The 288,358-nt window shown below is 42.2% G+C and overlaps 1 protein-coding gene and 1 non-coding gene across 2 annotated transcripts; one reads left to right on the forward strand and one right to left on the reverse strand.

Annotated features, from left to right (window-relative positions):
* The first annotated feature begins 10,759 nt into the window (after nt 1-10,759).
* Nucleotides 10,760-124,423, forward strand: LOC126278227 (aminoacylase-1-like). Its single transcript, XM_049978207.1, has 8 exons — nt 10,760-10,896; nt 42,116-42,285; nt 54,201-54,372; nt 64,917-65,063; nt 81,439-81,626; nt 107,312-107,541; nt 107,933-107,993; nt 124,180-124,423. Exons 1-8 carry the CDS (start codon nt 10,809-10,811, stop codon nt 124,324-124,326), a joined length of 1,203 nt encoding a protein of 400 aa, XP_049834164.1. The 5' UTR covers nt 10,760-10,808; the 3' UTR covers nt 124,327-124,423.
* Nucleotides 124,424-201,419: 76,996 nt separating this feature from the next.
* Nucleotides 201,420-201,494, reverse strand: Trnap-cgg (transfer RNA proline (anticodon CGG)). The gene has a single exon. It is a non-coding gene; the product is annotated as a tRNA-Pro (tRNA).
* Between the last annotated feature and the right edge of the window lie 86,864 nt (nt 201,495-288,358).

Raw genomic sequence — 288,358 nt, forward strand, 5'->3', positions numbered from 1 at the left:
TAGTGAGGAAATTATATAATTGATAGAAGTGTGGCATGATATGTCTACTAAGGAATCGAGGGTTTCGCTAAAGTTTTGGGATACATCTGAGAGTGAACGTCATTGTCCATAAAAAATGTACTTCCAGATGAATGCCCTCCCTTTTTGCTCGGTTTTGCCAAACAATTTCGTATGTAACTTCTGTTTCTATCGTGGTAGATTTGAATTTCTTGTCTCATGTGAATTAGTAAACCTCAATGTTTCTTTGGTCTGTCTGCTCGATATAAGTTGATATTTCCCCCAATACTTTCATTGCTGTCAGTTTCTGGTTTTGATCAGCTTTCCGATCTTCACTAATATTTATGGCGAAGCTCTGCGACTTCGTAGCTAATACTTCGCCAGTTGATTGCCAGCAGTTTAGTGGCTACATCTGTGGGGAACGTTTCTGAAGCTATCAATATGCGGACTAGATGGAGCCGACTCAGCTGAAATAATCGTGAAGTATTATCTCTGACAGGCTGGAGCACGAAAATAATCGCCAGTAGCGGAATTCCTCAGGGAGAACTGAAGTTTTACTAACTCAAATAACGCATTTTGATACAAGGGGCAACTTCGGAGAAAATTACAAGATTTTGGGTGTATTACATTTATGCCTACGTATTATCTAAATAAATTGCCCATCAGCATCTTCATGTTATTCATGTGAACCAGTGGGTTACAGAACCCACGTTGATAATAAAAATGCTCTAGGCTGAAAAGGTATAATTCCCTCGAATAACCGATCTATAGCTTCGAAATGCATTGTGAGTGCCTGCCGACGCTTTGGTTGCTTTAATTGTTACACGTATGTAGTTAGGTATGAAAGCAAATATTATGCTTATTTTTACAGCTAGTCAGAGAAACGAGGAATTAGAAATAATACCTTCGAAATATTAAAATGAAAACAAGGTGAAACGGCGTCGTTCCACAACTTCCAAGTAATTAACAACAAAGAAATACGATGCTAGGTTGTAGGCTTTACTGCCGAAACTAGTTTCAATCAAAAGACTATCCGTCGTCCAGTATGTAACAGAGAAGAGGTAGTTCACATTGCCTGAAATGATGAAACAGTTGTCGGTGACAAGAGTACCCACTAAAATGATATTACAGATCATTACTACAAACACTTAAAAGAAATGTTCTATGGAGCCGAAAATCATTAAAAAAAAGAATCTGCTGAGAAAATGAAGTTCGTCGTGTTTACTTACTTACGCATTTTCATTTGGTTGGTCAACAAGTGCAGACGACATCACAGTAAAAGGCGTGCATACTGACACGAGACTCATTTCTTTTAAAAATAACCCAAAATAAAGAAATCGTATCGCACTCATGCCAAGAATGTTTAGAAAAATTTCTGTAATAAAGTACATAATGAAAGCCGATTAATATATTTTTACTAAATTTTTGGATCAAGACTGTGGTTAGGGTGAAATTTTGAAAATTTTTCGCAAAAGGGCGACGTTACGAAAGGTGGCTTAGAAGTTTGTGATCACTATAACTTCTTAGTTTATGAATGAGCTTTACTCAGTTTGATGTAATTGGAAAGATAAAAGGACCAATCATGAAATAAAATTATTAAAATGCTGTGACTACGCATATAAATACTATATTTACAAATATTTAATAAGAGTCGTTTCTAAAGATTTTTTCTCCAAATTTTGGGACTTTTTTCACTAAAATCACAAGTTTTACCAGCTTAAATTTTGTTTCACATAATGCCTGTTATCAAAATTTTCAACATTAGTAAAGTTAGAAGGGTGTTTGTTCTTTCTTTTTGGTTACTTGAAACTAAAAAATTTTCGTTTTCTTTGCTGACTCTTAGCTAGTGCACAACAAATTATGTCCACTTCACAGAAAACGCATTCATAATGTTATAAATGTTCTTTCATTTAAACATGTTGTAAATAGGTAATACTGTATCTGATCCGAAAATATATACGCGACCAGTGTTCGTGCTTGAGCTAAGAGCATGCAAAGTCACTGAAATATTACCATTAGGGATTCAGAAAACATCAGCTTCAAATGGCGACTATCTGACGAAGTTATACTTGGCCTCATAATTGTGATCTTTGCATCTCTATGTCCCTCACAGTTATGTTTTCCAATTTTTCCAAGCCACAGTCGGTTATCACAGACAACTGTGACCAACGATTCTTCTTTAGTAATGATAGAGGCCCTGCTTTGTAGCCCAAGATGAACTAGTGTTAATTTACTAGTTGATGAAATACTGTTTATCTGCAATCCGCTGCCATTCAGTGATTTGAAGAAGTAATTATCTCTTGCACCATGAATATTAGAACCACTTTCATATAATTTTTGTAATATACTTGTGAAGTTTGTTATTCCCCCGTTGTAACATCAGTTGATTAAATTTCCGGAACGAGAGTTTTGGCAAAAGTTAACAAGTCTTTTGGACTTAAAACGTAATTATTTTATGAACACGGTGTATTTGCTCTTGTTGCTAAACGTTTGATAGTACCACCAACTCCACGGCATTGTCACAAATTTACAAAGTTCTTGAAGCTTTTTATTGTGCAGAACCGCCATCACTGAAGTAAGTGACATATTACATATGTGGTATTTGTTCCAGCGCATAGGTGAGAGCGGTGCACAAAGTATCATGGAGTCTTTCATTGCTTCATTTTAAGTAGCGATGCTAAGTTTTGGATATGTAATGTTGTTGTGAGGAGCTTTGAAGTCGTAGGACGAGATACTCAGCAAATTCATCCACTGTCGTCATTAATGTGTCAATTAAAGAACGATCAGTATGGATACATTGCTTTAAAATAACCTTTACAGACTCTAGTAAGGATTCCAGCTCCAGTAAGAAATTATGGAGTTCTTCTTCCATTTTGGTGACAAATGAGTACACATACGTTACTATTTACAATAAAACATTTCTCAGTTAATGCAAAATTAGTCTTTTTTCTTATACACTCTTTTTCTAATGTCTGAAAGATTAGTTAGACAATCGCTTATCAGCAGAAGTTTTATTTATATTAGGTTACGGCATAAGTTCGTAGCGTTTTTCTATGCGTTTAATAAACACAGCCGGCCGAAGTGGACGAGTGTTTCCAGGCGCTACAGTCTGGAACTGCGCGACCGCTACGGTCACAGGTGCGAATTCTGCCTCGGGCATGGGTGCGTGTGATGTCCTTAGCTTAGTTAGGTTTAAGTAGTTCTAAGTTATAGGATACTGATGACCTCAGAAGTTAAGTTCCATAGTGCTCACAGCCATTTTGAATTTTATATGCACAAAACCAAACAAATCAGTCATACCTTTCGGCGGTTAGGTTTCTTCGTCCTATAGCGATCAATAACACCGTTATTTATCATTTAAGCATTACATAAACATAAGTATATGAACAGATGTTTCACTAACGATTCAGTATCACTCCAGATATTCCATTACATTATACACGGGATATTTACTCTCCTTTTATTCTGTAACACAGCTGGTCATTCATCGCAACACTTTTAATAAGCACTTACGACTGTACAGTCATTCTTTTGTAGCACACGCCTTTGAGACGTTATTTTTATTTAAACTGTTATCTTTATTTAAATAATGCTTCATTATTGTGTGTGTGTGTGTGTGTGTGTGTGTGTGTGTGTGTGCATGTTTTGTATCTAAAGACGAACTTTTTTGATTTCGTTCTTTCTAGGTTCCAGCCTGCTTTGTTCAGTGCCTCTTCTTTCTGGTAACGTGACTAAAATTTTAATGCAAAGACTTGAAGAGAAATTTAGCAGACGTTATCTTAAATAAAACCTCCAAATACTTAACTTAGCAATAACTTCATCTGATAAACAAAAATAAAAAGAATTACACCATAGAATACATGGTACAGAAATCACAGCTACTACTAAAAGATGGTATTTTGTCAAAAGTAAGCTATAAAGTGGGAAGCAGAATAGTTAAAGATGTGGAAACATACGTTTTTTAGTATGATGATCATATTAGGTTGATTCGTAAGTTCGAAGTTTTCTCGTTTTGGGTGTTTGTATTTCAGTTGCTACGGGTTTATTTATCAATTGTAATTTTTTATTTGTAGCTGACTGTTGGTATTTTATCATTTATTCGTATTGAGATAGTGAGTGGAGCTGTGGATGTTAGGAAATGGAGTGCCAAGTGGGTAAATCGGAACATTTCCGAGGTATTCTTGTGTTTGAGTTCATTAAAGGGGTGATAGCAGATGAGGCCTCCAGAAACATTTGCGACTGTATGGGGATAATTCTGATGGCCAGAGCATGGCAAGAAAATGATTTTCTCGTTTTAAGTTGGATCGTTTTGACTTTAGCCACTCTCCAGGTTGAGGAAGATCTTCGCGGTGTGACGAAGATCGTTTAAGCGTATTACTCGACAATGATCCATGTCAGTGTACTTGAGAACTGGCAAATGTGTGTCATCGTGCCGCCATTGTGTGACATTAACATGCACTGGGGAAGGTTCAAAAATCTCGTTTATGGGTACCGCGCGCTCTAAGCCAAAATCACGAAACATCATCGGGTGGCCATATGTACATATCTGGGTGTTCGTCATTAATTAGCTCGTGAACAACACCGACCAATACTATCCCGTATTATTACTCGTGACGAGAAACGGTGTCTTTATGTTAATAAAAGGGGGAAAAAAGGAATGACTGAGCTCAAACAAACCAACAACTCGCCTTACACAGACCTCAGCGTAACTACAAAAGGTAATGTTATGGGTCTGGTGGAAGAGCGACGCTGTCGTGTACTACGAATTGCTTTCTCGATGAATAACCACCGCTGCTGATATTTATTGTCAACAACTGAGACGTGTTGCAGAGGCAGTCCAAGAACAACAACCAGGACGAGTGGGTGAAGTGATGCTAATCCCCGATACAACCCGCTCGCATGCTGCCAGACTGACAGAAAACACAATACAGGAGTTGGGAAGTCACTCCGCACCCACGTTATTCACCTGACCTTTCGCACTCAGATTTTCACCTTTGCGCTATCGAAGTACCTTCAAGGAACTTCCTTTTCGGAGGAAGATGGTTCGACGAGTTCTTCACCTGAAAACCACGTGATTTCTACTGACGAGAAAAGTTATCCCTGTGTTGGAATAGTGTTGTAAAGAGTAAAGGAGAATATAGTGTGTATCAAAATAATGTAGACACTCTTTGAAACCGAACATCTCTTTAAGGAAACGGGGCAGAAATATCATTTTAGTGGTGTTAGCAGCCTCTTTCTCCGACTTAAGGTGGTAAATGCTCAAATCGTTGTCCGTCCACCGCAATACACCGCCGACAACGTCTTGCGACTGAGCGTCATGCCAACCTTATTGTTTCCAACGGAATAGCGGCACAGGCTTGGCCAATTTGCTCTCTAGGATCATCCAGTGTATGTGGTATCGCAGCGTAAACAGTGTTCTTGCGAGTATCCCACAGAAAGAAGTCTAGAGAAGTCTAAATCTGGAGATCCAGCGAGATAATCCACACTCCCTCTTCGTCCTATCCATCTGGCAGGGAATGTACGATTGAAAAATACCCTCACATCCAGGTGAAAGTGAGGTGGCGCCCCAACCTGTTGAAAGTAATCATTTCCAAACACAACGCTAAGACTATGACTTATCATTTCCAACATTTCCAAGTACAGATCGCCCTTGACAATGTTGTCAAAGAAGTACGGCTAGATTAACCCTCTAGAAGACAGATGTTCGAGTATAATGTCTTTTCTGGAGACTAGAAATCTACTCTGTAGGAATCAGCATGGGTTTCGAAAAAGACGGTCGTGTGAAACCCAGCTCGCGCTATTCGTCCACGAGACCCAGCGGGCCTTGGACACGGGTTCACAGGTAGATGCCGTGTTTCTTGACTTCCGCAAGGCGTTTGACACAGTTCCCCACAGTCGTTTAATGAACAAAGTAAGAGCATACGGACTATCAGATCAATTGTGTGATTGTATTGAGGAGTTCCTTGATAACAAAACGCAGCATGTCATTCTCAATGGAGAGAAGTCTTCCGAAGTAAGTTATTTCAGGTGTACCGCAGGGGAGTGTCATAGGACCGTTGCTATTCACAATATACATAAATGACCCGGTGGATGACATCGGAAGTTCACTGAGGCTTTTTGCAGATGATGCTGTGGTGTATCGAGAGGTTGCAACAATGGAAAATTGTACTGAAATGCAGGAGGATCTGCAGCGAATTGACGCATGGTGCACGGAATGGTAATTAAATCTCAATGTAGACAAGTGTAATGTGATGCGAATACATAGAAAGATAGGTCCCTTATTTAGCTACAAAATAGCAGGTCAGCAACGGGAAGCACTTAATTCCATAAATTATCTGGGAGTACGCATTAGGAGTGATTTAAAATGGAATGATCATATAAAGTTGATCGTCGGTAAAGCAGATGCCAGACAGATTCATTGGAAGAATCCTAAGGAAATGCAATCCGACAACAAAGGAAGTAGGTTACAGTAAGCTTGTTCCCCCACTGCTTGAATACTGCTCAACAGTGTGGGATCCGTACCAGATAGGGTTGATAAAAGAGATAGAGAAGATCCAACGGAGAGCAGCGCGCTTCGTTACAGGATCATTTAGTAATCGCGAAAGAGTTACGGAGATGATAGATAAACTCCAGTAGAAGACTCTGCAGGAGAGACGCTCAGTAACTCGGTACACGCTTTTGTTAAAGTTTCGAGAACATACCTTCACCGAAGAGTCAAGCAGTATATTGCTCCCTCCTACGAATATCTCGCGAAGAGACCATGAGGATAAAATCAGAGAGATTAGAGCCACACAGAAGCATACCGACAATCCTTCTTTCCACGTAAAATACGAGACTGGAATAGAAGGGAGAACCGATAGAGGTACTCAGGGTACCCTCCGCCACTCACCGTCAGGTAGCTTATGGATGTAGATGTAGATGTAGACTGTTACTCCTGGTAGATCAACATGCCTTTGCTCGGTTACGCATAGATTCTCTCTGGCGCAGTTATGGCGGTTAATTGTTGCATCAAGTTTAAACGTCGCTTCATCTGAACAAAGAATTCGATCTTGGAAACGTTGCTCTTCTTCACATCTGTTAATGAACCACTCACAAAATTCGCTTCGCCTATCAGGATCATCCTCGTTAAGAACATAAAGTTTTGGAATGTAAGCCTTAAAGTTCTGAGACCGCAAAATTCTATGAACACTGCTTCAGTAGATCCCAGTCTCACGAGTATCGTGTGTATGCCTTGATTACTGCATCAACACTCTCATTGTCTGTTGAACTTCTCATCTGCCCGCTATGTCCCTTCTTCATAACGTGCAGCGTACCTTCGTCACCAAACTTATTTCCGATTCTTGTAGTTGTTACTCTTGTGGGTGGTGGTGTTCCAAATTCAACTCTCCAACGTCGGCTTACTTCACTCGCCTTCTCTGTTTTTCAATAATACTTTATCACCCATTTTCGTTGTTCAAACGATAACGCCATGTTTGCTGACAATCCTGAAACCAAAGGAAACATTCTTATGTTCTTCACCGCCTTCTACATAAAAATTGTATTTCTGTCTCCCTTAATTACAGAGCTATTGTGTTCCAAAGAGTGTACACACTATTTTGGGACACCCTGTACATTACTGATGAATAAAGTCTGTTATGTGTATCTGTTGTCTTTATTCTTTTTTTGTTTCACTATGCGACTTAACATCTGAGGTCATCAGTCTTCTATAACATAGAACTACTTAAATCTAAGTAACCAAGGACATCACACACATCCACGCCCGAGGCAGGATTCCGACCCTCCGACCTTAGCAGTCGAGCGGTTCCAGACTAAAGCGTCTAGAACCGTTAAGCCACCGCGGCTGGCCTACAACCTTTCAGGCATTATAATTTTTTTCTCTGTTACGTATAGGACTACTGAAGATGAAGCCAATGAACAAAATGAACAACATTCGAAAAAGTTTTTGGTGCGTAGAAACGAGCTTCATGAAGAAGAATGAATGATAAGTTATAAAGCATGAGCGAAAACCCTAAAATTGGACGCCAGCGTTTGATTCCTTCTGTAACTCCGCGATAAAGCATTTGTATCAAAATTTAGCCGGTTGCATACATTCGGCAAAACATGGACGCCAAAGCTAAGCAGTTTGCCAACACTGGACTCAAGTGTATGATAAGTATCTGTGGTGCCTTCTTAGTCGGTGACAAAGTTTCACGTTAGAATACTCGTCTTCCAGTGTTTGATTCCGGGCGTAGTTGTATTTTTTTTTCTCATGTTAGGCTCCGTGATATGGTATTTCGCTTTTTAATCATTATGTAAAGTATTACACCAGCGGCAAGACGCGATCAATTCCTTAACTGTGCGATGACAATGGTGATGTTATTGATGACAGTGCATCAAAGTAGAGTTACTAAACAAGGTTCTTCGAAATTCCTTCACAAAAGAAGACGAAATAGATACTCAAACATTCCAATTAAAAACAACGGCCAACGTGAGTAACTTAGAAGCAGATATACTCTCGGTGCAGCGAAGCAGCTTATAACACCTAAGAAAGGGAAGGTTTCCGGTCCCCTGTGTATGCCAGTCGGATACCTCTCAGAGTATGCTGACACAATGGTTCTATACTTGGCAATCGCATACAACAGCTCGCCCAGAGAAACATCAGTACACGAAGACTGGAAAGTTGTACAAGTCACAACAGTCCCCAAGAAAGAGAATGGGAGTATTCCGCAGAATTAGAGACCCATCTCTTTAACGTTGATATGCTGTAGGATTTGGGAACATATAATTTACTCTAACATTTTGAAGTACCTCGATGAAAACGATTTATTAACAAGTAGCCAACACGGCTTCTGAAAATGTCGATGTTATGAAACACAACTAGATCGTTATTCTCACTAAGTAATGGGTACTATCAACAGGGGTCTTCAGATTGATTCCTTAGTTTTAGACTTATAGAAGCCTTTTGGCACCGTTGCTCACAAGCGACTTCAAATGAAACTGCGTGCCTGTAGAGTATCGTCTCAGTTGTGGGACTGGATTCTGATCCCCTCTCAGGAAAGTCACAGTTAGTAATATCTAACGGAAAGTCATCGAGTAAAATAGAAGTAATATCTGGCATTCCCCAATGAAGTGTTATAGGCCCTCTGTTGTCCCTGACTACATAAACGATTTAGGAGACAATCTGAGCAGCCCTCTTACATTGCGCACAAATGATGCTGTCGTTTATCGTCATCTAAATTCATCAGATGATCAAAACGTATTGCAATACGATATATGTAAAATATCTGTATGCTGCAAAACGCGGTAATTAACTCCTAAATCGTAGACGAGTACCAGAAGGAATACGCTAAATTTTAGTTACTCGATAAATCACACAAATCTAAATGCTGCCAATTCATCTGAATACTTAAGGATTACAGCTACGAATAACAAGTAAAACGATAACATAGATAAATTTGGGGGGAAAGCAAACCAAAGATAGCGATTTATTGGCAGAACATTTAGAAAATGTAAGAGGTCTACTAGAGAGACTGCGTACACTACACTTGTCCGCCTTCTTCCGGAAAATTGCTGTACAGTGTGGGATGCACGTCATATAGGGTTGACGGAGGACATCGAAGAAGTTTAAAGAAGGGCGGCTCGTTTTGTATTTCGGCAAAATAAGGGAGACAGGCATCCGATAAGATACACGAATTGCGGTGGCAGTCACGAGTGGAGTTCTTCGCTGAGGTAGGATCTTCTCATGATATTGCCATCACTAACTTTCCCCACAGAGAGTGAATATATTTTGTTGGTACCCACTTGCACAAGGAGAAGTGACTAACATCATAAAATAATAAAAATCAAAGGTCACACGGAAAGATTTAAGTGTTCGTTTTGCCCGCGTGCTCTTCGAGAGGAGAGCGGTAGAGAAGTAGCTTAAAGATGGCTCGATGACCCTTCTGCCAGATACGTGATTTGAGAAAAATAGAATTATTAGGTAGAGGTAGTTCTAGTTACAGCAAATACAGCAGGTCTTATGTAAAATACATGCGCTTATGTAATGATAACACTGAAACTGGACTACAATCGTTTTTACCATTCCACTTTAAAAGATCTATTTGGCGTTTGATCTTTTATCCTGTTCTGATCGATGAACTATGTCGCATCATACTTGTCGGTATATTGTCAACATCGCTTCTCTTCTCTTTAGTTGTACTCCGTCTCCAAAATTAAAACAAAAGCCATTCCACTCCTCTCTTTCCTTACTCTATCTCTCATTCTCGTAGCTGACCACAATCGCCTTCATCGGCGGTAGTTTCTTTCATCATTTGTGTGATATTAATACCTCTCTCCTTGCACCGTCAAAGTAGACTTTGATTGCAAAGCTGAGATTTAGAAAATAAAATTCTTCTTCTTTGGATCAGGCAATGAACTCAGTACTACTCGTGCTTCACAGCTAGAGGGTACTGAATGCAGTACCTGTGATTATATTGTTGCCAAACTGCCTTTGTGTGAGTCAGCTGAAAACACACACGAGACGAAGTTTTGTAAGAGTCATTTTTGAACTGTTCGTATGCAATAAAATACGCTGTGACGTCCGAACGTGCGGGTTTTGGTTTACCATATGTCAGAGCTAATGCAGATCGATGGAAGCGGAGAAGTGGCAGCTCTGACGTCCACTCAGAGATGAGACATACACGCGTCTGAGTTCAGCGGGTGTATTCGGGCCGTTCATTATGCAAAGGCCGCGCTTATCAGCAAGGACAAAGTGCCTCATACAGAGCTGAAACTTCCAACACGCGCAGTGTGCTGTTCGTTTGTGCAAGTAGTAGACTCCAAGGCGAGAAGACATGGGCGAGAAGCAGTTGGACGACCTTGCCGTTGAGAACTTCAGAAGATACCTGCGGATACGCAGTGTCCACCCTAATCCTGATTACGGTAAGATACTTGAGTTCACTATTCCTCGGTTACCGAAATTTACCTCCAGACTAACTGTAAATAACGTTGCAGTATCTGTCTCTAAGTGTCCTGAAGCCCTCGAGAATAGTCAAGAGTCTTTCACAAACCCTAAAAAATAACTGTCCTCACAGTTGGTCGTGCATTCGTGTAGGATGCTAATCAAAAATTTGCACACTATAGTTCGTTATAGGAAGTAAAATAGTTTTTAATTTGGAAATCTCATCTTGTTATGGTTTGGTTCACAGTTGCGTTAAACTTGGTGAAAGGATTTTTTGCTGTTGATGGCGTTTTGTATTTGAAAGAAACCGTTGACATCGTGGTTAAGTAGCGAATTTGGCCCTCTCGGTATTACGAAGTAACTTTACACAATACTTTACACTCCTGGAAATGGAAAAAAGAACACATTGACCCCGGTGTGTCAGACCCACAATACTTGCTCCGGACACTGCGAGAGGGCTGTACAAGCAATGATCACACGCACGGCACAGCGGACACACCAGGAACCGCGGTGTTGGCCGTCGAATGGCGCTAGCTGCGCAGCATTTGTGCACCGCCGCCGTCAGTGTCAGCCAGTTTGCCGTGGCATACGGAGCTCCATCGCAGTCTTTAACACTGGTAGCATGCCGCGACAGCGTGGACGTGAACCGTATGTGCAGTTGACGGACTTTGAGCGAGGGCGTATAGTGGGCATGCGGGAGGCCGGGTGGACGTACCGCCGAATTGCTCAACACGTGGGGCATGAGGTCTCCACAGTACATCGATGTTGTCGCCAGTGGTCGGCGGAAGGTGCACGTGCCTGTCGACCTGGGACCGGACCGCAGCGACGCACGGATGCACGCCAAGACCGTAGGATCCTACGCAGTGCCGTAGGGGACCGCACCGCCACTTCCCAGCAAATTAGGGACACTGTTGCTCCTGGGGTATCGGCGAGGACCATTCGCAACCGTCTCCATGAAGCTGGGCTACGGTCCCGCACACCGTTAGGCCGTCTTCCGTTCACGCCCCAACATCGTGCAGCCCGCCTCCAGTGGTGTCGCGACAGGCGTGAATGGAGGGACGAATGGAGACGTGTCGTCTTCAGCGATGAGAGTCGCTTCTGCCTTGGTGCCAATGATGGTCGTATGCGTGTTTGGGGCTGTGTAGGTGAGCGCCACAATCAGGACTGCATACGACCGAGGCACACAGGGCCAACACCCGGCATCATGGTGTGGGGAGCGATCTCCTACACTGGCCGTACACCTCTGGTGATCGTCGAGGGGACACTGAATAGTGCACGGTACATCTAAACCGACATCGAACCCATCGTTCCACCATTCCTAGACCGGCAAGGGAACTTGCTGTTCCAACAGGACAATGCACGTCCGCATGTATCCCGTGCCACTCAACGTGCTCTAGAAGGTGTAAGTCAACTACCCTGGCCAGCAAGATCTCCGGATCTGTCCCCCATAGAGCATATTTGGGACTGGATGAAGCGTCGCCTCACGCGGTCTGCACGTCCAGCACGAACGCTGGTCCAACTGAGGCGCCAGGTGGAAATGGCATGGCAAGCCGTTCCACAGGACTACATCCAGCATCTCTACGATCGTCTCCATGGGAGAATAGCAGCCTGCATTGCTGCGAAAGGTGGATATACACTGTACTAGTGCCGACATTGTGCATGCTCTGTTGCCTGTGTCTATGTGCCGGTGGTTCTGTCAGTGTGATCATGTGATGTATCTGACCCCAGGAATGTGTCAATAAAGTTTCCCCTTCCTCGGACAATGAATTCACAGTGTTCTTAATTCAATTTCCAGGAGTGTACATGTCACGATCTATACAGCAGTGTAAAGAGGTCAACGTGTGATAGCGTCAAATTTTCCCAAAATGAGTCGTTTTCTACAGGGTGTACCGTAATTAATGTCGTAAACGCGTACCGTTGAAAGTATAAGATACGATAAGCAAAGACGTCCTCTAAATGTAGGCTATAAAATGCACGTTTGAAGGGCTATAGCCATTTCTTCATCCCTGGTTTTGTGAAACAGTTATTTGTGTGGCGATCTTTTTGATCTCTATATTTTGAGAGATAGTAGTGTGGAGCAAAACAAAGAAGAAATATCCAGTACACATGGGCTTTAAAATACAAACCTAAGGTGTTACCGGTTCGAGCACATATTCCGTAGAAATTTGTGCACAGTGTCGAAGATGAAACACTGTCCATAGCTCTTCAGTTACGCTTTTTAGAGCCCGTATTCCCTTTTTTCTCCAGTATCGCGTTCTTTAACTGTGTGAGTTTAGGCCATTAACCCTGATATTTATCGCATAAAAGGAAAATAGTGTAACCGATGTACGGTCATAGCATTTGGAAACCGGTCAGCACATGTATTAAAACATAATCACAAGTGATAGTCAACGTCTTCAAATCAGCACTATTAATAACCAGTACCGTGCTCAGTTTTACAGAAGCTGCGCTTACATTTTCGCTGACTGCTTCATCATCGCCCGATTAGTTGTCGATGTTTTCTTCTTGGAGTCATATGTGAAGACGCATTGCATGGCTCTGAGCACTATGGGACTGAACAACTAAGGCCATCAGTCCCCTAGAACTCAGAACTATTTAAACCTAGCTAACTTAAGGACATCACACACATCCATGCCCGAGGCAGGATTCGAACCTGCGATCGTAGCAGTCGCACGGTTCCAGACTAAAGCGCTAGAACCGTTCGGCCACCGCGGCCGGGTCAAATGTTTGGATTATTTCTCATATGCGCTGGGAGCTTCTACTTGAAACTTAAAAATATTTACAGATCTTAATTTAATGAAGTTAACAAAGGTAAAAGTAAAAATTCAGAATCTCTAAAACTTTGGTTTAAATCAGTTACTGTCTGCTAACAACAAAAACTCTTAAAAACTGAATGAAGTGTGAAACATCCATGATTAAATTAAGATAGAACAACAGAATGTTTAAGCAAATTGCTTAGTTGGCCAAGGCTCCCTATGAAGCCACAGCGACAAACTCAGATAGGACGCCGACGCCGACGCCACTGCTAGGGAACAACTGCCGGGACCGCGCGGCAAAGCAAGTTAACAACCGGCCACACCAGACAGGGCTCTAGCGAAACCTCTAACACAACTACAGACCAATTACCACACAAAGCACGACAACGTTGGTAGGTTGCCCAGAGAGGGGCGTGACGTAAAATGGCCAGGCCGTGTCCTACGAGATATGGTGCCTGTGACAACTGACAGATAGTTCGCGTGACGTCACGAACTGAGTACCGGGGCCAACCAGATGCATGGGTCCTACAACAAACTTGTGATATCACACTAGTCGCCTTGTCCATCACATTTCGCGACCACTCAGCTCCGTGCAGGGCCCACGGTAAATCAATATGTCATTGAAAAGGTACCCACTAAACGTCTTAATTTTGGCGTGCGTTATCGAGAACTTTCGTGCTTTCAAATAAGCAGTCAAGAAGTATTAAACTCTTCTGAAACAGTTACTCGCTCCCTCCCGCTGACAGCTGGTTGCACACCTATGACCTGCAGTGTCAACTGATGTGTTGTACGCGCCGCGGAATGTCTTTCTCGTGGGCTACGCTATGTGCGTATCTGTGGGGTAGGCGCTTACGCTTCCCATGCTGAATTCACGCGTTCAGTAAGATTTTAGCGACAGAGTCAGGACCACCATCGACACTTTGGTTTTATTGAACTGAATTTGTTTCGCAACTAGTGTGCTTTCATATTAGGAAACAGTCCACAGAGAAGGAGGTACGCAGAAACAGTCTTTGCTTAATCCTGAACATCATGTTTTTCTTGCTAAGTTTACACCTACAAAAAGTAGCCTACATGTACGTTGGTTACTTTTTGTAGATGTTCGAATTGGGACGTATTTCCTATGTACACGGTAGTACTGTAAACTAACTGCCGAATAAGGAAACCATATTTCAGTATCTTCTTTTCTAAAGGACGCAGACAGTCGCGCTAAGTGGTTGTGAACAACTCATTGTGCGAATTTTGCACATGGGAATAAAGCTGTAGTTGTCCTTAGCATTTCGCTGAGAAGCTGAAAATATAATTACGTGAGCACATGGTTCTGTGCTAACAGAGAAATATGTTTTGATAGCTGTAAGGTACACTTATATCTGATGAATTTGAATGTTTGTCTCTAAATGGCACATATCATAGGGAAGTTTTCAAACAACCTCTGTAAATGCCAATTGACTTATCGCTTTTCAGAGACGTGCGCTTGTGGTAAAGATTTTAAAGAAATCATTTCAAAAACATGATCCATTTTGGGGAATATTCTCTCAAATAATTACACTAAAATAAGGAATAACGTCCCTGTAACTAGCAGCAGAAGTAAGTTAATTAAATTTTCCAAATAAATGCAGAATTATATGTAGGTGTATGTTTTCATTTTGACTTTTTTGTTGTAAATGTCTGCTTTCCCCTGCCATGTGATATAAAAAGTATTTTTGACATTACATGAAGATCGAGCAAACTTTTAAGTAATTGTCCTTGAGCTACGCTGCATAGATACGAGTAAAAATGGTTATAATTTCAGTTCCCCTTTCTTTGTTCCTTACAGCTACTATTTAATCTGTGTGAAATGTACAAAGTGAGACGGTTTACACGATAGCATCAAAAGTTTCAACTGGAAATGGTGCTGTGGACTGGAATGAGATTTTCATTCTGCAGCTGAGTGTGCGCTGATATGAAACTTCCTGGCAGATCAAAACTGCGTGCACACCGAGACTTTAATTCAGGAAAGAGATAGGTCGCGACTTCGAGTCTCTGTGCAGCAAACAGCCTGCCAGGAAGTTTCGTGCTGTGGTGGTTAGGTGAGGCTAAACAGCATACCTCTACAAGTCGAACTCAGCTCCATACTCATACAAAGGTCATAGTTTAATGACAACCAGGAAGCCACGATATAACACTGGTCTACAAAATTCTACTTTGTAAAATTTTCGAGCACTAAAATAGGGTATCATTACATAAACACGAATCTGGCATTAGTTTTTCCAAAGCACCCACAGTTTTTGTGTAAATTGCGCTAATCACTATCTAATTGTATTCAGTCTTTGTGTTTCTGAAACAATATGATTTCGTCTGTCAGTGCTAATTTATCAACACAGAGAACGTTAAATGAAAATGAAATATGTTTTCATAAATACCTAAATTATTTTTGTAGGTTTCTTGCGCCTCTTATGTGTGGTACTACTACCCTGCAGTAGTGTCCTACGGTAGTCAGCCATCGTAATTGTTACACCTTGCCCTTGACAGCGATGCTCCAATGTAGATACTGTCGGATGAAATCTTGCCCCATGTATTTTGGAGACTTGTCCAAGAGCACCAGCATAATCCAAATTTGAGTTACGAACGATCCATTTTAACGATATTTTACAACAGAAATTACGGTAAACTGTAAGTAGTTCTTTGACTAACACATCACCATTGTCTGCTCTCTTGTTTCCAAAGAAATCACACCCAGTTTTATGAAAGAATTCCAGCAGTACAGGTCATGAGGGAGCAAAGCAGTGACAAAATCAGGATCGTGAATAAAGTAATTTGAGGGCCAACAAACACACCCGCTTCCGCTTTGGCTTCACTCAACAAAGGGATTTCTGACATAAGAACATAAAACTAGGTCCACCTTTGTCCATTGCAATAACGAACGACTTCGTAAGTCCAAGATTTATGTGAAGTGGTGTTCAGAAAATGTCTTTCAGATTCAACAAAGTAACGCTTGCTACGTTCCTCCAACCAGGTTCCATTTGTGAACGGGCAGGCCAGATCTGTCTGTCGTAATGACTGCTATCCCATTCACAAAGAAAACGCCAATGGTTTCTATACCCAGACTGTAATTTTTTAAGTATCCCAATTCCTCTGAAGTCAGCACAATTTGCCACTTGTCGCTGTTGTATTGAATTTTATTCCACAAAAGTTCCATACTGCTTGAAACCTGATAGTCAAGGGAAGGCAGGATTCGGTTACGACTGTGGAAGTGGCCATAATCAGTTACTATTGGTTGCCTTTTAAAGTTACACGCAATTTATTTTAAACCAGTAATTCCGGACTCAATAATAAATAAAAATACCACACGTTATTAATGAAGCAATAAACAAATGTGTAAATAATGGTGTTTTCAGTGAGTTACATTGTAGCAAATCACCATTAAATACAGTTACAGCAGATAACGTTTTAAAAGCGGGCCAATGTGATCTGTACAGAAGGTCTTACAAGCCAGGAATGGCAACAAATTAAGAATTGTTTAAAACTCGCTGCAACTTACAAATGAGGTGTTGAAATATTAAATGCAAGCTGCCACAAACACAGCAGAAAGCAGCAGACGCCAGGAATGGCAATAAATAAGTTTTTAAATGCATACTGCGTAAATACAAACACAAAATTAGAATTTTAAGCCAAGTGGCCACAACCCCAGCTGAAGGCCTTACCAGCCAAGATTGGCAATAAAATATGAATTGTTTAAGAACTCGCTGCAATTTACAACTTACAGGCACTTAAATATTAAAGGATAGTCGCCACAAGCAAAGCAGAAGGCATCAGACGCCAGGAATGGCAGTAAATATGATTTCAGGGGCTTACTGCGTAAATGCAAATACCAAATTAGAATTTTAAGGCAAGTGACCACAATCACGGCTGAAGACGTTACACGCCAGGAACAGCAATAATATAAAAAAACATTAGAAACCTGTTGTAAAACATCAAATACAATAGCAAACGTTAATTAAAAAAACAAGTAACTGTTCATCAAACGGCTGAATTAAGATGACGGTAAACTTTGTAACACAACCATTAACATCCTCTGAACACCACACTGCTACATTTATTCCAGAACTATTAACCAGCCATATGTAACCTTTAATGTAGGCATTACAAAGTATTCCAATAAATAATACAATAATAAAAGAGAAGGACCTGTACATAAGTTCCTTAAAGGCTACTGAGGCAGATTATACCAGCAGAAGGCGTGGACTGAAGGAGCGTTACACGGAACTACTGGCCATCCGACCTCCTTTTAGAACACACATGTCTTACAAGAACCAAGGGGCCACAGACGGTGCTCCAGGAATCGACCTCTGAGAAGGTCCGGTAACAGACACATTCGCGAATAATGACATAGGTAGCCAAGATTTGCATTCACTTCACAAGACGGTAACTCAGACTAGTGGCAGTCCAGCGAATGACTAATGATAAATTTGCTGAAGCTATCTGACATCCGATAAACCAAATACAATGATGAAATAATACGTGAAAGCCGGAACCGGCGGTGTGCACTATGTCCCCAGAAAACTGTGTTTATTATGCCCGGAACGAGAAACGAATCAGTACCACCAGAGTAGAAGAATCACCCACCGGCCTACAGTCAAGAAAGCTGTCAGAACTACACACCTTACCAGACAGCAGCGGTAAGGCGAGGAAACGTTAACTGCCGTTACATACACTAATCCCCAGGGCACCGGGCAAGAAAAATTACCGCTGCTTGAACTTAACAGATTGTAACAAGTTGAAGGCAGTAAATTGTAATAAGAAGTCGAGAAAGGCTAATCAGATCCGCCTTTCCCAAGCACTCCACTCGCTCCTCTTCGCCTCGGCGACACTACGAGTGACAACACGAACCCAAGTCACTGGAGAATCGCGAGATATCACAATGGTAGAGGTTTATCTACTTGAATTGAAATGCAGTCATCTTAAAGGTTGCAGGATCCGGTTTACGACGAGGTCGTGTATCCTCGTGACCACAGCTCCTCCATCCGGTAGTCCATGTATGCCTCGAGCAGTCCCGGCGTGTTTCGCGCTGTGCGGACCTGGCTCCTCGCACACTCACACGACCCGGAAAAACCATGACGTCGCCCGAAAGATAGGACAACTACATACCGATAACCGCCGCTGCTGCCACTAACGGACAGGACATGCTTGCAAAACCGAGTGCGCCAGTCAAGAAGAGAAGAAGACAAACAACAACAACCACAGCAGCTAAACGATACTGTATGGCCTCCAAGAGAGGGCGGAAATCAACAAATACCACCAACGCGAGCTGCAGCACGGCTCACTGCCGTGGTTTCCTTGAAATTAATGGCACAAGCTACGGGAACAGGAAGAAATACGATTGTGTACGAGTACCGCTTTGGGGCTAATTTTGGAGTTATCAACGAATAGTAACAGAGTGAGTCTTCCATGTCAAAGAACGATGCGAAGGCATCCTGATCATGTCGATAGATACAAATGGTAGTATCTTTGTCTAGTAAATTCCATTGATTCAGACGCGAACCCTAAAGCATAGCTTGTGTCTTAGAAAGATTTAGGTCCCTATAAAGGCCATTCAAGTCATTTCGTGTCAGGAGATGTGCCTTACTTTCTTCGCAATCGAAATCAGAGCTTACACTCTCCTAGTCTGTGTTAGATTCGACCTGAGTTTCAACATTCAGTAGCCACGTGTCTGGAGGAAAGGGGACAGGTAAGGAAGAACTATGCGGTATGAGTCGATTAACTGACTTTATGGAGGGATACTTGATCGTCTTTCTGTCCTTGCCCTTCATCCCTGTTCTTTGAAATATGCAAGAGTAACAATCATTTACGTGATTACTCGGTTACCTCAATTTCTTCGAAATGGCGAAAGGCATTGAACTTTACCTTTTTTCTCCACTCAACCATTAAGATGATACGAACAGTTGGCACAGACAATGTGAGCTGCCCATTTTAGGTCCTGATCACCTAACTTGCACCCTAAATGAGTATCTCAATTTCTTCATGACGGGTGGTTCATGTCGTCTTCTCGATTTAATAGTGTTCTCCACAAAAAACGTAACAAAAATTATTTGTGCGATTTAAACATATCCTTGGCACTGTAAAACACTAACACAAATGGACCACTAAAACATAGCGGAGCAGTCAGTATAAGGTATATTTTGGCCGCACTGCTTGCACTCATGACTGCACAGACAAACAAAGAAAGTATTTCCCTACGACTGACAAGAACATGTGGTTCCAGAGCAACAGATAATGTGTCACACGCACTGTTGCTGTGTTGTATCAGATTTATGACAGGAAAACTTTCCGGCAGTCGTGCCATGAGGGCGGCCTTGGTAGGATGCATTTCTTAAGAAATATATCTACTTGCGTTTTGTAACCGTTACTGTGTAATGAAAACTGATGACGCTACAAAAAAAAAAAAAAAAAAAAAAAAAAGAAATAACATATTCGTGCTTGGGGGCTCAAAATAAATAAGAAACTCCAATTTTCATTTTTGAATATTTTCTTCTTGGCCGGCGTAACAAGCGCTCAAAAAGATGAAACGATATGATTACTTAACGCCACTTATAATATCAACAAAAAAAGATTTCTGAATTTCAGGACTCTTAAAAATAACCGGCAATAAGACGGCCGTTACAGCCTGTACCACAATACAAATTAAACGAGTAGAATAGTAATTTAAACTCACAAATTCACCCGGGAAGAATACAATTACAGAGTAGGCACTGCTTCTGACCTATTCTGATAGACCGCCTTGCGGCCAAACACATAATAACTGCACACAATGTGACGACAGCAAGATTAATGTACAAGGTCCAAATATTAATTGACTGAGGCAAGGTTCAGATAGCACCTCCACAACACGGCACCAACGGTCCATAAAGTGAAACAGAGCATCAAAGTGGACGCCAGGAACAGCAATCGGCCGCTCGTATCTGGCAGTGGGTGGCCGCAAATCCACGTTTCAGGTTGTCCCTCATAAGCGTACTTCCCGAGACACAGCCCGGCAGGCACAAAGGGCGGGAGCGGTTCAGTTACCGTCGTGTTCCTTGCAAACAACGCCGCTAGCCGTCCAAAACACACCTGCCCCAGTAGGGTCACTGTTTCACCAGTTAACAGCACGGCGCTCTCTGGCCACTGCTGCTTTCCTTCCTCTCAGACTCTACTCCTTGGAGCCCACCGAGAGACTAGCGAGGAGCAGCTGTCACTCGCAGAGGCGCACTGGGGCTAAGATCGCAGCACAATGGCGCAATCGACAATAGAAAGGTCGAAGCGATGTATTTACGAACTTGTCCTCATGAATCAATTGTGTTCTGAATCCTAAATTGCTCATTAATGGTTCAGATAGACAATATTCTACAAAAATACACTGCCTTGATTGAAATAAACTCCAGGAGAACGAATTCTTTAACGAAAATGTCATTTCCAAATGATGTCATGCCCTTCGTTCGTGTGTAAATTACACGTTTAAAAGCGTATTTTATTCGGATTTTTTTTTTTATAAGGGACATTCGAAGATGGCTCATAAGGAACGGTCAAAACTAACTGACGATCAGCACAACATAAAATATCGTAAATCATTGTAGGCCTAACGGACAACCATTGCGCCACCACCGTTGTTTTATCAAATAAGCAATCATTTATGCTCTACTGTGGTATTAATCAAATACTCATGTCAATTTCATTAAAAGTAAAACATTTATGTTGTATAGTATATGGCTAAGGACCTAGAGCAAGCTTGTCTAGTTGTCGCCTCTTCTGAGGCTGTCTGTGTAAATATTTCGTAGCTGGATCTGATATACTTGTGTGTAGATTTCTGAGTCCTGTTTGCATTGATGATGGTGGCACAGACGCATGAGTGCGAAACGTGATACTGGCACATCGCCTACTCCTCTCCAGAGTCATTACAGGCACAATCGAACTGGTCACATGACGTTCTGTGACACACTGAGAAGGGTTTTTCATACAGCCTACCACTTAACTACACTGCCTGGTAATCACGACCTGAGCTGGAGGGGTGAGCCGCAGGGGAGGACCAATATCAGAGACGTGAAATCTGAGGAAAGTGTTTGGAGGAAACGAAGCACAATTCCTCACTAAGTAAAATTGTCTGTATTAAACACCAGTCATATTGAGCCGTGCTGCGGCTCGTGTTGGTGATGTTTGTACGTTTCCGCCCACTGTTGGGGGGGCAGACGGTATCCTTTAGTTGGCATGGTTGTCGTTGTTTGTCTTCTTCTCGTGTTGATTGGCGTCACTCGGTTTCGCAAACGTTGCCTGTCCGCTTGTGGCAGCAGCGGCGGTTATCGACTCGTAGCAACTGTTGGCCTATCTCTGGGGCGACGCCTTTGTTTTTACGGTTAGTGTGACTGGGCCAGTTCGGTTGTGGACTCAGGAGGAGCCAGGTCCGCTCAGTGCCAGAACACGCCGGGACTGATGGCGGCATGCATGGACTACCGGATGGAAGGGCTGTTGTCACTGGGGTAGACGACCAATTCGTAGACAGGATCCAGCAAGCTTTAAGATAAGTGCATTTCAATGTGACTCGGGTTCGTGTTGCTGCTCGTAGTGTCACCGAGGCGAAGAGCAGTGAGTGGAATGCTTGGGGAAGGCAGATCTGATTAGATTTCCTCGACTTCTTATTACTATCTACTGCGTTCAACTTGTTACAATTTTTTTAAGTTCAACCAGCGGTAATTTTCCTGGCTTGCTAGCCGCTAACGCCCCAGTTGCCTGCCCTGGGGGTTAGTGTATGTAACAGCAGTGTTTGTTTCCTCGCCTTGCCGCTGCTGTCTGATGAGGTGTGTAGCTTTGGCAGCTTTCTTGATTGTAGGCCGGTTTATGATTCTTCTGCTTTGGTGTTAGTGGTTCCTTTCTCGTTCCGGGCGCTCTAAACATAGTATTCTGCGAACGTAGTACAGACCGCCGGTTCTGGCTTTGCCGTATTGTTTCATCCTTGCATTTGGTTTATCAGACGTCAGGTAGCTTCAACAAGATTATCATTATTCATTCGATAGACTGTCACTAGTCTGAGTTACAATCTTGTGCAGAAAATGCAACTCTTGGCTGCCTATCTCATCGCTCGCCGAAGTGTTTGTTGCCCGACCTTCTCAGAGGACGATTCCTGGAGCACCGTCTGTGGCCTCTTTGTTCTTGTAAGACATGTGTGTTCTAATGGGAGGACTGATGGCCAGCAGTTCAGTGTAACGCTCTTTCAGCCCACGCCTTCTGCAGGTATAATCTGCCTCAGTATTCTTTAATGAACTTATGTACTGGTCCTTGTGTTTTATTATTGTATTAATTATTACAATACCTTGTAATGCTTGCATTAAAAGTTATATATGTCTAGTTCATAGTTCTGGTCGCCTTCTAGCAGTGTAGTATTCGGTGGATGTTAAGCGTTGTGTTACAAAATTTACCATGATCTTATTTAACCTGTTTCGTTATCTGATGCTTGCTTTTTTAATTAAGCTTTGCTATTGTATTTGCTGTTTTACAGCAGGTTTCTAAATTTTTTGTGCTATTGGATTTCCTGGCGCGTAAGGCTCTCAGCCGTGGTAATGTTAAAATTCTAATTTGGTATTTGTATTTACGCAGTAAGCCTTTAAAACCTTATTTACTGCCATGCCTTCTGCTGTGTTTGTGCCGACTTGCCTTTAATATTTCAGTACCTATAATTTGTAAGTTGCAGCGAGTTTTAAACAATTCTTGCGAGTAAGGTCTTATGCCCAGATCACAGTGGCTTGCTTTAAAAAGCATTATCTGCTGTATCTGTATTTAATGGTGATTTGCTAAATTGTAACTCACTAAAAACACTGTTATTTACACTGTAGGTTATTCCTTCATTAACAACGTGTGGTTTTTTGTTGAGTCTGGAATTACTGGTTCAAAATAAATTGTGTGTAACTGTAAAATGCAACCAATAGTAACTGATTAAAGCCCCGTCCACAATCGTAGCCGAATCTTGCCTTCCCTTGAGTACCAGGTTTAACATATTGACGTTGATATATGGGTACCTGCTACGTACAATGTACGAATCTGAGAGAATATAATTTATATGAGCTTCGTTGTAGGTCTGATATCGTTCAGACACAAACGAATAGGCTCTATATTAAAAGTTTTCTCTCTCATTGGTTTGAAACACAAAATTAAATTTGGCGAACTGAATATATAATGCGACAGGCATTTTTTAATTCAAAGAGAAAAGCAGTAAACACAACTATCTGTCTGCATAGACTTGCTACCAGTCGATATCCATTACGCGGTGGAGAGTGATTTTGAAGTTTTGTTTTGAGCGAGACATGTTTGAACACATTTTTATCTTCAGTGGGTTTATTTGTTCATTTTTCTTCTGCACAATTGTTGTTACATGTTAACCTTTGAAGAAGCTATCGGTAAAAATATTGACATTGGAAATATGAGCGATTATTGTCCAATATTTTACAGTGATTTGCATACAGTACAGAGTTGAGACATATATCACTAAAGTAAACCATTCTGTGTTGTTCACATACCATATTTCTAAAGCTTCTGTTTTAGCAGAACATTTGGAAATTAGGTGAATATATGCCTTTGTTATAAAGCTCACATGAAGCAATTGGAAGCTTATGGTAGTAATTCTAGTCTACTAGGAAATCTACGGCTTGAAATCTGCAAACAGCGAAACGCTATTTTATTTTTATGTATTATGCATTTCCGACCAAGAATCAGTATGTATCATGTTGATCTCCGTGTTACTTACACTTTTGCTATCATGTTGTTTTACTTTGTTTTTGTCGAAGTAAATTGCTTATCTCTTGCGCTTTTGTCGATACGTAAGAATTTCGTACGATTTGTTCACCACGCACAGATGTTTCGTCGCCATTACGTATTATTAGAGCTGTGTAGTTTTTAATTGTTCTCTGCATGCTTGCTTGGGGTTTGATGTGTTGTTGACGTTTGCATGTGTGTGTGTGTGTGTGTGTGTGTGTGTGTGTGTGTGTGTGTGTGTTTGTGTGTGTGAGTGCGTGTATCTGTTACAACTCAAGGAGGGACAGAGACAGAGAGAGACGGAGAAAGAGAAAATGAGAGAGATGGAGGGGGTGAGGGAGTTGTGTATTGTGGGCAGGCATGTAGATGGTTTGCAATGTGAAGTGAAGGGAATTAAATTGTAGAGGTTAATCACATGCATATCAGGACTTGGTGTTATTAATATAGTTGTTCTACTGGTGGATTGAGAGTTTAATTGCACAGTGATGTTTATTCGTTTAATGATTTCTTACCTTTGGCTACTGATTTTTCGATGTGATTGTTTCTTTCTATAGTAAATTTTTGATGCAGGTGCAGGTTGTCACTAGTGAGCCGTGGCGCCATTGAATTAGTAGACTGTTCTCCACTGGATGAGGTGCAGTATCGGTTAACCCCCTTGCCAATACCTAAGAGGAAGAATTGGTATCTGTGGGTTGTGTCTTAGAATGTCTTTGCTTTCCGATATATATATATACGGGTTCGCTGGCCCGACATAGTTGAGAGGATAGGGATCCTGTACAGTTCCCGTAAACTCGATCCTCCTCACCTGCTTGTCTCGCCCATCCTCTCCCACCCCTGCCCGCTGCCGCACCTGTATTCCCACGTCCCACCTGGTCTCCATCTCTCCACCCTCCTTACCCTCTCCCAAGGTGGCTTCCGCCAGTTGCCCCTCCCTGATGATGTCCTCCTCCACTCCATATACCCTTCCTACCAACTTTGATCCTCCTTCCCTCTTCCTGTTTCTGTTCCTTTGGGCACCCTCCTTCCCTCCTCCCTTTCTCTCCACTCCTCCCACGGGCTTCCCCTCCTATGTCCCTCTACTCCTCCTCCTATCTCCTCAGCCATTGGCGGCTTTGTCCTCCCCTCTGCACCCTCTCCACCCCCCCCCTGCCCTTCTTCACCTCTTGGAAGGTCCCCGGAGTCGCATACACTACCTGGACTTTCGCGCGCCGAAGATCATCGTCATCAGTGTCTCGTGTGTGCCGTCGTGTTTAGTGTTCAGTGTTCACTGTCGCACTCCATCGTTCACCTGTGCCAGCGCCGTCTTCAGTGTTTGTGCATCTTGTCAACAGTTTCAAGTGTGGATTATCGTCGAGTGTGAACGGCTCCGTGTTTGTCTTTCTGCGTCAACTGTTTTCTTGCCCACCGTTCTGTAACCTATGTGTAATCTTTCTGTATTTCCTCATTGTGTATCCTCTGGCTGAAGAGCAGCATAGAAAGCTGCTGACAGCCTGCCTGTTGTACAGGTTTTAAAATAACAATAAAGGGAAGAAAAGCCCGACATAGGAGGCACCAAGGTAGGGGATTGGCGGTAGCGTCGCGACAGGTGGCGGTCACGAGGTCCGAGCACTCGAAGCTACGAGCTACGCAAGGAAGGCCTGCGCAAAGTAAAGTTATCAGAGTGCTCCACCAGGGTCAGCGTAGGCTACAAGCAGCAGGCCGACATTCCGTCGGGTGGTTGGCAGTATTCGAGTCGAACGACCACTCGTGGCTTGTCTGCCCCTTCTAGCTGGCTATCATTGGCACCACTCAGTAACCGCCACGACGTACCATGGATCCATGGAAGTGCTTGCTAATAAAGGGGAGTAACATTCCGTAATCATCGTGATGATTTGTGTCATTGTCTACCTGCCCTCCTTATTATTTTCTGGTTTGTACCCGCACCTCAAAGTTTTACTCGGTAGACTTTTTGGTTGTAAATACAGGCCGTAGTATTTTACTAGACACTAGTTGTCGTTTGAAACTTTGTTCCGATATTATATTGCCTTTCCTTTCTGGTTTATAGCCGATCATTAACATTCTAACGAATCAGCTTCTTACAGTAAATATAGTCGGAACAATTGTACCAAGGCACAGGCTGCCGTTAAAAGAAACAGAGGTCTTGTGTTTAGATTTAGATGTTCACCAGTTCAATTCCTTCCTTGTAATTGCATTAGCTGTAACTGGAACAACCTGTCGTACTAAGCTCTGCTTTGCTGTCTTTGAAAGACTAGGTCATTATTGGTGTATTTTTAACTGGATCTTGTGATTTCGCCGAGTGAGTTCTCGTTTAATAAGTGTTCATACGTAATGTTTTAAAACGTTCCTTCAAAGCGCTCTTCATAACTGACAATCAGTTTAACTTTTGAAATATTAACAGCTAACTGTCACCAAGGCTTTAGTCAGATTAAGATTGTCAAAAGGGAGGGGTTGGCATCCAGACGTACCGTGGTTGCAGATTTAAATTAAGAGGTTGCTTGCTTGAAGCAAGCCTTATCATTGTCAAAATTTTTCCTAATCTGTTTAACCTTCAAGCACAGGTGCGCCTATTAACCCCGAACCTTTCGACATACAACTTCTAAATTCAAAGTTAAGTCATGTGCTTGAGTTATTGAAACACTCTTGTCATCAATGGTGATTATGTAGTTTTCATGTGTTGCAAAACGGCATTTAATAAGAGAAACTGTGTGCAGCGTGGTAGTAAACACCGCTGTTCCACCTGATAATGGACGTGCTGCAGGTCTGCTCGTCTTGAAGTTATTGTCATGTTGTTCTTGCTCTGATTTCACTTTCGAAAGCTTATGAATCGCACAATTTTCTTAATGTTGTAAAGAAAACAAATTTATGATTATATACTGTTAAAACAGGTTGTGTGAAAAGAAAATTCTATTCGTGGATGCTCCCTTCCACGTTTTCCATAAATGCAGTAAATTTCACGTCTCAACCTAGCTTTAAGGCTTTTAAATCGACTTCTGTGTTCGTTGGATGGTGATACCATGCTATTACATGATCTGTAAATGTTGAGCGTGAGCTATTTCTTTTCAGAGCTCTGAGGTATTCTAAAATTCCCGCACATTTCACCTTCATATACTGACTGAGAGCAGCTGTGAGTTAGTTGATACATACAATACTGGCTGTATTCGTCAGTTGTGATTGTACTTCTTCCTAGTCTCTTCTGTATTGTGTCTTTGGTTTTGTATGCTATGTTGCGTCCTTCTCTCTTTAGTAAACTTCCGACCCTGTGCATGACTTTGTTGGTGTTTGGCATTATGTGCCATTTGTTGCTTACTGTCAGCTGATTCATTGAGTTGTGTGTGTGTGTGTGTGTGTGTGTGTTTCATGATTAAGTGTTGCTTGTTTTTGCATTTTGTAGTTTATTTCCTCTACAATCTTTGTGCCATACCCTTTCCCCTGTGCAGACTGTTTTATTGTGTTCAGTTCTTCTGTACAATCATGATTGTTCAGTGAAGTTTTGTTTTGTGTATGAAGTAAATACCTGAAGCTGGCTTCTTTCAGTTATGGGGTGACTGCATTGGTTATAAATAATGGTGATGGTCATACTGGGTTTCCTATAAATTATAAAACCATGCTTTTCGTTTCCCTTGTGTATGTGGAGGTCTAAGAAATTGAATGTTTCATTTGTTATTTTTCAATGGTGAACTGTGTTTGCGCGTGGATGGTGTTCATGCCTACATGAGTGCTTCTACACGAGATTTTGATCCATTTGTTACGATAGTTATATCGGCTACACATTTGTACTAGCATTTAAATTTTTAATTGTTTGGTTTTAGCATTTTGTCAAATATTTGACTGATGAAAATCTCAACTCTGAGGCCACTGATTGGGACTGGCAGCCAGTACCCCGCGTAGACAGTAAAATTAATTGCTGAATCTGAGGTAGTTTTTCTTTTTATGATGAGTTTGAATGGAACTGATATTTCTTATATGTTTGTTGTGGATATGTTTCCGTGTGGTTGGAGATATCTTTGTATGTTGTTGATGTTTTTTCTGATGGAAAGTGTGTGTATTTGGAATTTATGTCAAATGAAAGTAATGTTGCTATGTTTGGTAAGATTTCTTTTCTCATGTTTCCTTTTAATTCTTAAGACTTGTTGTTTATGGTGTGTTTGTATACTGTCTGTAGGACTCTGGCTGTGTCTATGTGGCTAAGCAGTATGTTGGTGCCTTGGTAAAGTTAATCGGGGATGTATAGGGATAAATGGTTTGTGAATTTTTGCCAATGATTTTAGCGTAGGAACCTTTGGATTTTTAATTCTGTGATGTTGTTGCTCTGGGTGAATTCTATTGTTTTCTCAATACACTCCTTTTCTTTTACTAGGAAAATTGAATTGCCCTTATAAGATTTGTGATAATGGTATTTTTTGTTGTGTGGTGTTGTGTTGATAGTGTCGTAAGTTCCATGCGGATTTTTGCGGATGATGCTGTAGTATACAGAGAAGTAGCAGCATTTGAAAATTGCAGCGAAATGCAGGAAGATCTTCAGCCGATAGTCACTTGGTGCAGGGAGTGGCAACTGACCTTTAACATAACCAACTATAATGTATTGCAAATATATAGAAAGAAGGGTCCTTTATTGTACGATTATATGACAGCGGAACAAACATTGGTAGCAGTTACTTCTGTAAACTATCTGGGAGTATGCGTGCGGATCGATTTGAAGTGGAATGATCATGTAAAATTAATTGTTGGTAAGGCGGGTGCCAGGTAGAGATTCATTGGGAGAGTCCTTAAAAAATGTAGTCCATCAACAAAGGAGGTGGGTTACAAAACACTCGTTCGACCTAAACTTGAGTATTTCTCATCAGTGTGGGATCCGTACCAGGTCGGGTTGACAGAGGACATAGAGAAGATAAAAAGAAGAAAGGCGCGTTTCGTCACAGGGGTATCTGGTAAGTGTGATAGCGTTACGGAGATGTTTAGCAAACTCAAGTGGTACACTCTGCAACAGAGGCAGTCTGCATCGTGGTGTAGCTTGCTGTCCAGGTTTCGAGAGGGTGCGTTTCTGCATGAGGTATTGAATATATTGCTACTTATACGTACCGAGGAGCTCCCGAATATAAAATTACAGAGATTCGAGCGCGCATGGAGGCTTTCCGGCAGTCGTTCTTCCCGCGAACTATACGCGACTGGAACAGGAAAGGGAGGTAATTAGTGGCACGTAAAGGGAGGATTGCGGAGTATAAATGTAAATGTAGATGTAGATGTAGAATTATTTCTGTAGCTTTTTCTATAGCTGTCATTGTTTTCTTTAATTGTGGTTTTGTTCTGTTTGATTGTGTGTTTTATTCTGTCTGCGACTAGTTCTCTTGTCCGGTAGAGATTGAATTCAGGCGTATTCAGTCCTTATCGCTGCTTTATGATGTGTTCAGTTTGTGCTATGATATGCTACATTTTGGCTTTCCGTTTTGTTCATTGTGCTGTGGATAACATATTTACAGTTATGATAACCTGGCTGCATATTATGTTATAGGACAAACACAATTTGATGAATTTTATATGAAGAATTGTTTTCTGGAGTTCCATGGATGAGTTTTGAAATTTGTTGAAGAGCTGTACAAAAATATGAAGTAAGTAATAAATAAAATACTGGTACAGATGTGTAGACAATATAGTTTGACTAACACTCGAATCACAACCGTGTATCAAAGAAGTTAATCGAGGCATCAATGCCATTCACCCACAAATACAGTTCATTACTGAAACACAAATGACAAACTTAGTTTCTTACATCTCACCATACACAAGAAAAACAATAAACATAAGCTTACAATTTATAGGAAACCCACAATTACTAGCACCACCATTCACAACCAATCCAATCACCCCTTAACTTACAAAGTTGCCAGCTTTAAACGTTTACTTCATAGACTGAACAAACCTCCAATGAACGAACATGACTACAAGAAGAACTGAACAGAATAAAACAAACTGCAGTGGACAATGGGTATGATACAAATACTATAGGCAAAATAAACAACAAAATACAAAAACAGGAAAACACACACACGTACACTTGAACTAAACACCACAAATATCAACGACGCTTCAAATCTATGCGCCACATCCCAAGCAGTCACGCCAGAAACAAATGAAAACTAGACAGCGAAAACAACACGTAATGGCGACGAAAACTTTGTACTTGGAGGACAAATCGTAATAAATTCATATCTACAAAAAGGTGAGAAATAAGAGTGTTGCCTGGATATAAACAAAGCAAAATCACCATGACATCAAAAAGTGTAAGAGTGTAAGTAAATCGACAGTTAACATGTATCTCGGTCGGAGATGAATAATAAAAACAAAAATAAAATGACGGTTTGCCATTTGCAGATTACAAGCTGTTAATTGATTTGTAGACCTAGACCTCAAGTAGTTTCATGTGAGATATATAAACAAAGGCACATACCCACTTTATTCGCATATGTACTACAAAAATAGAGCCTTTCCAAATGTAGTGTGTGGACAGCACAGAATGCTTCACTTAATTGATAAATGTTTCAAATATGTACTGTATGCAAACCAATGTAAAATATTTGACAACAATTGAATATATTTTTACCAAAAGATTGTGTAAAGGTTAACATGTATCAACAATTTTGCGGAAGAAAAATGAACAAATGAACCCACTGAAGATAGCACAAAAACAGCCGAAACATGTCTGGTTGAAAGCTGAACTACAAATGTGTCTTACATAAGGCAGAAACCTACTCCAGTGTGCTTATCAACATTCACAAAATGATTCCTATCATTACATGTTCCGGCTTTCCTCAATTATTGAGCTGATAACGTGTATGCGGTGAGACACGACGTGTAGTCGGTGTGCGGAGTTGGCCTTCTCCTATCAGTCGGGTTTTACGACCTTGCCTACATAGCTCTAAATCATAGCGAAACACTGAACCTTGTAGAGCTTCATCAGAAAGCAGATATGTCGGAAAGATAACGCTTTAAAGTGCCTAGACAAACAACTGTTGATATACGCATAGCTTTCAACTTCTTTTTGCTATATTCATGCTTAATACGCAAGTAGGGGCATGTTTCACATCTTCTCCTAAATCACTGGATCACTGAAGTTAGTACACAACTCACATAGTGTCTGGAAAGAACCACTTTGGGGTAAGAAGCGCCTACCTCTCAAAGGGATGGGTGTGGGTGTGAAAGGGGGTAGCTCCAAAAAGGAAGCAGCCAGACTATAGCCTGTTCCCGTGCACAGCCAAATGCTTACGATCTGCCAGACCCTGACGCTCGTGATTTGATCTCGACAAGAATGAGCTTACAAACATCTGACGCGCAGCTCACAGCTCTGTTAAATAACGCCCCAGGGTTCATTTTAGAATGAATGTTCACTCTGCAGCGGATGTGCGCTAATTTGGACCAGCGCTCGAACATGAAACCTTTGCGGATCGTGAGTCATGCTTGGATAACTCGGTCGGTACAGCAGTTGCCTGCGAACGGCAAAGGTTCAAGGTTCGAGTTACAGTCCGGCACACACTTTTAATCTGCAAGGAAGTTTCATAACAATTCATTGTTTTTAGTGATAATCATTAACCGTTTACAACGCTGTTGTGGGATGGCTAGATAACTTAACAACACAGGTAGTCTACCTTAGGTAAAACTACATCGGAATGATAACTACGAAGCGGCAAGACTATTGTATGGCTCCAGGAGAGGGGAAGCATCCCTCTGCGTAGTTGCAAGTGCATCCGTGTAACCTTGTTACTGTCTGATCAGACCTTGTAGTATCATCCAGCTTTTCCTTTTCTGGTACCTCATCATGATTTAAAGCAAGAGAAAACTACAGCCGTTGTGTTCCCACAGAGATACAGCGTCATCGCGCTACTATTGTGGAGAATTATGTGAAACTAGTCTTCGGGCTGCAGATTACAGGAGTGATTACTGTGATTTTAATACGATCCTGGCGAAACAGTGGTTATTAGTTAAATTACTCATTCTCTTTCAATGTGACGAAAGAAGAATGTAGGCATGTTTGCACTGTCAAAACTAGATACGATTTCGCACAATGAAACTTCACAGTCTGTAACGCCCCAAATACTGCACGACTTAGTTTTGGAATATCATCAGAAGCCCCACCATAGGGCTGGACCGTATTTCGTCATCATAAGTCGCTGTGCTCATTTGCTGAGCCAAATCCCCAGCAGTGTAATTTCTTTCACATGTCAGAGTTAATTAATTCGCAACGAAGTTTGTAATGTAATATGGACTAGTGGAGGAAAGTATTCAGAACTTTGTACCAGTCGGATACCATTTTTATTTTCCTAACATATAAAGTTCGCATGGACCACGACACCAGAAAGCTTACGAGATTTCTAAATAAATGAAAGAACTTTTGATGAATATTTTTTTGTGGTTGTGAAAGCAGTTTTCCTTGATTACGGCCTTGAAGTAAAAGAAGAAACCAGCAATTCGATCATTCCTATCAAGAAGATATCTTCACGTAATAAATTAATAATAAGCATTTAAGTGGGCTCATACTTTAATTGGCAATAAGCAAATTCTGAGATAATGTGACCCTGCCATGAACTTCAGCTATGGAAAGATCAAGAATTTTATGGGAAATAGTGGCTTAAGTCCCTACAGCGATTTATTGAACCGTGCCGTAACGAAAGACTCTGAGAAAATTATTTAATGTTCAGGGGCCGTGCTGCAGATCATAGGATGCCCTTTGCTACCGATACTAATTTACGATTTTTTTGGGTTCACCGTTAGTAAAAGAAGAAACAACAGTGTGATCTGCTGGAAAACTTTCAGGTAACGTTTTCTGCAAGAGGACATCATTCTCGTTACTTTTTCCCCCTCTTTTTTGACCTGGGATAGACGAGACACAGACGTATTTCAACTATTCTCGTAAGTTCACAAAAGACTCCCTCGGGTTGAATCACATCACACTAACAGCACGTACAGCCTCCTACTTCTCAAGTTACTGCGGAAATAATTAAGGTATTTGGGCGTCTATGTCTTCCGCACGCTCCCTGTACTTCCAATTTGACTCCTTACATCTACAATCAGCTGGAGTGGGTTAGTGCCGGCCGGTGTGGCCGTACGGTTAAAGGCGCTTTAGTCTGGAACCGCATGACCGCTACGGTTGCAGGTTCGAATCCTGCCTCGGGCATGGATGTGTGTGATGTCCTTAGGTTAGTTAGGTTTCAGTAGTTCTAAGTTCTAGGGGACTGATGACCACAGAAGTTAAGTCCCATAGTGCTCAGAGCCATTTGAACCATTTGGAGTGGGCTAACAACTAGCTACTACGCCATTGCTACATACAATGAAGGACATCCAGAAAGTGATGCTTCATTATCTTCGGGCAGCAGGAACAGACTTCCACAGTAACGGAATTTTCTAACTAGCACAAGGGTTGGAAGGATGTGGCAGAAAAATCGAGAATATACTGAGAAATAAAAGAGAACTCTGCAGGTTGAAATGAACATCATTTGTCAAAAGAAAATATTCATAACAAAGGATGCTTCATGTCTCTAGGATGCTCGAAAAAGACAAAATAACGTCCTCGGTATCTTTTGTTACGACACGATTCAATAAATTCTTCGAGGGACTCATTCCTCTATTTTCAATAACATTCTCGATATTTCCATAGCTAAACGTTAAGGCAGGGACAGCAGCCTTACATTCATTTCGAAATTGGTTTACTGCCAACAGCTGCTCATAAGTCACACATCACGCCGTAAATGCCAACGAAAGTATGAGCCCACTGAAATGTTGATTAATTATTTATTACGTCAAGACCGCATCATACTAGCAGTATTCAAATTACTGGTTTCCGCAACAGACTACCACCTTCAGGCGAGATTAATCCACTACTAGTTTCATAGTGATGCTTAAAAATTAAAGTCATGCGTTCTCGACAGCATGAAGACGTATAAAATACCTCATAAATTGTACATCACGCCGTCAGAATTAAACAAACCCGAATAATCAGATTCAAACGATGCGGTTTCAGTTTCGAGAATACTTTACTTGTAATAGATAAAAGGTTGAAAGCAAACAAAGTAAAAAAAAATTCTCATTTCAGCGTCAATGACAGTGGAGATTATAAAGCAGAAAGTTACATTTAGTTTACACTCAAGATCCTGACTGTCATACCCGCGTTTCATCTGTCTTCGGTAACAACTATTTGAAATATTCCATAGTAACGAAATTGTGCTTTTCCTCTGGACGTCATACACTATGTGATCAAATGTATGAGGACACCCATAAAACATCGGTTTTTCATATTAGGTCCATATTGCTGCCACTTACTGCCACTTACTGCCAGGTACTCCATATCAGCGCACCGAGCGAGGTGGCGCAGTGGTTAGCACACTGGACTCGCATTCGAGAGGACGATGGTTCAATCCCGTCTCCAACCATCCTGATTTAGGTTTTCCGTGATTTCCCTAAATCGTTTCAGGCAAATGCCGGGATGGTTCCTTTGAAAGGGCACGGCCGATTTCCTTCCCAATCCTTCCCTAACCCGAGCTTGCGCTCCGTCTCTAATGACATCGTTGTCGACGGGACGTTAAACACTAACCAGCACCACCACTCCATATCAGCGACCTTAGTAGTTATTAGACATCGTGAGAGAGAAGAATAGGGTGCTCCGCGGAACTCACGGACATTGAATGTGGTCAAGTGATTGGATGTCACTTGTGACTTACGTCTGTACACGCGATTTCCACACTCCTAAACATCCCCGGTCCACTGTTTCCGATGTGATAGTAAAGTGGAAATGTGAAAGGACACGTACATCACAAAAGCGGACAGGCCGATCTCGTCTGTTGACTGACAGAGACCGCCGACATTTGAAGAGGGTCGTAATGTGTAATAGGCAGACATCTATCCAGACCATCACACAACAATTCCAAATTGCACCAGGATCCACTGCAAGTACTATCACAATTAGGCCCGATGTGAGGAAACTTGGATTCCATGGTCGAACAGCTGCTCATAAGTCACACATCACGCCGTAAATGCCAAACGACGCTTCGCTGGGTGTAAGAAGAGTAAACATTGGACGACTAATCAGTGGAAAAACTTTGTATGGAGTGACGAATCACGATACACAATGTGGCGATCAAATGGCAGGGTGTGGGTGTGGCGAATGCCCAGTGAACGTCACCTGCCAGCATGTGTAGCGCCAAAAGTAAAATCCGGAGGCGGTGGTGTTGTGGTGTGGTCGTGTTTTTCGTGGAGGGGGCTTGCATACCTTGTTGTTTTGCGTAGCACTATCACAGCACAGGCCAACATTATTGTTATAAGCACAATCTTGCTTCCCACTTTCGAACATCAATTAATGGGTGGCGAGTGCACCTTTCAAGGCGATCGAGCACCCGTTCATAATGCACGGTCTGTGGTGGATTAGTTAATCGACAGTAACGTCGCTGTAATGGACTGGTCTGCACAGAATGCTGAAACGAATCCTTTAGAATACCTTTGGGATGTTTTGGAAAGCCGAATTCGTGCCTGGCCTCACCGACCGACATCGATACCTCTCCTCGGTTCAGTACTCAGTGATGAATGTGCTGCCATTCCCCAAGAAACTTTCCAGCACCTGATTGAACGTATGGTTGCGAAAGAGGAAGCTGTCATCAAGGCTAATGGTAGGCCAACAACATAATATATTCCAGCATTACCGTTGGAGGGTACCACGAACTTGTAAGTAATTTTCAGCCCGGTGTCCGGATACTTTTGATCACATAGTGTATACCTAAACATCAGCGACATACTAGCCTGTAATAAAACAGTGAAAATTATCACTCATTAATACAAAATCATTCCTCAATGTTCTTCAAAGGCTAGGCGTTAGAGATTTTATCCAGTATTGTGGAAATTACTGACTTTTGTTACAAACTAAGACCCTAGCAAATATGAGAATCTTACATATTTTGCTCCACCTGGATTTTATGTTCTGCTTCTTAGACATTGGTTTATATCAATTGGGTTATACACTGAGGAGGACGTAATCCACTGCTAAATGCACGTACTGCGAGTGACGTGGTCTCTCGTGAAGCGGTTGGACGCGCGAGTCTGTTCGGCCCGGAGTGCACGCCTCGCACACCGTTAGACGTAAACAAACAAGTGGACTTGCTGTAGGTAACGTAGGTTCATCCAGGCGTGAACACCGTAGTTATGATGCTCAGTCAATCGCCAGCGTCGGACGTGTTGCCATCGAATCAGGGAGAGTGCTCCGCCAATAAATACTCTTATATATACGCATTCCAAGATGAACATGTCACCTGTAAGAAAAACTAGTTAAAGGGCAAAGTTCCTCATTGTGAAACACCCGAATTGGCCACTATGGTGTTTAAGGAGAAGGAAGCTGCGATAGGTGCTCCATTAAAATTAAAATCCACATTGAAATAAGTACTTAAAGCAAATGATGTATCGTTCAGTTCGATCGCGGAATCAAGAGAGAGCTGTAAATGATCCAGGCATATGAATCATCGACATTTTTTGTAGATCATAAAGAAAGGCCCAGAAGATTTTGGAAGTCCAGTTTAGATAGTTTTAATGAGCAAGTCGTTCGCTGCAGGATCAATAATTTCTACATTACAGATAAAAAAAAGACCCACTTCAAAGAATCTCATAAAAAATTAGGTATTTTAATGTATTTTGTTGGATATGTAGACACACTTTGTAAAATTCGTAGCACTGTAGGATTTAAGAAAGTTTTCCAGGAACAAAGAGGTATTATGACAGAACGAATTGCTCACTAAAAAAGGTATCCGAGAGTACAGGTGTAAGTGTCGTCCATTTATCTCTATGGACGAGACACATGTTCACACTTTTCACACAGCGTCCTTACGAATGAGTCGACAAATCACTTAAACCTGTTTGGAAGGAATGCTGCATTATCATCATCAATGCTGGCGAGGAAGACGGTTTTGTAACGAATGCCTACGTAACGCTTAAATCTAGCTAGAAAACAGGGAATTATCACAATCGTACTGACCTCTGAAATTATGGCAAGTGGGTCAAGAGGAGACAATACCTAATCTACCACCTTATATTGTCCTCGTTTCACATAACAACCATTACCACAGGAAACACTTACTCCCTACTCGCGCTTCAGGCTCCACGAGGAGAGAAATGAAGTCCCTGTTAATAGAAAAAAGGAATTTCTTCCCACATGGACGAGTTGTGACCCCAGACATATCCACTGATCAAAATGAACGAAATCAAAATAAACAAACCAGATGACGTCACTTATCAAATAGGTAGTATTTTAACCGAACATCTTCATACTGTGTTGCGACGTTCTCCATACCACCCACAGCCGACCGCGGTGGTCTCGCGGTTAAGGCGCTCAGTCCGGAACCGCGCGGCTGCTACGGTCGCAGGTTCGAATCCTGCCTCCGGCATGGATGAGTGTGATGTCCTTAGGTTAGTTAGGTTTAAGTAGTTCTAAGTTCTAGGGGACTGATGACCACAGATGTTAAGTCCCATAGTGCTCAGAGCCATTTGAACCATACCACCCACAACTGAATCCTATAGCCGTTTTATGGGTTAGATTCGAGAACCGCATTTTTGTACTTGATGTGACTTCCAGGATGGACACATTATTAACACTTATAGATGAACAAACTGCTTCCACAGTAAAAGAAGACTGGAAGAAACGCCATGAGCACATAAAAAAACTGAAGTGCATTATATTGCAATTGAAGATTTACTGGACCAAGCGCTGGAGTTGCTAATAAATGTGGGAAGACGTACACATTCGAATAGTGAAGGAAGCAATAATGGTTTGTGTGATGAAAGTGAATCAACTGATACTGACAGTGGAAATGGAAATAAGCGTTTGGCGTTAGTGGCGGGGTAGGTCCGGCCGCCTTGGTGCACGTCTTATTACATTCGATGCCACACTGTGCGCCCTGCGGGCCGGATGGGGTTGGAATAATGATGAAGACATCACAACACCCAGTCCATGAGTGCGGAAAATCTCCGACCCAGCCAGGAATCGAACCTGGGCCAGTAGGACGGCCATCCGTCACGCTGACCACTCACTTATCGGGTCGGACATATTGAGAGTGGCAAAGAAACAGAGATGGCTGCTGCAAATGAAGAGACTTCTTGTGGATAATTTTCTAAATATGTTTTGTAATTGTAAAGTGAAGGATCCATAGTATTATGGCAAGCGATGAACTGTATTACTTGTAAAGTGCAGTTGTATCTGCAATGGCTCATAAGATCTGTGAGCATCCTCTTAGCCATTATGCTACTGTCATGACCAAACTGTAAATATCATATGGCTATGCCAGGGCTGCCTCTAAGCCTTCTGCTCGCAGTCCTTTTGCCGTACCTCTTCCCTTTCCTTGTGTTCCCCTTCTGTGCATACGGGTGGCGTCAGTTCGCATGAAGTGTAGAGAACGTGGCTGCTGTCATAAGGTATAGCCTCGTCTTATACCTTCCACGGCCGTTTCTGCGAATAGCACACAAACTGGCGGTAATTCCAAGCAGTAGGAGGTTAACCTGATACAAGACGATGCAGCTGAATAGACGAACATCATGCAGTTCAATAGTTCCTAGTGTAATAATGACAACATATAAACTGTACCGTGTTAGATAGAGCAAGACAACTATGTGAAAGTGGATTAGAAACCCAGAAATAATGAGATACACACACAGTCGGGCTAAACGTAAAGTTAATATGCTACGAAAATCATAAAATTATACCTTATTCGTTTTAAAATACCGTATCTATGACAATTAACGACAAACAATAAAAATCATAACAGGCAGAGAGATACAGAAGAATCACACTGGTCAGCCTCTATCATCTGTTCTGTTCAAAGGTGTTTCTCCACATCGCCAGGCCCAAACTTCTTACAGATATCACTAACTACTTGCTAACATAAGTATAAAAGAAACAGAGACAAAGAAACATTGGTTAGATTTAGTGTTTTGTTGGAGTGGAGATTTTGTATACATTTCTGTTCCTTTAATGAGAGTTAAATACACAAGAGGTGAAAAACCTCAGCTACTGCCTTGAATCAGAAAACCACTTATTTTGGCACCAAAGAATAGGGGCGTGAATTTCGATGAAATGATTATCTTTAATTTTGTATTATAAAGCTACACATTCTCATAATGTCATACGTATGAAAACAGTACGTTATGTATAGATTAAGCGTCGTAGCTATCTGGCGTTTGGTGTCGATAGATACAGAATTTAAGCACACGTACTCTTGTACTTATTTATAGAGGTGATTCAAAAAATGTTTGCAAAGACATGGAACATCGGGCATACAACAAGGATCAGTAATCACATAGGAACCGGGTGTCGCAAAGGCCATGCACGGCTACTACATGTTGAAATTATTTAGTCACTTGCTACAAATGGACGCCCACTACAGGAGATGCTCATTTAAAGTTTTGACCACATGCATCGAGACCCGCCTGACATCGAGCGTTCCGTTGAATGGTGCACGATCTCAAAGATACCTGGTGTACCTCGAAGACATCCTGCTGCTGCAACAGTCCTGCCCACTAGGTTCTTCAGAGATAAAACTGATGTTTCATACAATAAAGCCCTTGAGAAACCCCACAGGAAAATAAAAAAAAATTGAGGACAGGTAGGGTCGTCATGATAGCCATGCGACTGGACTATCGTGACCAATCCAGAAGCCAGGAAAGTTTGCCTGCAGATGTACCTTCACTTGTCTGCTAAAATGCGCGAGGGCTCTGTCTTGCGGCAATCCAGTGCAGAGAAGAATAGGCGTGGAAACATTACACTGCATGTCCGGCAGAAATTCTCTGAGGAATATGAGATAGGTGCGACCATCAAGTCTGTCCAGAAGAATGTGCAGCCCAATTAAACATTCTCCAACGATGGCAGCGCACATCTGACACTGGCGCTCTTTCATTGTGTTTGTAAACAGGGTCATGCTAACGATGAACTGGAACATAATACCGAGGTATGTGGTCTACCCTTAGATTGATCACATACTGCCCCAGGCCACACACGCAGTCGGGGCCAGAAGTATCATACGACTATAATACCAAGAAATTAATCGTTACTGTAGCTCCTCGATGTACCACTCTGTTTCACAGTTCTTTTATAGGCTATGAAAAAGCTCTTTCTTTGTTTTGGGGACAGATAGATTACTGTCATGCGGCCTCCAATACTCCATCTGCTACATGTCTCTTACTAGGCGCCTTAGAGTAGCACTCATACAGAAGTTCTCATCTGCTTATTCTACAGCGTAATTATAATCAAATTTTACAATCGCTGTAGAAATAGCAACACTGGTCAGAATGACGTCAAATTGCAACCGAATATTGTCTGAGAAGGGGGAAAAACATGAGAGAAAAAAAATAGGTAGCTATAAAATGTAGCAATAGATGGCGCTGTAAGCATCATACTTTTAAGAGTGGTCGACTGCAAATGACAAATGAGTCATACAACAATGCCTAAGGCGACATATACGCTGGTTTACCAAAGTCTTTATTTGCAAGTTCTGCCATATGGTAGGTACGATAGGCGATAATGTCCCTGTCAACGAAACTTTCAAGTCCAGGTACGTTGGGAACTCCTGTACCTCCAAGCACAATGGCTACAGTGAGCCAACCATTACGATTAGAAAAAGTATCATTAATATCAATACTAAAATTAAGACTAAAACCACAAAAAACACAAGGTCCGTCGACAAGTGCAGTAGCAGCAACACTCAACTGGTATGCGATTCTTCTTGTCTCCAGCTGTTCTGGCAAACTCGACGTTCTCGGTGGTTTTGTAGACTGTCTGTTTAGAATGACGACGAAATCTCCTGTAAGGCATCGTGGCCGTATCAAACTGGTATTTGCATGTAAGCAACAAGCCGGCCGGTGTGGTCGAGTGGTTCTAGGCGCTTCAGTCTGGAACCGCGCTACCGCTACAGTCGCAGGTTCGAATCCTGCCTCGGGCATCGATGTGTGTGATGTCCTTAGGTTAGCTAGGTTTAAGTAGTTCTACGTTCTAGGGGACTGATGACCTCAGATGTTAAGTACCATAGTGCTCAGAGCCATTTGAACCATTTTGTAAGCAACAACAACACGAACGTGAGAACGAACAGGCCCACGGCCTAAGAATTTGAGACTCATTGTGCATCACCATTTTATGCTTTTCCATCTGGTGAGATATTCTTGATTACGCAAAACATTAAGCAGTCTTGTGTACATTTCCTTCAGTTATTTGAACGCGGGGTTCGAAGTTCAAGACAGTGCTGGGCTTATTTCAGTTCAGTTTTCTTTCTTTTTAATTTGTATTGGTACCGCCTTAGTAAATTACTCTAATGTTCTCTATCTCTTCATTACCGTTCTTTGTCTTTGGTTTTATGTGGTTGTTTTACCAACATGATACGCCACCACAAAGCGACATGTAATCGTTGTCAAACAAACGTATCTTGAGTGTTTAGTAATATGCTTTTCAGCCGTTTACTGGGCTGCTACTGTCCCCTTTCTATAATTTCGTGGCCTATCCTTGTCTTACGCACAGGGGCAACACAAGCATAGCTGTGAGAAAGAGAAGGCTCAGGAGCAGAGTAGCACTAAGAGTAACGATATTAAAATAAAAGGGTAAAACATTGTGTCCAAGTGTAATGTTCACAGTAGAAGAAAGCGCCCTTCAAAATATTTCTTGTACTACTGTATTTTTCCTGTGTGTCTGCAGCACCATGTGTGGAGTTCCTACTGGAACAAGCAAAACTCATCGGACTGGAATGCAGCGTAGTCGAGCTGGTTCCTGGTAAACCTATAGTGGTGATGCGGTGGGAGGGCACGGATCCCAAGCTCTCCGCTGTGATGCTCAACTCCCACATGGACGTGGTACCGGCCAGGGAGGTGAGTACTCGGCAGACGTACCAGCGCATAGGCAACCGGCATATAACCGCGTAATTTGCTATTCCCATGTGATCTTAAACTAAATCCATTATTGTGATTGTGTCTAAAATAACACTGTCCATTTTCTCGGCATCGTACTATACTTACATAGATATGTATTTTAGCACGTCAGTGGCGCGCTTGGAGGAGGTTGCATCTTACTACTATTAGGAACCATCTATCCTACATCATATTAATACCCGGCAAGGAAATGTTGTTATAGTGGTCAGTCCCAACAATGGCTTCGTGTACCACTCCACGGTAGACTATCCTACGCCTACTTGTTTACCTGTGATACCTATCGCCTTTCACACCAACTGCTGTCAGGCCTGATCATTGCTGCCTCCCGATCAACTGAGCCGTTCTTTCCCTCAAGTTATGCCGTGACGCTCATTTCTCCCCACATCGATACACTACCTCTTCAATAGTTAACTGATCTACTCAATTAATATTCAGCATTCAACTATAGGATCATATTTCTAATCCTTCTATTCTCTTTTGTGTTCTGTTCCACTTCGGTGCAACGCTACGCTCCAGACAAATAATTCAGTAAAAAAGCTCCTACCACTTTTAATTTACAGTAATCAATCTGAGTATCCGGCGTTGCCCGGGTATGTATGTATTCCAACTTTTATGTTCTCCTAGCCTTTCTCGCTGTCCATCTCTCCTCCCACGATCTGTCAATCTGCTACTTCCTTCTTCCTTTCTGTCAACCTTCTCCACTCCCACTCTCTGTCCACCTCTCCATGATCGCTCTCCGTCCATTTGCTCAGGCCTCTCTGTCAATCTCTTCTTTCCCCTTTTTGCTCCATCTCTCCCCTATTTCTCCACCTCCTGCCCCGACTTTCTCTGTCCCTGTCTTCTTCCCCTCTGTGTCCATCTTTTCCTTTCTCCTATCTGTCCTTCTCTTCCTCCCCTCTTCGCTCTCCACGTTATCAACACCACAACAATAGGATGAAATGGTAATTAAACCAAGACCCTACGCTGTCGTCAGGCAGATACAATCTTCATATAGTTAAGGCTTGACTGGCCATTGACCTTCTTCTTCTGTGCGGATGTACATGTATTACTCGAACTCTTACGGGACCCAGTAAGATTGTCTTCCGCGAGCAATGAGTGTAGTGGGCAGAAGCACTACGATTGTAGTGTGTGGACGTTAAGTTGGGAAAGTGGGTCTCACGGGGAGCGTTCAAGGGATAAGTCTCTCCAGTCGCACTATCATCTGTGCCCTCGGTAGCTCAGATGGATAGAGCGTCTGCCATGTAATCAGGAGATCCCGGGTTCGAGTCTCGGTAGAGGCGCACATTTTCAACTTTCCCCTTTGATGTATAACAAAGCTTGTTGACAGAGTAGGGTCTTGATTTAATTATAATTTTAATCTAGAGAGCTGCATGGTCACCAATGGTATCTATTCTTTCGGACATGTCCGGAAGAACAAATACCATCTTCATACAACAATAGGAGGTTGCTGGTTGTTTCCCGCACAGTACTGGTTTCCGGATAGTATTATGTGTACCAACTTTGGTTAAAATCGATTCAGTCCTTTAGGAGGAGCTTCTAACATGTGGCTTTGTCCGCAGATGTACAGTCGTGCTCAAAAGTATCCGAACGACCTAAATTGCATTTCTCCTAATTCACATGCAACCCACATAACGCAGATGTCTAGGAGACCCTCTAATCGTTCCTTGGTATAGTCGTTTGACTATTGGAAATTGTTCCAACAAGTCACCGCTAGAAAACTCTGCTCTGTATCGCAATAACTAAAGATGTAAAGTAATACCACGATACTACAAATATCAGGGAACATCTTATCACAGATAAGACTGCCCTTAAGGCTTGTAAGCTCACATTTATTGCAATAAATGACATACCTGAAATGTTACCACTCTCATTTTTACGTAAGATCGGTAATCCACATAGTAAGTTCGTCGTATTAATGATTTCCTCTTCAAATTAACAGACGGTACTTGTTATTTAACCCAAAATGACATTAAAATTTAAGTTATTCACGAGCAGCTAGTTGGGAATATGCACGAACTTCAAATGTCACGACGAACCGTCTCGTTCTGCATATGGATTCAAACCCAGGTCATGCAGACTAAGATTTCGTGACTGACGGAAACTAACAGTCATTCCTGACTAGGCATACAGCGAGTGATATACCTTGATTTTAGGCACCATCAGTTAGCGGATATCAACTTTAAATTACATAACGTAAACATTTTTAACGTACGGGAATTCCTACCCAGCAACTATTGTCCCTGTTAACGAACTACGAGAGATGTTAAGTATTGCTTCTTCACAAGTAACTTACTGGAAATGCCGTGAGGTAAAGATTTTTGTTGGATAGGGATTCGAACCCCGAACCTAATCGGATTGTTATTGAAGCATAATCAACTGTTACATATCGGATTTTCTCGGCAGTAGCTAGATATTTTAACTGATATGACGAGACGGAACATTAATTTTTTCCCTCCCACGACTCCAACCCGGCACCAATCGCTGTTATATTCCAGAGAAAACAAACGTTAAGTTTGGGTTTGCGTCACCAGCAGCGACATGTGAACATGTTTGAACTAGAAATAATATGACGAAGAGTTCAGTGCTGACTGGGAATCGAACCCCACACATATCGTTGATGACTACACACAAAGAGACGTCAGAGAAAAATAAAAAAGAGTGAGAGATAGGATAAAAATTGTTGTAAAGAAATTGAACACCGGTATGTAAGGAAATCTTTCAGTAAAATAACACATTCCACATCATTACGAAATGTCGTATTGATGATCTATGTAACAAGTATTAATCTAATGTGATCTAATCTAATCATATTGCTGACTAGTTGCGAAGAGTCATGAATTACCGAAATTTTTGCCAATGTCAGTAACCAAATCTAAAATTGAAAATAAAAGACGACAGTTTTTGTAATAAACCGAGACTCCTATCAAGACTCTTTCATCCCTGTTAACTAACCACGAAAGATGTCTTATATACCTCCATTCAGCAGTAAAAAAAGTGTGTATGCATTTAAAGATGAAGTGCATGATGTGAAGTTCTGTGACGGAGATATGAACCCAACACGTAATCGGTCTGTTAACTAAGTAAAATCAAATGTTACGTATCGATTATTCTTACCAGCTGCTAGGTGTCTGAATGCAAAATACGGATACAAATATTTGTGCCTGAGCGACAATCGAACCGCACTCCTATCGTTCTTCTTTATCGTCTACGAATATAGCTTAAGTATCAGTTGCTTACTCACCAACAGTAAGATGTATGCGTGTTTGACGAGAAATTGTTGGCAACACTTGAACAGACATTAAAAATGCACGTAGATTTTCACTTGCAGTCCGGTGTGCACGTGCTAGAGCTTGAAATGAAATTAGGAGTATTTTTCTACTGAAACAGGAATCTGACCCACATACATACCTTTGGAGGAGAACTAGAGCAGATAGCTGTCTTGGAAAAAGGAACGAAATGAACGAACTATACTGTTCCGAGAGATTCAGATCCTCGAAAGAGGAGATACGAATTCGAATCACATTCCAGCACCAAATTTTACAACGTGTCTAGTTCAGTCAAGTACAAGTAAAATAAGAGCCCTGTTCCTTTAAATGGCTATTGGTTCATCAAATAAAATAAAATAATCTAATGTAAGCAAGTTTACTGCCGACAGCAATACTTAACATCTCTCGTAGTTCGTTAACAGGGACAATAGTTGCTGGGTAGGAATTCCCGTACGTTAAAAATGTTTACGTTATGTAATTTAAAGTTGATATCCGCTAACTGATACTGTCTAAAATCGAGTTATATCACTCTCTGTATGCCTAGTCAGGAATGACTGTTGGTTTCCGTCAGTCACGAAATCTTAGTCTGCATGACCTGGGTTTGAATCCATATGCAGAACGACTCGGTTCGTCGTGACATTTGAAGTTCGTGCATATTCCCAACTAGCTGTTCGTGAATAGCTTAAATTTTAATGTCATTTTGTGTTAAATAACAAGTACCGTCTGTTAATTTGAAGAGGAAATCATTAATACGACGAACTTACTATGTGGATTACCGATCTTACGTAAAAATGAGAGTGGTAACATTTCAGGTATGTCATTTATTGCAATAAATGTGAGCTTAAAAGTCTTAAGAAATGTCTTATCTGTGATAAGGTGTTCCCTGATATTCCCTGGTATTACGTTACATCTTGAGTTATTGCGATACAGAGCAGAGTTTTCTAGCGGTGACTTGTTGGGACTATTTTCAATAGTCAAACGACTATACCAAGGAGCGATTAGAGGACCTCCTAGACATCTGTGTTATGTGGGTTGGGTGCGTACCAGGCGAAATACAATTCAGGTCGTTCGGATAGTTTTGAGCATGACTGTACATGTCATATACGAGGGTCGGTCAAAAAGTAATGCCTCCCATTTTTTTTCTACTTAAAAAAATTAAGTTAAGTGAAAAATTTGAATTTGGCGCCATTCCTCAAACCTTCTTCTGCAATTCACTGCAGTAGTAACTTTCTGTGTCAACAGGTGGCAGCACAGCAGAAGTTTGTAAGATGGCCGACATCGATGTTCGTTTGTGACAGCGTTGTGTGATTGAATTCTTGAATGCAGAAGGTGAAACGCCCATACGCATTCATGAAAGACTGAAGAAGGTGTATGGTGTTGTGACAGTGGATGTCAGCACTGTTAGACGATGGGTTCGTCGTTGTAAGGAAGCTGAAGGGCAAACACCGTTGACTGACGAAAAGCGGAGCGGCAGGCCGGTGAGTGCAGTGACTCCACACAACATTCAGCAAGTTGATGACATCATTCGTGGTGACTGTCTGGTGACTGCAGATGAAGTGTGTCGCATTATTTCTCTTAGTAAAGGCAGTGTGATCACGATTATTAAACAATTGGGGTACTCAAAAGTTTGTGCACGGTGGGTTCCAAGAATGTTAACCGATCAGAATAAAGAGGCAAGGAAAACAATAGCCTCCCAACACTTGCAGCGCTTCCGTTTGGAGGGAGATGAGTTTCTGAAAAAAATTGTGACCGGGGACGAAACATGGGTGCATTTTTTTGAACCCGAATCAAAGAGGCAGTCAATGGAGTGGCGTCACACAAGCTCGCCGAGGAAGAAAAAATTCAAAACTGTGCGATCGGCAGGGAAAGTTATGGCAACAGTTTTCTGGGATACAGAGGGTGTGATTCTGGTTGATTTTTTGGAGCAGGGATGCACAACAAATTCTGTTCAATACGTCACAACCCTCAAAAAACGTAAAGCACGTCTTCAGCGAGTTCGCCCAACAAAATCAATGGTAGATGTTCTTCTTTTGCACGACAATGCAAGACCACACACCAGTCGTCACACCTCTGACGAGATTGTCAAAATTGGATGGGAAGTTTTGCCTCATCCCCCATACAGCCCTGACCTGGCACCATCAGACTTCCATCTGTTCGGGCCACTAAAAGAAGCTCATCGTGGGATTCATTTTGAAGATGAGGAGGCCGTCAAAACATCCGTGCGTCAATGGCTTAGAAAGCAGAGCTGTGATTTTTACCGTGCTGGGATACATGCCCTTGTTCAAAGATGGACCAAAACTGTAGAGATGGGCGGAGATTACATTGAAAAATGACAAAATGATCCTCAATGTTGTGGTTTTCAACCTATGTAATTGCATTTAAATTTCCTGACAATTAAACGTAGAAAAAAATAGGAGGCATTACTTTTTGACTGACCCTCGTATGTTTAACATATTTCAAACATATATGTACATATATTTCACCTTATCTCTAGCAGATTTCACCCAGCTGTTTTGTTTTCACGCAGCTCGATGTTCATGACGCCATACATCCTGAACAATAGGTCTTAAAATGATATAATTTTTCAGGTACAACCAGTAGATTATTTGGTCACTGTCTCAGAAAATGTTGTGAATCTAGTTATTAGTAAACAAGTAGTAAAATAAAGGAGCTTGTCTGATGCGGCAGTTTACTATATGAATAGCGACAACATAAGCAATTAACATTTTCTTTTACTATTTAGTGTGGTGTGTGAGAGAGAAAATGTATTGAAAGTTTTAAAAGTATGTCTAAAGTTTATTGCAATTCACCAGGTTTTCCCATTATGAAATAATGGAAGTATAAGTCGAATTATTTTTACATAGTGAGCTACATGTATCTTTCACGCCCAACCTGTTTGTGAAATAGTTGGTTCTTATCCACACATTTGTTCTTTCCAGAGAGTAAGTAGTATGTTTACCAAGTTTGGTTGAATCTAATCCAATGGTTTAGGAAGATATGTGGAGCGTAGATACTTACATACAGTTTTATAGTATGTGTGAATTAGTATTACTCTTTGTTTCAGAAAATGTTTGTTCCTGCTACCCTACGTTTTATATCTTCTCTACTTCTACAATTGTCAGCTTTTTTGCTATCCAGACAGCGTGATTAATACGCTACCTTAGGTCTATCATTTCCTAATCTAGATACCTCAGCATCATCTAATTTAATTCAGTTGCTTACGATTGTAAAATCAGGGCACCCACAGTCTGGATATATTATTCTGAAAAGATAAGATCGCATTAGCTGTAAGTCTTGTATATTTTGGCACTAACGGTGTAGCAGCATTTTACCTCCATGGCCATGTTACGATCAAGAAAACAGAATGAGATAATCAAGCGTTCATCACCAGCAAGTTTTTCGCTAAGTATCGGACGTCAAACATGAAATACCATAGCATGCTCCTGTGATACTATGACGACAGTCTCTGGTGAGCTAAAGAGTTTCCGATGTACAGAAATACTGATTAAAGAATACTGTGTGTTAACATCTAATGGATAATGTGGTCAGTCTTCTAAGATAAATACGTGTTCCCACGTCTGTAGTACTTAGCTACTAATTCGGGATCCGAAACCCAATACTTGCTGAGGTTGCCTATCTAACGACTTCCAAGAACAAGAAAAATTTCATTTTCAGTATTTCCCTTAATTATTGTCCAAATTTAAAAATTTAAATTGCTGTCATAATCTACTCATTAAGACACATAATCCATTGTTAAAAGTAGCACAAATATGACAGAAATTGTGTGTTCGTCTTGAAGCAGGGTAACTGACGACGCTCAAATACCTAGACATCATTCATCCAATGTTTCACAATGACGGTACTTGGAGGCTTCCAACAAACTTCAAGAACAGATTCATACCTTTTCTATAATTCATCTCGCTTGCATGCGTAACGTTAAATATTTAATACATTTATGCATTTGTAAGGTAATCAGACGTTTGAACTGTTTCATACGTGGGACGTCGACTCGTTCAACAATCGTGGATTTACTGGTGTCTCCTAAACCCAAACTGATATTTCCTGAGGTCAGCTTCTGGAAGTGCTTCCATTCTTTGGTAAATAATTTGTCTTAGCATTTAGCAACCGTAACTTATTAAACTGATGGTTCTGTAATATTCACATCTATCAGCATTTGCGTTCTTCGGAATTCTGATCACTATAGAGATTGGATTGGTTCTCCCACCTATCTGTATGGATGTTGCGGAATGTTGTCCATTGCTACGACCTATGTCTGTCAGTGCTCTTTCAAATACATTCCGCATTACCAAACTTCCCACATCATTCTCACCTAATTCCCCTTCAGCTTCCACCATATGCCCTTGTATTTTTTATTTCTTTTCTATTTTTTTATTTTCTATAGCTCTTCTATAAGTTTCTTCCACCTTTCAGCCGCCGGCTGGAGTGGCCGTGCGGTTCTAGGCGCTACAGTCTGGAGCCGAGCGACCGCTACGATAGCAGGTTCGAATCCTGCCTCGGGCATGGATGTGTGTGATGTCCATAGGTTAGTTAGGTTTAATTAGTTCTAAGTTCTAGGCGACTTATGACCTCAGAAGTTAAGTCGCATAGTGCTCAGAGCCATTTGAATCATTTGAACCTTTCAGCCTTCCCTTCATTTCTAACTACTGACTTGCCGTTGGAGCTCTGGATGTTTGAGCAGCTAATAATGGGAGACCAGTGTCTCAAACCACCCGATACAAATCGATATTTCAGAGATGCAAGCCTGATGGAGAATATGTTGTTACTGGTATGTTACTATACTTGAAGAGTTCGGTACAGTAGACAAGCTTGCTCCCAAATTTTGTGAGGGTTAGCCTGTACAAAGGGGTGGTAAGGGGACTGAACACCATTCGTTGACGCACATTTGAATTACAATTTATTAAGATTACATTATTTCACATAAATCAGGACTTTTAAGTGAATGACCCCCAAAACCAAACGGTATATTTAGCAATTTCTAAATTAACAGTACTACAAGCCAAATATTTAGGTATGATGAAACTGATCAAATATTTCTTACATCAATGAGCATTTGAGAGTAAAATTACATAATTACTACAACACAGGCTTTAAATAAAATCAAACATCTCTTAAAAAGTTTTTGCAATGCGTGAAATAATGCACACGAACTCACAGTAACATCCCACTGCACCTTAACTGTGCTCATCCTGCTACAATTAAATCAGTTTATACTATGTTTTGCGGAAAGACGTATACAGCACCTGTAATAAGAAATCTGAACATGATACTTTTACATATACAACAACCTTAACAAGAATTTGCAAGGTGAAACTTTTACAGAACATTCGAAGCAAACTTTTGGTATTCCAAGTGTTTCGCACCGGGTGGTAGAATCCGTGACACTCCAAAAGAACACGGCTCAGTAAACCAAATTAGCTGGTTCTGAAACATACACGAGACTATTATTACAAGCACAATAAAATTAACACGCGTGATGTAGTGTGGCAAGAAATAGCGGAATGCTACATTCTGGGGATTAGATTTTGTAATTAGCTGCAGCCCTTCCTTCAATACCACTCTGTTTTACAATATAAGAGAGCACAAGTAAAAAGATATTTGTGATACCACATGATATAGCATAGAGGTACAATACGTTACTACAATTTTTCTTCATTTACATGAAAAAAACGTTTTTGGCTGCAGGACCCGTTGCCGATATTGAATAGAGAATTCGATCAATACTAAGAGAGTCCAGGGTAGGTCAAATCCACGAAGGTGGCAGCAACAACACAGATGGAGCGTTATAAGTCACATCAAACTTTACGCTGTTCACAATGACAAAATTTACTGAATGTCAGATCGTACGCCCTTATCCACTTGTCACACCAAAGACCAACGTAATTAGAGGGAAGACTTTCCCTGGGAGGCTGAATTAGTCAAGCAAATCAAATGATCTGAATAATGAAATGATAACTGGCAGATATAGGCTTCCCGCAGAGGTCCTCCCAGTTAACGAGCATTACCCAAGTTAGCGCACCTGTCAAGACACTCGGCTGCTATAACGTGTCCTAATAGCAGTCGCAAGAGCTCTGCTGCGGTGCTGAATGTAAGCAACAAGTTCAAGCTCCTCACCGGGTATTAAAGGAGAGACTTAAACATGCAGCTTTGGCTCCCGTGGTGAAATGTTGGGTAGAGAGCTGTTTGCAGCATCAGTCCTTTTGCCGCGTTGGAAAATGCCGTCTTCCCGCGATACCATAACTATAGCGTAACACGGCCCACACTCCGGCCGTCGAAAGCACAGCCAGCAACACCACATCCTCAGGTGCTCCGCATGTCGCATATGCGTTCCAGCTAAGAACCACGTGCCTTCTCAGTGAACTGTCTGAAAGAGAGGAAGCTCGCCAGAAACCTGTTAGCAGCTACCCGTGAACGCCCTATGAGCAAGGATAATCGCACACGAAAGCCTGACGCGATAGGTCAATGCACGACATTGCTCAAATGGTGTGCATATGTAGGCACTGTACATTTACTGTTATAATCATGGCTGTTATTCAGCAACCGTATACTAGTTTCAACATAGGATTATACAGCTAACCGGTTAGGTATACTGACCTAGGTTTCGACACATACTAAGAGTGTCTTAAACGAATGAACTTTTGATACATCGTAAAAGTACAATGCTAAGATGCAATTATCAGAATTTAGTGCAGCTGAGGATAAGTCAAAAGTGCAATAAAAGTTTCTGACCTTGGCTTTTTAGCAATGTAATTTTACGCTTTATCGAAATTTCATTTTGATGAAGACACCCTTTGTAGATGTCGAAACGTAGGCCAATGTACACTACTGGCAATTAAAATTGCTACACCACGAAGATGACGTGCTACAGACGCGAAATTTAACCTACAGGATAAAGATGCTGTGATATGCAAATGATTAGCTTTTGAGAGATTCACACAAGGTTGGCGCCGGTGGCGACACCTACAACGTGCTGACATGAGGAAAGTCTCCAACAGATTTCTCATACACCAACAGCAGCTGAAAGGAGTTGCCTGGTGAAACGTTGTTGTGATGCATCGTGTAAGGAGGAGAAATTCATACCATCAGGTTTCCGACTTTGATAAAGGCCGGATTGCAGCCTATCGTGACTGTTGTTTACCGTATCGCTACATTGCTGCTCGCATTGGTGGAGATCCAATGACTGTTAGCAGAATATGGAATTGGTGGGTTCAGGAGGATAATACGAACGCCTTGCTGGATCCCAACGACCTCGTATCATTAGCAGTCGAGATGACAGGCATCTTATCCGCATGGCTGTAACGGATCGAGCAGCCACGTCTCGATCCCAGAGTCAACAGATGGGGACGTTCGAAAGACTACAATCATCTGCACGAACAGTTCGACGACTTTTGCACCAGCATGGACTATCAGCTCGCAGACCATGGCTGCGGTAACCCTCGACGATGCATCACAGACTGGAGCGCCTGTGATGGTGTACTCAACGACGAACCTAGGTGCACGAATGGCGATACGTCGTTTCTTTTGATGAATCCAGGTTCTGTTCACAGCATCATGATGGTCGCATCCATGTGTGGCGACATCGCGGTGAACGCACATTGGAAGCGTGTATTCGTCATCGCCATACTGGCGTATCACCCGGCGTGACGGTGTAGGCTGCCATTGGTTAGACGTCTTGGTCACCTACTTGTCTGCATTGTCGGAACTTTGAACAGTGGACGTTACATTTCAGATGTGTTACGACCCGTGGCTCTACCCATCATTCGATCCCTGAGAAACCTTACATTTCAGCAGGATAATGCACGACCGCAAGTTGCAGGTCTTGCACGGACCTATCTGGATACAGAAAACGTTGGACTGCTGCCCTGGCCAGCACATTCTCCAGATCTCTCACCAGCAATTGGCTCGTCACAATACGCCAGTCACTAATCTTGATGAACTGTGGTATCGTGTTGAAGCTGCATGGACAGCTTTACCCGTACACACCATCCAAGCTCTGCTTGCCAGAATGCCCAGGCGTATCGAGGCCGTTATTACGGCCAGAGTTGGTTGTTCTGGGTACTGAATTCTGAGGATCTATACACCCAAATTGCGTGAAAATGTAATCACATATCAGTTCTAATATAATGTGTTTGTCCAATGAATACCCGTTTGTCATCGCCATTTCTTCTTGGTCTAGCAATTTAAATGACCAGTAGTGTAGTTTCAACATAGGATTCTACAGCCAACCGGTTAGATATACTCAGCTAGGCTTCGAGACCTACTAAGGGTGTCTTCAACGAATGAAATTTTGATAAATCGTAAAATTAAATTGCTAAGAAGCAGTTAGCAGAATTTAGAGCAGCTAAGCTTAAGTCAAAGGTTAAATAAAACGTTCTGACCGTTGCATTTTAGCAATGTAAGTTTAGTCCTTATGAAAATTTCATTTTGATGAAGACACCCATAGTAGATGTCGAAACCAGGGTCAATGTACCTAACATTTATTTGAAGCGGGTTGCCTGTATAATACTACGTTGAAGCTTAGTATAGTTAATTTTACGGTTTAAGGGATCTGCTATTGATTTATTGTTTCAGGACCTCTGGGAACACGACCCATTTAGTGCCGAACTGGACGAGGAAGGGCGGGTCTTTGGTCGTGGATCGCAAGATATGAAGCACCTCGCCATAATGCACATGGAGGCGGTGCACAGACTAAAGGCGCAGGGCGTGAGGCTGCGTCGGACTGTCCTCATCACCATGGTTCCTGGTTAGTACGAGCCTCTCCTGGCAATACGTCGATTCTGCTTACTAAGAATAGTAGCTCACAACATAGGCGCATTCGCTTTAGTACAAGACGTGTACATTAGTATTTTTTCAGTGGATACAAACTCTCAGAAAAAAAAGCTACACGCCACGAAGGAGTTACCTAAGTTTCTCACAAATTGATATTCACACAGGTATCGATGGAAGAGGCAAAACTATTAACATTTGCGGCCGATGAATGGGCTTGTGACGCTACAAATCAATTTCATCACGCAGGATAGTAACCAGGGTACATGGCGATACAACCCATTACGTCTTTACAAATTTCATTTCCTGTACTCATTTGGACTGTAATTATATCTCGCAGACGAGATCGTGAACGGTAGATGCACACGAGGGTCGTTTGAAAAGTCCGTGCAAAAATACAAATTGTTTACGTGTTTAGGGTATACCTTTTTTATTTTTCGACAAAGTCTTCTTTTAGACTAATACCATTCTTCCTACGCTGTTCCAATTTGTTGATCCTTTCAGAATAATAGGAATTGTCCAAGTCTGCAAAATAGTTACTCCTCGTTTGAATAAAGTCTTTGTCCCACCAAGCTTTTCTTCAAATTGGGGAACAAATAGTAGTCTGAGGGAGCACGGTCTGGAGAAAAGGAAGCATGTGAAACGAGTTGGAATCCTGTTTCCATTAAGCTGGCGGCCACAACTGCTGAGGTATGTGCTGGTGCAGTGTCGTGATGGAAAAGGACTTTTTTGAGAATCCAAACGCAGGCGTTTTTCGTGCAGCTCGGTTTTCAAACGGTCCAGTAACGAAATAATATTCGTCTGTAATAGTTTTATTCTTTTCCAGATAGTCGATGAAGATTATCCCGTGCTAATCCCAACAGACAGTCGCCATAATTTTTCCGGCCGAAAGAATGGTCTTCGCCTTTTTGGTGCAGATTCTCCCTTGGTAACCCATTGTTTAGATTGCTGTTTGGTCTCAGGGGTATAGTAACGTATCCATTTTTCATCCTCAGTGACAAAACTACGCTTAAAGACCTGCGGATTCTAATTGAACAGCTCCAAACCATCCTTGCAACACTTCATACTATTCCGGTTTTGGTCAAGCGTGAGCAATCGCGGAACCCATCTTGCGGATGTCTTTCTCATGTCCAAACGTTTATGGAAAATATTATGTACCCGTTCATTCGAGATTCCGACAGCACTAGCAATCTCATGCACCTTAACTCTTTTGTCATCCATCACCATATCACGGATTTTATCAATGATTTCTGGAGTCGTAACCTCCACAGGGCATCCAGAACGTTCAGCATCACCTGTGCACATATGGCCACTCCGAAAATTTTGAAACCACCTATAAACTGTTCTAATCGAAGATGCAGAGTCACCGTAATGTTTATCAAGCTTCTATTTAGTCTATTGAGACGTTTTGCCTTTCATAAAGCAATGTTTAATCTCCACACGTAATTGTTTTTAGTCCATTTTTCGACAGTCACTCGACTTCCTTGATTCACACCAATGCCAAACACAAATAAATAGACCAATATGGCTGAAACTTGGTGTGCGTTCTTCTGAAAGATGCTACTAACTAAACATATCCTCGATACGTGACGAGGGTTCCATCTCTCGGACTTTGCACGAACTTTTCAAACGCCCCTCGTATGTCAGCACTTGAGAGAGCACGTGTAGTTGGTCTCAAAGAAGCTGGTTGGAGTATGCAACGAATCGCTTGATATATAATTAGCCGCGAGATAGCACTATTCGAAGTTGCTGGCAGGAATGGGTGAACCATGGCTGAACACAGGATGAAGAAGGAAGCGGTCGATCTAGAGAGACGACAGAACGTGAGGACCTAGAAACCTTAAGACAGGCACTCAGAGCCACAGATTGTCACCGATTCGACATCCAACTGATCCTTCAGTGACTACAACGACCATTAATAGGCGCTTCAGAGAAACGAGGCAGAGTTAACGGCACCCCTTTCGCCGACTACAATTGACCTCTATACACCAACAAGCCCGGTGGCATTGGTGTCGGGCACATTTAGCCTGGAATCTCACTGACAGGAGTAGAATTGTATTCAGTGATGACCCCTGATGACGACCGAAGACGTATTTGGACACACCCCGGACAGCGGTGGAATACCAACATGACGGTCTCTCGCCATACGTCCGGAGAGTCAGGAGTGATGGTCTCGGTTGACATTTCGTTTCATAGCACGAACCCTTTGGTTGTCATCCGCGGAACCCTTACAGCACTGCGGTACGTTAACGACATTCTCGGCCACATTTGTTGCTCTTCATGGCAAGTCGTCGTGGGGTTACGTTTCAGCATGGTAATGCACACGCACGCATATGAGAGTTTCTACTGTTTGTCTTCGTGCTTTCCAAACCCTACCTTGGGCAACATATTCGCCATGTCTCTGACCCCCCCCCCCATCCCTCTTCCAACTAACTCATACCTAAATGAGAAAATTTTGAGAATTATGAACAGATCCATCCAACCAGCTTGAGAATTTGACGATATAACGCGTCATTTGGATAGAATTTGGCATGATATCCCTCAGGAAGGCAGCCAACAACTCTGTCAATTGGCACAAGTCAGATAACTGGTTTTGTAAGGGCTAGTGGTGCACCAAGGCGTTACTGACTTGCCAATTTGTGAAGTTCTTTCTCCTGAGTAACTCGTCCATTTTCTTTCTGAAACTGTAATCATTTGTCTGTTTATACATGTACGAGATATAATCAAAAATGTACAGATAATATTTATGGACCTTTAGATATAACGCACCTGTCTCAGTGCTTTTTCCAATCTTGGAAGCACTTCTGGAACTCATTTTTCGTTATGGTGTGCAGTTCCTTTAGCGATTCTGTTTTCGTTGCAAGTAGGCTGTTTAGGTTTTTTTATTGGTAACGCCGCCGCCACATAGCGCTCTGTATAAAAATCACTGGCTGTGCCGTGTGCAGTCTGTGGCTGGTTTGCATTGTTGTCTGCCATTGTAGTGTTGGGCAGCGGCAGCTGGATGCTAACAGCGCGTAGCGTTGCGCAGTTGGAGGTGAGCCGCCAGCAGTGATGGACGTGGGGAGAGAGATTGCGGAGTTTTGAAATTTGTAAGAATTGGTGTCATGAACTGCTATATATATTATGACTAGTGAGGTAAATACATTGTTTGTTCTCTATTAAAATCTTTCATTTGCTAACTATGCCTATCAGTAGTTAGTGCCTTCAGTAGTTTGAATCTTTTATTTAGCTGGCAGTAGTGGCGCTCGCTGTATTGCAGTAGCTTGAGTAACGAAGATTTTTGTGAGGTAAGTGATTTGTGAAACGTATAGGTTAATGTTAGTCAGGGCCATTCTTTCGTAGGGATTTTTGGAAGTCAGATTGCGTTTCGCCAAAAATATTGTGTTTCAGTTTAAGCACAGTCGTGTATAAATTTTTCAAAGGGGATGTTTCATCGTTTCATCTATGGTGGTAAAACCACGTCCTTTCATGGTTCTCTTCAACCTCGGAAATAGATATGTAGGGGCGCATGTCTGGAAAATATGGTGGCTGAGCCAACATAGTGATTTTGTTTTTTTCCAAATAATCAGGAACAAGCACTAAGGTGTAGCAAGCTCTGTAATGGGGATTCGGCGATTTTCTCCAACTATTTTCCTTATTTCTTTCACATCGTCATCAGTAATTGATGCACTAGGGCGTTCTGAGCGGTCGTCGTCTTCAAAGTCTTCTCGACCCTCTTTGAAACGTTTAAACGCATCGTAAACTCTTGTGTAATTCATAGCAGATTCGGCAAAAGCCACAGTCAACATTTTTAACGTTTATACACGTGTAGCGATTTCCGTCCCATTCAAAATAATTATTTCGTGGTGGTCATTTTCTTGTCTTAGAGTGTATTTTATATACTTTATTTGAGTTATGATAAGCATACAACAGCACCTTTTTATGTGGTGCAGATGAATAACTATAAAACTGACAAATAGGGAGTAAGTCATGAATACTCCATATTATCCATAAGAATCAGAAACAGCTTTAGCTTATTAACACAAAAATAAATTTGTATGCTGAACTCTAACGTTACGTATAGACAACTTCAAACGTCCTCGATCAGCTCAGTGACACTGAACGAACAGATAACTACCGGCACGATGATGTGCTGCGCTCTAGAACATTTACGTTGACAAGGTCTGATTTAAAATAAATTACACTGCTGCTGAGGATCTATGTACTTGCCAGATTTGTGTAAATAGAGGTATTAGTATTCCAGGCGGTAAAACGGAAGCGTGACCAAAAGTCGGCAACAAGAACTTTTCACATGTTGTGAGAAGCTGGCAGTGGGGGTTCTTTGCCATATGTATATAACTTTGAATGGCTCATGAGACTTTCTGAAGGCCGGGATTCGGAGAATAAAGATGACCGACTTCGGCGGGTATACAAGTCAAGATATAGTTTTCAGATACTTCTCAAGAGGTATACATTTAAAAAGAAGACGTTTATTTCTCTGTCCGGGTAGGTGAACCTGAGAAGAATATTTACGACAATGGAGGTGAAAAAGCAGTGTTATAAACAAAGTAAAGGGGAAAGAAAGTTAATCTTGACGTTTTGAAAAGAATTAATGACGAAGCCATGAAATTTTTGTTACAGTTGGTGAAACGAGGATTTCGCGTATGAACCAGAAACGAAGGACTCCACAATACATTGTAAATTAATATTTTTACCACGAGCAATAAGGGTGCACGTAACATTATTGATGTTAGATTAGACGAATAGTATTAGCGACTGAAGAACAATATCGCGTGAAGTCTAGTGACTATTTGTGTTAACTAGTACAGTTGTTTTCAATCTGAAACATGACGGTTTGAATGAGATACTTTTTTAACGAGCACGTGTTTCTTCCGCCTTTTATTTGACTTTTACAACCGATTGTCGAAGTATATGCATACGACGGTTCCGTTCATTTTCTGATAGGAAGAAAAAGATAGGTGCTGAAGCAATCATACAATATAGCCATTCACAACCGCTTTTTAGTTCACTGCCGCTTTAGCTCCGAAGATGTCTCCAGCAGTCGGATATGACGCATCAGGAAAAAGTTCGAGTTATACCGGCAGTTCCCCTTCCTCCGCGTCTTTAGAGGATCGAACACCTATGTATAAAACGTCATATCTCCTGAACTATGGGTCACAAAATGCTAGAATTTTAAATACATGTTCAGTGATATACGTACATAAAACCTGCAACACATGTTGCGAACAGAGCTAGTAGTGAAGAAATAATAACTTGAAACGTCGTGCCTGATGCGGTAGTTTGTCTATGAACAGAGAAAATGTAGTAAGCTATTAACTCTCTCCCTTTCATCATTCTTGGGGAGAGTGGGGTGTCGGCTTGTAAAATTGTCGTAAATAAATATGTGCAAACTTTGCTGGATGTGGCCAAATGCTGTTGTATTCAAATACTGCATGAATACTGGGAAATTTACGCGCCACAGGTTTTGGTTGACTCCAGATACATAGCGTGGTCAGAAAACAGTCTGAAAAGATTGTAAGAGTGCTGCAAAGGAGGCGACGCGGAGAAATAACTAAGAAAAGAATTTATATACGTTGCGCGTTTTCCGAGTTGTTTAGCATTGAAGTTTGCCAATCAGGTCATAGCACGCACAAATTCAAGCAGCCTCTCAGAGACAGCGAGGACAAACATATTCTTCGTTGTTTTTTGACCTCATAAACGTAGCTTTGCTCAACTAGCTCAAATTTATCACTTTCAATTAAGGAACATTGTAATACTGGTAATGAGCATTTTAATAAGTGGTAACTCACTGACTTACAGACGACTCTGAACTGCTCCTTCTTAGAGCGTGCTAGTGCTTGAATTCGTGTACGCGACGACCTGACTGCCTAACATCGACGTTAAATAACTCTGAAACGCCCCAACGTATAGTATTTTTCTCCTAGCAAATTACTTCTAAACTCAACATTCCCTGCATATCCTTTACAAGCTCATCAGACGGTTTCTGACCATCCTGTGTAAACAGTTTCTAACTGTAATACTTGACATACTGTTATAAGCTTTAACATGAGATTGTACTTCCTGGTGAGCAGATTAAGATAGCATTTTAATTTTTTTTTTAATTTTGCCAGTAACTGAATGAAATATCGAAAATAAAATTTTTGTTGTCCCTCTAATCCGTTAAATAGGCAACCTGCTACTGAGAGCGGGCCCGGGGTTAGACGTTTAGTATTATACATACCATGACCTCTATAGTGGAAGTTTTGACTGAAGAAATAGTGATATTTGCGGTACGTAACTTATGAAATACCTTAAGCAGAATTTTATCCGAATGATTAGAACCATGGTATTAGACAATACGTGCGCTTGGTGACAGGAGTGTAATGTGGACGGTATGGAGAAAATGGAAGATTAGGCTGAATGAAAGTCAAAAAATGCAAGAAAAGTCTGATTTAAAAAAAATATGGGATGCAATGGAAACTCCACAAAGAACAGCCTATTCCATATGCCATTTAAATGGGCGACGGGTGGATTGGCCAGAAGTTGAAAGACGTAAAAAAGAAGACTGATATTTCAGACGACTGCGGAATAGTAGAAGCAGACAGAAGAAGGGACAGACGGCATGAAGCTGTGTCCTCAGTACGACTGTCAACTCACAAGGGAGAATTTCAGCAGCCTCTCTCGGCAAGTAGAGTTAGTTACTTAGTTAAATGTTCAGGAGGTGATCTGAAAGTTTCTTTTATCGAAATGATGTGGAACGAATCAGTTCACGTGTATATGCGATTAATGTTAAAATTAATAAATATTCTTCTTTTTGGTCCTACTCGTGCATCTACACTTAAAACCTAGTTTGAGGTTATTTTATGGGCAACCAGATCTTAAGTAAAAATACACAAAAGGACTTGCTCAGGACAAATGACTTCAAGTAAGATTTAAAAGTTGCTATGATTCCTGTCAGTCATTCTGTGTTATAGGGCAAATAATCAATGTTGCTGCATAGTTAACACCTTTCCTAGCCTTAATAGTGGGTAATAAAGGTCTTTTTTTCCTCTGTATTTGTAGGTGTATACATCACTATTCTTCTCATAGTGTGATGGATTATTTACGATGAACATCATTAGTGAATATGTGTGTTGTGATGGTGTAGTTAAAACGAATTACCTCTTGAAAAGGTGTCTACGTGAGACCCAACGGTTGAACACCGCATTTTGTTCTCACTGTTCGATTTTTGCAATCGGCACTTTATATCTAAGTGGTGAGCTACCCCACAAAATTATTACACAAGCTGTTACTTAGTGAAACTCTTGCTTCCAGATTTAGTAATTGTACGAATAGTAAAAGTTGCTGACTTCTATTCGTGTGCTGCATCACTTGTTGGTAAGACTATTATTTGTACACAGTTGAATTTAGCGTGTTTTTCGTCAAAATTTAGAGAGAGTCAAATTTCGATATCAACATAATCGCTTTCTGAAAAAACGTAAGTGACAATCTCTTCTGCTGCTTAAGCTCTCATGGTATTTATTATAACACCACTATCATCTGCCAAAACTACCAATTGTGCTTGATGAATTTTAAATGTAATGTCACTTACATATATGAGGAATAGGAAAGGACACAAAATTGAGTTTTGTGGGACGCCGTTCGTGATATCGCGACGCTCACTAAACTTTTCTCTCTTTTATTACTGTTTCAATTATTCAGCACTAATTTTTGAATTCTGTTTGCTATGTGTGATTCAAACCACTAGAGTGTAAATTTAAGATAAAACTTAAGTCTATCTGAGGCAGTAGCATTTTCTCTGCAATCAAATGCTGTTGAAAAATTACAAAGAACACCAACTAGCGATGTTTTATAATTTAAGGTGCCTAATGTTTGGTGAGTGAATGCATAAAAACAGCCTTATCATTCGAGCGACGCTTATGTAATTCAAATTGTAATGAGCTAAATAATTGTTTCTGCTTATACGTGAGACCACTCTTGAGTTCATAACTTTATCGAACATTTATGAAAAGGGCATCTATAAAGAAATTGGACGACATTTATTAAGACTTTCTTATGCCAGCCAGAGCACCGAAGTTAAGCAACGACGGGGGTGGCCAGTACTTAGGCGGGTGACAGTCAGGGTATGCCACGAGCTGTTGACAGTTTTACCTTTACTTCAAGGCAGAGGGGTCAGGGGGGAAGTCCATGATCACTAGTCTTGGCGTCAGTAACTTGGGTTGAATCTCGAAACTCTCCGCAGTGTCTCATTAAGGGAGGTCATGCAACAATGGTGACGGTGACCCGGCCGCGGGTGGGGAACATTAAGCCCGTTGGTGGTGTTCAAGAAGAGTAGGCTAACTGCCGGCGCTTGTTTTCACCCTCTCCCAACTTTCGCCATTTCCATCACGAATATGACACTGTGCTAAACACACACACACACACACACACACACACACACACACACAGACTACAGCCTCCTACAATTAGCAGGTACGTTTACGCTCACAGCTCTCATACTATGCGAACGAACGAAAAGTTCAAGTGTTTGCGAGGGATAGAAAACACTGCCCCTGTTCAGGAGGCTGAATCCTTACTTCAGGGTCTGCTATCAGCCATTCACATCATACGACTTCGCTGTACTCTTATAAAGCACTTTCATAATTGCAAATTTTAGTGTTTCTGTCAACATTCCCTGCGCCAGTGATGCATTACATTCGCTAAAGACATTGCTTATTAATTTAGAGCAACTTTTCAGAATTATGTTTAAAATTCCATTAACACCATAGATGCTTCTTTTTTTGCTTTGTTTATTTTTATGTTATATTAATTTAAATAAAGGATGTTGATGCTACTCCCAGTTGTTTAAACTTTTGTAGGATGGCGTTTTAATATATTCCCTTACTTAGCGAAACGGCGTACTTCTGTTTCTGCTGTTGCATTTAGAAAGTATCTGTTGAAAATGTTTGCAACTTATGAATTATCAATCACAACATTATCTCTTATTTTCATTGTGGTGCTGTTTTGTTCATTGAGTGGTTCCCGTGTCTCCCATTTCACAATTTCCAATACAGTTTTAATCACAATATCTGCCCTATTAATTTCTGCTTTGACGTATTCTGGCATCTACATAAATTTACATTTTCATCTGAAAAAAAAAATTTAATCCCTTTAGTCATCCATAGCTTACTTGGTTTCTTAAGGATATTCTGGACAAGTTAATGGGAAAACTACTTTCAAATATTGACACCAATTTACCATTCAATTAGTCGAATTTCACATCAACACCTCCTTTTTTTTTATATACCACATCCCATACAATCTCTTTTAACTTATTCATAAGACACTGAACTATGTTTTCGTTAATAAGCCCCCGTGAAATGGATGAACGTCCCTCACAATTATAAGATGGTCTATTACTTTCATAAATTGTGCATTGCGATCAGAGAGTCTACTGACAATTGGGTAGACATTAATTGTTTCAGCCTAAGCGCTATCAATAAAAATGTTATCAGTCAAAGTCCTGCTGTCTTGCGACACACACATTGAAAGATCTACCATTTAAATCAGATTTAAAAAGCCAAATAATGATTCCAGTTCAGTTTTTCTACCAGAATCTTCTAAGAAATTTACATTGCAGTCTCCACAAACTACTAATTGTTTCTTGACAGGCACCTCAATGATACTTCTGCATTTCTCAGAAATGTTTCCTAGATGGGTCTGTAGACTGTTACAATTATAAGAGAAGTAGTCTGCAGTAATAACTCACAAGTGCATTCTTTCAGGTCGAGACGCAGGGCAAACTCACAGGGTTCCTCTCCTGTTTAGGATTGGTTACTCACTGTATGTTGGACTATGCAGAATCTTGGTACGCTTATGGACTGTCCTTGGACTTTGGTCTGTCAGTTCAGTACGCATATAGTCGTGTGGGTTCCTGGCTAAAAAAATTATGTTCTTAATGCAACATAGGAAGGTAATGAAACATTAATAGCTTGGGATCCACGGTGTTACTGACACCTGGGATTGTAAACAAAATTACTGGGCTATTCATACTGCACGATCAATTATGTTATTGCATCTTCACAGTGAACTGATATCCATGACAGCATTTATGTCCTGGAAGAAACTTTTTACACGTGTGAGTAAAGCGTTCATAAACCGTGCAAGTATGAGACATTAAAATCGCTTCACCTTACTACTCATTTTTAGTAACTATACCGGTATGTCATAATTTTGCCTTCCTGTATGTTTATCTCACTTCAGACGACATTACAATTGAAGTTTTTAGACATGAAGAGCAGACTAGGTTGAAACATAGTGGGAGTTATGTTCCGTATTCCGCCTTCGGTCCTTCTGCGAATGTACTTTCTTATCTACGATATAATGAACACACTGCATTTCAAAAACAAAGTTACTGCTCAGTATGGGTGAAGTGTTGATATGCTACTCCACTGATGATTAAGAGTCTACTTCAACCGAACTGACTTTAGGTACCCAGATATATCTGTTTTTTACCTATGAAAATGGTTCTTTCACTGTAGAGAAAACCTGTCTCCATTTCAGATGAGGAGATTGGAGGTGCCGACGGCATGGAGAAATTTACCCAGTCGGAAGACTTTCGTCGTCTGAACATCGGCCTGGAACTGGATGAGAGCATGCCCTGGATGGAGGACGAGTTCATTGTCTTCCACAGCGAGAGGAGCGTATGGCGTGAGTTGCATTATGTTACAAGTTCTTCTGTCATACTTCAGTGGAATGTAAACAAGTCAATCACATTGTAGTTTGAGGCAGGGAACTTGATACCGTTAAACTTAATCGTGCAGCACCACTAACGCTTATTCGACATGCAATATCAAACGTTGTCATGAGATTCTCATCCCATAATGGAGCGGTTATTCTACATTAATGGATAAAAATTGAAAAACAGAACTACGAAACTCACGGGTCAAAATTCCGGCGTCATAAACAATGAACTGACACTGAGGCGTTCTGTAAAAATGCAAATTCAACCCACAGACAACGAAGAGGTTACGGTCAAACGTTTCTGCGTAACTGTTGCGTGAAGTGTTACAAGCAGACTGTACGTATAGCGAAAGACAAAATTGCTCTCCATATCATACTCTCCTAGAGCAAAGATGAGAACTAAGTCTGGAAGTGGAAACTGTCAGTAGAAATCCATATACCCAAAAAAGTGAGATTTTTTATTTCACTTGATGTCAAAGCTGGTCTTTATAGAAAAAAAGAAAATTTACGAAAGTTTATTGCATCAGGCTGAAACACGTACATAAGAATTAGAGTCACGTGCTCCACAGGCACTGAATGAAATTATAAAACGTGGGCTAATGTGCTCTGTTTACAGAAAGCAGCTAGCTTCTGTCATCGATAGTCTTGAAGTACACACCGGCTCGTAAGATGATGCAATATTATAATTTTCTAGGGTATTAAGCTGCCGATAAGTGGCAACCAAAACATTTCAAAAACTCTCATAACACATGGAAACTTATAAAACACACACAATAAAAAAAGGAAACAGACCATCCCAGGATAACCAACACAATGTTTAATAGGGATTAGCTGTAAATAAAAGAATACATTTCAGAATTTTGAATTTCAATTTATAAATCAATAAAAGCTGATAACGTTCGATACAAGAACTATTAACATAATAGACTCCCAACTTGAAAAACCGTGGTTACCGAAGGGACTAACTAAGTACCATAAAACACACACTTATAGCAATTAATGCCCATACAAAAAACACAGTCAGAACATCACATAACCTAGTATACATGTATGTGGGTACACTCCGCCCCTGGTGGCTGAGTGGTCAGCGCAACGAAATGTCCTACCTAACGGCCCAGGTTCGATTCCCGGCTGGGTCGGAGATTTTCTCTGCTCAGAGGACTGTGTTGTGTTGTCCTTAGCATCGTCATTTCATTCCCATTGACACACGTCGCCGACGTGGCGTGAACTCGGAAGACCTGCACCAGGCGAACGGTGTTCCCCTGCGGGAGGCCCTAGCCACACGGCATTCCCATTTATGTGGGTACATGGCCAGCTTCGAAAACTGTAGTCACCAAAGGGAGTAACTTTCCTTTAAGTAACGTAGTAAATAATGCCGATACCAAAAAGACAATCAGAACAGCGGAAAACACAGTATACATGTAAGAGGGGATATATGGAAACACATCTTTATCCCAACTGCAGTTAACATTTGAAGAACTTTGGAGATCAAACCATTACAAAGGAAAACACAACAAGAGCCAGATAGTACTTCAACAATATCGAAGGAGCAAATGAAGCTTACCAAGTAAAATAAAGGTAGCAAATGTCAGTGATGCAACGACCATCCACAGCCACGCACAAGCCACTCTGTTGTGGTAGGCAGCATTCTGCCGGATTCAATTTTCTTTGCTGATCCACTCACGATGTGGTGAACGGACTAGAGAACTGCTAGAGTTTTGTGCACAGCTGTCATCAGTCTGTCACTAGTTCATCCCTTCAGACTGGTTCATCCCTTCAGACTGCGGCATGTACAAGCAGAGGTCTTCTCTGATGCAGAATTCCGAGTGCGCCTCCTCCAGTGGGCTGGAAGGTTGAAGTATCTAACTTGTGCGTCTCAAGCAGACAGAAGACAGACAAGGTGTCTTATGTTGACGACATAACGATTTGCACATCGCTACGGTTAAGGATGTTTGGAGCCATCAAGGGCACTCCAAGATAGGAAATCAGAGACACAATGCAGAGCTAAATTGTAACACCAGAGCCCTGCAAACTGCAGAAACTCTGGTCAGTAGTCTCGGGGGGAGAACTTTCACTTCAGAGAATTAACTGGTAACTCTATCCATCGCCTAGACGCTGTTGCAAGGAAATCATACTAGAACATGGCCACGAAAATACATGTCTTAGCATAGGAGGCAAGTTTGATACTTGCTCCTTAGAAATGCAACGTCAGTGGGTTTACACAGGTCAATGTGCTACCACGGAAGTCCCCACTCACAAACGGACTGAGTGTGGGGCCAAGTGTTGCTGACGTTTTGCTTTCATCTGAACACTGTTGCTACCAAATTTGGAATTTGTTAATGTAAAGTCCAGAACCATCCCTACCTACCGAGTATGAGAAAATCTTCGTACATCCATACTTAAACTGGACGAAGGTGGGACACAGCTGGTATAATTTTTGTTGAAAATGAAATTCCTCCAACTCTACTTAATATTTTTATTTACTTCACTACTAGTTTCAGCGTCGCGTCAACGCCATCTTCTGGCTCGTACACTTTGCTGAAATCAGTTGTGTGTGGCTCAGTCTAGAAGTTCGCTGTGAGATCAACACTTGCTCAACATCCATTGACAGCTGGAGGAATTTCATTTTTGATCAAACAGAAGAGTATGAGAAAGGTAGAAATCTAAATCTGATTGGTCAGAGATATCTTGGAAGTGCAGAACGGCTCGTCAGTTAGGTCAAAGGTTGTTAAGTGCCGATGTATTGGTGCGATGGCTACTGGAAAGGAGAAACAGTGCGTCGGTACGATCCTCATAAAACTCGTGTTTTTCTATCAGAGGGAGTCCTCAGTCAGTTCCTTGGGGCGCCGAATCCGTATCACTCACGGCCATCATCGGTAAGCTCCGACATGTCTGTTTTTCTTACTTGGAGTTCATACTTAACATCCTGTTAGGACTCGCTACTTCTGTTAGCGCTTACCCACCTGGATTCAGACACTGGCTTCCGTTGTTCAAGCAGTTGCCTTATTTGAATCAGCCTTCAGTGAAGTAGTTAGAACGATGAATTCCGTAAGTCTCCACCTGCGAACATCGTATCGAGTTCGAAAATCCGCGCCTCTCGTAGGTGCCCTGTGACAGTGTGATGCTGATCCAAGTCATCATCCTGCCTCCACTGGGGATTTGTCTCTCTGCATTTGCTCCTCACCGCTCAGAAACTGCAGACTGGCCTTAAACTCTCTGTCTTCTGTTCGTCCTGCGTTAGATGTGGGGTATTTTGAGATTGATAGTGGCTTCCCACATAGTCCACTGCCATAACTGGACTGAGGCTTTGAGACCTATCAGAAGCAGCGCTTGCACTCCATTGAAAACAAAGCACGGCGAGCAGAGGAAAGTCGCTGAGGTCCGGAGATCGATGCCTGACGAGGGGAGACGCGGCCAGGGCAGCTCTGTCTACACGACTTCACGACAACGAGGGAGTCGCAGAGCGCTTACGAGACGGAGCTGCGGGTGTGGTTCAGAGAGGGCCACCAGGACTAATGACACGGCGGCGACAGCGCGATCCAGTAGCGGAAGGCGCATGCGCGAGTTTCAGCGGCAGCAGCGTCCAGCGACCAGACGGCAGGTGGCAGTGGGCAAAGGTCCGACACAGCACAGATGAGGGCAGTGCAACACTTCGGGCGTCGTGCAGTAACGTCCTGCTCAGCTCAGTTTGATTCGGCTTAGCTCGGGTCACCTCACTTCAGCACAGCAATGCACTTAGCTTTAAGCAGCGATGTTGTCTAATCTTGTCCCTGCACAATGTATCATCAGACAAAGGTAAGTGATGGACTAGATACTCTACGTTTCTTCAGCATCTGAATTCGCTGCATCCGAATATAAACTTCACAATGGATGTAGAAAAAGATGGCACTTTACCTTTTCTTGATGTTTTGGGGCGTAGAGAAGCAGATGGGCATTGGGACACAGCGTCAACCGCAAGCCAAAGCATACACATCTATATCTGCAAGCAACAAGCTGCCATCATCCTGCACAATGCGGTAGTGCATTACGTACGTTAGTTCATAGAGCACTTGTGGTATCTGGTCCTGAAGGCCTGTCGAGTGAAGCCTGTCGAGTGAACTACAACATTTGAAGACAGTGTCCCGACAGAACGGTTATTCTGAAAGAGAGAGATACATAATGCATTCAGGCACGGGCGAGTACAGTCAAAAATTTTTCAAATGTGTGTGAAATCTTACGGAACTTAACTGCTAAGGTCATCAGTCCTTAAGCTTGCACACTACTTAATCTAAATTATCCTAAAGACAAACACGCACACCCATGCCCGAAGGAGCACTCGAACCTCCGCCAGGACCAGTCGCTAAGTCTATGACTGCAGCGCCGTAGACCGCTCGAGTACAGTCTATGGAGCAGAATGAAGATACGAAGCAACCACCACTTTGGGCTTTTTACTGTATTTTGGTGCCATGTCGTCAAGAATAGGAAGAGTCATCGGAAGATACGGAATTAAGTGTGTTTTTCAAGCATCTGCAAAACTGAGTAACTGTTGGGTTCGGTTAAGGATGATCTTGGCCTGAGGAAATGTGGTGTGCACAAGACTCCTTGTCAGTGTGGGGCAGTGTCTATAGGCCAGACATGCCGCACAGTATAAGAACGCTGCGATGAACATCAGCGTCGTACACGCCTTCGTCAACCGGAAAGGTCCACAATTGCGGAACACTGTTTGAATACAGGACATCAGATGATTTATGAAAAGACGGAAGTTTTATCCCCGACCTCATCTTTCTGGGACTGCGGCATTAAGGAAGCAATATATATCCGTACAGCCGATAATCTCATCAACAAGGATACGGGATTTCAACTGAGCACAGCCTGGAACCCTGCACTGCCTGCTATTAAATCACGACGCGAAAACCAAGATTCTTCGATAACAGGCCCGTCGTAACACTGGTCTAGTACGGCCGTTGGTGAGTAACACCTAGCCGCACTGTTGGCAAACGCAGCGTACAGGGAAACGCAGGAGAGCCGGCCTCCGATTTTCGGCAGAGGGAGTTTGAATATCGCACCATCTGTCTGCAAATCATTGCGCATGCGCTATCTCCGCGCCTGCGAACTCATGGCGCGCGTGTTCTAGAAACAGGGAGTCGGTGCGCGGATACCGTCAGTCGTACCTAGCCATCAGCAAGGTTGGACCGCATGAAGATGTGGGACAGCTGCTCCGAGGAAATATTGTGAAATCTGCGAAACCGGATCCTTCGGCAAACCCGTGAGACTATTTACAACACATCCACCGGGGAAGCTTGAAGAGTCACATTAAATGAATTTATTAGTAATATGGAAATAGCTTTTGAATTAGTACATGAAGTAGGCCATCCAATATGTTAAAATTCGCAAGAACCTCTTATTCAGGGTCCTGCATATAAGAAACTGCTCAAGGGCGACTGGATTTCCACAGAAATACTTTGTTGGAAAATTGTGTGTGTAAACAAATTTTCTATTACCATGCTTGTGATATGTTTTCTAGTAGGCAGTCAAAGAGAGCATCAATTACCGATTGGTACAGCAAAGTAGATACACTTCAACATCAATTTTGTGAAGATGTCCCAGGACGGGGCAGGGTATTTCCATTTAGTAGGAAAATTAAGGCGAGTAGTATTCATTCAGAGCATGTATGATCAGTGCGTACAGACTACTGTGCATGGAAGGGGCAAAAACATCGCGCTGACTGAAGCTGCTGAGGTCGCTTTGATGGACGAGTCGACAGTTAAATGAAACAAGGCAAAAGGATTTGGTGATAAACGACATCAGTGTTGGATGGGGGGTGTTCACCCTAATTGTTTCTCACGTGGAAGAGGAGCTGCAGTCGTCTAAGGATTACAGAAGTAATGTTAAGTGTAAAACTTGTGGTGAATCAGGGCATTTAACGCAAGAAAAGAATTTTCAAAGTAGGATCGTCTCAAGCTTGTCGGGAGTCAGAGGCTCGAAAATAGTCAGCGGCGAAAGTTACAATTTATTGCGACATAGAGGTTGTTATAAGAAAGCAAATCCAGTTCTCTGATTTTCATGTCACAGGCCAGGGCACATAGAGAGTTCACTGAAAATGCACGGTATTCTGTGAAAAATAACAAGCAGGGAAACTAAAGGAAAGCATAGGATAACAGTCGCCTTGTGCTGAATTGGGAAAAGTATCATAGTGGAGTGTGAAATTAAAAATGAGTTTGTAAAACTCAGAAAGTCCATTAAAATTGCTTCTACATAATGTAACACAAATTAGTTGGTTCAGTATGAAGTATCTGCAAAACCAGGTCGAGAATAGACCTGAAGAAAGTACGATGATTAAAGGTGTCACAAGTTCAGCCATAGATATGTATGGCATGTTAGTTTTAGATTTTGGAATAGATACGGAATCAAGAATAAAATGTAGGTTTCACCTGGTACGAGGAGAATTGGATACTCCCTCTGCCGGTTTAGTTTGTAGAGACTTCTTTAAGAAGCATGGTGTAGTAGTTGATTACGGCAAAGGAACCCAGTAGATCGGCGGTACGTCCATTAAGCAGCGTACGGAGATAGAAGAACAATGCGCAAGCACACAGGGGAGGCGCTTAGAAAGTAGAGATGTATAAGTCCAAGATTATAAAGGAGTCGGGTCCAGATCTGCATCCAGCTCAGCAGACATGCATCCAGTGTCCGTGTCCACTTGGACTAAAGCTGGTCAGACAGAGGGTATCTGTGAAGTGAATGTTCTCTGACCGAGAAGGATTGCAGTTGTGTTACACAGGAGTTATATAATATGCGGCCAATGACATATTAACAGATAGTACTGTTTTTTAAAAGAATAAGAGGATGTCAACTGTGATAAAGTTGTGTTTTATTACCAGAGAATTACACTTTGATCCATTATAAAATCAGTCATAAATTACTATACATGTCACGCTAATCACATTAGTATTTTTTCTATTTATTTCTACATCTACATCTACATGACATCTACATGACTACTCTGCAATTCACATTTAAGTGCTTGGCAGTGGGTTCATCGAACCACAATCATACTATCTCTCTACTACTCCACTCCCGAACAGCGAGCGGGCAAAACGAACACCTAAACCTTTCTGTTCGAGCTCTGATTTCTCTTATTTTATTGTGATGATCATTCCTACCTATGTAGGTTGGGCTCAACAAAATATTTTCGCATTCGGAAGAGAAAGTTGGTGACTGAAATTTCGTAAAAAGGTCTCGCCGCGACGAAAAACGTCTTTGCTATAATGACTTCCATCCCAACTCGTGTATCATATCTGCCACACTCTCTCCCCTATAACGTGATAATACAAAACGAGCTGTCCCTTTTTTGCACCCTTTCGATGTCCTCCGTCAATTCCACCTGGTAAGGATCCCACACCACGCAGCAATATTCTAACAGAGGACGAACGAGTGTAGTGTAAGCTGTCTCTTTAGTGTCCTGCCAATGAAACGCAACCTTTGCCTCGCCTTCCCGACAATATTATCTATATGGTCCTTCCAACTGAAGTTGTTCGTAATTTTAACACCCAGGTACTTAGTTGATTTGACAGCCTTGAGAATTTTACTATTTATCGAGTAATTGAATTCCAACGGATTTCTTTTGGAACTCATGTGGATCATCTCACACTTTTCGTTATTTAGCGTCAACTGCCACCTGACACACCATACATCAATCTTTTCTAAATCGCTTTGCAACTGATACTGGTCTTCGGATGACCTTACTAGACGGTAAATTACAGCATCATCTGCGAACAATCTAAGAGAACTGCTCAGATTGTCACCTAGGTCATTTATATAGATCAGGAACAGCAGAGGTCCCAGGACGCTTCCCTGGGGAACACCTGATATCACTTGTTTTACTCGATGATTTGCCGTCTATTACTACGAACTGCGACCTTCCAGACAGGAAATCACGAATCCAGTCGCACAACTGAGACGATACCCCATAGCTCCGCAGCTTGATTAGAAGTCGCTTGTGAGGAACGGTGTCAAAAGCTTTCCGGAAATCTAGAAATACGGAATCAACTTGAGATCCCCTGTCGATAGCGGCCATTACTTCGTCCGAATAAAGAGCTAGCTGCGTTGCACAAGAGCGATGTTTTCTGAAGCCATGCTGATTACGTGTCAATAGATCGTTCCCTTCGAGGTGATTCATAATGTTTGAATACATTATAGGCTCCAATACCCTACTGCAAACCGACGTCAATGACATAGATCTGTAGTTAAATGGATTACTCCTACTACCCTTCTTGAACACTGGTGCGACCTGCGCAATTTTCCAATCTGTAGGTACAGATCTATCGGTGAGCGAGCGGTTGTATATGAGTGCTAAGTAGGGAGCTGTAGTATCAGCGTAATCTGAAAGGAACCTACAATACTAAATTCTTTTTTAACTATTCTTACTTTTTTAAAAAGTTTCCTTCAATCAACATTTTTAAATAATTGCAATTATTAGCTAGCCAAGAAATTACATATCGACTCAGCAATGTTTCCTGTAAACATATATAAACACGTCCACAGGCACGTATAACTCAATTATTGTAAACTGTGACCAAGAAATATTATTTGGGACAATTTTTCAAGCTTCATTAATTATTTGGCGCATCTTGGAAAAAATCCTCTCACATGGCAGAGAGGTGGCAGTGATACACAGTTGTTTCAGAATTATTTTATAGAGTTGTGGATAAATATCTTTCCATTGTTTCCATCAGATAGAGGATCTTGAATCCTATCAAGTAATTCTTCAGTAATATACTTATGTATTTCTAAGGCGCTCGATGCAGCAGGTTTTTGTGAAGCAATCAAATTCTTAACTTGCTGACCAAATTTTCCAAAAACCAATGATTGACCTTAAAGTTGACCTGAAAGAGACTTTTCATTGTTTGTACTAATGTATTGATGGTTTTTGTCAACCAGTTTCTCCCATGGGGGAGTTGTTACATATTAATGACGTAATGACTTGTACTTGTTACGCTGAAGATGTTGAGAGCCATCAAGGGCACGTCAACATAGGAAATCAGCGCCACAATGCAGAGTGTGGGCACAATTGTTAGGGTTTATGTTGCCGGAGCTAAACAGTAACACTGGAGCCTTGCAAATTGCAGACACTCTGGACTGTCCCAGGGGAGAAGATTCATTCCATAGTATTAACTGGTAACTCCGTCCACCACTTATACTTTGAAGGTAGCCACGCAAAGGCACGTCCTAACTGAGGCAGCAAAATTGATACCTGCTCCTGAGAACTGGAACGGCAGGGGGTTTACACAGGTCAATGTGCTACCATAGCAGTCCCCACTCAAAGGGACTGAGTGCGGGGCCAAGTGACGTAAAGTACTGTCTTAGCTGGCCCTAATAAGAGTGGAGGTGACATTTAGCTTTCAGCTGAAAGGTTGAAAGTTATTTGCTCTGACTCGATCGTTCGTTCGCTCATGAGCATTAAAATGTTTGCCTGCTTTTCTACTCATAACTGAATATGCTGTCCTCTGTTACGGAAAGGTTGAACAGGAATTACTATTTCAAACAGCGTGTCTCAGCGCACATTTACACAAAGGCAAAACTAAATGGCGTGCACTGTGCGAGAAATTAAATCAAAACTGTAATTCAAAAACCACTACCAAAGCCAAACTGTGCACTTCCCAAAACAACTGAAACACTAAAATTACGAAGCAACCGTATGAAAAACACACTGTTTCCTGACCCATCAAAAATCTGAATTGAAAAAGAAAGTGCTTAGAATTCGGGAAATGGAAACCTGAGATGAGACACGACAGAACCAAAAAAATATGAAGAGAATCTGTCCTAAAAACTACAGCATATTCAGTAGCAGCACAGCATGAAGAAATCGCACCGGCTAAAATATGCGACAGTAAAACTAAACTGCAGGGAGGACGTTTGGGATTATTTCCTCATACTAAAAAAACTTCTTCATTGAAATGAAAATACTAATCCGTTCATTATAAAGACAATTATTATTTCAGAAGGATACAAAACTGACAGAAAACCAGAAATATTAATTTATTTACAACAATCTTACAAGGCAATAGTATTACGATTATGCAAATTGAAATGAATTAAACAGAAATGACCTGAACTGAGGTGGGGAGGTGGACTGTTCTGTAGCTAGAAATGCTAATGTTATCTGCACATGGAAGCAAAAATTATTACCTTGTAAACATAACCATAACGAAAAGTCAGTTTCTCTTTCCCGTAAATGCTCTCTCCGTAAGTCCTTCCATAACAGTAATTATGCCTCACAAATTCTTTCAGCAATATCCTCCTCTAATAGGCACTACGTTAAAACTTCTGCCAGTTTATTCCACGTCCAATGCTCAACTACTCTCCATTTCACTGCTGAGCCAAAGATACACTCCTGGAAATGGAAAAAAGAACACATTGACACCGGTGTGTCAGACCCACCATACTTGCTCCGGACACTGCGAGAGGGCTGTACAAGCAATGATCACACGCACGGCACAGCGGACACACCAGGAACCGCGGTGTTGGCTGTCGAATGGAGCTAGCTGCGCAGCATTTGTGCACCGCCGCCATCAGTGTCAGCCAGTTTGCCGTGGCATACGGAGCTCCATCACAGTCTTTAACACTGGTAGCATGCCGCGACAGCGTGGACGTGAACCGTATGTGCAGTTGACGGACTTTGAGCGAGGGCGTATAGTGGGCATGCGGGAGGCCGGGTGGACGTACCGGTGAATTGCTCAACACAGAAGTAGCGAATACTAGCAGCATAATAAGTACATACATACAAGCAACACTCCAAATGAGAAAAACGGACATGTAGGAGCTTCCAGAATGAGATCTTCACTCTGCAGCGGAGTGTGAACTGATATGGAACTTCCTGGCAGATTAAAACTGTATGCCGTACTGAGACCTGTTGCCTTTCGCGGGCAACTGCTCCACCAACTGTGCTACCCAGGCACGACTCAAGACTCTGGGTTCGAGTCTGCAGGAGCTTGCCGAGAGTAGCCACGGGCGCCATGGGATCGGCGCTCCAACAATCTGATTGAGAAATCGCTCTCAATACAGAAACATGAGTGTTTCGAGGACCGTAGCGTCGCACTATTTCTCCCTTCCTACAGACGACCCACCAATACACTGGCACTTAACAGGTTTTGGCCAGTCTGACCAGTCGCTCTACACCTCCAGGACATCTCTGGCCAACACTTTTAGATTCCTACATTTTCCCTACTCGTTAAGGAGGGATCGTCCTGGACCTTACACCAACAAACTCCAGGTTTGGTATCAACTGCGTGTAAGGTGGACATTTGTGGGTGGACTGGATGTTCATTTGCGGATAGTTACAGAATGAGAGGAAACTTTGTGTTATGAGAGCGACAGTCGATTTACAGCAGTGACAGTAGTATCTCTGAACTTATGTACACTCCTGGAAATTGAAATAAGAACACCGTGAATTCATTGTCCCAGGAAGGGGAAACTTTATTGACACATTCCTGGGGTCAGATACATCACATGATCACACTGACAGAACCACAGGCACATAGACATAGGCAACAGAGCATGCACAATGTCAGCACTAGTACAGTGTATATCCACCTTTCGCAGCAATGCAGGCTGCTATTCTCCCATGGAGACGATCGTAGAGATGCTGGATGTAGTCCTGTGGAACAGCTTGCCATGCCATTTCCACCTGGCGCCTCAGTTGGACCAGCGTTCGTGCTGGACGTGCAGACCGCGTGACACGACGCTTCATCCAGTCCCAAACATGCTCAATGGGGGACACATCCGGAGATCTTGCTGGCCAGGGTAGTTGACTTACACCTTCTAGAGCACGTTGGGTGGCACGGGATACATGCGGACGTGCATTGTCCTGTTGGAACAGCAAGTTCCCTTGCCGGTCTAGGAATGGTAGAACGATGGGTTCGATGACGGTTTGGATGTACCGTGCACTATTCAGTGTCCCCTCGACGATCACCAGAGGTGTACGGCCAGTGTAGGAGATCGCACCCCACACCATGATGCCGGGTGTTGGCCCTGTGTGCCTCGGTCGTATGCAGTCCTGATTGTGGCGCTCACCTGCACGGCGCCAAACACGCATACGACCATCATTGGCACCAAGGCAGTAGCGACTCTCATCGCTGAAGACGACACATCTCCATTCGTCCCTCCATTCACGCCTGCTGCGACACCACTGGAGGCGGGCTGCACGATGTTGGGGCGTGAGCGGAAGACGGCCTAACGGTGTGCGGGACCGTAGCCCAGCTTCATGGAGATGGTTGCGAATGGTCCTCGCCGATACCCCAGGAGCAACAGTGTCCCTAATTTGCTGGGAAGTGGCGGTGCGGTCCCCTACGGCACTGCGTAGGATCCTACGGCCTTGGCGTGCATCCGTGCGTCGCTGCGGTCCGGCCCCAGGTCGACGGGCACGTGCACCTTCTGCCGACCACTGGCGACAACATCGATGTACTGTTGAGACCTCACGCCCCACGTGTTGAGAAATTCGGCGATACGTCCACCCGGCCTCCCGCATGCCCACTATATGCCCTCGCTCAAAGTCCGTCAACTGCACATACGGTTCACGTCCACGCTGTTGCGGCATGCTACCAGTGTTAAAGACTGCGATGGAGCTCCGTATGCCACGGCAAACTGGCTGACACTGACGGCGGCGGTGCACAAATGCTGCGCAGCTAGCGCCATTCGACGGCGAACACCGCGGTTCCTGGTGTGTCCACTGTGCCATGTGTGTGATCATTGCTTGTACAGCCCTCTCGCAGTGTCCGGAGCAAGTATGGTGGGTCTGACACACCGGTGTCAATGTGTTCTTTTTTCCATTTCCAGGAGTGTATAAAAAATAAGGGTGTAGCTCACTATTTGAAGGTTATTGAGAATATAATACTTTTATTTACGTAAATATATTAACATTCAGCATCACTCTTATATATACTTATGATCAAAGCTAGCTACGACTTGCAAAGGGCTCTTTTGCTCCTTAGATTTCTATCATCCTTTAATACAAAATGTCACTCGTGTTGGTAAATAAGTGATTTGACTGATACGACATTGTTGTGCTATGTTCAGTTTTTTCTTCCAACTTGTTAGCCTTTGCTCACTATTTTGAAAATTTGTTCTCTCTGTCTCACTGTTTATGCCCGTGTAAGCAATCCGATTTCCTCATGATGTGGCAAATTTATTTTAACGTTGTGACCCGAACCCCTTTCGGTTGCCACATTGTCACATAAGGGATGGAAATCGTGTACATCCTCCATCTGTGAATTGTGTAAATTTTGTATTATGTGTTACAGTATGTTAGCGTTTTCTGTGTAGTGTTTTCTGGGATGAAGATTTGTCTAAATAAGCGTGGAAAACTGCATAAAGTCACAATCACGCTGACTGTTCTACAAGACCAACAGTCGTTGATCTGCAGCACAGATTCCATCTGGTCTCGAAACTTCGTGACAAATTAAAACTGTGTGCCGGACCGAGAATCGGACTCGGGACCTTTGCCTCTCGCGGACAAGTGCTCTACCGTCTGAGCTACCCATCTTCACAGCTTTAAATTCCGCCAGTATCTCGTCTCATTTCTATCTGGTCGCGTTCACGTTTCCGTCTCGATTGAGACGTCTCCTTTAATTTTTACGATCAACTTCACAAAATATAAAATAACGTCTTTTAAGATTATACTTCACAGCAAGATAACAGAACATGTACTGAAAACAGTCACAGACTGCATTAATCATTGTCTGTTTCCGTTCGCTTGGGAGCACTGTCAGATTGTACAAGGTGTTAGAGGCCAATGAAGAAAGCTAATAATCCCAATAAACATAGTTCTGGGAACCAATGATTTCCGCGATAAGATGTACTCGCAACCGTAACTTCATTACCTGCAACAGGACTACTGGTTTAATGCTTCTTGTCGTGAAAGGATACATATATAGTGTATGCACAATGGTGCACCAGAACACTTTCATGTTGCTGTTCGGGAATACATAGCACGAATGTTCAACAAGTGCATCGGTCGTGGATAGTCACTATAACAGCCTCTTGTACCCGAGTTTAACCCAGTGGATTCTTAAGGGTATTGATATTTAATAGCTTTGCGGTACTCCAGCTCTCTTAATAGCCTCGATAAACTACCGGAGCGCTTTGTGGTTGGCTGTCAACGCATTCGGAACGCATCTGGAACTTTTAGCGTTTGCGGGCACTGGTGGGGAGACGTGCTGAGCCTGCCTTTACATGACGGTGGTAGTGTGGAACCCGTCGTAATGCGTTTGTTCTCAAGTGCACGTCTGCCTTTGGATCCTCCGGGACTGTTATAAGGTGTTCATGTACTCACTCGTAATGTAAAGTATTCGGGGAGCCATAGGTTTTCGAAACTTTTTTTGGCAGTATTACACTACTGGCCATTAAATTTGCTACACCTAGAATAAATGCTGAAGATAAACGGGTATTCATTGGACAAATATACTAGAACTGATATGTGATTATATTTCCACGCAATTTGGGTGCATAGATACTGAGAACTCAGTACCCATAACCACCACCTCTGGCCGTAATAACGGACATGATACGCCTGGGCATTGCGTCAAACAGAGCTTGGATGCCGCGTACAGGTACAGCTGCCCATGCAGCTTCAACACGATACCACTGTTCATCAAGAGTAGTGACTGGCGTATTGTGGCGAGCCAATTACTATGCCACCATTTACCAGACGTTTTCAATTGGTGAGAGATCTGGAGAATTTGCTGGCCAGGGCACCAGTCGAACATTTTCTGTATCCAGAAAGGCCCGTCCAGGACCTGCAACATGCGGTCGTGCATTATCCTCCTGAAATGTGGGGTTTCGCAGGGATCGAATGAAGGGTAGAGCCACGGGTCATAACATATCTGAAATGCAACTTCCACGGTTCAAAGTGCTGTCAACGCGAACAATAGGTGACGGAGACGTGTAACCAGTGGCACCCCATACCATCACTCCAGGTGATGCGCCATTATGGCGACGACGAATCCACGCTTCCAATGTGCGTTCACTGCGATGTCGCCAAACATGGATGCGACCATCATGATGCAGTAAACAGAACCTGGGTTCATCCGAAAAAATGACGTTTTGACATTCGTGCACCCAGGTTCGTTGTTGAGTACACCATCGCAGGCGCTCCTGCCTGTGATGCAGCGTCGAGGGTAACCGAAGCCATGGTGTCCGAGCTGATATGCCATGCTGCTGCAAACGTCGTCGAACTGTTCGTGCAGATGGTTGTCGTCTCGCAAACGTCCCCATCTGTTGACTCAGGGATCGAGACGTGGCTGCACGATCCGTTACAGCCATGGGGATAAGACGCCTGTCATCTCGACTGCTAGTGGTACGAGGCCGTTGGGATCCACTACGGCGTTCCGTATTACCCTCCTCAACCAACCGATTCCATATTCTGGTAACATTCATTGGATCTCGATCAACGCGAGCAGCAATGTCGCGATACGATTCATCGGAATCGCGATAGGTTATAATCTGACCTTTATCAAAGTCGGAAACGTGGTGGACGCATTTCTCCTCCTTACACGAGGCATCACAACAACGTTTCACCAGACAACGCCGGTCAACTGCTGTTTGTGTATGAGAAATCGGTTGGAAACTTTCCTCATGTCAGCACGTTGTAGGTGTCGCCACCGGCTCCACTTTCTATGTGCCGCCACCGGCGCCAACCTTGTGTGAATGCTCTGAAAAGGTAATCATTTGCATATCACAGCATATTCTTCCTGTCAGTTAGGTGTCGCGACTGTAGCAAGTCATTTTCGTGGTGTAGCAATTTTAATGGCCGGTAGTGCATTTGGGCTGTCGTTGACCTCTAATCGCACCTTTAGGTTGAGACTAAATCAGACAGCTTGTATATAGTCACAACCAAAATATACTGATACAATGCTCACAAATATTTTTCATTGGAATTTTTGTTATATAAATGTCTGGTTAGCAAAATATTGTGCACAGCGTGTTGCAAGTTATTTCATTGGCAGTTCATTAATTCTCCCTTTTAATTACTGCAATTTTACTTCTACTGTCAGTACAGACTGAAAAACTAATTATTCTTACTATAATTGTATATCCATTAAACAGTGCAAAGCTAAGATCGTCTGCAAGTAAGTTCACTTTCTAAAATAACCAGCCAGCCTCTTACCTATTTTCTCCAGAATGCTATGCGTTCCATAACGTTACATTCGTTATATTCGCGCATTCATGGTCGACCAATAATATCGACAATGCTTTCCGCCTGAGGGCACTCATACTCATACGCAATTATATTTCCCCAAAATTCAAAGATTACACACAGTTATTTCGGAACCGCATCCTGGCCAATGTATGTTACACTCTTGCACTGCAGGCCCTCGTGTGACCTGCCGGGGCTTCACGGGCCACGGCGCCAGACTGATTCCTGGAACGCCTGGAGAGAAGCTGCGCGTCGTGCTGGACCGCTTCATGGACTTCCGGCAGGAGCAGCTGGACACGCTGCAGCGGGATCCCGGGCTCTGGATGGGCGACGTCACCAGCGTCAACCTCACCATGGTTGAGGTACGGAAGCCCACGGAGACGGCGTCAAACCGGGAATTCAGGTCTCTTTCCTAGAAATACTCTGTCCAGTCTGCAATCTCTGAAATCTTCACGTATCTCTAAGGATTTTCCAAGTATACCTCCAACTGTTGCGTTTCTTGAACATAGCATTCGTTGTTACTACCTGAAATTTATTGCAGAACTCAATTACTCTTCCTCCTCTCTCGTTCCTAGCACGAAGACCGTATTCTCCAGTAATCTTTTCTTCTACTCTTTCTCCTACAACCGTATTCGAGTCCCCAATGACTAATAGATTTTGATCTCCGCTCACGTACGGAATTACCCGTTCAATATCATCACATACTTTTTCTGCCTCCTCATCTTCAGCTTGCGCCGTCCTCATGTCTACCGTAACTACTGTTGTCGGTGTTGCTTTGCTACCGTTTCTGGTGAGAACAACAATATCACATGCAGCGCCCACACGCCTTCGCCGTCTGCAGCTCATACAAAACAAAGTACTCAAAATCATAAGCAATGCTCCACGATCCACACGCATCGCGGACCTTCACCGGGAATACCGACTTGACTCTGTCACGGAGGTAATCCACAAGCTCACCATAAGACTATACAGAAACTCCAGACATTGGCAGAACCCGTTTATTCTGAATCTGGGGAACTACGACCACAACCATAGATGGAAACACAAAAGACCAAAAGACATACTTGTAAGGACCTAACATGAATGTCCAAATACACGCTAACACAACGGTAGAGGTAAACCCCTGTTAATCAGACGCCATTACTGGATATCAAGCTGAAACACACTTGCCGAATAACTGGCACCACACAGGGAAGCTGTACCGTACACTGCATGCAGACAAGCTCCACACACCCCCCACACAGTGCGATGACCTATGGCCGGTCTCCGACTACCATATAACGATCTTGATTGTTCCAGGAATGCAGCGGCTGCAGCAAACCGGGATACATTGCCATCGCTTGCCACGGTGATGATGCATGATACCCATACTAACAAATCCAACCTTGCATGGACTATCGCAGTTAATAAGCCACCACTGCTCTTACTACTCATGCCACTGTCGCAGAGGTTTGTTTCCCAAGGCACGAGGCTTGGCACATTTTTCCCTCTAATCTTCAAATTGCTGCCTTCATTCGCGTTTCGTCCGCTATCTATCACCAGATGGACCGTATTAATACGCAGTCTTAACCAGACGCACGAATAACATCACAGCCTAGCATCCTGTAACCCACCTATTAGGTAACTAACATGTTGACGGAAGTGACAGTAGACCTTTTGTCTGGTCACCAAGTTGGTGCGGGCGTGGAGGGACCCCATCTCTATAAACTATATCACTGAAGTGTTCGCAGTAACATACTCTCTAACTGATCATCCTATTCATAACGAATCCTACTCCCATTATAGCATTTTCTGCGTATACTCCTCTGACCAGAAATCTTTACCTTCTTTTCCATTTCTCTTCACTAACTACCACTATACCTAGATTGAGTCTTACCATTTCCGTTTCCAGGTTGTCTAGCTTCCCTGCCACGTTCAAACTTCGGACAATCCACGAACCGACTTGTACAACGGTATCCTTCTGTTATATTTTAAATCGTCTTCCATGGTCCTCTCTCTCTTGGCAGTCCCCTCCTCCCAAGACTGACTGGGGGACTAACCCGTAATCTTTTGCTAACGGACAGATGGACAGATCACCATGAAATTTTTTTTCAACTACATGCCACATGTGCTGTGCATTCATATTAGGTGTCTATACTGCAGTGGTTTCCATTGTCTTCTGCATCATGCCATTGATCATTTTTATTATTACATCTTATGGGCAGTTCCGCACCGCAAGGGCAAGAGACTGGCCTGAATCTCTGTCCTTTCCTCCGCCATCTTTACAAGGCCGTTGATAGAACGAGGTGTGACTAAGTGACTTCTTATGGCGTAAGTCCTCGGCCGCCAAAATTGATGATTATTATTCAAAATTCAAAAGGTGGCTGGGTTTGATTCCTGGACCGAGGACTTTTACTAATCGAAGAGGCTATCCCTTACCATTGGTATCCGCCCTTAAAACTTCGTCAGTTGAACTGCTGATAACCAAAAGCACCCATACCATCATGCCAGGTGCCGGTCTAGTGTGCCAAATGCAGCTTGGTAACGTTCGTTCTCCTCGGAGCCTTCGTGTACAGACACGTGTATCGCGATGCTGTAGCTATAACCGGGACCTGTTGTCATTGAGTGCTCTTCTGTCGATGCGAATCCCTCTACTGCTGTGTCAGTGCCAGCCAAAACAACGACCGCAGTTCTAACAGTGCGTGTTACTGGATACCGTCGTCGTACGACCACTGTATGCTTGTGTAATTGCGAATAAAAGATGGCAGATGAGGCCAACAAAATTCCTGCCCTCTCGATCGTTACTCGCGGGGGTTTCGCTGATATCATGCATGGCCTTGAGTAGACCCTTCTGAATCAGTCGCTCACGTAGATACATAACAGTCTTAGATACCTCATCAGCACGAGAAAAAGCACAGTGGAACGATAAACTCCTTTCATAATATATCAGGATCCTGTCTTTAATTCCTTTGTGTCCTGGTAAACATTTCTGCCTCCTCCATGAGCCGACGTGATGGTCTTATAAACATCCAATTCTGAAATACGATATCAGCATGACCTTTCCCTATATTCAGATTGCAGATGATGTTACACCCACCTACGACGGGAGTATGAGCTGAAACGCTAATCGACATGTTCTAGTACGTGGTAAATTTCATACCACTTATACTGTTGCTGTATGCGGTGTCCATGGTATTCAAATTTTTATGCCGACGCATTGTGTTCAGCGATGAATTGCGGTTTTGTGCTACCCCTAATGACCACGGTTGGGGAGTGTTACGGCAGCTTGGAGAGATCTCTCATTCTTATGATACTTTGGAGAACTACAACGATGTTATTCCTGGCGTCACGATATGAGGAGCAAGCGGGTATGACTTAAAACTGCTGCTGGTAGCGAACGGGACAACTCTGACGGCACAGCGCTAAGTCTCGGACATCATGAGGCAGTATCGTGGTGCCATTTTTCAACAGGACAATTCTCGCCATGCTAGAAATGGGTCTCTGTTCACTGTCTGCGTCATGCAAGGCGCTCCCACGGCCTGCAATTACCCGGATCTGTCATCAGTAGAACATGTGTGGGACCAGATAGAACATCAGCTTTGTCCCAGTGCAAGTATCGAGGATCTCAAGGACCACTTACAATAATTGTTGCCAGGTTGCCTCAGAAGAGAATTCAATGGCTTTACTGTACCATTCACTGTCGAATCACTGCATACATCCAGTATAGATGGGTTGCTGTGTGCCGCGCGGGATTAGCCGAGCGGTCTGGGGCGCTACTGTCATGGACTGTACGGCTTGTCCCGGCAGAGGTTCGAGTCCTCCCTCGGGCATGGGTGTGTGTCTTTGCCCTTAGGATAATTTAGGTTAAGTAGTGTGTAAGCTTAGGGACTGATGACCTCAGCAGTTAAGTTCCACAAGATTTCACACACATTTAAACATCTTTTTTGGTTGGCGTGTTATAGTGGTAAGTTTGCTTATATTGTCAGATTATTTGTAAATTTGTTCGATTTTGAAATCACTGAAGAAATTTCACGTGACCTCCCAGCCCGTTAAGTGTTATCTCGACTCCTCCATCCATTTTGGGGGCTTACCTTTATTGGACAGTTAGAATGGTGGTAGGGTTTTGCGACCAGTCAGTATTCTTATAACCAGTTGAGTTGTACTGCGTATCGGGCAGTATATTTATATCTGGGATGTGAAGAAATTACATATTTGTTGAGTCATTACAGGAGATAAAAATAATTGCTTGTATTACGTGATACAGATGTCACCCCGGTTGGGGTTCTTTAATGGTTCAATTATGGACTGGCTTTGACGTCTTCGTGTGCATAACTGTAGCACTGATATCTGATTTGCAATACAGTTACATTTGAAAAGAAGCGTACGTTTTCATTACAGCTGAAAGTATCGAATTACTTTATTATATGATAAGGATAAAAGCTAAAATAATGAATTAAAATTTGTACCCAGGCAGGGATTTGATCCTAAGGCTCCTGCAGACAAGGCAAACGTGATAAATGCTGCACCGCCGCTGCACTGCAGCTACCACAGCTGCACAGACTTTCGGAGTTCAATGCTATCCCTGACACTAATTTCAGTTCACACATTCAGCTCATTTTTCTCCAGGCCCAATTTTCGGTTTACTCGTACATTAGCTTCTACCCTTATTGAAGATTAAGTTGAGACTCGTACGTCTCCAGGGAGATCATTAGATTCAGGGAGATCATTCATTAGATCAATACATTATTATTGTTTATGTTGTGCTCATATGGAAGTTCGTACGGATGTTTACAGGCTTTTGATGCCTGAATACATTTTAGCTAAGTTAGTTGATGTGCACTTTATATCCGGGGACTCACGACGCATCAGCCGAGCAGCGAGGGGCCTCTATACACAACTATTTCCAGGCATATGGTCACCAAATTATTTCACATTTCAAAGACTTCATAGTCATCTACTGAAACAGAATCAGACCGACTAAGAATCGGTTTACCTCACAGTGTGCGAACTGTTCAGTTTGAGGAAGCTGTGTTACTGCAAACTGAACATAACCCCGCCAACCGCACACTACCCATAACCAAGAAACTAAATGACTCCAATGTTAATGCGCGAAAGGGGGTTTCCATCCATTCAGGTATCAGAGGGTACAAAACCTCCAGCTGAGGACTTTCCGCAGCGCGTAGTTTGTAGGGGGGGGGGGGGGGGGGGGGGTGAGATAGCCCTACAGAGTTCGTCGCACGAGAGACACTGATATACACTAGTGGCCATTAAATTGCTACACCACGAGCATGACGTGCTACAAACGCGAAATTTAACCGACAGGAAGAAGATGCTGTGATATGCAAATGATTAGCTTTTCAGAGCATTCACACTAGGTTGGTGCCGGTGGCGACGCCTACAACGTGCTGACAAGAGGAAAGTTTCCAACCAATTTCTCATACACAAACAGCAGTTGACCGGCGTTGCTTGGTGAAACGTTGCTGTAATGCCTCGTGTAAGGAGGAGAAATGCGTACCATCACGTTTCCGACTTTGATAAAGTTCCGATTGTAGCCTATGGCGACAGCGGTTTATCGGATCGCGACATTGCTGCTCGCGTTGGTCACGAACCAATGACTGTTAGCAGAATATGTAATCAGTGGGTTCAGAGGGTAATTCGGAACGCCGTGCTGGATCTCAACGGCCTCGTATCACTAGCATTGAAAATGACAGGCATCAAATCCGCATGGCTGGAACGGATCGTGCAGCCACGTTTCGATCCTGAGTCAACAGATGGGGACGTTGGCAAGACAACAACCATCTGCACGAACAGTTCGACGACGTTTGCAGCAGCATGGACTATCAGCTCGGAGACCATGGCTGCAGTTACCCTTGACGCTGCATCACAGACAGGAGCGCCTGCGATGGTGCACTCAACGATGAACCTGGATGCACGAATGGCAAAACGTCATTTTTTCGGATGAATCCAGTTTCTGTTTACAGGATCATGATGGTCGCATCCGTGTTTGGCGACATCGCGGTGAACGCACAACCAAGCCTGTATTCGTCATCGCCATACTGGCGTATCACCCGGCATGATGGTATGGGGTGCCACTGGTTACACGTCTCGGTCACCTCTTGTCCGCACTGACAGCACTTTGAACAGTGGACGTTACAATTCAGATGTGTTACGACCCGTGGCTCTACCCTTCATTCGATCCATACGAAATCCTACATTTCAGCAAGATAATGCGCGATCGCATGTTGCTTATATTATTCGTGAAACACATAATTGTTTTTAGTGTGTTAGACAATAATTAGCACGTAGATGTCAGTTGTGTAATAGTGTAAACAAATGACATTTTAAGCAACATCTTTAAAACAATATTCATCACATGGCCTTTTGAACGTCACTAGTGTCAGAAGGTTCGTGGATTCTGTCGGGAAAAGGGTGCAACTGTGCCATGCTTGTTACACAAAATAGTGTTTTTCTTATCCCCTATAAACACTCTAAAATTTTGTACGCATAGTTTTTTAAGCGACATATCAATGGTTCTGATAATTTTCCTGATATATAGGGTTTTAATAATTCTATTTTGTTTGATGCTTTCGTTGTGTATTTAATGCAGTCACTGCTGTAAGTTATTACAATGAATTTACTTAACAAAACGAAGATTAAGTATTTCTAGAATAACTCTGATATATGGCAGCACAGAACATTAGAGATATAAAATTCTTGAGACGCTCAATAAATAGTAGTGATCGGAATTCAATATTTGATTTCTGGTACGCCTGGGTGTATTTGTGGATCGTAAAGAGAGATAAAATGTGGTGCAACGTGGCATTCTGTAGTGCCTTAATATAATGAATGATAAGATATATCTTGAAATGACTGCAAAAGAAGAGGATTGTTAATGAACTTTACTGTGACTGAACACAAGAAATGTCTTCTGTCTATGCCTTCTTGTAACATTTTAGTTCCTTACTGGATGAGAAAAGGGTAGTGTGATAGGTGGGTGCCCACGTGGATATACACTCCTGGAAATTGAAATAAGAACACCGTGAATTCATTGTCCCAGGAAGGGGAAACTTTATTGACACATTCCTGGGGTCAGATACATCACATGATCACACTGACAGAACCACAGGCACATAGACACAGGCAACAGAGCATGCACAATGTCGGCACTAGTACAGTGTATATCCACCTTTCGCAGCAATGCAGGCTGCTATTCTCCCATGGAGACGATCGTAGAGATGCTGGATGTAGTCCTGTGGAACGGCTTGCCATGCCATTTCCACCTGGCGCCTCAGTTGGACCAGCGTTCGTGCTGGACGTGCAGACCGCGTGAGACGACGCTTCATCCAGTCCCAAACATGCTCAATTGGGGACAGATCCGGAGATCTTGCTGGCCAGGGTAGTTGACTTACACCTTCTAGAGCACGTTGGGTGGCACAGGATACATGAAGACGTGCATTGTCCTGTTGGAACAGTAAGTTCCCTTGCCGGTCTAGGAATGGTAGAACGATGGGTTCGATGACGGTTTGGATGTACCGTGCACTATTCAGTGTCCCCTCGACGATCACCAGAGGTGTACGGCCAGTGTAGGAGATCGCTCCCCACACCATGATGCCGGGTGTTGGTCCTGTGTGCCTCGGTCGTATGCAGTCCTGATTGTGGCGCTCACCTGCACGGCGCCAAACACGCATACGACCATCATTGGCACCAAGGCAGAAGCGACTCTCATCGCTGAAGACGACACGTCTCCATTCGTCCCTCCATTCACGCCTGTCGCGAAACCACTGGAGGCGGGCTGCACGATGTTGGGGCGTGAGCGGAAGACGGCCTAACGGTGTGCGGGTCCGTAGCCCAGCTTCATGCAGACGGTTGCGAATGGTCCTAGCCGATACCCCAGGAGCAACAGTGTCCCTAATTTGCTGGAAAATGGCAGTGCGGTCCCCTACGGCACTGCGTAGGATCCTACGGTCTTGGCGTGCATCCGTGCGTCGCTGCGGTCCGGTCCCAGGTCGACGGGCACGTGCACCTTCCGCCGACCACTGGCGACGACAATGATGTACTGTGGAGACCTCACGCCCCACGTGTTGAGCAATTCGGTGGTATGTCCACCCGGCCTACCGCATGCCCACTATACGCCCTCACTCAAAGTCCGTCAGCTGCATATACGGTTCACGTCCACTCTGTCGCGGCATGCTACCAGTGTTAAAGACTGCGATGGAGCTCCGTATGCCACGGCAAACTGGCTGACACTGACGGGGGCGGTGCACAAATGCTGCGCAGCTAGCGCCATTCGACGGCCAACACCGCGGTTCCTGGTGTGTCCACTGTGCCGTGCGTGTGATCATTGCTTGGACAGCCCTCTCGCAGTGTCCGGAGCAAGTATGGTGGGTCTTACACACCGGTGTCAATGTGTTCTTTTTTCCATTTCCAGGAGTATATTACGATTTGTGACAGGAACCAATTGAGTACTTTACTTCAGTGATGTCCCGTCTGAAGTTCGGTGGTCAACAGCAATGAAATAATATGTACTGATTCTTGAATCACAACCATACGCAGCGACTAACGTTCCCTCACAGGTAACTAAGGTGCGAGACGACAATGTCACTGTGGGAGACTAGAGCACAGTGTGACGTGTCAAGGTGCAATGTGAACTGAGTCCTGATGCGACGTACTGAGATTGAGACAGCGCAGTCGTCGTCGGCGGCGGCCTATAAGCCCAAGGAGCGTGGCCTGTGAGTGTGTCTTGGTCTTCTCTTGTCATCTGTCCGCTTGGTTCAGCGCCTGCTATAAAATGTTTGATAGTGCCGACCGGTGTGCTGGTGAAGGCGTAAGCGCGCAAATTCCTTCCCCTCCCCCCTCCCTCTGCCCTCCCCCTTCTGGACGTAGAAATATGCCAGGAGGCACAGATGTGGAGGACGGCGTACACCCAGCCGTATCCTGCCATCTGGCTTGCGAGAGCAGAGGAACGTCCTCCCGAAAATACTGCTCAGGATACACGTCCAGTCCTGAGGCCATTTCCTGCAGCGACGGCGACGGCGATGGCGATGGCGACAGCGATGGCTGGTCCAGGCCCATCAGTTTGGAGAGCGGCGACGGAGGTGGCGAGGGCGCGACGTCTTGAGGTGCCTTGGCAGCACCAGCAGGCGGCTGAGAAGGCCGGGGGCTCCGAGAGACCGTGGTACTGCATTTAGATGCACATGTGCGCCAAACGTTTTCTGGATCTCGCCTCGTTCCCAGGGCTGACGTCGGCCAGAAACCCTGTAAGGAACAAGCTCATGCAGTGCAAAGCTGTACTTGCGGAGCATCGGCGGCGCCGGATGTTACGGTAAGTGGAGGAAGTGAAGAAGCGTCCGATAGCTGCGACCACGGAAAAGCTCCGCCGGTGATGGTCCGTCGCGTGAGTGGGAGTCTTAGAAGGCGAGAAAGAACTGCAGCGATTGTTCCTGTGCGTGGGAGGCGCGAAGTTTGGCCATTCGTTGTTGAAAGTTGCATACGAAGCGTTCTGCTCCCCCGTTGACCTGGAGGGTGAAACGGACCACTTGTTAGATGACGAATGCCATTCCGTTCACAAAACTGTTCAGTCATGTGACGTCAACTGAGGTCCTTTGTCCGTAACAATGACTTCAGGCAATCCTTCCATGCAAAAAATTGAGGACAACACCTGATTGGTGATACATGACGTGGTAGAGTTAATGTTGTTGTTGTTGTGGTCTTCAGTCCTGAGACTGGTTTGATGCAGCTCTCCATGCTACTCTATCCTGTGCAAGCTGCTTCATCTCCCAGTACCTACTGCAACCTACATCCTTCTGAATCTGCTTAGTGTACTCATCTCTCGGTCTCCCTCTACGATTTTTACCCTCCACACTGCCCTCCAATGCTAAATTTGTGATCCCTTGATGCCTCAAAACATGTCCTACCAACCGATCCCTTCTTCTAGTCAAGTTGTGCCACAAACTTCTCTTCTCCCCAATCCTATTCAATACCTCCTCATTAGTTACGTGATCTATCCACCTTATCTTCAGTATTCTTCTGTAGCACCACATTTCGAAAGCTTCTATTCTCTTCTTGTCCAAACTAGTTATCGTACATGTTTCACTTCCATACATGGCTACACTCCAAACAAATATTTTCAGAAATGACTTCCTGACACTTAAATCTATATTCGATGTTAACAAATTTCTCTTCTTCAGAAACGCTTTCCTTGCCATTGCCAGTCTACATTTTATATCCTCTCTACTTCGACCATCATCAGTTATTTTACTTCCTAAATAGCAAAACTCCTTTACTACTTTAAGTGTCTCATTTCCTAATCTAATTCCCTCAGCATCACCCGATTTAATTGGACTACATTCCATTATCCTCGTTTTGCTTTTGTTGATGTTCATCTTATATCCTCCTTTCAAGACACTGTCCATTCCGTTCAACTGCTCTTCCAAGTCCTTTGCCGTCTGTGACAGAATTAGAATGTCGTCGGCGAACCTCAAAGTTTTTACTTCGTCTCCATGAATTTTAATACCTACTCCAAATTTTTCTTTTGTTTCCTTTACTGCTTGCTCAATATACAGACTGAATAACATCGGGGAGAGGCTACAACCCTGTCTCACTCCTTTCCCAACCACTGCTTCCCTTTCATGCCCCTCGACTCTTATGACTGCCATCTGGTTTCTGTACAAATTGTAAATAGCCTTTCGCTCCCTGTATTTTACCCCTGCCACCTTTAGAATTTGAAAAAGAGTATTCCAGTCAACATTGTCAAAAGCTTTCTCTATGTCTACAAATGCTAGAAACGTAGGTTTGTCTTTTCTTAATCTTTCTTCTAAGATAAGTCGTAAGGTCAGTATTGCCTCACGTGTTCCAACATTTCGACGGAATCCAAACTGATCCTCCCCGAGGTCCGCATCTATCAGTTTTTCCATTCGTCTGTAAAGAATTCGCGTTAGTATTTTGCAGCTGTGACTTATTAAACTGATAGTTCGGTAATTTTCACATCTGTCAGCACCTGCTTTCTTTGGGATTGGAATTATTATATTCTTCTTGAAGTCTGAGGGTATTTCGCCTGTCTCATACATCTTGCTCACCAGCTGGTAGAGTTTTGTCATGACTGGCTCTCCCAAGGCCGTCAGTAGTTCAAATGGAATGTTGTCTACTCCGGGGGCCTTGTTCCGACTCAGGTCTTTCAGTGCTCTGTCAAACTCTTCACGCAATATCGTATCACCCATTTCGTCTTCATCTACATCCTCTTCCATTTCCATAATATTGTCCTCAAGTACATCACCCTTGTATAAACCTTCTATATACTCCTTCCACCTTTCTGCCTTCCCTTCTTTGCTTAGAACTGGGTTGCCATCTGAGCTCTTGATATTCATACACGTGGTTCTCTTCTCTCCAAAGGTCTCTTTAATTTTCCTGTAGGCAGTATCTATCTTACCCCTAGTGAGATAAGCCTCTACATCCTTACATTTATCCTCTAGCCATCCCTGTTTAGCCATTTTGCACTTCCTCTCGATCTCATTTTTGAGACGTTTGTATTCCTTTTTGCCTGCTTCATTTACTGCATTTTTATATTTTCTCCTTTCATCAATTAAATTCAATATTTCTTCTGTTACCCAAGGATTTCTAGCAGCCCTCGTCTTTTTACCTACTTTATCCTCTGCTGCCTTCACTACTTCATCCCTCAGAGCTACCCATTCTTCTTCTACTGTATTTCTTTCCCCTATTCCTGTCAATTGTTCCCTTATGCTCTCCCTGAAACTCTGTACAACCTCTGGTTCTTTCAGTTTATCCAGGTCCCATCTCCTTAATTTCCCACATTTTTGCAGTTTCTTCAGTTTTAACCTACAGGTCATAACCAATAGATTGTGGTCAGAGTCCACATCTGCCCCTGGAAATGTCTTACAATTTAAAACCTGGTTTCTAAATCTCTGTCTTACCATTATATAATCTATCTGATACCTTTTAGTATCTCCAGGGTTCTTCCACGTATACAACCTTCTTTCATGATTCTTAAACCAAGTGTTACCTATGACTAAGTTGTGCTCTGTACAAAATTCTACTAGGCGGCTTCCTCTTTCATTTCTTAGCCCCAATCCATATTCACTTACTATGTTTCCTTCTCTCCCTTTTCCTACACTCGAATTCCAGTCACCCATTACTATTAAATTTTCGTCTCCCTTCACTATCTGAATAATTTCTTTTATTTCATCGTACATTTCTTCAATTTCTTCGTCATCTGCAGAGCTAGTTGGCATATAAACTTGTACTACTGTAGTAGGTGTGGGCTTCGTATCTATCTTGGCCACAATAATGCGTTCACTATGCTGTTTGTAGTAGCTTACCCGCATTCCTATTTTCCTATTCATTATTAAACCTACTCCTGCATTACCCCTATTTGATTTTGTGTTTATAACCCTGTAATCACCTGACCAGAAGTCTTGTTCCTCCTGCCACCGAACTTCACTAATTCCCACTATATCTAACTTTAACCTATCCATTTCCCTTTTTAAATTTTCTAACCTACCTGCCCGATTAAGGGATCTGACATTCCACGCTCCGATCCGTAGAACGCCAGTTTTCTTTCTCCTGATAACGACATCCTCCTGAGTAGTCCCCGCCCGGAGATCCGAATGGGGGACTATTTTACCTCCGGAATATTTTACCCAAGAGGATGCCATCATCATTTAATCATACAGTAAAGCTGCATGTCCTCGGGAAAAATTACGGCTGTAGTTTCCCCTTGCTTTCAGCCGTTCGCAGTACCAGCACAGCAACGCCGTTTTGGTTAATGTTGCAAGGCCAGATCAGTCAATCATCCAGACTGTTGCCCCTGCAACTACTGAAAAGGCTGCTGCCCCTCTTCAGGAACCACACGTTTGTCTGGGGGGGGGGGGGTAGAGTTAATATGCACCGCAAACGGAAACTTGATGAAAGAGTCTACTACAATAGGCCCACGAGTGTTCCAGAAAGGTCAATGTTCACTCGCTGCCATGGAGATTGATTCTTAGGCGAAGTTGCGGATGCCTGCGGCGGAGCTTATTGGTTGTCCGCGCATGCGCAACACTTCGACGGTGTCCAAAATGGTTCAAATCGCTCTGAGCACTATGGGACTTAACATTTGAGGTCATCAGTCCCCTAGACATAGAACTATTTAAACCTAACTAACCTAAGGACGCCACACTCATCCATGCCCGAGGGACGATTCGAAACTGCGACAGTAGCAGCACGGTTCCGGTCTGAAGTGCCTTGAAACGCTCGGTCACAGCGGCCGCCTTTGACGCTGTTCAATGTGAGAGTACATGCCCTGCCAAGTACAGTGCCGGCGCGCTATCCGCTTAGTGCGACCAATTCCCGAATGACCTTCGTGAAGCAGTTGTAACACATTCTTTTGCAACATTATGGAAATGAGCACACGCGACAGTCCACTATCAGACTGTACTAAGATCACACCTTGTTGCACTGAAAGATTATGCCGACGAACAAAGTATCGGTGTACTACTGAGTTCTGAACACTGTTTAGTGAGCGAGACCAAGACCTAAGAATGCAATGCTACAAAATCTTCAAATCAGGGTCCGCTTCTGTGGCCTGTGCAATTTTTCTGTAATTCAGTGGAAAAGACTGCAGCAGTTCAGAGTCTGTGCATCAGTTTTGCAAGAAGGTGTGTCAGAGAAATCAAAATCAGAGTCAGGCCGATCGGAAGACGAGAAATGGCGTCAGCATTGCCATGCTTTGCCGTACGTCTCTACACAATTTCATACTGATACTGGTGTAGAAGCAAAACCCCTCGTTGCAAGTTTTGTGCAGTATATATACGAACCGTCTTTGACGGATGAAACAAGGAGTACAAAGGCTTCTGATCTGTCAATAAATAGAATTTGCGACCAAACAGATAGTGATGGTATTTTGTCACACCATACACAATTACGAGTGCGTCTTTTTCAATTTGTGAATAATTGCACTCAGTTTGAGTTAACAACTCAGAGGCAAAAGCAATAGGTCTTTTTTGTGCATCAGTTCTGTGGAAAAGCACAGCGCCTATTCCTCAAGACGAAGCGTCAACTTGCAAAACCACTGGTGTGGCAGGATCAAAATGTACTCAACATCTGTCACTGAAGAAAGCATTTTTGTGTTACTGAAGTGCGTCGCTGGTCGGGATGGCCAAGAGCGGTTCTAGGCGCTACAGTCTGGAACCGCGCGACCGCTACAGACGCAGGTTCGAATCCTGTCTCGGGCATTTGAAATGCGTCGGACATTCTTTGATTCACACGAAAGGCATATTTTTCCGAAGAAGGCGATACAATGTGGCCGCGATCTGTGAAGCTTCCGGAATTAAACGAACGTAGTATGTCAACTTTCCTAGCAGTGACTGCAGTTCAGATACATTGCGAGGAACAGGCAGGTCACGGATTGAAAGCAAGTGAGATAGGAAGGGGTTTATCACATGACCCAAGTACTGTAGTTCCGTCTGAAAAAAGTCACACCTTTAGGGAAGAGACTGGAGTCTTGCATCTGACAACACTCAAAAAGAGTACGCAAGTTGGTAATGTTTTCCTTTGGCGAACGACCTGAGGCGACAATATCGTGAAGGTTGTTCGAACAGAACGGCACTTGAGCAGTCAGTTGGTTCAAGCAACGTTGAAAAATGGCGGGTACGGAGGTACTGACGTAGGGTAAAAGCAAGTACTTGATCAGGCCTAAGTGTGTATTAAAAACGAACTCTTTCTGTGATTCTTCCTCTAGTGGTATTTGCAAATACGTATCACGCAAATCAATCTTAGAAAATTAACGGCCTGCGCCAAGCCTGTCCATAAGTTCCTCAGAGCGAGTCAATGGATAAGTTTGAATTATTATCTGTGAGTTGACTGTAGTTTTGTAGTGAATTCAAATACTAATGTGACCAGAAGGCGTAGGCAGCAAAACCAATACACTTGCCCACTGACTGGTTTTTATGGGAGCAATTACACCAGTGCACTGCAGTTCTTTTAATTCAGTGGCTACTTTGTCTCGCAAAGCAATGGGAACGGGCTGAGCCAGGAAAAACGTAGGCTGTGCACTGTTTTGCATGGTAAAATGCGCTACAAAATTTATAGCTTTTCCAACTCCATCAGAAAAGAGTTCCGGAAATACCTTAAGAAAACTATCTTCACCGTCTTTCGTGCTAAAAGCAGTTGCTGAACTTACCTTGGTTTGGATGCTAAGGCCAAGCAACCCAAACAAATCCAAGCCAAAATTATTTTCACTGTCTCTTCATTACAACACAGTAAATATCACTGTCATAGTGTGAGATTTGTATGTGGCAGGTAAACTACACTGGCCAAGTACTGAGAATTCCTGCCCAATGTAAGCAGTGAGGGGCGTGCTAGATTTTGACAGGCGTAGCACAATTAAGTAAAGTTACAGAAGCACGTATGCCCAATTGAAAGTCAACACGACAGCCAGCAACTTGTAGTGTTACAAATAGTTTGTTGGGATGGCGTCGCACTGCGTGGGGGCGAGCTAAGGGCACGACCTTACTTGAACTACTGCTAGAACCTGTAGTCGGTTTTGAAAACACCGCATTCACTGAATATGCATGATACCTGTTGTTGCCAGAGCGTCCAGAACTGGCGTTCTTCTGCAGTTGCAAACACTCTGCATGGAATGGCCTTTATTTCCACATTAGTAACATTTCGCGTTGCGTAGCGGGCAATCTTGCCGTTTATGGCGAGCAAAATAACGAGGGCAAGACTTCGCTAGATTTACAGGCCTGCCTACGTGTTTAGCAGGCTATCTGCGCGTCTGTGTGCGAGCTCGTTGTGGCGGCTGAGGCAATAGGCGACTCGACCCGACAAATCGGGAACTGATCAAATTCATTGGCGGCTAAGACGGTGGAATCCGACTGTTCCAATATTTGCAGCACTTGATGGAGCAGAGGATCTGAATACTTGAGAATCTGTTCTCTAATTCTGCTATCAGAGACACTGTATGTGATCGCATCACGGATCATCATGTCAATATGAAAGTCGCCACAACGACACTTCAATTAGTGACACCCTGTAAGTCGGTTTACCAATGACGGTGGGTCTGTTCGGTTTTTCCTTAAGGGGAATGAACTGAAAACTGCCCGCCGCGACTTGAATCTTCTGTTCGTAACACTGACTTAATGCATCTACTACTCCATCTTAGGAGAGTGCGTCGGGAGGAGACGTAGGGAAGAGTTTTTGAATTAAACGAAACACAGGGTCTCGCGACGGACAGGAAATTATGAGATTTCACACTACTTTGAATTCGATGGACTTGACTGTAGGCCGGGAACTGGGTGAGATACTGCAGCCATTCTTGTTCTTCTTCCTGTTTCGTACTCCGCCTGCTTAGCCGAGAGGTAACGCGCTCGCCTCCCATGCAAGCGGGCCCGGGTTCGATTCCCGGCCTACTCGGAGATTTTCTCCGCACGGGGGCTGGGTGGTGTGTTGTCCTCATCGTAATTTCATCCTCATCACTGGCGGGCAAGTCGCCCAATGTGGGGGCAGTCTCGCCGCGACAGCCGTGCTGTGCGGACGTGTGCTGAGTTTCGTGCGCTGCAGGCGGCTACGCTTCAGCGTGGTAAGTCGCAGTGCTTCTTGCACCGTTGCAGAAAACGAGCAAGGGGCAACCTGTTCCGGGACCAAATTGTCCCATTAATGACGGATCCTCGACTGCACATAATTTTGGGTGGAGATTTTAACTGCGTATTGTGTGCAGAAGATCAAATCCCGAACTTCAACTTTTGTGAGAAGCTGCTAATGTTAATTAACGGATTACATATGATAGATGCTTGGCGCCACCTTCGCCAGCACACCCGAGGATACACGTACGTATCCAGTACTTCGGCAAGCAGACTATACAGGCTGTATGTAACGAAAGGTTTTATCCATAATGTAACTGACTGTGAAATTTGGCCTCTTAACTTCTCGGATCACTGCGCATTTCATATAACCGCGAAGTATACTAAACAAAAAACATTCCTGGGAAGGGGCGTATGACAGCTAAACGTGTCACTTCTGGAGGACGCAGTACTGAAACAGGAGATCCATGATACATGGCAGCGTTGTCTTCGGATGCAATCCACGTATCCAACACTCATCATGTTGTGGCTAGTCTGCAAAATCGCAGATAAAAAAATGCATCGCACGATATTGTCGACTGAAAGCGTACTGGCGAAAACGCACTTTGGAATATCACTTTCTTTGCCTCCGCAAACTATATGATGACCCCATGGGATTAGTTGGGTTGGGTTGTTTTGGGGGAAGAGACCAAACAGCGAGGTCATAGGTCTCATAGGATTAGGGAAGGATAGGGATGGTAGTTGGCCGTGCCCTTTCAAAGGCATGGGTTAGTAGCCAACAGCTCTAGAATAAAACGCACTAAAGCAAGAATAACGGCGTTGGTACTACAATCAATAGAGGGGAAAAAAGTTAGATCACGTCCTCCGATTGAACTGACGCAGGAGAATACGTCCGTATATCACGTGATACGGGAAGCCAAGAGAGGTAAACAAAAGTTAATCTACACTCTCAGTGATGAACAGGGGAGCGAATACGATCAACAAGTCATAATAAAAATTAAAAAAAACTACGTGGTGCAACATTATACAGATTTTTACTCCGCATCGGCGACTGATGCGAAGGCAAGTGAGCCGCTTTTATCCAACATTCAGTCCACGGTCCATCCGACTGACAACGCCGACGTTGTAGCCCACATAACTGAGGAAGAAGTATGTGCCATAATCAAAGATTCGCCTACAAAGAAATCTGCTGGTTTAGATGGCCTACCCATAGAATTTTATGCTTGTTTTTGGCACATCATAGGACCAGAATTCACCAAAATATGCAATGAATTATTGGGAGACGTCCAGATGCCATCTCAGTTTACCGAAGGGATGATTGTACTGATCCCCAAAAAACCACGTAGCACTACGCTGAAGGATTTTCGACCACTAGCACTGCTCAATTCCGACTATAAAATCTTCACTCGCCTCATAAACTGTATACTGAAGACGGTACTGCCGCAAGTACTTGGCCCTTATCAAATGAGTGCTGTCCCAGGGAGATCAATGTCGAATGCATTATGTGAATATAGAGACGTAATATATTTGTCGTGGCTATGTAAATGCAATGTTGGTCTCATATTTTTAGACTTCGATAAGGCTTTTGACCGCATCAACCACCACTTTCTACTAACTGTAATGCAACGGGTGGGATTCAGTGCTCATACGGAAATGTATAGTCGGAACTTCCTCTCGGTTCAAAATTAATGGCCACCAGTCCCGATCAAGCAATCAGTGAGACAAGTCTTCACCCTTTCTATGGCACTATACGCAATCGCCGTAGAACCGTTACTGTTAAACCTGCACCACAGGTTACAAGCTCTACAGGTGTTGGGTACAAAAACCGTGTGTCACGCTTATGCTGATGACGTCAGTGTAGTAGTTAATACGCACTCAGAAATGGAAGTCGTTCAACAAACACTCCACTATTACACCACTTCTTCCGGAGCCACACTCAATGAACAAAAATCGAAAATTTTACCTGTCGGACCCCATATGGAGACCTTTCAAAGAACATGGCTACAAAGGGCAGAGAAGACGAACCACTTATGCATGATTCTAATGGCCAACCCAAAAGAGATGACAGTAGCCAACCGGGACCATAAACTACATATATTCAGGGCTACTCTCCGTGAACACAAAACTAGATCTCTCAATCGGATACAGAGAGCTCTATTGATTAACAGCTATGCTGTAAGCAAAATATATAACATCGCAGCATTGTTACCAGAACCCAATGATAGAGCTCAAAAGCTTTTAGCTGCAGCGTATTGGTTGATATGGAGCGGAAACATCTTTAAAGTCACCATGCCAACCATAGTGTTAACCCGCGCCACTGGTGGTTTGGGCGTCAGAGACATCAAGAAACAATGCACTGCCGTATATATGGACCGAATCCGCAAAATACTGCAGACACTCCACTCGACAATTACGAAAACGTTATTGAACATGTTAGCCCCTACGAATAAAAACGCCCCAGTCGATGTTGGTCGCATCAGCGCTCAACTCGATCACGTCCGGACTTACTACCTGGAAATGAGCTATATTCAAGATACTTCACAGCTGCTTAACACCAGCAGGACCTATTACCACCTCACGAGATACCATAGGCAAAACCCAGTGGAAGCGAAATATCCATCGGTCAACTGGAATAACGTCTGGAAAAACATTAACAATCCCATCTTCCACTCCAAATTAGTGTCCACGTGGTATGACATTGTAAACGAGAAGGTCCCCACAGGTGAAAAGCTGCACAATATCAAAATGAAGCAGAGTCCGTACTGTGATCATTGCCATACTGTAAATACCTTGGCACACATCCTCATCTGCCGAGACCAATACCACATATGGAACTGGACTAGAAAAAAAGTCGCAATAATTACTAGAACCACTGACTCTGCTATAACACTTAAGGATGTACTTCAACCAGACTGTCACTTCTTTCCTACAACAAAGCACATTAGCTACACTTGGATTATCGGCCAGTTCCCATATTTTGCAGTTAGGAATACACATGCGAGTATAAAAGAGTACATACAGTATATAATGGAAGAGCACCACAACCTTAAAACGAGTCGGAAATACAAAGCTTTGTTTCAAAATTTCTTACTTCACACTTTGCCATGAAGAGGTAATTTTTTGGTTGGTGCACAACACTACAGCGAGTCGATACTAATTTTGCTTCATTATAATTAAGTTGGCATTTATTTATTTTTATAGTAAGGCAAGTCAAAGTGCACCAGGAAAACTAATTTTGCCAGGAGCCGTAAGATTAAACAAATCAGAAGTGCTTGATTGATTTCGTGTTCTTCTGTTTTACGGGTATTGGACAGTTTGTCACGGAAAGAAGATTTATTCAGTTTCTTTATATACTAAGTAAATATAAAAAATAGGTTATGTTAGGGTGAAAGTGGCGGTGGCAACAGATTGTTCTTTTTTATTTATTTCTAATTTTATTTTATTTTTAAATTTTTAGGTTAGATAGGATTTTGGGGGTAATATGAGTGATAGGGGCCAACGCCTGAAGTGGAAGAGGACCAGGAAAAAAAAAGTTGGGCTGATGATAGGTTCATATGTCTATGGTTTGGAGAAAAAAAAAATTGTGGCGTCGAATGAAATAAGACTTGCACTTCACGGCCGAACTTTCCCGACTGAGGCATCCCGGCCAACAATGCCATACGCTCGTTTCCACTTTTTTTCCTGTTTGGTGGCACTTGTTGGATCGGTTGGTTGGCCGGTTGGGCTACCGACGCAGCTTGTGCGCCAGACAATTGCTGTACAGTCAGTGTGGCAATTTACTGGTCCTGAAACTGAAATCTGAATTAGTTTCAGAGCAGGAGCAGTCTGCGGCTGATGCACAGGGCAAATAGAAAAGCAATGTGCAAAGCCTGTGAAAAGATAAATATATTATTTCTGCAGCTCCCCTCCTGTAATATATGCAACAATAACAATAACAATAAGTTAGCTAATAGAATCAGTGTAACGACAGTTCCCCTGCAGCAACCTATAACACACGGAAAGCAAAGGAAACTTGATCAAACTCGTCGCCAGTTGTTGTGGCTGTCCCTTCTTGAAATGTTTTGTGATTCCAGGCTGAATTAGGAGAGAGTGATATGATAGGTAGGTGGCTAGTTTCCGCTCACTACAACAAATAATGTCCATGTGGTTGAAATAGACTTTTATACAGGAATCAACTCAATACTTCAATGATGTGCAGCTGAAGTTGTATGGTTAACAGCAATAACAACATGTACGAATTCTTGAATCTTGTCCATATCCATCTCACAACTATATTCAATGACTAATGTTCCTCACAGTTAAGGTGCGAGGCGACAGTTATAGAGCAGTGGGACGTATTGAGGTGCAATGCGAACTGAGTCCCTATGCTACCAGCTGAGGTACTGGGATTGAGAGGCTGAGACAGCTTGGTCGGCGGTGGCGGCCTATATGAACGCTGCCCAGGGGGCGTTATTGGCGCGTAGGCTGGGGGCGTGTCAGGGTATTCTGTTGTCACAGGCCGCCTAGTTTAGCGCCTGCTAGACAGTGTTTCCTAGTGCCGACCGGTGTGCTTCCGAAGGCATACGCCAGCACATCATGATTCTATATGTCCAAAAAGTACTCAAACCTGCAAATAAATAATCCAGATTCACGGCAAGCATTCGGGCACCTCATAACTTTTTTTTAAAATTTCAGAAACTACTTTATTCTTCGGAAAGGTAACATTTTAGAATTTACAACAAGACGAAGCGAAAAGTTCATATTCGACTCTGTGAACACCTTCCACTGTCCTGGAAATGAGCAACCTATGAGCTTCCATTTTACTGCTCGAAAACACGCGGCCGAATTCTTACTCCAACCACAGAGTACCAACATAAATTCGCCACTATAATTAAACATGATCAATGCTAGTAAACTGAAATGATTTCACCCAAATCTTTGTTCATTGTGGAATCCCCACAATAGCATTGACCACCGCCAGAAAAAGACAGTCTCCTCTAAAAACACGTCTCTAGCAACTAGAACTTAACCGAAGCCGGAACGGGACTTTTTCTTCTTTTTACCAATCATAGGCTCTGTAGACGACGCGCTGCAGCAAAGATCTACTTCTATCTCCTTCTATCTCTCCCTGTCTCTCTCCAACCTGCGTGGATTCTTAAAGCTTCGACGTCCTTTTCTACGTCATCTTTCCACCGTGTGCGAGGGTGGTCCAATGGTTGTGTTGCTTAGAGAGTGGCCTCTAACCCCTTAGGAATTGCGTTGCTTTCCATTCTAGCCACATGCTCAGCCCATTTGAAGTTTTCGCCCCTTTAACGTCTATACGACAATGGGTTTCTTCATTTAGTGATAAATTTCAGTGTTCTTTCGAACTCTCCATATGTCATTCTCCAACGCAGGTCCCGAGATATTTCTCATCGCTTTTCCTTCTAAAGCATTCAGCTTTTCTCTTTCTTTCTTGGTAAGTGTCCAACTTTCCGGACCATACAGTACTACTTATCAAAAGTCCCATTTTGCTGGTACTGTTCCTTCAGCTGTTTTCATGTTTCACTGAGCAAGACACATCATCTGCGTATGTCAGGAGTTTTACTTCACTGTAATCGAATCGGACAACTTTCTCCAATGCAAGGTCTGTTTTGATTGAGAAGTTGGAGGATACGAATCCTCTGACCTTCACTACTGCCTGTGAACCATCAATGTACAGTTGTATCACCCTAATAATTTTGCTGGGTAGCCTAAATTCTTTTAGTGTGTTGTAGTGCCTACTTCTGTAATTCTGTGGATACTGTCATAGACTCGCTGAAAATGATTGAACAGCGTGTTAATATTTCTGTCAGGTTCCCCCTTCTTCTCAAAGATCAGCCGTTGAGCAAACACATTGTCATTTATGGCAGTGTTTGGTCGAAATCCAGCCCGGTATTCTTGGATAATGTTTCCTGTGTAAGACTTAATTTTTTCGAGAATGGTAATTGACAGAACTTTGTATGCTACGTTTAGCAGGTTCATTCCTCTGTAATTTCCACATTCCATTTTACTTCCTTTCTTGTGTATGGGGCAAGTTATCCCAGCTTCCCAGTCTTCAGATAGTGTTTCACTTTTCCAGAACGATGTAATAATGTTACAGATTTCACATAGTTTCATTCCACCCTCTTTTAACATCTGTGCTGACAACTGGTCCTCGCATATAGTCTTATTGTTTTCTAGCTTTTGAATGGAGCCCCACTTATTGTTCTGTAATGCTGTATTAGCCACAATTACTGCTGTCACTCTCGATCATTACGTAGTTGAATGTTATGTGAGGGTGAGCGCAAAATAAAATTTCTGAGAAATACTCTTTCCAACTTGCTAGAATGTCTTCCAGCCGCGTTAGCATATTTTGATTTATATCTTTTATGAATAGGTTTTCATTTGGATAACCTCTTTAACTACTCTGAACAGAACATGGACTCCAGTATATCGGCGAGTTCTCAAATAAAAAGGACCTAGTGGTCTGCAACGGTCAAATAATATCCACTGGTTGAAAATAAGTTGGCTCCACAAAGACTTATAAGTGGTTTAGCGACCAAGCAAAGAGGTTGCTACTGCACTTACATCAATTCGTGGACACTGTTTATAGCGGATTGATGCAAGGTAAATCTGGTACCGTGCGCTGCGGAATCTGAATCCGCGCCACACGGCATGGACATCGAAGACCCCTAGAGGTCTCTGCACCATCGCGCCGTAAGCCGTGGCGGCGCGCGCCTCGTGGCCCATATTTAGTGTGAGGGCGCCACAGTGGAACACGTGGTCCTAGCAGCGACCAATACGGGTGCCTATGATCATGTATTTAAGAGCCTGCCTCTCTATTAGCCAGTCGTCCCCTCCGCTCGCCCCCACATTCCAGTACTTGTATCGGTACCTCCCTCTGACATCAACGCTCCCATCACCACACAAGACATCGCACTCGTCCTCCGCTCCAAACGCAACACCGCCCCTGGTCATGATGGTTTCACCTACCGTCACCACACGGAATCCTCTCCATCCTTTCTGTCTATCCTTGCTACACTGTACAGTGTCCTCCTCTCCACTGAATTTTACCCCGACCTGTGTCCTGCTGTTCCCTAAACCTAAAAACCCCCCTCTGATACCTCTCCCTATCGACCCATCTGCCCCATCTCCATGTTCAGTAAAGTCTTCGAGGCCATCCTCTCTCACCGTATTCAACGCCACCTTAACCAGCACTGCCTCCTTCCTCTTACCCAATGTGGCTTCCGCCCTTCCTTCTCCGCCGACGACCAGCTCCTTAACCTTACCAGTCTTATTTCCCTCCAACTTAACTCCTGTCGCTCTGCTATCTTTGTTTCCCTTGATTTCCAGAACGCCTATGACCGTGTCTGGCATCCCAAACTCCTCTTCAAACTCCAGACCTATGCCCTCCCCACCAACTTCGTCCATCTCGTTGCTTTCTTCCTCTCCCATCGTCCCTCCTATGTGACTATCCACAATTCCAACTCCTGTACTTTTTATCCCTCTGCCGGCGTGCCCAGAGGTTCTGTCCTTTCCCCTCTCCTCTATTTCCTGTATATTGCTGATATGCCCAAACCTCCCCTTCCTGTTCTTCTCCAGTTCGCTGATGGCACCGCCTTCCTAGCACTTTATCCTGCCCTTCAACGGTCCCAATGTACCCTCCAAACCCAACTTGACCAATTCACCGCTTGGTGCAACCAGTGGTTCCTCCGTGTTAGTCCCTCCAAGACCCAGGCGATCATCATAGGCCGTACCACCTGCCCCTTCCGACTCCATGATTTCTACCTCACAATTTATGGCCGTCTTAACCACCTATCCTCCAATACCTTGGCCTCACACTCGACCGCCACATTACCTGGACTCCCCATCTCCTTACCATCCAAAACAAAGCTCACAACCGCCTTCGCCTCCTGAAACTCCTGTGTGGCCGGATGTGGGGTCTGCATCCTTCCACCATCCTTCACACCTACAAATCCTTGATCCACCCTATCCTCTGTTATGCCAGCGTAGCTTGGATTTCCGACCCTCCCCGATTCTATAATGCCCTCCAAATCCTCGAATGCCATGCGCTCCACCTCGCCTTCCGCATCCGCCTTGTGTCCCCCACGAACATCCTCTGTGACCTCATCCCCTTCTCCCACATTCTCCTTTTCCTTGCACATATCTGAACACTGTATATTATCTGCCGCCTTGATCCCCCTCACCTTCTGATGCCTCCCTTCCTCTCCACCCCCAACCAGTTGCCGCGCCTTTACCGTTGTGTCCCACACTCTTTCCATCTCCACACCCTTCATCTCCACACCCTTCATCTCCTTTCCCAACGCAACTTCCACCGTCTCCCGGATGATGAGCTTCGCCCAGAGATCTACCCTCCCTACCAACTCTAACCCCACCTTCCTGCCTCCTCCTCAGGGCTCCCTCTACTCCCCCTCCCTGCTCCTGAGCGGCTTTCCCCTCCTACTCCCCCACCATCTCTTGTGCCTCCTTTCAGGGTCTCTGGACTCCCTCCTGCCCTGACTTCCCTCTTCGTCACCCGCTCCATGTGTCTCCTGACTCTTCGTGTACCCACTGATGCCCCTCCTCTCTTCATCCCGCCACTTTCCCTGCGGCCCCTTGCTCTCCCCTCCTTTTCCATACTCTCTGCCCTTTCCCTCGGCAGTTCCTGTCTGGAAGTTTTCTTCTTCGTCGTGTGTGCTCCAAGTGGGTTTTAAGTCTGTTGTTCCAGAGTGTTTTACTACTGTGGCCAGCTTTTAACGTGTGCATGTCCATTCGGTGTCTTCTCTGAGTTTAGAAGAATCAACAACCGTGTTTTTGAACTTTTGGGTGACTTTTAACTGTCCGCCATGAACGTCTCCGTGGTAGTCTATATTTTTTACCTCCATTTTTCCCATTATTCTGTTTTAAGTTCCTCTATATCGCCTTATGTATGTACCATTTTATTCTTATTTTAAGTTCATGTCATTCGGCTGAAGAGCGGCGGATTGTGCCGCTGACAGCCCTCCCCTGCCCATATGTGGCATGGGAATGAAATCACAATAAAGGAAAAAAATGTCAGCCAGTCAGACTAATCTTGCGTTTGTCTCTGGACATATCGCCTCGCCTTAGATACGTATTTACTTTCTTGTTCTGTGTACGAGTGGACGTGGCTGTCTAGTTAGGTTTTCTAGTGACCCTGTGGTTTCATTTGTAGTTTTTCGTAAGCTCTCGTTGGTCGTGTCCGTCCTCTCCAGTTTGTGTCATTGTTTGCGGGCCTATCCGTGTGTCCCGCCGCGCTTTTCGTCAATTCAATCCCGTGACAGTTCTGGTCACATTTACAACAGTGAATGTCGTGGTCTACGAAAAAAAATATAATGGGTAGAAATTAAAGTGCCGAATAAAGAGGCAGCTTTCAACATATCTTTAGCATCGATATCAATCAGACGTTTACCAAAAATTCGATAGTTAAGAAAATTTAACCATCCTTACTGGTAGCGCCTTGATAAGACCTTTGCTAATGAGCATGTATTGTGTAGGGAGGCATGCAGGCGAACGTGATACCTCCCGAGATGAGCGCAGTCTTCGACATGAGGCTCAACCCGCGCATCGACTTCGATGAGCTGGAGGGCAGGATGCGGCAGTGGTGTTCCGAGGCTGGGGACCAGGTGGAGCTGGAGTTCCTGCAGAAGGAGGCGAGGCAGCAGGTCACTGACCTGGGGCCAGACAACGCCTGGTGGGCAGCTTTCCAGAGGGCAGCCGACAAGCTGTAAGCAACACCTGCTGGCGCGTACACGTTATGTCTCAGACCTGAGGCCACTACAAAAGTGCTGTACTCTCCACCTTGTCCTAATACTTCAATACAGTAATTCAAGGTGTTTAAAACTAGTGTATCCTTATGGCAGGTGTTTGTTTGCTGCTGCTGGTAAGCTCGCCACGATGTGTTACTTCAATTTCTCGACAAATATTACGTAGTTTTGACATGCAACATTCAGCAGCTCATCATAGAGGTCACTTCAACAACTTCCTCAGTCATTCACATAAGGTTATTTCTTGAACACCTTGTACGTAATACAAATACTTGATACGCTGAAACGCAATGTACTTATTATGAAACACAAACATCTCTCTGGTGAACTCATTATGCTCTGCTTTTGCAGGAAGCTGAAGATACGAGCTGTATCCTGTCCTGGAACAACTGACGCGCGTTTCCTGCGAAATGTAAGTTGTGCAAAGACTTAAGTCTATTATGATGTGAAAGGAAATTGCATTAGGTTTTGACGTCCTGTCGACGACGAGATATATAGCTGGTACGGATGGATAAGGAAACCAGCGTCTCCATTTTAAATTAACCAACCCGGCATTTGTGTCTTTGGATGTAAGGATGCGACAGGAAACCAATATCTGGACGATTTGACGGGTATCTGAACTTGTCTCCATCCCGATGCCAATTTCGAACCTAACCCGCCTCGCTGTTTTGGGCGGTAGAATATTAGATCTCAGTATCAATTAAAAAGTCATGTTAAAGCAAAAGAGACTACTGTCTAATCTACGTGGGTGTTCAGACACATAAAAATACAAAACTTTTGTTTCGAAACACAAGTAGAGTCTACTAGTTAACTTAAATCTATCGTTTTATCGGCAACTAAGGAGTGATTAAACTGTGCAATGAGCTAATATGAAAACGAGCCCTATAAGGTCCTGTATTGTTCTTTTACATTACGCCGATAAAGTAGCGTTCTACCCAAGACCTGATCAAAACGCTCTTCCGCGTGACGTGACGAAAGACGCCTTTAAATGTTGTAACGCTAGTTCGGCCTTGGTGGTTCAGTTTTGAACTCATTCTTCAACAAAATGATGCTTTATACGCAGCATTGTCTTCGTGGTCACCCTTGAGTGTTACGGCATCTACATTTTCCTCCAGATTTCTCCAAGTCCCAGCACTTAAAATACTGATTTTCACTACGTAAACAGAATCTCAGAAAAAAAGAGAGAAAAAAAAGCAGATCATGAAGGAATTTTCCGGAAGCGACGTTCAGTAGTTCAAGTGGCTCTGAACACTATGGGACTTAACATCTGAGGTCATTAGTCCCCTAGAACTTAGAACTACTTAAACCTAACTGACCTAAGGACATCACACACAGCCATGCCTGAGGCAGGAATCGAACCTGCGACCGTAGCACTCGCGCGGTACCGGACTGAAGTGCCTAGAACCGCTCGGAAGGGACGGAAATCAGTAGTTATCAAGTAATTCTACCTACAAACAAAAGACTACGTTTTCAGATAAGTTGGATGAAATATTGAAGACAACGAACTTCACAACCTGAGCAAGTCAATAATGCGTAGTTCCACCTACCCCCCCCCCCCCCCTCCGCGTCAAATTCCTATTCTGTGCCAACCCCTTCATCTCAGAGTTGTAATTGCAAACTCTCTTGCTGTATGTATCCCAGTCTTTGTCTTCCTCTACAGTTTTTTCCTCCACAGCTCACTCTACCACCATGTAAATTATTTCCTGTTGTTTCAACATCCCCCATCATCCTGTCCCTTCGTACTTTCACGGTGAGCTCCTCACTCGTTCCCTTAACAGTCCATCTAATTTTCAACGTTCTTCTGTAAAACCATATCTCGATGCTTCTATTCTCTTGTGTTCCGGTTTTCCAAGAGTCCACCATGTCTCCCTGCTGTACAATGCTATGCTCTAAAAAAGCAATGTCAGGAGGCTCTTTCTCAAATAAAGATCTATGTGGACTTCCCTTGCCCAGGAATAACAGGAATAACATTTTTGCCAATGCTAGTCTGTTTTTTATGACTTCTATGCTTCGTCTGTCATGGGGTAATTTGCTGCCTAGGTATCAGTTTCTGTAACTTCGTCCACTTCGTGATCACCAATTATGATGCTAAGTTTCTCGCTGTTCTGATTTCTGCCACTTCTCAGTATTTTCGTATTTCTTCGAGTAACTCTCAATCAATTCTGTATTTATTACACAGTTCATTTCGTTCAACAGATGTTGTAACTATTCTTCACTTTCACAGAGGATAACAATGTTATCATTGACATCCTGTCACCCCGGATTTTAATTAGACTTTTGAATCTTCCTTTTATTTCATTTACTGCTTCTACAATGTGTAGATTGAAGAGTACAGGCGAAAGACTATATCCCTGTTTGACACCCTTTTTAATCCGAGAACTTCCTTATTGGTTTTCCACTCTTCCTGCTCCCACCTAGCACTTCTACAGATTGTATATCACCTGTCTTTCCCTGCAGCTTATCCCCATTCCCTCAGAACTTTGAATATTTTGCACCCTTTAACACTGTCGAATGCTTTTTCCAAGTCGACAGCCGGCCGTTGTGGCTGAGCGGTTCTAGGCACTTCAGTCCGGAACCGCGCTGCTGCTACGGTCGCAGGTTCGAATCCTGCCTCGGGCATGGATGTGTGTAATGTCTTTAGATAACTTAGGTTTAAGTAGTTCAAAGTGTAGGGGACTGATGACCTCAAATATTAAGTCCCGTAGTGCTCAGAGCCATTTGAACCAGAGCCAAGTCGACAAATCCTATGAACGTGTTTGATTTTTGTTGGGCCGCAACGTGAGAATTGCCTCTCTGGCGCCTTTAACTTTCCTAAAGAGAAACTGATCGTCCTCTAACATATCCTCAATTTTCTTTTCCATTCTTCTTTCTTCTGTATATTGTTATTGTCAGCAGCTTGGATGCATGAGCTATTCAGCTGGTTGTGTGGTAATTCTTCCACTTGACGGCTCTTGAGGTCTTCGGAAATGTGTGGATGATATTTTTCGAAAATCTGATGGTATGTCGCCAGACACATTCTTCACACAAACGAAATAGTAGCTTTGTTTCCACTTCCCACGACGAATTTACAAATTCTGATGGTATGTTCTGTATCCCTTCTGTCTCATTCGATCTTAAGAGTTTCAAAGGTTTTTTTTAAGTTTTAATTCTAATACTGAATCCCATATTTCATCTATATTGACTTCTGTTTCTTCTTCTACCATGTCATCAGACAAGTTTTCCTCCGCATAGTGACCTTCAGTGTACCCTTTCTACCTATGTATTCTCTCCTCTGCACTGAACAGTGGAATTCTCACTGCATTGTTAACGTTGCCCCCTCGCTTTTAATTTCACCGAATATTGTTGTGAATTTCCTACACGCTGGGTCACTGCTTCCGACAATGGCACCTTTTTCGTTACTTCACATTTTCCAGGCAGCCATTTCCCCTTTGCTTCCCTGCACTTGATATATATTTCATTCCTAAGTGACTTGTATTTCTACGTTCCCGAATTTCCCGCAAAACTTTTACTCTTCCTTCTTTCATTGATCAAGTGAAGCATTTCTTCTGATCCTCATGGCTTCTTCGCAGTTACCTTCTTCTTACCTAGACTTTATCTACAACCACAGTGAACTTCATGTCTATCTCATCATGCCTTAGTGCTTCGGTACCTCACTTCTTTGCTTCCTGATTCTTCCTAATCTCTTGAATTTCACCCTGCTTGTAATCACTACTAAATTGAGAGCTGGGTCTATTTACTCTTTGGTACGCCTTACAATCCAGTATCTGTTTTCGGAATCTCTGCCTGACCATGATGTAATCCAACTGAAACCTTTCCCTACGTTCCGGCCTTTTCAAATTTCCCCTCCTACTCTTGTGTTTCGGTGAACAGAGTATTCGCTGTTTCTACTGATATTTATCACAGAACTCAATTAGTGTTTTGCCTTTCTCATTCACAGTACCATACCCACATTCTCCCGTGACCCTTTCTTCTACGGCTTACTGCATCTCCGTTTTCGTACTTAATTACCCGTTCAGTGTCCTCATATACGTTATGTATCTTTATCATCAGCTTGCGACGTCGGCATGTATACCTGAACTATTGTTGTCGATGATGTTTTGCTATCGATTCTATTGAGAAACACCCTATCACTGAACTCTTCACAGAAAATCACTCTCTGCCCTATCTTCGTAACTAAATCTACTCCCGTTACACTATTTCCTGCTGTTGATATTACCCCACACTCTTCTGACCATAAATATTTATTTTGTCTCCATTTCGCTGCACTAGCTTCCTTACCACGTTCCAGCTCTTGACATTCCTAGCCCTGACTCTTATTCCTTCTTTGGTTATTCTGTCTTTTTTTCATGGATACCTCCCCATTCCCTGTGACCCCCCAACCCCCGTAGATCCGAATGGGGGGACTAATCCGGAATCTTTTTCCAATGGACATATCATCATGACACTTTCCAGTTACGGGCTAGAAGTCCTCTGGATACACATTACGTATCTTTAATGCACTGGTTTCCAACGTCTTCTGCACAGTCATGCCGTTGATCATTGCTGATTCTTTTTCTTCCGGGACAGTTTCCCACCCCAAGAACAAGAGAGTGCCCTTAACATCTGTACGCTCTTCCGCCCTCTTGTCAAGGCCGTTAGATGAATGAGGGGTGACTTCTTATGCCGGTTTCTTCGGCCTCCAATGTTGATGATTTATATTCAAAATTTATAGTGTGGCGGGATTCGATCCCGGAACCGAGGAACTTTTGATTACTCATTAAAGGCGTTAGTTCTACATCACGGGTGCCAATGCTGGTCGGTATGCAAGCAGTTATTTGGCTTGGCACTGACTGATACAATTAATGATGTCCTCCTGATGGATATCGTGCCATATTACGTTCAATAGGCGCGTTAGATCATTACAGTCCCGAACTGGTTGGAGGTTCCTGCCCATAATGCTCCAGAAATTCTCAATTTGAGGCTCATCTGACCGAGACAGGGTTTGGCAATCACGAAGATAAGCAGTAGCATCTCTTGCCGCGTGTGGGCGGGCATTATTTTCGTGAAATGTAGGCTCAAGAATGCTTTCCATGAAGCGCAACAAAACGGGGCGTAGAATATTGTCGACTGTGCTATAAGAGTGCCGTTGATTACAATCGAAGGAAATTGGAAATTTGTGGTAACTTCCAATGGGACCAGTCTGCTGTGGTCATCGGTCCCTAGGCTTACACACTACTTAACCTAACTAAACTAACTTATGCTCATATGCTAAGGACAACACACACACACCCATGCCCGAGGAAGGACTCGAACCTCCCAAGGGGAGAGCCGCGCGAACCGCGGCAAGGCGCCTTAGCCCACACGGCGACAACCAAAGGTGCGCTTCTATGAAAGGAAATGGGGACCCAGATCATCACTCCTGAATGACGGGTCTTATGGTGCCATTCAGGTTAGTATCGCAGCGCTGTTTGGGACATCTCCAGACGTCTTCGCCGGTAATCGGAGCTCAGTTCGAAGCAGGACTCATCAATGAAAACAAATGAATGCCAGTCAATAACATTCCAGGCCGACGACGTATCTGTTGACGCTCCGGACAGTGGAGGGATACCACCCTGACTGTCGTCCCCCATACAGCCCGACGTTCAGGAGTGATGGTCTGGGGCGGCATTTCATTCCGCAGCAAGGCCTCCTTGGTTGTCGACCGAGGCACTCTTGCCACTTAGCAGTACGTCGACGTATTCTATGCCTCATTACGGTGCCGTTCGTGGCAAGCCACCAGTGCTTACATTTCAGCAAGATAATGACAGCCCGCAAACGGGGGGAATTTTTACTGTTTGTCTCCCAGTTGCCACCTTAGCCATCAAGGTAGCCGGATCTTTCCCCAATCGAAAAAGTTTCGGCGCATTATGGGCAGCACCTTTCAACCAGCAGGTGATTTTAGCTATGTAGCTGGTCAGTGGAACTAATCTGACATGATATTAAACAGGGCACATCCAAAAATTCTAACAATCAATGCCAAGCCGAATAACGACTTTCATAAGGGACAGAAGTGGACAAACGAGTTAATGGCTTGCTCAATTTGTGAAGCTGGTTCCCTTGAATAAATCATCCAGTTTTACTGAAATTACACTACTGGACATTAAATTTGATACACCAAGAAGAAATGAAGATGATAAACGGGTATTCATTGGACAAATATATTATACTAGAACTGACAGATGATTACATTTTCACGCAGTTTGGGTGCATAGATCCTGAGAAATCAGCACCCAGCACAACCGCCTCTGGCCGTAATAACGGCCTTGATACGCCTGGGCATTGAGTCAAACAGAGCTTGGATGGCGTGCACTGGTACAGCTGCCCATGCACTCTCAACACGATACATAGTTCACAAGAGTAGTGACTGGCACATTATGACGAGCCAGTTGTTCGGCCACCATTGATCAGACGTTTTCAATTGGTGAGAGATCTAGAGAATATGCTGGCCAGGGCAGCAGTCGAACATTTTCTGTATCCAGAAAGGCCCGTACAGGACCTGCAAAATCAGCTCGTGCATTATCCTGCTGAAATGTAGGGTTTCGCAGGGATCGAATGAAGGGTAGAGCCACTAGTCGTAACACATCTGAATTGTAACGTCCGCTGTTCAAAGTGCCGTCAATACGAACATGAGGTGACCGAGACCTATAGCCAACAGCTCCCCACACAATCACGCCGGGTGATACGCCAGAATGGCGATGACGAATACACGCTTCCAACGTGTGTTCACCACGACGTAGCCAAACACGGATGCGACTATCATGATGCTGTAAACAGAACCTGGATTCATCCGAAAAAATTTCGTTTTGTCACTCGTGCACCCAGGTTCGTCGTTGAGTACACCATCGCAAGCGCTCTTGTCTGTGATGGAGCGTCAAGGGTAACCGCAGCCATGGTCTCCGAGCTGATAGTCCATGCTGCTGCAAACGTCGTCGAGCTGTTCGGTCAGATGGTTCTTGTCCTGCAAACGTCCCCATCTGTTAAATCAGGGATCGAGACGTGGCTGCACTATCCGTTACAGCAATGTGATCTCGACTGCTAGTAATACGAGGCCATTGGGATCCAGCACGGCGTTCCGTATTACCCTCCTGAACCCGTTGTTGTTGTTGTGGTCTTCAGTCCTGAGACTGGTTTGATGCAGCTCTCCATGCTACTCTATCCTTTGCAAGCTTCTTCATCTCCCAGTACCTACTGCAACCTACATCCTTCTGAATCTGCTTAGTGTACTCATCTCTCGGTCTCCCTCTACGATTTTTACCCTCCACACTGCCCTCCAATGCTAAATTTGTGATCCCTTGATGCCTCAAAACATGTCCTACCAACCAATCCCTTCTTCTAGTCAAGTTGTGCCACAAACTTCTCTTCTCCCCAATCCTATTCAATACCTCCTCATTAGTTACGTGATCTATCCACCTTATCTTCAGTATTCTTCTGTAGCACCACATTTCGAAAGCTTCTATTCTCTTCTTGTCCAAACTAGTTATCGTCCATGTTTCACTTCCATACATGGCTACACTCCAAACAAATATTTTCAGAAATCACTTCCTGACACTTAAATCTATATTCGATGTTAACAAATTTCTCTTCTTCAGAAACGCTTTCCTTGCCATTGCCAGTCTACATTTTATATCCTCTCTACTTCGACCATCATCAGTTATTTTACTTCCTAAATAGCAAAACTCCTTTACTACTTTGTGTCTCATTTCCTAATCTAATTCCCTCAGCATCACCCGATTTAATTGGACTACATTCCATTATCCTCGTTTTGCTTTTGTTGATGTTCATCTTATATCCTCCTTTCAAGACACTGTCCATTCCGTTCAACTGCTCTTCCAAGTCCTTTGCCGTCTCTGACAGAATTACAATGTCGTCGGCGAACCTCAAAGTTTTTACTTCGTCTCCATGAATTTTAATACCTACTCCAAATTTTTCTTTTGTTTCCTTTACTGCTTGCTCAATATACAGATTGAATAACATCGGGGAGAGGCTACAACCCTGTCTCACTCCTTTCCCAACCACTGCTTCCCTTTCATGCCCCTCGACTCTTATGACTGCCATCTGGTTTCTGTACAAATTGTAAATAGCCTTTCGCTCCCTGTATTTTACCCCTGCCACCTTTAGAATTTGGAAAAGAGTATTCCAGTCTGAACCCAACGATTCCATATTCTGCTAACAGTCATTGGATTTCGACTAACGCGAGCAGCATTGTCGCTATACGATAAACCGCAATCGCGATAAGCTACAATCCGACCTCTATCAAAGTCGTAAACGTCATGGTACGCATTTCTCCTCCTTACAAGAGGCATTACAACAACGTTTCACCAGGCAACGTCGGTCAACTGCTGTTTGTGTATGAGAAATCGGTTGGAAACTTTCCTCATGTCAGCACGTTGTAGGTGTCGCCACCGGCGCCAACCTTGTGTGATTGCTGTGTTTGTCTGTATGCTTATCGTACATTACATCTACCGACTAATGGCCTATTCGGATAATTCATACGTGGACGTGTTTTTGTGTTAGAGTGTAATTGTACTTTATATTCCCTCGACACGTTCGGCTGAGAGGAACTTGTAGCGGGTGGCGAGAGGTGGAGAGAGGGGGTGCATGGGAAATGATTATAGTAGAACTTCCTAATTGGGATGGTGTTAGATTCTCTTCACCCGGGATAGAATTCAGTATCAGCTTATCCAGAACCAGCAGACATCATTTTGTTAATTCCACAAACTGTTGTGCACCCAACCCCCTCATGCATACGTTGGACAGATGGGACGGGAGGTTAGAGCGCGTTTTCGTGAGCACTTACTAGAAAGGGGCCTGAAAAACAGTTCTACATGTACAGAGTATTTAAAAGTCAGCTGGTACGCCGAAACAACAACAGATTCTTTACAAATCCTTCACATGACAAGAGTAAACGCTTAACTCTACTAGAGGAATTTATAATAACAATATCGTTTAATAGTTTGGAAGATTTGAGGCTCAGTGAGCAGCTTGTCACTGGGAACAAAATTTTTAAGATACTGTAATGAGAGCTTAGCAAAAATCCCACTGGCCGGTTCCTCTGCTGCCAACACTAGGATTGCCGTTTGTCACCAGCCGCTTTGACCGCGCGTGTACTCCTCTGATTTTCAACTTCATATTTATTTTAAATACAATTAGGGCAATATTTAATGGCCATTAATTTATTTAAACTATGTCCTTCCGGCGCTATCTTGTACCATTGTTTTCAGTTATCATTCAATGTGTAAATGATGGCCGGCCGCGGTGGCCGAGCGGTTGTAGGCGCTACAGTCTGGAGCTGCTACGGTCGCAGGTTCGAATCTTGCCTCGAGAATGGATGTGTCTGGTGTCCTTGGGTTACTTAGGTTTAAGTAGTTCTAAGTTCTAGGCGACTGATGAACTCAGAAGTTACGTCCCATAGTGTTCAGAGCCATTTTTGTAAATGACGGTCACATACCAAGCGCAGCTAGCGCCATCGATTGGCGGTTACTAACAGCTGTTCATTCACTTTGATCAGCACGCGATTCGTTACTGTAGCCAACACGCTGCATAGCGCAGTTATTGTTTGCTATTGTGAGATACGGCTGTTCACCGATGCTAATCTTTTCGCACACCGCTTTTCGCCACGTTTTTTCTTCCGGTTTGGTTTTTTGTGCCCATAGATACGAATAGCCCGTTCTAGTAGCTGTCTGTTTTAGAGGGAATTTTTATAAAAAATTATTTACATTTCCAGGCTTCCGGTTTCGTATTTGACGAGTGCTGTTACACTCGATTCAATGTTTTCTCTTTCCTTAATGCGGTATACTCTGTCTATGGCAAGTTCCTTTTATAAGTTACTTAAGTCAATAGTTACTTAGCAGGGGCTGGATAGGCTCGTGATCACAGCTTTATGTAATACATTCGTTATTGTTAATTCACAGAAATTCTTCAGATGCGCCGCTACCATGAAACGTGTCAATTTTAAACCAAATACTCGCAACAGAGATTGCTTTTTTATTTGAAAATTGGATTACTGTTGCTGAATCACAGCGGTAATGTAGTGGACAGTCGAAGTAGCACATAACTTTATAGCAAATATTTTTAATTGCTGTATGAATTACATTCGTGGAGTAGGGGCAAGAGGCCAGCGAAAACTTGCTGCTCCGCATAATCTTAATAAAAATACTGAAAGATACAAAGAGTAATTTTGTATGGATCCTCAGGGTAGTCTTCCAAGGAAACCTCCCATTGTCAACCGCATAATAAACGAAACATCGATACCTATTGACATATCATCATCCAGCATACCATTGAATAAGTAGGGAGTAGATAAGTAACAAACATCTCAGAATAAAAAACAAATAAAAAAGCAATAAAACTAACCTGCGGAAGTTCTGACACATACAAAATTTGGACCTTCTGTCAATTCTCAACGCAGTCTCTCTGCAACCATACACACTTCTCACAATATCCACTGCGAACTTTGCTTCCGGTGTCTCTTTTAAACAATAGAAAATCACAGCATCACGTCTGGAGACATGAGTCTGCCGAGTGTATCATCGTTAGAAAACGACAAAAATGCTAGGAACCAAATCAGGTGAGTAAGGAGTATGTGAAACCACATCAAAATTCGTTTCATGCCGAAACTTCTGCGCCATGGTCGCCTGATGTGCTGGTGCACTGTATTGGTTGACAGAGAACAAAAGCAAGCACCCCGTCTTCAGGCCTTAAGCGGCCAATCGGGACCATCGACCGCCGTGTCATCCTCAGTTGAGGATCCGGATAGGAGGGGCATGTGGTCAGAACACCGCTCTCCCGGTTGTTATAATGGTTTTCTTTGACCGGAGCCGCTACTATTCTGTCGAGTAGCTCCTCAAGTGGCATCACGAGGCTGAGTGGACCCCGAAAAATGGCAACAGCGCATAGCGGCCTGGATGGTCACCCATCCGAGTACCGGCCACATCCGACAGCGCTTAACTTCGGTGATCTCACGGGAACCGGTAACAGAGAACAAGAGCATCAATTTCTGGACGTCTTTCTCGAAATTCTGGAGGAATAATGTTCTTCAGATCAATGCAGTACCTCGCAGTAGCCATCCTAGTGCCCTCTGTAAGACAATGGGTGACGAATGAGCCATAGCTTTCTCAACTTGGCTGTCGACATTTTCTCAGCTCTGGCACTTACCCGAAAATTTATGGCAACTGTGAGTTCGAATGCTTTTACAGAGCCGACTCACACTGCGTTTCAGGATTAACAAAAAGAATCCATGCCTCATCCATTGCCTCAGTTTCTGAAAAAGAACTCCAGATCCTGCTGCATGCACATGGAACTGCGCGGTTTGACGGCTGTCGTCGAAAGGAAGGTCTCGTCGTTGGAGGGGCGTCAATAAGAGCCAACTTATTTCCGCTTTATATGATACATGTCAGTTTTTTTAAGTTATGGTTATATGAAATATAACGCCTATGTCAGAGGTATAAAGTCAAGAAGTATTGTAGTATGAGCGCCACATGATTTAATCACTTGGATGTAGTACTAAAAATATGAAACTGGACGAAAGCATAAATATAGAATTAAGGACCCAAAACGGAAGATAAATAATGTTTAGAAGGAGTCTAAGAAAACGCAGTGCATATAAATAATTCGGATGAGATGTGCTTCTGCGACGAAATTGGGAATTAGTATCAGTTAGCTATGACAGGAGCAGATTCAGAAATGCGCAGCTCGGTTTGCGGCAGGTGGCATAGTTCACACGAAACGTACGGCCTCGGGGAACTTAAATGGTAAATTTTACAAGATATGTTACGTAGGTAGTGAGAAGCTCTGTTGAGTGAACGTTAAGAACCGCTACATGAGCAATATCTTGTTCAAGTTCTACTACCGCCATCGCGTAGGGATCATAAGAATACTTTGACAGATTATAGCTCTTACAGAGGCATACTGAAAGTATGACAGTACCTTAAATTTTAACCAGTGAGCTCGTAAGGTACTATGACCCTAGTGTTAATGTCCTGATACACTCCTGTTTATACGAAATCTGACCAATATATGAACAGAAAGCAGTAGCGACCAGGGGCCGCCACAGAATAATGAAAGGACGGATTTAGCGTGAGCTATTCCAGCATAAGCTCAAATCACATAATGAATCATTCCTAATAGGTGTGTGGTTCGGGCTACGCAAATAGGCTGGCACACGCATCCTACAACATCTAATAAACGGAAATAAGCCCTTGTGACAGCTAAAATGAATGTCTGCGTCATTACACACACTTGCCTTGAAACTCAAAGGCAAAACAAGCTTCATTACAGATCAAAATTTCTTTTAAAAATAAGAAATTACTATCTTTTAAACACCACGAGCTTAAGATAGTTCTCTCATGAATGAAGTTCTAAAATGAGCACATGTGAGGCATTGAATAAAAATCATATGTGTGAAAAATAACTTTGTAAGAATCTCGAACTATCTCAGTGCTGAATATATGTGTTGAGCAGAAAATGAACACAAAATCTCACGTCTTACTTGCAACGGTTATTCAACAGACTATGTGACTTTAGAGGACCACACAGTTACAAACGACAGAAAATAAGCCTATATTCACACCAAAGCCCGTAATATTACAGTCTGGAACCGCGTTACCGCTACCGTCGCAGGTTCGAATCCTACCTCGGGCATGGATGTGTGCGCAGTCGTTAGGTTAGTTAGGTTTAAGTAGTTCTACGTTATAGGGGACTGATGACCAGAGAAGTTAAGTCCCATAGTGCTCACAGCCATTTGAACCATTTGAATATTATTCAGTGAAAGGAAAAGCGATGAGATAAGCAACTGCTAGTCTCGGGTTACTGAACAGAAATTGGATATTGATTTCAATAATTTAAACATGTTTCCAGAATGAGATTTTCACTCTGCAGCGGAGTGTGCGCTGATATGAAACTTCCTGGCACATTAAAACTGTGTGCCCGACCGAGACTCGCACTCGGGACCTTTGCCCTTCGCGGGCTAGTGCTCTACCGACTGAGCTACCGAAGGTAGGAGACGAGGTACCGGCAGAAGTAAAGCTGTGAGTACCGGGCGTGAGTCGTGCTTCGGTAGCTCAGTTGGTAGAGCACTTGCCCGCGAAAGGCAAACGTCCCGAGTGCGAGTCTCGGTCGGGTACACAGTTTTAATCTGCCAGGAAGTTTCAATTTAAACATGGCTGAAACAGCAACTGTTGAAATTCTTAACGGTAAATGATAACTGCCAGACAGTTGCAGGATAAAGATTTATTAAAATTCTTGACCGCGGTTTCGGTATGTGTAAAAATATATATGGAGATTATGTTTTAACTGTTGACGACGCCTTTGGCACAATTATGTATCTCAAGTGCAGGATGTGATTTTAGTGTATTTTACTTGTGCTGAAGGTATATTTAGATACACCGAAACCGTGGTCAAGAATTTTAATAAATCTTTATCCGGCAACTGTGTGGCTGTTATCATTTACCGTGGATAATGATTCCAAAGTTTTCTAACCAAGCTGTGAACTGTGACAAGAAATGGCATTGTCCGCATGATAGAGAACTGCAAAGCAACTAAAGCAAATAAACCTGAAAAAGCACGAAAAGTGTAATTACGTAGACAACGCAAGCAAGCAAGCAACCATATCACCAAGATCCAGAACAATAACGCTTCAGTGTGCGTATTTTAAATCACGAGACAAATTCTCTATACTAGCAGTTCAGCAGGTCCACGCGACGGCAAGCAGAAAAGCACAGATTTTTTTCCAAGTTATTGGCTTCTCAGGAGCGGAATGTCAATTACGATCCCTAGACGAAATTGAGGGCTGTTATATGTTGACACGACGAACGTAGGCGTTGAACAAAGATTATAGTCTCCTGAAGCGATCCAGGGGTACTAGGCCCGAACTATGAACTCGTACAAGATCTTTTCGTATCGTGTTTAAATGATAAACGTAAAGATACTGTACCGCTACTAGCATAACAGTGCCAATGTCGTCATTTCGCATTAACGTATCGTTAACTATTTACGAAATTTGCAAAGATTTAAAAACTTCCTCGAAAATATTTACGAAAAGTGCAATATACTCACTTGCTCAGAAAGTTCCTTGTGGTAACGAAACTACCATAAACAGAAACAAAACCCAACATACCGTAAGTACACCAGAAAGCAATATCGCAGACTCAGGACCCAGCAGAGACGTGACAATAGCAGACAGCTACTGCTTCGCGCATGTGCACCAGTACCGAATGTAGAACTGGCCTATTCCTTTATCCCTGGAATTATCGCACGTCGCCACTAATGCGATCGTAACAGTCCGCACGTTCAAACGATAGACGGCCGCTATTCACGCAACTGATTGTCAACCGATTACAAGTTCGTTCCCTGGCATTACGTGTGTATCTGTATGTCTGTGGCATCGTAGCTGCCAAACGAAAGGTAAGTTTTTTATACTTTTTTTTATTTGGAAGCTGGTTTAATGGGAATGGTTCTTAGGTATGTTCCATGGAAGTCTGTTCCGCCGTTTAAATTTCATAAGCTGAAACAAGTAAAGATATTTTCCCCCAACACTCTCTCTTGATATACGCTACGTAATACACAAGAGCTACATCAAGTTACCGAGTACCAGACTGCACAGGTTAATGAGATCTAAATAAAAAACCCAGGTAGAACACATGTTTATCTTTTACGGTTGATCAACAACGATGGTTTTTTGGCTTTAGAAGTCGCCCATTTCAGCAGCTACAAAGCAGAAAAATGGTGATTCTGACCATACTGTAAAAGATAAACATATGCTCTCACTGACTTTTTTGTAGTTCCTTTTGAGTTCTACAATTCAGTACTGAATCAAGTTATTTTTCCCTAATAACTCAGGCAGCCTATTGCAGGAGAGCGCAATGGCAGCCCTCTTTCTTCCGACTTTATTTAGTATTATCACCTCTGCTTATTGCTTAGGTTACCTAAAGTAGCCAAATACATACAAAAATATAGTCAATGAATATATTTGTATTGAAAAATGGAGACACGTAAATTGCATAAGTGAAAAGCACCTCGTACTGTTATTTTCTGTTTCGTCCTGGGAAGTATTTGTGTGAATGAGAGAACAGAGTGTGGATCGCATCGTGTCTACTAGCAAAATACGAAGTTTAAAAAACAGTAAAACTTAAATAAAAAACCTCTGGAAGGAAAAAATGTAGTATTTTTTGCCCCTTTAAGTTTTATGTAAGCAGGAATATTTTTATTCAAACGTCGTCGCATTGGGAGAGCGCTAAGCAAACAAAATAAAAACAGAATACATCTAGAAATGGTGAAGTATGAAATTTAAGTACAAATCAGCTACCTAGGCAGTATAGATACGTGTCAAACCAACAATATAAATCTGTGAGTGTAAGTCTTAATTAATTTACTCCGAAAACTTGGAAACGTAGACACATCCGTCAACGACGCCTGCCCTCAAACGACTGCCTGTTCGGATCGAGCACCTAATCAAGCCCTGCGAGCCTCATACCGCACACCCTACTGTTTATCCGTGAGTTAGTACGGTATCATCAGCTCACTGTAGGCCATAGGCCTCGTAACACAGTATGCGTGAAACTAAGTTTGCATGTAATTATTTAAGAAATAGGATAAAAAACAAATTGGTAACTCTGCTTCTCAACAATGTTAGTCTAATTAAAGAAAGATTGGTTTTCATGTATTATATAATAATTAATTTTAATATCTGTTGTAACTGACACTTCACAATTTTTCACGACACAACTTTTACTGATGTAAGTTCACAAGGTTGATGACTGAACGTACAAACGAAAGGTTACAATAAAAAGGCAAACAAAAGTTCACTTCTAATTTTCCTCAAAGGTCCGTGGTAACACATTCACAGAGTAGTAACTGTCCAATTCCGAGACGAAGACGTAATCTTCAACGGCCGCAATACACGAGGTCGGCATCCGGCGTGAACTGAACTTCCCTATACAGCTGTCTCCAGCCAGTGAGGTTTTGGCGTAGTGATACTTCCTGCAGGTCGTGGCTCAAGCTCCTACCGCAGGAAGTAGTGCTCGGTATGTCTGTTTCCATTATCTTGTATGTAAATAGACGTTGTTTACCATGGTGCTTTTGGTACGCCTTGGGCATAGACAACCTCGTCCTCTGTGGTGTAATATGGGTTTCCGGGCCTCAGGGGCGACCTGGGATCCGGTATAACAATACCAGTAACTATTTTCATTTGTGGATGCAGGCTGCGCAGGCCTGTAAGACATGGCGCCAAACAGAAGTAGAGGCTTATACCCATCAAAAATGGAGGTATGCTATTCTAGAAATTTGCTGTTAACTTTTTTTTATTTACTTAGCAGTCCCCCCGACGCGACCACACTTGCATCAAATTATTATTACTTACATTAAACTTAAAGAGGCAATGTTTTTTTTTTCTTTTTTTCACTTTTTAGAGGATATTTTTTAATTTGTAATTCAAGTTTTATGAATAATAAAATGGCAGACAACTTGTGTCAGTCTCGTTAAATTTTATTTGAGTGAAATATCAGCAACAATAAACGGCAGTGTATCTTCGTACACGAGGTGGCGACTCTGAGTCCGTCGACGTTATCGTCACTTCCGTGCTGCAGGTGGGCGTGCCGGCGCTGGGTTTCTCGGCCATCAACCTGACGCCGCCGCTGCTGCACGGCCACAACGAGTTCATCAGGGTGAGCACCCTCCTGCAGGGCATCCGCATCTTCCAGGAGCTGCTGCTCGAGCTGGCTAACGTCCCGTAGCACTCTCGGTCCGCACGAACGGCTCGCCTGCTTTGCAGAGAGATGCAGCGACCAATGTACCTCATCCACTATTAAATATAGTTTCCACAGCAGAATTTATCACGTTTCTAGGAATGTGCTCTTAGTTAAGCGTGTCATTTATAAGCAAAACAGTAAACTCGTTGAGATACGATAAGGGGGAAGGAACATTAAGAGGAGGTTTACTATCTTTGATCCGAAAAAGCATGTTTCTCGGGATGTGTTATAGATATAAATGTCAAATTTGGCCAAAATGTTTATTGATATTTCCTCTATAAATCCGAATTTTTTCGACCATAAATGTTGAAGAGCAAAGGCAGAAGTGCCGTCAGAACGGAACAAAATTTCGATGCCGACCCCTAACTCGCGGTATGTCACAGCTCATCCGGCTCCTCTGAAATCAAAATTGAGTTGACTTTAGCGAAGGATATAAAATTCTTCAGCAGATGAACCTCGCTTAAGTTATTTGGACCATAGGAAACAAAATGACGGGCATTTGAAAAAAAATAGGGTTTTTCACCGATTTTTCGACTTTGTCGGTCAAGTAAAAATATTTATAGTTGATGGATCGGAATAAAAGTGGTACACCTCCTAGACAAATTAGTTAACTTCGTCGGAAACAAAAAATCATGCCAATCGGTTGAGTAGATTCGAAGTTACCATACCGCGCGATAAAAAAAGTAATTTCGGGAAAAACGCGTTTGAAGTTTTGACTACATATATATGCAATATTAAGCAACTTACGTTCAATATGCTATTCCGGGTCCATAAACTAGTCCCTCCTCTTCCTCATACAGGGCATTCTGCTCGGTCTGGGCCATCCTGCGCTGCTCCAGAGCCTCTCGTACGGCCGGTGACAAGCGGTTTTCGGCCTCTTGAATCCGGTGGTCGTCCGAATGCTTGACGAACTGCGACGAATAGTGCCCCAGAGTGACGTCCATCGTGGTCATGGTCTTCAGAATTGCTTAATACCCTTTGTTGAAGCTGCTCACTGCCAGGAAAGTCAGAATCTCTACATTCTTCGCACCAGAACGCAAATGCTCGGGGGCTAACTTCCAAACACACGCGTTCTAACTTTAATTTCAATTTTGTGTGTTGTCTCCCTAGCTCCGGTACAATAACTCGTCCTCCGAAAGGGCCTCACAAATCGCATGAATCACTTTTTGAACTACTTTAGACAGCGGCTAGTATGGTTGATATTTGTTCAGATTTCCGGTAGCCTTTGCAATGCGCCACTTGCACCAACTACTTTCACAGCCGGAGAATTTCGGTGTTATGGGTGGTCATCCGTAAAACAGTTGTGGAAATACGTTGACCACAGTGCCTTCTTCAACTGTTCCACTGAATTGGAATGCCGTCGGATAGCCAAGCCGTAGTACGTCGTAAGCTTCTGGATCACTTTATCAGTTTTAGTCATGGGCAAGCACATAGAATAATTTTTCGCAGCTACAAAGTCGAAATTCCCGAAACAAACTGATGCGTGAAAAAGCCGATTTCAGGCAGGTGCACTTTCTTTTGTTCAACGGCGAATAACAAACATTTCCGTTCTGTATTCGGAAAAACCGTTTCAGGAGTGGATTCTAAACACTTTTATGGATCCAAAACTTCAATTAAAAAATTAGATTTTTTGAACCAAAAGATAGTAAACCTCCCCTTCAATAACAGAAACACTTGTTTGGCTCGATTCACACACAACTGTAACGTCATTGGCTAGTGAGTCAATAGGTTTCGATCTAATACCTCCGTCGCTTGACGTTGCATCCGAGTTTGTAAAATGGCGATATTTTCTATTGATGGACTCTCGGTGATTGCTCTGATACTGGGTGAAGTAGAGGAAGAACAATTCGAAATCAGTCACAACAGACATTGACCTATCAGGCATGGCAAAAACGGGCAACAAAATAGGGTGTGCGCCGAAATACCAGTGGAAGAAATTTTATTTGCGTTGCTGCATGCCCGAAATTTAATGGACTGAAAAATAGGTATTTGTAAGATAAGTAGACTGAACAACAAATGAGGAACTCCTGAATCGAACTGAGCAAAAAATTATGACGCAATTCACTGAAAGCAGGGACCTGTTTATAGGGCACATCATGAGGCATCAAGGGATTGTCAGTTTGGTAACGGATGAAAATGTGGTGGGTAAAAATTGTGGATAAAGACTAACGCTTAAAAACTCTGAGCAGGTTCAAATCGATGCAAATTGCGGCAGCTATGGAGAAATGAAGAGGAGGTTTGCAAAATTCAAGACTGCAATAACAGCAACAGCAATTAACAGGTACAACGAACTGGCGGACGGCAGAGCTAAGTTTTATAAATACTACATGATGTCAGTAAGTTGTTTCATCTTGCTATTGACAGAATTGGAAGATAAACAGAAAAAGGAAGGCACACACGCTGCAGGAAATAAATCACACAAATATAACGTTTCGCCATTTGTTTCAGGTAAGTGCATAATCTTCTTTGTTCCTTGAAATACAAGCAAAAGATATTCGAAATAAATGGTTTTAGTTTTGTCATAAATTGCATTGAGAAGTATATTTTTTTAATTTCTTGATGGTGATTAATATCGGACACCTGTGTCCATTTCTAAACCATTCGTGCTATAAGTGTGACAAATAAATGCAATAGCCCATGTACAGTCATTAGACACACAGAGTTCTCTAATGTGTGGTGCATTTTGTTGTTGTTAAGTCGGCCTCATATCGCCTCCATTACTGCAGGGGCAGATTCTGTACGTGGGTTATCGCCTATATTTGTCAAACGTATACCGCGAATGGTTTGAAAAGGGACACAGATGTCCGAAACTAGTCACCATCAAGAAATAAAAAATAGATACTTCTCAATGCAACTTGTGACGAAGCTACAGCCATTTGTTTCACCTGCAAGTTTCTGAAAGTTCGAAAAAATATTCGTTTCCTGTTTCGTACTACGACTCACAGATTTATTCTTAACAGTAGGTGCAGTCAGGTTCTTCTGGGAAAAGTAGATTACATAGCCACTTTATTCCACAATTTTATTAAAAATTTATACAGTATAAGCACTGGTCCATGCGATTACGTTTCTTATCAATTTTAGTAATGCCAGAAAGGAGATGGCACACAAAAAATTATACGTTTTCAAGGAACGAACGCAGTGACGGATGTATCTGTGCACGAGAAATATGCGTTGGATACATTAATTCTGATGTTGTGCCTCATTTTTGGTAATGAAACGTTTAAATACGAAGAAATGTTAACTTACAACAATGCTACTTAACACATGAGCAGGATATAAAAAGGTTCGTAACATGTTAGTATCAACTATTAATAACGCGAAAAGTACAAGCACATATAAACACCAAATATGTGCCGTTTGTCTGGTTTTACACGCCAGTTTTACCCTAGATAGAACACTTGATATCTACGTTCATATTTTTCTGGACTGAACAAATCATAAACCGCGGGATTTTTGAGCACTGTCTCACTAACTCATAACAGGAAAAGTAGAATCATAAAACTTGAACACTCTATGACTTGCACGACCGAGAAATTAAAATACGGTCTGCAAAGAATCTGACAATCACGACGCGATCACGGCTACAGCATTGTTGGCGCCAATACATTAAGTGGAAATACATGGAGTCACGTAGTCAGAATGTCTTTAAAGCGCCTTTGTCCACATGGGAGCGACCAAACACCGTTGCTCACGTTGGGTCTGCCCGGCCACCCCTCAGTTTTTGGCTCCGAGGTCGCTTAATCTTATTGGTTGATGATGAGGTTTTGTTTGTGGGGCGCTTAACTGCGCGGTTATCAGCGCCCGTACTAATTCCCAACCCTTGCGCAGTCTAATCTCGCCACTTCCATGAATGATGATGAAATGATGAGGAAGGTGAAAATCCCTGACCCCGCCGGGAATCGAACTCGGACACCGTGTTCGGGAAGCGAGAATGCGACCACGAGACCACGATCTCATTGGACCGGCGTCAAGAAATATACAAGAAATTCAGCAGTGCCTACGAGTATACTTTCAAACTTCAACCCTCGGGAAGCAAAATTGTAACTTGTAACACTGACAGGAAAATTCAGTCATTCCAGTAAACCAATAATGCAAGAAGCTGGTGGAAGTTGGCACACTGTTGAATTACAACACCGAAATTGGTAACTATTTTATTGACACTGAGAGAGATATAAACTTGGGCGAACAATGAATATGAGAACAGCCTCATTTCTCGTATAAGTTGAGGTACCTACAGAACTTCACATATTTTCATCTCAAATTCAGACGCGAGCAATCAATTTCGGAAATTTCTAGATAATCGCCATTAGAAAAGAATTACAATCAACCAACTATATTCACTATGGAAATAAAATGTAGAAAATGTATAACCTCGAAATATTTTATTGACGTCAGAACTAAATACAAACACACTTTGAATAAAACGGGCATGTTTTTAGAAATTGCCTTTTCAGAGACGAAGTAAAACCAACTTGAACTACTGACAATACCAAAATCAGACTTAGAAAAGTAATTAAACTTAAGCAGTCCATAAACTGTGAAAATAGAAGCAAACTATATTGCAAACCGCCATCACAGAATCAGTCTTCTCCAGCTTCAGTTTGTGAATCTTCAGCATCAAACATCAAACATGTTCTACTTAGTTTTTCATGTTCCTTGCAAACTGAACAGTTACATTTGGTGCACGTGTTGTTGTATTTGTCATCCTTTTTTCTATCGCACCTCATTTTGTTTAGGAGTGGCGTACCAGAGACGGAGCGGTAGGTGTCTTCCTTAGTTCCAAGAACCATCCTTTATGGAGTTAGGATTCTCCTAAACTTCACTTTAGTCTACATTCGCTTCATATGAGATTCAGCGTGGCTCTGAAAGATTTTTCAAACAATCTGTCGAGACGATTTACCAGCAGCTGAGGTAAATAAAACCCCGCTGTTTATTCCTGTCATATCGAATTTCCACAAACATATGGCTTCGGCCAACATCTGCAGTACCTCTTTACCGTGTAAGAGTGACAAAGTCTGTCGAAACAATCAACTCCTCCTTTTGGCAAATCACAAAACAGAACAACTTCAGGGGTCCGTGAATCATGATTTATGGTTGCTGAACCATACATCGTGGATAAAAGTAATACGTGCTTGTTCCTCTTTTCAGAGAAAGAGGTGAGCAATTTGTCGGGTTGGTAAACAATTCTTGACGGCATACGATCTAATCATTCACAGTGAGCCATCCATGAGGTATTAATCTTTTGTTTTTCCGCATGGTGCCAACAAAAGTGAGTTTACGTTGAGTAAGCTTCTCAACGAATTCGTACGATGCAAAACCAATTGTCGGCTACTACATTCCGACTTATATTTTGCTATTTTGTATCTCTTCACATAGGCGAATGACGTAGCATTTTGGCAAAAGAAGGGGGGCCTTCCCTCTGAATTATATTTTTACATACGTGTGGTATCCCACCGCAAAAATAAAATGTGCATGCGTCGCAAAGTGACACAATCTTCGCTCTATATTTATCGGGGTTTTTAGGGATATACATTTCGAAGGGACGCCTCCCATGAAACTAAAAAGAGTTTCAGCGACAGTCAGTATTCGTAAGGGACATACTATTTCCCACAGTCTGCATTGAAAGTGTCCCACACTCCACGAATCAGCGCTAATTTATCATTTCCCCTTCTCTCGTCGCATCTTTTTGAGTTAGAATCGAATATTAAATGTGAAAGAATGGAATAGGTTTTCAGACATCACACACGTGAATAAATACCACCGAGATTCACATCGTAGTTCTTGGAAACCTCACAAACAAAGATAAATCCAATTAGAGCTATCATTTCTGTGTCATCAGTGGGTCCATTGTACCTCTCTAGCTTCGGTGCCTAAGCCTGTCTCTTGCTGATTACTTCATTAGTTCGATGCATAATTTTCTGAGTAATATCTTCTCTCATGAATAATTCAACGAAGAAGGAAGGTGTTTTGCCTGTTTGGGCAGCTCCTTTTACACCAGGAAAGTGAGTAATAATATTTCCTCGGACAGTTCCGGTTGTACAACTTGTAACCTCCCCACAGAAATAAAATAATATGAATAATATTCTCATTTAGTGTAACCTCAAAACAGAAAAATTCCTAAACCTCTCAACAGTAAAAAATATAATTATGTCGTTCACATTCAGTATAACCTACAGGAAAATTGCGTAACGTATCAATAATAAAATGTGACTAATCTCTCAATAAAAAAATGTGGGTCACTTATAACCTTTCAATAATTGACAGTTACTTTAACCTGGTAAATTTTGGACGTCAGCAATGCTGCGTCATGGCCCTGATACATCATTCTGAACAAACTGAAAAATCTTACCTTAATTAGATCGCCGGATAACGCGTATATATCTACTCCTACAAGAAATATTCCTGGCGCAGCTAAGTGCAATGCTGGGCGATAGATTTGTCTTATATAAAAGGAAAGAACTCATTTTTCTTTTCAATGGATGGCCAAGGATTAGAGAAATTAGTGAATTCTTTAAATTGAGATGAATATCAAAAGTTACTTTGTATGAGAAACATTATTATTAACAGATTTTTTTAAAAAACATTTACATGGGACTTGATGTAACAATACTACATATGCACGAGGCTGCTTTTACCTTATCCTACAACGCTCAGGCTCCGCCATCGTTGCACACGACCGGCCCAGCCAACACGATACACCAAACTGATCGCTAGCAACAACTTACTGCTACTAACACACAGTTCTTACTGCAGTCAACACTGCTCTTTGGTCTCAGATTCTCTTACAGCTTACAAATCGCAGGCAGCGCGTGAGCAATACATCGAAATTACATCAGCTCGAGTGCGCTAGCAAGAAATTCTATAATTATGGACCTCCTACATAACCCTCCACTGGGGGGCAAAAATTTGGCAGCGATGGTGAGTCAATTGGACTTGCCGTGAACAACAAATTTTTCTATACTCTATTTAGTTACTGTGTCTACAGTCACAGAGTATATACATCATTGATAAGTGCAGAACATATTAAGAAATTAAATAGAGTGCACATGCAATGAGTACAAAACATATTCAGAAATGACAAAGTATATACGCAATGAGTACAAAATATATTAACAAATGACATAAAATGCACACGTACTGCATAAGTGTTTAGCATTTTTACATGAACTGATCACATTAACAAATGAATAAAGTTCACACGCACTATAAAAGTTTTTAAAATTTTGCAAGTATTTCAACAAATTGAGAAATGAAATAAAATGCACACTCACTGTATAAGTCTTTAGCATTTTTACAACAAATAAATATATCAAGGAGTGAAATAAAGTGCACACGCACTGTAGAGCATATTTACGACAACTGATCTTGTTAACAAATGAAATGAAGTGCACACGCACTGTAGAAGTCTCTATCGTTTTACAAAAATTTAAACGCACTGTATAAGTCTTTACCATTTTATAAAAACTAGGAAAGGAATGGGAAGGATTGCATCATGGTTGTAGCACAGTAGGTTGCATGTAGCTGCACTGAAAGTCCATATCTTTCTACAGAAGCACAACACCTAGTGAGACGATCTGAAGTTCTCTTCCCTGAAGTATTTATCAGTGTAGCCAAGACACTGAAATTTTGTATTAATATTCAGTGTTATCATTTTGGTAGTACATTAGGTACACCAAACAGTAGGACCATAATAACATCTCCATCGTTCAAGGTGGTGGACAGCTTGATATGTCAACACCATATTCTTGTAGAATCCATACTCTTACAGCAACGTAGAGTTAGTGCTAAAACCAATATAGTGCTCCATGATCATGAGTATGGACAGGATAAACGGATATTGCAGTAATTGATGGTAATTAGGTCAGAAGGTGAAGGACACATTAAGTCTTATGCTAGTCATCATAGAATTACACTAGTGTATCAATCGATTTGAATAATTATTGGCACTCATTGGCTAGTTACTGAACATTTTTCTGCATTATTCAGAAGTCATCATTCAAAGCAAAACTTAATTAATGGCATAGCATTATGCATAAGTTATCATATTACAGTAATCTGTGGCATTTATTGACCAGTTACAAAGTAGTCATATAGTGTTTCAAAACATTATCCAGTGTTATCCGCAAGTCATCATTTAAAACAGGAGCTATTGAGTGTAGCATCAAGCTACTAGTGTTGATATATAATATCATGTAAGTGACATAAGACATATTTAAAATATAAGAATTGGAACTATTACTCAAGGTCAGTAGTCCAATAATACATAGAAATAATGGAATCAATACACAGAAAATTTGCATTATCTTTAGGACTAAAAATATATCTTAAACTGGTGGCATTATTTAGTTGTACACTGGTAATAGTTGGGACTGTAACATTTTTTATTTTTTTTTTTTTTTGCTAGCAATGCATTGCACTGAGATAGATAATTAATTGCTGGGGCATGAAAATATTTGCTTTTCACTTATTGCTGGAAATAAGGCTTATTAACGTCATTCGTCATGAGTCAGCTGTAGGAAGGTTATGAAACAAGTAGAGTATATGTGATCACATTCATAAATGATAGACACAACTGGGTAAAAAAAACGCAAGTACCAGAACAGGTTTAATAACTAACTACTTATAGCATATTATGTCACGAAAAGCTTCTCCTGGAAAAAATACAAAATGGATTATTGAGGTGAAAGAAGAAATGTATATTATGCTGAAAAATAGTGAACTTCGAATTAACAGGTAATGAAATGTGTACTTAATATGAATGTACTCTAGCTATCTTTTCCAAAACATTCAGTCATTATACTATGGGACATAAGACATTCTGTCAAAAGGAACTGCAACAAATACTTAAATAACTACATAGCATTTCTTAACTAACAGTAAATATTATCATCATCTGCCAAGAAAAACTTCATTATTCATATTAGCATATTCTTCATATAACTATTCATCATCATTTATTATCATCTGCAAAAAATAGACAGTTCATTATTTATATTCATATTACCATTTACTTCATACAACTATTCATTATCATTCATTGCGTCATGTAGTATAGAGTTTCTTACTTCTAGCACATTTCATCACTAAAATTAACATGTGTAGTTCTGTCTGACATCCTGCATCAATCGCCTCGTATTCTGAAAAAAAAAAAAAATGATTAGTTAAGACTGTTATCACACGATGTGTATAGTATATTCTGGTTAATGCTTGTTAATTGTGATCCATTTACTCTTCATGACAAGATATTACATTTTCTTTCCTTCATTCTGATGGTAAAATTTCCATTTCATAGTAAACCACTGTGGTTTTTAATTAATTTCTTTTACACAGTATTGCTTTCTGAAAAATGATGAATATGGATTAATATCTTGCATTTAATTCATATACCCCTTAAATAAAAACTTGTTTCTAGTAAAATAATTAAACATACAGCATAGCATGACACAAAACATATTAGGTCAAAAACATAGACAGTTTTCAAGTGCAAAAAATTTACACACAGTATCATAATGTAGTAGCAAAAAATGTAAAATAGTGAAGATGTTGAGATATCATAATGCAAAATGTCAATGTCAACTGGTGTTTGTTACATCTTAAACATTTCATACTGCATACAGACAAAAATTCTACTTTCGATAGGAAAACAATCATTCATACACAAAAAATCGAAAATGTGCACGGTCTGATACTTAACGACAAGAAAAGCGACCTGCTAACCTTACCTTGCCGGGCACTTGCCAGGAAAAAATATGATAATCATCAGTAAGTGCTCATCTCAATAACCGGAAAAGGCCTTACAATGGGATAAATCATAAAGTAAGTTCTTTCAATAAAGGGTTAATATTGGAGACATGGTGATTGCCTTTGCTTTTTCTGGTTCTCAAAGTTTCAACATGTACCACATTTGGATGATGAATGCGGCGAATTCTGTATGGACCTGTTTTTGCTGTCTTCTCCGGCGCTCTGCGGCACGTTTGATGTTGTTGAATGCAATCTCAATTATTTCATGGTGGCGTAGTCGACGAGATGTAGGAAAGGATACTAATTCTTTAATTTTGTTAGGTGGTTCAAAATTTTCCAATATAACAGTCGGAGATAGCATGGTGGATTCATTTGGTATGGAGTTAATTACATCCTGGAATGAGAGTATGTGTGTATCCCAATCAATATGTCTTTTATGGCAGTAGATTCTACACAGTTTTCTAATTTCTTTTATCAGTCGTTCACAAGGGTTCGAAGAAGCGTGATACTTGGATATATAGATCGGAGAAATGTTTCTAGCTCGCAACATACGTTTCCATATCGGAGATCGAAATTGTGGTCCATTGTCGGAAATTACTTTCAATACATGCCGTACATGAAATTAAAAATGTTTTACAAATGCATTCGAAATAGATTTAGCAGTAGCTTTGCGCAACGGAGTGAAGGTAACAAATTTTGAAGTGAGTTCAACAGCGACAAAGATGTAGCAAAAACCTCTACTAGTTCTGGGAATCGGACCAAAAATGTCTACAGCGGCCATGTGTCTCAATTTAACAGGTACAATGGGATGTAACGGAGGAGTATGTGAAGTCGTGTCTGATTTAGCTTTCTGGCAGATTTTACATGACGCTAAAACTCGTCGAATACGTTTCTCCATATTGGCAAAATAACAGTTCTGTCTCAGTATAAGAAAACATTTTCTGGCTCCATAATGTGCGTAACTCAAATGAGTATACCAAACTAATTTGTTAACAAGTTCGTCAGGAGTGCATAATAACCAGTTGTGGCTGTCAGGGTGAGAGAAGCGAAACAGAATGTTATTGCGTACCGTGTAATGGTTTCTAATGGTAACGTAATTCTTATCTTGCCAAAGATGTTTAATTTCTTCCCATACGTTGCCTTTACTCTCCTCTTGTGCTATGTCTCGTAATGACGATGAAATGAAATTTTCAAATGCGACATGTTGAATATACATGACGCTAGAATTTGCTTGGCAGAAGTTGGTTGCGATGTCTTGCTGATTGTTGCGGAGAGAACGAGATAGTGCGTCTGCTACAATGTTTTGTGTACCGGGAATGTGAACAATTGTGAAATGAAATTCCTGTAAATAATGTTTCCATCTGCTTAATCTGTCATGGGTAAATTTAGCGGAAAGTAAAAACTGGATAGCTCTGTGGTCTGTGTAAACGGTAGTATGTCTTTCATAAAGAAAATGCCTAAATCGAGCATATGCCCATACATCACAGAATGTTTCAAGTTCTGTAACAGAATAATTGCAGGTGACAGAATGCGACTTGCAAAGGCGATGTTTTTAATTACTGCATTACCGTCATCTTCAATTTCCTGAAAAATGTGTGCGCCTAAAGCTGTGTTAGAACTGTCGGTGGCAATGGAAAAATTTCTAGTGAGATCTGGGTGTGATGAAAGTGGTGCGTTCAACAAAGCTTGTTTCAGATTGACAAATTCTGACTGCGCTTGGCTATCCCAGGACCAAACAGTGTTCTTACCCGTCAGTTGACACAATCTAGGGCGTCAGGCGCAATGCCTTCTGCTGAAATTACATGTCCAAGAAATTTTATAGAAGTTTTGCCAAAGTGTGATTTGCTAAGATTAACTGTCAGTCCTCGTGCACGAAAAGTTTGCAACAGTTGTTCCAGAATCACATTATATTCAGACCGGTTAGCTTCCGCAATAAGAATGTCGTCTACATACGTTGTGATTCTCTCTTTTAATTCTGTCGGAAGTATAGTATTCAAACCGCTGCTAAAGAAATTGTTAAACCAAACGGTAATTTACAAAATTGATAACAGTCTCCAAAACAGAGAAATGCTGAGTACTTTCTACAGTTCGGGTGGAGCTGAATTTGCCAAAATCCCGATTTCAAATCTAATGTGGAATAAACAGCAGTACCATGAAATTTCTGTAGAAGTTCTTCTAGTGTTTGAGGGCGATCTGTTTCATTAATAATAATGTCGTTGACATGACGCGAATCAAGTACGAGTCGAAGTGATACATCCTTTTTCTTAACAACATGGAGCGGGTTTATGTACGGACTAACTGTTGGTTCAATAATACCTTGGTCAAGCATAGCTTGCAATTCTTTCTTAACCTGTTGTCCGTGAATATACGGAATGGGATAATGTTTGGCTTTAAACGTGTCGTGCTGTTTAACTTGAAATTCATACATGAAACCGGACATAGTACCAGGGATGTTGTCAAAAACTGGAGCTTGCTGTAAACAATTTTGCGTAGTTGCGTACGTTCGTCGTCTGTATTTGCATTGCTCTGTTTAACCTTATCCGAAATCATTTGTATAACGTCATAGTCGGCTTCGTCTGGTGTATTGTAGTTGTGAACATACGTATCTGTGAACAATGTGGAATGACAGTCTATGTTACGTGATGCAGAAATGACCTCTGTCCGATTAATTGTTTGTTCTTCTGCAGATAAAGAGTGCTGAAATTCTAAAGCCAGTTGCACATTTTCATCCTTTAACATTAAATAGGAGTTTTGAAAGACAATAATTGAGTCGTGTTGTACCAAAAAATTCGTACCTAAAATAACGTCTGTTGTCAATAAGGGAACAATCCAAAAATTTTAGTGGAACGTATGAACTGAAATACAAAATGATAAGTGTGTCTGTAATTTTACATCTACTTTACTTTAGTTTTGCCTAATGGTAACGTAGGATAAGTATTCTCTTCGTTACATTCGTTGAAAGTTTCCTCATTTATAACTGACACAGGTGATCCAGAATCGATTACTAATGAAAATGTGTATGATCCCAATCTTTACTTCAATGACAGGGTGGGAAATGTTTTTTTGAACAGCTGGTTTTTTCCTGCAAAAGAGTGTCTCGGATGTCGTCAAAAGTAATAACATTTTCGTGAATAACATTCTGCTTGTCAAAAGTAGTGCTTACGTTGTTGGAAGATGCAACCTGTACTGTATCTAGTCAAATTCCTTCTGACGTACTGTTATTTGCGGGATGATGCTGTGGTATTTCGACTATTTGTACTGTTCTGTTATTTCTCCCAGATGTATTACGTTCGGGATGATATCTACTGTCTGGTTCATTCATGATAATCTGTTGTTGCCGATGATTCTCCTGCTGATAAGACCGACTGTTAGCTGAGAACTGTACTCATTACTTTTACGTCTGTCATAATAATCGTTGCTATACGACGCATTGCGATATGAGTTGAAATGGTGTGTTTTCTGTACGTAGTGATTTCCTTGTTGCTGTGCGTTACTATTTGGTGGAGCCGACGCTATACGTGTAGGCGGCAAAACATTAAAGCTTGGTTGACCTTGCAGACTACATTGTTGGTTAGGTATGCTAGCCGACTGGTTTTGTTGACGTTGTGGGGAAAAGCCTCTATTGTTGCCAAATTGTCTCCGATTGCTGAAAATTTTGTACATACTGATGATTAACATTTTGCCTCTTATTAAAATTACGCTGGTAGTTCTTGTCGCTTCGGGAGTGTCCAAAGAAACCTGTTACTTTCGGTGAAACTTGTCATATCAGGTTTTCTTTACTTATTCTTAATCCTAGATAGATCGATAGTTGAAGAGCTGTTTTGATTGATATAAAGGATAGTAAAAGAGTAGGCAGCAGTGCAGAAAACTAAAGGTGAAATAGCACTACTACGGCTCTGGGCCCTGTGCTCGCTACGGCACATATTCATCTAAGTGTAATGAATCCCCTGAGGTCACTTACGCACTGCAAATAAATTTTGGTTTCTGCGTTACAGGCAATGCCGTTGAAAATTCAAAAGGAAATTGTTGTATCCAGTCCAATTCTAGTTTCTGCATTAAAGGCCAAGCTGGTGTAAAAGCAAAGCTAAATTGTTGTATGCAGTCCAAAGGGTGTATTTATGTTTTATCATTTTTAAATACTTTACATTTACTCACGGATAGAACGTGCTAGTAATCAAAATTTTCGTCTCTGAATGTCTGAACAGGTTCAGGATTGTATGATAATCCGTTTGTCTGTGACTGTTCGGAATCTAAGTCACGTACCTCTGTAAATTACCTAAATTGTACTTGCTGTGTGAGTGTGAGAAATGTTCGGAGAGTCGCGTATGCTGTATCGTGTTACAGGCTGACAAAATTTTTCATCTCCGTCACTTCTTGCTGTAAAGACGACACTTTTCTACGCAATGTATTATTGGACGAACCTATCTCACTAATTGTCTGCTGTAAAATTTTGGAATTCGGGTGTTTGATTGAAAGAAATTGGTGACGTATCGTCTGATTTGGTGTCATTGTTATTTTCGATAACGTCAATACGACTGGCCAAATCATCAAATTTTTCAGTCTATGCTTTAACCTGATCATTATTTTTAGTGTCACAAGCATTAATTTGTTTTTGGATTTTACGGGTAGTTTTGTTCAATTTCTTAACGCCTGCTTTAATGGCATCGGGATCCTGTATTAATTCTAATTGTTCAATTCTGTTGGTCACTGTCTGAAAGGCTACTGTGTGTGTGTGTCTGTTTTTGTTTTAAGATCGGAGATTTCATCTTGCAATTCGGTGTTCAACTGTTTGATTTCTTCTGATACTGTAGGAATGTTATTTTCTACGTATGTTTTTGCTTTCGTAAATAATTTACGCTTATCTTCCTGTCTCTGTCCAGTAATTGTTTCCATGATTTGTTTCTTTACTTTGTGCTGTTCCTGTATGAATTTACAGTAACGCGTTTCACTGTTTTGTAGGTGGTGATTAAAACGTTCGTCAATTTGGCTGTTTTGTTGTTCAAATTTCGTGTCTACTTTCGCATCCAGTGTGCGTGAAAGTTCTGATGACATTAATTTAAACTCGTCACGTAACTGTGTTGCGTTTTCAGAACATTGTTTAGCGACTGCACTAATTTCATCTCCAAGTAATTTAGTTGTGGCTGCATATGTATTACTTATTCTTGTGCAACGGATCTAATTTCTTCACTACTATTCCTAGCACAAGCCTTAATTTACTCACGTAATTGTTCTTTAGTATTATGACTTGCACGGCAATGGCTGCAATCTGTTCATTAATCTGTTTAAAGTTCTCATTAATTTGTTTGATCGACCTGTCGTGTTCTTCATTCGACTGTCTAGAATTGTTGTCTAGTTTTTCATTAAGTTGTTTGAAATTGTTGTCTTGTTTTTCATTAAGTTGTTTGTTCGATTCATTGATTTGTTGTTCGAGATTTTCATTAAGTTGTAGCAATAATGCCATAACTCGATCCATGCCAAAATTAACTGCTGTAATCTCTGTGCTGTCTGATGGTGTATCTGCATGTGTCACCTTTTGTATAACCATTTGGTCATTGTCTGATTCACAAAAAGGTTTGCTAATCGGATGTGCTCTGTTGGTCACTACAGCGGAATCAAATAAATCTGACGTGCTTTCTGTATATTGGTCACTCGTTAGAAACAATTCTCTGTTCGCTACGTAAATTTTGCAAATCAGGCGTGTCAAACTGGACAGCGTTCATTGTAACGGAAAGTTCCGCGTCATCAACTGTCGTTAAATTTACATTGGACACAATTGAATTTGTTTGCTCATCATTTAGATTAGAATCATTACTGGTGGTCGGTACGCCCTGATTGTCTGTAACTGGAGGATTATCATCAAGACACTGAGTGTCGCTAGTATTATCAGTCAAATTATTAAAGTCGGCTTTTTCACCCATTACGACTCGCGATGTACTGTTAGCAGTTTTTCGCGACATTTTCACAACTCAAAGTTAAGCACAAAATCAAACAAAGGCAAAGCAAAAATGGAACAAATACTGTTACAACAAAGAGCAATAAATTGCCGATGATCTGTGAAAGAAAAAGTGACAAATTAGTAAATGCTTGCGCCAGATGCAAACTACTTTTAATATTAAGTAAATAAGAGCAGATATATAACTGACTACTACTCAGAAATTCACAAAAATACGATCCTGGCCGGTTGTCGCCAAGTGTAACTTCCACACAGAAATAAAATAATATGAATAATATTCTCATTTAGTGTAACCTCAAAACAGAAAAGTTCCTAAACCTCTCAACAGTAGAAAATATAATTATGTCGTTCACATTCAGTATAACCTACCAACAGGAAAATTGCGTAACGTATCAATAATAAAATGTGACTAATCTCTCAATAAAAAAATGTGGGTCACTTATAACCTTTCAATAATTGACAGTTAATTTAACCTGGTAAATTTTGGACGTCATCAAAGCTGCGTCATGGCCCTGATACATCATTCTGAATAAACTGAAAAATCTTACCTTAATTAGATCGCCGGATAACGTGTATATAACTGCTCCTATAAGAAATTTTCCTGGCGCAGCTATGTGCAATGCTGGCCGATAGATTTGTCTTATATAAAAAGAAAGAACTGTTTTTTCTTTTCAATAATCGGGATGGCCAAAGATTAGAGAAATTAGTGAATTCTTTAAATTGAGACGAATGTCAAAAGTTACTTTTTATGAGAAAGATTATTATTAACAGATTTTTTTAACATTTACATGGGACTTGATGTAACAATACTACATATGCGCGAGGCTGCTTTTACCTTATCCTACAACGCTCAGGCTCCGCCATCGCTGCACACGACCGGCCCAGCCAACACGATACACCATACTGCTCGCTAGCAACAACTTACTGCTACTGACACACAGTTCTTACTGCAGTCAAAACTCAGATTCTCTTCTAGCTTACATATCGCAGGCAGCGCGTGAGCAATACATCGAAATTACATCAGCTCGAGTGCGCAACCAACAAATTATTTAATTATGGACCTCTTACAAACTTCCAACGACACCGTCGTCCAAATTGTGTCTCCATTCTTCCCCTAAACGAATTCTCTGTCTTCACAGTCTTCTAAATATGTTTGTTGCAATGCGTTATCAGTGTCTTTAGGAGCAACGAAGAACTCGTGGGATACTGCATCATCGATTTGCAAAATTTCTCACTCCATTTCACTGTCTGTTCCTTCAGTATCCTAGTCTTCAAGTGGCTCTTCTCTCTCTTGTCCCTCCTACTCTGCTATAATTTGCTGCACACCGATGAACCAACGACCTTCCCAACGACCTGACATCTTCTCAACATAGGAAAACCTGAAAGACCAAAACGTTTCATTCAGGTCGGAAAAAATAATACCTTCCCAAAATACCAATATGGACGAGAAATAACTATTTCTCATTACTAGTTTTATCCAGGGCGCAGACAGTGAAAATAACCTTTATATCTCAAAAGAGTGAGAATTAAGGAATTTAGATTTGCTTGGTTGATATTTTGAAAATATATGAGTGCACACTTTGCTCTCAGTTCTTCGTGTAGCTTCATCTTTACAGTGTGGCAAGCGTAAGAAACATGTTAATCTAGTTGACATTTTTTTGAGCCTATGATCAGCAAACGAAACAATTTCTTCTATAGCCTATATGAACAGTACCTTCTCACGCATACTCAGCCCTTGTGAGGCACATTCAGAAGCCACTTGACTGAGAAGTATTGGCTCCGATCATGAAAAGTGAGAACGTCCCTCCATAACGGCAAACAGTGACGCCTATGGGAGACGATGGCACGGAGGTCTGTCAGTACCGTTAGGGCGGAGACTAATTGAGTTAAACTGTCTGTAAATTTTACATTGAACTCCCCGTAGATAGCAAGCATTGGTAGCGGTGTAGCGGTGAGATGAGGTAAGAGGTACTGACTTCTGCTAAAGTCCTCCAGGCCGTTTGAAATTTACAGTCTGCGACAAAAATTAGTAATACAGTATTACTCATGTCTCGTACGTCAGGCGTAATTCATATGAAAAAATGCAATTATAAAGAGGAGAAGTCATGCAAGTTATCGTAATATAAGGGCTGAAACCACGAAAATGACATAACGTGATACAGATAGCTCCATTCAAGCTACTGTATAAAAAAATCTACTACCCAAATCGCCAGGTCGTGTGTGCAACTGGCACTTGTTTAAAATCCGGCCTCTGGTAATCACATTATGAAAAAGGGGTGCTAATGGGTATGTGTACTATTAATTTTCGTTAGAGAAAGGTGAGATTCCAATCTCTTGTTACAAGTCTGCCACAGCTCACCAATCTCACCTCTCACTCTTGTACAAGTAGGAAGGAGTACATGGGAATGGTTTTTCTCTTCTGTACTTTTGTTAAACGCTGTTCGTCTGCAGCTAATATTCATTATTACGTGAAACAGCATGTAGAATATACTGAACAATGAACAATACAACTCCAAGATTTCCGAAGAGTGCTACAAAATGTACTGTTATCGATATTACACAATATTCCGGTTCTAACTTTTTCTACAAAAGCAATTTGTTTACTTTAACAGCAGATAAACAAGAGGTGATTCTGTGAGACACAAGGGAAAAACGTGCACAGTACACCATCACACTGGTCATTAGATTATCCTAATGAGATACGAAAATGTGAGATACAAAGAGCTTTTTGATTGGTTTTATTTTAGTTTCAAACTGTCATGGTCAGGTTTTCTGCTGGTGAGGTGATTCCAGTGGCGTTCAGTTTCATCTTCTGTATTCATAGGAAAAGGATAAAACTGAATATCATCGAAATGTTACATCATTGTGTGGACCTTACTAGGAAATCAGATAACCTTATAGGACGTCATAATAATGTGATAAGCTGTAGACTGAGGTGACATAAAACATGGTATAGCGATACGCATATAACAGATGGCGGTAAAATCGCGTACACAAGGTTCAAAACGAGAGTGCATTTGCGGAACTGTCAGTCTCACTGAGGTGATTCAGGTGAAAATGTTTCCGATGTAATGATGGTCGCACACCGGGTATCAACAAACATAACGCGAGATGGTAGTTGCAATTAGACGCACGGGATATTGAATTTGGAAAATCTTTACGGAATTCATAAATCAGGGATCCACAGCGTGAAGACTGTTTCGAAAAAATTAAATTTCCTGCATTACCTCTTATTACGGACAACACAGTGGCCGACGATCTTCACTTAACGATCGAGAGCAGCGGCTTTTGTGTATTGTCAATGCTAAGAAACAAGCGAGACTGCGTGAAGCAATAGGAGAAATCAATTGGGACATACGACGATCATATCCGTTAGGACAGTGTGGTGAAACTTTCCGTAAATGGACTATGGCTGCTGACGACCGACGCGAATGCGACACTGGAAAAATGCTGCGGTCCAGTAGCAGGCTTGCACAACTGCAAATATTATTGTGTTGTAAATGACATTAATGATTTTACGGTTTTTGAACAGATCCTTAAAGTCGTTGTAAATGTCATTTAAGTACTTTAAGAGCAGAGATGGAGTCATTATCGAGCCACCCTGAAGAGAGCAACAGCAAAGCGGTCAAAACGTCGGCAGTTTTACTGTGTTAGTAGTTTACAATGACGCGGCCAAATAGACAAAATTATTTTTTCCAAAAGCCTTTTCAAGCTATAAAAGTACGACATCCCATGCAACAGGAATGTTATTATTACCATTACCATTTAAAAATTTCCGGTCCTTCATAATCCTCAACGGGAAATACAAAAATCTTTTGTCGCATGTTGCTGTAGAGTACCCTCTACTGTATTATTGCTCAGTGCCACAGCGCATGGCAGGTTGTAGTTTTCACGCAGCCTTCTATAGTTCATCTCAGCGCCGACTGAAGTATTCTCCTCAAGATCTACATATGCAGCTACATGTATACTCTGCTAATCACAGTGAAGCGCATAGGGAAGGGTACTTCGCATTGCATGAGTTTTAAGACTGCTCACCATTCCACTCACTTATTGAGCGGAGGAAGGGTGCTTAGACAGCTCTTTACCAGCCGTAGTTAAACATTGTCTTTGCGATCACTATGGGAGCAATTCGCAGTGGGTCGCAGTATATTATCTGAGTCCTCATTTAAAGCTCCGTCTTAAAACTTTGTATACTTATATGGATATGGTGTCTGTTCTTTCGGACATCCATCATGTTGGAACTACATCGCCATTCTGTCATGCAGTGAAACATCTTGTAGTAACATCGGTATAATATTAGGTAGGAAATCAGCATACATTGCACCATTGGATTGCCATTGGGGGCCATTGGGGGCCAATTATCCTTCCTCCCATAATGCCGCACCATACATTAACCCGCCAAGGTCGCTGATGTTCCTGTTGTCGCAGCCATCGTGTATTTTCCGTTGCCCAATAGTGCATATTATGCCGGTTTATGTTACCGCTGTTGGTGAATGACGCTTCGCCGCTAAATAGAACGCATGCAAAAAATCTGTCATCGTCCCGTAATTTCTCTTGTTCCCAGTGGCAGAACTGTACATAACGTACAAAATTTTCGCCGTGCAGTTCCTAGTGTATAGAAATATGGTACGGGTGCAATCGATGTTGATGTAACTATCTCAACAGCGACGTTTTTGAGATTCCCGTTTCTCGCGCAATTTGTCTGCTACTGATGTGCGGATTAGCCGCGACATGAGCTAAAACACCTCCTTGGGCATCATCATTTGTTGCAGCTCGTGGTTGACGTTTCACATGTGGCTGAAGACTTCCTGTTTCCTTAAATAACGTAACTATCCGGCGAACGGTGATGACACTAGGATGATGTCGTCCAGGATACCGAACAGGATACATAGAACACTCCCCTTTGGGCATTTTGATCACAATAGCCATACATCAACACGATATCGACCTATTCCGCAATTGGTAAACGGTCCATGTATCACGAAGCAAATACAGTCGGCATTGGCGGAATGTTACGTGATACCACGTACTTATACGATTGTGACTATTACAGCGCCATCTATCACAAAGCGAAAAAAGTGGTCCAACTAAAACATTCATATTTCTTCATGTACTACACGAATATGTAATAAAAATGGGGTTCCTATTAAAAAAAAAACACTGTTGATATCCGTTTGACCTAAGGCAGCGCCATCTAGCGGGTCAACCATAGCGCCATCTGGTTTCCTCCTTTAAGCTAGGCAAGTTTCGTTCTTTGTAGTTTTCTCGTTTGACGCATATATTGTGAGATTTTTGGCCCGGTCACGTTCAAGGCCCCTCCCCCCTCCCTTGCCCCCCCCCACCCTTTATAGTTCTGGCAACACCGGCCACGACTTTATGTGCGGATGCATACATATTCCCCGAACTCATACGGGACTTCGTATTAATGTCCTTTAGTAGTAATGAGTGTGTTGGGGTGGGACACTACGAATATTGTGTGTGGACGTACAAGGTGAGAATGTTGGTCTCGTGAGAGGCGTGCGCGAGATAATCCCTGCAGCCGCGCTATCCTGTGTGCCCTCGGTGGCTCAGATAGATGCCGCCACGGTAGCTTAGCGTATTCAGTCAGAGGGCTGCGTGCTCTCTGTAATAAAACAAACTGAGTCAAGGAATCCACTATCAACTTGAACGGTTGTCTTGTGACGTCTGCCCAGACCAAACGCCACGAACTATATCGAACAAAAGAAAGATGGATAGAACGTCTGCCAAGTAAGCAGGAGATCTCTGGTTCGAGTCCCGGTCGGAGCTCACATTTTTCACCTGTCCCCGATGATATATATCTACGCCCCTTAGCAACTGAAGGTATTAATATAATTTTAATTTCATAAATCTTTGTAAGTCGGCTTTTACGGGGAAGTTCTGCCTCTATTGAAGTGTTAGCTAATTCCGATTTTTCAGCGCCACCGTGACGCACTCCGTCGGTTCGAAAGGTCATGTAAACATTTGTGTTGCCCCAAATTGTATACGTTGAATATCTCTTGTTAGTCCTATCTGCTACGGGTCACTCAGCAATGTTACAAATGAATCGCACCAGTGTTCCGTAAGCAATCTCTTTTGTAGAGGGTTGCATTTTCCTTATACCCTAACATTCTACCGAACTCTACTATTTGTTTCCAGTTTCCAGTAGTGTGTGTGAAATCTTGTGGGACTTACCTGCTAGGGTCATCAGTCTCTAAGCTCACACACTACTTAACCTAAATTATCCTAAGGACAAACACACACACCCATGTCCGAGGGAGGTTTCGACCCTCCGCCGGGACTAGAAGCACAGTCCATGATAGTAGCGCCTTAGACCGCTCGGCTAATACCACGTGGCGATTCCATTTGTGACTCAATTAAATGTAAGTCATAGGACACAACGATATTTGGTTTTGCACGATGCTTAATTTAGATTTCTGAATACATAAAACACGTTGCAAATTTTTGTTCCGTTTTGACATTTACCAAGATGCTACAAAATATTTGTTCAGCTTTTTGCAGACAGTACTTCACTGTGGATAACTGTGCACCTGCCAAAACTCTGAGGTTACTATTAACGTTATGTAGCTGGTCATTAATATAGAACGGTCTTAACACACTTCCCTGAAGTACATTGGAAGCTACTTTACCTTCATCGATTAGCCTTCGTCCAACATAACGTGCTGTGCCCTTCCCGGCAACAAATCCTCAATCCAGTCACAAATTTTGCTGTAGATCGTATTCTAGATACAAAACATAATTGTAGTATTATGCCAAACCCTTTTGGACGGTCAATGAGTATTGGAAATTCCTGGCTGCTTTTATAGTGGCTTTTAAGATGGACTGCAAAACAAGCGCAAGATGAATTCCATATGATCAATGTTTGGAATACGTCCTAGTTGGTGTAGGGTACACCATTCTGTTCGAGATACTTCATTACGTTTGAGCTGTGATTCTACAGTCGATGGATGTCGAAGCTGCTGGACGATAGTTTCGAAGATCACTTCTGCTATGTGTTCTGTCGACGGATGTGACCTGTACTTTCTTCAAGTTAGTGAGCACAGTTTTCCGTTCAAGGGATCTTCGAAATATTACGGTTAGAAGAACCACAAATTTTGTAAAGAATACGATAGAATTCCGCAGATCACTGAAGCTTGGTTCAATTTCATTTTTTCAGCTGTATCTCTGTCACTGTCAGTAATAACAATGTCACTTTTCTTTCCAGTGGTACGACTATTAAACTGAAATACTTCTAGATTTTCTTTCGCAAAGCAACATTTGCAAACAGAGTTCAGAATTTATTCTTTTTATTTGCTACCATCAAGTTCAGTTTCTTTGTCATCCATGGCACTGACTTCGGCGCCACTAACAGAGCTTACATATGATCAAAATTCTTTTTAGATTTTTTGAGAGATCTTCCGATAATATACTGCTGCATTACTCACTTAAGATCCATGCATTGCCCTCTTACTGACAAACGCATTTCATTCAGTTACCTGTCTACAGCCCTGTGTTTTGTTTTACACCTATTATGGAGTAGTGCATTTCTTTACATCACGAATTGTTCTACTAGATAAATATCTATCCAGTGGACTGTCAATTATTATTTTAAACTTCAGCCATAGTAATCCCACATGCTACTGTGCAAAGCTAAATGTTTCTAGTTCCGCTGTGAAATATGATTGTATTGCCTCGCTGTCTAGTTTGCTAAACATATAGATCTTTCAATTTCATTTAGTTGTCTCATGGTAACTAATATCAGTTTGAGCGTGAACGTCCACCAACTGCCCAGATCTGTTGTGCCACTAGGTAACATGTTTCGACTAACAGTAACAGAAATTTCGATACTTTTGAGAGATAATCGTGGGATATTACATTACTTGCTTATATAACAAGTGAAAGATTAGTGTAGTGAAATATAAGTTCAGTGATGCTGCAGAAATGTATGTGTATTGCCTGAGAAGAACGTGGTAGGTCTGTTTGTTTACACTGGACTTCTGTAATCAGACGTAAATAGCTATCGACTCGCAGCGTGTCACGCTCACTAAATGTGGCAGGCGAACGACTGATGGCTGGGACGGTGGGTCTGCTGAGTTATTCAAAGGGCAATGGACTCACTCTGCATCTGCGCTCTATTAGCTCCCCAGCGACGCCAAAACTGCTCTTGCACAGAAAAGCAGGTTACTTCGTAATTTCTTTGCATACAGGCTGGAACACACAATATTGTTCGAAGAGGCGATAATAGACTTTTAATGATTTCACAGAAAACATTTAAATGTCAAGATGCAGGCTAAGGATTTCAGTGAACTGCAATGGTGTTAGAATTATTTTATGTCCAATGTCACGTTACATTTCTAAACTAAAATTCAGAAATAGGTCACCTTTCCTCCGCTTTACAAAAAAAATGGTTCAAATGGCTATGAGCACTATGGGACTTAACTTCTGAGGTCATCAGTCCCCTAGAACTTAGAACTTCTTAAACCTAACTAACCTAAGGACGTCACACACATCCTTGCGCGAGGCAGGATTCTAACCTGCGACCGTAGCGGTCGCGCGGTTCCAGATTGTAACGCCTAAAACCGCTCGGCCACTCCAGCTGGCGCCGCTTTACAACTGTCAAATTTTTCACTGCGGGAACCATGTTCCTTAGAAAGGATATTGATCCCTACAGAATGAAGCAACTAGTTTCATCATATCACTTTTATTTTAACTCTTTCAAAATGTCAGTGAAGCCTTTCCACATTGTTAAACAGTCACAAGCTTTATGTAACGTGATCACTTACGTATCATTCTTGAATTACTGTACATCATGGAGAAGACATTAAAATTGCTTTTTTCACTTTTCAATTCAGAATTACTGCAGATCAGAAATAATGGTCATGCATCCAATAAAAAAGTACTATAAAGAACTGTAAAAAAAGAAACAGGAAGTTTTCAACGGGTTTTAAGGACGTAAATTTATAACTGAAAGTTACACACATTTGGTCAACAAAGCACTGCTCATCAAGAGACATGAAGTGACGTAGAGTTCGCATCTACGTCAATACACAAAGGTACGTCAATACGAGTAGTATGGGTATGAGCATCCTGAAACACTTTCTATACATTTGATATCACCTATCGACGTCATCATCATTAGCAGTGACGTCACACATAGTGTGATTAAGACGTTGAACTGAAGACATCGCCAGAGACGTCGTCATCCTTACCAGTTGAAAGCCGCATCTCTACATATCTACTTACAGTCGGTGTGTAGTATTAACTACGAAAGAGCCAATGAGATATTCAAGATAGCGAAAATAGCCCAGACGTGTTAGCAGGCAATTAAAAACCACGTCCTAATTCCCCAATTAACAGTGGATCACAGTGGACTACACCTTATCTCCACGCAATCAGGCCCCAATATTAAAAATCCAAGATGACAGATTTTGGCTAATTGTTATAATGGCAAATTAAAAGTCCCTCTCTTTACCTCTTGCCAGACACAGTGCGTTAAAAAAATTAAACAACCAATTAAAAATACAAAATGGCGGAAAAAGTTCATTTGAGTTAATCAGGAAATTAAATGTTCCTCCCCCCATATAGCCAACCAAACTTAGTGAAATGTTCAAAATTTACAAAAAAATGGAAACAGACAATTTATTCCTTAATGCCCCTACCCCCCCCCCCCCCCCCGCCCCGTCCCTTTTTCCAACCAGTCACAGTGTAGAATTTAAATAATGGTAAATATGGTGCAACATGTGTGGTAAAAATTAAGTAACCTCCACTTGAAAGCCTAACATATTAATTATTTCTGGAATACAAGTGCTTACAAGTGACATTACTTATGCAAAGACCAACTGCGTTCTTTACATACCTTCCATCTTTTCTTCCCAACCAATAGGATGTAATATTTCAAGGATGCATAAACGTGACACCAAGTAAATGTTACTTACATAAACATCAGTGAAGGCTCACTCTATAATATACCATCTCTCTCTCCCACCTCGTGCAATCACAGCCTAGAATTTCAGCCTCCATTAAAACGAGAAAGACAATTGCATTGTTGTGCCACAATCTCAGCTGCGCTCCAAAGTATCTGACGACATGAATTATTGACCACAAATTATGCCACAGACTTCTCTTCTCTGCTACCCTGGAACCAGAACCAGATGTTGCTATTACAATGTAACACAATCTGCACTGCACTAATATGTATATATGATATTTATTAAAAATACGTCAAAGTATCTGAATTGCCTAAAATGTAGAAAAATTTATTAAAAATACGTCAAATTAACTGAGCTGCCTAAAATATCGAAACTGTTGTCTACTTTCTTTGCATTAATGACTTCCAAAAAATCGTTTATGGACTGCCTCACCATTACATCAGAATTTTTCATTCGAATCCATATTTCATGCACTATGAAACATTGGAATGGCTATATAGCATATTCTCTGTAAATAATAAAAACCCACATTTGCTTATAAAACACAAATAATCAATTAAGGAACGCGTAGTTGTAAATATCTATTTTACATTAAATGCCATATAGTAAACCCTGAAAACGAGAAACAGAAACAACTGTTAAATGGTTCCATAAGTTTGGTCTCTGTACCATAAGTTATTCTTACTGTTAGCTGTCGGTACTGACAGAAACGTTTAAAGGTCGATCTGTGGGCCACATTTTGTTTACTACAGAACAGAAACTTAAGGTAATCGTTTTCCATATTTTTGATGTCACAGTATTCCAAAAGTCTGAAAAATACCTTCAGTGACGCAAAGAGGCCGATTTTTACATCGATTGCCACAATGTTCTTTTTCATCAAGTTATTTTTTTATTATAAAACATGATTATGACCTGTTAATTACGTGTCAGCGGAGAGGAGAGAGTGAAGATACTGTAGCATCAGGAAAATATAATTGATCAAAATTATTTGTAAAAGACTTGGAACCCAGTTGAGGTTAAGTACAATAAAAGTTTGCAAGTCATAGAATAACTGTTTTATCTCAGCTATGATGATTGTCCAAACGTCTAACATTCTTCAGAATACGTTATGTTTACGTCCCAACACTAAGTACATAAAGTGTATTGAGTGTGACAATGAGTACTCTGTAATCACCTAACACTTCACTTTAGTGACCAATTCAATGTAAGTGGGGAGGGGGGCGACGATCATGCGTCACAAGTACAGCCGATGGCAAGTGTTACAAACGGCTGCTTCAGTCGGAACTGAGCCTAAGGAGCCAGTAATAAACTACACTAACATCTAATAAAAGCAAAATTCCCCCCCCCCCTCGTCCTCCCCCCTCACACACACACACACACAGTCATACACAGAAAACGAAATTTTTTTGGGAAAGAGGGAATAAAGTGTTCGTTTTTCAGAATGAATTACTTGTTTGATTACAGTACATAATATAAACTGCGAAAAAAGACATGGAATGTTTACAAACACAAACTCATGGGAGACGACTGAAGGCAGTAACAACGGGAGATGTGATGACATCTCCAAAGACAATGTTAGAGTCGATACCTCGTAAATAAATAAAATTATTTATCACTTACGGCGAGATTTCTCACACTTTGCAAGAACTTTGGGGTTACATAGCACGAACGTTCAATATTCTTACCCACTTTTGTGGAATGACATGAGTGTTTCAGCAGATACCTCGCGCACATCATCCATTGCACTGGTATTCTAAGCAGCCGAGTATTGTTCCCAGTGTGGCTAAACAGCTGCCACACCAACTTTTTCGACGTCCAGTTGAACCACACTATACGGTTAATAGTTGGGACAATAGGACAAACACCCATTAGTTGGCTTCCTGTCCTGAGAAACATCTATCCACCCGCAATCCGTAAAAGCGAGGGTTTGCTTAGGGAATACCGCAAGCTACAGGAGAACCTGGAATCACTCACTCAGTAAGACATACTAAGTCTATGACGAAATACTCAGTTCAAGAAACCCACCGTTAAGAGAAGCAGAACAGCTAGATCCCAGTAATATCGAGATGGGAGATCTGTGGGACCATAACTGTCAACGTATTGAAAATCCTGAAGAACGTGAGCGGTTTGGAAAGTATAAATGATATTAATGACAAGATCTCAACGGGAAACCATGGGCCAAATTGAACAGAACCGGCACTGCGCATGGTCGTTGCGCAGAATCCCGTTAAAAATTAGGGTGCTACAGAGTCTGCGGTTTGTAACTGTAGGGCTGGGAACCAGACGGTCAAGCACATTAGAGGTCACGGTCACGGAAACTCAAGCCAAATACATGACACAAAAGAATCCCAAGGTACCCAGCCTCGATAGTTTACCAAAGATACATAAAAATAACTGTCCAATCAGGCCAGTAATGAATTTCTAAAATTCACCATGTTGCCACCTAGCTAGACACATACATACATTACTACAAAACTTATACACTTTCACAGACAACAGAAACCAAAAAAAAATAACAGTGAATTGATAGAAATGATAAAAGATATAAACGTACCATCAACAGCAACCCTTGAATCTTCTGAAATCACATCCATGTACACAAATTTGCCAGTAGAAGAAAGAATTAGAATGGTTAAAAAACAGATTCAGTACAAAGGGGACATAACAAGTACATACACAGATGAAATAGAAGCCACCCTAAAGATTATAACAGAGGAGAACTACTTCACTTTCAAGAAAGAATTCTATCTGTAAAAAGATGGCCTACCTATGGGCTCAAGTAGTGAGTGGAAATTTGTGTTAAACTGAGTGAAAGCAATGCACTAAACAGCAGCTGATTGAGACACCAACCAGGGACACAAAACAGGACGGAAAATGTAAGTACAGAAACATACACAACCTCTACCCTCGAAACAGCTTTCCACAAGTACGCAATAATTTTCTTCATAGCTAGTTTGCAGATGACATACTGTCAAAAAATCGAATAAAACGAGCACTAAAATCAATGTATAATAATGCAGTTCACTTAGTGATGTAATTTTAAGTTGATGTCCAAACAAAACGAAGCAAATTGTAAATACTGTAATTCATAGGCCTACAGCAGTTAAATTATTACAAATGGGATATTGTACTTTATAGAAAGCAAAGATTTGAGGCACACAAGATGACACATTGGTGTGGAAACATGTCTGTGTTAATATAAAAATAAACTAATTGTGTTTGCATAAGGCTGATTTCCAAAACCACCCAGTTTTTAAATCGCGAACACGGAAGAAAGGAAAGAGGAGCTTCAAACCTTAGTAACGTGAGTACATTAGAGATGAATTATGCTTACATTCCTATAAGGGGAGTTGGAGCGACCTCATGAAAGCTGGCAGTACAGCACTTACGTGGATTAGGAACTTAGATATTGCCACTTAAATTGTTTTATAGATGGATTCGTGTTATGAGCAGAGACTAATGTTGTATTCAATGAACTGTTACGGTGCATACGAGCCATACGAATAAATATGTAAGTCAATAAAACACTTGCAAATTTTAAAGACCTTTAAAATATATTGAGTCGTTCCGCAGCTTGCCAATAGTTCGTAGTCCATCTCTGAGGCAAAGATTCTGGTGCGCAGAGTGGTTCAGAGTGGCAAAGAGGATTTTGACAGTACGGAGCGGCGCCAGGTAGAACGATCTCAGTGCCGGTCGTCGACTCGAGCGGTGAGGCGTTAGCCTGTGGCCTTCTGGCTTCCAAAGATACTAGGTCCTATAGAAGACAATGGCGGTCACCCAAAACGCTCGTCCAGTAGACGTGACGCTGCTTGAGACATTTGGTTGGAACAAAGCCGCGCAGTCCGAAGGTGTGGTCCATCTGCAGTAGGGTCTGCTTTTGGAGATGTGACCATGTGGAATTCAGTCCGTCAACTTCCCTGCCGCCGCCACCAGTCTCAGCTGCCTTCAGTGCCTACTAGGTTCAAATGGTTCAAATGGCTCTGAGTACTATGGGACCTAACATCTATGGTCATCAGTCCCCTAGAACTTAGAACTACTTAAACGTAACTAACCTAAGGACACCACACAACACCCAGTCATCACGAGAAAATCCCTGACCCCGCCGGGAATCGAACCCGGAAACGTCTACTAGGAATCCGGTGCTCACGTACTTAGCGTTGAATCATTCGAGTGGCGGTTCCTTTTCTGTGCAGCGTTTAAGCGATGGTTGATTCAGGTTAATTTGACGGCTAGTTCGTGGCTCTGAAATAAAGGTTCACACGAGAATCACAATGGTCGCTAGTTGTACTGACAGTTGCCGACATTTGTCTACGTTGTATAGAGTGGTTTTGCTCATTTTCCCGTAGTATTCCCGCAGCAGCGGCACTCCTAAGCTTCAAAATGGTTTAAATGGCTCTGAGCACTATGGAAGTTAACATCTGAGATCATGAGTCCCCTAGAACATGGAACTACTTAAACCTAACTCACCTAAGGACATCGCACACATCCATGCCTGAGGCAGGATTCGAACCTGCGACAGTGGTAGCAGTGCGGTTCCGGACTGAAGCTCTTAGAACCGCTCGGTCACAACGGCCGGCCACTCCTAAGCAATCTGGGGTATTCTGATAGATTTTGATGCCCGTGCCCACCTGGTCGTTAACTCGTTCGCCCCGATTGCATTGACACTGCATTTCTGTTTAAGACGTTAGTGCCGTTGGTATTGATTATATTGCCCTATTTGTATACTTTATATTGTGAAACCAAGAGGAATTAATTACTTTGCGCAGCTCTTTTTTGGAGATTGTTTTCTATTGGTAAGAAGAAAAAGTGCAAATTAACTTAGGTGTACTTGTTAAGTTTTAAAGGCAATGTGAGCGAGCCTACTTAAATTTTCAGGCACTTCGTCCTATTTCTTGAGCGGTGTTCTCAAATGTTAAATCTAGCCACTTCTCCAACCTAACCTCTTTCTCGGGCTCCTTCGGGGTCGTTTACTATTCTGGGAAAAGATGAGGCAGGTAACATCTTAATCCAAATTATTCATTGCATTCTTAGCTCGCACACCAGAATATTTTGTTTGAACATCTGTTCTAAGCTGAATCCACAACCGACAGTGCAGTTGGTTGCTAAAATTGGTATTTAATTGTTATGTGTATTTCTAGGAGAATATTTTATGTGTTGCGGACATGTTATAGCAGCTGGGCTTAGTCTAGAGGTCACTGTGACCTGGCGGTTGGCCAGTCGGCGCCGGACATGATAGTGGACTTCCGCCTGATGAACTAAGGCGGATTGTACTAATTATTATGTTTTGCTGTATTTATGATACCGCTGTTATTCTGTAACTGGTCTTGCCTGCCAAATTTTATTTGAGCTTTGGTACAGCTATCGGTGCACTACCTCTTTCTCTTTTGGGACTCTGATTAGTAAAATTATTTCTTGTTCCTCTAGGGTCTATAAATGGCTTAATAATTTTAGTTTCATTGCACTGAATTTGGGCGTTGGTTCACCATTAGCACTTCAGAATAACTGCTATTTCAAAATGAAAACGAAGCCTGAAGGCTCTTTTTATTTATAAATTGGAATATTGTTCTCACTACTAAATTCTATGGAACTGTTTTACATGTTCCCTTAATAAAGTATTTCAGTCTTATGTATGGTTTTACATAAGTTAAAGTATGAATTTTTATATTTTAAAGAATGGTGCTTCGTCTTCATTTGGGTGCAGTTTTTCCAACATTTGAGCAATCAATAAATTCCAGGAAACGTACCATAAACATTTCTTCGCCTCTGAAAGTGTCTGTATAACTGGTTAATAATATAATAATATGCAAGACCTCTACAAATATTCCAGCGAAAATGAAGTTTTATTATTATTTTGGACGCTGAGGCGTGAAGTACACCTAGCGTACGTCGGCTAACACCTAACACATAATGTGTATTCATCACTGATCATCATGGATCATTGATCACTATCACTGATCACTGGTGTGACACTGCTTTCATTCTACAGTAATCAGAAAACACAAATTAGGACGATTTAGAAGTACACCTACCAATCATGACCAAGTGAAATTTATGAACTATGCTTTGTACGCCTATAGCTTCAATTTCATAAACAGGTATCGACTAGAAAGAGATAATATAGACGAAATTTGTATTCTATAAATGTGCTATGCTTTAGCTGCGTTTGTATATACATTCAAAGACTGTAGTTATAATTGAACATAGAAAGACGCAGTACCACAAACTCACAGCATTACAATGTCTACAATTTATGGCTAAAGCATAACGCCTACACCTAGCGTCTAACACCTAACGCCTCCAGGCAACAACATTATACACTGAAGCACCAGAGAAATTGATATAGGCATGCGTATTCAAATACAGAGACATCTAAATAGGCAGAATACGGGGCTGCGGTCTACATCGCCTATATAAGACAGCAAGTGTCTGGCGCTGTTGTTAGATGGGTTACTGATGCTACAATGGCAGATTATCAAAATTTAAGTTAATTTTAACGTGGTGCTATAGTCGGCGCATGAGCGCTGAGACACAGCACAGCCGAGGTAGCGAAGAAGTGGGGAATTTCCCATGCAACCACTCCTGAAGTGTACCGTGAATATCTGGAAACCGGTAAAACATCAGATCTGTCACTGCGGCCGGAAAAGGATCCTGCAAGAACGAGATAACGATGACTTAAGAGAATCGTTCACCGTGACAGAAGTGCAACCCTTCCGCGCAAACTGCTGCAGATTTCAACGCCGGACCGTCAACAAGTGTCATCGTGCGAACCTTTCAACGAAACCTCATCGATAAGGACATTTGGAGCCGAAAGCCCACTCGTGTACTCTTGATGACTGCACGACAAAAAGCTTCACGCATATCCTGCGCCTGTCAACACCGACATTAGACTGTTGATGACTAGAAACATGTTGCCTGATCGGAAGAGTCACGTTTCAAGTTGTATCTAGCTGATGTACGTCCAAGTGGATTGAGACAACGTCATGAATTCCTGGACGCTGCTTGCCGGCAGGGAATAGTTCAGGCTGGTGGAGGCTCTGTAATAGCGTGGGGCGTGTGCAGTTGTAGTGATATGGGAACCCTGATACGTCTAGATAGGACTGTGACAAGTGACACGTACGTAAGCATCCTGTCTGATAACATGCATCCATTCATGCCCATTGTGCATTTCGATGGACTTGCCCAATTTCATCAGGATAATGCGATACTCCAGACGTCCAGAATTGCTACAGAGTGGCTCCAGGAACATTCTTCTCCAGGCCCACGAAACTCAGCAGAAATGACCCTTATTGTGCATATCTGGGATGTCTTACAACGTGCTGTCCAGAAGAGATCTCAAACCCCTCGTACTCTAACGGATTTATGGACAGCCCTGCAGGATTCATGGTGTCAATTCTCTCCAGCAGTAATACAGACATTTGTTGAGTCCCTGCCACGCTGTGTTGCGGCACTTCTGCGCGGTCGCGGTTGCCCTACATTGCATTAGTCAGATATATCAGTTTCTTTGGCTCTTCAGCGTAATGCAGTTCTCTCCCCTGGGACAACTGTCGTCCACTTGATATTACAATACTGTGTAAGACCGAGTATCACCTAATGCCTGACAGGTAACACCTAATGCATTATACTTCTAGACAACTACGCTGTAATAGAGGCGTGCCGGCTCGCATCGATCAAGCTATTGCTACATTGCGGTAACGGGGCACGATCCTTGGTGGTTATCCGTGGGAGGAGCATCGACCGTCACGAAGCTTGACAGGATTTGCGGGCCGAACTGGAAGGAGCATTTAAGGGGCTCAAGGCCTGTTTGCCTCCGTTGTCTAAGGCCGACAGTAAATGGCTTCTGCAGAGCACAGACCTCACAGTGTTTTTGGTTTCCTAGAATGGCCATGGGTCTATGGAAATTTACCTGTGCCCAGCGTGTGAAGATTTAGAGTGCCATTTCGCTACCAACTCATTAAATATTTTTGGTGAGACCCTTTCTGTGGCTTCGACGCCTTTTTAGTTTCTTCTTCATGTAAGGTCTGTTGTGTATGTTGTTTTTTGGGGTTTACTCGAAAACAACTGAAGTTTACCTTAATGGAAGCAGTTGTTTCATTACATACGTTAATTACAACTTTTCGTGAAATGCATGAAAGTTGCGTGGTCTGCGTACATGGTTAGTGGAGTTAAATTAATCAGAACTGCCTGTGTAAACTGGTCATATTTCGAGTAACTTACGGCGGACCATGTTGATGGGTCAAGTGCGTTGTTCTTCCATTTAAATACAGTGAAGTCTAGCTCAGTCAAACTGCCTTTCACTGTAATCATTTTACTTAAGTATTTGAAAATTATTTTGATTGGGATGTTAGTTGACCCGCTCTGAGGTTCTATGTGGTAAATTGTGCTAATATTGTCATTTTGCGATGCAAACTGCGCAGATGGTATTCTAAGCAAATCAGTCAGTTCTGGTGTCTTTTCACTTTTAGTTTCTACTGCATTTTCATATTCAAAACTTACTTCTCTTTCTGTATTTGGCGATTCAAACATATCCCGCGATTCATTAACATAGCCACTGTCTTTGACAACATCGCCTATATTGTCTTGCTTAGTACGCACGACATTCATATCTTCGATCTGCTTATTTACGTCCACGTGATGTCTTACGTAATTTAATTCGCACGCAGCGCCATCTTTTGGTGTGCTGCCTGAACTGCTCTCGGTTGCATTTTGTTCTTGCTTGTCTAAATTTATTTTTAGTTTACTGCCATTTTTAGTTACTGTTAAGTACTGATACCTTTTATTTTCAATTTAAGCTTAACTTTCACTACCTGTCCTGTCAAATAAGTTACAGGTTCGTGCCGCTGGACGTTTTCTGTTCACTCTATGTTTGTAAAATACTAACTACTTATAATTTTTTCCGTCTGTAGGTGGAAACTGAACAATGTCCTGTCACGCGGCGCCATGTTTAACACTGCAACAGCAATTACGTAGCTTGTGCAATTAAATACCAAATTTGGTTTATTGTGTACTATGCCCCAACAGAATAAATAGTCCTGTCGCGCTCGCCACGTATAATACTGCAGTTGCATTTACGTAGCTTTTACAATCAAATACCAAATTTGGTTTATTGCGTACTATGCCCCAACAGAACAAATAGTCCTGTCACGAAAAGCCACATATAACACTCCTGTCCGCTACTGCTATACCATAACATCAAAGCTGGAGGCAGTTTGTAAAATGGAACTATTTTGTTAGAGCAATTACGGTACAAAGCAACAGAGCAGTGTTACCCTCTGAGAGGAATTTTGTTATATTGACCGTGTTGTACCTAATGGAGGTGGCGTATCGGAAGCGAAAGTCAGAAATACGTAAATATTTAAACAATAATAAATGATATTTAACCTATCCATACTCTTTAAAGGATAAAGAAAACGGTCGCCAGCCTAATTAGGCAATAGAATGATTAACATTATTGTTCAAGAAAATTGTTATAAGTAACTTTAACGTACAAACACAACCTATACTTTACCAGACGCGAGTGCAGTGAACTCTTGACATCTGCAAATGTCAACGTTAAGGTTGGAACTAACAGTTAGAGCAGCACAAACTGTTTGCAAAAATGTAACAGATAACGAAACACACTATTACTTTCAGGGCTTATTCAAACCGAATAAGTTTTATAACATTACTATTAATATTCACTGCAGAATCATAATTTGGACATATGTTAAGTATTATTTTTCAAACACTTTCCTAGTTGACGTAAAATTGAAAATGTAGTTCACTGCAAAATTATGAACTGGTCACAGGTTAAGTCTCTCTCAGCTAAATACTTTTCTATCTAGAATGAAAGTTAAATATATTTCACTAACAAATTACTTGTCACTGTCTTTTGAATAAAGAAGTTATTGATTTAACAAATAGTGGTCTTTCTATTAGTTGTTATTTATCATGAGCATAAAGCATAACCTGAGGGTGCTATTACACTATTAATATGTATTTTCAATACCCAAAAGAAACAAGTGCTTAGCAAGCATTAGTATATTACTTTCCACTATTGCAGTTTTGAACTTTTACTATAGTGAGACACAAAATTAACGTATTTGTAAGATACTGACTCACCTTTCTGCGATTTGCAACAAGTAGCAATGTGATCGTTTACTAAGCAAAACATTATAAGCTTCAGGCTTAAGAACTTTTAATTTTGAAACTGGCAACAACATATTAATAAGCAGTTTTAATAGAAAAGTTATTTTCTGCAAGCATCAATTACTTTAGTTCATTTTCTTGCCACATTAACTTTAACTTTCTTTTTATTATCTTCAACAGACATTAATTAGTAAAACAATGGGCTTCAATGTTCTTTCGGTAAGGACACTCGGTAATCACTTTAGTTGAAACGGAGAGAAAACTGAGAGGTGTTATGATAAGGAAAAAAATCAGGATAGGTAAATAAATTTAGTTATAAATTAACTTATATTTGAGCACACTAACACATCCAACAAGCTGATCCTTCACTGTACATTATTACAGTGTTCCCTTACAGTGCTTGCGCAATATGGTGGCGATTGCATGTTAGTAGGTGGATTTGCAGGTAGAATTGCTGGACTCTGTCATGTCTTGGTGGCGATAATAGATACCAATTTCAGAAAACTTCCAGCTCTTCATCCATTCTTCCGAGGCATTGGAAAGCGTCAGTAAAAGCCTCTCTCACAACCAGCACAATATACAACTTTTCCATGGGCAGATCACTGTTTGGGATCTCGTCCCCGACTGACTCTTTGTTCCACCTTTCTATCCATTCCAACCACATTTTGCGTGCGCTACACAGTTCCGTTCCCGAGGGGAACCACACTATCTTTCACATACAACATAACTAAGAATCCTAAGTGAAGGTCAACATTTTACACAACAGTAAATAAACATGTTAAATAAAACAGAACAATTGCACATGTTTACATTTCAACAAAAAATTATTTAAACAAAATTACAATTACATACAGTAAGTTCTGTCTCCCTCCAATTGGGACACAGAGTTTAAATGACAGATACACTACATTGCATAGAATCAAATCATGACACCAAAGTTTTAACAAAGAAGGAGTATACAATTTTGTGTTAACGTTAAAACACATTTACAGAAGCTCAACGATGTAACATTAAATAAAACAAAAGGCAAAATAAATCAGTAGAGCATTAGAGCTATGATGTTACTTAATGACTGTTCCTTCTGCATAATTAGTACAAATAATTGTTTGCCATTTTATTTTCGCGGAACTTAAGCCTTACTGCTTTTCTCATTCCTGTAATCACAGTTCTATCCAGTTGTTAAGTGCTTTGTTGCTTATCACCATATTGGTTTACTGGGTAGATGTTTGTTTATTTATTTATGTTTGACTCTTAAATGGTAATCTAATGAAGTATGTTTTGCCCTTTGTAAAGCAGTGCACTGTCACTGGTTTTCTAAGTTTACTTCTTATTCTGATCTAGTTCACGTTGTACGGGGCCTACGCCATCTACCAGCACACCAGTAGGTGGCGAGTTCACACCATCCACCCTGTCCGTCGGGTTTTCCTTCCTGTCGCGGGGCCACGTTGTATCTGTGGAACTTCTCCTGGTTCTGAACTTATGTCACCAACAGATGTGATACATTGCTTATGTTGCCACTGTTGCTGGAATCATGTAAGACATTATATTTATAATCCGACTGAAAAATTTCGTAAAGGCTAAGGTTTTCTTTATTAATACGCATTTTGTCTGACTTCAGATACTTGTTAATGTTTCTTAACTTTTTAAAAGCCCTTTTGCCAATGTCAGTTGGTAATCTCATTTCTTCGTTAATATTCGACAAGTTGCTTCATAACTTAATTGTTTTTAAAAGCTCTTTTACTTACGTCATAAGTCGTTGACTTTTATTTAAATAAAAGATTATGCGTGTTTCCAACGCTGAACGCTGCTTTCAGCCTAGTGGCACACCCCTACCGCTCAACAGCGTACTAAGCTGCTTTAGGGTAACACTATGTCCAGTACAATAATATACAGTCCCCCCCCCCCCCCCCCCCCCCAATAACTCACATTCCTCTGATCTTGGAATACCATCTGAGATACAGTAACAACTAACATCCAACATATTATGCCTCCACGCAGCAATATTATATTAACGAGAGAGTATAGTTTTCCTACCTTCCCTAACCGACAGCCGTCTGGTGCTAGAATACTATTTAAGATCCAATACCACCTCCCACATGACACCCAATATCTAACTCTTAACACATAATGGCTCCAGAAAAAAAAACAATATAATATATTACAGTGGAGTACAGTTTTCTCCCTACACCGGCTGATATCCACTAGATTTTGAAACTGTTGCACAGTGTTTTACATTATACATGTCCTCTGGAAGTCAGATATGGATGCTGGAGAGATCTGGAGAGGTTGAATAAGAGTCATTAACCGTTCTTTCCATCAACCTGTCGTCTTCTAAAGTTGTCCACAGCGCAGAAGACTGCTTTTCCGTCATCTGGAACCTCTGATTGTGCTTTTTTATGGGGTGCCATTTCCCCGGGGCAAGATCTGTACTACTGACAATAATGGTAGGCGACACGTCTCATTACTGCATCCTGTTTTGTTGTATTTTAAGTAGTAATCCTTTTTACAGTGTCTTTTACAACACTCGGCATAGCTTTCGTAATTGTACGGTAGCTTTTCTGACAACCTCCGGTACAGAGTAAGACATGTCCGCCCGAAACAGAGATACATATTCGGCTCTGAAGAGCACCCGAAACAGTCTTACACGTCGGCCCTCCGAACTACCGAAACAGAGTTACGTGATCGGACCTTCAGAACGCCCGAAACAGTCTGACTAGCGCAGCCGACCAATCAGAAGCAAGTTCAGTACAATTGGCGGACTCTCCCACGGGAATGGTACACACTGTACCACATGTTGCTTGTACCATATGCTCCTTCGCGTATATCACGCTGCATCAATGCGAGCTTCTAGCAAAATAAAATACTGGCAGCCACAGCCAGGAATAATACATATGCCACTAATTCCTTGATTCCCAAAATTGGCCTTTGCTCGAAGAGAACTAACAAGTTAGGAAATGAGAAAATTTTGCTCCAAATTATAGAAAAATTGAAGTTCCCAGTCTCTCAGTAGCTCTCCCACTCTCTCATTCATGGAAATTCTTTTAAAAAAACTAAGAATTCACTGCTCCTAAAATATCATCCAAGTTAACTAAAATCATTGACTTCCTAATGCTAAACACATACCTTCTCATCTTAATTCTATCAAAAAAACCTTAACTAAGCACACATTACATCATGAACTTCTTTTTACTACGAAATATAATTTATAATTTTTAGCACATAACTGTCTTTAAAATTTCCTGTACTCTTATTATTCAAAAATAAACATCGGCACGCAAGCCATTAAATCTCCTTATTGACGCTCACTACACTTATTGACATTTATATATGATAGGAATTAACCAGTTTATGTTCTCGGCCCAATACCGTTCATCTGTACACAACACACGTTTTTTATCTAATATTAGCGCAGAGCCGTCCACTTTCACTTAATAACACATTTTTTCTCTTACGTCATCACTAGTCATAAAAGTTGTTTACTATCACAAAGCTCAGAAATACCCTAAAGTATGTCAGAATATAAGTGTCCTTGGCAACGGCCTTGTCACATTGCTAACTCCGGTTGTCCTCATATTACCGAAGTTAAGCACTGTCGAGCTGGGCTAGCACTTGGATGGATGACCATCAGGTCCGCCGAGCGCTGTTAGCAAGCGGGGCACTCTCAGCCCCCGTGAGGCAAACTGAGGAGCTACTTGAGTGAGAATTAGCGGGTCCGGTCTCGTAAACTGACATACGGCTCGGAGAGCGGTGTGCTGATCACATACCCCTCCATATCCACACACCGTTGGGCCTTCGAAAGCCTGTTCGGACGGAATTAGTTTTAGTTTATAAGTGACGTTACATAAAGTTTCTTACATAAATGTTACATAGTTTCATAATATACACAATGTTGCATTGAATACGATACAATAATATTTAGGGAGTATCTGTCACTGCCGACTGGAGTGGCCGAGCGGTTCTAGGCACTTCAGTCTGGACCCGCGCGACCGCTACGGCCGCAGGTTCGAATCCCGCCTCGGGCATGGATGTGTGTGATGTCCTTAGGTTAGTTAGGTTTAAGTAGTTCTAAGTTCTAGGGGACTGATGACCTCAGATGTTAGGTCCTATAGTGCTCAGAGCCATGCGAACCATTTGAGCCACCTGTCACTGCTGTGATGACTACAGGGCTTTAAATTGAATGGTCTCCTGGCATGGCTAATTTTTCCTAACCTTGGCTCATCGGTCAGTGCACTCTCGCACCACATATTAGTACTTCTCCGTTACCCATCTGACATGACTCATCAGCGCTGATCAGCGCTCATTTTCATTCAAGTCAATGACGGCGCTCGACGTATTGAGAATGGAAATGATATGAGAATAGCTATGTTTTCATACTTCAGGTTTAATTTTCATTTTATTCCATAATTTAACCAGGCATTCAAACAAAATTCACATAACTTTTGAGACAACTGAAGATACCCTAGATGGTGATGACAGAGAAAAATAACGAATCAGATCCAGTTGCTTTAATTCGGTCGTAGTTTATTATGGGCTTTGCCGCTCAAACATGTATACATTATGAATACATTTCTCATGTGTTTATGTATTTGTACCTCAATACTTATTATTATCTGTGTCCTACGTAAGATTCATGTCTTGTGTTCGTTAACTGTGTGGTTAGATTTTGTGTCGTGATACAATTAATTAGAATGCTTCGGCGAAAATACCTCGCCTACTAATCCCTATGTGGCCGACTCTCACGTCGCCTGTTACCTTCCTGTTCATTTATATACGAATGGTCGACTTCTCTGGTAGATCCAAAAACCCTTTCATCATCATTTTGACTGTGGCTGGACTCATCCTAGTCTAAATATATATGTACTGCATCAGAAAACTCATCACTACTTGTAATTACTCGCAGACCATCTACCAATTGTTGCTAATAAAGCATAATATAATTATCTCAGGACCATTGCGTATTGTTTGTTCCAGTTGTATTCATTTACTTGGCGTCTACTCTTCCTCTGCGTCAGTTGCAAACTAGGTAAGTAAAGAAATATAGAAGATTGCATTCTCTGTATATATGCGTACATAATTTCTTTGTGTTATAACATACATAAAAAATTTCCCTACATAGTTTAAGGGTGATCTCCTGCCTGTATGGATGATGATTTTAGGTCTTATAGACTAGGTACTGTACATATTTTGCATACTTTATGCTGCATGTTATCTTTTGATGTACATAAGTGTAGTTTATGTTTGGTTGCTTTACAATTCAATTAGAATGTCTTTTGTTTCAATTGATCCCTTTTTTTGTCTCTTTTTTCTTTATGTTTCTATCCATTTATCTTGAATAGAGAAGAAGGATGGATGAGAGCTGACAGTGTGAAAAGAAAGGAAGTAAACCATTAGTTAACTCGGGTACCTGGTAGGCATTAGCTACCTAGCAATGCAAAGAGTGTTATTGCCACCTGAGGTTTTCGCTGCGGCCGCCTGCACGCCACCTGTGTTTACGCCACCATGCAGGCACTTATTTGTTGCCTGAAAGCGGGTCCAGCTGTTCTAATACATACAGGCGGTTGTTAACGTCACTCTTGTTGACATGAATTAGTTTGTCCTCAACAGACACTGGAAACATAACAACTATTATTTCCAAATTTATAAATGATAGAGCCAAGCAATCAGTCGCTGCGTGCACCCTCTGTCCTAATGGAAGGTAACCTGATGACTATTATTTCTACTAAATCAGTTTCATGTAAAGGATCAGCTAAATAGTGGTTCTATTCCCAGTAGTGCTTAAAGAACTGCTTACAACTACCGCAGCCACTGTTTTCAAAACTCCTAACTTCAAGTATTTCTGCTTTTATACTTGTTCGTGTACTTGTGGACAAGTATTGGTTTAAGAATGCTCTGTTAAATTCTTAGTACGTTTTGTATGGGTTACTAGCTCCTGTTCCCCATGATAATGCGCTCTCTTCAAAACGACTGGCTACAAATTTGATTTTCTGCTGTGCTCTTATGCTGTCAGGTATGATCCCCTCAAATTGACAAATGATAGCAATAGGATGTTTACTATCTTTCCTAGAAAAGTTTTGAAATTTTTAAGTATTGGCATTACTGACTACTTCATAAACATGAACAACACCCTTACGTTTTTCCTGTTCAAACCACGTTTTGGATTTCTGTTTTAACACAATGTCCATATTATCCATATTTTTACTCACTTGTTTTCCAACTTCTGTACTATTTCTCTCAAACGACCCTGAATCGTTTTTGTATTACCATTACAAACAGATTCTATTTATGATACTTTACGGATATGGGCTGCATTTTCTTCTTTTAAGTCTATGACTTGTTTGTTTAGCCTTACATGGGTGTCTTTGCAATTTTGTTTATTTAACACTGATCATTACTTAATTTAAAGACCTCATTACTAACTGACGATACACAAGTATCTTGAGCTTGCATGATAACATTTATTTTCACTACTTCATTACCAATCTTAACGATTAACCTCTTGCTTACACTTATCTAATTTAAGACCGCATTCTTTACTCTCTTGTTAAAGTCTTTTCTCACAAGTCCCTGTTCTAGTTTCACGAAAATCAACACTGGTCTCTATATCTTTAAAATTACGATTAATTTCTTCTATCTTCTCATTTTTTGTTTCTGTTTTATCAGCAAGTAATTTTTGCCCCTGTTATATCTTTTCTTCTAGCCCTATTTTTAAGTCTTTTTGGCCAGATGCTAACTCCATTAACATTTCGACTACACTTTCATTATTATCTTGTGTAGGCAATGCATCATCTGTTGCTGTTCCATTGTTTTAACTACTGGTTCTACTTGTTGGTTCGTTAGTAATGAAGGTGTCGGAGTCATCGCCTCTGACGTCACCATTCACCTTATTTAGCTCTGATTTTACAATTGCTATTAGCTGGAAGTATGTTTTCTTGGAAAACTTCAGTTTTTACGTCAGATGACTATGGTAAATAGCTATTATCCCTTAGATTTTGTAGACTTTTCTCTTATATTACTAATTTCATCTGCCATGCCCTGTAATTGGTTTGCTTCTTCAATTTCATTACCTTGAGGCTGCGCTTCCTCTCTACTTCTAAGGTTGCACTGCGTTTTGCTTTCCCACGACATTTTGTTATTAAAGAAATTATTACGAAAAAATTTAACAATATTCTTAAAAATTCCTATGGTTGTCAATACTAGCTTCCTCTCGCTAGGTGTAAAGTGATTAGCGTACTCGCAAGCTACCTTCTTCTCCGGCGCTTGGGTATATTCAGCTGCCGTAGTCGACCACAGACGCCTATCCCTGCTGTTCGCTGCTCTCTGACGCTGGACTGCAGCTGGTGCAGGCGACAGGTGTTTCTTCGAAGTCATTCGCCTCGCCTGCTGTACGCTGCTCTGCTAACTGCTTCTTGAACCGTTGTTTCTCGTTGCGTTGAAATAAAACGTAATCAACTGGGGCGCGCACAGACAATGTAATCCCTTTGGACCAAGCACTTTGTTTTGCGTTTTCGCGTTTCCACTTTCAACTACGAGACGAGGATTGATTAACGGCATTTATCGATTATCTTGCCTAACAGTTCAAAGAAACTTACAGAGGTTCTAACAGGATATAATTTCACTGTCACACTGTGTCGCTTTTTATCTTTTTCATTGTTCACACACTAGCGATTCGGACGTTGTATGATAAACATTATAGTCCATGATTTTCATGTCTCATTCAGTTCACAGTTTTCGTTGACGGATAGTAGCCACTTAATTGAATACACGTTCCCCACAAGGGATGCCTTGTATAAATTATCGTGTCCCCTGGACGTCAGGTCTGAATGCTGGAGAGATCTGGAGAGATTGAATAAAAGTCCCTAACTGTTCTTTCCACTAACCTGTATTCTTCTGAAGTCCCAAGAAGAGAAGACAGCACGTTGGTCGTGGGATGTTCTTTGACGTAAATGGCTATGCCTTCATCTGGAACGTGTGATTGTGCTTTTTTATGGGACGTCACTTGCCTTGGTTAGTCTCCGTATCTACAGAGGGCAAGATCTGTATTACTGGCAACGATTGTAGGAGACACTTCTCATTGTTGTCTTTTAAGTGATCACCCTTTTTACACTGTCTTTTACAAAGCTTTCTTAATTGTGTGGTAATTTTCCTGACAACGCCAGAGGTAGAGTACGACATGTCCGCCACGAAGCAGGGATTCGTGTCTGGCTCTGAAGAACACTCGAAGCTGTCTTATACGTCCGACCCTCCAAACCACCGAAACAGAGTTGCGTGGCCGGTGCTTCAGAATGCCCAAAACAGCCTGACTAGCGCAGCCGCAGTACTTCATCTCCAAAGCGTGCCGTACCACTTCGGTTGCAATATCATTGCACTTATGTTTCTCATAACTAGTGAAATTTGATAAACAGAAAGGATAAACTTGTATTGTAACCATTAGAGATTGTTATACTAGCACCCGAATGTGCCAACCACTCCAGAAGCAAGTTCAGTACGATTGGCGGAGTCTCCCACGGGAATGGTACATACTGTACCATCTGCTGCTTGCACTTCAGTCTACTTTTGTACCATATGCTACTTCGCATGTATCAACCTGCATCAAACAGAGTTTCTAGCAAATTAAAACACTCGCGACTACAGCCAGGAATATCACAGTATTACCACCGCTTATCTCCAACCAAGTGAAGTAAGTGAATAATGCTTGTGATACTTCCATTCTAAAAAGAAGTTGGCAGTGCTACGATTAGTTGATAGGCATAAGCCAACAAGTGTTACGTACCGTGTGTCATGCATCATGGTTTAGGTGTTAGGTGTCAGGCCATATGCATTATGCATTACCACATCAGCTATTAACCGTTAGCCAGTAGGGCATTAGACATTAGGTGTTATTTGTCAGCTGTTAAGCATTAGGAATTAGGTCTTTGCTGTTTGACATTAGGTCTTACTCATTAGCCATTAGCCAATAAAGCATTAGGCATTAGCCATTAGCTTTTAAGTACTAGTCTTTGGCAGGTAGCCATTAAAGAGATAACAGTTAGGCATTAGATGTTATGTGTTGTGCATCAGCTGTCAGGCAGTAGCAATTAACCAATGGTCACATCATGTTAAACATTATCCATTATCCAATAGCCATCAGGTGTTATGCAAATTTGTTGCCAGCAGAGTGTGTGATGTCTCAAATATAATACAACTTTATTTATGCTTGAATTTTCGCAGAGGTCTCGTATATATGCTAAGCATGCAAGCTGTATGTACCCTCTAGAAGTATGCAGACCCAATAGAAGCAGAAAAATATTTAACTTAAAGGTCCACAGTGCTTGCAGGTTTGGAATGCATATCGCACTTCCATCGTAAGCGAGTGCTACCTAAACTAAAAATTCTTATCAGCAGTGCCAATATGCAAGCTGCAAAAGACAGTTTAGATGCGGAAATATTTAATTTGAAGCTTCATTGTGTTATTGAAGTATGAGATATTTCACGATAAATGACAAATAATTTCATTTATTTACTAAATTTAGAGACTTTTTCATGTCTTTTGAGATATCTCATGTTTCTTTATTGCAATCATAGATCGCCTTTCACGAGTGCACGTTTATAAATAGTCCATGTCGTTCTGTATGTATCGTAACAAAATACTTTATCCCTGCGATAACAGTACATCAATCATCAGCTGAATGCACTTTACTCATACAGATACTGCTGCAAGATAAACATTAGATCTTCTGACGCAATTTCGAATATTATGTTATTGTTGACAACCGTCATAGCTGAGGTAAAATAATTAATTTGAGCTTAAGCTCGTTTATTTGTACTTGACATTAACTAGATCCCCAATCATTTGATATAACTCTTCTCGATTATATTTTTCTACTTATACAGTATCTTTATTCTCTCCACACCTCTGATACATGTTTAAGAATTTAAAATAATGTTTTGTAGAAGAAAACTAACCTGACGAAACATAGCTACGTGATAATCGAAGTAAACATAGGCCTCTTTGTGTTGGAGACGTATCTTGCAGACATTTTAGAATACTGACATCGCAGATGTGGAAAGTAATTAAGGCTCTGTCGTGTCCCCAATAAAGTGTGGGTCATATATCGAACTTTGGATGTTTTGACTAGTACAAAAAATGACAGTAAGAGATACTTGTGGCACAGAGTTCGAATTAATGACGCTTTTTAACAGTGGAGCAACTAGGATGTGGAACAACACTAATTTATATTTCAAGTTTTCACAGTTTACGGAGTGGTATTTAATTTGAAACTCGTGTTCGACAACTATACATTAATAATTCATTATTTATATTTTAGAAGGAAATTTTAGTTTTTTTATTATTTGTAGAGAATATATTAAATAGGTCTTACTCGCTCCAGTATTCCACAGCAAATGAAAAACAGCTTCAAAAGAAATACAGTGATTTGGCTGTCAAGCCACCCCATAAGCAATTTTTTTGAAGACAGTAATGCATACATAGTTGATAACTGCTAAGAACCACATTATGCTATACACAGCTATTTTATTGGAGACTATCGATTTCGGTCTTGGAGCAGACCATAGTCGGTTCCAAAAACCATGTTAGCATGCATTTGGGTAACTGAAGTAACAATTATCAGATTATAATGTTCCATCGTTGATATTAGTAGCATACACATAACATAACGCCCATTTAACCTCATAGACGCTTTCTAAAGCTTCTGAGGTGAGAAGGACGTAATGTTGAGTATACCTTAAAACGGCGGAGTAAAACGCATTCTAGATATTTACATGTAGAGGAGTCCGTAAACAGAGAATAATGCACCAAATTTTCTATATATATATATATTGATAAAAACTTGAACTGGAAGAAGCATGTAGCTGAATTGCTCAGGCCATTAAGTTCAGTCCATTCTGCTCTTCGTATGATTACAACTCTTCGAAATAAACAAATCAGCTCCAAATACATTTTGCTTATTTCCCCTCAATAACGTCTTATGGTACAATTTTCTGTGTTAACTCAACATTTAGAAAAAAACACATTGATTGCTTCATAGCGAGCACTATGAGTTGTATGTACCTCTTGAAAGAGTTAGACATCGTAACTGCACCATCACAATAAATAAATTAACTAATGAAATTCGTCATAAATAATGGATCTGAGAAAAACAGTGATGTCCATACCTATAACACTAGAAGAAAAACTTACTTACATTGCCCATTATTAAAGCTTGCTGTGGCTCAGTTGGGAGTTCAATACGCAAAAACAAAAAGTTGTCATCAATTGCGAAACACAACAAAACATCTGAAAGATAATAAAGAAAGCTATGTGTGTAATCTAAAATAATTTCTCCGGCACAGCACCTTCTGTTCCATGGACGAATCCTAATTTAAAAATCTGGTAGATTCTAATAAAACTGGTTGTTAAGTTTAGTTGCATGAGTAGGACTAAAAGAATATTAAAACTAATCAGATATACCTATCCCGTAAATTGACTCGTCGCGCATAATACGATCGATGGAACATGTAATTAACTAAGTAAATAAATAACTAACAGACTTGCATGTGTGTCGAATTGCTGCTACTGCGGGAGCCAGATCTACAGATGGAGTGTTGTACACCTTTATTGCTCGGTGGATGGTCTCCCCACGTTGGCCGTAATGTTTCCTATTGACTGGGAAACCCTCCTGTTAACATCCTTCGCCTGTACATGCTTCTCTGCTGCTGCTGCTGCCGCTCCTACCACAACAGTCTGCTCACTAGTCAGTCACGCTCAGAGAGCCAAGCAATAACGCCACCTCCGGCGGTAGCAGCAGCAGTAACAAATAAACCACATTATCTGCTTAGTCATCATCACCTTAACAAAAACGAGTCTTATCCTGACATGTTGATCCCTAAATTGACCCCACATCAATAGAAACTACTGTACTTCCATCTGGAAGTTGGTGAAAATTTAAATTAACATCTATGTTTGTTGTCTGTTATTTCATACGAAACTTAGAAAGGGTCAGTTAGAAGAAAATTCATATGTCATCTTAATAAATTCATTTATTCTCTCAGCTCATAGACTTCTCCTCTCTTCAATACTTTTCTTTGGCTGATTCTTCACAATATTCAACTTCACTGATTATTACAATGTCTCTTTCTTACAGTGTGTGTGTCTTACACTACAATGTTACACAAAATAAAATGAAATGATCGTATGGCATTGTTGGCCGGGAGGCCCCTTGCGGGGACGTTCGGCCGCCGTGTTGCAAGTCCTTTTTAGTTGATGCCACTTCGGCGACTTGCAAGTCAATGATAATGAAATGGTGATGAACACAGAACACCCAGTCATCACGAGGTAGAGAAAATCCCTGACCCCGTCGGGAATCGAAGCCGGGACCCCGTGCGTAGGAAGCGAGAATGCTACCGCAAGACCACGAGCTGCGGACAAATGTTACACAGTTTCGCCAATACACCTGCTGTAAATATTACGAAATGGATTCGCAAATTGCAAATATGTTTGGACGCCAGCTGTATCATTTATTAGTTTTATTATTATTTTGAGCTTTTCCTCATTACAGAGGTTAATCTCCAACATAATAATTTACTTGGAAATTACAATAAAAACAATAACCGTTCTTAAACTATATTCTCAAAATATTTCTCCAGGTGTTTCGATCTTGTGTGTCTTCTTCCTCTGCACCCATTCTCCTCATTGTGTGCTGTACATTTTGGATCCAGGTGGTCATAGGGCGTCCTCTTCTTCTTCTACCCTTCGGTTCCCACTCCAGTAACAATTTTGGTATTCTGGTTTTCTCCATCCGTCGTACATGCCCGTACCACTGTAATTTCTTCCTATCCATTACGTCATATATTCTTTCTTTTATTTCCATTCTCCTTATTACTTCGGTGTTCCTTATCTTTTCTATCCTGGAGATTCTTGCCGATCTTCTCCAAAAGTCCATCTCTAGAGCCTATAATTTTTTAATGTGCTTCATGTTAATTGTCCAGGTCTCCGTTCCATACAGAACCACACTCTGTAATGTGGATTTGTATATTAATTTTTTAGTTCTGCTCATTACTTTCCTGCTCCATAAGACTGACTTAAGCATCCCAATGACCCTCCGTCCGCTACTAATTCTTTTATTGATTTCTGATTCTGATTTTCCCTCGATTTCTAAAATGGATCCCAAATAACAGAAAGTGTTTATCTTTTTGATTTTCATTCCTTCAATGTATAGCTCATCTGAATCATTAGTGAAGTATTCTGTTTTTTGGTAATTAATCTTCAAACCCCAAGTTTTGCATGCTATTGCTAGTTGATTGCACATATAGTTAGCATCCTCTCCATCTTGTGCAAATAATAAATGATGTAGGTAAACTCCATCTCTTATTTCTAATCCCATATTATTACATTTACGAGACCATGTTCTAAGGCTAATATCTAAACAGATTTTAAATAATGATGGTGACATGGGACGGCCCTGTAAAAGGCCCTTGCTTGTTCTAAATTTCTGTGAAAGTTTATTACCAACTTTCACTTGGCAAATGTTATCTTTATACATCTGTTGTATTATTTTAATCAAGGAAGGGTTTATGTTTGCCATACGTAGTGCTCTCCAAAGTAATTTTCTTGGAACAGTATCATACGCTTTTTCTAGATCTATGAAAATTAATCCTATATTTTTGGATTTTTCCCTATTTTCATTTATTTATTTTCGTTTATTAGTGACACATAAAAAATTGTACCTGACCAGGACTTGAACCCACATGTTTCGCTTACCGACTGCCGGACCAAACCGAAACTCCATACGTCACATTGTTCAAAAAAATGTTGAAATGTGTGTGAAATTTTATTGGACTCAACTGCTAAGGTCATCAGTCCCTAAGCTTACACTCTACTGAAGCTAAATTATCCTAAGGACAAACACACACACACACACACACACACACCCACACCCATGCACGAGGGAGGACTCGAACCTCCGCCGCTACCAGCCGCACAGACCATGACGGCAGCGCCTAGACCGCTCGCCTAATCCCGCTCTGCGTCACTTTGTTCATTTGTCCTCTCATGCTTGCATGATCCTCTGTCCCAGTCGTCTTACATGCTCTCCATTTCATAGATATATACAAAGTCCAAGAATTATTAATTCCTAATCCTTACGAATGTTAGATATCAATGTGAATATACGGAATATTGTGACACATTCGTGGAAGGATACGAAGAATGACTGGTTAAGTATAACAGACGACTGTAAACCCGTAGCTTCGTCACAATAAAAACCTCTTAAACGAAATGAAACAAAATAGAACTTTTATTTTCTTAGCTAACTTAAGGGAGAAGTGTACAGTCGAGCTCGAACGGGTAAGAGCGTGTATTTCCCTGACAGGAGGAGAAGGTAGAGCCACGTGGAGAATCGGAACATGTAAATTTGGCCAACTGTGGAGCGTCAGAGCGCAAGGCAGCACGGCTGCCGGCCGTGGAATTCTGTTATGCAGATGCGTCGGTCGCATCAAAGGCGCCGAGTGGTGGCTTAAGGTGCCGAACTCGGAAGAGTCGGAGAAGCTTTTCGTCTGCCCGCGCAGGCGCGCGTGGCGTGCACCGAAAGAGCGGCGTAGTCTGCCAAAGGAGGCGCCTGCAGCAGTCAGGCCGCCGCTTGCATAAAGAGAATCTATTCCTACCTGCTGCTTGCAACTGGGGCCGAGGACTGCATCGTTACCGTGGAGTGGTCTCCAGTCGCGAGGAAACGCCGGCTCTCCAGAGCGCCCTGCCTGCAGGCTACACCTGCGGGGTGCTCACAGTGGGACTGTCGAAAAGCACGCGGCAGCTTCGGCCGACCTCTCCTTGCTGAAGACGTCTACCGTATCTCATTGCAAGTAATCCGCAGACTCCTTGCCAACAAGGTGCTCGAAAAAGCAACTGGCCACATACACTCCTGGAAATGGAAAAAAGAACACATTGACACCGGTGTGTCAGACCCACCATACTTGCTCCGGACACTGCGAGAGGGCTGTACAAGCAATGATCACACGCACGGCACAGCGGACACACCTGGAACCGCGGTGTTGGCCGTCGAATGGTGCTAGCTGCGCAGCATTTGTGCACCGCCGCCGTCAGCGTAAGCCAGTTTGCCGTGGCATACGGAGCTCCATCGCAGTCTTTAACACTGGTAGCATGCCGCGACAGCGTGGACGTGAACCGTATGTGCAGTTGACGGACTTTGAGCGAGGGCGTATAGTGGGCATGCGGGAGGTCGGGTGGACGTACCGCCGAATTGCTCAACACGTGGGGCGTGAGGTCTCCACAGTACATCGATGTTGTCGCCAGTGGTCGGCGGAAGGTGCACGTGCCAGTCGACCTGGGACCGGACCGCAGCGACGCACGGATGCACGCAAAGACCGTAGGATCCTACGCAGTGCCGTAGGGGACCGCACCGCCACTTCCCAGCAAATTAGGGACACTGTTGCTCCTGGGGTATCGGCGAGGACAATTCGCAACCGTCTCCATGAAGCTGGGCTACGGTCCCGCACACCGTTAGGCCGTCTGTCGCTCACGCCCCAACATCGTGCAGCCCGCCTCCAGTGGTGTCGCGACAGGCGTCAATGGAGGGACGAATGGAGACGTGTCGTCTTCAGCGATGAGAGTCGCTTCTGCCTTGGTGACAATGATGGTCGTATGCGTGTTTGGCGCCGTGCAGGTGAGCGCCACAATCAGGACTGCATACGACCGAGGCACACAGGGCCAACACCCGGCATCATGGTGTGGGGAGCGATCTCCTACACTGGCCGTACACCTCTGGTGATCGTCGAGGGGACACTGAATAGTGCACGGTACATCCAAACCGTCATCGAACCCATCGTTCTACCATTCCTAGACCGGCAAGGGAACTTGCTGTTCCCACAGGACAATGCACGTCCGCATGTATACCGTGCCACCCAACGTGCTCTAGAAGGTGTAAGTCAACTACCCTGGCCAGCAAAATCTCCGGATCTGTCCCCCATTGAGCATGTTTGGGACTGGATGAAGCGTCGTGTCACGCGGTCTGCACGTCCAGCACGAACGCTGGTCCAACTGAGGCGCCAGGTGGAAATGGCATGACAAGCCGTTCCACAGGACTACATCCAGCATCTCTACGATCGTCTCCATGGGAGAATAGCAGCCTGCATTGCTGCGAAAGGTGGATATACACTGTACTAGTGCCGACATTGTGCATGCTCTGTTGCCTGTGTCTATGTGCCTGTGGTTCTGTCAGTGTGATCATGTGATGTATCTGACCCCGGGAATGTGTCAATAAAGTTTCCCCTTCCTGGGACAATGAATTCACGGTGTTCTTATTTCAATTTCCAGGAGTGTATACTTATAAACTATGCATGAAGAAAACTCGGAACTTCAAGTTACAGCTGTTCTGACCTTCAGACAGAAGAACTGCTCGAGAAAGGTACGCATGCTATCCGTCGTGTGGCAGTTACAGCATGTCTGCAGGGCTACTGAAAATTATATCCAATTGAACCTTCATACTATAGTCATGATTTCGTCTCCCTTTACTGTGTTAACCCCCCCCCCCCCCCTTCACACCTACGTCTGTCCATTTTGAATTAATTATCACTGCTTCTATCAGGAACTGTCCTCTCAACCTTTCCAGCCTTCTCATAAAGTTGTGCTGTAACTTACATTCTTTCGACACTCTTATTAAGTACCTCTTCATTGTTTAACCATTCTACATATTTAATCTTCAGCATTGTTCTGTAGCATCACATGCTTCTTGTCTGTAATGATTTTAATCCACATTTCATTGTCTTATAAAGGCTCCATTCGATAGAAATACTTACAGAAAATATTTCATAACACATTTGTATTCGACTAGCGATTCCGCATTACACAGGTAGCACTAAAACTCTGAGGTCAAACGGTTTTCCTCGCGTAGCGTGATAATTTCTTCTTTCTGTCTCCGATAGCCTTTTTAGAGAGTACGATAAATGAACACAGTTTCTGATTTTTATTTTCATCTGTAGTTTACTTCCGCCCATACTTCCTTCATTCTTTGAGAGAACTATTCCTCTTCTTGTCTTCACTTTCTTTCACCTCTTGATTCTTTTCTGTCCTGAAACCCTTCCTTTTGCATTGCTTCTTTAAAACGTGTTGTACCTCTTGTAGGATCTAAGGTGGCGGTCGGTGTGGCCGAGCGGTTCTAGTTGCTACAGTCTGGAACCGTGCGGCCGCTCCGGTCGCAGGTTCTAATCCTGCCTCGCGCATGGATGTGTGTGATGTCCTTAGGTTAGTTAGGTTTAAGTAGTTCTACGTTCTAGGGGACTGATGACATCAGGAGTTAAGTCCCATAGTGCTCAGAGCCATTTGAACCATTTTTTTTTTTGTCTAAGGCGACTCCTGAATTTTCTGTATCTGATTTCTACTTCTCACATCCATGTGATATTGAATCTGTAATTCAATAGTAATTTGTCTTGTTATTTTGTCATTATTCATCCCACATTTGTTTTAATAGAATTTTGATCTACGTTTTCTCATTGCATCTGTTACCTTTTCAGCCTTAAGATACTGTTCCTTATTAGATCTTAATTTGTGGTATGATTCAGTGCTACTGTTGTTTTAGGGCTCTTCTTTCATTTTTCCTAATTTTTAAAGCTCTCTGTTAGTAGTCAGTTTATGTATTCCTGCTCTATGGAGTATTACTGATCTTGCCACTGATTTTCCTATCTTCTGGATAGATATCAACCAAATTTGGCACAGAAACATCAGGCCACATATGTATCAGTACTGTTTGGTTTATAACCTTTTATCTCCAGTAGTAGTGGAGGTAAGGGCAAAAGTGTGTTTTTCCTGCCCTTGGTGTATAGGCTGCCCTGCACTACAATAACGTTGTGTGGACATAGTATCAGCCTGCCACATCAACCTACTTCGCAGGGCAGCCTGTGTGACAGGAGCAAGAAACAGTTTTCTGGGCCTTGACACCTAGTCTGCCTGCACACCAGGTGTCTTTTGGGTACTAGTAGTATTGGCAACTTTACCGACCTGCTTTGCATGGTGGCCTTTAGTTTAGGGTAAAGTAAATGACTTTGAAGCCCTTGATGTACTCCAACTGTAGAAAGGAGACTTACTGTTCAATGTGGAATCTGAGCTACATTTTTTTATCTGGCGAATTCCAACGTCATTGAGAGATGAATGCTAGGTTAAAAGGTAGACTGAAAATCAGTGGTGGGCCAGTGACTCGATCTCAGGACCATCATGGAGTGTTACTGCTCTACTGCCACGCCATACATTTATTCTTGCTAAGATGCTGTTCTCTGGAGTTGTTGCAGCTGTTCGTTTGCTGTTATTCCCGCCAGATATCGCCACTTCTGTAGCAGACCAACTCATAGCTCGCATTGTTGCACAAGCTGTCACTCCCAACACCAATTAAATATGGAATAGATAACAACATATGTTGTACACGTCTATTGATACTATAGACAGTAAATTGTGCGTACTTACTTGTGAATCATTCTGTCGATTAGCGAAGACTTTATCAAAATTCCAACATTAATTCCTAAGAATACCCATAATATACAGGCAGAAAAAACACAGCGTGGGACTTGAATAGCACTTATAGGTGTTCCCATATTTATATTAAAATGAATTTTATTTTTGTAACAATCATAATTGTTTGTTCATGTAGCGCTTTTCGATTATCTCAAACGTCCGTCTTCGGACATAAAATAAAAACATTTGACAGTAAATAATTTGACAAATCATATACCGACATACTTTGTAACTGAAACTGTTAGATTTGAGAATGGCCGTTCGAGACGATCGAAACTAGTGGTCTGAAAAAGTAATTGTGATCGTGCTGGAAAACAAAAATCTTTTCAGAAATTATAACAAATACTGTCGTCTCCATTCGACAAAAATTTGGCACTTCGTAGAATATTTTTCATTTAAGCTTTCCTATATGTTGACATTGTGCATGTTATATCACGTTATCCTGCTGCCCAAGTAGTAAAATATGTCTATTTGTATTTTAATTTCCTCAAATTCAACTAATTTAATTCTACTGCTCTTTTTTGCTGTCGTTTTAGTTTTTTTCATATTCGTCTCATAAGCTATTTTCAAGGCACTATCCATTCCTTTTCGCTAATCTAAGTAAAGCCTTTACCATCACTGACAGATTTAAAATGTCGTCAGAAGACCTTAAAGTTTTTATTTCTATTCCCTCGCAATAAGTCATTTTCGAATTTGTTCTTGTTTTCTTTTGCTGCCGGCTCTACGTACAAATTGAATATCATGGTAGATATCATACATATGATATTGTACACACAACTATTTAGGTCTATACGTCACCAATTCACCGATTGGTGGAACAAATACTTACAGTTACCAAATTCACCGATTGATGGAACAGATACTTACAGTTATGTGAGTTTTGCAAAAACACACGTTATTTTGATTAGTTACTTTTTTTGAGAGGGGGAAGGGGCGCCAAAGCAGGAAAATATCCCAGCTCGAACGAATAAAATTGAATACGAATGATTCTGAAATACGAAGAAATGTCTATTCTGTTATCCATTTAGTCAGTATATCTGTAAAACTCTGTATTTGTGGACAATCGATGAATAAAATTTAAGGAGTTTATGGACTATAGAAGCACTTAAAACACATGATACCTCCTTTTATTTGTACCCACGCTGCAGTAATCCAATATCAAAATACACAGTTACCACATTATCGAACAATTCAACAGTAATAACAACGTAGCAGATTTATGCCACACATCAGTGTTTGTACCTTGGTGTAGAAAGTCGGTTGTAGAAACAGAGTGAAGGTGGATGATGAAATATACACTGATGGAAAAAGTGGCCCAAAACAAAATTATTAGTGTAGAGTAATGAAATTTCAGTGGTCAATTTATTTATTTCATCGTGTCAGAAGCATCGTACATAAAATCAGAATAATTAACAAATACATATCAGGTGCATAAAAAATACAAATCTTATTTTCTGAAGTCTTGGACCAGAACCTGGCCACATCCAGTACTTCCGGGGTGGCATTCATCAAATCCTTCGTGGTGCAGGTCCTTGAGCACAGCACACACTTCGTGAGGTGGATGGTGGTTTGAGTGTGTCCACAGTCACACAGCGTCGGTTCATTTGAGAGGCCCCATTTGTGCAAATTCCTTTTGTGTCGTGTGACACCGGAGCGCAGCCTATTAAGAGATTTCCATGTCGTCAACTCTTCCATATGGCCGGGAGGCAGTTCTTCGTTTGGGACTAACCATTCCCCAAGGTGCGCGTTTTCTTCTCGCCACATTGCCAGCCTCACTTGCTGCGGTGTCCCGACGATGTTTTCTGCTGTGTGCAGGAAGCTTTTTCTAGATTTTAGTCGACGGCGGGCTGGCTGGTGTTTGTACAGCGGGTGGGCTGGCGAAGTCAACGCCTTTGTCTTTTCCTTCCTGGCCGCTACTTTCCCTCTAATATCTGGTGGGGCCACGCCTGCCAGGCAGTACAGTTTATCAGTCGGGGTTGGTCTCAGACAGCCTGTGATGATGCAGCAGGATTCATTAAGCGGTATGTCCACTTGCTCGGCGTGGCTAGAATTGTACCACACCGAGCACGCTGCTGAATAGCACAAAGCAAGAGCTGTGGTCCTCACTGTTCTCACTGAACTCTGTATTAGTAACAGTCAGCGCGAACAGGCTTGGATGGTGGGGTCATGTTACACGCATGGGGGAAGCAAGGTTACCCAAGAGACTCGTGGGTTCAGCAGTAGAGGGTAGGAGAAGTCGGGGTAGACCAAGGAAAAGGTACCTGGATTCGGCTAAGAATGATTTTGAAGTAATAAGCTTAACATTAGAACAGGCACCAATGCTGGCACTGAAAAAGGAATTTTGTAAGGGGGACTATGCTCCAAACTGAACGCTGAAAGGCATAATCATTCTTAAATGATGATGATGATGATACGTATTTCTGTCTGTCATCAATGAATATATTTACAAAAATGTTTTGAACGAAAAAATTTTAAAATTGATGCAGGAGTTGCATTTTATTCTTTTCGGCCATTTTGTTACTTTTTAAGAAATTAAAGGAACACTATGTACATACGAAAAGTGTACATAAGTGATTAAAATTCTATATTTATAATATGTGAGAAGAAATGAGTTTGAAATGGAATTAGTAGGACATTATCCGAGGGTCGACAAAAAGAAGTTCCATTTGGTTATATAAAACAAACGTGTACAGATACAGAAAAAATATTTATTGTACACAAATCTACAACTGTTAAACTACTTTTCTACATAGCTTCCGAATTTTTTACGCACTTGTCTTTGCTTGGCACAAGTTTTTGTATGCCTTCTTCATAGAAGGTTGCCCCCTCTGTATTCAACCCTATGGTAACATGTTCTTTCAGCTCGTCATCATCGCTGAAGTGTTGACCACCAAGAACAAGTTTTAGGTGTAAGAAGAGATGAGAGTCGCTAGGAGCGATTTCCGGGCTGTACGGAGGATGATCAAACGCGTCCCAGCGGAATTCCCGTAAGAGTTGTTTGGTCGCATTCGCCGTGTGACAGTAATCCTCGGCGCTTGTTCTGTATTGCGAGGTGCAATTTCTTATGGTCTCCTAGTAACCATGTGTGCATTGATTGTTTGGCTTCGTGGTAAGAAATCAATCAGCAAAATGCCTTTTCGGTCCCAATAAACCGTGCACAATACTTTTCGAGGTGTCAGGATTTGCTTAGGCTTAACTTCGTTCGGGATGAAGCGTGCTTCCATTCCACTGATTGCCGTTTTCTTTCAGAGGTGTCGTACGATACTCAATTTTCTCCCCCCGTGACTATCCGAGAAAGAAAACCATCGCCTTCTTCATTGTAGAGTGTCAAAAACTGAAGTGCACTGCCCATCCGTTGTTTTTTGTGCTGTTCAGTAAGAATTTTGGGTACCTAACTTGAGCAAAGTACCTACAATGTCTTGCCCAGTATGAAAAAAAAAATAAAAGACGTCTAGGTAGATTGAAAATTGTATTCGTTATTTTCAATTTACACATTACGTCATACATTCCCGTGTTCGCTGCGTCCATACGGGTGGGTCGTTCGCCACAGGTATAGCTTGGCACGCGGAATAAAAGTGGTTCTTTTCTGGCCGCTAGACGTAGTGCTGTCATAAGGCATCAGGTTTCTGGGTCGCGATGAAGTTGGTGGTGTGCATTGGAGTACCGCTAAAGTGTATGGATGTATCGGCATGAATAAAGGCGTGTAAAGTAACTAAACTGTTTTCGAATGTTGATCATCTGGTCGCTCCAAGAATCTCACACACCGTCGCCGCCCATCCGGGCCCAGATATCTTCACAAATATTTACTTTCCAGTTCACAGCCGATGGTTCAAATGCCTCTGAGCACTATGGGACTTAACATCTGAGGTCATCAGACTTAGAACTACTTAAACCTAACTAACCTAAGAACATCACACACATCCATGTCCGAGGCAGGATTCGAACCTGCGACCGTAGCAGTCGCGCTGTTCCAGACTGAAGCGCCTAGAACCGCTCGGCCACATCGGCCGGCTTCACAGCTGCGTTCGCGCGAACGTATATCCATATGTCTGGAAATTGAGAAAAAACGTAAATTATAGTTACACTTATTTATTTACATTAATTTCGGACGTACATATACATTAGGCTGATATCATTACACGATTGCGGATATACGTACGGATTATGTAAATTCACAAAGATATTCATACAAAATTAAAGTTCCAATTACATTTCTGCACTGTATATATCTATCTAGTGATAAAAAACGTACTTCAATTTTTATGAAAAAGAAATGGTCGCAATAAATAATTGCTGCATCGATGTCAACTTTAAACGCTTTTGTCTCAAACTATTTTCATGAATACATTTCGTGATAACCAACAACTCCACGTAAGTGTTTTGAGGCCCCTGCAATTTATTTTACGATCGGGTTGAAATTTCGTCGGTACCTTCCCTTAACGGATAAAGAGAGTAAGAAGAAGATAATTTATGCACACTCATTCCAGAAATCTAACAAATCTGCATAACTTATCGGCTTAAAGCTACGCAAAGCACTCGAAAATGAATAAAAATATGAAGAACAGTGCATACATCCGCGACGTTTTTCAGAGTAACTAATGCTCACGAGCGTTACAGCATATATTTAAAACGAACGTGATTTGCATCCTCTTTGTGGCGTTACTTGCGCTACTCTGGCGTCGAGTTTGAATAGACATCATCTTTCAGATGCAGAAACAGGGTCACTAACCCTCATAAATATCGCATAACTCCTTCTTGATGTTGCAATTCTTTCTTCGTCAGTGTATTATATGTCGTGATTCGCAGTTCGTCATTTTTCAAGCGAACAAAATCAACGCGACCTCTGACACAGCTTTAGTACTGTCAGAAGAAAAATGCAGCCATGTTTAAAACTGAAAAATATAATAGTCTGCTCTACAGTAAGCTTTCTCGACCATCTTATGCTTCTCTAGTTTTCAATTCGCTAAAAATCTATCGATCATAGATGGAGAATTTTACAGATAAATAATAAAGTGGTTGAACATATACATCTCCATACTTGAAAATCGTTTCTATTTGAACTAGGCTGCTTTGCTTCTTGGTAATAAACTGTCACCATTGAACATATTTATGTTCAGTAGTTCACAAGAAAAATGCGTTTTGACTGGTGCACATTAATTTCTGTAGTTTGTCTGTTCACCCAGACCGGTTTCGCCTCAGATACAATGCATCGTCAGTGGGTATCTCAAAATATTACATGATTTTGCGCTTACCCAGATAGGTTATAACAGTTCATGGAAAGGTACTTACATGTTAGCTTTTAATTCCTGATTGGCAAGCCAAAAAAGCTTTCTCTCAGTTACAAAAACCGTGATAATGTTGTATGCTTCCCTTGTGATCAATCTGTTTTCGAAAAATAGCAGTTTCACTGCGATTTTCTGTCATTCGTTTTGCAAGCGTTGCCAGCTTCGTCAGCTTTGCTTTTGATTGTTTCTTGTTTGACTGTATTTCTGTTGACGTGAGTTTCTGTCTGTGTGTGTGTGTGTGTGTGTGTGTGAGTGAGTGTATGTAGTCTCTTTTTTATTTTAATTTTATTTATTTGTATTATATTTGTATTTTATGTTTTTTGTTTGTTATCAATGTTTTGGCAATTTTCCATTTTATTTATTGATTTATAGTCAATTCCACAAGGAAGTGTACGCCGCTATCTATATGAAATGTAAGACACTATTATATGTTTGCATAAAGAAACGTTATTACTAATTGCACCATTACCTAGTAGTTAATCCAGTCGCCGCCATCATCGATTACAGCTTGGGACCTTAGCCCTCTCTTTGGTAAATCACCCACGTTTCCAACCACCAAATATCGTTTGACCGACTTCGAAACGAATGTTTCTGACTCCCTCAGAATTTGAGCAGCAGCTCCTTACGAAAGCTTTGCTCCCTTTGGAGGATTTACAAGGAACACTGCCTAGTGACGCTTCAGATATTTTGAACTCATTTTAAACAGAACAAAACAATCAACTCTCTCACTGTTAATCTATACACTGTGTAAAAGTGCATTGATTACAGATTCGAGACCACTAGCAAAGATGTCGCTGAGGACGTTACTGTTAAAATTATAGCGTACACTTTCTTATGGAACTGACTGTATTTGCTATTTCATTGGACTGTATTTTTTTTAAATACTTAGGAAAGTAATGGATTAGTCGTCATCGATTGGCATTTCTGTCTACTATATGATTAGTCACTGTTAACAGTGAGTGAGTTCTTACCTTCTTTACCTCATTTAGTAGCAGCTTCTTTTCACCCTTTGTTTTGCGTACGTAATAATTTTCTTGTAATGTTAGGTAGTATCATTATTTTTTCTACTTTCATGTCTTTCTCTCTCTTGTAGCAGGCCTGTGATAAATTTGTCTTAATCTTCCGCTAAAGTTGATCGTCTTGTCTCATAAACCCATGCTTGGTTAGTTGGCTGATTTTGGGGGAGGGGACCAATCAGCGAAGTCATCAGATCCATCGGGTTAGGAAAGAAAGTCGCCGAGCCCTTTCAAAGGAACCATCCCGTCATTTGCCTGAAGCGATGTAGGGAAATCACGGAAAACCTAAATCAGGATGGCCGGACGCGGATATGAACCGTCATCCTGCCGAGTGCGAGTCCAATGTGCTAACCACTGCACCATTTCGCTCGGTTATTCCTATGTTATTTGTACCGGGTGTCGAATAAAAAGTTGCATGATATGTTTTAAATTTATAACCTGCTCGTACAAATGAAATAATGATGTAATATTTCAAGGCACAGGGTAAATAAGTAACACACAAAAATTAACGTACACGTGCAAACGGCGATTTTCTTTTTAACTGCAGCAATCTACACACATCTCCTGCGGAGATGGCCACTACAATAAATTTGTTATATTTATGTTCTTGCAACGCAAGCTGGTTAGAAACATAGAACCAACAGGAAACTGATTCCAGACTCACTGGTCCCCGTAGATGACGTAGGGTCCATGCAATGACTGTGAAGATGAGGTAAAGCCACAGATAAAACAACTACGCAGGAATTCTGAAATAGTAAACAACAAAGGGGTACAGAAGATCTAACTCCATATACGAAACAAAACAACAAAGGTGCACATAATATCCAGTAACAAAGCTTTAGTGTGCTCCCTTTGAATGAACCTACATGTAGTGATACGTACACTGTTATTCCCTTTACGCTTAGAAGCAACTACGGAACCACGAAATCTATCTCTGTTGGATATATCCTATGGGGTGTCTGCATCAAAATGCCGCCCTAGTTTCAGTTTGCTCGCAAGACAATATTAAATGAAATAGTTTTATTTCTCAAAAATAAGTTGTAAAAATATGGTTAAAATGGATTTGAGCACTATGGGACTTAACATCTGAGGTCATCAATCCCCTATAACTTAGAACTACTTAAGCTTAACTAACCTAAGGACATCAGACACATCCATGCCCGAGGCAGGATTCGAACCTGCGACCGTAGCAGTCGCACGGTTCCGGACTGAAGCGCCTAGAACAGATCGGCCACCGCGGCCGGAAATGAGTTGTATGTCAAGTTAAGATTTCGAAAAGAATTGCAACATCAAATCATAATACTGCCACGTGAGCAGCTGTGGTCACGTGAAGAATTTATAGTCCGTATTCAGTTTACATCAACGTCTGCTGCAACGTGTCTAGAGAGATGATACGGATGACTGCAGCAGTCCGACTATGAAGTCTGGAAGGTCCTGAACTTCAACTGCGAACACCCTGTCCTTCACGCAGCACCAGAGAAAAAACTCCAATGGTGTGATGTCAGGAGAAAGTGGAGACCAGTTCATGCCCAATCCAGCGTCCTGGAAATGTACGATTCAGAGTATCCCGAACATCCAACGACCAATGAGATGTAGCATCACCTCGTTGAAACCAAATGTTTGGTTTCATGTCTTCAACATGGGAAAAAGCGAACATCTCCAACATGACTATGTACGTCGTCTCCCCAGCAAAGACCAAGAGTCAAAAGATATTCTCTCACACTAAAAAGGTTTGCTTTAGAGCCATATCGCAATTTTCCCTATAGTGTGCGGAGTCTGTGACCCCCAAATGCGAAAGTTTTGCTTACTCACTTACCCAGAGAGATTGATGTGGCCTTCTTGGAAAACATTACAGTTGACATAAAAGGAAGATTCCCGTCGATTTGGTTAAGTATTTCACATGCAAATCCATATCGCTGTTGCTTTTCATCGGACTTTACGGCCTGTTGAATCCGCAGCTTGTGTGAATAAAGACGCAGACGCTCTTTGAGGATATTAGAATAGTTGCACGTGGCATCTAGACTTCCCTAGAAGACGGACAAATTGATCAGAGTGATCTTTGTTGGAACAGTTGGCGGACATTCTCAACCTGTTGTTTTTGTAAAATCTCGCCGCCAGTTTTGTAAAGGTCGCGTCGCTACCGCTGAAACGGTAGGCCGAGTTTGTGAGTCCGTGAAACGGTCTCTGGTGCAGTACACCGTTAAGACAATTTCTCCCTGCCACTATTACACAGCTATGTTCCAGGGTCAGGTAACAGGATAGGAGAACTAAAGTTCTCCAACACTCCAACAAATCAGTAACGAAGTCACACAAATGAGTTAAAAGTTTACTTATCTTTGTGACCTATCGAATGATTACGTCTGCAGCTCTGCATGTAATGAAACGCCAAAAAACGGCCGTCAGTGGTTAAGTGCAAATAATAGTAGGTACACTTCACAGTACATAGCAAATGCAATTTACAACAACTGCCTGTTAACTTCTATGAGTTCAGTAAACGACGTTCCCTTTCTAAATCAGTCCTTGAGGATGATCTATAACGAAATGGGCGAGAGCTGTTCTTCTGTCTTCCGATGAGGCTTCTGCCCGTTCTCGTCCGGTCATTGGCGGATTGGCCGGCAACTGACCGGGGCGAAGACGATAGCTTCATTCTCAGCGCCGCCGTGGCGCTGGTGGAACCCGCGAGAGTGGCTAGTCTCAATGGCATTGGCACCAGACCGAATCTTTGCGCCTCTGACTAAGTCCTGTTCGGACGACACTGCACCTCTCCAGAGACCCGCCGACCTGCTGCATGCCGCTTTACAATGCTCCCAGTCTCCACAAACTGCCTATGCCATGCTTTTATCCTCTTGGCATCTGGCGCTACTCTCTTGTAACCAGTACGAAACTGCCTTTGCACCATAACAATGGATTTTAACACAGGATGCCAAAGTTCAGTACGTGCCTTCTGCTGAAATGAAGCCATTTTCTCTTGGAAAGACAACAATTAAACAATGAAAACGCACCAGTCGTTGATCAAAATTCTTTCTGCTCCAAATGGACTAGTCAACCCTGAAACAAACATTGTCTATATCTAAACCGCCTTAAAAAGTGGGGAATTTCCGTGTAGCCACCGCATCTACCCGGAGTATAGTGGTACTACAAGCGTGGTACCCTGCAGAAAATACGTTTAAAACTACGAAGAATGACTGTAATCGATATGCATTTTGATGATAAACTAAAACACTTAGAAATTTGCAATCAATTGGGCAGACATTAATCCGAAATATGTACAAGTACTACAGAAGCAATAAACTATTGAAAAATAGTTTTGCAGCAGTTACATATTTGCGAGTGTGTGTTGGCTGAAACTCGGGGAGAGCTGTATATGAAGCTAAGAAAATAACATTACAGTACTGTAAAACTGTGACTTTCTCTATCGTGGCACAGTGCGCCACATGTAATGTAATAGATCTTATGGATTTACTGTTTATCAACTTTTAAGCGGTAATAGTTAAACGTTTATTAGCTGATAACCTTGGTGTACGTCTTTCAGTTCGACGCCTCTTCGGCGACTACCATGGCCTTAAAACCAATGGCATCAAATTTTTCTCTGCGGCGTTACCCGCCGAAGAAATTGCCTGGCCCAACGTTGCTTAAGGTCGGTGATCGGGCGGAACCAGTGATAGCAACGTGGCAAGGCCGTTGGCTCAGTAGCTAATGAAACTTTAATGATAGAATCTGTGTCATGCAAACATTAACCACAACCTGCTACACATGTGTAACTGGGAAAAGACTGTTTCGATCTTCTATTGACGGTGATTCGTAGGTACATAATTAAATCAAATAATACTCTTAGTTTATTCCTTCTGGTTTATAACTTACTATTTCCTGTTCATTTTTTGGTGCCAACTGTTATCACACAACTATATTATGGACCGTAGTACATTATCTCGATTTTTGCGCTATTTTCTTAAAATAGCATTTGTTCGATAACTTCCTTATTCAGTAGTCACGCCGATTTTTGTCATGCCGACGTTACTCTTTCAGTATTCTGTCTAAAAATTAACTGACTCAGAATTTCTGCAGCACTCACATAGTTTTCTCCAGCGTTTCACTCTTATATCCATCACTCTCGATACCTGATTCCTTTCTCTCTCTCTATGTTGTAACGCTACCTTAGCGTCCCTTCCGGCAATTTAGCGTCACCGCATCTTACGCTATGATTACACCAATCGCACCACTAAAGATAGGACATATATATTCACAGAACATATACTTTAGTATGTTCTGCAGAAATGATAAGCATTTGAACCATGTCGGCCCGTTGATTCAAGTTCAACGTCGATATAGCGGCGCAACACCACCCACCGCTAAAATATGACTGTGGTTCTCGCTGGCGCTATAAACAGAAGGTAATGGATCAATGTGCATTGAGCAGACGTTCAGGATGCCTCGCAGACGTATGCGCGAACCGTACCGTCAAGTCACTGAGTCTGAAAGATGGCGCGTTATTGGCATGAATGTGATGCATCCATCTGGGAAGTAGCTGTTCGCATAGGATCAAGTATTTCCGCAGTGCAGCGGGTGTGTGCAGAAGGATTCTCGAAACGCCGTAGAACACGAGGTGGGTCAGGTCGCAACACCCAGACAAACCCCCCCCCCCCGAGAAGATCGACACCTCATCCTAATACCGTTGCAGGACAGATGTGCATCCTACTCAGCTCTGGCGCAACAGTACAGCGGTGTAACACATCGTAAACTATCGGAGGAGGGACTTCGTCGCCTTTTATGACGGCATGGGTTACGTTCGCGCCGTCCACTTCTTCGCCTACCTTTGACCAACCTGCAGAAAAATGCTAGGTCGCAGTGATGTATGTAAGGACGTCATTGGGGACAGGAATGGGATCAGATAGTGTCTCCTGACGAATCCAGGTTCTGTTTGTTTGAAAACGATGGCCACCTTTTGATTCGTCGCAGACAGGGGTAGCGACATCACAGTGACTGCATTCGCACAAGACATACAGCGCCGACTCAAGGTCTTATGGTGTGGCGTGCTATTGGGTACAACCACAAATGATGGTGTATGTCCAGCGCAATGTGAACTACGGAATGACATCCTGCAACTCGCAGCCATACCCTTCCTGCACAACACCCCAGACGCCATTTTTCAGCTGGACAATGCACGACCACATGTTGTTGCACGAACAAGTGCCTTCTTGATGCCCCAGAATGCCAGCCTTTTGTCCTGGCTCAGCAGATCACCAGACTTGTCGCCAATCGAAAATGACTGGGATTTAGTGAAACAAAGGGTGCAGCGATGTGACTCAAGGCCAACCACCACAGATGAACTTTGGAACCAGGTAAATGCAACATGGATGGCTATAGCACATGACGCCATTAGCGCCTTATACATGTCGATGACGGCACGCGTGGAACAAGTTGTTATGGTCCATGGGGGACGCTGTGCCTACCAGCCAACAGGACACATGCTGAATCGAGTTGACTGAAATGTTAATCATTTCTGCAGAACATACTAATGTACATGTCCTGTGCCGCCCGGTGTGGCCGAACGGCTCTAGCCGCGTCAGTCCGGAACCATGCAACAGCTACTGTCGCAGGTTCTAATCCTGCCTCGGGTATGCATGTGTGTGATATGCTTAGGTTATTTAGGTTTAAGTAGTTCTATGTTCTAGGGGACTGTTGACCTCAGACGTTAAGTCCCATAGTGCTCAGAGCCACACATGTCCTGTGAATATGAATGCCCTTTCTTTAGTCCTTAAAGGTGTTATGTTTTTTTCTGAACATGAGTGTATTCACATAGTGGTTAAGAGGATGACGTATTACGGTTAACGGCTGCCATTTTGACCACAGATGATGTCATTTTACGTCCTACATTTTCTGAAGAAGGAGGTTTAAAAACCGTTGAAACCATGGTCAGGGATTAATAAATTGTATTTTGCCAGTGGTTGGCTGTTATTTCGAATGCACTGAAGCTCTTCCATCTGCAGTTTATGTAGTTCAGCCATATTCAAAACCCTTTTTTTTTCTTTTTTCCGTGTGTTATAATTTCTCGGATTTTTTCTTTAGCTGTACTGAGAAACTTTGCTCCTCGCCAACATTCATGATTGAATGTCAACTTGAGATACCCTCTATTTTATAGTGAGTGAGTTTGCGAGTGTCAAAATGACGTAAATGGCTGTATCTATTTATTTCACCGAGGAGCTTCAATTTTTTACGCCGCCGACGGATAGTAGAACTTAATAGGTGGCACACATTTCAGCTTGCTACGTATACAGATTCCTGAGCAAAAGTGTTTTTAGCAGTCAGAGAAACAGAATGACTGACAGATGGACAACAAAGTGACAGAATGGGTTAGGTTTTTTTTCCGATTGGGATACGGAACCATAAAACTACTGTGAAGTGCATGGAATAGTATACTTCCCACTGCATCACTTACAAAGGATTCTTCCAGTCCCATTAGAATATGGTGCGAGGGAAGAATGATGGCTTAGATGCCTCTGTGCGCGCTGTGATAAGCGGAATCTTGTCTTCCTGCTGCCTATGCGAGCGATAAGTAGGGGCGTTTAGTACTTATTGTTATTCTATGCTTACAACTGACTGTGTTGTGACCAGACGAAATTACTTTCTTTTGGCCACAACTGTGTCTTCCTCGATTGCTCAAGTGGAAGGCTCGTCACACTAGAACATATGAAATATTAGTTCACTTTATTACATAAATGAATAAAGAATTTACTAGACTTCGACGCTAATCTTTGCCACAGGAATGGTTGAAAAGTTACAACTGTTATTTAGTATTAGAGCATGACTTGGTGCACAGATTAACAAACTGTCTTCCTGCGGTACAATTTTCCACATTTAAATGAACGAATACATCAGTAACTTTAAGTATTACAATCGTCCTACAATACGATGTTGAGTCCTTCAGATGAGTCACGAACTGGGTCAGAGGTCTTGCTACAGGGTGTTTAAAAAATGACCGGTATATTTGAAACGGCAATACAAACTAAACGAGCAGCGATAGAAATACACCGTTTGTTGCAATATGCTTGGGACAACAGTACATTTTCAGGCAGACAAACTTTCGAAATTACAGTAGTTACAGTTGTCAACAACAGATGGCGCTGCGGTCTGGGAAACTCTATAGTACAATATTTTCCACATATCCCCCATGCGTAGCAATAATATGGCGTAGTTTCTGAATGAAATTACCCGAAACCTCTGACAACGTGTCTGGCGGAATGGCTTCACAAGCAGATGAGATGTACTGCTTCAGCTGTTCAATTGTTTCTGGATTCTGGCGGTACACCTGGTCTTTCAAGTGTCCCCACAGAAAGAAGTCACAGGGGTTCATGTCTGGCGAATAGGGAGGCCAATCCACGCCGCCTCCTATATGTTTCGGATAGCCCGAAGCAATCACACGATCGTCGACATATTCATTCAGGAAATTAAAGACGTCGGCCGTGCGATGTGGCCGGGCACCATCTTCCATAAACCACGAGATGTTCGCAGTGTCGTCTAAGGCAGTTTGTACCGCCACAAATTCACGAAGAATGTCCAGACAGAGTGATGCAGTAATCGTTTCGGATCTGAAAAATGGGACAATGATTCCTTTGGAAGAAATGGCGGCCCAGACCAGTACTTTTTGAGGATTCAGGGACGATCGGACTGCAACATGGAGCTTTTCGGTTCCCCATATGCGCCAGTTGTGTTTATTGACGAAGCCGTCAAGGTAAAAATAAGCTTCGTCAGTAAACCAAACGCTGCCCACATGCATATCACCGTCATCAATCCTGTGCACTATATCGTTAGCGAATGTCTCTCGTGCAGCAATGGTAGCGGTTCTGAGGGGTTGCCGCGTTTGAATTTTGTATGGATAGAGGTGTAAACTCTGGCACATGAGACGATACGTGGACGTTGGCGTCATTTGGACCGCAGCTGCAACACGGCGAACAGAAACACGAGGCCGTTGTTGGATCACCTGCTGCTGTAGCTGCGCGTTGCCCTCTGTGGTTGCCGTACGCTGTCGCCTACCTTTCCAGCACGTTCATCCGTCACGTTCCCAGTCCGTTGAAATTTTTCAAACAGATCATTTATTGTATCGCTTTTCGGTCCTTTGGTTACATTAAACCACCGTTGAAAACTTCGTCTTGTTGCAACAACACTGTGTTCTAGGCGGTTGAATTGCAACACCAGAAAATTCCTCTGTTCTAAGGAATAAACAATGTTGTCCACAGCACACTTGCACGTTGTGAACAGCACACGCTTACAGCAGAAAGACGACGTACAGAATGGCGCACCCACAGACTGCGTTGTCTTCTATATCTTTCACATCACTTGCAGCGCCATCTGTTGCTGAAAATTGTAACTACTGTAATTCCGAAAGTTTGTCCGCCTGAAAATGTAGTGTTGTCCCAAGCATATTGCAAACAAACGGTGTATTTCTATCGCTGCTCGTTTAGTTTTTATTGCCGTTTCAAATATACCGGTCATTTTTGAAACACCCTGTAGTTAGACACTATATTGACCTCAGTGTAAGAGAACTGCTATGGTGAAGAGGAGACCGTGCAAGTGCCCCAGAAACTTCGCTCAGTGGAAGAGGAGCCAAAATAAGTGAACACATGCCTCGGCTTATCTGTAGATACACGACCGTTTCTGAGAAAACAATCAAGTTTTTGAGTAATGTAGATTTCTTTTAGTGAATGTTCATTTCAGCTCAACTACTGGCACAGAAGCTAGCATCACTCCATTTTACTTCTGTGTCCCATGTTCAAAACCTGATAACTGGTTTCATTTACTTTATTTTATTTTTCCATTTATCTACCAATGTCTGTAGAAGATTACTACAGAAATGTTTCACATGAAGTTAGGGAACACAAAATGACAACTGGGTTTCACAATAACTGTTGTAGATTTATTTTATATTATATATGTGTACGGTATTTTCAGGAGCTACAATCTTTTTAAATTCTCATATACTTATATTCCTATATTATATCAATTCTTAATTCTCGTATCATATTCTTATGTTTATTCCTCAGAAAGATTTGGTGGATTCTCTTGGATCATATCAATCACAGAAATAATCTTAACACTGACGTTTTCAACAGCACAAGCATCATGTGGAGGTGTATTTGTTCCAGCGAGATATCTTCGTGTGGCGCTCGCACAGGAAACATAGTTATTATTGCAGAAGATTTCAAGCACTGGCAATAATTTAGCGGAAAACAACGCTTAGCGGATTACTTTTCAGAAAACTGGTGCTTCCAATTGATTATGAATAGAGATACACTAAAGGAAACTCACCAAAAACAGTTTCAAACAATTTTTCCACTCATTTGTTGTTTTTATTTGTCTGTTCTGTTGGTTCACATTTAGTAGACGAATAAGGACAACTTTCTTTCAGTTTGTATTGTGAAACATTATTAAAGTAATCTTCCACGGACGTGGATATATGAATAAGAAAGAAAAATGACTATAGTAAAGGGGTTTTGTATAGTGGGTGCAAAAGTCTGAAGTCACAGCTAGAGACACTGTGCCACCGATAAAAGGCACGTAATGTAACTCGAAAAATTAAACTACAGTTGTGTCAGAAATGGCCTGGAACTTCTGGGAAACTGGGCTATGGCACTTTCCACGTTCTCTTCTAAGAATGGAGGTATGATATTAAGGAGCACCTCCCATACGTTGTTAAGGATTGCAGCGAACCCTAGCAGATGTCTTTGGTATTGATTCATGTTGCCAACCTGGATGTGACAAATCGATGTCTGTACTACACCACAGCTTCTTGAAACTTCTTTGGTAGGTTGGTTTCTACGCTGCCGGGAATAAATTAGCACACGGGAAGATGACGGTGATATTGATCCGATGACAGCATATGCCACCTGGATGACAACAGAATGACTACAACGTCGTCCGCACACAGATAGCGTAGTGGCATAGCCACCATAGCACCATCAGTGTGTACCCTTTAACAGGGAATGATCACAGCCAGAAGGCAATGTGGTGCACACATGTGAAGCAAGCATGCAAAAATGCCACACAGACGCAATCGTGCCTCCTATGGCCAACTGAGCGAGTTTTAAAGGTGTCAAATTGTGGCCTTCTGAGTGCCGGAATGATCCTTTCGGATAACTGTCACGCAAGTTGGAAGTGTTTCGTCAGTATCTGGAACCATGGCCACGAGAGTGTTCCTATACACTCAAAGACGAGGTTCTAGACGCCCACGCAGCGCAGACGCGTGCCAGGATCGTCGTATTGTAAGGGCAGCAGTGGCAGATCGTTCAGCTGCCACAACAAAGATAAGAGGGCTTATGAGCCCAGCTTTAGCGGTTATCAGCAGAGGGACTGTGAGCATGCATCCCTGTAACCAGTCTTCTACTCGCCCCACAGCATCGAAGTGCACAGTTTGACGGGTGCCGTCAAAGCCTTGAAGAAGGAAACGGCGCTCCGTGGTCTCTAGAGATGAAAAGCAGATTCTGCCTGCTCGCAAGTGATGGCTTTTTGCGCATACGACACAGACATAGTGGGCGCTGTGTCGCGAGTGCATTCGTCCAAGACACACTCACCCACGCCATGCCTGGGGTGCGATAAGCTGTAACTCTCGTTTGCCTTTGATGTTTCTGGAAAGGGCTGCCAACCAGCGTGCGTATATGCAGAATGTTGTCAGACCCGCTCTTTTGTCGATCTTGCAACAGGAAGGTGATGTATTGTTCCAGAGAGATAATGCTCGCGCATACACTGCCTGTGAATAACAACGTGCTCTGCAAAACCTGCGGCAACTTCCCTGGCCATCACGATCTACGAACTGGTCCCCAGTCGAGCACATGTACTATACGAAGGGACGAGAAGTGACTCGCGCTACTCGTGAAACAACACCTCTTACGGAACTACGTTAACAGTTCGAGCCGGCTTAGAGTAACGTATCTCAGGACTGTATTCACAATCTGTAAGATCGACAACATGTCAGCTTGAGCACCTGAATTGCTTCCCATAGAGGGGTCGTACTACGTAGGTCGGCAGGTGGCAGCTCAGAAGGAGACCTCCCCATCGCACCCCCCTCAGATTCCGTTATAAGTTGGCACAGTGGATAGGCCTTGAAAAACTGAACACAGATCAATCGAGAAAACAGGAAGAAGTTGTGTAGAACTATGAAAAAATAAGCAAAATATACAAACTGAGTAGTCCAAGCGCAAGAAAAGCACCATTAAGGATAGTGTGAGTTCAGGAGCACCGTAGTCCCGTGGTTAGCGTGAGCAGCTGCGGAACGGTAGCTCAGCATGTTCGGTCAGAGAGCCGGTTGGCCTCTGTAATAAAAAAAAAAACTGAGTCGAAGGATCAACCACCGAACTTGAACAGGATGTCTTGCGACGTCCGCAACGACCAAACACAATTAACAAAAAACAAAAGGTTACTTACTTCATTTTCGCAAAGTTATGATTTGTCCGTTCGTTCATTGACGTCTCTGTTCACTATACGAGGTGCATTCAAGTTCTAAGGCCACCGATTTTTTTTCTCCGGATTGGAAATAGATAGAAACATTCGCATTGTTTTAAAATGAGGCCGCGTTCATTGTCAATACGTCCCAGAGATGGCAGCACCGTACAGCAGATGGAATTTTACAGCCAGCGGCGAGAATGAGAACTGTTTTAAATACTTAAAATGGCGACGTTTTCCTTACTTGAACAGCATGCAATCATTCGTTTTCTGAATTTGCGTGGTGTGGAAGCAATTGAAATTCATCGACCGTTGAAGGAGACATGTGGTGATGGAGTTATTGATGTGTCGAAAGTGCGTTCGTGGGTGCGACAGTTTAATGAAGACAGAACATCGTGTGACAACAAACCGAAACAACCTCAGGCTCGCACTATCCGGTCTGACGACATATCGAGAAAGTGGGGAGAATTGTTTTGGGGGATCGCCGAATGACTGTTGAACAGATCGCGTCCAGAGTTGACATATCTGTGGGTTCTCTGCACACAATCCTGAAGGCGACCTGAAAATGCGAGAAGTGTCACCCAGGTGGGTGCCACGAATGCTGACGGACGACCACATGGCTGCCCGTGTGGCATGTTGCCAAACAATGTTGACGCGCAACGACAGCTTGAATGGGACTTTCTTTTCGTCGGTTGTAACGATGGATGAGACATGGATACCATTTTTCAGTCCAGAAACAAAGCGCCAGTCACCTCAATGGAAGCACACAGATTGACCGCCACCAAAATAATTTCGGGTAACCGCCAGTACTGAAAAAATGACGGTGTCCATGTTCTGGGACAGCGATGGCGTAATCCTCACCCATTTCGTTCCAAAGGGCACTATGGTAACAGGTGCATCCTACGAAAATGTTTGGAACAACATATTCCTTCCTGCACTGCAACAAAAACGTCCGGGAAAGACTGCGCGTGTGGTGTTTCTCCAAGACAACGCACCCGCACATCGAGCTAACGTTACGCAACAGTTTCTTCGTGATAACAACTTTGAAGTGATTCCTCATGCTCCCTACTCACCTGACCTGGCTCCTAGTGACTTTTGGCTTTTTCCAACAATGAAAGACACTGCCCGTGGCCGCACATTCACCAGCCGTGCTGCTATTGCCTCAGCGATTTTACAGTGGTCAAAACAGACTCCTAAGGAAGCCTTCGCCGCTGCCATGGAATCATGGCGTCAGCGTTGTGAAAAATGTGTAGGTCTGCAGGGCGATTACGTCGAGAAGCAACGCCAGTTTCATCGATTTCGGGGGAGTAGTTAATTAGAAAAAAAATCGGAGGACTTAGAACTTGAATGCACCTCGTAATAAGTTTAGTGTCTGTATTTTGCGACCGCACCGCAAAACCGTGCGATTAGTAGACGAAAGGACGTTCCTCTTCACTGGGAACAGAAAAAAATTGATCGCAAGGTCATAGGTCAACCGATTCCTCCACAGAAAAATATTCCTTGACCTTGTTATTGAAGTCGCGAGCTATATTTGCTGGATTCATGTTGCCCACGGAATACATTTCACGTACTTAATGCACTGTCGTCCAAAGCAGCCAACAGTCAACTGCCAGCCAGGGAGCCTCGTTAGCAGGAATACTCTCTCTTCCTTGCTCTGTGGTCGACTGGCATCGTGTGTTTCGATGTATGTTTAGGTGTAGCGTCCCCATACTACGGCGCAGTTACCTCGCATCGGACGAACGAACGGACGGATAATAATTGTCTGCAAATAAAAAAGTAAACTTTTCACTCGAAGGAAGATTTGAACCAAGGATCTATCATTCCGCAGTTGCTCGCGTTATTTTTTTTAATCTCATATTGTTCGCCTTCGTTCTTTCTATCTCCTCGGGGCGGACGTCACAAGACATCCGTTTCAGTTTGTCGTTGACCATAAACTCAGTTTTTTTTTTTATTACAGAGGGCAGCTAACCCTCTGACCGAACACGCTGAGTTACCGTGACGGCGTAGAAATCATCCACAGACTGGCCGGTTCACCGGACCTCGAAAAAAGTCCGACGGGTGGATTCGTGGCGGGTACCAGGCGCTCCTTCTCGCCCGTAAAGCTGTGCGTTAGACCTCACGGCCAGCAGAGTGGGAAACCATGGGACCACGGCGATCCTAAGCTCACACTATCCTTGATGGTGCCTATCTTCCGCGTGGACTACTCAGTTTGTATATTTTGCTTATTTTTTTCATAGTTCCACACAACTTCTTCCTGTTTCCTCGATTGATCTGTGTTCAGTTTTTCAAGGCCTATCCATTGTGCCAACTTATAACTAAGTAGGAGGGGGGTGCGATGGGGAGATTCCCTTGTCAAAACAGTTTGTACTGTCGATTTCTAAATGTAATCATTTCACGTACTCATTATGCGCTGTTGCAAAACTAAATTTTGAGTGAATTGTGAAACGTCCCCTTTGGAAAATTGTTAATGACTGTTCTGGTAAATATCTATGTTATTAGATACAAAGACAGCTGAGTAAAACTGAACGAACTCAGACATTTCTCTCTTTACTTACTCTGATTATCACTAAATGGACACACAATATTTTTAGTGCAACGCAGCCTGACTTTCAATAATCCCTACAAAATAATGGCCCTAACTAACAATAACCTATACCTTTCATGAATCACTTACGTCACAAAAATCTTCGTTACTCTAACTACTGCAATACAGCGTGCGCCAATACTGCCAGCTAAATAAAAGATTCTAACTACTGAAGGCACTAACTACTGATAGGCATAGTCAGCAAATGAAAGATTTTGGTAGAGAACCAATAATGTATTTGCCTTAATAGTGTTCAAAAGTCATAATATACATATATATCAGTTCATGACATCCAGTCTTACAAACTTCCTCTTCAAACGGACCGCGCCCATATCGACCGCTCAAAAAACTCTGCCATCTCTCTCCACACATTCACCACTGCTGGCGGTTCACCTGCAACTGCGTAACGCTACGCGCTGTTCACATCCAGCTGCCAATACTACTATAGCAAACATTCCAATAATGCCAAGCAGTCACAGACTGCACACAGCACAGTCAGTCATTTTCATACAGAGCGCTACGTGAAGTATCCAACATAAAAACCTAAACACCCTACTTACAATTGGAAACCTCTAAAAAGGTGTGATAATTATTTTCCGGCGTGAACATTCAAGAATTCGTCCGTTCCGGTTTCTCACTATCTTCGAGATGCTCTTCCACGAGTCAAACAAAACTGTGACCATACTCGATGAGGTTCTTGTACACGTTCAGTATCCCCCCACAGTCCAATTTGTTGTGTGCCCCTCACATCTGACAAGTGTCTCGTAAGCATTCTCCTTTTCGGACTAATTGCATTTTTCAGTATCTTACCAATTAATCGAAGTTGGCTGGTTTCTTTAACTACGATTATGGTTCAAATGGCTCTGAGCACTATGCGACTTAACTTCTGAGGTCAACTACGATTAACAAGAGGACTGCGACTTCTAGTCATCGCCAGTTTCGTCCAAATTTGTGATGTTTGCCGGGCTTCGCTAGAAATGAAAGTACAATAAATGGGAGCTCCAGATGGCCAAGCATTTGGAAAAAAAAATCGGTGCGACTCGGGCGAGACACGAGCTGCTTTGGTTGACATAGATTCCATGCACCGGTTTGCAGCGGTTGACGCAGTGTAAAGTGCTGTAATCTGACGATCGTGAGCTCGATCCCTACGCTGACACATCTTTAAATTTTCAGTTGTCGCGTTACTGACACTCCAGATAAACATCAAAAATGCTAGTTATAAAGTATTTGAAATATTTTCGTAAAAAGAAAGTCGAAGGAAAATCCGGGACTATAAATAAATTTCCAGGAAGGAATTTGAGGTGTAAACGAGAACTTGGTATTTAAAATTAAATAATTGTGTTGTTTTAGAGTACGTGATTTACACGCGCTACAGTAGTATTCAACGTGAAGACGCGAGCAGAAGTAATTTTCGCAAAATCTTGCAACGTTGTAAACGCCTCATTTTTACAATTAGATTTAAGGTTTCCATGCAAAAGCAATGTTTACATTCATTAAAGGCTCCTTCCCACCCCTGGATGAAGCATGTCGACTCATCGCTGGTTGCTTCAGACCAACAGACTGTGGTACAATTTTCTGTTTGGCAGGTATCGGGCAACCAGGTATCAAAAGAGAATTTACTTCCATCAACGAGAGATCTAAACCAGTTGCCTCTCACGCGTACCCATTGTATGTCCACAAACGAATGAGGTCTAAGAGGAGTTTCGTCCACTAAACTGAAAAAAATGCACCTCCTCAGACACGAAGGTGAAGATTATGAAGAACAAGAAACACTCACAATGCTGTTTCAATCGAGCATCTTCTCCCACGACAAGGACCGAAACTCGCCTTGCTGGTTGGCTGCTGTCAATCGAACATATCTCCCCAGAACATGAGGAACACCGGTTGGCGGGGTAACTGTTAATGACTTGGTGGATCCAAAATAAGTATAGTAAATTTGGCCTCCGTAGCCCATCCAGATTACGCGAAAGTGGAGAAGATCAAACCGCAGGCTGTTTCGTGAACTGCAACTAGTTCCGTTTAAGACGCATAGTGGAGGACTCGGTGGCAGCAGTACATAAAAACTGAAATTAAACTCCTCCCAAACAGGTCCTGAAGGCATAATGGTCCCGCCCGACCGCCGTGTCATCCTCAGCTTATAGGCGTCACTGGATGCGGGTATGGAGGGGCATGTCGTCATCAGCCCGCTCTCCCGGCCGTTTGTCAGTTTCCCAGACCGGAGCCGTTACTTCTCCATGAAGAAGCTCTTCAGTTTGCCTCACAAGGACTGAATGGACACCGCTTCCCAACAGCGCCCAGCAGACTGGATTGTCACCCATCCCAGTTCTAGCCCAGACCAACAGCGCTTAACTTCGGTGATGTGACGGGAGCCGGTGTTACCACTGCGGCAAGGCCGTTGGCGCGGCAACACATAGTTCCTGTGATTTGGCACAATCCTGGGTTGACACCATTTGATATCAGAATGAGATTTTCACTCTGCAGCGGAATGTGCGCTGATACGAAACTTCCTGGCAGATTAAAACTGTGTGCCCGACCGAGACTCGAACTCGGGACCTTTGCCTTCCGCGGGCAAGTGCTCTACCAACTGAGCTACCGAAGCACGACTCACGTCCGCTACTCACAGCTTTACTTCTGCCAGTATCTGCTGTGAGTAGCGGACGTGAGTTGTGCTTCGGTAGCTCAGTTGGTAGAGCACTTGCCCACGAAAGGCAAAGGTCCCGAGTTCGAGTCTCGGTCGGGCACATAGTTTTAATCTGCCAGGAAGTTTCATATCAGCGCACATTCTGCTGCAGAGTGAAAATCTCATTCTGGAAACATCCCCCAGGCTGTGGCTAAGCCATGTCTCTGCAGTATCCTTTCTTTCAGGAGTGCTAGTTCTGCATGGTTCGCAGAAGAGCTTCTGTAAAGTTTGGAAGGTAGGAGACGGATACTGGCAGAAGTAAAGCTGTGAGAAGCGGACGTGAGTCGTGCTTCGGTAGCTCAGTTGGTAGAGCACTTGCCCGCGGAAGGCAAAGGTCCCGAGTTCAAGTCTCGGTCGGGCACACAGTTTTAATCTGCCAGGAAGTTTCACCATTTGATATGTTTCGTCATTAAGTGACATTGAGTAACGCAGTTCGTATATTTCTCATTATTTACATCTGATACAAATAAAATCATGTGAGATGTGCACCATCTAATGGCGATGGCAAACTGTGCAAACTACTGCAGAAAAGAAAGAAATATTAATTACTTTACTACTTGGATTCTAGTTAAATTTATTGCTTATCTACTTCAAGGTAGATTTATTTTAATTTGCAATATATTAAGTCATAAACTAATTTCCAACAAACTGATAATATTTATTAGACTGCTGTTGTGCTGTAAATAACTTACTGGGCGAGACTGAGTAAAAATCGAGACACCTTCCACGGCTAATGCAAGAAGCCGCTTAAGCGGCCACTTACTTCTCAGAAAGGCAGATCTGCTGCAGCGCAGGTGACCTGATTACTTCACGTCCATGAAATGGTTATGTTACGTTGTCCTGGGTATTAATAAACCGCTTCAGCTGTGTTCACTCCTTTATTTTTGGATCACTACCGATTTCGTGGCACTAAGAGCAACATCTACAGGTGGTAAATTATTTCCAAATTCTAAAAAGAAATTGGAAATTATTAAAAATGTTTGCATGAGAAAATACGAATGTCAGTCTTCACATAACTGAAATATTAGAGCGGGAAGGCTTGGTACCTTTTTACCCAATATTCGTTCTCCGTCAGAACAAAACGCCGCTAAAGACGAAATGTCATAGAATAAAACAGCCGGATTCCAATATAGGGGATGAGTCCTAAACAAATCATACCACAGTGAGAGATTGGTAAGGAGGAAATAAATGAAAACTATTGAGACCATCTTGGACCAGAATGAAAAAACAAGAAGTGGTTGCCACAAAATGGAGGTATGTTCTACCTGAATCAGATCCGTCAACTAAATAGCTACTGACGAAAAAGCAGAACCTAAAACCGCAATTACCGCTTCCCCTATCTATGCGGAATCTCGAACAGGGGACGCCGCAGCGTGCTATGTCATACTGACGACGAGAAGATAAAAAGCCTTCCTGTCGACGACTCGCGCATACGCTGATGATGCGAGGGCTCGACCGAATGATATGTGGTCATTTGAGGGATACGCGAACGGTGAATAACAAAAAGGAATATTGGGGTAAAAAGTACAAAACCTTTTTTGAAAAACAATTTGTAGAATAACAAAATGATAGTGACAGTTGAAATATTCTTCGTTAATAGCGCCAGCAAGTTATGCTAAAGCTAGAGCGCAAAATAGGAACATCGTGCACATACCAGTTGTAGAAGTATGAAACTGGAATTGGGCTGTAATAATTACTCGCCTCTTTCTTGAAACTGATGAACAATATTTTATTCAAAATAATCTCCATTTGTGATTAAAATTCTTCTACGTTCTTATAATCTCCATTTGTTTCACCTCTCCCGCAGGCTATGAATGCCACGCCTAAAAAACAGGTCTTTTGAAGCGAACCAGTCAGCGAGTCATTTTCGTACATTTTCATACTGATTGAAGCGTTGTTCAGCGAGAGCGTGTCACAGTGATGCAAACAGATGATAATCGGACAGAGGCAAGTCTTGAGAATAAATCGGATCCCCTAGCATTTTCCTAAATGAACGCCTCGATCGTTTCCCTGACCCGTTTTTCTGTAGGTGGTGGGCGTTTTCATGGAGCAATATGACTTTATGTTGCCTTTTTCCATATTCCGGTCGTTTTTCACATAATACTCGATTTAAATCGATCATTTTCTGTTGTTAGTGATCAGTGTTGACGGTTTCAACAGCAGGTTTTAGCAGCTCATAATAGATGACAGCCGACTGATCCCACCAAATACAGAGCATTGTCTTCTTTCCATAGCGGTTTGGTCTTGGAGTGGACGTGGATGGTTTGCTTGTAAACACCCATAATTTACTACGCTTAGGATTCTTAAAATATATCTATTTTTTCATCATCTGTCGCTATTCAATGGAGAAACGACTTTTTTTTGTATCTCGCGTGCAGCATTTCACAAGTGGTCTTCCGATTTGCTTGCTGTCTTTCCTTCAGTTCATGCAGAACCCATTTCCCTCCTTTTTGCCCCTTTCCCATAGCTTTCGATCGAAGAGAAACGGTTTTCGGCGTCACATTCAAATCTTCCGCAAGTTCCTGTTGAGTTTGAGTATCATCTTCACTCCATAAGGCCTGCCTTTCGTTGTCTTCGAACTTTTTCCGCGGTTTCCCGCGCTCGTTTTTTTTTTTTTTCTTTATTGGATTTCAATTTCCCACCCCCCCGAGGAGGGGGGCGGGCTGGTATCAGCGTAATATACTGCTCTAGAGCCTACAGACAAGCAAAAAAAAACATAATGAGAATGGAAACAAACAAGAAAAAAGGCGATAAAAAGATGACATTGCAAAACATTGTAAAATGGCGGTAAGTTGTGGAATTTAAAATATAACAACAATGCAGTGACGATGTGGATGAAGAAGTAGACAGGCACAATTTCAAAACCACTGCGGCAGTATGGTTTCTGTTCGCATGAGATAAAAAACACAACAAGCGACAGTATGGCGGCTGTTCGCAACACTCATAGGGGATGCACAGAACTGAACACTCACTTATAGCAGCACTGTACAGGTGACACGGCGGCAAATGGGGGGGGGGGGGAGGGGGCGGAGGACCCGGATCTATGACGAGGAAAAGAGAGGAGGAGGGGAAAAGGAAGAAGGGGATAGCCGATGGAGAGATGGGACATTGAGAAGGGGGGCTGGGCAGAAGCGAGAAGGGTTGGGAAAGGCTGTGGGTGGGAGAGTATAAAGGACTTAGGGGAGAGAAGGGAGGCAGAGAGAGGGTATGTGGGGAAAAAACAGGAAGCAAGGGATAGGCGCGGAAAAAACAGGAAGCGAGGGGGGAGAGGGAGCCTGGGGAAAAGGCAGAGGAAAGGAGGGGGAGCTGAGGATCGGAGTTGATAGGAGGGATAAACGGAGGGAGAGAGGGCATCATCCGAGAGGGGGAGTTGATGGAAGCCACCTTGGGAAAGGAGATGAAGGGTGAAGAGATGGAGCATAGGGTAACAGAACAGTGAAGGCGCACCAGAGGGTGGGGGTTGGAGAGAAGAGGAGCAATGGCGGGGATCAAGGCATCGGGAGGTGTAGAGTATGTGGATATGTTTGAGGAATAGGAGCAGATGAGATTTTGCAGCAGTTGTCTTCAAATGGCAACAGAAAACCAAAGCTATCAGCAAATCGTAGTTCACAGGCACAAAACTCGACATGGTTACGGATTTCAAACAGATACTGCCGTATGGAACTAGGGTTACTGTGTGTTGACATTCGCCGTAAGCCGTTACAGAAAGCAGACGGCACTGCAGACGCGGTCTCACGGGCCCTAACACTGACTGCTAACACCCTCTATAGGGAAATACTGGTTTCATACTTCTACACCAGGTATTACTGCAACGAAACAGATCTGCCGGCAGCATCAACTGAATAAACGTTAAAACTTTACAAAAATTTAAGAACTTAAAATTCTAAAAATTATTGTCTCGTAAGAAGTTTTACAAAATTCCTCACTTTCTGACATGGCTTTTGTGATAGAAACCAGTGTCTTAGCAAAACAAGAACGGATGAAGCCCGTATAAATATTCCTCATTTCTTGCCAGAGAGACTGCAATTTGCCAGCCTCCACCGTCAAGGGAGGACTCACGATGGTCTACAAATTTACGAATCTACGCGGATCTCCACCTCTGCAAACTGACGCTCCTAGTTGCGGCCCTGATGCTCGCACCGACACCAGTAGGGTACGTAGAGTTAACGCTCTCTAATCGGTGGGCCATATGCACGCCTTCTTCAGATTCTGTTAGTCTTCTGCCCAAGTGGTCTAAGGCTCGAAACTGGGGCGTGGCAGCTGCTCAGCTGCCTCTGTTTGCGCCAACAAACTCCTTGCTGCCTACCTCTGAATGTGTGGGCAGCTATTTGTGTGGGTTGACACTGCTTCTGCTGTAAGCCATCTCATCCATGCTGGATCCACAGTATTATTCTGCGTACTTCAGCGTGCCCGCCCTACGCAGGTAGGCAGCGACTAATCAACACCACCTAGACTACAGGCCTGCGCGCACACTTGTGACGTCACATACTGATGACCGGGTCTGTATCGGAACGCTCCTGATAAGCACTCTGCATCTATACGAACTTTACGAGTTTTAGAGCTGAGACCACATAGGGATTCTCGTGCTTTCCTCTTCTACGTGTCCTTGTAACGAAAGTTTGGAAATTTATATTATAGCGTAAAGTAACTGAATAAACTGCCCTATGTTGTTTAAATGTGTAAAATTATTTTGACTACTTACCTTAAATACGTGTTTCTAGGCTAGAATACAAATTGTAATTTCAAATTCTGTCTTTTACCACAGGAGCTACGCTTTCTTGCAGTAAAAAATCTGCAATATGCAACAAAAAGCACACGTTTTTGGTTTTAAATAAAGCAGCTGAGGCTCCTACAGAATTTAAGAATTTGTTTCCCTTGTTATTTTCATAAATTTTCCTCTCCACTTCAAAATGTACTGACCTCACACAAAACTCAAATCATTCGACGCAATGGAGCACCTCCTGACATAATGTTTAATAAATCAAAAAACCTGAAAAAATATTTATTTTCCTGTTTCTCCAGAACTTTAGAACCTTAAACATGACAAGATTGTTTCTCCTATATCCTTGATTGAAATTCGTGTCACAGAGTGCTGTTAATATAATCATAATGCACTTACCTCGAAAGTCTGCTTTCTATACTGCTTAATCTGCCGAACACTGAATTCATTAAAGCAATTTTCTAAGGTAGTTTACTCAAATTGAAATGATTTCCGAGTAGTTGTATATGTAAAACTGAACAAAATCATTCTGTAGGTCTTCCAAACAAATGTACTGGAAACTAGGTAGGAATGATAAGGAATACTAAACATTTTCGAGTCACACTAATTAATATAACTATTATGTGTGACAATGGTTGCAAATATGAGAGACATTTCACAGCCAGTTTCGTATTAACCTCGCAGCAATGGTCCAGAATTAAGAAACAAATGATATTGGTACGTGAACCATAACTGCTGCCGGCCGCGGTGGTCTCGCGGTTCTAGGCGCGCAGTCCAGAACCGTGCGACTGCTACGGTCGCAGGTTCGAATCCTGCCTGGGGCATGGATGTGTGTGATGTCCTTAGGTTAGTTAGGTTTAAGTAGTTCTCAGTTCTAGGGGACTAATGACCACATCAGTTGAGTCCCATAGTGCTCAGAGCCATTAGAACCAACATAACTGCTTTTAAAAACGATTGGCAAATATGGTGCAATGGTAACAAATAACACGATACAAATTTTTTGTTATTTACTTACCCTTGAACGATGCCTAGACACAAATTCCTGTCTGGGAATAGCTGCAATCCAGCGATTTCTCAACTTCACACGGTTGGGAAATCGAAACATGTGCACTTTCATGCCTTTTCGGGATTTATAATTCCCCTGGCACTTGTATCCCATACTTCGAAGAACTGTAGGCGAATACTGTATGAAATATACATCACTTTCACGTGTCACACACTTTCAGACCAACATACATGCCAACAGGACTGGCGACTGAAGATAAGATGGCCAAAAGTTTGTGACGTCGTGTGCTAATATGGCCGCTGTGCGTAGGCCTTGTATCTAGAAGGCTTTGGACGAATCGGCAATGTGGGCCGCTGCTCACTCCAGTGGTCAGCGACCGCTCCGAGTTGTTGACGTCATCACTCCACCAACCGTAAGACGCCGAACGCAACAGGGGCCCCCTGTTGACGGCTGTATCCCTTCGAAGACAGTCTACTGCTTAGGTCCAGGAGATGTTGGCCTCTCACAGCGTCATCACTACTGTTGTAGTACTTAAACAATACATTAAAGTTTTAACAATGATATTTTCATGGCGATACGTCGGACGAGTACCAAGCATCCACTCACCGCTCCTCTGTTCCCCGCCACAGTAGAGGCCAACCACCCGGAATCTACATCCTATATCATGGTTGATGCTGTTTTCAACAAACGTGCTACAGCAATACTTTCTGTCCTTTGACATTTAAGTTTGCTAACGTGTTCTACGTCAACAAGACGTTAAATGTAAGGGAAAAGTTGGCGGCAAACTTGGAGCTGTAGACGCAGGAGCTGACAGGAGATGTCGCAGACACTTTTGTCACGGTGAGGCTGCGTCGGCTCTGAGAGAAAGAGACGACAGCTCCAGCCGGCTGCGCGCTGCTGCCTGCGCTCCTGGGAAATTAGAGCACCTTCTTTCTCTCCCGCCTCCGTCTCTCTCTCTCTCTGTTCGCCGTCTCTGCGTCCATGTGTCCGCGCAGACACTCGCATGGCAATTTCATTTTCTCCGACAGGGCGGCTCGCAGCTAGCGACTGATGTGTCCCCCACCTCCCGTCACTGCACAGGAGAAACGTCCGAGAAACAAGGCTGGAAATAAGCCAGTTTGCCGGCTTCTCGGGGTCGCCGAGGGCAGACTCTGGGGCTAAGGACCGAATTCTGACCTGTCTATGGCCGCACGTGCTCCCTTCTGTCGATTTCCTTTGTGCACTATAGCAAGTGTAAGGTTTGATGAAGAAATACTTGAATAATGCCCTCATGGCACACAGTGGCTGAAGAAGCAAATTAAGAGTTACTAAAGTTACAATCTTCAGCATGCAGAATTACATAAATTAAGAGTTCACCAACAAACAAGGTTCGATCACCGGAGAAATACAATTAAGAGCCACAGAACAAGTGAGTCTTGTTCAAGGTCAGAGGAAGTGTGCAGGAACCAGCGAAAATGGGTGAAGTTTGTCGTAGCTTCATAAAAATATTATGTTGCGTGGGCGCTCAAATGATTCAACGCCGTATCTTAAACGAGTGAATTGTATATTTTGATAAGATGGCAGAAGCAAGTTTGAAACGTCCCCTTCGAAAAATTAATGAATTACTGTGCTGATAAACCTCTTACGTTATTTGATTTTCAAACAGCTCAGCAAAACTGAACGTACTCAGACATTTCTCTCTTTACTTATTCTGATCCACACTAAATTGACACACAATATTTTTAGCGCAACGCAATCTGACTTTCAATAACCCGTACAAAAGAATGGCCCTGACTAACAATAACCTATACCCTTCATGAATCACTTACCGCACAAAAATCTTCGTTACTCGAACTACTGCAATACAGCGAGCGCCAATACTGCCAGCTAAATAAAAGATTCTAACTACTGAAGGCTCTTAAGTACTGATAGGCATAGTTAGCAAATGAAAGATTTTGACAGAGAAGAAACAAAGTATTTACCTTAATAGTGTTCGACATCCAGTATTAAAAATTTAATGTCTCTGATGGAAACACGACCAGATGATCCGCTCTCAAAACTCCGCCATCTCTCTCCCCACATCCATCACTGCTGGCGGCTCGCTTCCAACTGAGCAACGCTACGCGCTGTTCACATCCAACTGCCGAACATTACAATACCGAATATTCCAACAATGCCAACCAGCCACAGACTGAACACAGCACAGCGATTCGTGGCGTTACCAACATAAAAACCTCAACAGCCTACTTACAAGTTTAGCTTCAGCCTTCTCCTCTGGCTAGCAAAAGTTTTGGTGTTATTCGGAATGACTGACGCACCGGGTTTTCGTCCAGTAGTCAGCCAGCCACATCGAGATTTTGTGCACATTTAGAAAATTTCATTGAATTTCGCTTCTTTATCGTATGACAGAGGTTGAGCGAATGTGTAAATGTATGGTTTTCTACACAGAATTATTATTAATTAATTTCTATTGCATTTTCAATTTCACCATTTTTAACCATAGTACTACCATAGGAGCTTTCAATGTAGGCACTAAATGTCTTTCTGTTAACATATTATTATCTTGATTCTTTATTTAGTGCAATTTTCAATTGTTTTGTTGAAAATTTACACACTTCACCAGATTCGTTGGTGTAACATAACATCTTTACTTTCAGAATAATCTAGTGTACCGGTGTGTGAAAACAACAACATCAAAGTAATGTTATACTAGTAACATAAACTTCACAGCACATTTAGGAGAGATGAAATAACTGTGTACTCTCGTATACATCAATAATAGATAAGCGGTGGAAGGTTACCTAGGACTTCTACATGAACTAAACAGCAGTTATAAGAGACAGAGGTCATCAAAGAGAAAGACAGTTTGAAAGGGGATTGAGACTGAACTATATCTTATTATTCAGGAGTGCCGGTTACGTAATTTTGTGAGACAGGAGAAGGAACTTGGAAGGTCATCTGAACCAAATGGATAGTGTCTTCAAAACAGGTCATAATATAACAGACAACAAAAGTTAGCCGGCTGCTGTGGCCGAGCGGTTCTTAGCCTTTCAGTCTGGATCCGCATTACAGCTACAGTCGCAGGTTCGTATCCTGCCTCGGGCGTGGATATGTGTGTGATTTCCTTAGGTTGGCTGGGTTTAAGCAGTTCTAAGTTCCAGGGGACTGATGACCTCAGAAGTTAAGTCCCAGAGTTTAACCAACTTATATATTTCGTAAATGTTAAATCCCATAGTGCTCAGAGCCATTTGAACTATTTGAACATCTGGCGATATCTTTACATCACTGCCAAGGCTCTGAAGTTGGTGAGACGATGAATGAATTAGATCTTGATATCATAATTGCTCAACGGTCAAACTTCAGGCCGTGGCTTATGCGCAGGCAGAAACACCGCCAAATGAATGTCATTACCAGCAATTAATTGCAGGGAGCTCAACGTTAGTTATGCTACAATGCACCAGCAAGCTGCTACTGCTGCATTCCACTATCAAAAGCTTCAGACCACTGCCTGGGCTGAGTATGAATTCTGTCTACTTGGTGGCTTTCCACTAATGGGGCACCCACTGCTGGTCCCCTTCCTGGCAGACCGGGATTCGAGACCTGGCCATATACTTCCCCAGGCAGCCAAACACTGCCCATTACCCAGTATGCGTATGCACCATGTATGTCACATAGCTCCGAATAAATCGTGACATTATATTAACCAAAGTAATACCAGTAACGAGTGAGCAAATGGAATACCACAGACTAACACACGAATGCCTAAATGCATGTCATACCTTCCCACCGTGAGACAGCCGCAGTTCCGAGGGGAGAAACGAGAACAGAAGCCGAGAGCAGAACCGTGTTAAGCTAGAAGGCCCTAAGATAAAAGACGGACTGGACACCCACGTCGCCAGCTAACCCCTAGGACGACACCACCCGCATGTTTTAGCGTGAGACTTTTTCGCGTCTTTGTTACGTCAAGGACCACCCCCCAGCCCATGTTAAAAGCTAGAACCCTCCAGAAAAACAGAATAGATGATACGATAACACAAAAAGTGGCACACCACCCGCAAATTTTTGGTGTGAGACTTTTTCGCGTCTCTGTTACGTCAAGGACCACCCCCCAGCCCATGTTAAAAGATAAAGCCCTCCAGAAGAACAGTATAGATCTTACGATAACGCTAAAAGGACCACACCAGCTGCAAGTTTTAGCGTGAGACTTTTTCGCGTCTCTGTTACGTTGCAAACTTTAAAAACATTGCCCCACCACTAAAAGTATAACGTTTCTCATGGGATAGACAGAATTTTTGTAGGCGGAGCTGTAGGTTAACATTGAGACCCTGACTGGTCTGATGAAAACACAGCCAGACAATTTTTTTTAACCAACTTCGGTAAATTGTAGTAAGGAGAAGTTAGGAGAAGAGAGTTAGTTCCGAGACGGCGAGCTGGGAGGCTGCTGCGCCGGCCGCTGCCCCCCTGAAGCTGCCTAACCAACGACAAGGTAATGAACGCACGTGATGCCGCATAACAGCACATAAAGCTTCACTCAGAACTGCAGAAGTCTCATCTATTACACCCCCTTTTTGCGTAATACTAGTGTCAATCGTAAATTAAAGCTCATGGTGTTCACATTTGCCACTTGAAGTAAAAATCTGGAACGCGATGATTTCTCTGTTACATAATTATTGACAAGCCACATCAGCCACTGTAATTTACAACAAGTTAGATAAGTAATTAAAGATAATTGAGGGTCACTGTAGACCATTTTGATAGTTTTCTCTCTTGTGAAACTTAATTTAAACCTAGATTATAGATGTGATATGGCATAGGTCATCCTTCGGTCCAATGTAGAACTTGGAAACCCATTCAGGGAATATTCATTCACATTTTTGTTGAACGCAGTTGGTTTTTACCATCCTGTATTTAAACACTTCCTTTTGTTAATAGTGCAATTTACAAACAATGTTTGGGAGTAGAATAAAATTTCCAATGGTAAACTTAACTGCTTTTTCGATGTTATTTTACTAGCTAACTAAAAATAGCAAAGCCTTGAACCCCTTCCACTAAATTTAGTTAGTATTAAGAATCCTTTACCGGGAGTGCAGTGGAGCTGACGCTGAAATCCTTAAGTATTTGGTTATATCATCGCTAGTCTTACTGAACTCTTTTGAATTCTACATGTCATGTGTGGTCTGGCGTCTCCTTACCAGCAATAGGTCCCAGGTTCAAACTAGTTAATTCCCTATAAAACACGCTCAGAGCGTCGTTGCGCGAAAGTGGTAGGGAACCACGATATAGAACAGACAGCACCGAGAATGTTAGAACCTGCCTCATGGAAGCCATAAACTGTCTCTTCAGCTACGTCTCCACTGCTGCAATCAACATGGAATAAAGAACTAATTCAAACAGCTTGACACCTGATACCTCTCCACTACAGCCATGCCCTGGTAGTTGAACAGCCGTTAATCCTGACTTAGCTAGCTTCGCCTTCCACTGCAGAGGTCGCTCAGCCCAGCCAGTGTAGCACTTAACATTATTAAAAGAAATGTTCACACAACACCGATTCGTTTCGAGATTCAAGGCTGTCATCATCGGGGTCTCAGTGTTCTCATCATCTGACCAAAAGTACTAAAACATGCATAGCAGCGGTAGAGTTACAGAATATAATGTACAGTCGTTTCCGTTGCACTCCTACCACCACTCGCACGTGTCCTCTAGTCTGCGTCATGTTCACCAGATGTTAGACCCTACACGTTCACTGTACTCCAGTCGAATTGCAGAGCTACAGTACGTAGGTGTGATCACACGAATACTATTTGCTTGGCGCACTCGACTGAGTAGAAATACTATCTAGCGGATATTTAGTCTTAGTTGAGTTAAAGACGTACCACACGAAAATTTGGGGGTCTATGGTTACTACAATTTTATCCATTTCCTCAGCTAGGTATATACTCAAGCATACAATTGATGGTGTGGGGCGGAGAGTATTTTGTGTACCACTGCCTTGTTATGAAGTCTCCATGTCAGTTCCAATCTTTTCGCAAGAAATATGTGGAAGGGAAGCTGTATATGTGATGACGCTACCAGGACCTTCCGCTCCTGAGATTTTAACATCAGACAACATTGTAGTGCACAACGCCTCTAATGCAGTGTCTGCTGATGGAGTTGGATGAGCACCTATGTGACGCTTTCACGTATATTAAATCTGCAATGAAATGCTATATTATCTGTAATTTCTCTACTTTTGTTATCAGTCTCATTTTATAAGTATTCCACTCTGAGGAGCATGACGAGCAGTAATCACGTAACGCTTGAAGGAGGTGGTATGGTAAGCTAACACCTTTGTAGGTAGACTACATTTCCTAGGATTCATCTACCTAATCCGTTTGGAATGTGCCTTTCATACAATTAGTTTCATGTGATTGTTCCACTTTACATCGTACGTAAGATATTTAATGGGTGTGACTAGTTCTAGACATAGTTCGGCAACCAAGTAATCATACAATAACGGGGTTTTCCACTTATGCGCAGTGTGTTACATTTGTTTACATTGGCGGTCAGCAGCAAATGCGTTCATCAAATGCCTATCCTCTGTTGTTCTTTCTGAATTTCGCTATATTATTTACTAGCACTGTGGTTTCTTCGTGTAGAATAGCATCACCCGCGAACAGCATTAGGGAGCTTCCGACGTTAGTAACTACGTCTTTTATTTATATTGTACGGACGGTCTACCCGACGGGAGGCCCTCGTCACACAACATTTATTATAACACTAATGGTTTCACAAAACTCACTTTGGGACCACTGAATTTACTTTTGCGTCTGATGATTCATCTTCGTAAAGAATAGTATGTCCCCATTCTCCTAGGAACTCTTCTATCCATTTATAAAGCTCGTCTGACATTCGGTACGCTCGTACTTTATTCATTAAACGTCAGAGCGGGACAGTACTATACATCTTCCGGAAGTCTAAGAATGCGGCATCAGTCGAGTCATCGATATCTGTTGCCTTCTGAGTCTCGCGGACGAAAAGGGCGTGCTGTGTACCACATGATCCATGGTCGTGGAATTTATGGTGATTCCTACGTACGACATTTTCTGTCTCCGCAAAAGCCACAACACACCCACATGTTATACGTTCAGCAATTTTTCAACTTACGTCCGCGGTATAGCTTTGTGCGTCTATTGGACAGTTCTTCTTGAAAACGGGAATGACCAGTGAATTTTCCCAGTCAACGACGGCAGACTACTGAATTAGGGTTAGCGAGTTCTTCCTCATCCTCTACTCAGAACCCCATTCAGTCGCCTTTCCTCTTGTTCAATAAGTTTTTGTTGATTTTGCTATCCTGTCATTTATTTCGGTATGTGTTATTTGTCGTTTGTGCGGCGATTGAATAGATGATCCGCAGTACAATCTTCATACTTAAAATAATTCCAGAAAAAAGAATTTAGTGTTTGGCATTGCATCATCCTCAGATTCTGCGCTATTATTATAGCCGTCTGAACGGGTAACTTAAGACCAAACACTCATTGAACTTTCGTCACGATCGGTAGATAGAACTTTAGATTCGAATTCTTTGAATGTTCCACACATGGCTTTCGTGCGCTGATTTTGGCGTCCAGTTTTTGTTTGTACTTGAGGCTTTCGGTACCTTTAAATTCCCGATGAAGCGCTCCTTGCTTTCTGAGTGGCCTTCTAAATGCGGCTGTCGAATTACGACTTATCTCGCTCACTGATCACTATTCTGCTCAGTACGTGTCTGCTTAACGTGTTTCGTCTAACACCAATGAACTTTCTACTTGTATACTCAACATTTTGAGTCTCATAAGTTGTAGAGTGATGATGACTACTCAGGTAATTTGAAATCTGTTGCTCGACGCACTTACTGGCCAAAACTAAATTCCTGCGCTTCGTTACACCCATAGTGAATCATTCTGTGACGGCATTATGATACTTGTGCAACTTAATCCTGCTGTTCTATTCGGGTCTATATAACTCGAAATGGTTATAAATTTCACTTCTTATTATTTAAATACCAAGGTAACTCCATAAAACTTGGTGAATAGTCTGAAAACGCATAATCAATTCGTGTATAAAAACATTTTATGTATTTCGGTCGTCAGTCTTAATAGTAGCGGGTTATAATGACCCGACTCAAATATTATTGCTAGTGTCATGGCGGCTGCAGTGTAACACGTGTTAAGTTCGGCTCGCGAAATTTAGTCGAATTCGAAGGTGTTCTCGCAGGTGTTGTTGTCTAGTACAAGTGGAAATCGTGTAAACAACAGTGTTCTGTGCAGTAGTGCTATTTTTTTTTATGTGCTCCGCCAATATCTGCGAGAAAATGGTAAACAGAAGAGTCAACAGCAGCGCGTCCAGCAGCGGGGAAGCAGCAGGTGCGGCGGGCCTGCTCCTGGCGGAAGGTGCGGCCGCGGCTCCCGGTATAGCGGAGCTGGTCCGCTCTGAGGTAAACGTTGCGCTTCGCGATAAAAAACAATCTGGATCTGATAGCAGGCACCATATCAGATACTATAACGGCAGCAGTATTGGCCAAAATGCGTGAAACTGTTGAGGCCAATACTGCCGAAATTACAGCACTAAAAAAGTCTGTGTCTGAATACGAGAAAAAGGCACGAGAGTTGGAAGTGAAACTATCTGCCGCCACAGACGAGCTAGAACAGTACCAAAGGCGAAATAGTCTACGACTGGAGTAGCAGAAAATAAAGAAGAAGACACGGACAACCTGCTTATACAGGTTGCGCGTGAAAAATTAGGCGTTGAAGTGACCAAGGCTGACACTGACAGGAGCCACCGGGTGGGACGAAAACTACCAGGTGCTACCAAACCTCGTCCAATAATAATTAAATTTGTGTCGTACCGAAAAAGGGCTGAGATCTTTACCCAGAAGAAGAAGTTAGCAAGGACAGGGCTTACAATAAGGGAAGATTTGACACACGAGCGGCTAAAGATTTTAAACAGTGCCATATCCCATTTCGGTCTTCAGAATGTGTGGACTCAGGATGGCAGAGTAATCATTAAGACTGCAGCTGGAAAGAAGACAGTCACAAACATGACAGAACTAAATAGTATTAAGTGAACCTACTCGAGCCAAAAGTCAAACTTAACACCATTTTCAAATTTTAACAGTCCTATACTCAGATATAGTCTTGTAATTGTATTAACTTTTTAATTATTTGTACCTTCAACTAATTGTTTTTGTAACTGTATTAACTTTTTACTATTTTTTGTGTCTTTAGCTGTAGCCATTGCTTAGTTATAGTTACTGCTAATACTTTTTTTCGTTTTCTCAGTTTATTCTCTTCCATTCTGTAATAGTTCTATTGCAATTATTAGTCTCTCCTTTAGTTCATTAGTCAACCATCCCTTCGGTTTAAATTGCTCATAACAAAAATCACTATCAGTATCACTTTAGCAAATTTAAATCTAATTGTAGCTTCCTACGATAATCACTACCAGTATCACTCTAGTAAATTTCAATTTAATTCTAGCTTCCTACGACAAACTATTAAATATTAAGCTTACTTCTCTCTGCTGGCAGCATCGGCCTCTTAAATCACTCCCCTTTCCTTTATTTCCACCCTAAGCTGTTTCAAATACTCTAATTACATCTCTCCTCTTACGACATAGGATACTCAGTGACACACAGCCGTCACCATTTTGGTCATATTCTCCCTGCACCGAATACCACTTATCCATTTTCTATACTCCCGCAACCTCAGGAAATCTCTTGCAGTCGCCTTTCTTTCGGCACTCGCGGAGTCACAAACAGGGCGCGCAAAATCTCGGACACCCCTGTATTATGTCACTTGGCAGAAACACCGGCCAGTGCCCCTCGCGGCAGGTAGTGCCTAACAAAGGGACAAACCAGTCTGCCACCCTACTCCAGGCTGTTCAGAGGAACGCGTCCGAGCTTTTAGCAGCTCACTGCAACATTCAGTCTTTACCTGCGCATTACGAAGAACTTAGCCCTCCTCTTCAACCAACTAAATTACCACGTAATCCTCTTATCCGAGACGTGGTTGAAACCACACATATCCTCTGCATCTATTCATCTCCCAGGGTATACATTTCTTAGGGCAGACAGATCAAAAAAGCGAGGTGGCGGGGTCGGCGCATATATACGAACAGATCTCAAAGCGAAAGTCTTATGTACGTCAAATCCTGCTGAAGAAAAAGAGGCTAAATTCATGTTCATTGAAATAAATATACAAAGTCGGAAATTCTTGACTGGCGTCGTGTACAAGCCGTCAAAAATTAGCTCAATGAGTTCCTTCCAATCGGAATTACATTCACTTCAGTGTCAATACGAACATGTCATCGTAATGGGTGACTTGAACATAGACCTGCTAAGAGACACTCCCTCCGCAATAAACCTAAGAAGATTGTTTAGTTGCAATAGCATGAACATTCTTCCATTACAACCTACACACCATACGGCGCACAATCATACTCTTATAGACGTGATCGCAACGAAACAGACTGACAAAGTAAGAGATGTTGGTCAATCATCGGCCCCTGGCCTCTCAGCACATGATGTAATATTCCTGGCCTACTCTGTGCAGCGCCCAAGGACCAAATCGCGTTACATAACTTGTAGGAACATGAAACGTATTGACCTTGACGCTCTAACAGCCGATTGACCAGAAATATAATGGCATCAAATAATCAGAGAACCTACAATCGACGGCAAAATTAATGAACTTGGTGATAAACTCACTGCCCTCTATGACAAACATACACCTCTGCGCACAGTCCGTGTAAGAAAATCTCCTGCTCCATGGCTGACAGCTGAATTACGTCAAATGATGACTAATAGGGATACTGCCCATAGGCGTTTCAAGGCAGATCCGAAACCCGAGCGTTTCGAAGAATATAGAAAGCTACAGAACAGAGTGAAACAATGCATTCGCAATGCCAAAGTCAGGCACGCTCGCTCCCTTGTATGCAGCGATCTGACACCCAAGACTCTATGGAAGAATCTCCGTAGCTTGGGGGTCGGAAAGGCAAAATCGGAAACTACTTTTCATGTGTCAGCTAACGAATTAAATGAATTCTTCTCTGCACCTCTGAATACCAGCACGGCTGATAATTACCGTCCACAAGAATCCCCAAACAGGGTAACTAACAACGTTACCTTCCATCTAAAACATGTAACAACAAATACGGCAAGAAAAGCAATAATGAGAATCTCTTCTGATGCAATAGGCAACGACAGTATCGGTATAACCATGATTAAGAGTGTTGCCAATATCTTAGTACCTGTCTTAACTGACATATTTCATTTTTCCCTCGTGAACGGAATATACCCCACTGCATGGAAAAGAAGCATAATTCGACCCATCCCTAAGATCGAAAACCCACAACTGCCTAATGATTACCGACCAATTAGCATACTGCCTGCTGTTTCCAAAGCACTTGAATATATTGTTCATGACCAAATCACTGAACACTTGCATGAATTCAGTCTATATGACAAATTTCAATCCGGTTTCCGTAAACATCACAGCACAAACACTGCTCTAATTAAAGTAACTGATGACCTGAAATATGCCATCGACAATCGAAAGGCAACACTATTGACGCTACTGGACTTCAGCAAAGCTTTTGACACTGTTAACTTTGACATATTACTCAGAAAAATGCAACAGCTTAACTTCTCTGATAGTGCAATGAGGTGGTTTGAAAGCTACTTAAAAGACAGACAGCAATGTGTTGTCTGCGCAAATGAAAAATCTTCCTGGAAACATGTTTCTTCGGGAGTGCCACAAGGATCAGTCTTAGGACCAATTTTGTTTTCTTTATATGTCAACGATATTTCGTCGGTCTTGTCCTCCTGTAAACATCATTTCTATGCCGACGACCTCCAGCTCTACCTAAGCGTCAGACCTGAAGACGTAAACACTGCAATAGCTCTGATGAATGATGATCTGTCTTCAGTAGTGACATGGGCGAAAAATCTGGGGCTTAAATTAAATGCAAAAAAGACGCAAGTAATCTTAATAGCCCATCAGAAATTAATAAGTTAAGATTTCCGCGAACGGCTACCTCCTATTCTGCTCGAAGGTACTCCAATACCATATCAGAAAACAGTGAAGAACTTGGGTGTAACTTTGGACGAGCATCTCAACTGGGCGGAGAATACAGTTGCAGTGTGCCGAAAGACGTCTGCTTGTCTCTATGCTCTCAAAAAGTTTCGGAACATATTCCCACAGGACTTGAAACGCCAGCTCGTGCAAGCACTCGTTCTACCGAACCTCCACTATTGTGATGTGATTCAACAAGGCATGAGTAGTGAAAACAAAAGACGGCTAGAGCTAACCATGAATGCCTGTGTGCGTTACACCTGCAACATTCGCCGATATGATCATGTTAGTGCTTCATACTCCGAGCTACGGTGGCTGCGGCCGGACAAACTGCGTGACTACCACACTCAATGTCTACTTCACCGACTCCTCGTCGCGCAAGCACCCCAGTACCTAGCTTCAGAGATTAAAAACCTGTCATGCCATCATAATCGAAACACGAGGTCACTCTTATCTGGTATCCTAACTGTGCCCACTCACAAAACAAAAGCATTTGCAAACTCCTCAGTCGCCGCTGTCCGCCTCTGGAACAAACTGCCCCTTACCTTGAGGAAAATTCAATCTACTGTTGCTTTTAAGAAGAAGTTGAAGCATTTCCTACTATCATCCGCATAAAATTCTCCACAAAATTAATGTGCAAGGTCAATCCTCTCATCTGTCAAATAGCAAAGCTAGCGACTCCTATCTTGCTCCTGAGATGCCTTCCACTTCATCTATCTCTATTAGCCACACAGTCTTCTTTTCCTTTATATTTTCCTTAATCACATTTCATCATGTCTCTCTATTCTTCTCCTCCCTACAACATGAGTCTCCCTCATTCTCCCTGCTGCCAGCACTCCTACCTAAAATCTTTCTCTTCAATAAAGTATTTTTCGAGGTGTACCTTTCTATTTGTTTATCTCACTTTTTGTATCAGATGTAGTTTAACATGCCTACTAAAACATATGACTGTAAAATAAGTAGAATGCCTGGTTAGATGTAAGAGAGGGCCTGATGGCCCTAATCTTACCAGGTTAAATAAATAAATAAATAAATAATGTCACATATTTTTTGTTTTCTGTTACACTGTTCACTAATAATGATTTTCATCGTTCCAGCGTACTCTGAACAAACAACAATGCTTCCCCATTTACAACAGTGTGCTAGTTTCTTGCTTTTACCAAGACATTGTTTAGCACTTTTCTACAGTTTGAATTGTTATTGTTTCTTATCGGCCTGAATGTGACATCACGACAATTTGGTGATTGGCTGATGTTGATCTGGAAGAATTAGAAAAATTCTCAACAAAAGAAGGAATACTTTCGAAGTTTGACGATCACGGAAGAAGCAATGCATCTAGAAACAAGTGTTTCTAATGACAATGATGACAATCCACACATTGTAGAAAATAATGTGCAGTAGTTTCTTTCTACAAATGGAAATACGAGAGGATGGCAGTTGCAATCATCAGTTCAACACCTGCCTATCAACTTCGAATATTATCAAGAGTATCTCAGTACATACCAGGTATGCAACCATCAACATAAGCGACGAGAAAAGGAAATTTGAAGTAGTATTTTGTACAGTATTCCAAAATGAACTAATAGAACATGTCAGATATTGAGAGGCACAGAAGCTCAGAAAGTGCTGGCAGCAGAAAACAGTGTATCATGCAAACATTGTCAAGAAGGAGAGAATTTTCTAAAAACGGCCAGGAGCATCGAAAATCCTGAACTGGCAGCAGTTGAAAATCTACTAGACATGAATGCTGTAACCCAAATCCAGATAGCAATGGCAACAGAACAAACATGTTGTCTGAAAAATATAAGAAACATTTTCGCAAAAAAGACGTTTCATCGACTAGGTCCAAACTTCAACGAATGAGAATAAACGTTAGAAAATAAATGTTAATGTTTTCTAAGATAATCGCCTGCTCTGAAAATTGCTTTTGCATATTTGTGGTTTTCTCAACATCTATGTGACAATGTGTCCCCACGATGCAATCAGTAAAGTAACAAAAATGCCTGAAAAGAAGAAATTTTCTTAAATAAAATTCCGTACATTACTATGTAATAAATTTTTGATGAATCTTATCATTATTATTTCATTATTATAATATTATTTTCAATAACATATTGTTATATTATAATGTGCAAAAAATATATTTTATTACAAGTTTATTGCAATCTTTATTATGTCAACTGATATAAACCCGAATAATACCTTTGTATAAACAGGTAAACAGAACTGCAAGGTAAAACAAAGTCGCAAAGTTCGGGCCTGTTTGTAACTCGGAGATCTAAACTGTTACCCTCACGATTCGGTTCTATAATTAACAGCTGATAAGTTTAAATCTCTAAGATTTCCCTGATACTTTACACCACTACTGCTCATGCACGGGGGTTAATAAAGGCAGTGCATTACCGTGTTTTTCAACGCCACACTCTACAGTTGTGGTTATTGCCACATGCGAATTAGGGTCCTTTGGGATTAACAACGCTTTGAGGTTACTACGATATTAATGGGAAGACGAACGAGAAAAGAAAAAGTAAGCGGTAGTGATACTCTAGTATATTGCCCATAACTTTTGCTGGCCGTCATGGGAGTCAATTCTAAAGTTAGTATTTTTCGACAATATGGCTTTCTCTGTTGCAAGTGAGCTTTTGTGCTAAATTCGAACGGTCCTTCGCGCTTGAATACACGAGAGCGACGCCAAACGGTTCTGGCCGTTAGAAGTCAGTGGCTCGTATCCTAGCTCAAGTAAGCCCCCAAAACTGCGCGAATGAGCACAGTTAGGTCTGATACGAAAAACGGAGCCCTCAGTAAAGCCGGCCGTTGTTTTCTTAAACTGGAAATGTTAAACAACCCACCATACCAAGAGCCCTGCCTCACTCGGACCCTATTTCTTCTGTTGTCAAGACGTGTTTCCATCGCTGATACAGTCTTCTGACCACATGGTCGTACCGTTTAGACGTCACATTGCGAAAAATTAACTGAGTCCTGCAGGGACAAAGTGGACTGATAATACACTGCGCAACACAAAGGATCACTTTTTTGTAACACCGTTATTGTCTTCTTTGCCGACGAATAAATTTGGCTCAAAGGTGCTGATATCTATCCTCTGTAATGGTACAAAAGCGTTGTGCACTGCGACCTCACATTGGGGCTCGCTGATACTTCATATAGCAAGGTGCCGACATGTGCGAAGGAGTTCATGTGATGTGTAAGATTGGTTTACGGTGTCACGTTGGCATCAAGACTCACCGTAATTCCACCCAGAGCCACCGTGGACGTGTCACATGATGGGAACGTCGCCACATGCCCTCTTAAATTTAAATCCTTCTTTTTAGCCCTGTGCGATGGAGGTCAGAATCCCGACGCCCGGCCCCGAAATCTCGTGGCTTTCTTGTGCGTGTCCGACGAGAACACTTCACACATACCACCTGAGATCCGACACGAAAGAGCCTCAGGCGGTGGCTTAAACGGCGTCAACGACACCATCCTTTTCCTTGAGAAGTTGATTCCCACACATTTCGCAGTTGAAAATGAAAATTTGCAGTGTGATGAGCAACGGAAGGACGGTCTAAACACCTTGTGACACTGCTGACACCATGCTTACGATTCAGCCCCTTTCTACGGGCGTCTTGAACTAGTAACCCGACTGATCGTGGCCACACCCTTTTTGGAGCACAGTGCAGCCGCCGTTTTTACTCTGGTTTACCGGGTGGAACTCTAAGGACAGTTCAAATTCGTTCGACATAATCTGAAAGAGATAAAAAGCAGCAAGGAGTGCCATACTTTTTCAGCTCTCCTGTTTAGCACTACTTGTGAAGCGATCACGGGCGTGTGCGACATTGACCTTCTGTGCCACCCGGTCGGCTTTGTTGAGCACAGCTTTACCAACATAGCCACGGAACGCGACGAGAATACTGGACGCCTCCAGGCAGGCTACGCTATTGCTGTTGCGGCTGCTAGTACGCTTTCAGGGATTTCAAGGGGTTGCCTCTCTGTAAGGACCTAGGATTTTATTTTAGTTCCACGTAACGATGCTTTGCTGAGTGTATGTATATGGACGATGCCATTACGGCTTAAGCACATTAGGACATGGTGTAGAACAGGTACGCTCTACCTTATTTTACTTGTACATTTTCCTAGTTTGTATGAAAGTGTATCGTGATATGAAATGATGCATTGTTTTAATAGATAGACTGTCGACTGTGTGTATATATTATTTGTTATATTGTAGAGCTGAAGATGGTCATTACTGACTGAAACCGGTCATCGTCGAAGGAACTTATACTGAGATCAAAGACTGGAATAAAGAAAGATTTGACCTAGGATTCTATCAGAGTTTCCCTAAAGAGATATCTTTTTAAGTGTTCAACAAAGGACAAATGGCTCTAAGCACTATGGAGCTTAACATCGGAGGTCATCAGTCCCCTAGACTTACAACTACTTAAAGCTAACTAACCTAAGAACATCACACACATCCATGCCCGAGGCAGGATTCGAACCTGCGATCGTAGTAGCAGTGCGGCTCCGGACTGAAGCACCTAGAACCGCTCGGGCACAGCGGCCTGCTCTTCAACAAAGATAGGTGGGTGGCACCTATAGTATTGCCGATTTGAGGGTCTTACAGAGATCCTATGCCGCTTTATTTACCTACTTCTCCATGATCACGCCAAAGGAGGGCGCAAAGCAAGAGGGCTGGAAAAGTATAAGCACTCTTTTCTTCTTCGCCTCGCGTTCAGTTTCATTGAATGGTTCCACCCAATACACCATAGCAAGAAACTGTGGTCACACGCCGGTCGGAGTGGCCGAGAGGTTCCAGGCGCTACAGTCTCGAACCGCGTGACAGCTACGGTCGCAGGTCCGAATCCTGCCTCAGGCATGGATGTGTGTGATGTCCTTAGGTTGGTTAGCTTTAAGTAGTTGTAAGTTATAGGGGACTGATTACCTCAGAAGTTGTCCCATAGTGCTCAGGGCCATTTCAACCATTTTGTGGTCCCACTGCACTCCAAATGGGGCGGAAGGGAGAGGGGGGGGGGAGAATCACATGTACATTCGTGATAAATCAAAGAAAATTCGACATACGCACTCAGATGAACATGAACCGTCCAGGTCGAGCGTATCGGAAACCATTGCGACATCATTGATCCGAGGTGGCGGTATTGGCACCAGAGAGACCGCAGCTTTCGCACCGCGTGTCTCAACGCCAACGTAGCGCTAGCAAGCAGTCTGAAGCCTTTGGACTCTGGTCATCGCAGCTCCAAGTGTTTCTGGACACCAGTGCATCCGGAGGAACGAAGATCCGTGTTTAACATCCTCTCGACAGCGTGGTGCACCAGCCTGTATTACGAAAGAATTGAGAAGGAAACCGGCGATACCCTTCTCAAAGGAACCACTCAGGCGTTACCCTGGAGTGATTGGTGGAATTGACGACAAATATAGTTTTCGATGCCCGGTCAAGATTTCAACTGTCGTTTTCCCGAATTCGGCTGTACTGTTCTTACCACTGCGCCATCTCTCTCTGTTTCAGCATCCGTACTAAATAGGCAAAGTCAGTCAGTCTTAACCTGCGTTGGTCTATAATAAATGTAACCTGACGCAGTCTAAGCGCTGCTGCTCAGCCACTTCTGGCTCCAAAGCTATGTTTAAAAGTTAGATCGGGAGGTACTAATGTTGGAAAAATGCACCACCACTTAGAGAAAGTACACCACTCGCTTCTTCACTTGAAGGACGTAAGAAACTGACTAAACTGTACTCTGTGCACAAAGCAGTAGTGCTGTTGATACTAATAGCTGTTGTCTAGTGACTATTCCAGACTACAGGTACACTACTGGCCACTAAAATTGCTACACCAAGAAGTAATGCATATGATAAACAGATATTCAATGAACAAATATATTATACTAGAACTGATATGTGATTACATTTTTACGCAATTTGGGTACATAGATCCTGAGAAATCAGTACCCAGAACAATCACTTCTGACCGTAATAACAGCCTTCATACGCCTGGGCATTGAGTCAAATGGAGATTGGATGGCGTGTACAGGTACAGCTGCCCATGCACCTTCAACACGATACCACAGTTCATCAAGAGTAGCGACTGGCGTATCGCGAGGAGCCACTTGCTCGGCCACCATTGACCAGACGTTTTCAATTGGCGAAAGATCTGGAGGATGTACTGGCTAGGACAGCAGTCGAACATTTTCTGTATCCAGAAAGTCCAGTACAGAACTTGCAACATGCGGTCGTGCATTATCCTGCTGAAATGTAGGGTTTCGCAGGAATAGAATGAAGGGTAGAGCCAAGGGTCCTCACACATCTGAAATGTAATGTCCACTGTTCGAAGTGCCGTCAGTGCGAACAAGAGGTAACCGAGACGTGTAACCAATGGCACCCCATACCATCACGCCGGGTGAAACGCCATTATGACGATGACGAATAAACGCATCCAATGTACGTTCACCGCGATGTCGCCAAACACGCATGCGACCATTATGATGCTGTAAACATAACCTGGATTCATCCGAAAAAATGGTGTTTTGCGATTCGTGCACTTAGGTTCGTCGTTGAGTACACCATCGCAGGTGCTCCTGTCTGTGATGCAGCGTTAAGAATAACCGCAGCCATGGTCTCCGAGCTGATAGTCCATGCTGCTGCAAACGTCGTCGAACTGTTAGTGCAGATGGTTGTTGTCTTGCAAACGTCTCCATCTGTTGACTCAGGGATCTGAGACGTGGCTGCACGATCCGTTACAGCCATGCGGATAAGATGCCTGTCATCTCGACTGCTAGTGATACGATGCCGTTGGGATCCAGCACGGCGTTCCGTATTACTCTCCTGAACCCACCGATTCCATATTCTGCTACCAGTCATTGGATCTCGACCAACGCGAGCAGAAATGTCGCGATATGATAAACCGCAATAGCGATAGGCTACAATCCGACCTTTACCAAAGTCGGAAACATGATGGTACCCATTTCTCCTCCCTACACAAGGCATCACAACAACGTTTCACCTGACGTGATGGTACGCACTTCTCCTCCTTACACGAGGCATCACAACAACGTCCCACCTGGCAACGCCGGTCAATTGCTGTTTGTGTATGTGAAATCTGTTGGAAACTTTTCTCATGTCAGCACTTTGTAGGTGTCGCCATCATTTGCATATCACAACATCTTATTCCTGTCGGTTAAATTTGGCGTCTGTAGTACGTCGTCTTCGTGGTGTAGCAATTTTAATGGCCAGTAGTGTAGTTTGACAGAACGACCCCTCGTAGAGAGGCGCCAGAATATACACAGATTTCACCATTTGAGAGATTACATGTCGTTGGGCTGAAAGAAGCCCTTTGGAACAGTCGGCGAATCGATCTACATTTGAGTAGGGTTGAAGCCACTGTTTGGCGATGCAGGAATGAGTGAACCATGAGCGAAGACAGCGTCAAGAAGGGAGAGACAACAGAACATTAGGACCGAGCAACCATCAGAGAGGCAAACAGAGGTCCAGGGTCATCATTATGGACGATCCGACGTACAAGTGGTGCTTTAATGAAAACAAGGACCATTAATAGGCAGCTCACAGAAAGGGGACTGAGCTTTCGGGGCACCTTGCACTGCCTGCTACTGACCTCTGCACACCAACAAGCTGGTGATGTCACGCACATTCGACCTGGAACCCCGCTGACTAGAGTGCTATGGTCTTCAGTGATGTGAGTCGCTTCGAACTGGCCTCAATGTACAGTGTGCAAATTTAAGTTGACAAACCAGAATAACACGAAAAATAAGCTTCACGCGAAAAAATGTATACAATCCAAAGTTGATTACTTTCGAGGGGGACGTCTGTGGTGCTAAAATTAGCCCGCCACCCCTGCCCCCTGGGTGTGGAGCGGGAGGTAACTTTAAAATTTCAAATGGGAACCCACATCTTTATTGCAGAATCAGATTCTACGTAAAGACTACGTACATTTTGTCTTAAACATTTGTTTTGATTCTTGGTAGTTGGCGCTCTAATTCAAGAAAATCAATGTCCTCATTTTTGCGTGGAAAATGGTTATGGATAAACAAAACATACGAGGGGCATTCAAGTTCTAAGGCCTCCGATTTTTTTTCTAATTAACTACTTACCCGAAATCGATGAAACTGGCGTCACTTCTCGACGTAATCGCCCTGCAGACATACACATTTTTCACAACGTTGACGCCATGATTCCATGGCAGCGGCGAAGGCTTCTTTAGGAGTCTGTTTTGACACTGGAAAATCGCTGAGGCAATAGCAGCACAGCTGGTGAATGTGCGGCCACGGAGAGTGTCTTTCATTGTTGGAAAAAGCCAAACGTCACTAGGAGACAGGTCCGGTAAGTAGGGAGCATGAGGAATCAGTTAAAATTTTTTATCACGAAGAAACTGTTGCGAAACGTTAGCTCAATGTGCGAGTGCGTTGTCTTGGTGAAACAGCACACGCGCAGCCCTTCCCGGACGTTTTTGTTGCAGTGCAGGAAGGAATTTGTTCTTCCAAACATTTTCGTAGGATGCACGTGCTACCGTAGTGCCCTTTGGAACGCAATGGGTAAGGATTACGCCCTCGCTGTCCCAGAACATGGACACCATCATTTTTTCAGTACTGGCGGTTACCCGAAATTATTTTGGTGGCGGTCAATCTGTGTGCTTCCATTGAGCTGACTGGCGCTTTGTTTCTGCATTGAAAACTGGCATCCACGTCTCATCCATTGTCACAACCGACGAAAAGAAAGTCCCATTCATGCTGTCGTTGCGCGTCAACATTGGTTGGCAACATGCCACATGGGCAGCCATATGGTCGTCCGTCAGCATTCGTGGCACCTATCTGGATAACACTTTTCGCATTTTCAAGTCGTCATGCACGCTTGTGCGCACAGAACCCACAGAAATGCCAACTCTGGAGGCGATCTGTTCAATAGTCATTCGGCGATCCCCCAAAACAATTCTCTCCACTTTCTCGATCATGTCGTCAGACCGGCTTGTGGGGGCCCGAGGTTGTTTCGGTTTGTTGTCACACGATGTTCTGCCTTCTTTAAACTGTCGCAACCAAGAACGCACTTTCGACACATCAATAACTCCATCACAACATGGCTCCTTCAACTGTCGATGAATTTCAATTGCTTTCACACCACGCAAATTCAGAAAACGAATGATTGCACGCTGTTCAAGTATGGAAAACTTCGCCATTTTAAGTATTTAAAACAGTTCTCATTCTTGTCGCTGGGGGTAAAATTCCATCTGCCGTACGCTGCTGCCATCTCTGGGACGTATTGACAATGAACGCGGCCTCATTTTAAAACAATGCGCATGTTTCTGTCTCTTTTCAGTCCGGAGAAAAAAATCGGAGGCCTTAGAACTTGAATGCACCTCGTACGTATTTACTAGCGGTTCTAGGCACTACAGTCTGTAACTGAGCGACCGCTACGGTCGCAGGTTCGAATCCTGCCTCAGGCATGGATGTGTGTGATGTCCTTAGGTTAGTTACGTTTAAGTAGTTCTAAGTTCTAGGGGACTGATGGGCTCAGAAGTTAAGTCCCAGAGTTTAACCAACTTATATACTTCGTAAATTTTGATTCGCTAAAACTAACACTCTCCCGCTCTCCCCATAGGGTGGAGTTTGCGAGAGAGGAGTTTTACAAATATTGATCCAAATATTTGAGTTAGTCTTTCCTCAGTGATTCTTTTACGTTGCTTATTCTGTGAGTTAATGAGTTCACTCGTTACTAAGTAGGATGTTTGGTTAGTTAGTTAGCTAGTCGGAGGATTTGTTTGATAATTAAAAGTTGTGTGGCCTCGTGACCACGAAACAAAAAAAACTTTTGCGAATCAGGGGAAAAAATATTTGGGTCAATATTTGTAAAACTCTAATTCCTCTGCCTCAAACCCCACCCTATGGGGGGAGAGGGAGAGTTTCAGTTTTAGGGAATCAAAACTTACCAAGTAAATGAGTATTTTTTATTTATCTGGAACCATTTTTCACGCAAAAATTGGTACATGGATTTTCTTGAATTACAGCGCCAACTTCCAAGAATCAAAATAAATTTTTAAGACAAAATGTACATAGTTTTTTATATTGAATCTAATTCTGCAATAAAAAATGGGGTCTCCATTTGAAATTTTAAAGTTAACTCTCGCCCCACACCCAGGGGGCTGGGTTGGAGGGCTAATTTTAGCACCAGAAGATGTCCCCCTCGAAACTAATCGACTTTGGATTCTACCCATTTTTTCGCGTGAAGCTTATTTTTCGAGTTTGTCGCTTTAAAATTTATGCGCTATATAGCGAAGACGTGTCTGGAGACAGTGGTGGGATATCAACACAACTGTCGCCCGCTATCCGGACAGACAACCAAGACATATTGTCTGGTGTGCCATTTCTTCTCATAGTAGGGCTCTTTTGGTTGTCAACTGCGGCATACTTACAACACAGTGGTATGTCGACGATATTCTACACCCCGCTATCTTGCCCAATGGGATAAGATATTCTGGGCTTACATTTCAGCAAGATAATGCCCGCCCACACACAGCTGGAGTTTCTACTGATTGTCTTCGTGCATGCCCTTGGCCAGCAAGGTCGCCGTATTTCTGCTAAAGTGAAAATATTTGAAGAATTACATGCATGGTCCTCCAACCAAATCGGGATTTTGAATGTCCGGAACTTCTGCAAGGCTACTGGCACACAGAGACCGTTCTTCTAAAAGAGCTTTGCCAGTAGCGCACGATCCTTCACGGAGACAGTGTTGTTGGGCGTCTCGGACGCAAACTAAGGAGCAGCCGTGTTATGGCGTCTGTTAGTGCGCATAGTCGGATGCTTACAGAACCAACTATTCATCAAATTTTCGTCAAACTTTTCTTCTATTTCTTTGTTCTATGATGTTTCCACCCAAGTCACTAATTAGCTGTCATTCTGACCAGTGCTTCTCTTCTCTTTCTACTGCATTTTGAAACTGGAACTTTATGTATACCCTGAATTGCGGTCAATTTATAAGAGCACCTTTCCTGAAAATAGAGGCGTCTGAGGGCATCTGGTATTCTTGGAACCGTTCACCTCCGTTGTAACGATACCTCTGCTGACGTGATGACCTAAGATTAGCAGCCTTTTTCCATCCGGTAGACAACGTCTCGGTGAACTCTGAAACGTCACAGTTGGCTGACAGGATGAGTGACAGCCTCAATATTTCACGAGATGCCGAATCGAAGTCCACCAGTCACGGGCGGACATGTCTCTCGCCGCCGGCTGGTCATCACCGGATGAGCTGCGGTTCCCAGCGCCTGCATCTTGCATGACGTTTGGTGGTGACCCAAGCACCAGGCCACAGCGCTCAGCCTCCAACAGCCGGAAAGGCTGCCTCTCGTATCCTATGCAAATGACAAGGATTGCGTTTCATAGCAGTGCGCGTCTAATAATGTTACAACTATGATATCCACACATTCGGAGACCTACTTCTTTCGTCACTTATTTAACCAATGACGAATGAATTTTCTTCTACTTGTTAGGAATAAATTTTGTTATGAAACAACAACCACATTATGTGACAAAAAACAAGTCTGTCAGTTTTTTTAAGATTTATTGTGGAATCGGGATAGACATAGACGTCTTAAAACACTATTGAATGAGAATCCTGAAAATCGGCGAAACTAAAAGTTCAGTCAAAATACTGTTGGATAGAAACACCTCGGAACGAGTAAGGTCTCTGGCATGCTCTAAAATTTTGATGGTAAATACTGGAACAGGGATCCCCAAACTATTTTGGACAAGTGACTCCTTTTCTAAAATGAACTGTTACCTCAAACCCACATGGCCAAATTACCTACTTTTAAGATCAACCCCCTTATTCATAATGGTCCGCCAACGTAAAGCAGCTGCTACAGAGTGATATTTTCCATTCTGACTTAGGTCAATAGAAGAAGACAGAGTGAGAATTAGCAATGCCTTAAGTTAGCAGACTATTATGAATATGGCGGCCTATCTTTAGTTTTTTTTCGTATTGATACAAAATACCTAGGTACAAAGGTATCAATTGGAAAACTTTGCACTTGGTGAAGTGAATAAAGTTGACTTCATTTTCTCATCAAAATTTAACAAAATAAAAAGACATACAATTCAGTAAATATCAAGTTTAATTTATAATGATTATTACAAATTAAGTACTTAAAGAATCTTAAGTAAGTAGGAAAATAGATTCAAAACAGTATTAATTCGCAAATAGAAAATAAAACATTCAGTATGATGGATGAACCTGGTGACTATCTACGAATCAAGCTACATCCGGTTCAATATTGATGAGTTGCAGCCTTAAATCTCCACGGTCGTTGATTTTCCAACTGTTTCTTTGTTTAGTCAAAATGTTTGTTACCACATTGAAGCTTTTTTCAACTAGGTATGATGATGGAAAAGCGATAAGGTATTTTTCAGCAATGTTCCACAATGTAGGATACTGTGTTTCAATGTTGCGTTGCAACGAGAAATTCTGATAGCCTTGGCTGAACTTCTGCTTAAGCTCTTCGTCTGTGCTGATGGTAATCAATTCTTCTTGCATTATCACATAGGCTTCCTCTATGGCTGTGGTATTGTACGGATTTATTATCCATTGAGGAATTTGTAAATTTAAAAGAGCCTCAACCCTCTTCGTAAAATCCTTGTGTAATGCGTCCAAGTGAGTGACATATAATAAAATGTCATCATCTTGAAGCATTTCTGGTAATTTTGAGATATGCGGAAACTGCGCATATTCTTTTCTGCCTAAACTTTGTTTATAAAGGATTAGTTTACCCACGAAGGCCGATATTATTGATTTTGTTTTAATCAAGTTAAGATCGTCATCTGCAGTTGCAAATTAACTTTGTTGACATTCCAAAGATATCAGCAAGTAATAAATATCTGTTTTACAATTGTTCAGATTTTCTTTCAAATTCGGATCTTTTTCTTGTAAGAACTCCAACACAGATTCAAAAACGGCTGAAAATCTTTCTAAGCAAGAGCCTCGTGATAGCCAGCATACTTCAGTGTGCAGAAGAAATCGAGTAAAGACTTCGTCGTTTTCCTCACATAGCTGAACAAATAACCGATAGTTCAAAGAATAAACAATACAGTACCTACCTACCCCAAGGAGTCGATATCGACTACTTTGGGAATCCCTATACTGGAAGATATGAAATAATATTGGAAAAAATATCTGTAGGTAACACAGTGTAAGTAGGCTGTTTAGGTTTTTTTCTTGGTAACGCCACATAGCGCTCTGTATGAAAAATCACTGGCTGTGCTGTGTGCAGTCAGTGGCTGGTTGGCATTGTTGTGTTGGGCAGCGCCAGCTGGATGCTAACAGCGCGTAGCGTTGCGCTGTTGGAGGTGAGCCGCCAGCAGTGGTGGACGTGGGGAGAGAGATGGCGGAGTTTTGAAATTTGTAAGAATTGGTGTCATGAATGACTATAAAGGTAAACACATTGTTTGTTCTCTATTAAAGTCTTTCATTTGCTAACTGTGCCTATCTGTAGTTCGTGACTTCTGTAGTTTGAATCTTTTAGTTAGCTGGCAGTAGTGGCGCTCGCTGTATTGCAGTAGTTCGAGTAACGAAGATTTTTGTGAGGTAAGTGATTTGTGAAACATATTGGTTAATGTTAGTCAGGGCCATTCTCTTGTAGGGATTATTGAAAGTCAGATTGCGTTGCGCTAAAAACTATTGGGTGTCAGTTTAAGCACAGTCGTGTATAATTTTTCTAAGGGGACGTTTCATATGTCGACCCTTAGCCGAGGATACCTCACTGGAATCTTCAGATTTTTTTTCTTGTAGTTTGTGTAATAAGTGTAGACTTTGTTTATTGCTAGCGCGTAATTGTAGAGAGAATCTCCTTTGTAGTTGTAGTCTTTCATTGTTGTACAGTAAAACAGTTGTGGCATGCATGTAGATTTGCATCAAGTATTTCGCAACTGCGCTTGCAGTTAACTAGATATTATTTTCAGTGCTATGTTAATGTGTTCTCTTGTTTTTGCTCTTCAAATTGTGTTTTTCTGTGTTGTCGTGTGAAATATTATGACAATAATGGCGAGTGAAAAACCTAATACCAGGCTCCAAAGTAAACTGAGAAATGGCAGTGAAGACGAAAGCAGTATGTTAGCTCCACCATGTAATGAATTAACTAATGTTCAAAGTAGTAATTTGGTAATAGTGCATAGGGAAATGGAGCGGGCTGCAAATAATGGTATAGACAGTGAAACAATTAATGAACAGGGAAGCATTATCGATCGATCGGTCAGCAACAGCTCGCATCAGGAATCCGAAACGACAGGACACAATCTAGGAAATACTGTACATTCAGGTTTTGCGTCCTCGCCGTTTTCCCAAATAAGTCAAGACACATTTTCTGCTTGTCAAATTGTTAAAGTTGCCGATGCAAATGCACTGTCGAAAAGCATAGAGGAACAGATTCCAGACACTAATACATTATTATTGCAACAAATGAAACAAAACCAGAGACAAACACAGCAACAGTTAGACACAATGGAACAAAATCTTCAAAAGTTAAGACACAATGGAACAAAATCTTCAAAAGTTAGACACAATGGAACAAAAGCTTCAAACGTTAGACACCACACTTGAACAAATACGTGAAGATTTAACTAATGATTTACATAACTTCGAATCGAAATGTCAAAAAGTCTGTAATGACGTAAAAACACAAATTTGTGAGCATTTCCCACTTAGTTTTTCGCGGCATGAAAATGCATTACAGAATCACGAAGCAGCCATAAAAGAACTGCAAACTATTGTTCATGAAAATCATGAGACCTTGCAAGCTAAAATTGACTCAGTTGCATCTAGCGATTCGGTTACGCAACTTCCAAAAATTCAAGCGAACTTAAGGAACACAGTAGATACTCTGAAAATTGGTTCAGAAAGAGGAAATAATTTCAATTTCGGATAAAGTAGCCGAACTTTCAAATCAGTTCACTAACTTATCTACAAAGGTAGATGATGATCTGAATGACACAAAACCTGTAGCCTTCACTGACACTGAAGAGTATGAACAAATTAGAAAATTCAAACAGAATCAAAATCAAATCAACACACAGTACAAAAGAGAAATGCGGGAAGTACAAGATCAGTTGGCTCAAGTAATACAAGAATTACATATTTCAGAGGACACTCGCACCCCAGTACGGGAAGAGGGTCATAGAAATACAGAACAACCACAAAATAATAACACAGGGCATTTCGGAAATCATGAAAGAAATTGGCAAGGTACACTGAATTTTGAGATGGAACCGCCGAAACGATGTAACAATGACCGACATACGACTCGCCGACATGATGATTTTGACTATAAGCTGTTCATTACTACACGTAAATTCAAAACATTTAAGAATTCTGGCAACGACATTCATCCACAAGCGTGGCTTCATGAATTCTCTCATTTTTTTCCTCCAAACTGGTCATTAGAACACAGATTAGAATGTGTGGCTACTTGGAGGATGAACCAGCTGTAAGAGTGCGATCGGTCATTCACGATTGCCACAGTGAAGGAGAATTTTATCATGCCTTCCTCTCAGCATATTGGTCTCAAGCCACACAAGTCCGAGTAAAACATGGCATCATAACGATGAAACATTTCGAACAATCTGAATTTTCCAGTCTTGTGAAATATTTTGAAGACATGTTGCATAGGAATCAGTACCTGTCAAACCCATACAGCCCCTCAGAACTCATCCGCATTTACTTAATCAAATTACCGGAACATTTACGACATATTATTTTAGCAGGACGATGCAAAGACAACATTGAAGCTTTTCAGGGACTGTTACAAGAATTAGAAATTGACACACACAGTCGCGGGATGCGACAACAGGAAAACAATCACTACAGGTCACATCCGTCGCAATTCCGCGATGAAAGAAATAATAACTGGACACGACAAGGCTATTCTCACAACACAAATTGTGATCAAAACAGACACCACCAGTATGACAACCACTGGCAGAGTAATAGTTACAGAGAAAGACTGCATTTCCATAGTAATGACTATCACAGAGACAACCATAGAAGCAGTCAATATGGTAACCAGAACTATTATTATCAAGGGAGACAGAATAATTTCAGACGCAACACTTCAGCGCGCAGTTACGATTCCGGGAGAAATTCTCCACCACATGACCGACAAACAAGAAACTATGTAAACTACCGACAAAACGACAATGCTGAATTCCATCAGAACTGGCGAGCTTCAAACAGGTCAGGGCCTTCTCGTCAAGGTGAATTTGTGGAAGTTAGGTCTCCTAATCCCAATAACGGCGCGCGCCAACAAAGTGACAGACAATGAACCGCACCGCAGGCAGCCGCGTGGGCCGGCTGGCTCAGTGAAAAATAACATAAGCTAACCCTGAGCAAAATTCCAGTGTTCCTTACCGACATAACCACATGATAATTGCATTCAAGTTCAAACTCTGAGTACTATAAGGGGTAGAAGGTTTACACCACATTTCACATGTAAAACCGTTTATTGAAAGATAATCTGCTTTTTAACTTTGTCTTTGCCATAAAACATTTCACTTCACATTACTAGTAAGCTTTGTCAGACTTATAATCTGTTAACATGCAAGAATATTTGAAGTTAAATATCCAATCAAGAACCAAGAGAACTTATCTAAACAGAAATTACGAATGTATTGTTGTAGCGAACAGACGACACAGTGTTATTGTGTGTGTACTTTCTTGCTTGTTAGTTGCACGATTACGTAACGACCATAAGGCTTATATACTTAGAACATATACTGCTAATGAGATTTTACTGCAACATTTTGGTTTACTTGAAAATACATTCAGGATTTAAAGTACTTTCTGAGAGATATCAGATGACACAGTAGTTAGTTTATTAGACAGCTACATGATTTTATCACGACGTTTCTAATGAGTGACACAATTCATATTATTGCTTTTGCACTGTCTCTGTTTTATATCTGCACACTTTTTCTGTATTATTCTGGAAAGTAAAACATGTTTTAGTAGTAACTTTGTGGTATAGCTACAATGAGACAGCCTTTTCTGTTGCACAACAATACGTTACAGTACAGTAATTACTTCATCACAGCAATAAGCGTAGTAACTACGGTATCTATAGGCATAGCACTTCACTTTTGTTTATCGTCAGGTAAGTACATTGACTTCTGCAGAACTTAGCTTTCGGAGGACGATAACTACGACACTTCCACAGAGATTATCTTACAACAAGACGCACACTTTAGCGCTACAGTAGACGTATTTGAGTGATTAATTTTGCACTTAAAACATTTATTTTTAAAGATATTTGAAGTACAATGATGCAAAGGTTTTCCGTGATACATTTCATTCCATTGCTGTAATCTGTAAAACCTGAGGATATAATTACATTAATCCTCAGGGGGGTACACGCTTACTTTGTGTCCCATGTGTATGGCAAGCACAAGGAGCCCTAGCTAATATGGTATTTGCTTATACAAATTTACACATGTGTACCATATTTCTCTAACACATAAGTTACACAGCTATCTGATCATTTAACAGAGGAACAAACACTTCTTTTTTACTACATCAGTGACAGATGTTTACGTAATTGCACAGTTGGATAACTTCATACTTACGAAATTGTATTTTGTCTCTACTTTGTGAACTGTTCATATTTTTTTTCAGAACCATTGTGATACTATGAGAGCTTTAAATGATGTATTTGGTATGGGATCACGATTTTTAAAGTACGTTTGAGGTAGATGACACTTTTGACATGAGCAGAGAATTTTTTTAGGTTTTGAAATTATTGGAAGAAGCTACGACGATTTTGAGAATTTGACTGAGGTGTTATGATGTTAGTAATATGATGACTATGTGTATTATGCTGTTGCAATATGTTTATGATCAATAAGCTGATGCTATATGAGTTATTTGATTATGCTACGTATCTGTTATGATGAAATATTGAAGAAGTGTCGACGAATAAGGTAAGGAATAATGAGTAGTGGTTAGGGACTCTGGTTTGTGAAAAAGGTTGTTGGAAACCAAGAATCGTACTTTAAGAGTTATGAAATGTGTGTAAATGCGTGAATGTATCACTATGCTGGCGAAAATTTTTTGGGCACTACTATATTTATAGGATTTTATTTTCTACACATTTGTAACGCAAATTCTCAACCTGTGAAAATATTTTTATATGAGACTGCCACTGTAGCGGAAACTGGTGTCGTCAATATTTCGGTAAGAAAGTTAAATGACCACCTGTACGTAATGTGTCGTGGGCACCCAGCTGGGCTACAGCCACCTGGAAACAAGCCATTAGTGTGTGCCTTACAGAGGCACAGGTGGAGAAAAAAAATAAAGAGGCCATTATCCTCGCTATTGACATTCCTTTGTAGAAAGCATCGCAAAAACGACACGCTCATTACTTGGAAAGATATTTTCTTACATTTGGATACCTGACAATGACAAGCGTCTTTCTACGAGAGTTGAGAGAATTTGTACTAACTTATGAAATGTCACATGACTATTGAATGATATTTTTATGCTTTGCCTTTCGTAGTTGCTTGTTTCATTTGATATCTGTTTTCCAGCTGTGTTACAGCATTGGTTTTATAAAATAAAATTAAATGCATTTGCTAATGTGAAAACTTTCTGTCGGCAGATATGTTAAATAATAATTTTATGATCCACATTCTTCAAAAAAAAGGAGCACTTGGAAAGGAAAGAACAATAAGAAGGGACTAGTAACAGTAACTGCATATATAATTTTCTTTTCCAGTACTTGGTAATTTTTTTTAGAATTAGTTTTTGTAGTGTGCCACTTTAATTTCATAGACATTAAGATGTGAATATACATTTCTCTTATCTGCATTGTTGTCTTTAGTGTACTATTTTTTTCTGCTTGTGGGTTTGTCATGTTTAGATTTAAGTTATTACATTTACTGCTGCTATCTTTGCCAATTTCAATTGCTTTTTTTGTTATTGCTGTTTGTATTAATTGTTTTGTGCTGCTGCATTGCCTCATCCCTTAGTTTAGCATCTGAGCTCAGTAGCTTTAAGTTAGCTTAAGATGGGGTAGGTTATAAAAGAGAACGAGTTGTGATGAATTGGAAGAAATGCATTGAGAAGCTATAAGAAATGATTTGGCCAAAAAAAATAGTGTACAATGGATAAAAACTATTTTTTAAAGAGGATGTGAACAAAATACAGAAAGCATGCATGTATAGGATATTTTTGGTGGAAACAAATATTGAGATATGGCGAAAGATCTACAGAATGAAGCTTTGGGTTGGACTGCAGTACCAAATGTTACACTGAAAAGAAACCCTGTCCTTTCCTTCTGTTATCCCACTATGTGTTTGTGTACCCTTTTGTATTTATGTTCTACCAGTCTTTATATGTTTATCTGATAAGACTTATGTTGCAGAATTTTTCTAATACTAAGCTAACTCACTATGATGAGGAATACTGTTATCCTCAAATATAATTTGCATTAATAACATGTTATTTACTTTGTAAAGATGTTTACACATTATTTATTCTGTTTTGTTCTAATGCTCATGTGTAAAGTTGATGTTTCAAAAGTTATTCTGACCTTTTATGTATATACTTATGTCGTAATTTTTGTAACACTGATGTATTTGCTATTTCGATTTTTTTGTAAAGCCTGTACTACTACAAATGTTATCTGTATTGTTATGTTCTTTAATGATATATTTTGTACCTTTGTTATTGTATTCTTATGTTATAAAATTGTAATTGACACCAGTTCATCAAATTAAGTAACTTGTAAATTACATTTCACAGCACACGTTTCTGTTGGTCAAAGTATATGGACAATATGTGAGAAGTAGGGACTGATAGTGTTTGCACGTGTATTAATAATTCAGTAAGGGACTGGATAACAGCATTGCTGGTTCTAAAGACATTTCAAAAACAATTTTTGTAAGTGCACAAGTGGTGGTTATGGACTTGCTATATTATCCGCAAGACTCTTGAATGGTGATTGTGCGCCTGCACAGTCAAACAGATGGCTGCTGGCCATCTCTACAAGGACTACAGTAGGTCTACACCTTTGATGACCAACCAGTACCATTATTTCTACAAGGACTGCAGTGGATCTGCACCTCTGGTGGTCCACCAATACTGTAATCTCTACCAGGACTACAATGGGTCTACTCTGTGACGACCTACCTACCAATATTCTTTAAAACTTCGACTGACTCTGCTGTGGGTTTGCTCTGTTGTGGCCCATTACCTGTCAGCATGTCTTTCCGTTGGAAGGACAACACTACTTCTTTAAGACTGCTTGGAAATCCAATACTTCCATGTGCATTTTCTTTTACTGCTCAGACATTGAGCAAAAACATTGCTATTTTACTGTGATGAACGATCAAGACTGTCTTTATGGACTGTGGGAAAATTTTAGCTTTTGACCAACAATGTATCGATAAGTGTGTGCATTTCATTTCTTTGTTATTTTAATTATGAAAAAAATTTCATATCTGTATTGGCCACTGCTCAGAACAATTTGTAAATTTTTTTGTGGGGAGCATGGGGGCTATGCAAGTAGACTGTTTAGGTTTTTTTCTTGGTAACGCCACATAGCGCTCTGTATGAAAAATCACTGGCTGTGCTGTGTGCGGTCAGTGGCTGGTTGGCATTGTTGTAATATTCGCCATTGTAGTGTTGGGCAGCGGCAGCTGGATGCTAACAGCGCGTAGCGTTGCGCTGTTGGAGGTGAGCCGCCAGCAGTGGTGGACGTGGGGAGAGAGATGGCGGAGTTTTGAAATTTGTAAGAATTGGTGTCATGAACTGATATATATATTATGACCATAAAGGTAAATACATTGTTTGTTCTCTATTAAAATCTTTCATTTGCTAACTGTGCCTATCAGTAGTTAGTGACTTCTGTAGTTTGAATCTTTTAGTTAGCTGGCACTAGTGGCGCTCGCTGTATTGCAGTAGTTCGAGTAACGAAGATTTTTGTGAGATAAGTGATTTGTGAAACATAGGTTAATGTTAGTCAGGACCATTCTCTTGTAGGGATTATTGAAAGTCAGATTGCGTTGCGCTAAAAACTATTGTGTGTCAGTTTAAGCACAGTCGTGTATAATTTTTCTATGGGGACGTTTCAACAATTTTAGAAAAAGTTACGAATTTGTTGACGGCTATGAGAATTCTAAAAGAACTAAGAAACAGATCCACCAAGTATTTAACTTGGAATATAATGTTACATGGCAAAGAATCACGGACAGTCAAAAAGAAGGAGGGAAAATGCTTGGATAGTTTGGATATTTGGTTATGGAGAAGTGCTGAAAGTGAAACGACTGCTAAAATTGAGGTCAAGAAAGGGATGAACACTATTGGAAATTGGGTAGTAAGGGTGAGAGAAATATCTTGGATAGTTCACAAACTGGGAAGAAATTCTTGAAAATCTCTTCGGGTTTGCTGCCGGATCCTAAAATCAACTTGACTCGATATTTCGGCGAACCAACTGGTCGCCATCTTCAGGAGGATGCTGCTTGCTGATGAGTCCCGCTGAGAACTAACGCCTGGCTGCAAAACGACGTCCTATATAGCCCACCGTGCAGTACACGGCGCGTGCGCCGCCCGTCACAGTTGCTGCCCTCCAAGACAGGGAAGGGGCGCCGCCCCTGGTAGAACTTTGCGGCAACGATATATCGCACTCATGGTCGCACCGAAGAACGTTCAATTTGATGCGGGATAGTACCGGATTCCACGTCCTGCTAAGAGGAAACCCATTGTCTCTATTGATTAAATTATCCGCCAACCTAATTTCAATCGTCTCTTTATAAACACTATTCCAAAAACTGGAAATGTTGGCAACTACCACCGTTTCGTCATATTTCATGCCGTGTCCCTCATTTAAACAGTATTCTGCTACTGCCGATTTTTCCGGCTGTTGTAGCCTCGTATGGCGTCGATGTTCCACACACCTGTCATGAACTGTGCGAATCGAACGACCAATGTAAACTTTCCCACACTGACATGGAATTTTGTATACACCGGGTTTCCTAAGCCCCAGATCATCTTTTACAGAGCCAAGTAGTGCCCTAATCTTAGAAGGCGGTCGGAACACACTTTTGATGTTAAAATTCCTTAAAATTCGTCCAATCTTAAACGATATACCTCCTGCATAGGGAAGAAATTACGTGGTACGAAGGGTCATCGCAAGAAAAATTGCAAAGAGCACAGGATCAGCAGGCCTGAAATGTAGGATGACGTCATAAATGTGCAATCCTGGCAACATTAAGGAAAAGGTACAGGAAAGACGAAAGTGGAGACCGTCCAGTAGGTATTTGTGGCAAGACAGATGTCCCAAAGAAGAAGGTTGTGAAAACTGTAGGTTATACTTGACAGAGCTATCTTTCAATGTACTGAGTGTCCCAGAAGTGTTTCTCTGATTACAAACAATTATAAAGCACGAAACCATGACACATAGACAAATACATTTTATCTTGAACTGTATGTACGAGGTTAATCCTAAAAGTAAGGTCTCCCACTTTTTTTATAAGTACAGAACTCTGTTTGTGTGGCAGTTGGTCACACTGTTATGAAAAGGGGTTCACGCACGCTGTGTAAACACGCCCACGCCGCGCTGAGGCGCTCAGTCTTGGCTTGGCAGCCGTTGAGAATGGCGCTCCCGTTGAATGTTACCGCCAAGTGCGAATTGCGCGCAGTTGTTCGGTTTATGAACGCAAAGGGCACTCCGCCGATGGAAATCCATCGCCAATAGACGGATGTGTAGGGTGAGTCCATGTCAAAAATGTTCGTAAGTAGCGTAGAGAATTTGGAGCTTGTCGGACCGAAATTCACGACGAGCAGACAGTGTTGAAGGTTGAGTAAAGCATGCGTGAAGATCGGCGGATCACCAATGATGATCTCTGCGCGTAGGCTCCTGAGGTTTCCCGAAGCACCGCTCACATAATTTTAACGGAAACACTGAACTACCGGAAGGTGTTCGCAAGATGGGTGCCACACATGTTGACTGAGGACCACATGCGGCAACGAGTTGTTGCTCCCCGCGCATTTCTTCACCGCCTTGCAGCCGAACAAGACAACTTTCTGGACACAATTGTCATGGGTGACGAAACCTGGGCATACCACTTTACACTGAGATTCAGCTCCGACGACGAGGTGAAAGAAGAGGTTCATAACTTTGTGAACAGCATGGCGGCGAGCTGAAATGACATGGGCATACAAAAAATGACACAGCGTCTACAAAAATGCATCGACGGAAATGGTGACAGTGTAAAAAAATAGCTAAATGTTCCAGTTGTAAACTGATGTAAACCATTGTAAAAATAAACAGGTCTGTGTACATATAAATAGATAGGATACTTTACTTTTGGGACTACCCTCGTAACATGTTCAACTGCTGGTGTACGTACTGTTAGTTCCCTATTAAAAATTTATTGGTTACAGGGCCCAGAAAATTACGACCAGCGAAAACAGACACCATTTGCAAACAACATGTACTTACACGAGGGTAAAGTCCAATGTGTCCCCTCGTATCACGAGACACAGTCACCGAAAACAGCTCTGACAAAATTCCAGCTGACATAAAATAGACAATCACCAGATTATAAAAGCATTAAGATGTGATATGCGAAGCTTAAGGAAATATGGGTAGTCTGTGATCTCCCTAGAACAGGCAGGCCTGGACGCAGTGTGCAGGTAATAAGTGAGTAGTCGCAAGAAGTCAGTCCGCAGAGTGTCTCGTGAGTTGCAGATTCCGAAGACACCAGTGCACTGTATCCCACATAAACAACTTCTATATAAACAACTTGTTCATACACATAAATTAACTTCTACATAAACAACTTATTTTCCGCACATAAAAAGTCCAGATCGTACAGGCGCTCCAACCAACGGATTGCAGTTATCGTCATGACTTTGTGTTGTCATGCTGGCTGAGACTAAGGAAGCTGATGAGTACCTGAAACGCGGACTTTTGTCAGATGAGATCACAGTTTGCCTGAATGGTGTTGTCAACCGACACTATGCTAGGGTCTTGGTGTCCGAGAATACCCACACTGTGTTTGAGACCGTCAGAGTCAGCGCTAAGCTGACTGTGTGGTACTATCTCATGCACAATAACATCTTGGAAACTTTCTCCTTCAGTGAAACAGCAATCCCAGCCAATGACTATTTGATATTTTGGAGTTACTTGTTGTGCCACAGATTGAGGACATTCTAGACATAATTTTCCAACAAGGTTTTGTGCCACCTCATTGGGGTTAGATGTTCGTGCCTATTTAGATACAATATCTTCAAGAACATGGGTCGGCCGTGGTGGTCCCATCAACTGGCCTCCACGATCACCAGGTATAACATCACGGGATATTTTCCTTTGACGTACTGTCAAGCAGCAGGTTTAGTGAACACAAGTGGACGACATCGCACGGTGCACAATTACTGACATAATAACATCCGTCCCTCACGAAATGTTGAACACCATGTGTATGGAATTCGAATATCGCTTGGACATCTTTGTGGAACACATTGTACAACAGCGTTAACTCGACAAGCCCATACATTTACAAATAAAATACTAACGTAGAGTTCATTTTGGGCAGTAACATAAATTATAAGTGCTCTGCCTGGCAAAAAGAGTAAAGCACTCAGATGAGGAGTGTAAAACGAAATGAAACTTCATGGCTTGATAACGTTTGTGCTGTTGTTGTAGTGGTTCCAAACTCGAGTCAAATTTACAAAGAACTTTGCAGAGTGAACCTAGCGTACAGTATGATGGTGAACCTCCTCTGACTTGGATGCATACACTGACTCGGTTGTGAAGCGCTTCATAAGGCCGTTCTGTCCTCTGTTGAGAGAAGCTGGCCCATGATCCTGGATATCCTAGATAATGCCAATGGGACAAAGTTGGCGTAGGAGCTGATGTGATAAATGTTCTATTGGGGACAGTTCCGGGGATCTTGCTGGCCGCAGTGGAAGTGGGTAACTAGTGTTTGTCATATGGTAATGAATAGTTATATTAACTCGTATTTTGTCTGTGTGGTAATACGAAGTTGAACTCTTGATTAAAGGAACAGTTAAGCTCGTATTTAAGTTTGTGAGTAATCTCGTAATTGTTGAAAAGTTATTGGCAATGTAAACGTTTTTCAGAAATGCAACATTAAGCTGTGCGGTGCAATTCTCATGGCGAGAGTTTTGTCAAATTTAAGAAACCTGTTCTGTTAGCAATATTGCAAGCAATCCGACTGCGAGAAGAATATGAAGTATAAACAGCTACCAACAACGTCCTCTCCGAAAAGTATGTCACTGTTGGAATGTTTATTGTATCACACATAAATCATAAATAACCCATCTGTTCGAATAATAAATAAATGCTGTGCTGCTACTACGCTAGTTAAACGTTCAAACTACTAGCAACACGATGTGCAATGCGTGCTTTAAACTATGAGACATCCACAAGACTTCCGTGCAATAAATGTCGTGGTTGGAATGATCATTGTCAGTTAAATTTTTTTTACTGAGAAATTCGAGAAAGCCAAATTATACATGTGAAACGTGAAACAAAGAGACCGATGTTGGTTGACGGGAAGACAGTAAAGCAACTTTATTAACAAAACTTTACATCACTAAGATAAAATATTCTAGACTATTAAAAATTATCTTTACATTAACAGGTAAAAAACCTGAACAAATTCTCTCAACTTTCTTACAGACAAACATGGTGTCCATCTTGAAGAAAAATCAATAGATCACACATTGTTACATTATCATAAAAATCTCCAATTGTAACTCCCTGACCAAATTAATTACTACACATGGATACATCGCAAATGCGCTATTGTAGTACATTCCGAAGGCTTCTGAATGAATTTACAAAATCTCTCTCCATAAATGAAAAATAATACAAGAAAATTATTGCTGGGACACAGCACGGCCTCAACACATCTCACTCCATCATAGGATGCATTTAGGCACTTCCTCTCTCTCTCTCTCTCTCTCTCTCTCTCTCTCTCTCTCTCTCTCCCCAAGACTGCGATACACTCACAAGCAAAGGTTCTACCTAACAGTGTCTCGCAGCCAGTCATCTCTGGATGCCATGATGCTCGTATTTTGCATCTTCCCAAGCTGCAACATGGCTGCTAGGAAATTTAAGTAGAACACGAAAAGAATATACCCGTAATATTCGATTCTGCTCCCACGTCAGCCTATTACATCACATGTTGACATGAAGTTCAAAACAAGAATGGCTCTGAGCACTACGGGACTTAACATCTGAGGTCGTCAGTCCCCTAAAACTTAAAACTACTTAAAGCTCACTAACCTAAAGACATCACACACATCCACGCCCCAGGCAGGATTCGAACATTTGACAGTAGCAGCAGCGCGGTTCCGGACTGAAACACCTAGAACCGCTCGGCTACAGTGGCCGGCTCAGAACAAGAAATCAGTCTGCAAAACTTTATCACATACAGACCAATGGAAATTTTTTGCCAAAATACAACATGGCGGACGATACAGAGTTCATGAATCTGCAGATACGCTGCACCATCGTACAATATACGTTAGATCAGTATGTGCGAAGCAAGATCGTAAGAGATGGAAAAGAGCCACAGTGGTACAACAACCGAATTAGATAACTGCTGTGGAAGCAAAGGGAACTTCACAGCAAACATAAACATAGCCAAAGCCTTGCAGACAAACAAAAATTACGCGAAGCGAAATGTGGTGTGAGGAGGGCTATGCGAGAGGCGTTCAATGAATTCAAAAGTAAATTTCTATGTACTGACTTGGCCGAAAATCCTAAGAAAATTTGGTCTTATGTCAAAGCGGTAGGTGGATCAAAACAAAATGTCCAGACACTCTGTGACCAAAATGGTACTGAAACAGATGATGACAGACTAAAGGCCGTAATACTAAATGTCTTCTTCCAAAGCTGTTTCACAGAGGAAGACTGCACTGCAGTTCCTTCTCTAGCTTGTCGTACAGATAACAAATTGGTATATATCGAAAAAGACGACAGAGGGATAGAGAAACAACTAAAATCGCTCAAAAGAGGAAAGGACGCTTGACCTGATGGGACACCAGTTCGATTTTACACAGAGTACGCTAAGAAACTTGCCCCCCTTCTTGCAGCGGTGTACCGTAGGTCTCTAGAAGATCGTAGCTTTCCAAAGGATTGGAAAAGGGCACAGGTCATCCCCGTTTTCAAGAAGGGATGTCGAACAGATGCGCAGAACTATAGACCTATATCTCTAACGTCGATCAGTAGTAGAAATTTGGAACACGTATTACGTTAGAGTATAATGACTTTTCTGGATACTAGAAATATACTCTGTAGAAATCAGCATGGGTTTCGAAAAAGACCATCGTGTGAAACCCAGCTCGCGCTATTTGTCCACGAGACTCAGAGGGCTATAGACACGGGTTCACAGGTAGATGCCGAGTTTCTTGACCTCCGCAAGGCGTTCGATACAGTTCCCCACAGTCGTTTAATGAACAAAGTAAGAGCATATGGACTATCAGACCAATTGTCTGATTGGATTGAAGAGTTCCTAGATAACAGAACGCAGCATGTTATTCTCAACGGAGAGAAGTTTTCCGAAGTAAGAGTGATTTCAGGTGTGCCGCAGTGGAGTGTCATAGGACCATTGCTATTCACAATATACATAAATGAACTTGTGGATGACATTGGAAGTTCACTGAGGCTTTTTGCAGATGATGCTGTGGTGTTTCGAGAGGTTGTAACAATAGAAAATTGTACTGAAATGCAGGAGGATCTGCAGCGAGTTGACGCATGGTGCAGCGAATGGAAATTCAATCTCAATGTAGACAAGTGTAATGTGCTGCGAATACATAGAAAGATAGATCCCTTATCATTTAGCTACAAATTAGCAGGTCAGCAACTGGAAGCAGTTAATTCCATAAATTATGTGGGAGTAGGCATTAGGAGTGATTTAAAATGGAATGTTCATATAAAGTTGATCGTCGGTAAAAAAGATGCCAGACTGTGATTCATTGGAAGAATCCTAGGGAAATGCAATCCGACAACAAAGGAAGTAGGTTACAGTACGCTTGTTCACCCACTGCTTGAATACTGCTGAGCAGTGTGGGATCCGTACCAAATGGGGTTGATAGAAGGGATAGGGAAGATCCAACGGAGAGCCACGCGCTTCTTTACAGAATCATTTAGTAATCGCGAAAGCGTTACGGAGATGATAGATAAAATCCAGTGGAAGACTCTGTAGGAGAGACGCTCAGTAGCCCGGTACGGGCTTTTATTGAAGTTTTGAGAACATACCTTCACCGAGGAGTCAAGCAGTATAATGCTCCCTCCTACATATATCTCGGGAAGAGACCATGAGAATAAAATCAGAGAGATTAGAGCCCACGCAGAAGCATACCGACAATCCTTCTCTCCACGAACAATACGAGACTGGAATAGAAGGGAGAACCGATAGAGGTACGCAAGGTACCCTCCGCCACACACCGTCAGGTGGCTTGCGGAGTATGGATGAAGATGTAGATGTAGTTGTATGCTCAAAGACTACACTTCTAATTCCACTTTGTGCAGGGATCACTGCTCATAACTCTTTCGCGGAGATGTTGCCCGCTGTTACTCAGATGCTATTGAAGCGTTACTTCTCCGGGTGACATGCTCTACGGAGTGTCGTCATGTTGTCTTTGCCAGCTCGACCACCAGATACATCCCTTGTCAAGAACGTATGCGACATAATCGGACGAAAATCCACAAGTAGCAGTAACTGTCTCTGTACTGACCGACCAAGTGCAACAGGCATGGAACCCCATCCCAATGAAAGACCTCTACCATTAGTACGACGCAGATAAGCACGTTTGCTTGCTTGTACTTAACGTTTCGGCAGTTGCACCGGTTACTACAGTGCTAGCATATACATTTTCAGTAGCGTTTCTCGAGATTATATGAACGTGCCGTCTTGTAACATTAATCATTTAAATACGTTACCGATACAGGCGTATTCCATTAATTTCATTCCTCTACACTACTTGTTTCTTGATATTGTGATTTTTTGCGTAACTGTACACTTATGAGTTGCAATGGTGCATTTGTTTCGGCTGGTCTGTTTTTTTGCCATTCTCTTCTTCAACACTGACATTTTCGTCCTAGTATTGAACAACAAAACTTCTGAAAGTCTTCTTTCATCAACTGGCATGTTGTAACCGTTTCCACTAACTTGCGGAAGCTACCTGTGGAAGTTGACGAAACTTGCTGAAGTCGACTTGCTGCGGGTGTTTCCATCTTACAGATGTATCTTTACCAAGTGAATTGCCAAAGTTTCGGTGTGATTGGACGAAAGTTTATACTGTTTCAATTATGTTTGGTGTGACGGCTTTTTCGTTATTATGGGCCAGTTCGAAAATGGGTCACGTTTGTCACTAAAATAAAAAGAAATAAAAAATTTTATGCTTGGTGCTCTGCAGCTTTCAGATATGTACTAAAGGATATCTTCTGTACAACACGGAGCTGAACTAGAAATGTTTATTTGCCAAAACCAGTTTTTGTGTTTATAAACCATAAGCAGTGGCATTTGGTGCAGTAGAACAAACTCATGCACATCGATTTGACAAAATGATAACTGTATATGAAGTAGCAGTAATATAAGTCTGCCTGCTTTTTTTACCTCCGTAGCAGCGATATGCGACTCAGTTAATAAGATAGGATCTGAAATCTGTCTTGTATCCTACCACTGTCAAATCTTAGGCAGTGACAATTGTTGATAGTATTTGGCGTAACTGTCATATGGAGCAAACATGAAACTGACGGGTAAAGCAGTCCAAGTTACATGTCTTCTGTTATTTTCTAAGATCATATATATATATATATATATATATATATATATATATATATATATATATATATATATATATATGCAGAGGTGTCAAAAGTATCAGTTTAAAAACGAAAAGCTTGATAGTTTCTAGTGTCTCTGAATCTGGAATTATTCAGCCTTGTAATATTGGTATTTTTACTCAATTACGACTATATGGCAACATTTTCCTTTGCTACTGGCAGTACTATGCCAACAGAAATGTTCGCAGCTCTCCCTAAACACTCAATTGTTATTGTTGAGGTAGAAATTGCATGGTTGCAGTTGTTTTGGAGACAGTTTAATACAGCTGGGACTTACTTCGCGTGCTTTTATGTTTAATGTATCCTCAATCAATAACTTACTAGTATCTCGAATTTTAGCCACAAAATATAAATATTTTCTTTAGTATCAATAATTTCTTCGTTTGTCAGATATTTGTTGTTTTAGGGGGTCGGAAACGTGACCTATCGCCAAGAAAAGTTACTACTATAAAATTGTTATTTGAAGAAAAACTGTATTCACAGCGAGAAACCACAAACAGGATACAAATTTCACAAAAATCTGTAAGCCGCATTTGCCAGGCAGCGAAAGATGGCCTTAATTTCAGTCCTGCATGTCGAGGGGACTGTGGACGTAAAAGCAAACTGTTCCCTAGAACTCTAGGCAAACTTATCCAAATGGCGAAAATAACAGAACAGCTACAAGTCAAGATTTGAACAAGGCTCTTGAGAACTTTGGAGTCAATGTTTGTACCTCCACAGTCCGCAGAGAGCTTACTAGCGCAAGCTTTCCAACTTGTCGCCTATGCAAAAAAGCAAACTTACTCCTGCAAGGAGTGCGATGATATTTAAATGGGCTCATGAACCTAGACTTCAGTTTGGAGAGGACTGGAGCAAGGTAAATAAACTTTATTTAAATGAATTGAGAATATGTATGTGAAAATTTCTTTCGAACGATGAATATCTGTTTTCAACAAATTATTGAAAACAGACAGGGGAAATTTTTCTTTTGTTTTCTTCTGTTCATACGAACGTAAATATCATAAATCATGGAATTTTTATGGTTAAACTTTTTTTCTTTTTTTTTTTTTTTTGCTGCCGGTCTCCTTCCTGACTAGTCTATATTATCCATATGTGACGAAAGTAGCCGATATGTCCGAAGAACTGTTGAAGAAGAGTTCTCTGAGTTTTGTACAGTACAAACCGTAAAACGTCTCACATCTGTTATGGCGTGGAGTGTCATGTCACCAAAGGATAGTGACTGCCTCTACACTGTGGAAGGCACTATGAATCAAACTCAGTACAGAAAAGTTCTTGAAAAGAGGATTTTACCTCAGGTGAAGAAATGACGGCAACTGTGTTCATGCACGATGGTGCATCTTGCCATAAAGCTATGTTAGTTCTTACCCAAAACAATCCAAAGACAACAAATTAACCCCAGTGACTGTAACGCTTTCTTTATTTCACCATTACAGTTTCGACCTTAGGCCATTTGTGGGAAATTGTTGAGCAGAAGTTGAGGAAGATCAACAATACAACACGGTTGCAACTCATAGACATAAAAATATGGCATCTTGCTGAAAGTGGTCAAAAATTCATGCTCACGACTCATAGAAATAATACCAGGACGTGTTGAACTACCCATTAGGAACAAAGGCATGCATACAACATACTAATATATTCTCATTTGGTAAAAAGGTGCACCTAAGCTGTAAAAGTTTTTCATTTTAAGCAAAAACAACCTTGAGTCTAATAATTTTCACACATCTGTGAATGTAAACTAGCTGTATTTATTTACAGTTGTGCATCCACGCCTGAGCGTCGGCAGTTTCCTTAATGTATATGATGTCGTATCTCCTGAACAATGCGTTGTACAGTGATATAATTGAATAGCAACATCAGCGGTATATGTGGACGCTGTCTGCAAAATATGCCGCCAATGGAGTTAGCAGCAACAAAGTAATAAATTTAAACGTAATGCACAATGCGACCGTTCGTCACACATGCTAGACGTCATATCTCCTGAACTATGTGTCGTACAACGATAATATATCGTACGTTCACACAGAGGCGTATGTGGTGTAACGTTCTTTAAAAATATTTAAGTGTGACGTTCTTCAAAAATGTATTTGTGTTATCCAAAAATACTGTGTGATGCGGTGTGGAGCAAATGGTGTGCTTAATCAGTTTAACTGTAATCCAAAGAAAAATTAAACAACTTAACCTGGAAAACCAGTACGTAATCCCCCATCAAATCAATCCCTCTGAAATTTATTCAGTCTCGTGAGCACCGGGTTAGTTGATAAATGAATAACCTTACAAACGTTCACGGGTAATTTTGGATATTAGCTCAGCGCTGTGCAATACTGCCCACATTAAAGCTGTTACAAACATTAATACTTTTCTGATTTCGGCACATTGAATTTTTAGGACTCTGATTAAAAATATCATTTGTTCTAAAAAATTCATTGGATTTAAACAAACGCGATATGGAAGAGGATGAGGTACCGATAAGGAGATATGCTAAGACCGAATTATTTAGCTCAGAAATTGTACTCAGAATAAAGTTTCTCCTACAGTAAATCTGATATGAAACATTTTACGCTAACCCCAAAATCAGTGAACTTCTTAACTGTTCTACAATTTTCACTTACTGACGTGGTTATAATACTTGGATAGTTACATGACAAAAGGTCTTACATCATTTGACAAAATAGATTCCAAAATTCAACTTCCTGTTATCAGTTCACAAATTCACAAAATATTACAGCTCGCGTACACCTAATCAACCTATACAAAAATCTGATGGAAGATACTTGATTCCCACATTCAAGGAATGCATTGCAGCATACTTAAAACTAAATATACAAAGTTTCATAACCTTACAAAACCGTATTACGTTGCGTCCATAGCCCAACAGCTACATTCTCATAGCTAGCCACTACCTTATAATCTTACACCCTACCTTTAACAGAGTGCAACGGCAACTGCTACTGCGCTCCACGCGCCCCTACTAACAATGGATTCTGCCACCCAGGCAACATCTTTGGTTCAGTGGTGTCAAAGATACAATCTTTTCTACTTGTGACAGCAATTTCATGTAATTTTTCATGAAATATTTTACAAATCGAGCTCCACGTACATGTGGACCCCTTATAGTGGACACTGCCTGCAAAATTTATTGTTAAAAATGTTAGTAACAAAGAAGTAATGAATTTAAACTTCATGCATGATGTTACATTTTTTCACGGATCTCAATGGTTATTACATCATGTCTCCTGAGGTACATCTATTAGGATGATATAGTTTTGCATTTTCATTCAGTGGTACATATATGTTCATAATGTCTGAAAAATGTGTCGTGCATACTTCTGGCAGTGCAGAATTAATAAATTATAACGCCTTCCCTCATACGGTAATTTTGCAGCACGAACATCAGTAAAGTAGAAAGCAATGACCATTCTCCCTCTAATTATTTTATACGGGTTGCCAGAGGGAATTTTGTTTTGTAGAGGTTTGAAATTATCCAAGTCGCTAAGTCCTCTCATTCTCAAATACTGTGTGAATAAAGTCTGGGATTTCGCGTGTCATTCACGATGCTTCTTTTTCACCCCCCCCTTCCCACTCCTTTCATAGGCAGGTGGTTCTTATCCCCAAGGCATTGCCACCTGACGTTAAGCTATATGTTTGGTTCAAATCGGTCCAGTGGTTTTGGAGGAGATGTGGAAAAACACACATACACATAATATTTATGTATTACTACTTTTCATATTTTGCGTTTGGGCATTGTATAAAATACAAATTAAATCAACTATTTATCAACCAAAACTCTAAGCTAAGTTTACACACTTTACATAATCATTTTCGATTTATATTCTGTTGCTGCATCACTTTGACTGCTCACACTCCACTGATTGTTTTTATTCACTCGCTGTACTACATTTTCGGTTCCTCCCTTCGTCATTGATAAGGAACAACGGCTCTTGCTTTATATTCCCTACCAATGAGTAGCCCCTCCAGTGGCGAATTCCAGAACAAGCCAAAAAGCTTTGAATGGTTCACATTGTTTAAGAACATTCCACAACATTTGAGAGTGTTTTGGAATATTCCACAATGATCTGGGATGTTCTGGGATGTTTCCGAACATTCTGGAAACCACCCGAATCATACAGACCACACCAGAACATCCTCGATCATTGTGAAACATTCTGGAATGTTGTAGAATGCTCTCTAATCCTTTCAAATATTCTGGAATGTTCTAGAAATTTCTAGAGGGCGAAACTTCCTAGTCCTCATACCTTCAAAAGCGCGCCTTTCAAGTAAAAACTGAAACCTTCTACATGAATGGGGGATAGAGAACTACCATATCATATAACTCCCCTGACTTTACCGGGACTCGTTTCTGAGTTTTAGCGGAAAGCACTTGTACACGTAGTTTTGTAATATATATTGACGTCAGTTTTTCGACAACTGGAATATGAAAGGAGAATATATACTCCTGGAAATGGAAAAAAGAACACGTTGACCCCGGTGTGTCAGACCCACCAAACTTGCTCCGGACACTGCGAGAGGGCTGTACAAGCAATGATCACACGCACGGCACAGCGGACACACCACGAACCGCGGTGTTGGCCGTCGAATGGCGCTAGCTGCGCAGCATTTGTGCACCGCCGCCGTCAGTGTCAGCCAGTTTGCCGTGGCATACAGAGCTCCATCGCAGTCTTTAACACTGGTGGCATGCCGCGACAGCGTGGACGTGAACCGTATGTGCAGTTGACGGACTTTGAGCGAGGGCGTATAGTGGGCATGCGGGAGGCCGGGTGATCGTACCGCCGAATTGCTCAACACGTGGGGCGTGAGGTCTCCACAGTACATCGATGTTGTCGCCAGTGGTCGGCGGAAGGTGCACGTTGCCGTCGACCTGGGACCGGACCGCAGCGACGCACAAATGCACGCCAAGACCGTAGGATCCTACGCAGTGCCATAGGGGACCGCACCGCCACTTCCCAGCAAATTAGGGACACTGTTGCTCCTGGGGTATCGGCGAGGACCATTCGCAACCGTCTCCATGAAGCTGGGCTTTTTTCTATAGGATGGGGCCCCTCCACGCCCGCATCAACGTGGTGACCAAACCAAAAGTTCTACTGTCACCTCCGTAAGCATGTTAGTTTTGAATCAGGCGTCACAGGATGCAGGCTGTGATGTTGTCCATGCGTCTGGGTAAGATTACTCATTTACATGGTCCATCAGGAGATAGAAGTGGTCGAAAGCGATTGAAGGGTAGCGGTTGTAAGGGCAGAGGGAAAAAAAGTGCCAAGGCCAGAGCCAAGGGAAAAAAAACCTCTGCGACAGTAGGACGGGTAGTAAGGGCAGTAGCGGCTTGCTAGCTGCGATGGAGCATGCAAGGTGAGGTCGGTTAGCGTGAGGTATCATGCATCGTTACCTATGTGCTGCGTGTCCGTTAGCTGGGTCAGTCCGAGTGCTGCGGCTGGGCTCGCTTGTAGTCCCCTGGGCCGGCTGCAGTGGCTTCCTCCCTGTAACATAAGAGTTCGGCGCGGCAACGCATGCGTTGCTGTTGGGCCCTCTGCTGCGCCTTGTCGTCGGTGACTTGGTGCAGCTTCATCAGGCTGGTGCAGAACGACAGCGATCGGCTACCGTTCAGCGTCCTCCTCTACTGCACGCCGCAGCTCTTTCGCAATGTAGCTTCAAAGAGCTCCGTTTGTTCGAAGAGCTGCGTCAGTTCAGCGTCCGAGGAAGTTTTGCCGTTCGCTCGCGCCTGGGCGATAAAGGCTGCCCTTTTGGCTTCTCGATTCCTTTGGGGACCGGCTCCCGTCGCGGTCGGCGTTGCCACCGGTTCAGCTGGAGCGGTGGTTTTCTTCACTGCACCTCTCACCTGCGGTGCTGCTGGGGCAACCGCTGGCTCAGGCGCGCGGGCGTCCTTCTGCGAGGTCGCAGGAGTGTTCGCAGGTACTACTGCGCCGGGGCCTCGGGCGAAGACTGCTCGCAGCTGCCTTAAGGCCTCTTCTTTCTCTGCAGCCACGGCGGCTGCGAAGGCAGCCCTCTCTGTCGCAATGACGGCTCTGAGGGCTGCAGTGGCCTCCTTCACGGCGCTGCCGAGTTCGAGGTCACGTATCTTCTCGGGAGCGCGGGCTGCGTCCTGGCCGCCCGTTTCCAAGCGGTCTTCCCTGCTCCTGGCAGGTGGAGCTGCTGCTGCGCCGTCCCTCTGCTGCGCCGGGCTGTTCTGCGCCCTACGCCGTTTCTGACGTCGTCTTCGCATCTTCCGCTGTGTCGGTGCGGCCGCGGCCGCCTCGCCGCCCCCGACACGGCTGCGGCTTGCAAAAGCAGCACAGCCGCGCCAGCTGGCGACGTGCGGGCCGCCACACCGGACACAGGACGGCAGAACGTTGCTGCCGCGGTCGCAGGCGCGGCTGTCGTGCTCCCCTGAGCACTTGACGCACCGCACCGCGTTGCGGCAATACTTCGCAACATGGCCCTCGCCCTGGCACCTGAAGCACTGGGGCAGGGGGTCCATGGCGGTCGGGAGAGCCTCTGACGTCACCGGGAAGCCCAGCAGCTTCCGCAAGTCGAAGATGTCGCTCCCGCCGTCGACCGTATGCACGGTAACGGCATAGAGCGGCGCCCTCTTCTTGTTGATCCGGTTGTGCAGCCTTGCGGTTACACCACCAAACCCGGCTCGCAGCAGCCCTTCCCGGACCGCTGCCTCGTCACAGCACCAAGGTAGCCCCCTGAGGAGTGCCTTGGTCGTCTTCATCCTTCCTGCGGAAGGTGCCTTCTCACGCGCCGGCGGCGCGTCGACGATGTGGTCGGCCACTGCGACCTTGATCGCCCTGTGGTCGGCCACGTTTGCGGCTCGAACGCAGATCAGCGAGTCTGTATCGACAGACTCGTAGACCACTTCGTTCCGTGCGCAGTTCGTCATGGTGTCGAACAGCGCTGTCCACCCACCTTTACACTTGATCTATAAAGGGGGGACAGGCCGCGACTCGTCTTCTCGGGAGTTCCTTGCATGGTCGGCAGACTTAGTGAGTTGCGCAACCGAAGGACCCTTCGTAGCGGCAGGTTTCCTCTGCGCACCCTTCTTTCCCATGCTGTGAGGCGCGAAACACGACAATCTGCACGCGTTGTCAAAAGAACGCACGACAATTTGCTCTGCGCGGCTCCCACAGCACAGAAACCTCTTCACGAGCTCTCAACGGCCGAGTTAGCGTAGCGCGCAACGGCAGCGATGCGCACGCCTCGCCAGCTCAGGCCGCTCTGAAGCTGGGCTACGGTCCCGCACACCGTTAGGCCGTCTTCCGCTCACGCCCCAACATCGTGCAGCCCGCCTCCAGTGGTGTCGCGACAGGCGTGAATGGAGGGACGAATGGAGACGTGTCGTCTTCAGCGATGAGAGTCGCTTCTGCCTTGGTGCCAATGATGGTCGTATGCGTGTTTGGCGCCGTGCAGGTGAGCGCCACAATCAGGACTGCATACGACCGAGGCACACAGGGCGAACACCCGTCATCATGGTGTGGGGAGCGATCTCCGACACTGGCCGTACACCTCTGGTGATCGTCGAGGGGACACTGAATAGTACACGGTACATCCAAACCGTCATCGGACCCATCGTTCTACCATTCCTAGACCGGCAAGGGAACTTGCTGTTCCAACAGGACAATGCACGTCCGCTTGTATTCCGTGCCACCCAACGTGCTCTAGAAGCTGTACGTCAACTACCCTGGCCAGCAAGATCTCCGGATCTGTCCCCCATTGAGCATGTTTGGGACTGGATGAAGCGTCGTCTCACGCGGTCTGCACGTCCAGCATGAACGCTCGTCCAACTTAGGCGCCAGGTGGAAATGGCATGGCAAGCCGTTCCACAGGACTACATCCAGCATCTCTACGATCGTCTCCATGGGAGAATAGCAGCCTGCATTGCTGCGAAAGGTGGATATACACTGTACTAGTGCCGACATTGTGCATGCTCTGTTGCCTGCGTCTATGTGCCTGTGGTTCTGTCAGTGTGATCATGTGATGTATCTGACCCCAGGAATGTGTCAATAAAGTTTCCCCTTCCTGGGACAATGAATTCACGGTGTTCTTATTTCAATTTCCAGGAGTGTACAAAAGGTATAAAACTACAGACCAGCATATCACTTTAAATTGGACAATTTTATCTACAAGACATAGATTTCAAACTAAACCTATTCGGTTAAAACACTCGACAACTGGTATATGAAGATAAATGAAATGGTCGTATGGCATTGTTGGACAGGATGTCCCATTCGGGATCGGCCGCCTAGCGCAAGTCGTATATCATTCGGCGCCACATTGGGCGACTTGCGACCGATGATAACGATGAAATGATGACGAGGACAGCACAAACCCAGTCCAAGAGCGGAGAAAATCTGCGACCTGGCCGGGAATGGAACCCGGGCCCAGTGCATGGGAGGCAAACACGTTACCACCCAGCTAAGCCGGCGGACTATATGAAGCTATAACATTCGAAAGGTAAGAAATTATTTTGCAATATCATATCTATTTTATCTTATACCTTCATAAACTAGTTACCGAAAAATTTCAATTTAAAGATATGAATGTATGCTATTGTAGGCCTGCCAGTTCCATGTCTATTAACACTAGAAGACAGTTAAGGCAAAGGGCGTGAAGAATTAATTAACCTATATACCTGCCGCTGCAGTTTAGGGCATATGTGACTAGTGATGGGCCAACGAACGTGAGTGTCTAGAGACTATGTTGTTGTATGACATATGGATATGTGCGCTCGCACTATGTAACAGCGTCACCAGTGTATTCAATAGTAATGACAACGACATACAAATGTGTCAGCTCATTTTAGGTTGACATGGCCTAGTAGCCATAACATCTTCACTTGATAATGGCCTAAGGTCGAAATTGCAATCGTGAAATAAAGAAAGCGTTACAGTCACTGGCGTAAATTTGATGTCTTTTATAAAGGTATTAAGAATTGTAACTGCCTAAGGTCTGACAGCAGTAATATACATGACAAGTTGTATTGTATGTGATACGAACGATATCTTTATATTACTGTTACTATATACGCAGATGGTATTTTGCAGAAATCGATGGACATAGAGTTTGTTCATCTGTATCAGATGACACTGATGACTGGTTATAAACAGCAGAACCGGTTTCAGCACATACCACTTCTAGAGCATCTCTCGGTATAGAGAAGATGTCCCTTAAAGAAAGATATAGTTAGTGCTTAGTGCAGTGTCGACGAGGAGGCCATTCCAAGTGAAGCACGGCGGAGGGCTGCAGAAGAACAGGAAAGGAAACTCACCGAGTTTTCCTCAAGGGTATCATCCCGAGATTCGCCTCAGTCAGTTTAATTAAATTACAGAAACATTGTACCTGAGTGGTCGAAAGGCACTCTGAACCTTGCGCCTCCCTGTCGTAGCGACTAGTTGCAGGACTCACCTTAATGCTTCTTCCTTTATAAGCATGATGAATTTAGTGTAATGAAACTTACTTGGTCTAGGGGGCAATTACAGTGTTTACAGTGTTTACAGGGCTTCTAGGCTTGCCTGTTAATGGGTTTTGTGTTGTTACTTTTGTAGCTACTCCCAGTCGTTCTGAGAGCTCGTTTTGTGTACGTTCCCACGCAAATGGCGTCAGTTCCCTGACGCTACATATGAAGCTAAGAAGTATGGAGTGTATTCGGAATCGCAAGTAGAAATATACATATGACGACGCCAGACTGTTACTTTTAGCCATGTTTTTACACTTCTGCACACTTATTTAGTCACCAAAGTTGCATAATCAATGACAGTGATATCAGTAATCGCCAAACTGGAAGAACATAAAATTACTAACGATTCCTTGATAATAATACTCAGCTATGAAATTCAAAAATGCAGAGACCTATTTTATGGTGGTGAGAAAACAAAAACATGCAGTCATGTATTAAAGAATGGAACGCTGAAGAGGCATGTATATGTGACTCAATAAATCTCCTTCTATGTGCTTGTTAATGACAGTGAGGGTGAAATATGTGTAATAGGTTCAAAATTTTTGGCAACAAATTAAACAGGGCAGAAGTACGTGTGTAAATGAGGTGATTGTGGACGAAGGACACGAGGTAGCATTGTGCTCTCTCGTCTGTCATTACAAGTATCATCTACTAGCATCCATTCGAACGAAGTGCCTCTGCCTGCACAGTATTCGTCGATGGTGCCTGAGGAATGAGGAGAACACTTCCACACAAACCTTTCCATTACGATAGTACTGACCAGTTGCACGTCAGTACCTTGAGGGATGACATTAGGTGAACGTAATTTCCAGAGGCAGCTGGTGCGTTGGGTCATTGCATTTAGATACTCCCTCTTGATTATGGTCGAATTAGAGCCGCTTCACACAAGCCACCGAGAAGGGCATCTCTGCAGCGCACCGAGCCTTCCGGTGGCGCTGTGGGGCGTGGACCTACTGGCTAGGGAAGCGGAGCCTTTGTCACCGCTCTGGTGTCGCTTTGACCTGCGGCTGCCGCGGGCTCGACTTGTTTCAATTCCGTCATGGAGTCTTATGAGCAACTTGCTTCTATTTTACTTATCTTAATAAGAAAATCAGAAAAGGTAATATAAAGGGAAATACTACTTCGCGAAGAAAATCAGAAAAGGTAACTTAAAAGTAAAAAGTACTTCTCGAAGGAACATTCAGTTGGTAAACAAATACCTGCCACCAACGCAGAGTACTGGGGTCGTTTAATTGCAACAAAAATATATTCTCGATATTGTTGCTTGCCATAACTGATTCCTACTACAGACTCATGCTTATTATCGTTTGAGCAATCAGAAGATCGTCAGACTGATATATGATCAAGAATTGATTGCTTCATAAGGTGTTAAATGACAAATAAACCAACTTTCTCCAAAGCAGGCAGTTATACACTGAAGAGCTCAAGAAACTGGTACACCTGGCTAATATCGTGTAGAGACCCCGCGAGCACGCAGAAGTGCCGCAACACGACGTCGCATGGATTCGACTAATGTCTGAAGTAGTGCTGGAGGAAACTGACACCGTGAATCCCGCACGGCTGTCCAGAAATCCGCAAGAGTACGAGGGGGGTGGAGAACTCTTCTGAACAGCACGTAGCAAGGCGTCCCTAATATGCTCAATAATGTTCATGCCTGGGGAGTTTGGTGGACAGCGGAAGTGTTTATACTCAGAAGAGAGTTCCTGGAACCTATCTGTAGGAATTCTGGACGTGTGAAGTGTCGCATTGCCCTGTTGAAATTGCCCAAGTCCTTCTAAATGCACAATTGATATGAATGGATGCAGGCGATCAGACAGGATGATTATGTGCGTGCCACCTGTCAGAGTCGAATCTAGAAGCCTCACACCATTACAGAGCGTCCACCATCATGAATAGTACCCTGTTGATATGCAGGGTCCACAGATTCATGAGGTTATCTCCATACACAAACACGTCCATCCGCTCGATAGAATTTGAAACGGGACTCTACCGACCACCCAACATGTTTCCAGTCATCAATAGTCTAATGTGGGTGTTTATGGGCCCAGCCAAGGCGTAAAGCTCGGTGTCGTGCGGTCATCAAGAGTACACGTGTGGGTCTCCGGCTCCGAAAGCCCATATCGGTGATCTTTCGTTGAATGGTTCGCATGCTGACACTTGTTGATGACCCGGCACTGAAATCTGCTGCAATTTGCGAAAAGGTTGTATTTCTGTCACACTGAAAGATTCTCTTCAGTCGTGGTCCCGTTCTTGCAGAATCATTTTCCTGCCGCGGCTATGTTGGATACTTGATGTTTTACCACATTCCCCATGGTACACTCCTAAAATGGTGGTACGGGAAAACCACCACTTCATCGCTACTTCGGAGATGCTGTGACCCATCGCTCGTGCGCCGATTATAACACCACGTTCAAACTCACTTATCTTGATAATCTGTCGTTGTCACAGCAGTAAGCGATCTAACAACTACGCCAAGCGCTTGTTGTCCTATATAGGTATTGCAGATCGGAGCGCCTTATTCTGCCTGTTTAGATATTGCTGTATTTGAAAACGCAAGCCTATACCACTTTCTCTGGCCCTTCGGTGTGCTGTACGTTGCTTATACAATATGAGTCACGTGGTGACAGCAGACGAGGTGCTGCATAGGCCACACACAGAAACATGTGTGTATGAACTACATTACAGGAATTCAACAGCAGAAACTTCCAAAATGGAAAGCAAGACTCATGACATGTGGCATTTGTGTAGAACAAATAGGAGGTTGTAACGTTGTTGCATTAATTTGAGGTGTAAACGGTGCTGATAGACAATAAAAGCGGGTTAAAAGCTGTGAGCTGTCTGGAGAAGTTTACCTTGCATTGCTGAGCAACTGTTTCACCAGGTATCCACTCTAGCTTACCAAATTCCCAACCAGACTAACATTAATTATAATCTTTTAATAGTCATACGACAACCGATGATATATATATATATATATATATATATATATATATATATATATATATATATATATATATATATATATAAAGAGAATTTAAATGAAAAGAAATAAATCAGTTTATATTGGAAATTTATTTTAACATTGATTATAGAAATTTCAGCATATTAAACTTGATTCATAACTAAACCGGTGCCTTATTTAGGATTGTGAAAATGCGAGATTGTAATCTTACGAAACACATCAAATATGGAGCCAAGACTGGGAGACCGCATACAACACTGCATTCATAAAATAACACACAAAGAACGTTGAAACATACGCAAGAGGAAATTAACCACAAATAACCGATTCAATTTTCACCCAAAGAAGTCACGTTCGTAGCGCAATCCTGTCCGTCATGTAATTACCACACACTGGTATACTAAATTCATACTAACTCTCTGTGAAATCTTCCCGAAAAGAATAGCTGAAGGCTGCTTTGATGATTACACCACATGCTTCACGTGGTCAACTTGGTTTACACAATGAGTGTAACTCCACAATAATTTTGATGATTAAAGTACATTAGATCGAAAAGCAATTTACAAAAGAAGAACCTCGAACTCGTTACTATCGTCTTACTATTAACCTGATGGGCCAAAGAATTGTATAAGCATGTGGTACTGGTCTCACAAAGTACAACCAACGTTGGTTGAACATAAAGAAAAGTTGCTATATTAAAAAGTGTTGTCAAGACGAGACGTTATAATCTCACGCACATTCGCATTTAATATTGATGACCTTAATTAGAGTTACTGATCAACACGTGGTTCCACTTTACTCACAAAGTAGTGACAAAGCAACTACCGGAATATATTCTGAACTTCACACTCGAATTACACTGCGAAGCAATTTAAGATAACATTAGATATTTTAGAGCTAAACCTGAAATAAAGGTCATTAAATTTTCAGTTAGGCTGATCTTAAGAAATCCATTGTCCTACGGACTTAGCAGACACGCGCTTAGCCGGAGATCTTACCACTTCAGACGCTCGCCACGGACAGACTGACCTGGGCTCCTACCAAGGGTGCTTCCGTATACAAAACGGAAGTGACCAGAGGGGCAGCTTCCTATACCAACATGACAAGGGACGGACAGGACAATACTAAGGATAGAAACCTCTTTGCTTTTAGAAAGCGTAGCTATCTGTTCCGACGTTGGTCCTACTGTTCTCTAGCAGACAGGCTTGTCGGCTCCCATCCAGCATGCAACTAGAAATATATTTGCTCATTCATTCTTTCACACAGAAGGGAAGGGGGTTGACAGTATCTTATCATATACTGTATATAAAAGAAAGCGGATGTAGGTTACGTGTGAGACTGTTTGACATGAATTACATATAAACTGTGCTTTAAAGTGTAGTAGTGTGACATATCGTTCTTGTTTATGTGTAAAAGTAACACGTTCCACTGCTCAGTCTTCTGCCAGATAGTCAGAAACACCACAGTAAATTTAGAATAGGAATTTATGCCATTAATGGCAACAGATTTAAGAAATTAACATGAAAGGAATCCAACAGAGACCTTTCATAACTCCAACGCTCAGAGAAAAGACTGTGCAGAGAATTTTCTGGCTGTGCTAGGACATTCCCAAGCAGGCTTCTCACACCCAACTTAAATCAAAAATATAAAGAAAAGGTAGAAGGTCACCAGCTACTTGCTAAAACACAATAATTTCAACACATCTTTAGAGTCTACCAATTTCAAAGAGAAAAAAAAATCTGTGACACCTATTTAAAAGATAGTGTAGACCTAATTCAGTCAGCAAGTAAAAATAATGGTACCTGTGTCATTAATATGAAAACAATTTCTGGTTGTTACCCCTTTGGGAGTTCACCAGTATTTGCTCATTGCAAGAGCCAACTGATCACAGGAAAATTTATGACTGTTTATTAACAAGTAAAATTGATGAAAATAGCAAAGGTGCCACAGCAATTAAAAAATAACATGAAAATAACATCAGTATAATACAGCAGAACATTACAATGCACAATCTGCAAAAGCAAAAAAAAAAAAGTTAAGAGAAAGAAACATGTTTTACAAAGCGGTTATCGCAAAAAAATTATATATCTTATAAAACTAATAATTTGTACAATTAAAATAACTTTGGGCACTAATTTAATCACTTTACTATATTTCAGTTAGTTAGCAAACAATGATCACTGTGTCATTATACCGAAACTACAATTAATTATGTGATTGTTACCCTTATGGGGTTCCTCAGTATAAATATGCCCCATACAAAGGCTAATCGATCACAGTCCAATGAGAATGAAAAGCTACCTGACCGATAAACGAAGCAATGCCACAGCAATGAATTTACGAAACAAAATATCACAAATCTAATACATCACACAAAACAAACATTGATATATAAAACAGCTCTGAAAGTACAATAGTCAACGTCTAAAAAACACCAATAAATGAAACCACCTGCAAAATACAAGAGTCAGTCTACTAACAAAAACAATAAATAGAACACCTGCAAAATACAAGTGTCAGTCTAGTAAACACCAATAAATCGGAGCCCTGCAAAACACACGAGTCAAAGTTTCTCTGACAGAACACACATATATATATTGGACTAAGAACCGTATAATCACTGTTCACTGACACACTCAGTAGTTCCAGTGTTCCGAGGCACAATATAAGGGACGGTGGGGTTCGTCGCCGCAGCTGTCAGTAGCGATTTTTGTCCATCTGTTGCGTGCAATCCCGCCTTCTCCGCCCTCTCATGAAGTTTCTCTTGGTGGCCCGTGCCACCTACATCTCAATTTGGTTCCATGTTTGTGTTGTCAAATTCGTGCGGTATCCTCGTTTGACACGCCAGGTTGATATTCCTGGGTAAGGATGACACTTAATGGCTCTTCTTTGTGCCACCCTTAACGACCAGAGAACATCGAACCATGATTTACTGTCGCTTGACGGTGGGCATCCGTGGGAAATGTCGATACTCGTTGTTGACGTCTGCAAGTTTCTCTGGACAGTACCTGTCAAAAGGCTCCACGCCCCTTTATCCCCTGTCTTTTGTCGTTTCACCGCGACCGTCTCGTCACGGTCGCGTGCGTGTGGTGCGTTGCCAGCAGATGGATTTCTGCGCGGTGGACCGCTCGGCCATCAAAGGCCATCGCCTCCACGAAGGGTCGCACTGGTGCGGCCGCCCATTAGCTCCAGGTGCAAGGGAAAGTGTTTGCCGCGTACCCTTCTTTTGTTGTCGACCGCGCTCCAGAAGTGGCCCGGTTGACAGTGTGTCCTGCTGGGAAACCCGCCAGTTTACAACTAGCCTTCCTCCTCGCGGCTCCCACTGTCTCGTAAGAGTTTAGCCGGTTCGCTTTCACGTTCTCAACTGCATTCACAGAAATTGGTCCCATAGTTATGTGATTACAAAATGTCATACGTAATACCACTTAGTATTGTCTTTCACAATTTTTAATAACAAAAGTGAGACTTAATTTTTTTAATAAAAACGTTAGATGAATCGACAGTATAAAAATAAAAGTTAAATGACTTGGCAATTTAAAAAATAAAAGTGAAATGACTTGACAGTATAAAAATAAAAATTAAATGAACTGACAATATAATATCTAAATCCACATCACTAATGTGGTTCACTTGCGTTTAAATAAATCAAATGCTGCTTATTAATTCACTAAAATGAATAGGATTATACCTTGTGCAAGTATAGGTCAGGACAGCATAGGGTTCACATGTTATTTACACACACATATGCACACCTTTTGTCTATTCTACAAACTAACTACCCATAAACATGCATTACTCAAAATTTTACTTCAATCCACAACTAGTTAATCCAACAAGCTACTTCAATGCTACTTAAACACAGTGTTTATACCATTACAACATTGCTCTAATTCGTCCTCTTCCTGACGCTCGCGGCGTATGTCTTGTCACATGATAAATATGGAGAAACGTTCCTTAAACATACACAGTAAAAAAAACAATGGTTATTTACACGCCAAAACATTTATAGCAGTTGACACACCTGATAAGAGGCTCGCAAATATACATTTATCATACTCATATGTTCATACATAAAATAGTAAGACAATTTCATCTAAAATTACGTTATCACAAGAATCGCAAATATACATTTATCATACTCATATGTTCATACATAAAATAGTAAGACAATTTCATATAAAATTACGTTATCACAAGAATTAATCACACAGACTGAGAAGGGTAAAAAATATTCTCATTATATCGGTTATACTACATTTTCTTACCCATTTCTTTCCTTTTTAAGCAACCTTTCGCTTCCAAATCAGTTATTTCGCCTGTGGTGGTTATTCTGGCTTCATTTCTAATGAATGGGAAAATTGTGGTCTCCTCTATTCTGTAAAACAGTTTCATCTTAACACCCTATTGATCCTATTGAACTTACAACAGACACAAAAGATCCGAATCCGCCTGTAATTTAAATGACAAATGGTTTGCTTCATCCTTATTACATTAAACCAAGCTTTCCTTCGTCCCCTTAGTGAAAATTATTTAATTTTCCTCTACCGTGAAGAGGGAAATTTCCTCAGTACAACTCATATAGGTTGCAGTGCATCCCGCACCAGCGAAAAAAGTAAGCTGTAATGCTCACAGCATCAGCAAAACACGTAAACGACACTTTTCTAGGGCAAGTATTAAGGCAGAGTAATTTTTCAGGCTCTGGCTCAACATCAATCAAGACTACAAAAAGGATCCATATTCTGTTCAATTCTCCATTTGCTGGAAAACTGCTCGTCATTTGACTACCACAATAATATTTCAGGGCCACGTAAATTACACAAACCACAATTCTTCTTTCACCTTGAAGGGAATCAATCTACTTCCGAAATCCACAGACAGCACTTTACTTAATCATCTATAAAGAACAAAAGACATATATCATCATTATTAACAAATCATCACATATTGGGAAGCCAATGGTTAAACAATCGTATTATCGCATCCTGTTTTCAAGATTCCAAACTTACTCATTCCTTTCTCAGAGTTCTTCTGTCTTAAAATATTCATACAGCACGCATACTGTAGTAAGAGATCCTCATTTATACTGACAGTTATAGAATAGTAATAGATAGATAGTAGCATTGAAAGCAGAAAATCGGGAACAAGGCTACTAACAGCTGGGGACCTGGGTTTGCCAGACCCATAATACCCACAGATCGGATATTCCCCTGAGTTTTGCATTAATTCAACACAGATCTTGGCTTCTCTCAGGAGCGACTCTTTTCAATTTACACCAAAAAAACCATAAACAGCATTTCACTCGTTCACAAAGAAACCTTTTATCTTCACATTTGGACCAACCTAAATCCTAATTGCACAAGAAAAAAACTAAAAACATCACTTCAATCAATCACATAGAAACATCTTTATCATTATTTTTACCAACATATTATTCAAAATGCATTTATCACAAATGTAAACTTATCAGTTGTTTTTCTTCACCGTCCTCTCTGCTCCTCACTGTCCTTTCTACTCAATGTATGGTTTTACGTTTGACACATCGTGTAGCCCTTTTGATTTCTTCGATGGAAGAGTTTCAACTTCTATGGCGTTTTCATGGGGAATCTTCTTTATCCGGTATGGGCCGTTAAAGAGATTAAAAAATTTCTTGCAGACACCTGACCGTTTGTTAGACAGCTTGTGTGATCTGATAAGAACTTTTTGTCCTACATGAAACACTGTTTTTCTCACGTTTTTCTTATACGCCTTGGCTCTGGCTTCTGCTGCACGCTTGATGTTGCGTAAAGCTAAGTCAACAATTGCGTTCCGGCGTAGTCTCGGCTCTAGTGGACAAGGCACAACTTCTCGGAGGCTCCTTGTGTTGTGGTTGGCAGGAGAGCCAACACAGGGTTACTAAAGGAGGCCGAAATGCACGTTTCTCAGCTCACGCAGCCTGGCGTGAGGTCTGGAACATAACAAGGAATTAGAATTGAGAAAAACGGACGTAGCTGGTGGAATACTTAACTTTAATCCATTAATGACGAACGTCGCTCTTGACGGTACATGATTTACATCAATAGAAACTGATCATGGCACCTTGATAGGTCGCAGCAAATAACGTAGCTGAAGGCTATGCTAACTATCGTCTTGACAAATGAGACAGTATTTAGTCAGTGAACCGTCGCTAGCAAAGTCTGCTGTACAACTGGGGGCGAGTGCTAGGAAGTCTCTCTAGACCTGCCGTGTGGCGGCGATCGGTCTGCAATCACTGATAGTGGCGACACGCGGGTCCGATTATACTACAGGACCGAGGCCGATTTAAGGCTACCACCTAGCAAGTGTGGTGTCTGGCGGTGACACCACACCTTGTTTTTTAGCACAGTGATTGGCGGAAGCTTTGTTGACGTATTAGGCAACTCATTAATTATGTTCTGAAATCCTTTTTGGTATATGTCGCACGACCGGTGATCACGACTGCAGTATAACCTACATAATTTTCCTAATTCACGCATAATACGCTCCCTGGGGTTCGAGCTAGGGTGAAATAGAGATATACATATAGGTTTAATTTTTCTCCTTCGAAGCATCCACTGCCAGTATTGCGATCTAAATTGTTGTCCATTATCCGAGATAACTCTTTTCACATGCCCAACTTCATGCAGAAACTGCTTTGCAAATGCAGTTGCCACTGCCCTTCCTGTGGCTCGCCTCAACGAAGTCAGACACACAAACTTGGAGGTTAGCTCCACCGCTACGAAAACATATGCAAAACCTGCTTTAGATCGTAATAGTGGCCCAAATAGATCCACGGCCGCGAGGTCACAAAGTTTGCTTGGTATTATCGGGTGCAGTGGTGCAGCATACGTCACAATGGCTGCCTTTGCTCGCTGACAAGGTCCGCACACTCCAAGTACACAACGAATACGCCGTAACATGTTATTAAAATAGCATGTCTCCCTTAGTTTTTCACAACATTTCTGTGCTCCGAATTGACCATAACTCAAATGTATGTACCATATAATTTTGTTTACGAGTTCCTCCGGAATCACCAACACCCATCTGGATTCGTCCGGGGCTCGTTTCTTGAATAGTATTCTATTGCGCACTAAGTAGTACTGGCGTATTCCTACATTCTCCTTGTCCTCCCACTTCTTCTTTATATCTTTCAATACTGCGTCCTTATCCTGATCGTTCGCTATACTCCCTAAAGTGGTGGTAACAAATTTCTCGAATGCAACATTCTGTAAGTATAGGATGCTAAAATTATTTTCACCGAGTTCCCCTTCTTCTGTGTGAACCAAACCTACAGGAATGCGCGGTAAAGGGTCAGGAATTACATTTTTCTGTCCCGGAATGTATTCTACAGTGAAATTATATTCCTGTAGGTATAGTGCCCAGCGTCCTAGTCTCCCACGCGTGATTTTTGTGCTCATAAGAAATTGGGGTGCACGATGGTCAGTGTATACCCTGGTGGTCCTCCCAAATAAGAAATACCTAAATTTTGAGAATGCCCAACATATCGCGAGTGCTTCGAGTTCTGTCACTGAATTTTTTTTTTTTTCACATCGAGAGAGCACCCTGCTCCCAAACGAGATTGTTTTCCAAGTTGTAATATCATCATTTCCTTCCGTTTGAAACAGTACCGCACCTAATCCTGACAAGGAACTGTCCGTCATTAAACAGAATTCTTGTGCCAGATCAGGATGCACGAGGATGGGAGCCTCTACCAAAGCCTTTTTCAGTTTATAAAATTCATCCTGTGCCTCTTGATCCCAGACCCACAAAGCGTTCTTCCCTGTTAGTCCACATAGACGGGGTGTACCTAGTACACTAAAATTTATAAATCGCTTACAAATATTACACAGGCCTAAGAATGCTCGCAACTGTTTTTTTATTTGTCGGCACTGCACACTCCGCTATCGCCGCAATTTTCTCGGGGTCAGGTTGTATTCCATTTGCTGAGACAAAATGGCCTAAGAATTTTATGTTCTCTCGTCCGAACTGTGACTTATCTAAGTTGACTGTTACACCTTCCTTCTCAAAAACATCCGAAAGTCTGTTCAGAACGTCATTATGATGCTCCCCCGACTTTTTCGCAATTAATATGTCACCACGTAAATTGTCACTCGCTGTTTCAAATCAACAGGCAAAATGCTATTTAATCCCCTTATAAAAGCAGCTGATGAGACGTTTAGTCCGAACGGGAGACGCCGGAACTGGAAACAATTTCCATACCACAGGAACGCTGTATATAATCTGCAAGATGGGTGTAGCACGATTTGCCAAAAACTCGAACGGAGGTCGACAGATGATAGTACCTTTACCCCGTGGAAACGTTGTAAGAATTCCTCAAGGCTCTTTGGCCTGTCCATTTCCGACATAATAATTGTGTTTATCTTTCTCGAGTCTAGTACCAAACGAACCGAGTTGTAAGACAAGCAAGGCTGAGTTGTACGAGCTTAATGCCCGCTCAATTATTCCTTGTTCTAACATCTTGTTTATTTCTTTCTCCACCTGGGCTTTATACGCCACTGGAATAGGGTATGGTCTAACAGAAAACTTCTGATTGTCACGTACTCTGAATTGGTAAGTAAAACCCTTAATCGCCCCCGGAGTCTCAGAAAATGCCCGTTCATGATTCCTAAGTAGGCAATACAATTTCTCCTTTTCCCTGTCCGTGGTTCTGACACCCGCGATGCTCTTTCTCAGTGCATTAGCAAAAACAACATCTTTTCCCTGCTCACCAGACGTAGAGCACAACTCACTTAAATAGTTCACGAGTAGCTCCAGTCTGGGTTGCGACTGGGTTTGAAATTTTAGGCAACTAATTTCTGACTCGGCACGTAATATGCATTCATCAAATACTAAATTAATTGGTGATCCCCAACTTGAACTGTCATTACTCCTCCACCCATGACAATTACTGCATGGTGGGCATTCATAAAGTCATTTCCTAAAATCATTACCACATTCAGCATTGGGAGCACAAAAAAGTTGTACTCCAACTCTCTTCCCTGGAGGTAAAATCAAGCCGAGTCTGCATTCGGATTTCTACGCTCTTACCGTAGATTGCGCCCTTCGCTTTTATTCCTCGCACTTGAAAAACGGGCCAAGTCCCAGTCCCTTCGCATTTTTGAAATGCTGCCTCGCTCACTATCGAGAAAGGGCTTCCAGTATCAATGACACACTTAAAACATATTTCGTTTACTGCAACTGTCATGACTGGATTTATTCCCGAAATTTTAGTAGTCGTAGTTTCTTGCAACACATCCTCTCTAATATCTTCCCTCTCTATATACCCTATACACTCATTTTCCATGTCGCTCATTTGTTCCGATTGGGCGCCTTCTGCGCTGATCGTTTGTCATTGCCGGTTTTGTTCATTTCCATTTGCTGGATTATGTCTAGGGTTAGCCGGCCGAATTTCAACATCATGAGGTGCTCCGCCTACAGTCCTATTCCCACCGTGTTCACCGTAGTATCGATTCTGGTTGCCGTAACTGTTGCGTTCACGATCCTGTCCACGTCCTCGATCATTTCCGTTGTTCCATCTGTGTTCGCGACTGTTACCCCAGTTTCTATACGGCCGGTCCCGATTATTGTTCCGTTCGCGTCGCGACGACCAGTCACGCCGTTGATTAGTACTACGGCCACGACTGCGATCGCGCTGCTGTGCCACGTAATAACTTTGTGCCTCATTAGGCGGGCATTCTGCTGTATTATATTCCAACTCTTGGAGAAGTGTCTTTGCATCGTCCCGCAAGAATCACGTGACGCAAGTGCATAGGCAATTTGGTGATGCATACCCGTTTTATGGGTCGTATAAAAATTGATTTGCCTGCAGCATGTGGTCGAATAGGCGTGCTGGACTGCGGAAACCAGACTGGTTAAAATTTAGCAGCATAATTATGCCATTCTTGACCCTATCTTGTGCCGCTTCCGACCAATAGGTAGATAGAAATGCTTGTCGAAACTCCCGAGTGGAGTTGCAGTGACCCGCTGCCGACCTCATGAGAATCGCCGGTTCGCCTTCCAAATAGCCACACGTACACTCCTGGAAATGGAAAAAAGAACACATTGACACCGGTGTGTCAGACCCACCATACTTGCTCCGGACACTGCGAGAGGGCTGTACAAGCAATGATCACACGCACGGCACAGTGGACACACCAGGAACCGCGGTGTTGGCCGTCGAATGGCGCTAGCTGCGCAGCATTTGTGCATCACCGCCGTCAGTGTCAGCCAGTTTTCCGTGGCATACGGAGCTCCATCGCAGTCTTTAACACTGGTAGCATGCCTCGACAGCGTGGACGTGAACCGTATGTGCAGTTGACGGACTTTGAGCGAGGGCGTATAGTGGGCATGCAGGAGGTCGGTCGGCGGAAGGTGCACTTGCCCTCGACCTGGGACCGGACCGCAGCAACGCACGGATGCACGCCAAGACCGTAGGATCCTACGCAGTGCCGTAGGGGACCGCACCGCCACTTCCCAGCAAATTAGGGACACTGTTGCTCCTGGGGTATCGGCGAGGACCATTCGCAACCGTCTCCATGAAGCTGGGCTACGGTCCTGCACACCGTTAGGCCGTCTTCCGCTCACGCCCCAACATCGTGCAGCCCGCCTCCAGTGGTGTCGCGACAGGCGTGAATGGAGGGACGAATGGAGACGTGTCGTCTTCAGCAATGAGAGTGCTTCTGCCTTGGTGACAATGATGGTCGTATGCGTGTTTGGCGCCGTGCAGGTGAGCGCCACAATCAGGACTGCATACGACCGAGGCACACAGGGCCAACACCCGGCATCATGGTGTGGGGAGCGATCTCCTACACTGGCCATACACCTCTGGTGATCGTCGAGGGGACACTGAATAGTGCACGGTACATCCAAACCGTCATCGAACCCATCGTTCTACCATTCCTAGACCGGCAAGGGAACTTGCTGTTCCAACAGGACAATGCACGTCCGCATGTATCCCGTGCCACCCAACGTGCTCTAGAAGGTGTAAGTCAACTACCCTGGCCAGCAAGATCTCCGGATCTGTCCCCCATTGAGCATGTTTGGGACTCAATGAAGCGTTGTCTCACGCGGTCTGCATGTCCAGCACGAACGCTGGTCCAACTGAGGCTTCAGGTGGAAATGGCATGGGAAGCCGTTCCACAGGACTACATCCAGCATCTCTACGATCGTATCCATGGGAGAATAGCAGCCTGCATTGCTGCGAAAGGTGGATATACACTGTACTAGTGCCGACATTGTGCATGCTCTGTTGCCTGTGTCTATGTGCCTGTGGTTCTGTCAGTATGATTATGTGATGTATCTGACCCCAGCAATGTGTCAATAAAGTTTCCCCTTCCTGGGACAATGAATTCACGGTGTTCTTATTTCAATTTCCAGGAGTGTATATTCTATCTTATGTGAACTTGCCCAGTCGGGGGAAGACAGAACTCAAATTGCTCGAGCCATGCTCGTGGATGTATTCCTTTTTGCGAATTTCAAAATATCTCAAACTTTCTCACCGTAAGGAGATGTTTGAAATCAAATCCCCGCATTTCCTCCCGGCGAGGCCCTTGAAAGTTTCTATTTTTTCATGTCTGTCCCTCAAAATACATTCTTCCCTGTCGTCAAAATCTCCCTCGTGGCCGGAGTCCCTCTCTGCATTGTTCGCACACTTATTTTTAGTGCTAGTGGCGAGTTCGGAATCACACCCCATGCGGCTTTCCAGATGCGCCACGCGTTCTTGTAATTCACCTGTTACAGTTTTGTGCCACCTGTTCACTTCGAACTGTCCCTTCTGAAATCTAAGAAGCGAACACACTTCTTCGGTCTCTAGGACCGCTACCGGTGTAATATTTCTTCGGTCTCTAGGACCGCTACCGGTGTAATATTGTTATCGCTCTCCGTCACCTTCATCGTGCCTACGATGTCCACTAATGCCGCAATCTTATCATGTATTTGTCTGTTGTCCTCCGCCCCAGTCTGCTTCAATTGTTCTACTTGCCGTTCGAGTGCGTGAATAGCTTGACTGTTGTCCCCGCTACTGTGCTGCTAACGGAAGCGGGACAATGCGTTTCCGCCTCCTGGACCGTGGAGAGAACATGCTGGTATTCCCTTTGGTATTCTTCTCTCAGCGCTTGGAAATTCCTAAGTAGCTGTTCTTCGCTCTCTTTCGATTCCGCATCGCGACTCCGCTTGCCCTGTTCTAAGGCTTGCACCCGATCATCGATTTGTTCAAATATACGGCCTAATTCTTTCATAATATCACTTTTTATTTCACTGTCCTGATTGTTTATTCTTTGTGAGATATCATGGGACACTCTCTGCATCGACTTGTCGACTTTATTTGTCTGATGGTTTAGTTTTTCGTCTATTTGTTCGCCTAGCTCGCGGATCGATTTTTCTGATAATTCTTTCTGTTGTCGGAACGATTTTTCTGATTTCTCTGCGTTTTCTTTATTTTGTTGCAATAAGGCTTTCATGAGTTCTGCCAAATCAATTTGGTTAGTAGGAGGCAAATTAATTTCTGGCTCTGCTGTGAGCCCGTTCGTCCTGTTTTGCATTTCGTCTGAAGTATTCCCCATTGCATTTTCGGAACCGTCCGACGCGTTAATATTCGAAATCAAATTATCCCCTTGGTCCATGTTGCTTAACTTGTTGGACAGCCTACTTTTAGCTTGGTTACGTGTCTGCATTCGCTCAATTTATACCCGGTACGAAACACACTAATCACACTAAATGTATCCCGCTAAAATTACGACAGTTATACGAAAGGTACCCAACCTAGTACGCACTTTTTCACACGCAAAACAAATTTTTATCTTCGGTCGAAACAGGGCAATTTACAAGCGAGGAAAAAAAAACATACACACATATAAAACACACAAATATTGAAAATAAAACAACAAGACAAACAACACAACGCCGCTCAACAATGCCGTGAATCATTTAAAAGTCTGCTCAGAAACAACGCAAAAGTTGTTTGAACGCTGCAGGGAAAACATTAAGATTATACAACGCTCGCAATCTAACGTTTCAGAGATTCCAGAGTCTAGCGGAATCACAGAACGGGGACGCCATGTGTAACGTTGTGCTGAATTTGTTATGAAAGCGGTGCTGATAGACAATAAAAGCGGGTTAAAAGCTGTGAGCTGTCTGGAGAAGTTTACCTTGCATTACTGAGGAATTGTTTCACCAGGTATCCACACTAGCTTACCAAATTCCCTATCAGACTAACATTAATTATAATCTTTTAATAGTCATACGACAACTGGTGATATATATATACATGTATATAAAGAGAATTTAAATAAAAAGAAATAAATCAGTTTATATTTGGAAATTTATTTTAACATTGATCATAGAAATTTCAGCATATTAAAATTGATTCATAACTAAACTGGTGCCTTATTTAGGATTGTGAAAATGTGAGACTGTAATCTTACGGAACACATCAAATATGGAGCCAAGACTGGGAGACTGCATACAGCACTGCATTCATAAAATAACACATGAAGAACGTTGAAACATATGCAAGAGGAAATTAACCACAAATAACCGATTCAATTTTAACCCAAAGAAGTTACGTTCGTAGCGCAATCCTGTCCGGCATGTAATTACCACACACTGGTATACTAAATTCATACTAACTCTCTGTGAAATCTTTCCGAAAAGAATAGCTGAAGACTACTTTGATGATTACACCACATGCTTCACGTGGTCAACTTGGTTTACACAAAATGTGTAACTCCACAATAATTTTGATAATTAAAATAAATTATTTCGAAAAGCAATTTACCAAATAAAAACCTCGAACTGGTTACTGTCATCTTACTATTAACCTGATGGGTCAAGCAATTGTATAGGCACGTGGTACTGGTCTCACAAAGTACACCCCACGTGGGTTGAACATAAAGAAAAGTTGCTATATTGAAAAGTATTGTCAAGACGAGACGTTATAATCTCACGCACATTCGCATTTAAGATTGATGATCTTAGTTAGAGTTACTGATCAACACGTGGCTCCACTTTACTCACAAAGTAGTGACAAAGCAACTACCGGAATATATTCTGACTTCACACTCGAATTACACTGCGTTGCAATTTAAGATAACATTAGATATTTTAGAGCTAAACCTGAAATAAAGGTCATTAAATTTTCAGTTAGGCTGATCTTAAAAAATCCATTGTCCTACGGACTTAGCAGACACGCGCTTAGCCTCAGATCTTACCACTTCAGACGCTCGCCACGGACAGACTGACCTGGGCTCCTACCAAGGGTGCTTCCGTATACAAAACGGAAGTGACCAGAGGGGCAGCTTCCTATTCCAACATGACAAGGGACGGACAGGACAATACTAAGGATAGAAACCTCTTTCCTTTTAGAAAGCGTAGCTATCTGTTCCGACGTTGGTCCTATTGTTCTCTAGCAGACAGGCTTGTCTGCTACCATCCCGCATGCAACTAGAAATATATTTGCTCATTCATTCTTTCACACAGAAGGGAAGGGGGATGACAGTACCTTATCATATACTGTATATAAAAGAAAGCGGTTGTTGGTTCCGTTTGAGACTGTGTGACATGAATTACATATATGAATTACATATAAACTGTGCTTTAAAGTGTAGTAATATGACAGATCGTTCTTGTTTATGTGTAAAAGTAACACGTTCCACTGCTCAGTCTCCTCCCACATAGTCAAAACACCACAGTAAATTTAGAAGAGGAGTTTATGCCGTAAATGGCAACAGATTTAAGAAATTAACATGGAAGGAATCCTTCCAAGGTAAGTACGTCTGGAAGTCGCTGTTTCAGACGGACGTCTCACAGCGACATAGAGACAAATTTAAATACAGTAGGCAGATACGTAGGTGACCTGACGAACAGTTCATAAATATGTGAGGAAAGAAAAGTGGAACGTTGGAGGATTGAACACGAAGCTTCCGCTTTGCACAACAACACCATGACCACTCAACCCCGACACCGGTGCTGTTCAGATTCGCTCAGTGTTGCACATCTTCGTCTTGGACCTATCGATCTTGACTCTTTTTTCACAGTTCAGTACATCTTCTTTCTGTTTTCATGCTATATCTGTGTTCAGTAAGGTATGGATACGTGCTGGTCATTTACACACTATGCTTTGAATTTAATGCAGAAGGATACGTTGTCCATTACCCATGTCAGACGTTTCTAAATGTAATTACAAAATTAATATACCTTAGTGTTGTAGATTATTTGTACACACAGTCCGAATAAAATTACCAGGACAATTTTTGTATGTGGAATCCACCACTATATGTCACGATAGGAGGTCCCGCCGTATTAAAAAAGGTGGGTAATAGTGTGTCTGGAGTAGGGAAGCAGTGACAGAGGAATGTGTAGGTCAGAAGGGATTAATGACTTCGAACTTGGAGTAGTCTTTGGACATCACTTGAATAACAAAGTTGCCCAAGTCGAGTCTTGGTGGCGTGACTGTGAATTAGAAAGGCAAAGAAATGGAAACGCAAAGAGACTCTACCACTAAATCAAAACCAGCCAGCTCTATGTATTGACGGTCAGGGAAGTCGAATATTGTGAAGGGTTGCTGTAAAACGTCGCATGAAGGCAAATGAAGGAATTACTTGTGAGTTCCAGAATACTACAAAAGTCCGTCTAGCACAGTGTCTGTGTGTAATAAGTATAGAGTGCAGTGGTCGAACAACTCCTCACAAGCTAGTCAGTGCTAAGGCCGGTATTATACTAACATATTTCTTTGAGAAGGAAATGTGAGCAAATATTCGTCAAATATCTTTCACAGAGATATTTGATGTGGTGCTAAAAAGGCATATTACACTGTCATCATATTTTTCATCATGTTCAAGATAACTGGTTATTATGCACTGCATTTGCCCCTACCTCAGTTGCATTGGGTAACGCCTTTGGAAGAGAAGCGCGGGGAAAAATAGGAAACATACTTGGATGAAGCCATGGGTTTATGTCGAGATAGTAAAAGCATTCAGCAAAATTTGTTACGAGAGCTGCAAGTGGAGGACGGAAATTCATATAACTTACTCACGAATGGAAGACAGTGCTTATCCACATTTTCTCAGTAAAGTCGTTCCCAATACAACAAATCAGAATACTCACTTGACTAATGCTGTATGTGCAGAAGACAGGTTCACCATAACACTGTGATTTCTTTCTGGACGAGAAAGGTACTTTAACTTACTACTCGGCACTCGAATACCACAGTGAATATTAAAGGATTTCGATAGACTTACACCGTCTTTCTTCGAACAATTTTTATTGAAGTTCTCTGAGTGTTTCTGTAGAAGTTTCATAATGTCTCTACCATCATGTTCGGTGCGTGTTGTCTTTACTACATGAGGTTTTAGTTTCTTTGTTTCATTTCTGAGCAATTTGTTCAGCAGTTTGTTTCTCTGGTTGAAATATATTTATGTGTAACTTAAATGTTACTGTAATGATTACTAATGTTGTTCTTAATCTGCAAGTACGTCTGTACATGTACTCATCTGCGTACTCAGATGATGCAGTTAGAATATTCACCTCTTTAAACAGATTTTCACAATGAGCTCGTTTATTGTTTTTCATTAGTATCTCCAAGACCGTTTCTCTAGTTTTAATAATGTGACCATTGTATCTGCTCTTGATGCCCAAAAGATGATACAATATGTAATAGCTGTATCTACATAGGAGCACTATTTATGACGCTCTTTCTTTTACAGACTAATAACTTAATTCTAACTGCTGACTTCATTCATTTTCTAGTATCACAGAGTTCTTACAACTGGATGGTGATAGAAATCATTATATCATCTTTTCAAGTAATAGACCTAGTGGCTTGGTACGAACTCGTACCAACAATTGTATGGTCGACACAGAGCTCTCCTTTCCCTGGGTATGTGATTTATTTTTTGTTATGGCAGTCAGAAACACCTATTTTTCTAACAAGCAGTTTTTACTTTTGGCCGCATTCTTGGAGATTAACTGTCAGAAGTTATATCTTAATATCTTTTGCTTTGGTTCCATTGCTATTACTGACCGGAAATCTGTATTTAGAGTTTTCTCAGAAAATAATTTACTGTTAAGCTTTTCTTATTATGATTTGGTTTAGTCCATACTTAGCTTCCGCTCAGATAATAGGCCGTGTTACAGCTTTGTAACACGTTCTTTCGTTTCCTTTTAGACTTACGGTGTTTCACAAACTTGACTGATCATTATCAGTGCTCTGTTAAAATTCTGTACTTTGGATGGTATATCAGATACTGGATTGTGAGGCTTACCCAGGAGCAAGTATATACCCAAATCACAATTTTGTAGTGTTGAAGAGGAGGCTGAAATTTAAATGACTAGTCAGTAATGATCAACGCGCAAGGAAGTAAGATATGGAAGTAAAAAGGAATAAAGAGATACACTTAAAGTTAAGGCTATAGATACAGCCATAAAGAATAGCTCAGCAGGTAGATTAGTTGAAGAGAAATGGACATCTCTAAGACGGGCAGTCACAGAAGTTAGAGAGAAAAACATAGATACAAAGAAGGTAAGTGCGAAGAAACCACACGTAAAATAAGAAATACTTCGCTTGATCGATGAAAGAGGGAAGTAAAAAATACTCAAGGAAGTACGCAAATGCAAGTCATTTAGGAACCACGCAAATCAGAAGTGTAGGGAAGCTAAATCGAAATGGCTACATGAAAAACCGAAGAAATGGAAAAAGCAATGACTGTCGGAAGGACTGATTCAGTATACATAAAAGTCAAAACACCCTTCGGTTGAATTGAAGCAAACTAGGTAACATGACAGTGCAATGGGAATTGCACTCTTAAAGACACAGTAGAGAGCAGATATGGAAACAGTACACTGAAGGCCTCTATGAGGGGGAAGAGTTGTCCGATGACGTGGTAGAAGAAGAAACAGGAGTCGATATAGAACAGATAGGGGATCGAGAAATAGGACAGAATGTAAAAGAGCATTGGAAGACTTAAGATAAAATAAGCATCTACATCTACATCTACATATATACTCCGCCACCAAACGGTGTGTGGCGGAAGGCACAATTCGCGCCAAAGTCATATCACCCCCCCCCCCCCCCCCCTCTGTATCACTCGAGAATCGCACAAGGAAAAAAACGACTGTCTGAAGCCTCAGTACGAGCTCTTATTTCCCTTATCTTTGACTGATGATCATTACGTGATCTGAAAGTTGGTGGTAATAATATATACTCTGCATCCTCGGTGAAGATTGGATTTCGCAACTTGGAGAGCATCTCCTTCTGTTCAGCGCGTCGTCTTTCTGCAAGTGTGTCCCACTTCAAACTTTCTATTAGATTTGTAACGCTCTCGCGATAGCTAAATGTACCAGTCACGAATCTTGCCGCTCTACTTTGGACCTTCTCAATTTCATGAATCAGACCCAACTGGTAAGGGTCTCATACAGACAAACAATACTCTAAGACTGGACGAACTAACGTTTTGTAAGCTATTTCCTTTGTTGAAGGACTGCATCGCTTCAGGATTCTACCAATAAACCGCGATCTACAGTTCGCCTTGCACGTTACTTGTGTAATCTGATCACTCCATTTGAGATCACTTCGAATAATCACACCCAGATACTTGATTGATGTTACCGCTTCCAAAGACTGATCATTTATTTTGACTCATACATTAATGGAGATTTTTGCCTTGTTATACGCAGTAGGTTACAGTTACTAATGTTGAGAGCCAACTGTCAGTCTTTACACCACGCTTTCATTTTCTGCAAATCCTCATTCATTTGTTCACAACTTTCATGTGATACTACTTTCCTGTAGACTACAGCATCATCGGCAAACAGTCTAAGGCCGCTGGCAATACCATCAACCAGATCGTAGAAAGCAGAGGACCTATTACGCTGTCCTGGGGCACACCTGAAGTTACTCTTGTTTCTGTTGAAGTTACCCCGTTCAGGACAACATACTGCTCCCTGTCTGTTAGAAAACTTTATATCCAAGAGCATATGTCACTGGATAGACCGTAAGTGCGCACTTTTTGTAGCAAGCGACAGTGTGGAACTGAGTCGAACGCCTTTCGAAAGTCGAGACATATGGCATCAACCTAGGAGTCGGTATCTAGAGCCGGTTGTATATCATGCACAAAGAGGGCCAGCTGTGTCTCGCACGACCGCTGTTTCCTAAAACCAAGCTGTTTTCTGCAGATGAGCTTCTCAGAGTCTAGAAAGGTCATTATGTCTGAACACAAAATATTTTCCATGATTCTACATCAAATCGATGTCAGTGAAATCGGCCGGTAATTATGTGCATCCGATTTCCTACCCTTTTTATAGATTGCTGTGACCTGGGCCTTCTGCCAGTCCCGTGGAACTTTCCGCAGTTCCAATGAGCTCTGATAGATGACGGATAAGAATGGTGTTATATTTGTAGCATAGTCAACATAAAATCTTACGGGGATACCGTCTGGGCAAGATGCCTTTCTGACGTCTAAGGATCTTAATTGTTTTACAATCCCAGATACACTAAACACTATGTCACCCATCCTTTCTCTCTCAGCAGAGAAGGTAGATAAAGTTCCATCAGAAATTATCAAACCAATGGGGGAAGTGGCAACAAAACGACTATTTACGTCGGTGTGTAGAAGGTATGAGTCTGGCGATATACGAGGCCTGTTCAAAAATTCCGGAAAATATGTAATTTGGCGCCGATGGTGTGTTGGTGCGAAATGCGGTTGGCATTCGTACAAACGCCTGTGTTTAATGTACAACTGTCGGAAGTTTCATTGTTGAATGTCTGTTAGTTATTGTTCAGTGCTGCACTGAATAGAACGTTACGTCGCACAGTTTACCAATTTCGAGACGGGAGAGTTACACGAGCAACGCGTCTGCATTAATTTTCCGCGAAACTCAAGAAAACCTTTACAGAGACTCACCAAATGATGCCGGAACCCTAAAGTGATGGGATTTTAGCCCTGTTAGGAATGGTTCACACAGTTTAAAAATGGTGGACAGAAGATAAAGATGATCCTGGTTCAGGACGCCCTTCGACGCTACTGACGACGCTCACGTCAGGAACTTCAAAGAAATTGTGCATGCCAAACGAAGATGGACTTTCCAGACATTGCAGAAGAACATAATATTTCTGTTGGATCAAGTCATGAAATCCTGCCACAGCATCTTGGAATGCATATTGTTGCAGCCAAGTTCGTCCAACGGCTCGAGACATGCGTGTCTATTGCATACAAAACCCAATCACTGTGCTGCCCCACCCTCCGTGATTTCCAGATCCAGGAAGAGGCGTACCAAGACTACTTCCGTAAGTGGAAACGGCGTTGGGAGCGGTGTATCTGTTGTGGAGGAGAGTATTTCGAAGGAGTCCATGCACAGTAGGAAAAAGGTAAGCGTAGAAAAATTTTGTAGACAAAGTTCCGGACTTTTCTGAACAAACCTCGTACATCGTCCACACAATTCTCAAGATTGCAAAAGCTGACAAGTGCGAGAATTATGGCACAATCAGCTTAACAGCTGGAAGTATGTGAAAGTAATGATGTGTTAGCTGATGGTCAGTTTGGCTTTAGGATAGGTAAAGCCACAGAGACAGTTCGACGTTGCGGTTGATAGTGGAAGGAAAAGTAATGAAAAATCAAGACACGATCATAAAATATATCGACCTGGAAAAAGCGTTCGACAATGTAAAATGGTGCAAGATGTTCGAAAATCTGAGAAACATGGGAGTAAGTTACAGGAATAATGCAAAATATATGCAAGAGCCAAGAGTGGAAGACCATGGACAAGGATGTAAAACATGGATGTACTCTTTCGCCCCTTCTGTTCAATCTATACATCGAAGAAGCACTGAAGGAAATAAAAGAAAGGTTCACAAGTGGAATTAATGTTCAAGATCGAAGAACATCAATGATAAGATTCGTTGTTGACATTGCTATCCTTAGTGAAAGTGAAGAAGTGTTATTGGTCCTGCTGACTGGAGCGAACATTCTAATGACAACACAATATGGAATGAACAGTTTAATGTGTATGCAATAGGGATTCAGAGTAAATCGAAGACAGACGAAAGTAATGAGAAGTGGAAGAAATAAGACTGCGAGGAAACATCATAACAGATAATTCCGAAGTAAGTGAGGTTAAGGAAATGTGTTACCTGGGCAGCAAAATAACCCACGACGGAAAAGCAAGGAGGACATCGAAGGCAGACTAGCGCTGGCAAAAAGGGCATTCTAAGCCAAGAGAAATCTACTACTATCAAACGTGGGCGTTAATTTGAGAAAAAAATTCTGAGAATGTTCGTTTGAAGTACAGCATTGTACGGTGGTGAAAAACGGACTTTGGGAAAACTGAAACAGAAGAAATCGAAGCATTTGAGATTTGGTGCTCCGGAAGAATTTTGGAAATCAGGACGACTGATAAGATAAAGAATGAGGAGGTTCTCCGCAGAAAAGGATTATATGGAAAGCACTCAGAAGAAAAAGGGATAGGATATTAGAACGCCTGTTAAGACATCATGGAATAGCTTTCATGGAACTAGGGAGAGCTGTAGAGATTAAAACTGCACAGAGTGAAATTCATCCAGCAAATAATTGAAGAAGTACATTGCAATTGCTTCTCTGAGATGTCAAAGTTGGCACAGGAGCGGAATTTGTGTCGAGCCGCATCCAGCCAGAGAAAAGACTAACGACTCAACAAAATGGCACATCTGGACCAGTCAGGCAAGGGAATATGCAGCGTAAGTATTTAAAGTAATTGCATTGTACTATTATTAAATGCTCTACACAAATTTTGCTACTGATAAACCTTTATTCCCTTCTTGACTGTACATTGCTGTTTTACCGAATTAAAGTTCCAGCTGTAACACGCAGAATGAATTTTTAGTATTGTAGTGCGTCTTCTGCAGTTATCTTAGCATCCAGGGTGAATGTTGCGAGTAATTTTAAACTTAATTTATAATGCCGTGATGATATATACACGACAGCTGACCACGATTCTGTTCAGTATGAGATTATATGGGATGTAAAAAATAAGTCCCACGAGATACGTGACACACATAGTTCGGAAGATATGGAAAATTTAGATACTCATGCACAACAGAAATATTATTTAAAGGAAAGCCATATCAAGAAGCTCTCGTTTAGAATTATGGAGGGAGAGGTGAGTGGAAAAATTTTGTTACAAGCGGACATCCACATAATACCTACAGTGAAGAGTATGTAAAGGATAAGAGATTTGTAAGTATAACTGAACTATATGAAATATAGTCTCATTTCTCACGAATTATTAAAATGTTAGTTTTAGTGACTTGGGATGATTAGTGAACGGGAATTAAAGAGCCAATTTTCGAATGAAAAAAGTTGTGAGATAAAAAACACATACGAAGTAGAAATTATGCGAATAGAACTGAAATGGATAGATGTGTTGTACATGTACAGACAAACCTTTGATTACAATTTCAGAAAAACTGGAAGATTTATTCAAGAGAAAGTGTTTCACAGACTGGAAAAATCAGTAACGTGTTGGCCCACCTCTGGCCCTCATGCGATCAATTATTCCGCTTGCCATCGATTGACAGAGTTGTTGGATGTCGTCCTGAAGCATAAAGCGCCAGAATCTGTGCAACTGGCACGTTAGATCATCAAAATCCCGATCTTAGAGGAGAGATCTGCCCCTACCGCTCCGGTGTGGGAGAGATCTGGCAACCTTGCTAGTCAAGGTAAGGGTTAACAAGCAGTAGAAACTCTTTCTGTGTGCGAGCGGTCATTACTTGCTGAAACGTAAGCCCAGGATAGATTGCCAGTACCTGTAACAAAGTGGGGCCTAGAATATCGTCAACATACCAATGGGTTGTAAGGATGCCACGGCTGACAACCAAAGGAGTCCTACTGTGAAATGAAATGGTAGCCCATTAATTCTGGTTGTCAAACCGTACGGTGGGCATCAGTGAGGTTGGAATCCCAGCGATATTCAGGGTATTTCGACACGTCTTCGCTGATCATATTTCGCTGATCGTCGGGGCTCAGTTCGAAGTGGGACTCATCACTGAAGACAATTCCACACCAGTACTGAGATTGTAGGCGGAAGGTTTATCTGAAGACGTCCTGTAGAACGATGGGATAACAACCTGACTGTCGCCAGCAACAAAACGGGGCGAAGTATATCGTGGACATACCACTATGCTGCAATGGTATCGCAGGTGACAACCAAAGAAGTCGTGCTATGAAACGAAGTGGCTCCCTATTCAACGACTCGTATTAGTCAGGACGTATAGCAGATGACATTCGTGTTTGTTCAAACAATGAAGTCTTTCAAAAAAATGGTTCAAATGGCTCTGAGCACAATGAGACTTAACATCTGTAGTTATCAGTGCCCTAGAACTTAGAACTACTTAAACCTAACTAACCTAAGGACATCACACACATCCATGCCCGAGGCAGGAGTAGAACCTGCGACCGTAGCGGTCGCTCGGCTCCAGACTGAAGCGCCTAGAATCGCTCGGCGTCACAGGCCGGCAATGTAGGCTTTCACGACCGGCGTATTCTTCAGTTGAAACTTCCGGGCTGACAGGCCGTGGTCGATGTATAAAATTTCCACCTGACGTTTCGTCTCCATCTCCGGGTGACATCTTCTGAGGTCGTCCGGCTACTACCACTGAGGTTCCATGTACTCTCGCATTTATAGTGCGCACAAAGGTCACCAGCATTCGTCACGTGATGCCGACGGTATGCCTATCTTTGGAAGGCGTCATCATTATCGATTAACAGTAATCGACTGTCATTCTGCTGGCGCAACGTCGACACCCATATTTTGTCCAAATTTAAAACTTCCTCTTTTCTATTAAAATTGTTATGGTGTTTGTGAATTTCTATTGCTTCTCTATACATGCCCTCATGATAATGGGATGTTCGTGCTAGAACGCTTGTCTCATTAAATTTAATTTCGTGATTCCCATCTCGAAAAACATGCTCAGCTACGGCCGAATTTTCGACGTGTCCTAAGCGACAATCTCTTTTATGTTCGGCTAAGCGTGGCTTTACACTTCTTTTCGTTGTTCCAATATATACTTGTCCACAACTGCATGGAATTTTTATACCCCAGGTGTTGCTAGGGAATGTCGGGCGTCTTTTGCAGTTCTTAAATAATCCTTAATCTTCTTGGTGGGTCTGAAGATTGTTTCGATCCCATACTTGGCCAACACTTTCCCGATACGGTCCGTGACCTTATTAATGAACGGTAGGAAATCTTTTCCAGTAGGTGACCGTTGTTGCTCTGTACTTCTGGCTTCTTTTCTTCTTTGATGGACGGCTAGATCAATTTCCTTGCTGGTATATCTGGTTTTCATTAAGTCTGACCGTAGGTGATTCAGTTCATCTTGTAAGTAAGCCTGCTGGCAGATTTTGTTGGCTCTGTCCACCAAGGTTTCCATGACACCTCTTTTTTGCCTAGGGTGATGGTTAGATTGCTTGTGGAGGTATCCATCCGTGTGAGTGTTCTTTCTATATACCTTGTGGTCCATCGTCCCATCCACCCGTTGAATTAGCGACACATCCAGGAAATTGAGTCGACGATCTTCTCCATCGTAAATTGTATCTTCGGTTTAACACTGTTCAGATGCACCAAGAAGACATCCAACTCTTCTCCACCATGAGTCCACACTACAAATGTGTCATCAACATAGCGGTAAAATTCAGCAAATTTTTTACTGGCAGTCTGCAGCGCTCGTTGTTCGAAAATCTCCATAAATAAATTGGCAACAGCTGGGCTGAGAGGGCTTCCCATTGCCACCCCGTCGATCTGTTCGTCAAACTCGTTGTTGTACTGGAAATAAATTGTCGTCAGGCAGTGTTTAAATAAAGCCACTACGTCAGTCGTAAAAATATCTGTTATATATGAAATAGCTTCGTTTACAGGCACATAGTAAACAATGACACTACATCGAAGCGCCCAAAAATATCACTTGGGCTGACGTTAATCTCCCTCAGTTTTTCAATAAAATGAGCCGAGTTTTTAATGTGACTGTCGGTTCTGCCTATGTGTGGTTGCAGCAAGCAGGCGAGATATGTGGCCACCTCTTCTGTTGGAGATCCTATGGCACTCACAATCTGTCTCAATGGGACCTGTGGTTTATGTACCTTTGGGAGTCCATAAGGTCTGGGCGGATAAGCTTCCGTTTTGCAGAGTTGTTTTTTATCATCCGAAGAAAGAGAAGATTATTTCACCAGTTGATTGGTATTTCTCAAAATTTTGGTTGTAGGATCCTTCAGGTACTTTTTGTACGTAGTGGGATCCAGAAGGTCACTAATCTTCTTGTGTTAATCTTCGGTGCTCAGAAAAACCGTAGCATTTCCTTTATCAGCTGCAAGCACAATAATGCTCTTATCCGCATTAATCTCCCTCAGTGCCCTCCTTTCCATTTGAGACAAATTGCTGGTAGGTGGTTTCGCTTGGCGTAATATTCTGCCTGTTTCAGTCCTAATTTCATCCGCGGAGTGCGATGATAACAAACGGATTCCTGCCTCCACATTCGCTATAATGTCCTCCGTAGGAACCTTTGGTGGCGTGACTGCAAAATTTCCTCCTTTCGATAGAACTGAATGTTCCTCTTTTGTTAATTCTCTCCCAGACATGTTAATCACAGTTCGAAAGTTGCCAGCGACTGATGTTTCACCTCTGGCTTTGTGTAGGTCATCAAATTTCCTCTTCTGCCTGTTAGTTGCCATTTCTGCACTCAGCTCCATGGTCCTGCATTATGTTACTGATATATAAATGGAGATATAACAGCTTACTGCTAGTTTCCGCTAGTTCTCACCGCGTGTGGTGAATTCGTTCACGTAACATCGCTAGTTCCATGCGGTTGTAAATACGGAGCGCTTGCGCCGAGTGAAACATTCTCCTCGTCTTTAGAAATTTCGGCAGTGTCGCGGTGTCCCGGCAGCGTAGCAGGAAAATGAGCGTGCACAGTTGTTGTGCTTTATTCTTGCGCAGTCCCTCCAGTCACCGAACCAGAACTGACACTTCCTCCCCGTAGAGGCGTTTAGTCATAAAATGTAGGCTTTCACGGCCGGCATTGTCTTCAGTTGAAACTTCCGGTCTGAGAGGCCGTGGTCGACGTATAAAATTTCCGCCTGACGTTAATTAAACGGGTGGATGGGACGATGGGCCACAAGGTATATAGAAAGAACACTCACACGGATGGATACCTCCACAAGCAATCTAACCATCATCCTAGGCAAAAAAGAGGTGTTATGAAAACCTTGGTGGACAGAGCCAACAAAATTTGCCAGCAGGCTTACTTACAAGATGAACTGAATCACCTACGGTCAGCCTTAATGAAAACCGGATATACCAGCAAGGAAATTGAGAGAGCCCTCCATCAAAGAAGAAAAGAAGCCAGAAGTACAGAGCAACAACGGTCACCTGCTGGAAAAGATTTCCTACCGTTCATTAATAAGGTCACGGACCGTATCGGGAAAGTGCTGGCCAAGTATGGGATCGAAACAATCTTCAGACCCACCAAGAAGATTAAGGATTATTTAAGAACTGCAAAAGACGCCCGATATTCCCTAGCAACACCTGGGTTATAAAAAATTCTATGCAGTAGTGGACAAGTATGTATTGGAACTACGAAAAGAAGTGTAAACATCCGCTTAGCCGAACATAAAAGAGATTGTCGCTTAGGACACGTCGAAAAATCGGCCGTAGCTGAACATGTTTTTCGAGATGGG

This window comes from Schistocerca gregaria, chromosome 6 (genome assembly GCF_023897955.1).
Source record: "Schistocerca gregaria isolate iqSchGreg1 chromosome 6, iqSchGreg1.2, whole genome shotgun sequence".
Lineage (NCBI taxonomy): Eukaryota > Metazoa > Arthropoda > Insecta > Orthoptera > Acrididae > Schistocerca > Schistocerca gregaria.

Excerpts from the sequence above, each read along its gene's own strand:
- LOC126278227 (XM_049978207.1), top strand. The coding sequence starts at position 10,809 with ATGGGCGAGAAGCAGTTGGACGACCTTGCCGTTGAGAACTTCAGAAGA. Across the intron at positions 54,373-64,916 it reads CCTCATCACCATGGTTCCTG|ATGAGGAGATTGGAGGTGCC; the intron begins GTTAGTACGAGC and ends TCTCCATTTCAG. Across the intron at positions 107,994-124,179 it reads ACGCGCGTTTCCTGCGAAAT|GTGGGCGTGCCGGCGCTGGG; the intron begins GTAAGTTGTGCA and ends TCCGTGCTGCAG.